General features: G+C 29.4%; 4 protein-coding genes across 4 annotated transcripts; 3 read left to right on the forward strand and 1 right to left on the reverse strand.

Annotated features, from left to right (window-relative positions):
* Positions 1-12,425: 12,425 nt before the first annotated feature.
* LOC135954782 (uncharacterized) lies at positions 12,426-17,229 on the forward strand. Its single transcript, XM_065505014.1, has 5 exons — positions 12,426-12,789; positions 12,856-13,135; positions 13,232-13,378; positions 14,396-14,545; positions 16,645-17,229. The coding sequence occupies exons 1-5, from the start codon at positions 12,426-12,428 to the stop codon at positions 16,829-16,831; spliced, it is 1,128 nt and encodes a 375-aa protein (XP_065361086.1). The 3' UTR covers positions 16,832-17,229.
* Positions 17,230-18,585: 1,356 nt separating this feature from the next.
* cert (ceramide transfer protein) lies at positions 18,586-52,899 on the forward strand. Its single transcript, XM_065503901.1, has 9 exons — positions 18,586-19,346; positions 26,382-26,689; positions 26,772-26,856; positions 26,969-27,178; positions 51,070-51,303; positions 51,407-51,638; positions 51,703-51,905; positions 51,967-52,102; positions 52,163-52,899. Exons 1-9 carry the CDS (start codon positions 19,020-19,022, stop codon positions 52,288-52,290), a joined length of 1,863 nt encoding a protein of 620 aa, XP_065359973.1. The 5' UTR covers positions 18,586-19,019; the 3' UTR covers positions 52,291-52,899.
* LOC135953880 (tigger transposable element-derived protein 1-like) lies at positions 19,960-22,204 on the forward strand. Its single transcript, XM_065503902.1, has one exon. It carries the CDS (start codon positions 20,292-20,294, stop codon positions 22,044-22,046), a length of 1,755 nt encoding a protein of 584 aa, XP_065359974.1. The 5' UTR covers positions 19,960-20,291; the 3' UTR covers positions 22,047-22,204.
* A 12,261-nt stretch (positions 52,900-65,160) lies between the features above and the next one.
* Dscam4 (Down syndrome cell adhesion molecule 4) lies at positions 65,161-230,790 on the reverse strand. Its single transcript, XM_065505556.1, has 32 exons — positions 230,655-230,790; positions 196,800-196,936; positions 195,233-195,354; positions 195,030-195,088; positions 166,435-166,511; positions 164,563-164,752; positions 142,294-142,459; positions 127,230-127,320; positions 121,450-121,537; positions 117,160-117,308; positions 116,725-116,848; positions 107,180-107,307; positions 106,930-107,066; positions 102,607-102,749; positions 99,229-99,390; positions 97,774-97,918; positions 97,273-97,709; positions 96,881-97,034; positions 87,725-87,842; positions 81,207-81,369; positions 76,620-77,117; positions 76,337-76,483; positions 72,105-72,257; positions 71,917-72,011; positions 70,958-71,844; positions 70,726-70,889; positions 66,965-67,108; positions 66,570-66,907; positions 66,435-66,507; positions 65,758-65,907; positions 65,522-65,690; positions 65,161-65,350 (listed from the first exon to the last, which is right to left on the reverse strand). The coding sequence occupies exons 1-32, from the start codon at positions 230,704-230,706 to the stop codon at positions 65,209-65,211; spliced, it is 5,802 nt and encodes a 1,933-aa protein (XP_065361628.1). The 5' UTR covers positions 230,707-230,790; the 3' UTR covers positions 65,161-65,208.
* Between the last annotated feature and the right edge of the window lie 57,568 nt (positions 230,791-288,358).

Below are 288,358 nucleotides of genomic sequence, written 5' to 3' on the forward strand. Positions count from 1 at the left end.
ACCAAAAGTGTGTTCGCGTACTTTCCAGTAAAAATTATCCAGTAACTTTAATTTAGAGCGTAAAAATACATTTACTCTCAATCTAAAAAAATATCCAAAAAAGTACGCGAACAACAATTTGTAAAAATAAGTTGTATTTTATTATAAATCAATTTAAAACGTTTGTTTTGTGTTATTTTACTTATTTTCTTTGTAGGACTTGTAAATTGTGTTAATTTTCAACTTTTTTGTTTTGTTTACATTTGCAACCGTGTGTTTTAAACATATTTTTTATGTTGATATTTTTTACTGGACAAAAAATGTCCAGTAAAAAATATCATGTTCTATATCATTCTACGAACTGTCACTTTTAACACTCTCTTGCTCTCTCGTTACAAGTTTTTAAAAGCAAACGAACGGAATCCCGTAACTTCCAGTGATAATTTGTACAAATTATTACAAATTATCAAGTACGCAAACACAACACAAATGTCAAAAAACAGTAATGAATAATTTTTATCTTATTAATTGAAACTTAAAATATTAGCGGTATTCACTGTTAAGTGCGAATGGTATTGCATCATTGCAAATGCAAAATTGTAAAAGTTTTTGTGTGTATTTTGTTATTGGATTACGGTAAAATTTTGCATTTGCAATGATGCTAGATCATTCGCACTTAACAGTGAATACCGCTATTATGAATAATTGAATAATGATGGTGTAACTTATTTATGTAAGAAGCTAGAATCAAACAAGCGAAAAAAAAGTAATCAGCTGTTTGACTGAATCCACCTTATATGAATTCGACTAAGTTGTAGTTTGCTGAGCGTGAGAAAAAATACAATTTTTAATAGGCAACACATGGGGAATTTATATACCAATTGGTGTCGGTGGCGAATTAAGGTAAATGCGAACGAATTATTTAATTTGTTATGTATGGAGTTTGACATTCGAAACAACACTCTCACCCCCATTTTCTCAATCTCTGGTTATTTTTTATCGTGATTATTATTTTATCTGGTTATTTTTTATAAACTTACAGTTCTCATACAAAAAAAATTTAATTGGAGGTTTATCGTTACGAAAAGCGATAACAAGATATTGAGAAAATGTGGGCCAATGTTTCAAAAGTCAAACTCCGTGTATAAAAAAATAATGAATTCGCTCGCATTTGACTGAATTCGCCAGCGACACCACCTGATATATAAATTCGCCTTGAGACAACGAGTTAAGGCGAATTTATGTAAGATGGAGTCATTTTTATGACCATCTGTGCGAAGTGTTTGCGCTATTTGTATGAAATAGATTTAGCTGTCAAATCTATCCTAAAAGTTAATGGCTCTGTGTTTACACCAAATCAATTATATTTACACAATCTATCATGTTTAACTAAGGTCCCAACAATGTTTATGATTTGACCTACCAAAATAAGGAATGTTAATTGGCCAGATTCTTGGCTTAAGTCATTTGTATTTCACCCACTTATATTTGAATTTGTTACTGTAGTATAAATAAATCTTTTAAATTAACTGTCAGTTTTTTTTAATTCTGCCAGTAGGAAAGAAAAGTGAGTTGGAAATATGTGTAGGGAGGGAGATCTAGCAAAAATATATGTTTTCTTTTTCATAAAACTTTTAGAAGAACTGGCAGTAAATTTAAAATTTTGTTTTTTTTGTTCTAAGTTATGCAATATTTTTAACACCAACATTAAGAAGTTTTTAAAAGCGAAATTATATTTCTGCATCAGTTTCTCTTTCAATTATTAGATTTTCTTAATAATATGACCCATTTAATAATTGTAAATAGTATGTGTTGGAAAATAAATTCTATAATTTTCATGGCCATCATCAACATGATCATCTTCATGATTTTATGTACAATTGTATGTAGATTTGTGTCTTCTGTCAACATCAAAATAACAAGAAACTTTAAACTGATATTTATGTTATAATAAATATAGTAAGTTTTCTTCAATTCTGTTTTATGTCCATAAACATATCATAGATATTAAAGATACTACATAGGTATGAGAGAGTGCGTGTCTATTTGAAGATAGTGAGTGATACTATACTATTGAAATTTATAAATGTACATACATATGTACATTAGGATGTTTCCAACTAAAATTAAAGTTAAATTAATTCTAAGATATCGTTTTTCTAAATTTTTGTACTGGTGTGAGTATTTGGTGAGCTGCATCAAAGGAAACATATGAAATGAAATAGATGGGGTATCTTTTGAACGTGGTTTTTGTTTTTAATAATAAATATGTCATATATATATCTGTCATTTATTCTCACTTAGATATTGAACATTATAGTGTAAACAACAACGTATTATTTTTTTTTGCTTCGAAAAAATCGAATTTTGTACCAACATAGCGTCATATGAGGAAATTTTTCTTTACTTCTTTAATTTGAAAAAAAGTGCCGCTGAATCACACCGACTACGCACCAAAGCTTATGGTGAATGTGTTTCATCGGTTTCAACGTGCGAGATGTTTTGTGCGGTTCAGAAGTGGCGAAGAAGAAGTTTGAAGAACAAGAATTGCAGGTATTACTCCATGAATATTGTTGTAAAACTCAACACGAACTTGCAAAATTATTGGAAGCAACTCAAGCAGTAATTTCATCCCATACGAATTAAAGCCGAGAGACCTTGAAAGACGATTTTGCATTTCCAAAATGATGCTTGAACGCTATAAAAGAAAATCATTACTTGCTATGAAAAATGGATCTATTACGATAACCCGATGCGTAAGAGATCGTATGTGAAGCCAGGCCAAGCAACCGAATCGACACCAAAGTCAAATATCTATGACGCTAAGGTATTGCTTTGTATTTTGTGCGAGCAAAAGGATCCTATATGTTATGAGCTGCTGAAATATAACCAGATATCTTGCAATATCTGTTAAAAAGAATTAAGAATGATGTGGTTGGGAAATTTTTGCTTAACTCGCTTTATAGTCCAGACCGTGCCTCGTCCGACTACTATTTGTTTCGATCGATACAGATTGATCTCTCTGGGATACGCTTCACTTTGGAACAGAGTATTCGGTATTGGTTTCATTCGTTCATGGCCTCAAAAGATGAGCAGTTCTTTTGGCTCGGAATCCATATGTTGCCAGAATTATGGGAAAAGGTCATAGCTAATAGGATATTCAATTAATCGGGTTTCTGATTTAATCGGTTAATCGAGCAAATAATTAACCGGGGTTTAGATTTATTCGGTTAATAATCGGTTAATTTAAAATTATTCGATTAACCGAATAATGTATAGTTTAATTTTAAATTGAAAATACAACCACGAATTTTATTTACAAAAACATAAAAAACAAACAAAACATAACAATTCAAAAAAAATTAAAGCAAATATGGTATTTGAGATACTTTTTGTATACACATTTGAGTTTTTTTTAGGATTTTAGTGAGATCTTCTGAAATAATCTTTAAAAAAAGAAGATAATTAAAATTTTTTCCTTTTAACAATTTTTTTTCTTTAGATTTAATAAAACTTGACTCGGAAAAAACTCTCTCGCTGATTGTATATGTTGGAGAAATCGAAATGCAATATCTCAGTTATTTTTTAGTTTTTCCTAAGCATATCAAATCTTTCGTCATACCATTGTTGTATTTTGTAGATTGTTTTAGATTTTGAATACTTTTAATAGTTTCGTTAAGTTCCGATAAAAGACTCGTTTCAAAAAAGTCTACACATGTAAATGCAAACAAAGTTTCAAATACATGCATGTAAATAAATATGTCAGTTGTTATTCTCACTAAACATTTTTTCTCGGAACAAATATATATGTAATTTTAATTTGAAATTTGTATTTGAATTGAAAAGGAAAAATAAATACAAAGAAATATGTTAAAGTGCAAAAAAAAAAAAAATTCCGGTTAATCGGTTAATCGACACAAATTAATCGGTTTATTTGTTATTTGAAAATCGGCAATTTTAAATTATTCGAACAGTTAACCGCCCAAAATTAATCGGTTAACCGATTAACGGTTAATCGATTGAATACCCTAATAGCTAACAATGGCCAATACTTTGAATAAATTTATATTGTACAAATATTTCAAAATAAAAGCTAAATATTTGAAAAAATACTGCGTTTTTAAATCATACATCCAATAATTATATTAATAGTTCTATTTAAACATTTAAAAAATTTTTGCAAAAAATTTGAATTTACTAAAAAATTTTGTATACTGTTTTGAAAGCTTCTTTCACATGATATCAAAATCAAAAAGAACGTAAAAACATTTAAAAAATATGCTGAGGAATGGTGTCCATAAACAAACTAAACTTTAATTTGAGTTGGATACATCAACACCAAATATTTACACCATACATGCGGGACCTACCTAATGTACATATATATGTTATATACGCTTAAGACATCTGTGATGGTTTCTATTAAACAAAATCCTTGTCATTCTTATAAGTAAAGTGGAGAAAATTCTGTTCAAATGACAGTTAAACATTTTACCATTTGGAAAAAAACGTGTTTGCATGCAGTTTAAGTATTTGTAGTGAAGATGAAATTGAAAACAAAATTCTTGTGTAAATTATACGGCACTCCATGATTCATACAACTAGCTACACACAATTAACAGCAATAAAAAATATGCAAAAAAGAAAAAAAATAAATAAAATTTCATACAATTTGTAAGTGTCTAAAAATTATTAAGTAATTAATTTTAAATAATAAATAAAAAAGGAAATTCTAATGCATCGTTTTAGCAACTACTAAATGAAAAGAAAAATATTGGGTCAGTGGATTGAAAGTACAATTTATTTTGGAATCTGACCTACATTTAAAAATAGTTACACTATCATGGTTTTGCATTGTTTTAAATTTTACGTGATAAAATTTCCAAACTTTGTTTTATCACTCTTGCTATTTTATCAAGCATTGCAATTTGGAAATAGTTTACATTTAACTAATAAAAACATATTAATAACGACGCAAATCAAATCAATGATTGATTTTATTTGTGTATCAAACGTTTCAATTCAATTAGAATGTATTTTGTGTAATTTGCTCCACATGCATATATTTATGGTTTATAAAGCAAAAATGTTGCACGTTCATGTTGAAATTCCTTATCTGTCAGTTGTAATCCAAACTTAATCACACACTAAAACGCTCATCGCCAACTAAACAGTATTAAGTGGAAATGCCTTTCAAAACAGAAATCTATACGCATTTTAATAATACACTTGACAGACAAACAATCAAGTATTGAGTTTGATTTTTTTTTAAATATGTATTATAGATGATGAAGAAGTATTAAAATTGAACTTTGAGGAAATCAACAAATTAGATATTTTCTCTTTTAAATATGTATGAAAAGCAAGAAACATTTTATTTACATAGAAGTATTCACTTTAGAAAATCTTTTAATTCACTATGCAAAATCAAATTTATTCGATCAATTTAAACCAGCTATCGCTTATACTCGTATCTATCAATATTGAAAGATCTTTGACATACGAAGCGAAATTTCGAAATCTCAAAAATACGAATTGGGAAAATAGGATCTTAATATTTGGCAAGACGGAAATCGATTTTTAGGCAAATGAATTAAGTTCGAACATTCGTATTGTCATTGAATCTAATTCTCATTTAAAGTCAAGGAAGCCTAACAGCGATGTACCCTGGTTGCACAATGATCTTGATAAACTAAGGGCAGAGGCAAGAAGAGCCAAATATACAGGTGACTGGATCACCTACAAAATGTCTTTCACTGAATACAATAGGGAAATCAGGAGATCAAAAAGATCAATGTGACGTAGCTACTGAGAGAAAATTTATAATCTCCCGGAAGCTATTCGGCTACAGAAGAATATATATATGTATATTGAAACGTCCAGATGTAACATATACTGAATCACCGGATGATACGTGTAAACTTCTTCTGGATACTCACTTTCTCGACAATGGCCTTGCAGTGCAATTGCGACTTACACATGAGCTCCCTCAATATCCAATAGTAATCACCGGTTGGCAGGCAGGATCTTTATTATAGAGCGGGTAAAGTGGGATATCTAAATTTAGCCCATATAAATCCCCAGGAACAGATGGAATTTGTTCATGCTTTCTACAAGAGAATCTTCGAGAATCTTCAAATCAAGTTTAATGACTTGTTATGTGCCAACGACTTGGCGTGAGGTTAAAGTGGTATTTATACCTAAGGCAAATCTGGACAACTCCCGAAGTCGTACAGACCAATTAGTCTCAGTTCGTTTTTCATGAAAGCGATTACTTACTGGATTATTCACAAGACACTGTGGCTTTATTTATCACCAATTTATTTTAGGTAATGTTGCGAATGAACAGTGTAGGTTTTGTGAACTTCAAGCTGAAACCTCTGAACATACACAGAACAAAATGGCTCGGAAGGGCCTTTATGACCCCAGGGGATGTAATTGATCACTCATCATATGAAATAATTGGCTTCATACGCAGCCTAAATCTGCTTTGATGAAACTTTAAGGCTGCACAAAAGATCCAATGGGTCGTAATAATAATTATTTATAAAAAATTTTGGTGATTATTTTAACACACACAATTCTAAAATTCAGATTTGAGTATTTTTAGTACTTTGGAAAAGCCTTTGATATATGTACCATTCATTTGATATACAATACATATATGTACAATGTATATATATAGATCCTAAAGTAGACCAGAAGTAGACCATTTCTCAACATTTTTTTCCTGACGTCAGTATTAGGTGAACTGGATTAAAGGTTAAAAGGCCTCTTTTTAAAGTTTGGGTGATTTATTTCATATTTTTCGAAAATGAAGTATTTGAAATATTGGTATCATGGTAAAGGTCTTTAAAAGGCTGTGTGTAATTTCAAAATTATCCAAAATTATCATAAAAACCTTAAAAATTTCTTTTTATCCTTTAAACCACTCAATTTTTTTTTTATATAAAATTGTTGTGTTTTGCAAATCTTTGACAAATTAAATATTTTTTACCCTATGTCTATACCTGATAAATTTTTGACATGCTAAACGTCAAAATGGTTGTCAAGATAAAAAATTATCAAGTTACTCCCTGTCTATACTTGACATTTGTTGTCAATACAAAGTTGTCTAATCAAAAGAACTAACAATTTTGTCATAACGGAGCAATAATACTAATAAATGGGGACTATACCTGATAATTTGTTATCTTGACAACCATTTTGACGTTTATCATGATACAAATTTATCTGGTATAGACAGGGGGTTTGTTATGACAAAATTATTAGTGCTTTTGCTCAGAAAACTTTGTCTTGGCATCAAACGTCATTAATTGTTATGATAAATAATTGTCAAGTATGGAGTATTTTATGAAAATAAAATTGTAATTTATGATGAATGTAAAATTCAAAATTTTTCTCTAATTCCTCAAATATTTGTAGTAAAACAATACAAGACCTAAATTTTGAATCAAAATTATTTATTCGTACAAACAAATTAAAATTGCTTACAAAAGTTATTTATAATATGTATAACAAGTTTTGTTTTATAAATTAAGCTTAACAGTAGTTAAAAATTAAAAGGTTTTTTTTGGATTAAAATTTTGTTAAATCAAAAACCTGAGCTGTATTTTAATAACAAGCAAAACAATAATGATAATGCAGGAAATACAAAAAAAGGTAAAAAGGGAAACAGAGTTTAAAAAAAAATTCCAACAAGTATTTCGTATAAACTTTGTTTATTAAAAAAAAAAATGAAAGTGAATATCGAGTAGTTAATTTAGTGTTTTTATTGAAATTATATAAAAACGCGTGACAGAATTTAATAAAATTAATAACAACATATAACAATAGACACTATTTGATATTAAGAGGTTCACTAAAGGTTCAAATAACACACCCACTTAAAACAGCAATAAGTGGCAAAATAATTAAAGAATCTGCTATTAAATAATAAGCTTAATTGATATTTAATATCAAATCAAAACAAAAGTATTTATTTTTTATATGTAATAATGTCATGTTGTCACACCGAGTGTGAGTGTGTCACAATAGAAAGTTTTGTAATGCATTCGTCGTGTTGTACCGAATTTGAATAACAATTAAGTAATGGTTTCGATTATTGGTATCATTCCATTAAATTACCAGACATACAAATATTTTGATTAAATTTGTGATTGTGTCACACACATACACAATGGCAGCCACCTGATTAGGTTATCGCATCGAAAATTATAAGGAAGTGTGCTAAATTCACAAAACAATAAATACAATTATACTGAAAAACATACTTACTAGAGTATCCAAAACAGAAACCAAAACCGGTTAATCGGTTTTTTCTTCATTGTAAACTCGACGGGTTTCGGTTTTCAAAAAAAAAAAAACGGTTGGACAACATTTTTTTATGACGGTTAACCGGTTTTAAGGAAATATTTTTCTGAAGTTGTTTTTTTTGGACATATTTTTGAAAAACGTTGATATTATTCTCAAAAATATTGATTTTTTTTATAGAATATTGTAGCATTTTAAATAGTTTTATATAGTTAAAAAAAATTCGACTTTTCGACTTTTTTTCAATTTTTAAAAAGTCAACTTTTTTCAATTTTCGAATATTCAACTTATGGCAATTTATGAAAAGTCTGATTTTTCGAATATTCGATTTTTGGTAATTTATGAAAAGTCGACTTTTTTTATTTAATCGACTTTTTTATTTAACGAAAGTCGAATAATCGACTTTTTCCACTTTTGGTAATTTTAAATCGTCTTTTTTCCATTTTAGTTTAAACAAGGAAGAGAAAAAAAATTTTAATTTTTAGGAACCAAATTTAAAAAAAAAAGTAAGAGAGCTATATTCAGCTGTCCCGAATCTTATATACCCTTCACCAAATTATACTTTAAAATAAATTTTAAAAACTAAATTTAATTTTTTTCAAAATTGTTTTTTAATTTTTTTTAAAAAAAGTTTTTTTCAAATTTTTTTAAAAAAATTTTTTGTTTTTAGTTTTTAAATTTTTTTTTTTTAAAAAAATGTATGACAAAAAAAATTTTTTGATGAAAAAAAATTCGGGTTAAAAAATATTTTTCCCGATTTTGACCCATTGTAGGTCCAACTTAGTATAGCCTTATATACATCGTTGCAATGGACTTTGAAATATCTATCATTAGATATCCATATTTTCTATATTAATGACTTAGTAATCCAGATATAGATCAAAAAGAGGTCAAAAATCGAGGTTGTCCCGGTTTTTTGCTCATATCTCCGTTATTTATGGACCGATTTTGCTGATTTTAAATAGCAAACTTCTCGAAAGCATGTCTGACAGAATTATTGAAGATTTAGATCCCGAAGATATCTGGGGTCTTCAGAAAATTGATTTCAACAGACAGACGGACGGACATGGCTTAATCGACTCCGCTATCAGAATATATATACTTTATAGGGTCGGAAATGAAAAATGTAGAAATTACAAACGGAATGACAAACTTATATATACCCATCTCACGAAGGTGATGGGTATAAAAATTGGACCAAATTACAAACGGAATGACAAACTTATATGTATGTATATGGGGAAGGGTATAAAAATACATAGTTTATTGATGCGCATTTTTCAATGTTTAGCAAATGTAGAAACTATGTATTTTTTACACTAAGTTATGGTAAAAAGATGAAAAAGTCGAAAAGCCAACTTTTCATAGATTACAAAAAGTCGAATACACCACTAACTTTAAAAAGTATAAAAGCTCGACTTTTTGTTTCACCTATAGAACACTAATGTAATTCGTTTTTTAACAAAAATTTCTATAAAAACATACCTTTTCTATATTGGATAACAATTTAATATAAAACCGTTTAAACCGAAAACCGTTTTTTCTGAAATTGGCGTTTTTTTTTTGTTGGACACTCTAATACTTACTTAAGTATGTATGTCTTGCAACCATATTAATGGATTGTGACGTCAATTACGTTTAAAACCGTTGTTGAATTTGGAAATTCTTGCAAAGCACGTTTTCCGCCATAAAACTTAATATTATGCAATAAATCATTGAATTCAGTTATTTTTGGTTGATTCACTTTCATTACCAACAAACGCCATTATGAGGCGTGAGAATTATAAGGAATTATCTGTGTTATTTTCTTGCACAAACATTAAGAGAATTATCAAAACAAAAGAGTTAAACAACAAACAATATTTCCTGTCATTCTAAATGAAAAAAAAAACAAAAGCAACAACAACAAAAAGTTGTTATCAAAACAAAACAGTTAAACAGCAAATATAATTTTCTTTCATTCTAAATAAAAAACAACAACAACAAAACTAATAATTGGCTTCTGTTAAAAACTTGTTTTTGATTTTTTTTGCACAACTGTTGATTAAATTAACATATGTATTTGACATATATGCTTTTGAAAATCATTTAAAAGTTTTTAACTGACCTACATACATCCTTACTAATACCCTACACAATCATACATACACATTTTAAATGATGTTTGTAACTTCGAATGATAACCCAGCAGTTAAGCAATTATTCAATGTATCCCTTATAGACCGTAATTGCCACTAATGTCTGACCTCTTGGCTGAATCCAATTGATATATTATGGGCCATTTGACACGTTCTTTGTAGTGCAGATAGAAGTCCATTGCTTACTTTATACATCCCATGTAATCTAGCGTGAAGACAATTGTCACTTAAGTGTCTCTTAGTAATCAAGAGTGTATTGACTACACTCTTGATTACTAAGAGACACTTAATGTTAGTTGAATTTTTTTATGAGTAGTTCGTTCAAACTATTTTTTTATAAATTGTGTTGATATAATTCTCAAACTGTTTACATTAAACTGTTGTCACATTAGTGTCTCTAAGTAAACTAGAGAGTAGCCACTTTAAACGTTTATTTTGTACTGCACTTTAGGAAGTAACTATTTTTTATTTGTTTACAAGCAATCGGTTATTGGACTGTCTATGAGACCCGACCAGAACACCCATTCTGATAAAACAATTTTATCATTTGCAGGTGTTCAACGCTATATTCGTCCATGGTGATTCGTCAAAAAAAAAACTAATTAAATATAGCCAATTCGACAGATCTGAACTCCATACTATAAGACCATTTATTTCTAACCTAAACGCCCCTGAAAAGGCAAATTAATTCTCTTTTTCTGGAACTGGGAAAATTATTTAAAAACCGCATAAAACGAGACCTGAGTGTATACAAACCTGTCACCATTTGACATTTGTATCAGAATGGCTTCAATTCGCAAAAAATAAATATTTTTTAATTTAGAATTGGGAATGCTTTGCTTATTAAATCAAAAATTAAGTAAAGATGTTAATTAAAACTTGAAGAAACCCCAATGTGAAAAAGCAAAATACTAAAATAATTCCACTTTCGATCGGACAAGAATTCTGTGACATTCACGAGTTTTTGAAATAATTTGAATAATGAACTTGTTATTTGTCTATTTGGGTTAAATCTGGTTTGTTGTATGAAACATCTTCTTTTGGAGCTTTAAGCATCTATTAGGAAAATAATTCCCGGGAAATTGTGCGAGAATTTCGGCATTGAAAATTTTTCGTGAAAAACTCTATTTATTATGATCTTTATAATATTTGTTTAAATAATGAAGGTTATAGCGGTTATTATAGAACAGTTTGAAAAGAGAAGGAATCAAATAAATGTACTTTATATTAACTGTATTTTAGATCGTTGAATACTTTGGTTTATTTGTTAGTAACAGCAGACAATATTAGCAGGTTAATTTTCGTATTCACAGGTGATGGAAAACATTGTGTGTGGAAACATTAAAAAATGGATAAATCCAGTGCTGATGAAGTTATTATTTGAGTAAATTTTTTATTTTAATTTAAGTTTTTGGAATTTTTCCAATTAATTTTCTTAACACTCACACATGTAACAATAGTTTTCTTTTTTTCTTCATAAATTACTCACTGTTTTGAAAATAAAATGTGACATTTTCTGACATTGTGTTAACGTTAGATTAGATTTATTTTTAGATTAACTAATCTGATTAATTGGCAATTGATCTTCAAATTAAAAACCAGCTCTAATAATAAAATATATTTAATCCCAATTTGTTAGTCAACATATTTCCATGTTTTATTTTCTTTCTCTTATGTATTTAGTGCTGTTTATTTGATCTTTGATTTACTAATAGAAGAAATATTCTTATAAAATTATTCCAATGCATTCTAAAATATTTGCCAACAGTATTAAAGCAAACCAACTAGTTTAGCAATAACCAGGATTTTTGTAAACACAGCAAAAAAAAAAAACTTGAAATTAGATGAAATAAAATTACTTAAATAGAATTTTTAGAACAATTAAACTTCAGTTTGGTTAAAAAAAATCATAATATGTAACAAGTTTCTAGTTTAAATAATTCATGTGATTCATCTCCTCTTATTTTCTATTTCCAGAAACAAATAATATAAAACATGACTTTAACGTGGCTGTGCTTAGAAAACACCTCAAAAATAGTTTTATTTTTAATAGCATTTACGGTGTTGTTAGCACACACAACATGTACCACAAATACAGCTGCCACAGATGCTGCCACAAATTCGGAAACAACACATGTCAACTCACTGGCAGATGAAATAGAACATGAAGAATTCATTGATACAGATTCGCAGCAGCCACATTCACGCAGAAAACGTTTGGTATGGATAACAGACGATGGACGTTTGGCTTTGCCGCCAGGCACCACATTAACATTTACCCCCACCATAGCTTTACCCCTGGTCAGACATCCCCCGGAGGGTTTCTTCTCAAACATGTCCATCAGTTTTCCCGTAACAAGTGAGTGGTAGTAATGTAATTAAAGTTAGTAAAAGTGATAGCTAATTGTATTTAATGCTATTTCAGTTGATTTCGATAAACTGGGTTTGACCGACAATCAAAATCCTTTGGGTGATTTGCCTCCCATCTTTTCACGTTCATTTGGCCATTCGGCTGGTGAAATGTTGGGCAACTACATGACCAAATATTTGCACTTTAAAAGAAAACGTGATCTAAGCGAACAACAAAAGTTGTACAGACAACCCAGAAATTCTAATTTCAATATCAAGGAACATGTGCATGAGGATCAACCGGTATTGCCTCTATTGCCAGAACGTTTTAAGCACATTTTCCATGGCGGTGAAAGGTATGTAACGTTTGGCTTTAAATCATGATGTAAAAAAACTGTAATCGATTATATTGCTACAATTCTTTTTTATTTTATTTTTTTGTTATTTTCTAGAGTAATTTTATATGGTGTTGTTGAAGATTTCCTCTCTACGTTCGGCATGAATGGCAAGGCCTGTCTGTTGCGCACCATTTGTGAGGTGCATTCGAGAAAAATAGATCACTATGGTGTGTTTGGTGAAATGGCTAAATTGTTTTTGACGTAAGTTTGAAATGTGGAAAGTCAAATAGATTAAATCAGGTGTGTGATGATTGATCAATTTAAATGTGATGAATTTCAATCGATTTTAAGAACTAATTTTAAACCAAATCTTTCCTAGCAAAAGAAAGCTTAGCTGACATTTAAAAGAATTTAGGCAAGAAATTGTCTTCAAATTAATTAAAAACAAGTAAGAGGGCTATATTAGGCTGTGCCGAATCTTATATACCCTTCACCAAATTATACTTTAAAAATTTTGTTTTTTTTTTTATTTGTTGGCGAAAAACATTTTATTTAAAAAAATTTGATAACAAAAAAATTTTTTTGTGAAAAAAAAATTCGGTGTAAAAAATATTTTTACCAATTTTGTTCCGAATTACTTTGGCCTTATATAAGCCGTTGAAAGGGTCTTAGAAATATTTATGATTGGATATCCATACTGTCTATATTAATGGCTTAGTAATCCAGATACATATACAGTGAGCCTCAAAAGTGAGTAAACAGCAGCGAATTTTTTGATTTTTTAAGATCATGAAAATCATTATAGTCCGACTTAAATCTATATTTTTCACAACCAAAGATATTATTCAAGCCAATCTCTATCAAACCGAAACTTTAAAATTTTAATCATGGATAAATTTTAGAATTTTCATTATCTTAAAAAATATCCAATAATTTTTGGTGTATACTCACTTTTGCGGCTCACTGTATATAAAAACTAGGTCAAAAATCGAGGTTCTCCTGGTTTTTTCCTTATATCTCAGCCATTTCGATTTTAAATAGCAACCGAGTCAGGAGTATTGCCGATATATTGACGTATGAATCATGTATGTAACGATCCAGAATATATATACTATGTCGGGGTCGCAAATGAAAAATGTAGAAATTACAAACGGAATGACATGTTGAAAACATTTGTCAAAGTCAAATTATGTTTGATTTCTTAACCATTTCACACCTTACTATTTTAATTCTTTCAAGCGTATTGAATTAATTCTTTAACAAATTAATTACTTGCAGTGTAACAAGATCACCATTTTCGGATCTGATACCAGAATATGTGACGGCTCAAGAAATTGGAGAAGGTCGTACGGCACCAGGTGAATGTTTTCCATACCACAAAGAATGTCCCCGAAGTGTATTTAAGGTCTTACAGAATCATAAATACAGGTAATGTAAAACAAAGATTCGAAAGAATTAATTCTCAATTAAATTTTTAAAATCAAATTAAGGAGTGAGATCGAAAAATTCTTAACACACGTTTTTCATTACATTTTTTAACCCAAGTATTATTTGAATTTTTTTTTGATCAAGTTACCTTTGAAAAACATGTCAGTTATTATGTGTAATGTCAATTATATTAATTTTTTTGTTAATCTGATTAAAATGAGTGACCAGAAAAAAGTGCGTACTGAAATTATTAAATATTTTCAACAAAACCCAACTTGGTCTTACAAAAAGTTGGCCAAGCATACAAAGGTCTGCCGTCAAACTGTTTCCAATGTTATTAAACAGTACCGGGAGAACTTGTCAGTTGATAGAAAACCTGGTTCAGGTAGAAGGAATGGTCCACATGATGTTTCTAAAGCCAAAAAAATAGAACGCATTTTCAAAAGAGCTCCCAACACATCCGGTAGGAAAGCAGCCCGGTTAGCTCAGTGCTCGGACTATTTGGTACGAAAAGTTAAAGCTAATGCAGGTTTAAAAACATACAAGGCTCAAAAAGTTCCTGACAGGAACGCTACTAAAAATTTAGAGGCCAAAAACAGAGCACGGAAATTGAAGTCAAGTTTTATAAAAAAATATTCTTGCTGCATAATGGATGACGAAACGTATGTTCTGGCAGATTTTTCGCAACTTCCAGGTCAAAAATTTTATGTTGCTGATGCTCGAGGGAATGTTGAAGAAAAGTTTAGGACCCAAAAGCAGACAAAATTTCCCAGAAAGTTCTTGGTATGGCAAGCAATATGCAGTTGCGGCAAAAGAAGCCACTCATTTGTTACAACGGGCTCTATAAATACCGAAATTTACATCAAGGAATGTTTACAAAAAAGGCTGCTTCCATTCATAAGACTTCATAATGTGTCCACTTATTTTTGGCCTGACTTGGCATCCTGTCACTATGGCAAACAAGCCCTTGAGTGGTACAAGAACAATAATGTGGTATTTGTACCAAGAGAGGCAAATCCTCCAAACTGCCCGGAGCTAAGGCCAGTGGAGAGATATTGGGCTCTTGTTAAAAGAGAATTGAAGAGTACAAAAAAGGTGTCCAAAAGTGTGGTAGATTTTAAACGGAGATGGACTACATGTTCGAGCAAAGTGACAGAAAGCACTATAAAAACGTTAATGGAAGGGTTTCCGAAAAAGGTTCAAAATTTCATCACTAGTGATTAAAACTATAAAAATAATTTTTTTTGTAAATTGTAATAATAATTTCAATCAAATAAAAAAAAAATTAAAGCTGTAAGTTTAGTGGTTTCTTTTTTATAAACATATATGTATGTTAAGAATTTTTCGATCTCACTCCTTAAATATTAAGTGTGTTCGCGTACCTTCCAGTAAAAATTATCCAGTAACTTTAATTTAGAGCGTAAAAATACATTTACTCTCAATCTGAAAAAATATCCAAAAAAAAGTACGCGAACAACAATTTGTAAAAATTATAAATCAATTTAAAACGTTTGTTTTATGTTATTTTACTTCTTTATTTACAAGACTTGTAAATTGTGTTAATTTTCAACTTTTTTTGTTTTGTTTACATTTGCAACAATATGTTTTAAACATATTTATTATGTTGATATTTTTTACTGGACAAAAAATGTCCAGTAAAAAATATCATGTTCCCTATCTACGAACTATCACTTTTAACACTCTCTTGCTCTCTCGTTACAAGTTTTTAAAAGTAAACGAACGGAATCCAGTAACGTCCAGTGATAATTTGTACAAATTATTACAAATTATCAAATACGCGAACACAACTATTATCTATTATCCATTCCATTATAAAAATTAATAATGAATTAGTTCATGGGCTTAACTCCTTCGTACTTCAAACATATTTAATTAATTTTTTTGAGAATTTATTCTTTATAGAATTAATTCGTAATTTAATCATTCTAGTTTTCTTTAATTTAAATCCATTATAAAATAGCTTAACAGAATGTATTGTATTATTAAATATTACTTTAATTAAAATCTATTACAAATATGTTTAAAATTTCTTTTAAATTATTTCAAATTATTTAATAAATCCTTATATTTATTTACAGAGAAACACCTAAAGGCGAATATCACGAACAGGAGGTGGAAGAAATTACCAAACCTACACTACCCGAAAAATTATCAGCTGCTGAAATATTGGATCAACAAATAACCGAAACGGAAAATTCTCTAGATAATGAAGTAGATGGAACACAATTCCAAAATGCCAAAGGAAATAATCTATATTCCATGTAAAATTTTGTAAAATAATGCTTGATATTTTAAAAGATAATACTCGAAGAATGATATTGAAAAAAAAGAATTTATTTTGTTATATTTATGAAAAAACCGTATATGTTTTAGTTAATTAATTATTTATTTAATATATTAAATTATTTATTTTTGTTGTAAATGTTGTAGATTTTATGTAAATGCAATGAGTGTTCTATGAAAGTCATATTTTAGTTCAATAAGACAATAAAAAAATTTGTAATTATGTAATTTTTGGTTAATTTATTTATTTTAATATTTATTTATTGCTATTTATTTTTTTATTGTAAATAATAATATTAAACGAAGAACTTTTTATTTGTTTATTTATTGTATTGTAGTGATTAATAAAATTAAAAACTATTAGTGAATCTAATGAGAAATGTATTTTTTTTAAACTAAAGTTAACGGAAATTATTGTTTAAATATTTAAACCTAATAATGAAATATTTTTAAACGAATTTCAGAATTAAATGATTTAAAATTCATTATGGAATATCTTAGTTTTTTATAATAAATCAACTGAGCTTTCACAAAAATCGAGTTCTAGAAAAATGTAATCAAATTAAGTCGATAACACAAATCTGAGCTTCGAATTAATTAATTCAATTTGAGATAAATTCTCTAAAATCTTAATTAAGATTTAAAAAATATCAGTAATTCATTCCCTAAATTTATTCACAAGACTTATTCTCCACCTTCATTAATAGACGTTTATTTCAGTAGAATTCATTCATTGGTGAATAAATTCATAATTGAATTAATTTATAACAGAATTCATTCAACCTTTAAATGATTAAATTTTTGTGAATACAAGCCTCATCCAAATAGAATTAAAATATTTTCTATTAATTCTATTAAGAAAGAATTAAGACAACGAATTAATTCAAGCTGAATGCTTCAATGGCATTGTCATGAAAATATGTACAATATTTAATTTTGAAAATTGAATTAGTAATTAATTATTTATAACCTTTGGGAAAAACAATTTTTTAACAATTTGATGAATTTTTTTTTTGCAAAATCAAGTAAAAGATGACATGATAATATCTCGTAAACTATTTGTTTAAATTATAAATATGTACAAACATTTGAAAACCCATTCAAATCAACCTAATATTACTGAATTAAATATTCAGTCAATAACTTATTAATTCAAATAAAACGAAAATTTCCCTTTCTTCAGCAAATGCAACTCTGTCCATGTAATTCACCACAAAACGGTACTTTTTTCTTTATTTACACCACAGCAGACGACAGTCAGCTGATTACAGTGTCATGTTAGAATATTTTTTTTCTTCTTTCTTCTATTCGATGTCATTTTGCAGAAGTGGACAAGAAGAAAAAATAACAAAAACAAAAATTATTGCCATAAATAAAGTTGTTGGGAAAATAGTGACAACATTGCGAGACGAAAGAAGTGAAAGAAACAAATAAAATAATAAAAATTAATTATTAAAAATTGTTTTTAATTAAAATAAATTTGCATAATACAATTTAAAAGTGTTTCAAGTGAAGTAGAATAAATAAGAAATCAAAAATAAATACAAGGCCGTCCAACAACTTGAAAATACAGAAAAAAATAAAGAAATTTTTATTTCTTTGTGATTGTGTTTTTTAATTTTCAATTTAATACAATTCTGTCTGTTTTAATCATAAAATTCAGAATGTGTGTATGATTAAGAAAGTGGTCCCAAGTAAACCACCGGTGGATGGATAAGCAGCAAATATCAGAAATATAAATTAAAGATTAGGTTTTTTGTTTTATTTTTGTATTTGTTTTAATTTATATTTAAAACGTTAACAACAACAACAAACAATACACAACAAGTTAAGATAACAAATTTGTAATAATATTTATTATTAATTGTACTATATGGTGGAGTATAATAACTAAAGATACGAAAAAAGCCAGCAAATTACGTGGCCGTGAATGTGTTCTAGCTTGTTTTTTTTTGTTGGTATAAACTTCAGTTTTCCAACTTCTGTGCCAGAGTCATAAAAAGAAGTAGACCATTGCTCAGTCCGTTGTCCGTCATTTATATATTACAATACGCTTATGTGTTAGAGTAGTGTGTATGTGTCTGAGCAAAGAAAACTTAAGTTGTGAAAATTTTTATGGTGTGTTTGCTAAATTCATAAACAAACAAATAAACAATCACAACAAATAATAATGGAATACATTAAACAATTAAATGGTGGCGAAATAGCCCCACCCCAAGTGGCGCCCACAGCAACACCTCAAGTTACCATTGCTGAATCGAACAATACCGTTGTGGTCAATGATTCCGCCTCGCAAAGCGAAGAGTCCGATTTGGAGTTCATTGATAATAGCACCGTGGAGTTACGTGGTTATCTAAGCAAATGGACTAATTATATTTATGGCTGGCAACCGCGCTATATTGTTCTTAAAGATGGCACATTATCCTATTACAAATCGGAATCGGAATCAGACTTTGGTTGTCGCGGTGCTATAAGTCTAAGTAAAGCCACAATTAAGGTAAGTGGAATTGAAGCAGACGAGGTCACATTGTAAAATCAAATTGTATTAAATAACATCCAATAGTGGCTATTATGTAGAACATGAAAACACGCTTCGTTCTATTTTTAAAATTCAATTAAGAGATCCAATCATGTATTGTGACTTTTGACCACAAAAGTTTCATTGATACAATTAGATATTAGTTGTTTTTTTTATTTTATTCTGTGTTTAAATATACGGGTATTCTATCATACATTAGGTAGGTACTTGTTTGTGAAAATAAAATGTTATTTTATACCTTTTAGGGCATTAATTAAATGTAATGAGAAACATTTAAAAAAATGTTATGGATTTAGAATTTCAAAAAATTTACCAGTATTTTTCAATTAAGAAATTACCCTTTTAAAAAAATTAAAACCTTTTTTGCAAACTTATTCTGTTGTTTATATATTTTGAGATTTAAATATTGACGTTTTGAACATACATAGATAAATATACAAAGATCGGAAACTCCCCACTCAAAGACCTGATCAAAGACGGACTTGTTAAAAACCTAAGTGGTGATAATTTAATAGTTGTTTGAGTACACTCAAACCTCGTTTTATGCGATTTTTTTTTATGCGAATTTGAATTTATGCGGTTTTTAAATTCACAATTATTTTTTTTTTATTTTAGTCATTACAATTTCTATGTGAAATGGCAACACTGAAAAAATTACGCGCCGGCGCTAGAAAAACTATTTTGAACTTAGAACTCTGTTTTTTATATATATTTGTGGGGAAATACCGTTTTTAATACGAAAAATATTATACATATATTTAAAGAAGTGATATTTTTATATAACTGAAAATTAATAAAACAAATTGGATTTTATTTATTATTTGAGCAATGTAAGTTTATAAAAAAAATACAAAGAGCGTTTTTATGGTAAAAATTGCAACCTTTTTTTAGATATTTATAGTTATGGAGAAAAATAAAAAGAGGCAAACGATCTCATTAGAGAAAAAAATCGAAATTTTGGATCGTTTATCAAAAGGAGCGAAATGCACTGCGCTGGGGAAGGAATACAAATTGGGGGAGTCAACAATAAGATCGATTAAAAAAAATGAAGAGAGCATCAGAAAGTCGGTCATTTGTGGAACAAAGTTATCATCCAAAAATACATTTTATTCCAGAGATACGACAATTGAAAAAATGGAATCTTGCATCGCCCTTTGGATTGATGATTTAACAAGGAAAAGAGTACCAATCAGTGGGTACATGATAAAAGAAAAGGCTTTAGTATTTTATGAAAAAATAAAACTGACAGAGGCTTCTACTTCCAAATTTGGTGCAAGCAATGGTTGGCTGACACTATTCTTAAAAAGAACAAATCTACACAATGTGCAGATTAGAGGTGAATCAGCATCAGCCGATGAGGAGGCCTGCGCAAATTATCCCGAGCAATTTAAAAACATTATTGAAAGTGGAGGGTACAGTCCAGAGCAAGTTTTCAATGCTGACGAGACAGGCCTTTTTTGGAAAAAAATGCCAAGTAGGACGTATATTGCAAAATTAGAAAAACAAGCAAGAGGTTTTAAAGCAAGTAAAGAAAGATTAACCCTTTTACTATGTAGCAACGCTTCGGGAGACAAAATGTTAAAACCGCTAGCTATAAATAAATTTTTAAAACCACGAGCTCTTATTGGCAAAGATTTAAAATGTTTGCCTGTTCACTGGATGGCAAACCATAAGGCTTGGGTAACATCCGCCATATTTTCTGAATGGTTCTACAAATGTTTTGTACCTGAAGTTGAATCTTATGCAAAAAAAAAGGACATTGAATTCAAAATTTTGCTTCTTGTAGACAACGCACCTGGACATCCTCATTTGGAACATCCGAACATTCGAATTGAATTTTTGCCCCCCAATACTACCAGCATTCTTCAGCCTCAGGACCAGGGAATTATCTCTACATTTAAAAAACATTACATTAAAAACACATACAAAGTCATTTTGAATAAAATTGAAAAGGAAGACTTAACTTTAAACGAAGCTTGGAAGAAATTTTCTATTTTTGATTGTATACTTCAGGTTGCTTCCGCCATATCAGAAATAAAGCCGAAAACACTTAATGCATGCTGGAAAGCAGTATGGCCAAATTGCGTTGGAAACGGTCATGAAAATGAAATATCTGCTTTAACAAATGAAATTTTAAGCCTAGCTCATCAAATTGGAGGTGAAGGATTTGATTCACTTAACAATCAGGACTTAGAAGAACTACTTGTAGAAGAACCATTGTCTGATGAAGACATTATTAATTTAACAACCAATATTGAAGAAAATCCGTGCGAAAATAATGTTGAGGAAACTGTAGAACCTCTTACTTCCCAAAAAATTTTTCAAATTCTTAACAAAGTGGCTATTCTAGAAAACGAAATTCTTAATATTGACCCCGATACGGAGAGAGCAATAAAGCTCCAACGCGGACTTGGCGATCTTTTTTCAGGATACCAAGAGTTGTATAAACAACTATTAAAAAAGAAATCACAAACATTAGTGACAAAATATTTCCAAATTAAAGAAAAAAATACAGCTCCTGAAAATTCTTCGCCTGAACATATTGAACATATTTCTATTGATGGAGATGATGATATTCCAGATGATAATAATATATCATTTACATCTAGTGATGCAAGCGTTTTAGAATTTTTTAGCAATTCTGATTCTGATTTATAAATCCTAGTTCAATTGCTTTGTAATATAATTTTTATTTTTTAGAAATGTATATATTTTAATCATTATTTGAAATTCGTGTTATTTATTCATTGTTTTCTTTCTTTTGCTTTATTTTTTTATTACTTTAGTGAATTAATAAAATTTTTGTTGATTTTTTATATGCGTTTTTGTATGAGTTTTATTTCTTTAATTTGGATTTATGCGATTTTTTTTAAATGAAAAACCAATTAGTGGTTTTTGTATGGAGCTAGTGTTTTTTTTTATGCGAATTTGAATTATGCGACTTTTTGCGAAACGAATTAATCGCATAAAATGAGGTTTGAGTGTAATTATTTTTCTAATTTCCGCTCTATTGAATATATGTATGTATATCTTGTAATATCTCACAAAATGTAACGTCAACTTTATAATTTTTCATATAATTTTCAAAACCTTTAAACTGCACTTTAACTCTCCCCCTAATATTTCTCTGTGCACTGAGTTTTTGCTGTGTTCTGTGGATATTTAATGGAATTGGAATTTTTGTTGTTGTTGTCTTTAATTGACACGACAACGATGACGTCTTCCCCACAAAGTATGCTCTAAATTGTCAAATGTATTTGTTACTTTAATGTTTTCCTTTTTGTTGTTGTTGCTGTTTGTTGCTCATTGTTTCTCATTAAGCACTTAATGGACAACTATGGAAAAAAGAAAACAGCTACAACCACCCAACACCATGGACACCACCCTGCACTTTTAAATGGACACACAGTGTACGTATTATGTATGAATGTGTTAACAAAAGAACAAACAAATACAAATTGGTGAAGAAAAACGTTTTTAAAATTGTATTCTAAAGTGAGCAACAATTTAATGGGAGGTAAACAACAAAATGTTGACTCATAAAATACGCGAATTGTAAGTTGAGGCGAAAATATACTCATACAAGGCTAAAAATTATATAAAAAAAACGAAAATTGGGCGATTTTTGGTGTGGGGTTTAATGGTATTTTGATTTTGTTTGTTTTAATTTAATAGTTTGATTTCCAAAACGGAATTCGATAGTAAATTTGGAAATTTCAAGGGCTATTTGTTATTTATTTTGTATTTCCTTTATACCTACACAGGGAACTTACTTTCTATTTAAACATACGGGTGACACAATAACAAAATATATTTTCTAGGGTGTTTTTTTGTTTTACTTTTTTTTTGAATTCAATGGAGTAGGGTTCGGAATAATGTCACACTTGGTATAAAAGTGAAATGCTGATGAAAATTTTAGCCATAATTAAAAATATTCATAATTTGCTAATATATCGCTCTGGTTCCTCTGAAGAGAGTCAACTCAAAATTTTTCAATTTTCACTTTTTGCAAGAAATCGACCCACTGTAAAAATCTTACATCATTTTCTCTAATCTTTTGCCTCTACTGAAATTTTTTAAATTTTGATTTGACTCTTCAAAGGAACCAGTGCGATATTTAGTTTTTAAATCTAGAACATTTCATCAATATTAAGCGTCAGCTAAATTCGCTGTATTTTTTCGAAAAATGACAACAATTTTTGCTATAATACATACATATGTATTACAGTATTCTAAATTGCTTTATTCAAATTTAGGTATTGACTAATCATCCTAAGTTGAAATTCCTTAATTTATACAATTTGGTTAACAATATTTTGTCAAATTTTAAATTGGAGTTTTGAAAATGTTTTTTAACCTTTTAAATTTCAATACAATTTGAGGATGATTTGAGGAAATAATGTCTAATAAATGATGTATTTTCATGTTTGATATAAAATGTTCTTTTCAAATCCTTAAAGCTATATATAAGTTTAAATGCATGCGAAAATATTTCATTTTTAATATTAACTATTATTCTCAAAGCTGAACACATCTTCCAACCAATTTTAATTTGTTATTAAACACTCGTGTTGCCCGGAAAAAAGGGTATCACACATTTTTTAAAATAATTTCTTTCAAAGCTTTTTCAAAGTTTAATAAGCACATAACAACGATTGAGAGGAAACCTCGAAAGGTCGAAACAAAATTCGATGAACTCAAAGACAAAGATGTTAAGAAGATTTTAAATAAGCAACCAAACATTTCTAAACACAAAGTGAGACTGCGTATAAAATGCCCTACAACTTTAATATGACTTCTTAAAGTTAATATTGGGATTATAATATCCAAAGCTTAACTCTTTGCGGTTTAGTTGTCACTTTTCTAACCACCTTTTCTAAAGTCTTTAGAACATTTTTTAGAGGTATCTATTGGCATTTTGCTAAACAATTACAAATCATTTACAGAATTATGAAGAGGAAACCGATCTGATGGTGCCCGGTGACATACTTTTGGCTCCTGTCTAAAATGATATAATCTAATTGGTGAATGTCTCTAATGGAAGAAAATAACTCTAGCAACATGTTGATAGGAAATAATTATTGTTTTATTAAAAATGTTGATTTATAATAATTTTATTGTCTGCTAACAAAATGTTACTAAAGGAATAAATAAAAAAATTTTAATGCATTCTTTAATAAGTTTGGAAAATATTAAACTCCTTTTAGGAAAATATTTCTAGCAACATGTTTCCAATAAACTAAACTTTATGTTTTTATTTATAACAACATTTAGAGGTACTTTGTTAGTATAAATTGTTGAAAAAATTGTTGCAACCCTAATACAACTCAAATGCTAACAACTCTGTACAAGCAATGTTCTAAATCTATGTTTTGTATTTTGACATTAGATGATTAGTTTCGTTAAAATATTGCAGATGTTGCTAATTCCTTTTTATGCTTTCGTTAAATTGAACCTTCAGTTCCTTTGAAACCATTTTTATCTTTGAATTTATACTTATCAGATTATTGTTAATAAAATACTTGAATTGAACGACACGGTGTTTCACTTGATCGGAAGTAATAATTGATTTTGGAGTCCAAGCTAATTCTATTGCTCAAAAGTTTGCTAACATAAATGAAAATGTATTCACATATTAGAAAGAAAATATCTAGCAACATGTTGCTAAGAAAAAATAATGTTTTTTATTTAAAGTGTTGATCTATAATAATAATATTTTATTAATATAGAAATTTTCAAAACAGATTTAAGAAAAATAAATATTTTAAGAAAATATTTCTAAAATTTATTAATTTTTTTTTTGTAGAAAAATAGTTCTGGCAACATGTTGTTAAGAATTATACCATCACATTGTTTTCAATAACAATATTTGTATGTACATATTTTATTTGGTTGTATAAATTTGGAAGAAAATACAAGGGCCAATGTGAATTTGTAGTGATTTACTAGTGTAAACCATGTCAATAGAAGATTACATATCTTCTATTGACATTTAACATTAGCTTGTCATTGGAAATACACCAGTACACTGTAGCACTACTGACTAGGAAGTTATTTTCTATATCTATCTATTGACTGCACAGCATAATGAAAAAAAAACTTTGAATAGTTAGTTGACGATGTCAAACGAAATACAATGACGCTGAAGTTGTCGACATTTTAACTGGTGCTATTGTCGATAGAGAAAGAGTGTTGACATAGAGATATTTGGTTCTAGGCTGACTACAGGGTATTTCCAGGAACTAAAACCAACTTAAGATATTGGGCAATATACATAAGCAGGGTAAAGGAGTGGCCAACCACAATTTAAAATAGGAACTTAAATCTGGTACTAGAATATAATAAAATATAAAAAGTGAAAGTTAGGACTATTAACCGAACACCTAATTCGCCTCCAAATAAATTACGAAATGTCAGTACAAAGTTTTCCATAAAATATTGCATTATTTATACACAATAAACAAAAAAGTACTCCAAACTTTTGTATATTTTCTATAAAGTATAATTAATTTTTTTTAATAATTCTCCTACTTTAAATGTTCAAATAAAATATATTACGAATTAGTAATCGAAGTTAAACATATTGATAACATTGAAAACACTTGTATAGATTATTTACATTATTAATCATTCTTGGCCCATTATGTTCATTGATTGGGATTTTCTTTTCTATCACAACCCATATACTTTATCAACAAAAAAGTATTTTAAATAAAAAAAAAAATACACACAAATGATTGGTAATGTAAATTACCCTAGAAAAATTAAATGATAAAACTCAGTCACATTGAATTTAATGGTTGCTACAAATGCAGTTTACGGGCATATGTACTTTTGGTTTGGAAAATTTAGATAATTATTATGAAATAACAAAAATAATAACAGTTTATTTTACTATTATAAAGAAGTTAAATTATAAAACCTTTTTAGTATTTTATAATTTTTGCAAATGCCTAAAAATATGCTTTACTTTTTGTTTTTTCATTAAAACAGCCTCATGAATCCGATGAACTGCGCTTTGATGTTGTGGTCAATAATTACAATAATTGGTGTTTACGAGCTGAAACACCCGAGGATCGTATGCACTGGGTGGAAGTATTACGTATGTACAAAGAGGACAGCACTAGTACGGATACAACATCATTGCGACGTCATGGTAGTACAATGTCATTGCAATCAAATACTGTCTCGGTGGCCAGTGGTAGCAGTTTGAAAAAAACCCAACGTAATCTCAAGGAGAAAGTTGGCGAAATTGAAACATTCAAGGATATTTTATTTGGACAAATAGAAACCTTGCAAAGGTAATTAAATATTGAAACATTGTCGTTGTTAATATTTAAATTATTACTGATGATTGTTGTGGACTGTGTTCGTTCATTGCAGATACTTTGATGCATGTGCGGAGGCAAATAAAGGCACAGATATACCATTAGATTTGGGTGATGGCTTGAAACCAATTGATTTTAAGGTAAATATAATATTTACATCAATTATTTATTATGTACTTTTATGCATATTGTAAAAAAATTTGTATTTCTTACATATTATTTATTCTTGTTTTGTGTTTTTTGTATTTGCAGGGTGAATCTATTACATTTCGCGCTACTACATCTGGTGTTTTAAGTACTTTGCAGCATTGTTTGGAAATTATAGCGGAAAATGATGAGATTTGGAAAAAGAAATTGGATAGAGAAATTGAAAAGCGTAAAAAGATTGAAGATCAAAGTCGTAAATATAAAGAAGAAATGGAAAAGTTGAAACGTATTTCATATCCGGGACCTGATTTGGAGGTGAGTGTTTATTTTTTTTTTTATTTTTTTTTATTTTATATTTCAAAAATGCCGCAAGCCCTTAGGGCCAAAATTAGCAGGACTACATTTTTACTACTACTACTATTTTAACTTTAACTCACAAAAAGGAATTATCTTTATCATAAAAATACTTTGCATCAAATTCAGAAACAATTTTCAATACAAAACATTGTCAGATAAGCAGCTGAAAGAATTTTGTTTATAGAAAATCTGTTGAAAAAATAGGAAACCTAGTCAAAATTTGTCTATAGAAAAGTGATCGCACACAATTTGTCTATAGAAAAGTGATCGCACACAATTTGTCTATAGAAAAGTGATCGCACACAATTTGTCTATAGAAAAGTGATCGCACACAATTTGTCTATAGAAAAGTGATCGCACACAATTTGTCTATAGAAAAGTGATCGCACACAATTTGTCTATAGAAAAGTGATCGCACACAATTTGTCTATAGAAAAGTGATCGCACACAATTTGTCTATAGAAAAGTGATCGCACACAATTTTGTATAGAAAAGTGATCGCACACAATTTTGTATAGAAAAGTGATCGCACACAATTTTGTATAGAAAAGTGATCGCACACAATTTTGTATAGAAAAGTGATCGCACACAATTTTGTATAGAAAAGTGATCGCACACAATTTTCTATAGAAAAGTGATCGCACACAATTTTCTATAGAAAAGTGATCGCACACAATTTTCTATAGAAAAGTGATCGCACACAATTTCCTATAGAAAAGTGATCGCACACAATTTTCTATAGAAAGGTGATCGCACACAATTTTCTATAGAAAAGTGATCGCACACAATTTTCTATAGAAAAGTGATCGCACACAATTTTCTATAGAAAAGTGATCGCACACAATTTTCTATAGAAAAGTGATCGCACACAATTTCCTATAGAAAAGTGATCGCACACAATTTTCTATAGAAAAGTGATCGCACACAATTTCCTATAGAAAAGTGATCGCACACAATTTCCTATAGAAAAGTGATCGCACACAATTTTCTATAGAAAAGTGATCGCACACAATTTTCTATAGAAAAGTGATCGCACACAATTTTCTATAGAAAAGTGATCGCACACAATTTTCTATAGAAAAGTGATCGCACACAATTTTCTATAGAAAAGTGATCGCACACAATTTTCTATAGAAAAGTGATCGCACACAATTTTCTATAGAAAAGTGATCGCACACAATTTTCTATAGAAAAGTGATCGCACACAATTTTCTATAGAAAAGTGATCGCACACAATTTTCTATAGAAAAGTGATCGCACACAATTTTCTATAGAAAAGTGATCGCACACAATTTTCTATAGAAAAGTGATCGCACACAATTTTCTATAGAAAAGTGATCGCACACAATTTTCTATAGAAAAGTGATCGCACACAATTTTCTATAGAAAAGTGATCGCACACAATTTTCTATAGAAAAGTGATCGCACACAATTTTCTATAGAAAAATGATCGCACACAATTTTCTATAGAAAAGTGATCGCACACAATTTTCTATAGAAAAGTGATCGCACACAATTTTCTATAGAAAAGTGATCGCACACAATTTTCTATAGAAAAGTGATCGCACACAATTTTCTATAGAAAAGTGATCGCACACAATTTCCTATAGAAAAGTGATCGCACACAATTTCCTATAGAAAAGTGATCGCACACAATTTCCTATAGACAACTGATCGCTACAAGTTTCTATGGAAAACTGATCGCTACAAGTTTCTATGGAAAACTGATCGCTACAAGTTTCTATGGAAAGCTTATCGCATAATATTACATGAAGTTGCTTTAGAAACTCCTGAAGGTCAGGATATTCCATAAATAATGGTTTAAATTTGAAATGAACTAAGTGGTTTTATAATTCCATATTAATTATTAAAGGATTTTTTACTTATTCGTAGAAACAAACTAATTGGTTGGTGCTTTTTCTTTAATGAAAAAATATGACTCACAAATATTCCAAATACTCAATACAATTCATATGATTAATGCCCTTAAGACTTTTAAATTATACGTTAGCTAAAAGGGTTTAAATATATTGGCCAACACAACTCATTCATAAAAAGTTAAAAAAAATAAAGTTTATTTTAAAATATATAAAGCAATTAAATACAAGTGTCTGGCTTTAGAATTCTAGATGTATGTTGTTGTACCTACTATTATAATTAAATTATATACTAGCGTTAAAATGCTTTGAAAATATATGACTTTCTAACATTAAATATTTATCTATTTTGTCTATCTTGAATTTGTCAAACATGCAAAGTTGTTTTGCAGTTTTTTTTTTCATAAACTAGTAATCATTATATTTCAAAAAAATATTTATTATTTAATATTTAAATGTTTGCTAAAAAAATACAATGTTATCTCCTTAATTTTATGAGTAAATTCCCAATTTAATATTAAGTTTTATAAATAGATTAAAACAATTCACTTTTCTTATAACAAGCGTTATAGTACAGTGACCTGTCAACAAGTGCATTGTCCACAATAATAATTATTTCCTCATTTGGTTCATTGACATGTTCTATGACCAATAGACAGAAACAAAAGCTTAACTCTTGTAAAGAGGGGTTGTTTTCATAAAAATTATATATACATATACCTATATACTATATATATATATAATTATGCTTGCACACGTTTATGAAGGTGTTGTGTGCAATGAATTGAATGTATTTTAAGTTGTAGACAGTGTAACTGTAATTTTTGGTGTCACAACAACTAGGAATCTTTAAAAATAGTTTTCGATTCATTCCTACTATATAAGGCCGAAATCGATTTCTAACATCTATTAATCGAAATCTACAAAAGTAGGTTATACGTTTGAAATACGTCTTCTAATGCTCCCAGATATCCTACGTAAAAATTGCTTTTTTGGATATAAAATCTAGGTTAAAAGGTAGCCGCCCAAAGATTTCCGTCTTATGTACAGCTCATGTGGGTCCATTTGATTGAAGAGAGCGAGAAGTAAACGAAGAGAGAGGGCGCTAAGTTAAATATGAATAGAATTTTAAAAAGAAATTATAGGTAGAAATTAAGGTTTCAGAGATACTAGAGGAGAGAAAGAATTTTAAGAGCGAAAACCATCTTGCGACGGATTCGGTGCCAGTCTTACTAACCATCCGATTTTCCTAAAAACCTGGCACGCAGATCATTAGGTGACAATTACCGGAGAATTACAAAAGACGGACTATTATAAAAGAAGTATGAAATGGTCTCTTCCTCCTCCTCATTTTGACAACTGCTACAGAACTTATAGTGAGGCAGCCCAATTATTGCAGCCAAAAGTGATCTTATTGTCTATATAGTAATTGTGTTACTTTCTTTGGAAAGGGGATAGATATATTGTAGAAGGAAATGTGGTGAAAGAATGAGAAAAGATTTTATTTGACAAATATGTAATTGCCCGTTATGTTTGTTATTAGTACGGGTTGTAGCGCCTCTGTAGGTGAGTAGGCGCATTAATCATAAACCAGTGACTTCACGTGGTCTCTCAGGAAATAATCAAGAGGTGTCGAATCGCAAGACCGTATACGCCAATTGACTTTTTCATTTCTCGAAAACAAGCCATCGTCAAATTATTAGTTCAATAAATCAAAGAAATAAGGTTCGATGATGCCACCATGGATGTATAGGGTATGTTGTTGCTTGGTCTCAATTATGCGAAAAACCAATCATAAGTTGCATGAATAGATGCCTGATTTTTAAAGTAAATTTGCACAGAGAAAACAGATTCGTGATAGCAACCGAATTTGTTGTCAATCGAATGATTCTACTGAAGTGACAGAATTTTACAGTTCTGGCTACGAAATTTTGGAAGGGGTAACAAAAGTTTGGTTGCTTCAACCGAAATTCTTCTTTATCAAATGACTTTCTGTTGATAGAACCGAAAAATTCTATGTTTGCACCGAATCATTCGATTGGCAACAAATTCGGTTGCTATCACGAATCTGTTTTCTCTGTGTGGAGAATTTGGTAGCGTTGTTCAATCCTCAATCTATTCATAATGATGTATACTGATCATAAATGTCAAAAAGTGAGGACAGTATGACAGTTCGTTTGTCAGTTAAGCCTTTCGTAAGTTTTATCGAGCTTATAAAACCCCCTTTATAATTTGTATATAACATTTTTTTCTATTGGGTGTATGAATTAAAAATGGGGGTTTATTTCAAATTTTTATTTCAAATTTGTACAATAAAAAATTATTAAAATTATTGGCCACTGTTAGCTATGACCTTTTCCCATCTTTCTGGCAACATATGGATTCCGGGCCAAAATAACTTCTCATCTTTGAAGCCAAGAACAAATCAAACCGATATCAGATACTCTGTTCCAATGTGAATCGTATTGCAGAAAGAGCGTTCTGCATCAATCGAAACAAATAGTAGTCGGCCGGAGCAGGGTCTGGATTATAACGCGGGTGAGGCAAAACTTCCCAATCGCTTCATTTTAAATACTTTTTAACATGTGGCCGAGCGTTGTCATGATGGAATATTACGAATTCATGTCTGGCCACATATTTGGGCGTTTTTCGACCATGCCAAATCGTCTTTCAAGGTCTATCAGCTTCAATTCGTATGTTACCCAATTTCCTTGCTTTTGGATGAATCCAGCAGCTTGCAAATGTTTCGAACTTGCTGATTGAGTAGCTACCAGTGGTTTTGCAAGCTCTTGTTGAGTTTTGCAATAATATTCATGAAGTAATGCCTCAAATTCTTTGTCGTCAAACTTCTTTGTCTTCCATGTCAAAATCAATACTTCTGAACCGCACAAACCATTCACGCACGTTGAAATCGATAGAAAACATTCACCATAAGCTTCGGTGAGCAATCAGTGTGCTTCAGCAATCAAATTAAAGAAATAAAGCAAAACTTCCCGCATATGAGGCTTTGTTTGAACAAAATTCAATAGATAAGCCATCTATTGTGAATCTCGCATTTTTAATTTATTAACCTAATATTTTATTTATAAACCAATCTCTCCTTCTGGGATGTCACCGGGGGAGTCATCGAAACTTCGACATCATACAGTTGGAGTCTCCCCCGAGGCATGTAAGACAGAACCTTAGAAAATACGAGGAGAGCATACAGAGGTATGTCCAGCATCCATTTGATCGCAGCTCGTATTTTACAGCTTTGTACGACATGCATAGAGACGCCCTCAATTCCGCGGTAGCAGGATACCGTATAAATGTCGTACTTGGAGGTAGGCCACCACTGATAGCAGGCGCCCAAAAAATTCTACCGCGTAAAACAAGAGTCGTTCTGTCACAACTAAGATCAGGATGGAGCAACAGGCTTAATGCCTTCTGGTCCCGCATAGAACGTGCCGTCCTCAACTTATGCCCCGCTCATGTGGTCAGGGTCCCCATGATACCCTCCACATTTTCAACTGTCCAGCCAGACCTACTTCACTACGTCCAGTAGATTTATGGACCCACCCAGCAGAAGTAGCACAATTCCTTGGACTTGATCTTGCAGAATCCCCAGATTAAATATTGTAAAATTGTTGAAGCTGCTACAACAACAACAAAATATCTCTCAAGATCCACAATATTAAATAATTTTTATACCCTACACCACCATAGGGCTGGCTGGCTGGCTGGCTGTCCATGTAAACCTTGTGCGCAGAGTACAGGTCGCAATTTTGAAGATATTTCGATCAAATTTGGTACATATTATTTTTTCGGCTCAAGGACCAAGCCTATTGAAACTGGCTGAAATCGGTCCACTATTTCACCTAGCCCCCATACGAATGTCCTCCCGAAATTGGACTTTATCGGTCATAAATGTTTACTTTATATATGTATCTCCACAAATTCCGCTCCAAATAAGTTTTATATACACAAAATGCATGTCACCAAATTTTGTTACGATCGGTCCATAATTAGTCATAGCTCCCATATAGACCCGCTTCCGAAAATCACTTTAACGTGCATAAATCGCTTAAAAATGTTGGTAAACAAACAAAATTCAACATAGTTAACTTTAATATAGACATAAATCACATGACCTAATTTCATGGTGATCGGTCCATAATTGATCATAGCCCCCATATAACCCCACTTCCGAAAATCACTCAAAAATATAAATTATTGAAATTTTAAAAGAAACATTTTTTTTGCTCTTTTACTTAGTGTAGGGTATTATATGGTCGGGCTTGACCGACCATACTTTCTTACTTGTTTTTCTATAGATTTGTTAATTTCTTTTTATTTTAATACACTAGTAATTAATATAAAACATTTCACTTATTAATTTCAACTTTATTGCAATAAACGTATGTGAATAATTTTTTTATGCGCACTCCTTAGTTAACAAACTTTAAGCATTTGAATGATCCTCTTAAAAAGTGTTAGTTCGTTCTTCTCCACATTATTTTTGTGTACCTAAACAGAAATCTTTTTGTGTTAACTTATTTTGTTGTGTCTTTTTAATTTTTATTTTATTAGCGTATGCTATAAAATATTTTAAATTTTCTAGGCAAAGTTGGCTTAAACAGAAATAAAATTGGTTGGGTAATAATTCAGTTTGTTGTCATCATTTAAAGCGTCAACAACGCTTACGCCCCAAAATAACAAATCGAGCCGAATTCGTTTAAACAAAACGTGATTAATTTAATAAAAAATTCTTTTAATAAATGTGTATAAAATAAAATTATTATAACACGCGATTAAAGCTTTAAGCAAATTTTAAAAGGAATATTTTTTATTAAATATTTTGAACAAAGATCATTTAAAAAAAAGCTAAACAGAAACAGTGTATTCAACATGCCGTCTATACGTTATATGATTAAAGGATTACAAATTAGAAGTAAAAATGGTTTAGTAAGTTTTATTTCCTGTATTGTATTTGATAGCAAAACATTTATTTACATATTATTTAAATTGTTTGTAATAAAACGTCTTTTATTCATGCACCAAGTATATATTATCCTTTTTAAACTTTTTTATGGGGAGATTTATGAAAAACGTGCTGCTCTTACATACTATGTATTTCTTTATTGTACAGTGAGTGACAATATAATGTAAACTTTTTGAAAACAATATTCTGTAATTTCAGTTTTTAAAAACATGACCTTTTACCAAATATTAATATATATTTCTAAGATAAATTCAAATTTACTAATATAACAAAAATACATTTACATATATTGGGTGTATGACTCAAAAATGCGGAATTTTTTCATATTTTTAGCTTTTATTTTGAAACATTTGCATTGTTCATCTTTTGAGTCAAAGAACGAATCAAGCCAATATGGCATACTCTGTTCCAAAGTGAAGCGTATCCCAGAGAGAGATTTCTGCATCGATCGAAATACTAAATAATAGTCGGACGTGGCAAGGTCTGGACTATAAGGCGGGTGAAGTAATACTTCCCAACCACTTCATTCTAAATACTTTTTAATAGGTATTGCAAAATGTGGCCGAGCGTTCACATGATGGAATGAATATTACATTTTCATGTCTGGCCGCATATTCTGGGCGTTGTTTGGCCAATGCTGGCTTCAAACGAATCAGTTGCATTCGGTACAGGTTCCCTGTGATGGTCTGGTCAGATTGCAACAGCTCATAATAGATAGGACACTTTTGCTCTCACCAAATAGAGAGCATTACCTTTACGCCATGGATATTTGGCATTGGTGTCGATTCGGCTGTTTGGCCGGGCTTCATATACGATCTCTTACTCTTCCGGTAATCGTAATAGATCCATATTTCATTGCAAGTAATGATTTGGCGCAAAAGTGATTATCAGTGATAGCTTCATTTCGGACAAGGTCTCTCGGCTTCAATTCGTATGGGTGAATCCTGCTGCTTGCAAACGATTTGAAATTTGCTGATTGAGTTTGTCTCAATGATTTTGCAAACTCTTGTTGACTTTTACAACAATCTTCATGGAGTAATGACTCCAATTCTTGATCTCCAACCTTTTTTGGCTGGCCTGGGCGATCTTTGAACCGCACATACCATCTATCGCACGTTGAAACCGATGGAACACATTCACCATAAGCTTTGGTGAACAATCGGTGGGCTTAAGCGGCACTTTTTTCAAATTAAAAGCATTGTTTGTATGAAGCCAAAAAAAGTTTTTTTTTTACACTATAATGTTGAATAAGTGAGAATAAATGACAGATATGTACCCTTCAAAATGACACATAAGTTATTGAAAACAAAAACCGCGTTCAAAAGATACTCCATCAATTAATTAAGTAAATCCCGCATTTTTAAGTCACACACCCAATAGTTGGTAAAAATGGCCAACGACTTTGATGCGATTTTAATATTATATGTAATTAATATTTAATAAATAAATCAGCAGTTTTAAAAATTGTAAAAAAATCTAAAATCGGAATTTAGTTCTCGAACTCTTAGCTGCAGGGCAAATGAGGCGGGTCTTGGTTGTAGTCGCCCTGTGAGAAAACCTGTTTTAAAAATCCCTACAGCTAAACTAGTCGAGACAGAAATTTAATATTGTTCTCTTTGCGGATGAATCCAAAGACAATTTAAGAGGCAGTGATAGGAGAACATATTAAGACGGCCGGAGGGAAAGAATCTGGTCCCCAAGTAAACAAATAAGACATCTAGTTTGATGGTGGCAATATTTTCTGGATAGGGTATAGGTTCAATTCAATTCATATCATAAAATATACTATGGCCGAAATCGGATACAGATGTAGTTTAAACTAGGAGGGAAATATACCCTTATAGAGTTGTAACCGAGAGGTTACATGCTTTGAAGTGGCCTGTTCAATTGCCAGATCTCAAACATATGGGAAACTATAGATCGAATAATACGGACGCAAAATTGTACCGCGAAGCATTATCAGATGTTGGAAAGGGATTGGAAAAGTATTTCAAAGTAGACGATTGACTCTTAAATTGATGAACAGCTGTGGAGCAATAATATTAAAAACAAGGGATATCCAACAAAATACATTTTTTGTAAAAATTATACCTAAGTTTTCATTGTTTTGTTAATAGCATAATAATGAATACAAGTTTTTATACACTTCACCATGAGTGGCAAGGGTATATATAAGTTTGTCATTCCGTTTGTAATTTCTACATTTTTCATTTGCGACCCAACCAAAATAAATATATTCTGGATCGTTATAGCCATGTCCGTCTGTATGTTGAAATCAACTTTCCGTAGCTCCCAAATAACTTACATACATGATTCATATATCAATACAGTGGTTGACAAAACAATGGAAACTTTTCCAAATATTCCATATGTAGCCCAAAATTTAAAACATTTTTTTAAAATAAAAATTTTTTTTTTAGTATTTTACTTGTATAGTTTTATTTATATAAATTAACTGAAAAACAAACAACATAATTAATTATATTCTGAAAAAAGGGAACATAATTAAAATATTCACTATTTTGCTACTGACAAAACAATGGAAACTTTTAAACTTCTGCAAGAAAGAAGTGTAAAACGAAATAATATTTAAAAGAACGATGTAAAAAGCATCCTAGTTACAGTTATTTTATTTTTAAATTCTGGTAATTTTTCACCATTTTTTTCTTTTTCGCATAATTGCTTTTTTTTCAAAGTTAACGAAAATGGCTGAAGTTAAGATTTGTGAAGACTTAAAAAATAAAATAATTAACGATTTTAAAGCTGGTTTAAAACAAAAAAGTATCTGTGACAAATATTCAATAAATAAATCAGCAGTTTCAAAAATTATAAAGAAATTTCGTGAGACCGGTTCTGTAAAAACTCAACATTTAGGTGGAAGACATCGTAAGACTACTCCTAGACAAGATAATTTAATAGCGAGAAACTTCAAGAAATTCCCAAAAATAACTCCTCGAGAGGTTGTTAATAGCCTAAAATTAGAAATAAGTACCCGAACAGTTAGTCGCAGGTCAAATGAGGCTGGTCTTGGTTGCTATCGTCCTGTGAAAAAACCACTCATTTCTAAAAAGAACCATTCTGCTCGTCTACAATTTGCCAGGGATCATTTAAACTGGTCGATACAGAAATGGAATACTGTCCTTTTTTCCGACGAATCCAAATACAATTTAAGATTCAGTGATGGGAGAACATTTTTAAGACGACCAAAGGGAAAAAGATTAGATCCAAAGTACACAAATAATACTGTAAAGTTTGGCGGTGGCAATATTATGGTATGGGGATGTTTTTCAGGGCAAGGTATATGCCCAATTCATATTATAAAAGATACCATGACAGGTATAGGATACAGAACCATATTAAACGATGTTATGTATCCATACGCTGAGGAAAATATGCCCCTAGTTTGGAGATTCCAACACGACAACGACCCGAAACACACCTCTAGGGTTGTAACCGAGTGCTTACAATCCAACGAGGTACGTGTTTTGAAGTGTCCTGCCCAATCGCCAGATCTCAATCCCATAGAAAATCTATGGGAAATTGTAGATCGTAAAATAAGGACCCAAAATTACACCAGGAAGGAATATTTATCGGAGGCGGTTAAAATTGAATGGCAAAATATTTCAAAGGAGACCATTGACTCTTTAATTGGTTCAATGCATCGTCGATGTGTAGCAGTTATAAAAAATAAGGGATACCCAACAAAATATTGAGTTATTGCAAAGTTTAGACCGCAATAAAGAAATCTTTTAATTTTGTTTTCTCATTTTTAGAATTTAATTAATTATGTCCTTTGTTTTTTGTTAAATTAAGTTAATAAAAGTATACAAATAAAATACTACAAAAATGTTAAAATTTTTTAAAAAATTATTTCAGATTTTAGGCCGCTAATGAAATATTTGGAAAAGTTTCCATTGTTTTGTCAACCACTGTATATCGGGAATTCTTCCGACTCGGTTGCTATTTAAAATCGACAAAATCGGCCCACAAATGGCTGAGATATAAGGAAAAAACCGGGACAACCTCGATTTTTGCCCTATTTTTTATCTTTATCTGGATTACTAATTCATTAATAAAGACAATATTGCAACGATGTATATAAGGCTATAGTAAGTTGGACCTACAATGGGTCAAAATCGGGAAAAATATTTTTTTTGTCATAATTCTTTTTCCAAAAAAATTTTTTATTAAAAATTAAAAAAAAAATGGGAAAAACATTTTTTTTAAAAAATTAATAAACAATTTGGAAAAAAAATTTTTTTTTAAAAAATTTTAAAAACAATTTAAAAAAATTTATTTTGTTTAAATAATAATATTTAAAAAAAAAAAAAAATTTATGTATAATTTGGTGAAGGATTCGGCACAGGCGAATATAGCTCTCTTACTTGTTTAACAGTCAGTGACCATTATTCACTGTAATTATTTATATGATTGCGACATCTATACAATGTTAAAGTAATGATTCTCATGATTACAGCAACGTCATACTATGTTTATCTAGTATGTTGGTCCTTTACAACATAAAATGGTAAGGGATCTTTCATTAAGTGCTTCCTTTCTTTAAATTTAGATAGAACAAAGTACATATGTGTGAGATATCATTTTACATTAACATTTTTTATTCGTTTGAAAGGACTATCGATGCCATTGCATTGAATATTACATCGTGCTAATGTCCTTTGAGGCTTCGCTGGATGGCGCGCATCCGAAATGTCCAATTTTCAACGACTCAGGCTGAATTTAACATATGGCATGGGTTATGATGGCTTTGAGGGCCACTGTGGCTTGTGGCTTATTCTCATAGACCTGCTACTTAAGGAAACCCCACAAGAGAAAAAGTCTAACGGGGTCAAATCTCACGATCCATTAGACCATGCCATCAAATCGCAGAATGTCCAATGTGGCTTGAGCTGTGTGGTACGTAGATCCGTTCTATTAAAACCAGATGTCGTTGGTATCCATATCATCCAATTCATGCCAAAAGAAGTTGGTAATCATCGACATATAGTGCCACAATTATGAACCAATGACAATTTTTTAACCGATTTTTTTTCATTATTTTTTTTAATATTTACTTTAAAGTAACTTTGGTGGAGACTATATAAGATTTGGTAAAGCCGAATAAAACACTTTTAGATATTCGGTTTTACAATCGATTTCCAGCATTCATCTGTAAGTTTCTAATCCATTTATCAAAACGTCAGTGAATGTATAAAGTTAAATTGTTGAATGCCGAAATACTATATAAAATAGTGTGAGGATATGAAAAGGCTTACCTACCGCCCAATATATTCTACGAAATGTTTTTCACACATCTCCCTATTTCATGCATTCATTTAGCTTTTACACTTCTTCGTAAATCTCTATTTCCGTTTAATTTGGCACTGTATTTTGGTGTTAATATATATTTTGTTGCTGTTTTTAAGCACAGCAACAGTTTGCTGTCAGACCTCTTTAGTAACAGACAGAAGGATACATTTTATTTTCTTGTTGATATTTGCGTGTTTGCTTTTTAAAATCCTTCATTTATTTAACTTGAGTGCTTTATTAAAGTGTGGGTTTATTTCTGGCAGCTAAGAGTTTCTCTACAATATTTGGTAACTTTTAGATTTGGTTAATCTGTGTAAGTGGTATTGCACAAAGTTAAGTAAGTATGTAATTAAAAACGGCAGTAGTTTAGTATTCATTTATTATAATTTAAAACCAGAAGGTTGTGGGATTATTAAACGAGGCTATTTCAAGTTTGTGGTTCATTTTACTTGCAAAGATTTGTTGAAATTTTGAAATTTTATGCTTAAAATTCAAGGATATACAATTTGTGATGGAAGTGTTTGGTGCATAAATTTGAATAAAAAGTATTCATTTGCTGTGTGGTATTGTAAAGCATGCAAAATTAGTTTAGCAGAAATGATTTCCAAATTGACTTTTTAGATGTGCCGGGATCAAAGGCATTTGCAATTTGTGGAATGATGGGATGAACAATTAGCTGTTTTGTTTTAGACTTTCGAGATTTCCTTGCCATCCTTGCGAGCCAAAAGAATTGCTTATCTTTTGAGGCCAAGAACGAATCAAGCCAATATCGGATACTCTGTTACAAAGTGAAGCGTATTTCAGAGAGAGCGTTCGTTCTGCATCGATCGAAACAAATAGTATTCGGAAGGGGCAATGTCTGGACTATAAGGCGGGTGGGGCAAAACATCCCTACCTCTTAATTCTAAATAGTTTTCAACAGGTATTTCAACATGTGTCCGAGCGTTGTCATGATGGAATATTACGGTTTCATGTATAGCCGCATATTCTGGACGGTTTTCGGCCTATGTTAGCTTTAAACGAATCAGTTGTGAAATCTGGCCAGATTTCAGCACCTCAATCGTGCTTCAGATACAATCTCTTACGCTTCGAGTTATTGTAATGGATCCCTTTTTCATTGCATGTAATGATTCGGAGCAAAAATTATTTTCTTTTACAGCGTTCTAGAAACATTTCGGACAGACAAAAATCGTCTTTCAAGGTCTCTCAGCTTCAATTCGCTCTCTCAGCATTTTCCCTGCTTTTGGATGAATTCTGCTGCTCGCAAACGTTTTGCAATTGCTGCTTGAGTAGCTCCCAATGATTTTGCAAGCTCTTGTTGAGTTTTACCACAATCTTCATGGAGTAATGCCTCAAAATCTTGATCTCCAACCTTTTTTGGCTGGTCTGGGCGATCTTTTTTCTTCCATGTCAAAATCACCACTTCTGAACCGAACAAACCATCTCTTGCGCGTTGAAACCGATGGCACTTTTTTTCAAATTAAAGAAGTAAAGCAAAACTTCCCGTATATGACGCTTTGTTGGCACAAAATTCGAAATTTTCGAAGCAAAAAAAACTTTGATGTTTAAACTAAATGTTCAATAACTAAGTGAGAATAAGTGACAGATAAAAACAAAAAATCGCGTTCAAAAGATTTTGTAAATCCGCATTATCAAGTCATACACCCAACAGTTAAACTATGGAAGCACATTTTCTTTGAAAAGTTAAATTTGCATAATTTTGAACAGTTAATTTTTTTGCACTTGTCTTTTATAAAATAGAATAAATAACTGAAGTCATCTCACAACTCCTTTATTAAATAATCAATTTATATAAAAAAATTACAAATTCTATAAGTTTTTATAAATATTTTGATACTTGTAGTTTTAAAACGTTAAGACGAAATAACTAACGTCACATCTGTTTGATCACACATTAAACGTGACCAAAATATTGCTTTAATTAATGACAACAAATCTACCACATATTAATGAATAAAATACGCAAATATTTTCTTATAAAACCAAAAAAAAAAAAAAATAGTAGATACCTACAACTTCTAAAGTGAGACAGATAAACAGACACAAAAGAATTTATAAATGAAAATGAAAGCTTGCGTATGATTATTGAGTATGATAATTATTTCTATTTGTTATTCATACATTCCTAATTCAGCAGGATTAAATGTAAAGGAAAACCCCAAATATGTTTAGTATTCAAATTGTTTTGTAATTCCAAATAAAAAACAAGAAATATTTTTATATAAGTACGTCGTACATATAAAAAAAATACTCCTCTCTATTTAATATTCTTTTGAGTTGCGCATTTTAATTATAAGTAGCTAGAAAATATTAATCAATAAAAAAATCACCAAAAAAAAAAAAAACAGAATTAATTTAATACCGTAAGCATTTAAATTTGCTAAATTTCTAGAATTTGTTAACCAATTGTGGCTACATATATGATATTGTAAAGAAATATAATTGAATTAGACAGTTGTGTTTAGTTAAAAGTAAAAAAAGTACAGTACTCTTAGGTTAACCAAAATTTCGAATTAAACTTATAAACAATTTCCTGTGATCAGGAATTATGTTTCCACGAAGTGAACATTTCAAAGTTTTATACAAACCAGCACATATGATTTCTAAGCGTCCACAAAGTTGAACAAGAAAGTAATGATTGAAAGGAAATCTCGTACGTGTAAAACCAAAAAACTAGGTGATGAACTCAAATCCTAAGAAGTGCAGAAACAACCAAATATTTCTAAGCGAAAAATGGGATTGCGTAGAAAAGTATTGAAACGATCATGCAATTTTCTAAAAGTTCCAGATATAAATCATAATGAAAAACTACATACATAGAGTAACTTCGGGTAATGTGGACTACCGTTTTGTTTCTTCTAAATTTTGGCCACAATATATATGGATATTAAAAAAGTTGTGAAGCAATATATTAGCTAATATATTCCCTAATTGTTTTTGCAGTTGACAATTTTTTCCGTCAAAGGATAAAAAAATTATGTGAAAATATTGTAAGGAACCCAAAAACCAGCATTAAAAAAATTGGAGGGTAATATGGACCACTATATGAGGGTAATGTGGACTAATATTTAATACATAAAATTCATGAACCAGCTAATCATGAATGATTAAAAAATTTAATTTCAATATATTTTTATTAATACAAACTAAAAAGTCGCGTTCTTGGCTTAGATAGATTGCTTACAAAGTACATAGTTATTGTCGGGTAATATGGACCAGTAGTACATAATCAAGTAATTTAAGTGGTCCACATTACACGAACTTGGGTTACAGTGGTAAAAAAATATTTTTACCTAATAATCTAAATGTGCTTAAATTCTTATCAAATATATGCAAAACTACGTGTCCACTTTAACTATATAAAACAACCAAACATTAAATTCTACCAAGTAACTGTACCAAATTTTGTTTCTTACTTGAGCAGAAAAAAATGTTGAGCACGCGCATTAATTTCAATACAAGAATAAATAGCCAACATATCAATTACTCATGAAAGCAAATGTGCAATTGTGGTTTCAAACAAATTGTAAAATGTACGACAAATCAGTTTTATCATACCTTCAATAGTTTCTGAAAAAAGACACTGGTCCACATTAGACGCATAGTCCACAATACCCGAAGTTACTCTATATATCAAACAGGTACAAACTCTTTATTATATTTGTATATCCTTCACCATGAACAACAAGGGTATAAGGAGTGAGATCGAAAAAATCTTAACATACATAAATGTAAGTAAGAGAGCTATATACGGCTGTGCCGAATCTTATATACCCTTCACCAAATTATACTTCAAAATAAAAATTTTAAATATTTTTAGGTAAACAAAATTTATTTTTTTTAATTTTTTGGAAAAAAAATTTTCGAATTGTTTTTTTTTTAAATTTTATTTTTGTTTTTTAATTTTTTTTTTAATATTTAGCGAAAAAAAATCTTTTGGTGAAAAAATAATTCGTGTTAAAAAATATTTTTTCAGATTTTGACCCATTTTAGGTCGAACTTACTATGGTCTTATATACGTCATTGCAAAGCTCCTTGAAATATCTATCATTAGATATCCATATTGTCTATATTAATGACTTAGTAATCCAGATATAGGTAAAAAATCGAGGTTGTCCTGGTCCTTATATCTCAGCCAATTGTGGACCGACTTTTTCGATTTTAAATAGCAACCGAGCCGGAAGAATTCCGGAGATATTGTGTATGTATGTATGAATCGTGTATGTAGGTTATTTGGGGGCATCGGAAAGTTGATTTCAACAGACATACAGACGGACATGGCTTAATCGACACCGCTATCTATAAGGATCCAGAATATATATATACTTTATAGGATCAGAAAATTATATTGTAATTTACAAACGGAATGACAAACTTACTTATATATACCCTTCTCACGAAGGTGAAGGGTATAAAAAGAAACCACTAAACATACAGTTTTGATTTTTTTTATTTGATTGAAATTATTATTACAACTTACAAAAAATATTATTTTTAAAGATCTAATCACTAGTGATGAATTTATGAACATTTTCCGGAAACCCCTCTTCAATTCTCTTTTAACAAGAGCCCAATATCTCTCCACTGTCCTTAGGTCTATGCAGTTTGGAGGATTTGTCTCTCTTGGTACAAATTCCACAATATTGTTCTTGTACCTCTCAAGACTTTGCTTACCATAGTGACAGGCTGCCAAATCAGGCCAAAAATAAGTGGACATATTAAGAATCTTATGAATGGAATAGAGTATCCAAAACCGAAAACCGGTCAACCGGTTTTTTCATCTTTGTAAACTCGACCGGTTTCGGTTTTCTTTAACATTCCGGTTTTTTGAAAAACCGGTTTTTGTAAGACGGTTAACCGGTTTTAATGAAATATATTTTCAAAAGCTCATTTCAACATATTTTTGAAAAACTTTGATACCATTTTTAAAAATATTGATTCATTTTATGGAAAATTGTAGCATTTAGCATTATTTCGAAAAATATATAAGACAATTGCATTAAGAATTCCAAAATTTTGAATTAGCGTATTTTTCATATTGAATAAAAATTTAATATAAACCTGTTAACCGGTTTTTTTGAAGACAAAAACCGAAACCGGATAATCGGTTTTTTTAAAAGATAAAAATCAAAACCGGTTTTTTCAAAAACACACTTTTTCGGTTAAACCGGAAACCGGTTTTTTAAATTTGCCGGTTTTTTGGACACTCTAGAATGGAAGCATGCTCTTTTATAAACATTCCTTGATGTAAATTTTGGTATTTATAGAGCCCTTTGTAACAAATGTTTGGCTTCTTTTTGGCGCAACTGCATATTGCTTGCCATAGCAAGAACTTTTTGGAAAAATTGTATGCTTTTGGGTCCTAAATTTTTCTACAACATTCCCTCGAGCATCAGCAACATACAAATATTGACCCGGAAGCTGCGAAAAATTATCCAGATCATGCGTTTGTCTTAACAACATTATGAACATTATTAAACATAATAACTGACATGCTTTACAAAGGTAACATGATAAAAAAATCAAAAAATACTTTGGTTAAAAGTTTTAATGAAAAACTTGTGTTAAGAAATTTTCGATCTCAGTCATTAGGTAATAAAGGGTTATCCATTTAGTGGTTTCAAAACCGCCGGCCTGGCAAGGTAGTCAGCTGTTAAATATCTGTCATTTATTTAGTGAAATTTTGCAATTTACGAACATGGATCGTTTAAAAACCGAAGGCTGATAGATATACTGATTGGGTGCTAGAGAAACAGGCTTTAAATGATGATTTTTCGAACAAAATTTTCTTAAGCTCACCAAAGCTAATGTTGAATCTGGTCCATCGGTTTCAACGTGCGAAAGATGGTTTCTGCGGTACAGAAGTGGTGATTTTGACACAGAAGACAAAGATGACTCAGGCCAGCCAAAAAAAGTTTGGAGGCATTACTCAGGATGATTGTTACTTAAGCAGCTGGATTTATCCAAAATCAGGAAAATTGGGTACCATACGAATTGAAGCCGATAGACTTTGAAAGATGATTTTGCATGTCTTGCAATGAAAAATTTATCCATTATAATAACCCGAAGCATAATAGACACACAAGCCAAATATCCATGGCGCTAAGGTAGTTCTCTGTATTTGGTGCGACCAAAAGTGTCCTATCTATTATGAGCTGTTGAAATCTGGCCAGACCGAACGCAACTGATTCGTTTGAAGCGAGCATTGGCCGATTAACGCCCAGAATATTCGGCCAGACATGAAACCGTAATATTCCATCATGGCAATGGTCGGCCTCACCCGATTTATACTCCAGACCATGCCCCGTTCGACTACTATTTGTTTCGATCGATGCAGTACACTCTCTCTGGGATACGCTTTACTTTGGAACAGAGTATCCGAAATTGTCTTGATTCGTTGTTGGTCTCAAAAGATGAGCTCGGAATTGTTGTTAGAAAGATGGGAAAATATCATATTTAACAATGACCAATACTTTGAATAAATTTATATTGTACAAATGTTTCAAAATAAAAGCTAAAAATTGGAAAAAATCCTGCATTTTTAAGTCATACACCCAATATAATTCATATTATCAAGAAAGAATTTATCCCTATTTGATAATCCCATCTTGTTCATGTGGTTATCAATGATTGTTGTCAATTTTTATCTAGCTATCTCCTCGTTAGGGTATGTCTTCCCTTCTGATATTATCTAAGTATATTGTTACGTTTTCATCTTTTCAAAACACTGGTTTATTTCCTTTAAATAAACCGGATACTTTTCATTGCAAATAAAAGCCGTTTAGTAGTTTGAAAATTGTAACAACTCTTTATTTATTTAAAATGTACAACAACAGAATTAAATAGTCACTCAGTGTTTTTTATGCATGTTTATAAATTCGCAGAAATAAAGACACACTTTATAATGTACACGAATTCACTTGAAATACAGCACACTTTAAGGCACTCAGTTTATGTTTATTCAAATAGCGTCTCTGATAAACTCACTCACGACTGCAACCTCTGCCACTATTTATAACACTGCATAACCATCTAGAAAGCTCTATTTCTACAATGTTCTTTAACTGAATATTCGAGTTCGAATATACGGTCGCAGCGTTGCCAACTTACGATCAATGGTCAACTGAAAGCTTTTATTTATGTTACAGTTTGCTATTACAGCACTGTTATTTGAAAGCATTAGGCTACTTTTAAATCCGACCTTAAAATCGTTATATTTGAATTCAAGTACAATTTTCGTAACAATATAATGGGAAACTGTTCTTTTGAGAAAGTATCCATTGTACGTCTGTCGGAATATCTACATCCGATTTGTTAACGAACCATTTTTCATTAAATTTGATTCCTAACTGCTTATTTTGAAAATTATATAAATTTTATAAAACTGACCTCAAGATCAATCAAGTAACTATAACTATAAGTAACGTTGTATTGTCACTCATTTTATATAATGAAGCTCTTATTTCTAATTTAATATAAAACTAACAGTTACGTATTAAAATTAAACTACATACATACATATAGTTTTTATTCGATCTCAAGGTCATAACAAATTTTAATCCATACATTCAGTGTAATAATTAAAGTTGTAATTAAAATATAGTTTTTAAAATTAATATTAACATTACATATTTGTTAAATCTAAATTAATCAAGTAGTTAAAACATTGAAAAATAAAACGCACTGATTTGTTTATAAACATTTTATTTTATTTTATTTCTTTATTTAATTTCTTTAATACTGCCTATTCTGTTATTTTTGTGTGTTGTGTTTATTCATTAAATTATTTAACATTTTATTATGTCCCAAGTGGAAATACCAATTATATCGGCCTGGCTGTCATAAAAAATAACATAAAACAACGGTTTGTTTCTATTTTGGGCCAAAGTTAAGGTCATTTGTTAAAATAAATATAAATAAAGTACGAGTAAAGGTACCACAAATTTAGCCTAATTGTTAATGCAAGTCAACGACATTATTGTTTATTTATACACACAACTGTACATGAGTACTAACCCAGCAGTTTGAAAAGTGTCAATTGAAAACATTTCACTATATTACTGCTTGTACAGCAAACTAGTTCGCTGTGGCTGCTAAATTGATAGTTACATATATAGTTATATTAGCACTACATTTCACATTTCAATAGTCAGATATTCGACTTAAGTTTTTGAAAATAAATTCAAGTGAAATAAAATCTTTTAAAATATAGCACTTCGATGACCACATGTAATGCAGAAAATGGCCGTAGTTATTTTCGTTCTCTCTGAAGATGCAATAAATTTATAAATTGAGAGTAGACTCACATGTAATTCATAATACTCGTAACAAATATAGATTAGTACAAATAAGAGTTCTGTGGCTTAGTTATTAGCACATTGGTCTATAAAACGAGAGGTTATGAGTTCAATCCCGCTCTTTGAAAAATTAATTTTTTCTTTTTTTTTCGCAAATGCTGGAGTATTAGTACTATTGAATTACATTGTGAAATTTTATGCAGAGTGTGCAATTGGTCACCTGCAATGCTACCCCCGTGTTAATAACATTGCGAGTGGGTTCAACATTTTTCAGTAGTAATTCTCAGTGGCTAAATAATTCGACGTGGCGGAAGTAGTTCAATGAACTGCAGGGAACATACAATTGTATATATTTTGTTGTATGCTCAACCACTAATACTTAATTCACTACATTAAAGTAAATTTAATTAATTACTTGTCAGTTTTATGAGCGTAAAAGCACGTTTAAATGACATTTGTAGATGAAGGTAAAATAAATAATAAATGTGTCAACCTGTTAACGCAGCATTTTGGCAAATTGTTGCATTCAGCATGAACATTACTTCTGTTTCTCTATACAATAATTCAGTTTTTATGCAATATCTTCTAAAAGTTTTTGGAAGCAGCAATTTCAAAACTTTTTCGAGCAGCAGGATTCATTCAAAAGCAGAGAAATTGGATACCATATGAATTGAAGCTGAGAGACCTTGAAATACGATTTTGCATGTCTTGAGATGAAAAATGGTTCCATTATAGTAACTCGAATCGTAAGAGATAGCATGTGAAGCCCGACCAACTAGCCGAATCGATACCAAAGCCAAAATTGGTGGGATCAAAAGGGTCATATATATTCACCCCTATCGCGAATCAATATTTCACATGAAATATATTCCCTTTTCCTTTTTTCGTTCATCAACTTTGTTCAAGTGAAAAAATTCCCCTTGCTGTGAAATTTTTAGATGGAATTTTGTAAACAATAAACAGCTGTTACGAACAAAATTAACTGTGAGCCGCAAAATCACAGGCAGCTAGTACCGAACTCAACTGATTCGTTTGAAGAGAGCATTGGCCGAAAAACGCCGTAATATTCCATCATGACAACGCTAGGTCACTTGTTGCAATACCTGTTAAAAACTATTTAGAAAGAAAAAAGTGGTTGAGAAGTTATGCTTTGCAGACTTATATATTTCGATCAATTCAATGTCTTGATTCGTTATTGGCCTCAAAAGATGAGCATATGTTTCCAGAAAGAGGGGAATAGCTAACAATATTGTACAAATGTTGCAAAATAAAAGCTACAAATTTGAAAAAATTGCGCATTTTTAATTCATAAACCCAATATGAACCTAAATCTTTTTGCCAACTTTTGTGGTGATCAGTTCATAATTGACCCTAATCCCCATATAACCCCTATATCAGAAACATATTTTATTGTCTCATATTGTTACACTCTTACATGTTGTAATTGTAAATAATTTTTGTAATAGTAAAACAAATCTAGATTAATCTTGCTAATGATTTCTTTTTTATACCCTTCACCTTCGTGAGTATATATATTCTGGATCCTTATAGATAGCGGAGTCGATTAAGCCATGTCCGTTTGTCTGTCTGTTGAAATCAACTTTCCGAAGCCCCCAAATAACATACATACACGATTCATACATCAATATCTCCGGAATTCTTCCGGCTCGGTTGCTATTTAAAATCACCAGGACAAACTTGATGTTGTTTACCTATTTTTGAGCTATATCTGGATTACTAAGTCATTAATATAGACAATATGAATATGTAATGATATATATGAAAGACCTTTGCAATGACGTATGTAATACCATAATAAATTGGACCTACAATGGGCCAAAATCGGAAAAAATATTTTTAAACCGAATTTTTTTTTCACCAAAATTTTTTTTTTCACCAAAATTTTTTTTCGCTAAATATTAAAAAAAAATATTGAAAAAACAAAAAAAAAAAAATTAAAATTTAAAAAAGAACAATTTGAAAAAATTAAAAAAACAACTGGAAAAAAAGAAATTTTTTACCTAAAAATATTTAAAATTTTTATTTTGAATATTACCAAACTATAGGAAGAGTATATAATCACCCCTATCGCAAATTAATATTTCACATGAAATGTGTTCCCTTTTCCCATTTTTCGTTCATGAACTTTGTTCACGTGAAAAAATTCCCCAACATGGGAAATTTTCAGATGGAATTTTGTAAAGAATAAGCAGCTGTTACGAACAAAATCAACTATTGTGAATGAAATTTGCCCTTCGAGGGAAATGGATATTTCATGGGAACATACATTTCACATGTTTTTCACGATAGGGGTGAATATTCGGCACATCCGAATATAGCTCTCTTACTTGTTTATCTACGCTTAGGAACGACCCGATCATACTTGGCCACAGATTGTCAACTCAGTACCAGCTGTATCAACCGAACGTTTTTCCACAATTAAAGAACTCTCGGGAACAGTGGAACTGTTACAACAACAACTGAATATATTAAGTCAAAGGAATATATTAAGTCAATGCAGAATTGCTGGATTCTAAGTTCTAAGATTTGGTTGGGCCATTATGGGCCGATTTGGCTTATGTATTTTAGAAAGTATTGTTACGAAATTGCATTTACACGTATTTATTAACATTGTTTAACTGTTAAAGCTGCTAAAAGCTCTAGAAATAGAAAATTATAGTTTTGTCCGTTAGATAATTCATGAAACTACTAGAAGATGACACTGTCTAGATAAATAGTAACATCGAGTTGCAGATAGTCAGTTTATCATAGGCGCTGTTAGAATTAACATCAACTGCATTAGCAATGTATTATTGTACATTATAAAGTATGTGTATAAAAAGAGATTACAATTTTTAAACTATTGATCGCTTTTATTTGCAATTAAAAACATACATTTTATTTAAATTAAATAAACCACCGTTTTAAAAGGTAGAAACGTAATAGAACTCTTCATATTTTGATGGCTGAAAAATTGATTGATTTAGAGAAACATTTTAGAGTTATCTCGAAAATCTTAAGAAATTTAAATCATATTCCATGATAAATTTTGTATGTTCTCGTATTTCTTCTAGCTTCTTCCAACCAATACATTTGTTGAAATCCACGTGGGAAATAGCAATTAAAAATCCTTTTTTCATTTATAATTAATTAAACTAACTACATACATTGTTTAAGCATGTTCTATTTGAAGTATGCAACAAAGTGTAAAATAATATATAGAATGAAAACATGTAACTACTGATTTGTATCAGAGTTAATTAAAAATGTTTAAAACTCATCCCAAGATAAAATTGTAACCATTTACACGCAAATGTCTAAAAAAAATAATAATTATTTCTGCTTTTTTTAAACCTTTTTTAGGAAGGACCACATTCCACCCTACCAGAAGATGAATTTTTCGATGCCGTCGAAACTGGTTTGGACAAAATTGAAGAGGACATGCAATTACGAGCCAAATTAAAACTTCAATCCCAGCAATCACAAAATTCCACACACAATTCAATACATTTTGCACAGACCGATGATGAAGAGTGCAGTGCCGCAGAGGAGTTTGGTACCGGTGCCTTAGCAAAAACACACAATTTATGGCCAGAGGTTAGTAAACACTTGACTTGAATCTATAAAAATCAAACGGAAATTATTAATTATTTCATTTATATCCAATATATTTTTTTACAATTACAACAACTCTTGACAGATTGATAGAGTTTGTTTAGAACAGCTACATCATGCCCGCCAGGGTGTTGGCCAGGACGGCAATGGTTGGCAAATATTTGCCGATGAGGGTGAAATCAAAATGTATAAACGCGAGGAGGAGGTAAATGGCATGGTGATGGATCCCTTGAAGGCTTATCATACGGTTAAAGGTGTAACGGCTAGAGAAATGTGTCATTATTTCTTTATGCCAGAATTTCGCAATGAATGGGAAAGTGAGTATTAATGCAATCAAAGACTTGATTTAAATTGTAAACTTCATTTATTTTCAACCAACAGCTACCTTGGAAGATTGTATAATTTTGGAAAAGATCTCACCCGATACATTTTTGTTTTTACAAACTCACAAACGTATTTGGCCAGCTAGTCAAAGAGATGCACTATTTTGGTCTCATATGCGCAAAATTTCAGATGGTCTAGAGGAGGGTTCCTACGACAACTGGATGGTTTGTAATAATTCAACAGAATATTCAAAACAGGAGGTAAGCTACTTTATAAATACACACAAATACATATTGTTTAATTTAATTTTAAATATTTCAGTCCAAGAATGGCAAATGTGTGCGAATATTTTTAACTGTTATACTTGCCTGTCAAACCATTTTGCCACCGGGTAAAACTAAAAATGATAAACTAAATAGAAACGATTTAACCTGTAAAGTTACCTATTGTTCAGTGGGTAAGTATTTAATTTTTCTATTTATAAAAATCATTGTTCATAAATTTCTTTAAATTTTAGTTAATCCTGGTGGTTGGGCTCCTGCTTCAGCTTTACGCGCTGTTTACAAGCGTGAATATCCAAAGTTCCTTAAACGTTTTACCGGTTACGTGATAGACCAGTGCAAAGAGAAACCCATTATGTTCTGATATTTGCCATTTTCATTATTATTATTATGATTGTTATAGTAAAGTAATTTTATATAATTATTTAAACAAAAAAGAAAAAGAAAGAAACAAAATTTAAATGTATGTATATTTTTTCTGTTTGTTTTAAATTCAAATTAAAAATGTAAAAAAAAAAATGTAATTGTTGTGAATAAGTTGGTAAATTCTAAATGTAATTTAGAGGCATGAAAATTTAATTTTCATACCACATAATATATGTATTTCTTATTTACTTCAAATAATGCAATTAATTGTTTTAGTAAAATTTGAACAAAAATAAAAAAATAACCAAAAGTTTTTGTTTTATGTAGAGAAATATTAAAAAGAACTGTTGAAATTATAAAAAAACAAAAAATAAAAATAAATGATCAAAATGTAATGATTTGTACTAATGGAAAAATATTGCAAATATTGTTTCGCTATTTTGAAACTAATTAAGTTTTTAACTAAATATTTTGTAACGTATACGTTTTTTGTATAGTTTATTTTTATAATTATTATTTAGTGTAAGTTTTTTTTTCACTTTATGGAAGTTTTTAAAAGCACATGAAAAAATATATCAAAATAAAGGCTTCAAATATTGTTTATATATACATATACTTTTTTATCTTTGCGTATTAGTAGAATAGAAAATTTATTTTGTATTGTTTTGTTATTTAATCAAATTTAAAATATTCTTAATAAAAACTATTAAAATTTTAGAAAAGAAAGGAGTTTAAAGCAATTTTAGATACTAACTACTTTTTATACCCTTCACCTTCGTGAGAAGGGTACATATGAGTTTGTCATTCCGTTTGTAATTTCCACAATATAAGTTTCCGACCCTATAAAGTATATATATTCTGGATCCTTATCTGGATCCGTCTTTCTGTCTGTTGAAATCAATTTTCTGAAGACCCCAGACATCTTCGGGATCCAAATCTTCAATAATTCTGTCAGACATGCTTTCGAGAAGTTTCCTATTTAAAATCAGCAAAATAGGTCCACAAATAGCTGAGATATGAGGAAAAAACCAGGACAACCTCGATTTTTTACCTATATCTGGATTACTAAGTCATTAATATAGACAATATGGATATCTAATGATAGATATTTCAAAGACCTTTGCAACCACGTATATAGGGTCAAAATCGGAAAACAAATTTTTTAAACCGAATTTTTTTTCACAAAAAAAAAAAAATTTTAAATTAAATTTTAAAATAACAATTCAAAAAAAAAATGTCCAAAAAAATAAAAAAAAAACTGTAAAACAAAAAATAAATTTTGTTTACCTAAAAATATTTAAAATTTCTATTTTGAAGTATAATTTGGTGAAGCGTATATAAGATTCGGCACAGCCGAATATAGCTCTCTTACTTGTTTTATTTAAAATAGTTCAAAGTTGCCTAGATTTTGATATTAGATGACTTTTATAAGGGCATTATATTTTCCAACATAAAGCTTCTTTATTTAAATTACCATTTGTTCAATGGAAAGAGAAATATGCAAACTTTTTTATGCTTGGGACTAAATTCTGTTAAATTATCTACTATCTGTTATCTGGACTTCATTTTGCTAGAAAATAATAAAACTTAGTGGACACGCTTTAGGGGTTTTATTTCAGTGTACTTTTAAGTAATATACACTAATACCCCGGTTTGCGTCGCTTCGTTCTGCGTCGGTTTCTGTGATTTCGAAGTTGCGTCGATTTTGTTCCAGTTTGCGTTGCATGGATTCGAAGTTGCGTCGTTAGTGCTTCAGTTTTCGTGGCATGGCTTCGAAGTTGCGTCGTTAGTACTTCGATTTGCGTCGTTAATATGAAAATGTTTGTATTGAAAAATCTATTTTAAAAAAATAAAAATGATGAATGTATGGAAAATCGTGCTTCGTTTTGCATCGTTTTAGTTTGCATCGCGTTTCTCCAGGCCCTATTAGCGACGCAAACCGGGGTATTAGTGTATTTCATTTCGAAATTAATCATAATCGAATTTGATTATGTAGAAATTAAAAACATAATTGGGGGATTATATCGTCCCCTTAATAAAACAATAGTGTATAATTTTTTTGCCATTTCTAAATAATTGAGTTTAAAATTTTTGTGTTAGTAGACATCTAGAACAAAAGTAATATTTCAATTGATCTTTTGACCCACTTTGTGGAAGTAGAATTTCACCAAATTATGACCACATATAGAATCATTTATGTAGATATAGATGGTGTTCGATGTTGCATTCCGTTCGAAAAGTGGTAATAAATTTTAATTTTGTGATTTTAGAAAAAGTTTTTTCACAAGTATTTCAAATCATATATCTAATAACTATAATTTAGTCCAGCCAACGCCGGACGAAAAATTGTTTATGGGAGGATCCATGTGAAAGCGGACAGCAGTCTGATTTACCATCTCCGATTTGAATGAAAAATTTTTTTTTTTAAAATGGAGTCAAATGTGATGTTGGCACAATTTTAACAAATTTTTAAATTTTCAAATCGCGATATTTCTACATCGGAATGAGTATCCATTGAACAAGTCACTGATATGAAGAACATATTGGATATATTACAATATGTTCTTCATATCAGTTCATATAAAAATTAAAGCCCATTACATTTTGAACAAAATGTATCACAGACCAAATTTTTGAGAATTAATAAAATCCAGCGAAATCTAAAGGAGTTAAAACAAATCAATTGGATTAGTAACTACGGAATCGACAACATTTCGAAAAAATCTGAATTAGTATAAATCAATATAAGTTTCGAATCTGTTCACTAAACATATTAAAGGTATTCATTTACAAACATTCGAGAACGACTGTCACAAACGATTCGAAAAATGTTCACCTGCCACTCAGTTTGTATCAGCAAAACATTAATTTTAGATGGTTCGTAAAAAAACAAATCGTTGTAATAGTAAACAAACGATATTGAGTTTGTTTACTATTACAACGATTTGTTTTTTTGAAAATTATAAAAAATGTCTCGGACTTTGAACAATTATTGAGAAGTATTTGGTATTTAAACATTTACATACATAGATAAATACACATAGATCGGAAACTATCCTGTCAAAGATCTAACTCAATTGTCAAAAACCTTAGTGGTGAGAATTATAGGGAATTATTCGGTGTAGTAAACTTTTATAATTTTTAAAATGCTCGATAATTTTACGAAAACTTTTGTTTGAAAATTATAATTAATCGTTTTTTCGAAGTTTCGTAAATTTTCGATTTTTTGGTTGTGTTAATTTCAATTATTCATGTTAATTTCAATACTTGTTAGCCATATTTAAATGTGTACTCGTTTTCAAATAATAAGCATTTGATTTTAACAATTAAATTGTTTGTTTTATATTATTGCAGTAAATAATTATATATATTTTACTTTTTAAAAACAAATTTAATACATAAATTTTAAGCATCAATTTTAAATTCCCATCAAAAATTGTACATACAAAATTCTAAACAATTACTACTATTTAAAAATCTCAATGTAAATATTCTAAACCGTTTAAATTAGGCTAAAGTTTTTTCAATTTATTACTATTAAAATAAAGAAAATTTTAAAATATTTTCTTAAAAATTAAATAAAAAGTGCTATAGATGTTTTAAATGTAGTATTTTCAACAAAGTTGTTATGCTTAAAACAAAATTTACAATATATTGTTAAAAACAAATTATATTTAATAATTTTTCTTTAAAACCAAAAAAAAATTTAACTTTTCTTTAAAAAGCATTTATTTTAAAGTAGATAAAAAACACACGGACACACTTAAAATTGTATTTTATTTTATAAAGACAATCAGCTGCAATTTCATACACAATTAATTAATATTAATTATAAAACACACACAAAATATATATCTTTAAATGTTAAATATTAAAAATGATGTATTATGTACAAAAGAAAACAAAAATTAATATAAATAAATATTGGCTTTAAAAGTGTATTATTAAACGAGTTCTTATTAAATGAATGACTAAAATCTATTAACTGTGGGATTTTATGGAAATCAGTGGTCGGCATCTGTTACTACGTATATACACGCAGAGAAAAAATATAGTTGGGCATGGTTACTGTAACCATTTCAATATAGTTACAAGTTTTTTAACAATATTCTAGTCACAGTAACCATTTACATGATTGTGGTAACCATAATATGGTTAATTTACGATTCACATATATATGGTTACAGTAAACAAATATATGTTTGTGACAACCATTCATATGATGAAGGACTTATCATATTATGTTGCTCTCGGCTTAAGGCTTATCATAATCTGAGAACAACATATTATGATAAAATTATTTATCATAAATATGGTTGCCACAAACATATATTTGTTTACTGTAACCATAAATATGGTTGATAGAATCATGTGAATTGTAAATAAACCATATTATGGTTACCACAATCATGTAAATGGTTACTGTGACTATAATATTGTTAAAAATCTTGTAACACTATTTAAATGGTTACAGTAACCATGCCCAATTATATTTTTTCTCTGCAAATAAAAATTATTTGCAATTAACTAACTCACTGTTTATAAGTCACTTTGGTTACGGAAATTATTGTTTTTATGAGATGCTGAATGGTAAACTTTAATAATTTGGTAGTAATGTTTTTTAAAAAAATATGATAAATTATAAATTTTTTTAAATGCAAAAATGAAGGAATCTAAAATTCATATTTGTCTTGCAATCCAATTAATGCAAAAATACAATGAAATATTTTAAAAACGTCGTAATAAATTAATAAAAACGTTAAAATCTTATTTGCAAATAGTGTCGTTAATCAGGAATTGTTTTCGTGAGTTAGCTATTCGCAAATAAAAAATTCATTCACTGTTTATGTGGCAAATTTGTCTAATTGGAATATTTATACCCTACACCACCATAGTGGGGAGGGTATTATGCGTTTGTGCAGATGTTTGTAACGCCCAAAAATATTAGTCTAACACCCACATTAAAGTATACCGATCGACTTAGAATCACTTTCTGAGTCGATTAAACGATGTCCGTCCGTCTGGTTGGCTGGCTGGCTGTCCATGTAAACCTTGTGCGCAGAGTACAGGTCGCAATTTTGAAGATATTTCGATCAAATTTGGTACATATTATTTTTTCGGCCCAAGGACCAAGCCTATTGAAACTGGCTGAAATCGGTCCATTATTTCACCAAGCCCCCATACATATGTCCTCCCGAAATTGGACTTCAACGGTCATAAATGTTTAATTTATATATGTATCTCCACAAATTCCGCTCCAAATAAGTTTTATATACACAAAATTCATGTCACCAAATTTTGTTACGATCGGTCCATAATTAGTCATAGCTCCCATATAGACCAGCTTCCGAAAATCACTTTAACGTGCATAAATCGCTTAAAAATGTTGGTATACGCACAAAATTCAACATAGTTAAATTTAATATAGACATAAATCACACGACCTAATTTCAAGGTGATCGGTCCATAATTGGTCATAGCTCCCATATAAGGCCCACTTCCGAAAATCACTCATGAATATAAATTATTGAAATTTTAAAAGAAAAATATTTTTACTCATTTACTTGGTGTAGGGTATCATACTTTCTTAATTGTTTTATTTACGAATAAGCCGTGCGTATAAACGTAGTATGTAGCTATCAGGCGCTAAATTAATATAAATTATCTAACGAGAAATGAAGTTTTAAATAGTTTTATATTTCATGTGTTTTAATTCCGAGTTTTTTTTTTAAGTTCAGCTATGAGGCTAATGTTTGGAGTTTAGAACTGACCTACCTCTTCATCGAAGAAAATATCTAAATTACAAAAGAAGTGATTAGTTGGACCAAATATCATAGCCTAGGTCTTAGAAGTGTCAAACCTTAACGAACTGTTTTAGAATAGATCGAAAACTCTCCTGTGAAAGACCTAACTCAGTTGTCAAGAACCTAAGTGGTGAGAATGTATTAGTAAACACTCTATATGAAAAGATGTGATTTTTGAGCAAAGTTTTTGGTTGAGTTTTTTATCTAGTTTCCGCTCTATGTGTATTTTTCTATGACAATTTAACTGCACAATCTGCTCCCATATTTTGGAATCGACAATTGAGATTTTGAGAATTCTTCTTAAATAAAAGTCTTTAAATGTTCTTTTGTTTATTATTTTTTGTGTTGATTATCAACATTTATTGTAATATTTGTTTTATACATACATAATTTTTGTTTGTTCTTAATTCTCTTTTATTATTATTTTTTATTTTAATTTTATTTTTTAATAATTTGTTTACTGTTTTAACTAAGTATTTTCCTTTAGTTTTCGTTTGGTTTTTCTTTAGGGGGAATGCAATTTTAGCTGAGTCATACAATTAGTTTTGTGTCTAGAGGTTTTGTTTGAGTTTCTACAATTTTTATTATTTTCTGTTTTTGTTTATACAAATTTGTATTAATTTTGAAAAAACAAAATTAAAAGGTTCTCATTATCATACCGTGTCTCTAATTTCTGTTTGTATTTCGTTTGTATTTTTTGTTTTGTTGCTTAAGGACTTACAAAACTGTTAAAAGTGTTAAGATCCTTGTGTCCTTTTTGTAACATTTACACATAATTTTTATTTTGTTTAGTTTATGGTGTTTGCTTTTGCTTTACTATTTTAATTTAAACTGCAAAACATTTCTTTTATTTTTGTTCAATTTTTCTTTAATTATATTTTGTATCTATTGGATTTATAATAAGTCATTCATTCATTCATGTTATTCGTTAGATTTGTTTATATTTGTTCAATAATTATTTTTTATTTTTTGTATCTGGTTTTTTATACATATTTACAGTTGTATTAATTATTGTTATACGGTTTTAATTCTGAAGGATATTGTCTAGGTTTTTTCGGTTTCATATTTGGGTTGTTTTGTATTTAATATTGGATCGAGTTATCCAGCCCAATTATGAAAAAATATTCCCAGGGAGTTTTTTCCCTTTTCTCATTTTTCCTATTCAAATTCTATGTTAAAAAAAACGAAAAGGGAAAAAATTCCCGGGAGTTTTTTTTTCTTAATTGGGCTGATTGAGTTTTCTTTACTACTGCTAATATTGTGGAATTTATAGAAAATGTTTAAAGTATTTAGCATATTTTGAACATAATAGTTAAGTTTTACTGTAAGCCAGAATGAAAAAATCCTGTTTGTCATAAAATAAAACAGTTAAAGACAATTTACGATTTCAGTATAAAAAAACAATTTTTTTTTCAAAATTGATTTTCAAATTTATTTTTTTATTTTTTAAATTTTTTTTTATAAATTTATTAGTGAAAAAGAATTTACGACAAAAAAAATTTTTTGTTAAGAAAAAAATTCGAGTTAAAAAATATTTTTCCCGATTTTTTCTCATTGTAGGTCCAAATTACTATAGACTTACATACATCGTTGCAATGGACTTTGAAATATCTATCATTAGATATCCAAATTGTATATATTCTTGACTTTGTAATCCAGATAAAAAATAGGCCATAAATCGAGGTTGTCCCTGTTTTTTCCTTATATCTCAGCCATTTCTGGGCCGATTTTCTCAATTTTAAATAGCAATCGAGCCGGGAGAATTCCCGATATAGCTGTATCAATCATGTTCTTAAGTTATTTTGGGGCTACTGACATATCGACTTCGCTATCTATAACGATCCAAAAATTTCCGTGTTTTGAGATGAATTCGATACTTAGATTGTGAGAATTATTCCCTCTAGTTTTTTTTCTAATAATTTTTGTGACGACAGTCATCAAGGCCATTAAACCAGGATTAATTGAGGCTTTGAAAACGAAATTATAAATCGGTAAGTTCAATTAGTGGTTCAAAAGTAGTTTATTTAAATTTCTCTTAATATTTTCATGAACTAATCCGGTGCAAATTAAATTGTAAAACAGAACGTATTGAAGATTCTGAGAAAAACTCTAAAACTAACTTTAAAACTTTAAGTAAAAAAATACTCTTTAAATATGTTTCAGTTAGAGAGAACATAAGAAAGTTTAAGAAAACCCAACGTTATATATGTTAACAGAGAAATAGCAGACGTTAAGTTCTATATGTGGTTCAAAATCGGACTTCTCAGATGAATCAGTTAAAACATAACCAGGGTCAACCTTTTCAAAAAATAATCTTTTAAAAATTAAAATCTAAACAGCTAAAAAGTCAGCTTTTAAATTCGAAATTAATTATAAAACTAAACGTTTGTTGAGAATCTTAAAAAAACTCTAAAGCTACCTTTTCACAATTGGGGTATTCACACGGTCTTATGATAGTTTAATCAAATTTTTGTTGTAAAAAAGTTCTAAAATAATAAGACAATTTGAACTATGTTTATTGTTTTGTCATAAAATATTAATTTTTTTGTTTAAAACACAACAACAACTATTATAATATGTTAGGACATTATGACTAATAGCAGACCGTGTGAATACCCCATACGTATCTGAATTTAATGTTAAAACAGGGTAAGTCATATGAGTAGAGAAACTGAATTAACTGAGTTACTCTTGCTAAAAACGTTACTGTTATAGACACTTTAAGGAAGTTTTAGAAAGTTGGTTAACTGTTTTATGTATTTAATTTTAACAATTTAACAATAATTTTTAATTTCTGTAAATATTATAAGTACTATTGGTTGTTTAATATTTTGAGGGTTTTTATTTATTACATTCTATATATGGCACATTTAGAAGTACGTAGAGTGGTTTTAGATTTGTTAATTTTTATTTAGTGAGAATTTTACATATTTGACACAAAACTTTAGTTAGATTTTTTTCTTTTTATATTGTAATGGGTTTTTGTTTAATACTCTTAATAGTTTTATATTTAAACTTAGTAACTATTAAATGCTTAAATTTGCACATGTTTTTTTTTTTGTTAATATCATACAATAATTATTACTAAATTATTTCAGATTTTATTTTGTTATATAAAACTAACTAACAAAAAAGTAAATTCATAAACAAAAAGACAAATTTATACAAATAAATAAGGTAATTGTTATTAAATTACGTTATTTTGTTAAATGACTACGTTACGTAGCTATTTTAAGTGGTTTCTTTTGGCAAATTTCTATTAATATTTACTAAATGTGTTTTGTCTTATTTAATACATTAATTTATAAATAAATATTAACTAAATGAGTTATATATATGGTTTTTTATTTAATTAATATAAAATATTATTTTTTTACTTAAATTAATTTATATATTTATATATAATTTTTGTTTTTTTTTATATTTTTTGTTATAATAACATATTCATTGTATAACATTACATATTTCTTTGTAGTATTTGTATTTGTTTAAATATTATTTATTTTTTTATTTTTGTTTGTTAATAAGTCTTTTTGAAAGTCAGTGTTTCGGTTTATAAAATATACAATAAATGCAACAAATTTGAAATCAGTCATTTCTTTTTTAAATTTTAAATGTTAATAATTTTTAAAATTTTTTTAAATTTATACATATTAAGCAAAATTTTATTAAACTTTATAAAGTTTCATAAGCAAATTTTGAATTTTAAGATTGGTTTTTTAAAAACTTTATTAAATTTAATAAACATTTTGTAGTATTAAAAGAAAACTTTAATTTAATAATTAGTAAAAATTTTGTTAGTAAAATTTCAACTAAATAGCAACAAGTAAATTATTTTTTTAAATAAACACAACATTAGCATTTTTGTTTAAGGCCCAAGGTTCAAAATTGTTCAAAATCATCTGAAAATCAAATGCTTATAATTTTTTTTAACATCGGCTAACGTTTAGAGGTTGCAAATTTTATTTGAAGTTTCAAGTTTTGGGACAAAGAAGCAATATTTTGAAAAAAGTTAAAAAATACAAGTAAAAGTGTTATATTCGGATGTGCTGAATCTTGTATAGCCACTATCAATATGTAGTTTTGGTTTGAATCAGTTATGGTTCGAACTGTAAATAAAATGTTTTTCTGACTTTAAATTGAATCGTTTATTTAAAAAACCAGCCAAACAACAAAAAATCCACAATGGAGTTATTGGGCGATTACTGTTTCGTAAAGGTAAATGCATCGTTTAATGCAAAAAAAAAATAAATGCTGCCCCCTATTATGGGGAAGCAAAGCCGAGAAATCCGCGTTTAGTGCAGTCAAGTGACAGCGCTTGAATGGTTTTATACTATGTAATACTAGGAAATAATCAAATTCATAATTGTTGTAGATATCAATAAATGTGAACAATAAAAAAGATTTACAAGCTCTACTTGGTTGGATATGAAGAGTTTTATGGGAATATTTTTCAATGGCCTATAACGGAAGTTATTCAGAACAAATGTGTATATATGATTATGATGTTTAACTCTTTAAAAAGTTCATTTGTCATTTTACTTTTGAAGTTCCTAATATAATTAGAATATTTCGTATGAAATTTACAATAGTGATGGTTGTTTGTTTCAGAAACCAGTCAAGTGTAAACTTTATATTATTTATTAAATATATGTTAATATAGATAAAAAAGTTTTATGTATATCAAATAGGAATTTTGATATTTTGTAAAAGTAATTTTTAGGTAATTATCAATAATTTGTTACTTGACTGGTTTTTGAAATAAACGATTCAATTATGGACAGATTCTCACAAAAGTTGGTAGAATGAGTTAGGTTCATATAGAACGTGTTTATGTCCAATTTCATCATGATATTAATTATTATACAATAATTTAAAATGTTCAAGTCATTTTCTGAGGGGTATCTTGTATGGGGACTAGAGACAAATGTTGCTCGATTTTCGCCATACTTTACAGAAATCTCAGAGTACTTACAACTAATTTGTGCAAAATTTTATCAAGATTTCCGCATAATCAACATATGTATGACTGTTCAAACAGTATTTCGAGGGGACATTTAATTTGTTGCTTGACTGGTTTTTGAAATAAACGATTCAATTATGGACAGATTCTCACAAAAGTTGGTAGAACGATTTAGGTTCATATAAAACTAGTTTATGTCCAATTTCATTGCGATATTAATTATTGTAAAATAATTTAAAATGTTATTTTAAGTAATTTTCTTACTTAGAACTAATTTGTGCAAAATTTTATCAATACTTCCGCATAATCAACAGTCATAAATACTGTTGAAACAGTATTTCGAGGGGACATTTGTATGGGGGCTAGGTGAAATCATGCAAACAACGTTATCTACTCAAAACGTTCAGAGTTGAATCTTTTATGAAAGGGCAACACTCTTGCCAACAGGCATCTGTTAGTTGACTGCTGTCAAAATTTTAACAAGCTGAGTCATTTAGTTTTTGTTTGACAGCCATTGATAGCAGACTACCTCGTGACTTGAGGAAAAATTGGAAAAAAATGAATTTGGTGTGATCATTAGGCATTATTTTTTGCGAAAATAAATCCATCACTCAAATAAAGGCTAAGCTTGATAAATACTATGAGAACTGGGCACCATCAATTTCAATGGTAAAAAAGTGGTTTACTGAAATTCGTTGTGGTCGTACAAGCACGGAAGATGCCGAACGTTGTGGACACCCGAAAGAATTGAAAAAAATCAAGATATGGTGTTGGCCAATTGGAGATTGAAAGTACGAGAGATTGTGGAAGTCATAGGCAGTGGTTTCAAGATAGCTGTCGCTTTTGCTCACAATAGGGTGTGCAGTTTCCATGGCAAAAATCCATGAATTACGCTACGAAATGCTCCCTCTAACACCCTATTATCGAGTAGCTATTTCTTGTTTCCAAACCTGACGAAATATCTAGGCAGAAAGAGATTTAACTCCAACGATGAAATCAACTCACAAAAAATATATATTTTGATGTCCTCGATAAATCTTATTTTATCGAAGGGATACAAAAATTGGAGAAACGTTGGACAAAGTTCATAAAGCTCAATGTTAAAATATTTTTTATCCAAAAACCTGTGTAATTTTTGATCCAAAAAGGCACGTAAAAAAACATTACAGTATTGAGTCAATACCTGAAAAGTATCAGGTATTGAGTTTTTAGGTTCGTTTTTAATTTTTCGGATTTCGGGAAAACAAATTTTAGAATAATACGAGTGTATCTTAAAGTCCTAAATTTACAATAATCAATATTTCACATGAATTATTTTCCTTTTTTCGTTCATCAACTTTGTTCACGTGAAAAAATTCCCCTTGTTGTGAAATTTTTAGTTGGTATTTTGTAAACAATAAACAGCTGTTACGAACAAAATTAACTATTGTGAATGAAAAGTTCATGGGAATATCACGATAGTAATTTTCCCTTCGAGGGAAATGGATATTTCATGGGAACAAAATTTCACATGTTATTGCCGATAGGGGTGAATAATTAATATACATAAATTAACACTTAAACGCACTTGGTGCCAAAAAGACCCCAAACTATGAAAATTATTTTCAGCATTTGATTTCCGAACAAAGTACAAAACAATGGTCACTCACTTTTTACACTAAGAGCTGGTTTTTGACTTGAGGTTTAAATAATATTAATCTTTAAATGCTGTTTCTGATTATTTTGTTTTTTTTTTAAGCCGCCTTGATCTTGTGCATATATTCTTTGTCAAGTCAAAAACCTAATATAAATATTGTTTTTACTTTGATCCGCTCTTGTTGTGTTTATATGAACTCAAATTATTTTGAAATGATTTTAAAAACTCATATTTTTAAAAACATAAATCAATTATTATTTTTAAATTTATTTAGTATTTTTAGTTGTTGTTGTTGTTATTATAAATGCTTTCGATTTCTTATAGAACCTTTACATCAGCATTTGTTCTTAAATTTTTGGAAATTTTTTATATACAAAACATTTTTAAATCTATATGGTTTAACACATTTTTCGTTAATTTTTCGGTTGGTTTGCATTTACAAAATAAATGTTGGCTTACAATTTTTATTTATTCAGTTATTTTTTCAAGTATTTTGTAGAAATTGTTTATGGTCTAAACATTTATTTGAAATGTTTCACGTTGTAGTTTGGAATTGGCACGTATGCGTGGTGATGTCTGGGCTTTTGATTTTTCATCGGAAAAACGAGCAGGTGGATTTATGTGATCTTGATAGTTGGGTGGAAAGTTAGCAATGCTGAAATTTGTAGTAGAGAAAATTGAAAATAAGCTGCATTCATTTCATTTACATATGTATTGTATTGTATTGTATTTTTTTAAATTGAAAATCAAACTAATCTGAAACTAAAGATTTGTTGCTCTCAAGAATTGATACAAAAAATGGGAATTTTTTCTTAGCAATTCCTACCTAAACGTGGTTTCATCATGATTACTCGAGTAACCACTCGATGAGCGTATGTGTCTTTTGCTGGTGGTGCCGGTTTTGGCCGTTTTACGGGTGCTAAAAGGTGGTTTGGATTTGCGTGACATGCTGGTAGGTGTGGCATCCGAAGAAGAAGAGGATTCATCTTGGGTTTCTAAAGAATTCCAAACAAAAATAATTAATTTATCTATATCATTTGTTTTTAAACAAATTATACCTACCTCGTTGTGGTCTATATTTAGCCGAGTTCATAGCTCGTGCTGATACATCATTATCCGATTCGGAGCCGAGTGTGTCATATTCTGTAATTGGTATGTGAAGTGTTAGGATTTTCCTAACTTCAGAATCTGTTGAGCCTGGATTATCCGATTCTAAAACAGTTTATAGTACGATTTGATGATGGATTTTGATTTGATTGATTTTGATACGGTGTTGTGGTGGTGGTGGTGGTTGTGGTCGTGATGATTTCATGATTATGATGAATGTTGGATGAATTTGGTGCATATGAAAACACAAATGAAAATGTTTTAATAAAAATCTTAATTTTCAAAATTAAATTATAAATTATATATGTACTCGTATGTATGTAAATAAGTAGAAGGATTTAAAAGGTTAGGTTTATATTGAATAAAAAACACAAAGTATTATCATGTGTGTTTAAATTATAGTTATGACTCTGATGAATTAATGTCATAAGCCAATTTTCAGTTTTGGTGGTTGGTCATTCATAAAAGGAATGTGTCATGCTGAGGTAAACACAAACATGATTGAAAATTTTTTTATTTTTTTATTGTAATTGAATTTTAAATTACTGGCCTCAAACGCTAACTACTTAGACTAAAGGAATATTTGCTTTGGATAAAATTTACAATAATATGTATGACGTTCATAGACCTACCTTGGCTTTCCGAATGGGGATCCCTTAATCTGCCCACCTTTCGCCGTACTTTAGTATATTCCGGTTCTTTGGACTAGAAATTAAAATTAAATTAATTTGATTTGAGATACAATTGAATTATTTTGCCAAACTTACATGATAACTTTCAGGTTTAACATCATGATATACAAAAGATCCCCTCACCGAATGATAGGGCCCACTGTACACATTACCACTGTAAGAACTTTCACTGTAGGGCTGTTTATTCAATTGAAATGTGGCATATGGACAAATATCCTCAATATATTCATTACTTTCCGCTTTACCAAAACTACCCGAATCATTGGAGTTGGATCCTCGCGGTGGCCCCACATTTGGATTACATCTCACGGCCAGATATTGTTGATCACGATTTTGTTTATTCTGCAGTTGGGTTAACGAGGGTGTTTCCGACATTGATGAGGATGCCAAGCGAGATTGATTGTTACTCATTTCTGAAAAATTAAATCTATTATTGAGAATCTTCTTGTCAGGTAGTTTTTTGAACTTACTTTTTCTTCTTATAACAAATACAGCCCCTAGTAGGCCTAGTAACATGATTAGTGACAAACACACCGGTAGTAATACTTTAATATTGGCATAAAAAGGACTGTCAGTCATAGGAGACATGGCATTCAAATCGGTATTGTAGATGACTGCAAAGAGATTTAGAAAAAATTAAAATTCAAGCACAATTGGAATTTGCCACCATTTGAGTAGTAAAGTGTAGCTAAAAAAAGGTACACAGCTGACACTTTAGGGTTATTAAAATTACTATTCAGTCACTTTCTCAATAAATACTAGCAACGAGAGAGTAAAATAAAATGTAAAAAATGTGTCTCTCAAATACTCAATATTGCAAAAAGTAGTTGAATACTTTACCAGTAAAAACTTGTAAGAAAATAAATGCGTAATTTTTGTATCGATCATAAAGTTTCCAAAATAGTTAAAGTTAATGTTATATTACATTTGAAATATTAACTTTCGACAAACACAAAAGAGCTGATACATTTCTTACTGGTAGAAAAAAAATATATTACTATTCCTTGAATATACGAGGATGGGTCAATAAGTCCGTGTCTTATCAACATAGTCTCCTTTGAGCTCTATGCACTTTGTCTAACGTTTCCCCAATTTTGTGATCCCTTCCAAAACATAAGATTTGTCGAGGTCATCAAACTAGGTATTTTTCTGTGAGATGATTTCATCGTTGGAGTAAAATCTATTTCTGGCGAGACATTTCTTCAGGTTTGGAAACGAGAAACAATCGCTTGGGGCTAAATCCGGAGAATGTGCGGAAGAGGGAGCCTAATTCATGGAGTTTTGCCATGGAAACTGCACATGTGTGTACCAGAGTACGGAAACAAACAAAATGAAACGTTTGCTATCGTTTTGTTTTGTTCTTTGCAGTGAGTAAAACAAAAACCAAACATAAATAATGAAAATGATTGTCCCATTTTGTTTTGTATTGTTTTTGCTCGTGAGCGCAAACTGTTCATTAATATAAACGTACGCAGCTAGAAAAGAAAAGAGTAAGAACAATATTGAAACATTCTGTGAAAAAACGTTTAACAAACGTTTGGTAATTGATTTACTCATTATAATACAGAACAGAGTGCAAAAACAAACAAAACGAATAAAAAATACGTTTCTCTATCTGTTTTGTACTCAAATGTACGACTGTAACGGTAAATTAAATAATGCAGATGAGTGAAAAGCGAACTGTTTCGTTTTCTCTCTTTGTCACTTGAAAAGTTTATGTTTTGTTTTTGCTCATGTACAATACAATTTAAAAATTTTGATTTGTTTTGTACATTTTGCAAACGTTTGCGAAATGTTTTGTTTGTTTTCATACTCTGGAGTGTACCCTTTTGTGCACCCGATTTTGAACAAACGCAGCAGCCATCATGCGGAAAGCTTTCTCATACCCAAGTGAGCATACAAAATTGAAACCACTGAACCATGCCTATGGCTTCCATAATCTCTCGTACTCTCAATCTCCGATCGAACAACACCATATCGTAATTGTTTCGGTGTGGAGACCTCACTGAGCGTCCAGAATGCAATCTTCCAAGCCACAACGAAATTCACTTTTGTACCATTGAAATTGATGGTGCAGAGTTCCCATAGTATTTAGCTTGACCTTTATTTGAGTGATGGTTCTTTCCCGCAAAAAATAATGCTTAATGATCACATGAAATTCACTTTTTTCCAATTTCTCCTCAAGTCACTAGGTAATCTCCTATCAATGGCTGTCAAATGGCTGTTGAAATTTAGACAAGAGTCAACTGACAGATGCCTGTTGACAGGAGCAATGATATCCTTTCAGTTAAGAGCCGTGAAATTGAGAAAGTCGCGGACTTATTGGCCCAACCTCGTATATACTTTATTATTGAAAAATGTAGAAATTACAAACGGAATGACAAACTTATATGTACCTTTACCACTCATCGTGAAGGGTATAAAAATAATGAAATATGGTCAGAATATTAATTTAACTTCTTTTAGTCCTAAACCAAGACGTAAATTGGCTAAGATAACTTGACATTAATTTCAAATCAATATCTACGAGTAAAAAGTACCAAATATTTTTAAACCATAAGTAACTAAACACTGATAGATATCTATTTGTTGAAATTACGGGCATAAATCGTGTAACTTAAAACCATTAGATTTCATTTTATGGTGTTATATTTGAAGTCGAAAGTCGAAGCCAACAGCTCAGAACCACCTGTGCCATGAAAAATTTCAACCAAAGAGAGTTTATGTAGCTGGAAACCCGTGGATGACCTATTCTGTGCTTTTTATGATTCAATACAAAAATAAAATTCTGAAGATAATAGCTTTATTTCCTATTTAATTTAAAACCAGCTTAGATATTAGAAAGCTTAGGTATTTTCCTTGAAGACCTTTTTGTAGCTTAGTGGTATGCGAGTTTGATATCTATCAAAATAAATATTTTTTAACTCAACTCATTGAAAAAAGGGCCAATTTAAAAAAAAAAAAAATCAAAAAAGTTTTTGATTTTGGAAAAAAAATTCAAAATTTTTTATTTTTTTTTAATAATTTTTTTTTTCGAAAGATTGAAGAAATAGCTATCTAAACCATTGGTATGCGTTCATATTGTTGAGATTACGAACATTTTCGTGAATTTACACGTACACAACCCGAAAGTAAACAAAACACACAGCAAGAGCGTAAAAAATACAAATAACTCATTTAGTTGCAAACAATAGAGCGTAAAAATACAAATATTTCATTCTGTTGCTTGATGTTGTTGCGAATTTTTTTATTTTTAACCCATACATGCACACAAACTACAATTTCTCTTTTTGCGCTTCCCTGATCTAAACTATTTGGGACACATTTTGCTAAGAACAATAGGTAATAAATTACATGAATGAGAAAAACACCTGCTTGGCCAAAATGTTAAATTAGATCAGAGAGTTCTCCACCGATCTTGTTGAATAATTGTGTCTGAATTACTATCCAATAGAAGGTGCAAAATTTAATTCCGATCGGAAGACATCGATTTCAAAAGTTTGTTCACTTGACATGAAATCCCCCATATAGTAATATAAAAGATAGTACTAAAAGAACTTCTCCCTCCTTCTAGTCCCCTGTTTTCTAAACTAAGATTAATATAGCATTCCGAAAAGATATCACGAGAATGGTGAGAGCGAACGAGAAAGAGAGCTCTGCAAGAGATGAATGGAATGAGAATAAACTTTAAGCTGCGGCTAATAATCATGGTAGAGGACGAAATAATTGTGGAGAGTGGATGCGACAACTACAAAACCAAGCAAGAGTATACAAATGGGTGTGACATCGAGATGTTAAGAGAAGCAAAGAGTTCATCTAAGAAATTTAGGGATTTGGATTAACATTCACACAGAAGTTTACCTTAATTTTAATTATATTTCGGATAACATCAAGGAAATTTAGGAATTTCGATTAACATCCAAACACAATTTTACCACTGTTTTCTTCAAGATTATTACTATCAAAATAGTCTTATGGCGTTTTCTTTTCTGGCATAAATGATGCCTTCTTTTCAAATAATGTTGCCCTAAAAAACCGAATAAATTATAATTTTATCAAAGGTCTAGAAAGGCAGCATGGTCTGTTCTGGAATATAGTCGGAGATAGTCACAAAAACAAATTATATTCTAATTTTGTATACGCAAAAGTTTCCAGGTAAAATCTGTAAATCTTACTTGTTCCATAACAAATTTAAAATAATTTTTTATAGCAAAATGTTATTTCTACTCACCTCCTTGTGGATTTAGCGTAGTAAAATTGTAAACCGCTGTCGTAGAACCAGCATTATTGTGCGCTGTTACTCTAAGTTGATACTTAGTACCAGGTACCAAATCACTAACCGTGTATATACGTTCCGTCGGTGGTATATGGCTCGAGACAACCGTCCAAGTCGATCTAAATTTAAAAAATACATATGATTTTTAATAAATAAATTTAGCTATACATAGAAAACATCCACTCACCTGCCATAAATTCTTGACTCAATCATAAAATACAAAATACCACAACCACCATCACCCCATGAATCCAACCAACAGGTAACACTAGTAGAATTATTCGTAATCATTTGTGAATGTTTCGGCTGCACCGGCGGATTACCCTTGGTATGGGTATTCACAATGTCACAAGGCAAACCAGTGCCTATTTTATTATAGGCTGTTATATACAATTGATAGCGAGTGCCACACCAAAGATTACTCAACAAATGGGAATAGGATTTAGCATCCACTTGCAGTTCTTCCCAATCGCCATTGTCGCGTTTGTAGTTGATAACATAGCCCAATATGGGGCTGCCGCCATTATTATTGTCGGACCATTCCAAAAGCAAACTATCCGAATAGGCGGTGACTACGGTGAGATTGGGAGCCTCGGGCGGCACTTTAACCACAACACTGTAGATAATCTCATCTTTACCCCAGGTGTTCTCTACACTGCAAGTGTAGTTGCCCGCATCGGTGGCTTGAGTTTCACGTATGTAGAGGGTGCCATTTTTGGCTATAGTTTTGCGGGCATTTGTTTCCAGGTTATGGCCATCTAAACGCCATATTGTCACTGGAGCTGGAGAGCCCACTTTACGGCACGTTAACTCTAAGTTTTCTTTCCAAGGCGTTATAACACGCTGGCTAAATGACACTATGCGAGCAGGTACTTTATTATTTGGTGGCACTGTAACGACTTCCGTTTTCTCCCCCTCACCCACTTTGGTAGAGGCGGTCAGCCAGAACTGATAAGTGGCCGACTCTTGGGTGCGTTGCGTTTCATGCATTTCCACGTAAGGTCCCAAAATACGTTTATGAGTACCTTCCTCACGTCCTCCCTCCAGCATGGACATGTAAAATGTGTAACCGGTCTTTTAGGGAAAAAACAAAAATATATTTTTTTAAATGTTTTTCTATGAATTTAATTTCAAATTTCTACTTACTATATCACCATTTGGAAACTCTGGCGGTAACCAGGATATGATAATTTTTGTACTTGAAGCTGGTATCGCTTTAATGGCATGTGGTGCAGATGGTACTACAAAGATTAGACAACATGCAACATTAATTGTTAATTATCTAAATATTTGCAAAGTTTGTATGTTTAAGTGCTTATATGCGGTTGACTTACCATCCTCATTTGTTCGACAATAGAATGGTTTGGTTTTAACACCATCACCCACTTTAGTGTAGGCCACCACCCATACGGTATAGTTGGTATATTTATGTAGGTTTTCTATGGTGGCATATTGATTATTGGATTTCACAACCTCGGGATCTTTTTCTGCAATTGTGGAAATACAATTTATTAGAAATTTAATTGAAATTGAAACATCAAAAAGTTTAAGATTTAAAGGGGACACAAGTAATTTAAATTGGGGAATTACTGAATTATTTGCCACTAATGTACTGCAATCATAAGACAGGATTCAGTCAATGACTTTTATGCAGTCCTATTAAAGCTTTCTAGGACAACATTCTATGTTGTTCTCGGCTTATGGATATCATAATCTGATTCATCATAAAAATAGTTGTCACAAACATATAATTATTTACTGCAACCGTATATATAATTGATACAATCATGTGAATCGTAACTTAATCATATTATGGTTACCACAATCATATAAATAGTTACAGTGACTATAATATTGTCAAAAAACTGTTGAAATGTTGAAATGGTTACGGTAAACAGGCACATCTATATTTTTTTCTGCGTGTGTAATTATAACATCTTCCAATAGGGTGATACAGTTTGGGCCACCTGTTATACATAAATATTTGTTGAACACTCGTACACACACACTCAACCTTACACAGGGTCAATAAATATTGAGGCGTTAAAAATTTAATGACTTGAATAATTGCCTCTTGGTAAAAGATAAATGAAAACAGCCTCACTTATATGTGTGTATAGAGTATGAAAAGCACATGAACATACGACTCGCTACATTCAATTTGATGTATGTAGCCATTAAATGGAGAAAACTTATCCTAACCAATGCAATGTGCCAATTGTAATTTAAAATATAAACATTGATTCATGAGCAAATACAGGAGCAACACTTTGTAAATGAGTTTGATCATTTGGTGTATAGATTTATAAGTTAACAAAAATTTCTATAGATTTGTTAATTTTGCTCAATACTTAAGTCCTGCTCTAAAATTTCCATGTGCTTTGTCTTTCAATTTGAGCACTTTAAGCCGACAATTACCATAAAAATTATTGGATTGTACTATGGAGCGTATGATTAATTTTTATTATGTTTGCTTTAATAACAAACCTAATAACTCTTAAACTACACAGTATATTTTTTTAATTTAAAATGTTTTTAAAAGACAACTAAATATGTCTCACAAAATTAAAGAAATCTTAAAAGCCAGCAGTAGAAAAATTTCTAGAATTTGTGTTATCAAACATTTTTTTTTTAAATTTAAAAGCAAACAATTTTTGTATGCCTTTCACATTCATACCCTGCCTTTCACATTCATACCCTGTAGCTAAAAATATATTCCAACGGTATTGATGCAACGTCCCGCTCTAACATATTCATATGCTTTGTTTTTCAATTGGTGCAATGGAAGCTGCAAAATGCCATAAAATTTCAAAATTGTACTATGTAGCGTATGATTAATATTAATTGTATGTTTTTAAAAAAACGACTAATAACTCTTAAACTGCCAGATATAGTGTTTAAATTTAAATTGTTTCTGAAAGCCAACAAATCTAAACATTAAAAGGCTGTAGTACAAAAATTCCAAAAATTTTGGTTTGCAAAAAAAAAACTTTTTCAAAATCGGTTGGAAAATGGCTGAGTTAAAATTTTAATTTTCTTCACGCTCTAACTTGATTTTTTCCTCATTTTATTGAAATAGCTTTCTAAAACATGCAACAAAATAAGAATCAATTGAACAGTTAATGAGTTATGCTTATATTTGTAATAACATGGTTTTCGGTTTTTTCATACAAATGCAAAACATTAGTTTTCCAACCAATTTTTACAAATCGTTTTCTGTTTAAAAAATAAAACTCACATCTGTCATACAGAGGAAATAATTTTAAAGTTATTTTCTTAAGAATCAAAAAGTCCGTGAAACACAGGTTTTTGGATACAAAATTATTTTGTTTTTCAACAAAGTCTCCTTTGAGCTCTATGCACTTTGTCCAACTTTCTCCAATTTTATTATCCCTTCCAAAAAAAAAAATAATTTATCGAAGTCATCAAAATAGTTATTTTTTGTGAGATGATTGCATAGTTGGAGTCAAATCTCATTCCACCAAGACATTTCTTCAGGTTTGGAAGAAAGAAACAGTCACTCGGGGCTACATCCGATGAATAGGGCAGATTTCGTAGCCTAATTCAGCGATTTTTCTAACTCAAGTGATCACTTCAAATTTAAACCACTTAGCCATGTGAAATGCCTGTGGCTTCCACAATCTCTCGCACTTTCAATCTCATATCGGTCAGCACCATATCGTGATTTTTTTTCAATTGTTTCAGGTGTAGATACCTTAACTGGGCGTCTATAATGTTTGGCATCTTCCGTGCTTGTACGGCCATAGCGAAATTCAGTAAACCATTGACATTGATGGTGCAGAGTTCCCATATCATCATAATATTAATAGGCAAGTCGATTTCTTTAGACCCCTTTTACACTCACATTATACATTTAATTTGGGCAAGAAATATGCCATTATAAAGGGATTTATTAACAGAAGTGCAGAATATATATTTTATTGAAATCGCTTCAGTTTTTTAGGAGTTATAAGCGTTTAAAGATATTACTAACACATATGCAAACATGTATACATGTGAACATTAAGCTAAAAAGTAAACAAAGCATTACGTGTTTGTTCAATTTGTTGTTGTAAATAAATAAGAGTAACAATTAAACCGTATTGATTTCGCTCTGTTTTAAGTGAGAGTTGTTATAGAAAACAAAGAAGAAGACTTTAGTAATTTAAATTCGCTTTAATAAATATATTTTGAAGGTGTTATTTCTAACTCCCATATGCATAAACAATTTTTAAATTTATTTGTTTTATAAACCTTTGACAAATTTAAAAAACTGTTTATGCATATGGGGGTAAATATGTAATTGTAGATAAGTAAATAGTTATTTTATAATTGTGACGATTTTCAACGGTTTATCACTGCATGAAGTTTAATGAAAAATGGGACGGGTCAAAAAAAATGGTGAGACGCCTCCCATACAAAGTAAATAGTTATTTCTAAATATTTTGTGAAATATAATTGCAAGATTCTTCAAACTTAGTCTAAATGGCTCTTTTATAAATTTTCATAGTTTCGCTGAAATTGTTCGGTATTGGAATAGTGGGCGTTGCACACCCTATACAAAGTATATAATTAATTTCGAATATCTGTAGAACTATAATTGTAAAAGTGTTTAAAATTTTACCGAATTAATTCCTGATCCCTGTACGAAGTTTAGCTAAGCATGATCGTTTTGCACTATCAATTTGAACTTAACGGTCTGTAACGACTGCTTGCAAAATTCTTCATGTTTATAAACATTACCATCAGTAGAAACTTCTACTTATCAATAATGTAGTAATTAACATTGTTTATAAGTCTGACAACATTAATTGTTGAATCTGCTAACATTAACATTAAAGCTGCTAAAAGTTCTAGAAATAGAACATTCTAGTTTTGTCCGTTAAGATAATTCATGAAACTACTAGCACTGTGTATATAAATATTAACAGCAAGTTGCAGAAAGTAACAGGCGCTGCTAGAGTTAACATCAATTGTATTACCAGTGCATTCTTGTAAATCATAAAGTTTGTTTTTAAAGTGTGTGTATTAAAAACGTGTGACTATTTAAATTATTGTGTTAATTTATATATATAAAGAGTTGTTACAATTTGTAAACTATTGATCGCTTTTATTTCAATTGAAATAATGCGGTTTATTTAAAGGAAATAAACCACCATTTTTAAAAGGTTAAAAAAGTAACGAATTAAATTTGAATATATTTCTCATTATCTGCTTGCTTTTCTTAAATTTTAGAAAACTAGAATTTCAATAATTATTTTTTTTCATAAAACATTTAAGATAAATTGAGTAACTTAACAATTGACCCAACAATTTACATGAATATTCAAAGTAAGTATGAGAATGAGTAAATTTGTTGTCATTAAACAAGTATGTAAATGTGAGAATGTGAAGTATTTACTAGTTGCTGGGGTGAAATTTGACTGCAAATGATTTTATGTAAATTTTGTTAGAACTCTAGAATACAGAAACGGAAAAGGGTCAAGAAAGTACCATTTGATTGGTATTTGTATGCATGTAACAACATATTTGTATAAACGTATGAGTATAAATGTGTTTAACTTACCATACAAGTCTTCTGTTGATATGTAGAATATTTTATAGCCTTTAATTTTGCCATTTTGTCCATCAATATCGGGTGGCGACCATGTTATATAAATGGATGTTGAACCCAAAACATCACACTGTGGACTTTCAGGTGGTGAAGATGGCACTTAAACAAAAAACACCAAACACAGTTATTTTGCAGACAGGTGTGAGAATGCATTTTATCGCCCATATGTATGTAGATACATACAGCAAATAAAATGTTTGAATTGATTTATGTGTGAGGCATTTTGTCCACTTACCATCTTCCATTGTTTGTACAGCAATTTCCTTGGTGGGTGGCCCACTACCCTGACTGGTGTAGGCCTGCACAATCACATGGTATTCGGTGTATTTGTTGAGATTATTTAAAACAGTCTCACCGCCATAGTGTGAACGTACCTCAACGGTTTTGAAACTAAAACCCAATGTGGGATTGATTTCCATATCCTCGGGCGTTAAAGACATTTGATAGCCCACGTAGTAGCCCAACAGAATGCCATTCCAGTGGTCACGGTCTGGCGCATCCCAGGAAACAGCAATCTCCGTTGAACTTTTTGCTTCCGCCCGTACATTGAGCGGTGGGGCGGAGGGCACTTCCTCCAGTGTTGTAACCTGTACAACTTCAGAGAATTCCGATGAACCCAATTTATTTTCGGCTGACATACGTATATGATATGCTTTGGCTGGCTTCAAGTTGGCTATGTTGACAACCGTCTGTGAACCAGTGATGGTTATGTGTTCGGCATTTTGCCAAATATCTAAAGAAAATGAAAAAAATAAAGATACAAAAACAAACATATGAATTAGTACTCGTACATTTATTCATACATACTACATACATTTGTATATAAGTAAAAAACCCTGTTTGCTGAATATTAATTAAAAGTGCAATAGTAATTTATTAAGATTATTCTTCAACAACAGTTCATAGATTGTTGAAATGCAGACACAATTTAGGGTTTATTTCGATAATTGTGTTTAGTACGTAATTGATATGATTTTTCTTTTATATTTGGCCTTAATCCATAAAGATTTATTTCTTATTTGCCCATAATTACTTACTATTGATAAATATTGTATTACAAAACAAATTGTCGTCTATGCAATTTAGATTCTACAACATTTTGTATATTCAGTCATATGACTAAGATAAACAAAGTTTTGTTAAGTTTAATTTATCTTAAGGATTATTTACAAAATGTTTACATACATATTTATGTGGATTTTTATTCTGAGAAATGTTAGAAAATATTAACTTTAAGTTGAAATTTAAAATCGTTGTGGTGTAAACAAATTTGAGATAAAAAAATCTTTTTACTTAGCTCAATTTGCATTTGAAGAAAGTAATTGCAAGTTTAATTTTCTTAATGCTTTAGTCCTCGTTTAAAACTATCATATACATTGATTTTCAGTTGGAACACTGTAAACCGCTAATTACCATGATATATTCAAAACTGTACTATGTAGCGTATGATTAATATTAATTATGTATTCTTTAATAAAAACCGTAATAACTTCTAAACTAAAAGATATGTATTTTTAATGTGAAATAATTCTGAAAGTCAATAAAATAGACTTGCAAAATTAAAAAACTATTTAAAAGGCAGTGAAAAAGTTTTAAAAATTTTTGGTTAACAAAAAAATTTTTTTTTTAGTCTTCAAATTTTTATAAAAAACTATAATCAAATTAAAATTTTAATAGATTTTATAACTAATCTCGTAATTATCTTCGCAAAAAGTTCATAATCATCAAAACAGATTTATATTTGTAAAATCTATGAACTCTAAAAGCTTTTCACATTCGAGGTATTAACTCTTGACACTCTGTAGCTTAAATTGCATTATAATAGAGTGAGTGCAAGTTAAATTTTCTAAATGCTTTAGTCCTTCTCTAAAATATTCGTATGCATTGTTTTTTAATTGGGGCACCGTAAGCAGCCAATTACCATAAAAACTTCAAAGCTGTACTATGGAGCGTATGATTAATATTAATTCTGTCTTTTATAACTAAAAAGCTAATAAGTAACAAACTATGCGATATATTTTTTTAATTGAAAGTGCTGTTGAAAGCCAACAAAATATGTCTTAGAAAATAAAAAAAAAATTAAAAGGCAATATAAAAGTTACGAACATTTTGGTTAACAAAAAAATAATATTGAAATTTTAATTTATGTATGCAGTTATATGAAATTATTTGTAAAAATACTATATTCAAAATTTAAATTTTTAATAGATTTCATAACTAATCTCATAAAATTGAAAAAATTTCAATTACAAAAATAGTTTTTGTATTTATATACTTAAAAAATATTAACATTTTCTGACATCGATAACCATCTATTTTACCAAAAAAATCATAAAATGTCATGCATATCTCAAATCACATATTTAAACAATTCAAAAAAAATTTTGAAATTTTTTTACAGAAAATTTCAAAAAAAATTCTAAATTAGGATTCAAAATGTAAACTGTGAAACGATTTGAAATTGGTAGATTTCGAGGAAAATTTGTTTTTGGTCACAAATTTGTTAAAATTATTTCTTAAAAAAACTTTTCTTAGCTTATATTCAATTATTTATTGGATGTATAACTTAAAAATGCGGGATAATTTAAAATTTTTAGCTTTTCTGCCTGTTTCTCTAAATGCGAATGAACGTTTTCTTTCGTATTTTAAATTGAAAACAACAAATTTGTTGTTTTCAATATAAAATACGAAAGAAAATGTTTGTTTCTGCATCGATTGAAACAAATAGTAGTCGGACGGGGCAAGGTCTGGACTATAAGGTGGGTAGGCAAAATTTCCCTTCTTTCTAAATAGTTTTTAACAGGCATTGCAATATGTGAACGATTGTTGTCACGATGGAGTATTGCGGTTTCATATCTGGCCTCATATTCTGGGCTTCTGAAATATGGCCAGAAGATCACAAGGAACGTATATCGAACGCTATTGTTTTCGGCTAATGCTTGCTTCAGACGAATCAGTTACATTCAGTAAAGGTTGCCAGTGATGGTCAGACCAGATTTCAGTAGCCCATAATAGATATGATCCTTTAGATAACACCGAATACAGAGCAATTCCTTAGCGTCATGGATATTTGGCTTTGGTGTCAATTCGACTGGTTGACCGGGCATCACATACGATCTCTAACGTTTTGAGTTATCGTAATGGATCCATTTTTCATCGCATGTAATAATTTTAGAGCGTTCAAGGTTCATTTCGGACAATTCTTATGGCACCCATTTTCATTTTTGAATGAATCCTCCTGCTAGCAAACGTTTTGGAATAGCTACATGAGTAGCTGCCAATGATTTTGCAAGCTCTTGTTGAATTTGACAACAATATTCATGGAGTAGTGACTCCAATTCTGTCCTCTGTGTTAAAGTTGAAACCGATGTAACACAGTCACCATAAGCTTCGGTGAGCAATCGGTGTGCTTCAGCGGCACTTTTTTCAAATTAAAGAAGTAAAGCAAAACTTCCTGCATACGACGCTTTGTTGGCACAATATTCGACATTTTCGAAGCAAAAAAACATTATTGTTTACACTATAATATTCAATAACTAAGTGAGAATAAATGACAGATATGTACCCTTCAAAATGTCATATAAGTTATTAAAAAAAGCGCGTTCAAAAGATACGCCATATATAGTAAATCCCGTATTTTTAAGTCATACAAGCAATAAGGACCCAGAATATATATACTATTGTGGTCTGCGATAAATATTTCGACATGTTACAAACGGAAGGACAGAATAAATATACCCCCCATCTTTTTTTAAGGTGAGTATAAAAATTTACTTGTTTTTCCTTTGTATAACACTCAGTTTGAAGTTTAATTATAAATTCAGTACGTATGATTGATCTCGTTCTTGTTCAAAACCATGAATCGAAACTCAGGTATCAACATATTCCCATGTAAACAGAAACAGTTCCTTTTTCCTAGCTGTAATATCCGCGTTCCCCTTCCATGTGAGATGTCCCTTATAATGCAAGTAAATACGGTGTTGACTGTGGAGGACTCTATTGACTGTAGTCTCATTAAAGACAATGTGGGTAATTCTAGAAGCTGAGATCAAGCAGATTCCAGTGATGGAAGTGATATTGTTGAACGATGTGTTGTATAAGTCAACTATTCCCCAACTAAATTGAACAGTGTTTTTGACTTCTGGTTATCAGGGATTATCATCCTAACCACAAAAGGCTTAAAGTAGATTTTAAGTTCATAAAGTTGACTATTGTTTTATATTTCGTAGCATAAAAAGAATTTCAAATATAATTTAAAATGTTGTTTTATTATTTTACATTCATTGAAAATCATTTTCATTTATTTGAATGTATAAGTTGGAATAAGTTTTGGATGCTTTTTTAAAATGTTTCTTATGGTACGAAAAAACAAAATTTATATTTTAAAATAAAGTGGACTTTAACAAAAATTAACTTTAAAATTTCTTTTTTAGTTAGGTTGATTATTTTTAATATATGTTGTTAGGGTCTAATAGAGTGCAAAAATTCGAATTTTAAATTGTTAGTTAATTATATTGTGAAAACAGGTGGACACCTTATTCGCAGTCTATTTTATAAAAATATGATCTCTTCTCTTCTACTCACTTTCTCTTTCATTGTAGTTATTTTCTCTATGGCTCAAAATAGAAGCAGAAATACTGTTACGTTATATTACAAAGCAGCTGATATATTTTCTGATGTATTTATAAAATTAATTAATTTAAAACTACAAAATACTTTTATATAGCTAAGTTTTTTTTTATCATATAGTAGTGTTAAGTCCGACTACTTACTGTGTGAACTTTTTATCTGATATTTTTAAAATAATTTCCGATTTACTTACCAGTTATCTGCTTATAAAATATATGATACTCTTCGATTGGACTATTGCCAGCAAACGGTTGACTCCAAGTCAATTGTAAACTACGTGATTGTTGCGAATTGATGCGCAAATTCTTCGGCTGTTCTGGTACTTCCTGTACAATTAATTGTATCGTCATTTCATCCTGCAACAATAATAAAAGAAAAAACAATCTCCAATAAGAATAACACACAAAAAATAAACTATTTACAAGATGAAAAATTAAAGAAACATGAAATTGAATGTGAATGGTGATGAGAATGACGAAGAAGGGAGAATAAGTAAAAAAAAAACAAAAAAATATTGAAAAAAAAACAAATTAATGAAATGAAATCAAACTGACAGCAGATGAAAACGATGAAGAAGATGAAGTATTAAGTAAATATTGCATGAGAAATATACTACTTGTACTCAATCGAATAAGTATTCGTTCGCAACAAGATAAATGTTAAAATAATGATAAATTGCGAAAGATTTCTTTAGTTATTTTTGGTATTTCTTTTTATAAGTAATTTACAAAGTAGTTTCGCCTTCAACGTCTTGAAATCAAAATAAATATTAACTATTTGGCGAAAGTAGTTGTATTTATTGAAGGATGAAGTATGGAGGTACTTGTATTTGCAACATCTGTTGTATTTATTTATACATTTGAGAGTGTTAAATGAGTTACAGTGATATATAATTTACAAATAATTGTAGATGCCCAGTGGGAAATGTAAGGTTACCTTTAACACATAGACTACAGCAGGCTACCGACCACAATATGTCAAAATTAAAATATGAAGAGGATTATTTTGAAGCCATCACAGCTATACGACTACACGACCATCGTTGCCGCTGCAGTCAACTTAAGCTAATGATGTATCAAATCGTCAAACTTAAACGTCAGATAGTTACGATGCTGCTGTCATTTTCATTAGAATTAAGTAGCTGACTACAGGGCGACCACTGCAGCCAATGACATTTGTAGTCATGTAGCCCGCCAAAGGATATTTTAAACAAATGTTTAAAAAAATTTTAGCAAAAATTTTGTTTTGTTAAACAAATTATTTGAACAATTAGAAAGCTATATTCGGCTGTGCCGAATCTTATATACCTTTCACCAAATTATACTTCAAAATAAAAATTTTAAATATTTTTAGGTAAATAAAATTTATTTTTCTTTTGCAGTTTCTTCATTTTTTGGAAAAACAAATTTTACGAATTGTTTTTATAATTTTTTTTTTAAATTTAAAATTTTTTTTTTGTTTTTTCAATTTTTTTTAATATTTAGCGAAAAAAACTTTTGATGAAAAAAAAATCGGATTAAAAAATATTTTTCCGATTTTGACCCATTGTAGGTCCAAATTACTATGGTTTTATATACGTCATTGCCTATATTAATGACTTAGTAATCCAGATATAGCTCAAAAATAGGTCAAAAATCGAGGTTGTCCTGGTTTTTTCCTCATATCTCAGACATTTGTGGACCTATTTTGCTGTTTTTAAATAGAAAACTTCTCGAAAGCATGTATCTGGGGTCTTCAGAAAATTGATTTCAACAGACAGACGGTAAAGTCTAAAGATAAAAGGGAATCTCGAAATTCCTATAAATTGAAGCGAAAATCCCAAAAATTTTAGTTTTTACAATTTTGCCTATAGGGTCCATAAATAGGGAACACATCAAGGTTTCCAAATCTGCTTTTTGTTTTCTGATCCCGGCTTTGGGTTTTTAGAATATGTGGCCCAAATTTGAAATTTTGATAAAAAGTAGGTCAAATTCCGAAGGGCGTAGGGGTGACATATTCAAAAAATAGGACATGTTTTTATACCAAAATATTATCAGTAAAGATACCTTACAGAGAAATATAAAATTGTTATATGTTCTTAAAGAAAGTTTTTTTTAATAAAAAAAGAGTTAAGTCTCCATTTCGCCCAAAAAACAGCAAACATCTACTATTTTTTAATTTCTAAATTGAAACTCGTTTATTTTTGGATCTTTAATTGATATTGCTCTGAAATCTTTTGTATATTATTGATAATTTAGTTGTCTAACTAAGAAAAAGAATCGAATCCATTTGGTCCAAAAGTACGACCTATATTTTTAAAAAAGCTGACCAAGGAATGGCAAAATTTTAAAATTAAATTTTTAAAATACATATAACTCGGAAATTGTAATAGATAAATATTACATGCAAACATGTTTTATCAAGAGCTGGCCAAGCGCTTTTCAAAAATATATATCTTTGAAATCAGATGAAAAACAAAAAAATGGCACGTGTTTAAAAATGCTACATGTCGAAAGTACCCTACTTTGAGCCCCCATACCGCCGTACCTGGAGCATTTGTGGGGTCCATTTTAATAACTTAAACTCGAATACTCCTTGTCTACGCCCACATCAAATTTTATCCCAAGCGGAACAGCCGGTTAGATTTATTTCCAATTTATTTCCAAAAAAAATTTGATTCTGTGCCACTGTGCGCCGTCCTAATGAAACCACATGTCGTTGGTGTCCATATCATCCAATTTAGGCCAAAAGAAGTTGATAATCATCGGCCGCCAGCACAAAGTCCACACAAAACAGTGACTTTTTCTGATTTTTGATCCCCTCTAACTAACATCCCCGCGTGTTCATGACCGATCTTTTTGAAAAATTGTGTCTACATTACTATCTAATAGAATCGCAAGACATCAATTTCAAATGTTGGTTCATTTGACATGAAATGCCCCATATATATTCTGGAGTCCTGATAAGATTCTAAGACGATCTAGTTGTGTCTCTCCGTCTGTCTGTCTGTTGAAAACCAAAGCTTGCTGGCTGAAATTTGTTACAAATACTGTCTGTTGATAAGGTTGGCATTGAAAGTGGGCAATATCGATGCATGATTTCTTCTAGCCCTCATACAAATATCCCCGCTATCAACTATCAATGTTCGGAAATCCATATTGAAAGACTAACTTCCGTTTAGTGCTACTTCAAAACTTTATCCGAGTTTGCTCAAACCCTAAGTTTTGGTGCCAACAAATATTGAAAAAGTCCAAAATATGTAAGTGCCAACCTAATATGTAAGTATCTGATACTAAAATTTATGCAAGATAAACACCAGCATATTTATTCAGTTCTACATATCCCAATCTATGCATATATTTATATGACTCTATGAATATTCAAACACAAAACAAATAAAAAAAAACTGTATGACATAAATATGTAATTTTATAAATGTTCAATATTAATGTCATAGAGAACAGCTAGATGGTAAGGATTTAAAGAAAAACTTAAGCTGTAGAGGAACATACATATGTATATTCTCTTAACCCATATGTCTTTAAATATTTAAAATTTTATTAAATTTTATCCCATCTTTCTCTTTTCAGTCTATGACTTATAAATTTTAACAATCTACAATCTTTACAGTAAATTGAGCTGAATGAATGTAAATACTTCTAAAACAATTGTTTCTCTCACACACATTTGCACTTAAATACATATTTACAAGGACAAAACTTAATGACTTGAAATAAGTTGAAAAAAAAATCATTTAAATAAAATATCTCACAAAAAAATCACTGTCCTATACAGATTGGAAAATAATTGTGAATTGTGAATTGTTGAAATATCTGCAGAATAATGAAAAATTTAAGAATGTAGAGTATACCACTTTTGATTGGCATTTTTTTGAATAATTGTTGTAAGTTAATAAATTTTTTTACACAAAAATTATCATTGAGCAATTCTATAACTAAATACAAAATTTGAAATCATTTCGATTATTACTAAAGTGCATAAAATATGCACTTAAAACCGAAAGATATGCTTATGAAAATATAAAAAATATGCTCTTTGATTTTAATGTTTTATTAAACAAATAAATAAAATATTGAGCTCATAAATTAAAATTTGGTTATTATAGGATTAAATTTGGATTTTAGTAAATTTATCACTTTACAAATGTTTCAAAATTTCACTTTCTCAATCCACGTGCCCCAATAATTATAGGATCAGTAGGGAGAGGATATTCTATTCTTCTTACATGAAGCTTTAAAAACACTTTTTTTATCATTTGAATTACATTTCTAAAACTCGATGATGGTAAAAAATGGCAATAACTTTTGGAGCATTCAGCATGATTAACATTTAAATAAATTCGTTTTCCAAAATTTAAAAAGAATTATCAAAATGCCTGACAATAGTTGAATAATTTGTTCTATTTAAGAATTCATTTTGTAGCTTTTTCAAATTTGTAGCTTTTATTTTGAAACATTTGTACAATATAAATTTACTCAAAGTATTGGCTATTAACTATCTTTCTGGCATCATATGGATTAAGTACCAAAAGATCTGCCCATCTTTTGAGGCCAAGAACGAACCAAGCCAATTTCGGATACTCTGTTCCATAGTGAAGCGTATCCCATAGAGAGCGTTCTGCATCGATCAAAACAAATAGTATTAGGACGGATCAAGGTCTGAACTATAAAGCATGTGAAACGAAACTTTCCAACCACTTCATTCCAGGCGCGGATCCAGGAGGGTGAAAAAAGGAAATCCACTACAAAAAAACCCGAAAAGTTTTTATACACAAAAAGAAAAAAAAATGGAAAATATATTTTATTTTATTACCCAAATGTTTGACCAGGATCCGTACCTGCTTGATTGTAAATATTAACGGGTATGGAATATTACCGTTTTATGCCTGACTGCATATTCTAGGCATTTTTTTTGTTACCACCATATACAGAGAATTATCTTAGCATCATGGATATTTGGCTTTGGGGTCTTGTTACTTGTTAATGGGGCTGTGCGCGAACAAAATCACAAGTAATTTTTAAATTTTTTTTTATCACAATCAGGCGAACAAATCATTCCGTGTGTGGCTAGCTTTATGCTTTGGTTTATCGTAATGGGTCCATTTTTCATCGTAAGTAAATTCGGTGCAAAAATTATTTTCTTTTATGGCGTTCAAGCAGCATTTCAGACATACAAACTCGTCTTTCAAGGTCTATCGGCTTCAATTCGTAGTGTACCCAATTTCCCTGCTTTTAAAATTGCTGTATGAGTAGCTCCCAATGATTTTGCAAGGTCTTGTTGAGTTTGACAACATTCTTGGTCTTCAAACTTTTTTGGCTGCCCTGTGCGATCATTGTCTTCTTCAAATGGATAAATAACTAACTCGCATCCCACTAAGCGACCTAAAATGTCTTCAAGGAAAAGACCTAAGCTTTCTATTGAGAGAAACGGCCCATTTAAAAAAAAAGTCAAAAAAGTTTTTGATTTAAAAAAAATAAATGTCAAAAATGTTTCCCTTTTTTCGAAATATTTAAAAATAGCTATCTAAACTATTTGGGACACATTTTGCTAAGAACATAAGGTAATAAGTTACATGGATGAGAAAAAGCACTTGTTTGACCAAAATGTCAAATTTTGACCCCCTCATGAATGGATCTTGTTGAAATATTGTGTCACATTACTATCTTATAGAATCGCAAGACATCAATTTCAAATGTTGGTTCACTTGACATGAAATCCCCCATATATATTCTGGAGTCCTGATAAGATTCTAAGACGATTTAGTTTTATCTCTCCTTCTGTCTGTCTGTTGAAAACACAAAAGGGTTCAAACAAAAGGAGCTAGCTGACTGAAATTTATTCCAAATACTCCCTTTTGATAAGGTTTGTTTGGCATTGAAAATGGGCAATATCGGGCCATGATTTCACCTAGCCCCCATACAAATGTCACCTCCGGAATACTGTTTGAGCACTCATAAATATGTTGATTATGCGGCAATCTTGATATAATTTTGCAGAAATTAATACAAAGTACTTTGAAATTATAATGTAGAGTATGGCGAAAATCGGAAAACATTTGTCCCTAGTCCCCATACAAGGTCCCCCTCAGAAAATTACTTCAAAATTCATAATTGTCTTATAATAAATAATATCGAGATGAAATGGGACATAAACAAGTTTTATATGAATCTAAATCTTTCTACCAACTTTTGTGATGATCAATCCATAATTGATTCTACCCCCCATATAACCCCTATATCAGACAAATATTTTATTGTCACATATTGGGCATAAAGATTCGGCACAGCCGAATATAATGTTCTTACTTGTTAAATAAATTATTATGAATCTCATACAATACGTATGAGTGATATGTAATTATATAAGAAATCAAAAATAATCATACGTCTTGATGATTTTTCATTTACTACACAATTACATATCACTCATACGTAATGTTTACTGCAATTCAAAAACATTTATGCATTGAAAAAATAAGAATATTTTGTTATTTAAATTTCAATCACAGCTCGATTAACCAAAAATTAAGCCACAATAAATTACAGGTATCATAAATTTTAGCATTAGAATAAATTTCAAAGTTTTAGAAAAACCAAAAAATAAAATTTATAAACATATTTCACATATTTCAGCTGCATGTCCTTTTTAACTGTTTTGTGTTATATCTATGATCACAAACAAAACGAGAAAAAGAGAAAAAATAAAACTCACCTCTCCAAATGTATTTGTAGCATGGCAAATATAAATGCCAGTATCCTGACGATATGTATGTGTAATGCCTAATTCAGATACCATGCCATCATCAAGTATCTGATCACGTATTGTGTATCTGTAAAGGAAACAAAACAAAAAATGGGAAACAAGAATAAAGTATTTTTTTTAGTATTACCAGTATTTTTATTTTAGTTTTTTTTTTTCTAAAAGAATTACACATGCTTTTGTTATTAATGTTTACATGTGTATTTGTAATACCTTTTTGTATTCGTGTACACGTCTGAATGTACTGTACATACATACGTTTATGTACGTGGACATGTACACAAAAAAAATGCAAAAAGGTACTTGTACCAAAGCATAAGAATATGCATACAAAAATAGCAAAGTTCTTATGCATTTTGCAAATACTCGTACTTACAACATAATACAGGCACATTTGTACACGTATCTGTCGAGTGGAATAAGAACATGAATTTCATAAATACTTTCTACCTACAAACAAACATAGATGTTCGTAGTAACTCTGGAAATACATATGTACATGCGAACATGTGTGTAAAATGTAAAGAAATTAAATATTTGTATTGTCATTTTTGTCTCTGCAACACTCAGGAAAAATTTATCAAATGTCCACAAAAAAAGAAGAAGAAATCTTGACATTGCAATCAATGCATTGATTAAATTAAAATGAAATTGAATTATAAAAGTACATATACATACATACATATATTAGAGTTAGTGTATGTACTTTTTTATCATTGTGAAAAGAGTTCTCGAACTCTATTAAAATCATGTAAAACATGCAGTTTGCTTTAAAAAGGTACATGATTGCTTTACGTCGATAAATAATAATGTGATGCAATAAAATCTTAATTTCTCTGTACCTGCACTTTGCTATTTTATAACTATTTTAAGGGAATTTTAGTTGATTTTATTCAAAATAAATCAGAATTTCGGAAAGTTTATAAAAAGAAAAATAAAAAAAAAATTTTATCTTCGAAAATATCGAATTTTGATTGAATGTTTTCCATAAGTTTCAACGAGAGATGGTTTGTTGGGTTCAGATGTAGTGATTTTGACACGGAAGACAACGATTTTGCATGTCCGAATCATTACTTGCGATGAAAAATGGATCCATTACGATAATCTGAAGCGTAAGAGATCATATGTAAAGTCCGGTCAACCAGCAGAATCGACACCAAAGCCAAATATCCATGACGCTAAGAAAATGCTCTGTATTTGGTGGGAGCAAAAGGGTCCTATCTATTATGAGCTGCTGAAATCTGACCAGACCATCATAAGGAACCCGTACCGAATGCAACTGATTCGTTTGAAGCGAGCATTTGCGAAAAACGCCCCGAATATACGGCCAGACATGAAACCGTAATATTCAATCATGACCATTGTGCAATATCTGTTAAAAACTATTTAGAATGAAGTGCTTGGGAAGTTTTGCCTCACCCGCCTTATAGTCCAGACCTTGCCCCGACCGAAAACTATTTGTTTCAATCGATGCAGAATTATCTTTCTGGGATACGCTTCACTTTGGAAGAAAGTATCCGATATTAGCTTGATTCGTTCTTGGCCTTAAAATATGAGCAGTTCTTTTGGGTCGGAGTCCATATGTAGCCAGAATGATGAAAAAAGGTCATAACTAACAATGGGCAATACTTTGAATAAATTTATATTGTACAAATGTTTCAAAATAAAAGATAAAAAATTTAAAAAAATTACACAATTTTAAGTGATACACGCAAACATTTCACCAAAGTTTAGTAAAAAAAAAATTTTTCGAAAAAAATATTGAAAGTGCGAAAGATTGTGGAAGTTATAGGCATTCTACATGGCTCAGTGGTTTCAACTTTGAATGCTCACTTTTGATATGAGAAAGCTTTCCGCAAGATAGCTGGCGCGTTTGCTCACATTCGGGTACCCAAAGGGTACACACATGTGCTGTTTTCATGGTAAAAATCAATGCATTAGTCGAAATGCTCTCTCTTCCGCCCTATTCTCCAGATTTAGCATGGAGTGACTATTTCTTGTTTCCAACCTTGAAGAAAGAGATTTGACTTCAACAATGAAAAATACATATTTTGATGACTACGACAAATCTTATTTTTGGGAAGGGATAAAAAAAATTGGAGAATCGTTGAACAAAGATCTATGCTCAACGGAGACTATGTTGAACAATTAAACAATTTTTTATGCAAAAAACTGTGTATCATTCAAAAAGGCACGGGGTTTTTGTCCAACCCTTTTATTTTATATTCTAAAGTATGACGGTACTTCCCCGAATCATTTTACACTATTAAACAATTTTCAGTATTTTATTTAATAAAAACAATTTACATACTCCCATAGACACACAATGATTCCATACGAATGATCACATTAAAAAGAAGTGCAAATCTAACACTAATGACAAGGAAGTTGCACCCATTTGAGTGATGCAAAGGCGCAATTGCGTGATAATCCTGTTTATTCTTTGGTTGAATTTCATGAAAAGCTAAAGTATTTTCTGTATAACAGTCTTGTTACTATAGAAAATTGTCTGTATAACAGTTTTTTCTTTAGAAAAGATTGCGTATCAGATAGAATATAAAAAATTTTGCCTATAACAGTTTTTTCAATGAAAAATATTACGTATACGTATCAGTTTTTATGTTTAAGTTTTGGAATTGACAATACCAATTTTCTGTTTTGGATCCGATCGCAAATATTGTTTAGGTCAATAAAAAAGAAAGTAATCTTTAATATTCATAAAATACTGACGATTGTCTGGTAACTAATTGGCTGAGTTGAGACATCCCAGCAAAAATTTTGTGAATTTTTGTAATGACAACTAGTTATTTCATGCATTCTTTTGTAAGGAGTGGTGGTTACCCAGCACATTATTTTATTTACTAGAATAAGTACTTATTTTTATACAGGCTGGTAATGAACTTTTGCATTTAGCACAGCTATCTAGTGTGTTTGACTGGAAAACGGGAGGTTAGTGGTTCGCCACCTGTCAAAGCCATTATTTTTTTTTGTTCATATCATATTCATTTATATGTTGATGTTAAAACTATTGTTAACTTCCAATAAAAAAACTCGTACATGGAGCAGTGAGTTAGCAGCTTGACTATCAAACACAAGCAAATAATGTGACTGTTCGATTCCCACACAAGGCAATATGTTTTGTGTTTTTTTTTTAGCTACATATTCTTGTTGTGAATTTACTACTTATTTCTCAACTGATTGTAAGTACATTTGTAAGCTTGACCCCTGAATTTTTTAAAAATCTCGAACAACGGTAAGTAGTGTTTCAGTCAAATAATAAGTAGTTATCGCTTTGCTCCAATTATACTTGCTGGCTTACTAGGTAAGTAAAGTTTTTGCTGGGATCTTCAACGTTTGAAAACTTTAAACATTTGTTCATCATTTCTTTTGTATTCCCGTATAACTTTTTGATAAATTCTTTTTAATACTGATACTGCATTTCATAATTTTACGCACATTTGCTTTTTTTATTATATTAAAGAAAGAATTTTTATATATTGCCTAAAAATTGCGCATTCATCTTTTTACAATATGTATGTATGTACGAGTATGTAAATTTATATAAATATTTTCATATTTTTCGTCCGTCCCTCCGTCTGTCTGTTTTAATTTCTGACATTGTTTACATAACAAAAGGAGCAACATGAAATCTCGTGTCAAGGTTTTATTTTTGTTCTTTGCTTTTTTTCACTTTTCTGTAATATTTCCCCTACACACTTAAGCACACAATCAAATTGGCAAACATGCACACGCATGCACTCACGTACTTACATCCATATGTACGTTAATATTCATGTGTAAGACGACTCAATTATAAGAATGTTCTTATGAGCCTTAGGTAGGTCCCTAATAAACAGGAAAACAAAAAAAGAGTGGTCCCATCTATTCCCCAAAGTGGCGTACCTCCGGTATATAAAATATTAATACCCAGTTTGTGGCCTTGAGATTCCGGTCTTCTTTGCAGTTTAAAATCGAAATTCAAAATAAAAACTTGTGCAATTTTATTATCGGAGTGCCCGTTTCAAAGTTGAAGATTTATTTCCATTTTTTTTTTAAATTTCCCACTGTGTGACTTTTTGTACCATCCTATTATATGAACAGACATACATAGATACATCCATACATATGAAATGATTATTTTTTGTTTTGTTTGATTGTCTTTTTTGTTTTTATCTCTCTTTCTCTTTGTTTTTCTCAAGCAGAACAATAACAATTGTATTGACTAGGTAAGGGAGATAAGACACAAAACTAAAAAACAAGGACAATTTGATTACTTGTGTCATCTGCATGGAAACAATTTTTAATTGATTGCAAAAAAAAGAGCAAATGAATAAAAAGAATCTATTGAAAATAGCAAAACAATGGACACACAAATGGAACTCAATTAAGTAGATTTGACACAAAAAAAAGAATGACAAGAATTTCATGTACGAATTTTGTGTTTGATATGAAATTTTAACAACTAAAGTTGAAGTATTGAATTGAGTTTAGTTTATGAGCATTTAGTGTAGTAATGCATGTATTTGCTAAAGAAATTTAGAATGTAGATGTTACGAAAAGTACCTCAATTTAGGATTAGTAAAATTACAATATTTCAAAATATTGTTCAATAATAAAATTTCGAAAATTTCGCACAAAAAATGTTTGAATTTTTGAGTTAACATCGTCAACTGTGAAGACAGTAATTGAAAAAGTGAGCGAAATCGCTCAAAAACAAGCTGTTAAAATGTCTGTATCGAAGAAGTGAGTGATAGTGTTTGTGAAAGTCCAGGAAAATCATTTCGGCGTCATGTACAATAATTGATAACTTCATGATGATATTGAATGCATGATTTTCATGTGGACCATATGTGGTTTCATCAAGATGGTGCAATATGATAAATCATATACTTCATGAAAATTTATTGTTTTTAAAAAACAAGGTAACTTCATAGATTCTTAAAAAAGAAAAACGGGTAAATTAACGTTATATAATAGTTAATGTTAAAAATAACCTGAAAAAAAGTTTTTTTACTCCATTTTTCGAAAAAGCAAGGTAACTGGCATCGATTTTCGGTTTTAATGTCCAAAAATTAATTCAATGGAATAAGAAATCTTAAAAATTTATTTAAAATTATGTTTTGTTTAATGCTCATACATAATAACTTAAATTCATATTAAATAATTAGTCAAATATGTTTAAAACTTTACGTGTGTTTTTCTCGTGTTTTTTAACTAGTTTTTTAAACGAGCACATATTTGTTATTCTGTTTGCAATTTCCCCATTTTTCATAACGTATTTGTATATATTCTGCATAGTTATAGATAGCGTAGTCGAATAGCCACGTCCAATTTTTTGTTGAAAATCGGCCCACAAATGGTTGAGATATATGGAAAAAACCGGGACAACCTCGATTTTTGGCATATTTTTGATCTACTTATATCTGGATTATTAAGTCATTAATATAGACAATATGGATATCTAATGACAGATATTTCAAAGTAAATTGCAACGATGTGTATAAGGCTATAGAAATTTGGACCTACAATGGGTCAAAATCGGTAAATTTTTCACTAATTAATTAAAAAAAAATATTTAATTTGGAGAAAAAATAAAAGAAAAAAATTTCAAATTTTTTTTTTTTAAATTTTGTTTACCTAAAAATATTCCTTGAGCAGCTCCCAATGATTTTACAAGCTATTGTTGAGTTTTACAACAGTCGTCATTGTGCAATGCCTCAAATTCTTGGTCTTCAGACTTTTTTGGCTGGCCTGAGCGATCTTTGTCTTGCGTGTCAAAATCACCACTTCTGAACCGAACAAACCATCTCTCACACGTTAATATCGATGTAGCACATTCACCATAAGCTTTGCTGAGCAATAAGTGTGCTTCAGCGGCACGTTTTTCAAATTGTTGGCACAAAATTCGAAATTTTCGAAGCGAAAAAAGTTTGTTGCTTTTACTATAATGTTCAATAACTAATAGGGCCCATACACAACACCATCATTATTGATCACACATTGCTCCAGCATGCTGGTACAAAATTAATTTTTTACCAAAAATTGTGTGGAAAAGTTTGTAATGAATAATGATAAACAAAAACGAAAAATTATCAAAAAAAGAAATGGTTAGAAAACAAAGGAGAACTAGGACACACTAAACTTCTAAAAGAAGATGGTACATTTTTCTTCTCTGGAACATTCCTGATCTTCCAAAAATTAAGTTTATCGTAATACCACAACGAAGACTCCAAAACATCATCTGTTCCTGCAGTATTCGAAAAACGTTGATTTTTTTTACCATTCTTGCTCTTGGCCCACCTCTTTCAATTGTTCTACCATTTTATTGTAGCATTGGTTTTTTAATTCATAGGCAAGGCATTGTTTTATAAACTTCGAAAAATTCTCCCCAAAATATTTTTTCATATTTATTTTATTTTATTTTTTGATGTTTATGACTTGACGATTTAAATTTTATGATCTAATTTTACAACACACGATTCAATCATAATGGTTCAATCAAAAAAATATGAAACTATTTTTGATAAAGCACCAACAGCTGGTACAATCACACCACAAGCTCATACACGATCAATAAGCTGGCACAATCTTGATTGCACAATCATGATGGTGTTGTGTATGGGCCCTATAAGTGAGAACAAATTACAGATATGTACTAGGGTATTCGATTTATTCGATTCTTCTCTTGTTCGAATAAAACGAATAATTCGAATAAGAGATTTTAACTTGTTCGAAATTAATCGAATTATTCGAATAATTAAATTTTTTTTTAAAAAAGTAAAGAATGAAGTTTTGATGTCGGTTTTTTAATATTTTATTGTTAAAGAAAAACTAAAAATAACGTTAAAGTTAGCAATACAAGTATTGATAATGTTAAAAAACATTCGAAAACAAATTCCATCATTAAATTTTCAACAGAAATATTCTGATCAGATTAACTAACGAACAATCTACTAAACAATTGACTAGCAAACCCTTTAGTTACCGTTTTAGCTAGTTGGACATGATCCTGAATTCAAATACAATATATTTGATCTTTTTTATGTCGTTCATTAATTCGGGTTTTAAATTGAGTAACTAATTCTTTAGTAAATTAATTATTCACTATTTCTAAATTATTTATAACAAATTGTATTATACATCAAGCTCTATCAACGTTGCCGAATCTTTCCTTAATAAAGTGGTCTTGGGGAATTACACAATAAAGGGAATCTGTCCAAAGTTTGATATCAGTGTCAGTGAACGTGGCTAATTTGAAGTCAGGCAGTGCATGATTGACGCATTTACAAATACGCAAAAAGTTTATTACCATGTTAGACAGAGATGTTCAAGATGTTCAAAATCATCTATAAGACGACCTCCATGCTTTCTTGCAACAAAACGTTAGTTTGCAATATTTGTGTTTATCATTCGGTTAATAACATCACTTATATACATATATTTTAAGATCATGGCCTTCATCTATTTCAATGTAATCATTATAAATGTCATCCTCAATATGTCATTTCAAAGGGTACCCTAATACGTACCCTTTGACATATAAGTTATTTAAAACCAAGAACGCGATTAAAAGGTACAGTAGCTATTGTAAATCCCACATTTTTAGAGTCAAACACTTACCCCCATTTTGTCAATCTCTCGTTATTTTTTATCGTGACTATAAACTGACAGTTCTCATACAAAAAAAATGTTAATTGGAATTATATCGTTACGAAAAACAATAACCAGACATTGAGAAAATGGGGCTAGAAGTGTAAGAAGAATAACAGAGTATTTTTAGTTGTTCTATGTTTTTGTTTAAATTCAAATTTTCATAAAAAGTTGACTTAGCTTGTTTGCATTCTAAGCTATTGACATTACTGTCATTTACACATAAAACAAGTACACCCAGAGAATAAATATAGTTGTACATGTTTCCTTTACCATTTCAAAATTTCTACAAGTTTTTAATAATATTATAGTCACAGTAGTTATTTATATGATTGCGTTAAAAATAATATGGTAAAATTAAGGATCACATTATTGTCGCAATCATATATATGATTGTGGTAAATAAATATATGTATAGGGTAATCGTGTTCATGATGAATCATTATATCAAAATATTTTGTTCTTAGATTATATCCATAAGCCGAGAACAATATAATATGGTGAATCCTTCATCATAAAAATGGTTATCGCAAACAAATAATTATTTACTGCAATCATATACATATATGATTTCTACAATCATGTAAATAGCAACATTACCATAATGTTCCCTTAGTCATATAAATAATTACAGTGACCATAATATGCAGTGGGGAGCTCAAATGAGTACATGTTTCTATTTTGTGCACTTCTTATGGAATAAAAATAAAACTAGTAAAGCAAATTCAAAAATTTTTTCTGTCATTTATTTTATGTTTAATATGTAACAAAATGAATTACAATTCAAAACAAAAAACATCCAGTTCTAAATAAAAAATCAGACAAACCTAAAATAACTCGCATGTACTCAATTTTGCACCCCACAATAACTTTAGGGAAAAATTGCATTTTTTAAAAAAATTTCAAAATCCTTTATTACGTAAATAAAATTTTACACGCATTAGCATATTTTCTATAAACTTTTCATTAACTTTTTTTGGAATACTCTCTCTCTCGTGCTCAATCCGCTGTTAAAGCTCGTACAAATTGGTAGGAGTTAATCGGTATTGTTTCAACCGCCAATTCACGATTCACTAAAAATTCTCAATAGGATTGAACTCAAGACATTGAGCTGATAACTGCATTAATAAGAAATGTTTCTAGGAACACCATTCTTTACGATTTTTGACCCATTTTTGACGATTTTTGACGTCCTATTGAAAAATTACTTCTTCTCGGTAAATGACAGAAAAATTTTGGATTTGCTTTATTAGTTTTATTTTTATTCCATAAGAAGTGCACAAAATAGAAACATGTACTCATTTGAGCTCCCCACTGTAGTTCAAAAACTTGTACAAATTTTGAAATAGTTACAATAAAATATTTACATGTATAAAACTATATTTTTTCTTTGTGTGTATGTACATATGAACACTTGAATCTATGCTAAATAAAAATATAACCAAAAAATAAACTCACCTTGTATCCATAGATTCATCTATAGTCTGCTGTGTTGCTTGCAGTTTCCATTGAATATCAATTGGATTGTCACCTTGAACGTTGCACTGTATGTGAACTTGTTTGCCCTTAGCAACAGAGATTTGTTTCGATTTCGTTTGAAAGTGAGCGGGAACTTTAAATGGAAAAACAAGAATTAATGTTTAATTAAATAAAATTATTAATATGAATGTATTGTATTCACAATTCTAGCAAGGTTTTTATTTCTCTATTAAAAGTGGAAGGACAAAATATAATGTGATTAAAGTGATAAAGAGAGAGGGAAGGAAGTTTCAAAAATTACTGCTAGTATTGTGAATATGGGTTTTATGTTAAAATTCTTAACTTTACTTTAATTGCAAATAAATACTCACCATTAACTTTTAAAAATATGACCTTACTCACACCCGATCCAATATTATTCTTGGCTTCGCACAGAAAATGACCCTGAGACTCTTTGCTGATTTTCTTAAAGTGTATGGTGCCATTGGCAAACAATTGTACGGTGGGTTCGTAGATAAAATCTTTGTATTCGCCGGGCGTAGGGCCTATGGCTTTTTTCCAGGTTATTGTGGGCTTCGGGTAACCCGACGATTGGCAGTGGAGGAAAACATCATCGCTAGCCTGAGCGCTGGCATCTTTGGGCTCCAATATCCATTTGGGTGGCACATTAACTGACAAAGGCACCATGAAACGTTCGGTGCCGGCTACATTCTGGGCAATGCAAGTGTAATTGCCCGAGTGCTCCGAAGTGATATGTTCGATAACTAAACTGGCAGAGTATTCATCCAAGCGTCGTATGACCTCATTGCTTAAAAGGACATTTGTTAAAAGATTTTATTTAGTTTTGTAATTCTTTATTTTTTAATACTTACCCTGTACCAATTAATGGTTTACCATTACGTTCCCACCTAAAACTGACCGGTAAATCTCCTTCTAATATCTGACATGATATGGCTGCTCGCATGCCCTCTCTCAGCATATTAGTCATGGCTTGTATGGGCATGATTTTTGGTGGCACTGCAAGGAATTGTAATTGAAAATGAATGAAGAAAAAAACAAACCATACAAAACGTGAGTCATTAGTGTTTTGTGGGGCAAACGGTTGAATGGAAAAGTATCATTGTACAAATAAGTGGTAGTTTAGTGGAAACCACTGAAAACTCATTATAATCATGGTATGCTACTTGCAGCAGCCAATGTTGCAAGTAGGGTGTGCCCTAAGATATAAAATATTAAGGGGAAATTTAAATTTCTGTTAATAATTTAAAAATTGTCTAAAACGATTAAAAAATGTTTGTTTTCTAATGAATTAATTGCTAATAGTTCCATAAAGTGTATAACTATTTGAATGTCTTTGAGATGAGATCCTTGGATTTTGGTCATTACTAGAGTTGAGGTTTTTCTTATCAAATTTCCCAAAATTCAAGATTTGAATTGAAATGAGTATGTCCTCCAGAGCTTTGCTGGGACATAATTTTGATGAAATTTTTCTTAATCATTTTGTAAAAATGTGTCATAAAACAGTGATCTTATCATCTTAAGCTACTAAGAGGTATTTCATTTTACAACCATTGAAATTAATTTCGAAATTTTCTTTAAATGATTTTATTAGTCCTTGATATTTTCACATTCCCAAATCGCTCAAGAATTGCCCACCCTATTTTCAAAACAGTTCAAATAACCAACAATACGAAGAAGATGAATATTTGCTTTAGTTTGGTATCAGATTGCAATTGTTGTAACAATAAAAATTGCAAACAGCATTCAACAATAATGCTCATGGTGAAGATAATGACTTTAATCATGATGATAATGATGATGATTGTGTGATTCTGAATGATGAAGGAAACGATGCCAATAGTAATGATGATGATGATTACTATGGTGGTGTTTATACTCATTAGTTGGAGAAATTACTTTTGTTCTGGCTGCTGATGAGGTTTTGATTGTGTAGATGCAAACTATTTACACAAGTTGTTTTTTTTTTTTTTTGTTCCCAACAAGTCATTGACCATTAAAGAGGGAGTTGTGATAAAAGTGGTAGCATATTGCAGCTAAGTTAAGTTATTAGTAAGCAATCAATTTAAAGTTGTATAAATTCGTAGAAAAAACTTATCTCAAAACCAAATTAATTGGCAATTTGTAAGCATAAATAATTTCTTTATCATAATTCATTACAAACTTTACTGCCTAACACAAAATATTTCTTTTTAACATATTTATTTATTTTTAAAGCTTAAAATAATAAAAACACTTAAAACGGCAGCAGCATCGATTGTAACAAATAATGAAAAAATTGAAAAGAACAATAGCTTAACAACACTTACCCAGTACTTGTATTTCCACATTGCGTCTTGAAGTCTGTTTTTGTTTATTCTGTGCCATACACGTATAAGTGCCGGCATCCTCTAATCTCTGCAATTGTTCTATGATTAAAGTGCCATTGTTGTAAGCTCGTTGTCGACGATTTATGGGCAAAGTTTGGCCATCTAAATTAAACAATAAAATGAAGAAAAAAGATGTTTTTTTTTGTGTTACTTGTTTTAATTTTAAAACAAAAGTATGTAGAGTATATTGTTTTTAGAAAATATTTTGATTGGAATTTATGAGAAATAAGAACGCGAGTTATGGCTAGCAGACATATTTTATAGTTAAAAGGTTTATTTTTAATAGTTAAAAGAGATTTGAATAATTTTGAGAAAATTCCAAAATGTCCCATAATTTTAGTAAACATTAGGGTATTCAATCGATTAAGCGTTAATCGGTTAACCGATTAAATTAACTGTTCGAATAATTTAAAATTGCCGATTTTCAAATATCAAATAAACCGATTAATTTGTGTCGATTAACCGAAATTCCTTTTTTTTGCACTTTAACATATTTTTTTGTATTTATTTTTTCCTTTCAATTCAAATACAAATTTCTAATTAAAATTAGATATTTTTTGAACATCCCATAGAGATGATTAGTGAGTATGTAGAATAACTGACATATTTAATTAACATGTATTTGAAACTTTGTTTGCATTTACATGGACGAAACTTTTTTTTAAATGAGTGTTTTATCAGAACTAAACGAAACTATTAAAAATATTCAAAATCTAAAACAATGCAAAAAGGGACTCTAATGGTATAATTAAGGATTTTATATGCTTAGAAAAAAACTAAAAAAAGAACTGAGATATTGAATATTCTTTATCATGCTTTTGATTTCTCCAACATATACAATCAGCGAGAGTTTTTTTCTCCAAGAAAATTTTATTAAATCTAAAGAAAAAAATCGTTTAAATGGAAAACATTTAAATTATATTCTTTTTTTAAAAAGATTATTTCAGAAGATCTCACTAAAACCCTAAAAAATACACATATCAGTCATTTGCAACAATGTCATAATTCAAAGAAAGTCGTTTTGAGAAAAACGTCTTTGAATGTTTTATGACATTTTACTATTTCTTAAATAAATTTTCAACAAATCATGCGATTTCAGAAATATAAATAGTAGATGTTAATATCTTTCTAACACAGAAAGAATTATTGCTAAAATATTTTCAAACAATCACTTGTCTGAAACTTATTTTATTTTCTATAAATATTTTTATAGATTCTATTAATGTTTTTGTTTGAATTTTATTTTAATACAACATTTGGGATAAAACAACAACACAAGCAAGTAAATAAGGTTGTTTGTTGTTATCATGTGCAAATTAGTCACATTGGGTAATTTCGTTTGCATGTGTGTTTTAATCATGTGTGGATATAATTCTCATTTGGTTAAAAATATTTTATATATAAGTAGTTTTGGTTTTATCAAAGGCATACAAAAATATATGAATTGTCTGATAAACAGATAATAGCATTGTTAAATGTTTTTCTTTTCCTTTCTATTTTCTTTTTTTATTTGTAATTTTTTCTTATTTTTCTTTTTAACAAATTTTTTTATTGGTACTATACCAATTTTGTTTAAAAATATTATTTAAAACAGACAAACTTTTTACTGAATCAGTAAAACTAAGAAATTCCAGAAAACCTGAATCAGTGAAATTTTTGTCTGTTTTAAACAAATATTTGTTTCAAATTGTGTGTAATTTCGAGAAAACATAAATTTTAATTTTGATGTTTACGAAAAAAAAACACTCTCACAAAAAAATAATTTAGCGATATGTATACAAAAATTATCTCAAATATCTTATTTGCCGTTTTTTATGTTTTTGTACACAAAATTCAATTTAAAATTAAAATAGAAATTATTCGGTTAATCGAATAACTTTAAATTAACCGATTATTAACATAAATCTAATAAATCTAAACCTCGATTAATTATTTGCTCGTCTAACCGATTAAACCAGAAACCCGATTAATTGAATACCCTAGTAAACACACACTTTATTTTTAGTCGTATGAGTGATATTTAATTCAATGAATAACAAGCATACGCTCTGTGGTCTAAATTATTAATACTCTGCTACAAAATAAGACTTTTTATCAAGACTTGAAATTTTGCAGTTTGCACTAATTCTTAGTGATAGTGCAAAATTAGTGCAATCATTTTGTTCATATTTAGTACATTAGTGATAATGAGTTAAACAATTTTGCACTCAAAATTAATTTAGTTGATTTTTAAAAAAATGCAATCATCAGTATATTGCAACTTTTTTGTATGCACTAATTTGAGTGCAACTTCAAATTGTGCACTAAATTTTTAAGTTCAAAATGATTTATGTTTATTTCTGTACACTAATTTAAAACTTAAGACTAATATTTCATTAAAAATAACAAAAAATATTTAAAATTTTTATTTTTCGAATTTGGATTCAACAGTTTCGTGACTACTCATTTTTGAAAATTTAGTGATAGTATGTTTAACGCAGCTTTTTTTTGATTGCAGGTTAAAATTTTGCACTAATTATTTGTAGTGCAGATTTTTGCACTAAATCTTCGTTTAGTGATAGTTAAAAAATTATCACTATCACTATTTTTTTTAGCGCTAGTTAAGAAATAAGCATGATAAAAAATTGTGCAAACTAAATTTTTGGCAATTTTAGTGAGTGATAGTGCTGACTTCAATCAACATTTAGTGCACTACCCCCAAATAGGGTTGAAATCAACTTTCCGTAGCCCCCAAATAAATTACATACATGATTCATACATCAATATATCGGTTGATATTTAAAATCGAGACAATCGACCCACAAATAGCTGAGATATTAGGAAAAATCAGGACAACCTCGATTTTTGACCTTTATTTTATCTATATCTGAATGTGTTAGTACATTAATATAAACAATTTGAATATCTAATGATAGATATTTCAAAGTCCTTTGCAATGGCGTATATAAGGTCAAAGTAAGTCGGACCTACAATGTATCAAAATCAGAAACAAATATTTTTTCCCCGAATTTATATTTATAAAAAAAAAAAAATGTTTGTGACATAAAATTTTTTTCAATAATAAATTTTAAACAAGTTTTTTTTAATTAAAAAAAAAAATTTTTCTATAAAATATATTAAAAATTATTTTTTAGAATAATTATTATTATATTTATTTTTAAAAAATTTTGAAAAAAAAAAATTTTAATTTTATTTACCTAAAAATATTTAAGATTTTTATTTTAAAATATAATTTGCTGGAGGGTATATAAGATTTGATACTGCCGAATATAGGTTTCTTACTTGTTTTTAAGCAATTTGATTTATTTATGTTCTTACCTCTTTCCCAGTGTATTTTATCAATTGGATAGCCGGCTACTGGACACTTGACAATTAAATCATGACCCGATATACCAGTTATTTTAGGCATTTCACGTATATGTGGTAAACCATAAATGTTAACCTTGGCACTATGTGATACTCTACAAAGAAAAAGAAAAGAAACAAGAAATATATATTAAAATTCAATTATTATATTCTAAAAATAGCTTTAATATAATAAGAAATATTAGATTTTTAATATTTAATATAAAAGGTATTTCTTTAAGCGATTCCTATCATTAAATTTAAATAAAAAAAGGTGTGTGTAAGATATTATCGAATTTATTAGTTTGAAATATGAAATACAACATCGTGCAAAAGTCCGCTGAGGCTTTGCAGTGTGGCGCGCATCCGAAATGTCCAATTTCTCATGATTCTGCTCATAAATCAGGTAGAATTTGACCGATGGCATGGGTTATGTTGGCCTTGAAGGCCGCTGATCCATGACCATGCTCTCAAATCGCTCGTATAGTATTTTCTGTTGAAACTACTTAACGTTGGTGTCCATATCATCCAATTCAGGCCAAAAGAAGAAGGTAATCATCGTCCTCTAGCGGTCGGCGTTGACGGTCTTTCTCAAAATCCACACCAACCATTGATTGCTCCTGGATGTCATGTGTATTGGTATGGTCCCAAATGCGACAATTTTGTTTGTTGACGTCCTCATTGATCCAGAAATGGGCCTCATTGCTGAAGATGATTTTTGATAAAAATTAGGGGAACTTTGCCCCAGCATAACACCCGTTTAGATGAAAAAATGTTATCATTTGCATGTGTTGTTGAACGCTATATCCGTCCACGAAGATTTGGCAACACAAACTGAATAATTGGAAGCCAATTCGACAGATACTAATTCAACAATATGGCCGCTATCAACTGCCAAAGCTAGGAAGTTGTTATTGGAAGATCCTTTATATTCTACGATTTTGATAAAATTTCGAAAACCGTTTAGTATGCAATCTAAAAATCCACAAGAGCAATACAGAGTTGCTACAGAGTAATCATATTGATAGGTGTCTTTAATATAGAACATTTTTAACATATATTTTGAAATAATTCAAAGTGTTTGATTATCATTAATTCTCCTTTGCATAATCGACTTTTTAAATCATTTATTAAACAAATTAAATTATTATTCCTTTAATTAGTTTGCTCTAATTTCAATATGTAGCAATAAATCAGATAGTTTTTTTGTCATAAATTTAATAAAAAAAACAAGTAAAATTAATATATTCGGCTGTACCGAATCTTGCATACCCACTATCAATACGTAGTGTTTACCTTCGATGGGGCCTTGAATCAGTTATGGTCCAAACTGTAAAGAATTTGAAAGATGGATTAATTTCTTAAAACTTTAAATGAAACGAAACTATATTGTTACGAAATTCAAATATAACGATTTTAACGGCTGATTTAAAAGTAGCCTAATGCTTTCAAATAACAGTGCTGTAATAGCAAACTGTAACATATCTGTGGGCATTATTAACATTGAATAAAAGCTTTCAGTTGACCATTGATCGTAAGTTGGCAACGCTGTTTGCTGCGACCGTAAATTCGAATTCGAATATTCAGTTGAAGAACATTGTAGAAAGTACACCACAGATGGCGTATGTATTAGAAAGCTCTAGACCAGGGAAGCTCAAAAAGAGAAATGGTATTTGTGTGCATGTATGGGTTAAAAATAAAAAATCCGCAACAACATCAAGCAACAGAATGAAATATTTGTATTTTTACGCTCTATTGTTTGCAACTAAATGATTTATTTGTATTTTTTACGCTCTTGCTGTGTGTTTTATTTACTTTCGGGTTGTTTACGTGTAAATTCACGAAAATGTTCGTAATCTCAACAATATGAACGCCTACCAATGCTCTAGACAGTTAAAGAGCAATCTAGAATGCAGATGACAGTGTTATAAATAGTAGCATAGGTTGCAGTCGTTAGTGAGTTTATCAGAGACGCTTTTCGAACAAACATCCACTGAGTGCTGTGTTTTTCAAGTGAATTCGTGTACATTATAAAGTGTTCCTGTATTTCTGCGAATTTTAAACGTGTATAAAAAAACATTGAGTGAAAATGCGTGATTTTTTTAAACTTTTTAGCTTTAATTTTGAAACATTTGTACAATATACATAAATTTATTCAAAGTGTTGGCCATTGATAGCTATAAACTAGTACCATCTTGCTGGCAACATATAGATTCCGCTACAAAAGAACTGTCATCTTTTGAGGCTAAGACCAAATCAAGTCTATTTCGGATACTCTGTTCTAAAGTGAAGCGTTTCCCAGAGTGAGCGTTCTGCATCGATTGAAACAAATAGTAGTCGGACGGAGCAAGGTCTGGACTATAAGGCGGGTGAGGCAAAACTTCCCAACCACTTCATTCTAAATACGTTTTAAAAGGTATTGCAACATGTGGCCGACCGCTGTTACGATGGAATATTACGTTTTTATGTCTGGCTTCATATTCTGGGCGTTTGTTAGAAAATGCTCGATTCAAACGAACCTGTTGCATTCGGTACAGGTTCCCTGTGATGGTCTGGCCAGATTTCAGCAGTTGATAATAGATGGGACCCTTTAGCACGATGTAGCTAATTATTACGAGTTATGTATTTTGATAAAGTATTACGGAATATTTGTTTTATCTTTTGCGAATAAAATTAAAAGTTGTGGACAGATTTTAATCATTTAGGGCTTGTTTTATTTGTAGCGTCGTTTTCTATATGTGTAAATAAAATTAAGAGCGTATATTTTTAGCTAATTTTTACTGCCATTTTAAAAACCAAACATTTCGAAATTTTTCTAAAAAAAGTTTTTTTTTTTTGCAAAAATTTTTATTTCTAAAACGACAGCGAAAATTAAAAAATGTTAAGCCTTTCTTTTTATTGCTGAATTTCGGGTTTTGAGTTACGCGAATATATTCGCGTAATTTTCGAAATAACGGTATATCTCGAAAATACTAGCTAACCTAAAAAACGGTTAACACCACTGAATTCCGCGTACCCGAATTAGTTTAAGCCGATGGGTGCCACTTTTGACTGGAAAAAAGTTTCAATTTCGTGCACAGTGTTATTATAAGACAATTATTTATGTTCAAGTCATTTTCTGAGGGGACCTTGTTGGAACTGGGGTAAAATGTTGCTTGATTTTCTCCATACTTTACAGTATAATTTCAGAGTATTTAGAACTAATTTATGTAAAATTGTATCACATAATCAATATATCAATATATTTATGAATTCTTAAATAGTATTCCGTGGGACATTTGTATGGGGGCTAGGTGAAATCATGGAATGATATTCCCCAATTTCAATACCAAATAAACCTTACCAACAGAGAGTATTTGTGGAAAATTTCAGCCAGCGAGCTCCTGTCTTTTGAGCGTGTTTTCAACAGACAGACAAACGGACGGACACAGCTATATCATGTTAGAATCCTATGAGGAATATATACTTTTTGGTTCAACAACCGAGATTTAGATATGTTACAAACAGAGCGACAAAATCAATATACCCTTTACTATTTTGATGGTAGATATACATATAAATTATTTAGTTTAATCAATGTGTTTATGTTACATAAAAAAATTTATATTAATCAGCCAATCAATTTAATTTAAAATAAATTATTTTGTCCAAATAATAAATTCATGAAATATTCCAAATACTTAAATGAAAATTTATAAAATAAATTGTTGCTTTGTATAAAAACAAATTGTGACATTTACCTTAAAATTGACACAATTCAATGCTTTACTATGAATGTAAAAACATAAAAGTATGAAATGAAAAAACACTTTACAAACTGATTTCTATAAATGATTGCAAATATTTTTGTAAAGCTAAACAAAACTTATAAATATGCAATTGAATGCATGTTTTATTAAATAACAAAGCATTTTAAATTTATTGCTGTTTTTTTTATTTCTATTTGCTACTGACGATTAAATATTCATAAAATCTTTTAAATCTTTAAAATATGAATTTCTATACTCATAAATAAATATGAAATTTTACAGTTTAATACCTTTCTATTTACGTGTGTGTGATGGTCAATATATTTAAAATTGATTTTATTTATTGTAAATAAATTAGGTGTATTGTGCTATGTAATTTATTAAATTATTCTTTTAAGCAGGAATTTTAAGTTTAATTAAATTATATTTTTCTATCTAAATGAGCTTAGCTTAGATGCGAAAAATGCTAACTCCATTTAAAATTCTACTGAGAAAAAGGGTGTTAAGATTTAGTTTTTCTTGTTATTTATTCCGCTCAACTACTTACTTGCCAATAGCATTCTGGGCTGTACAGGTGTATTCTCCACCGTCTTCTTCCTTGACATTTGTAACATTGACATGACTAATGACATCGTCATGTATCGTTACATATTGGCCAACTAAAAAACGTGAATTATCTGGTATCTAAAAGAAACAAAGAACAAAACGAAACGCAATAAAATAATGAAATATTCTTATTAATTAGTTAAGGCAGGTTTATGAATTCTAGTTATATTTTATCATTCAATTTCATTTACCGGAAATCCGTCCAAAGTCCAGGTAAATTGCGGCAGTGGATTGCCAGTGGCCACACATTTCAGCGAAACTGTTGGCCCAGGCTGCAGTGTTTGTTCAGAAAACCAATAAAGTAGTTCCGGTGAAGCATCTGTAATAAAGGGAAACATAAACTAAAATTTAACAACAAAATTACATGGAAAATAAGGGTAAATATTAAAACAATTTAAATTTTCCTTTGAGCAAGGAAGAAATTACATAGTTTTCTACCTAAATAAGCTGAAAAACTTGTTTTTATTTGTAATTTGTTTACGATATTTAAGATTTAATTTTGACATAAATGCCAATATTTCCATTCACAAAAACAAATTAATGTTATAAATTATCAGAATACAAAAAATACTACATAAAAAAATGTGAATATTTATAAGCCTCCTCCTCCCGTTTTCAATATCTAAATCAACAAATCCCTCAAGGATGCTGTTGTTTTCTAAATATTTTATTATTGCTACAGAATTCATACATAAACCAAGCTAAACCATTGTATTTTTTTCCTTTGGCTTTTTATTGATGCAATAAAGAAGCAAAAAAAATCAAACATAAAATCAATTTCCGCTTGTAAATTATTTCATCTCCTTTCAAAAAAAATCAAATAAGTAAGAAGGGAGCTGAACAGAAAATAGCGTATGTGGCTTAACCTCAAACTGTGGATGTTTGACAATTGAATTACATACATATGTATGTACATAAACATAATTTTTAAGAAGAAATTATTATAAATTTATAGAAATTGTTATATGGGAGGAAACACAAATTTTTCGAAAAAGCATAGGACCTTACCCGTTCCGAATTTGGTTCTTTATGGTCGTACACTTTAACCGCTTATCCAATTTTAAGTTTTTATAAACTTAGTCGATTAGCGGCCATTAGAGTGCTCCAATATTGTATGGATGAGAAAAAATGTCAAAGTACAGGCCTAAAATATTGTTACGTTTTAACCATTTCAAAACGTTGGTTTATTTCCTTTAAATAAACCGGATACTTTTGATTGCAAATAAAAGCCGTTTAGTAGTTTAAAAATGGTAACAACTCTTTATCTATTCAAATGTACAACAACAGAATTCAATAGTCACTCAATGTTTTTATACACGTTTATAAATTCTCAGACACTTTATAATGTATACGAATTTACTTGAAAAACACAACACACTTTAAGGCACTCAGTTGATGTTTATTCGAAAAGCGTCTCTGATAAACTGACTAACGACTGCAACCTCTGCCACTATTTATAACACTGCCATCTAAACTCTAGATTGCTCTTTAACTGTCAAAGTGTCGAATATTCTAGATCTTACTAATACATACGCCATCTGTGGTGTACTTTCTACAATGTTCTTTAACTGAATATTCCAATTCGAATATACGGTCGCAGCAAACAGCGTTGCCAACTTACGATCAATGGTCAACTGAAAGCTTTTATTCAATGTTAATAATGCCCACAGATATGTTAAAGTTTGGGCACTGCTATTTGAAAGCATAATGTAACTTTAAATCAGACGTTAAAATCGTTATATTTTAATTCAAGTACAATTTCGTAACAATATTATTCCAAATATTGAAAAATTTTACCTTTGGCCTTCACGATTTAAGGGTTAACATTTTCCGATTTTACTTTCAGACTGTATTAAAAATTATCTGGACTATAATATTCTGTATAGGTTTTACTTAAAATTCATAACAGTACGAAAATTGGGCCAAAATATGGCCAAAAAACTAGTTTTTCTAGAAAATCGCAAAAATTTAAATCGCGGGCTCGGAAAAACTATAGGCGGTATTGTCATATATTTTGCATACTTTTATTCCCTATTATATTCTCAATAAATCCCATGTGATGATCAAAAAATTCTGAAATTTGTTTAACAAAATTTTTATAAACTTGAAAATGGAGTTTTGCATTAAAAAAATTAAATTTGTTTGGTCATACCTGCGAATAGGTAAACGGTATCCTACGAAGACAAAAACTCATATACAAGTAAATATGGATATATTTTAAGTACAAATTAGCTTTTATTTTAATATTTCTCAAAATATGTTAATTTTGTTTCAACATTTCTTGTTCTACTTAGTGGCCTGAGACACGGTAATGACCTACGAAATTTATCAAACAGTTTTTAACCAATTTATGTCATTTATATCTCACTAGTTGATCGCCCCGGCTTCGCCCGGTAGCATTTACTACTGTTAGTTCTTCAAGTTTCTCCAACCCACTCACACCAGCCTGTTCTTATTTACTTGCAAATAAAATATCTAAATTTGTATTGCATACTTTAGGGAGCTTTTTTATTACAGTTGACTGGACTCAGAAAAAGAAGAATTTCCGAGTTTTACCCGGAATTTTTGAATTTTTTTCTTTACAAACCATCTCCTGAAAATTTCGAATCGAATAAAGAAAAAATCAGCCAAATCGCTCCAGCCGTTCTCATGATATGACATTACATACATGCAGTGTTGCCAATTCATGGTGAACAAAAAGGGCTAAATACTTAGAAAAAAAAGGCTAAAAAGGGGCTAAAAAAGGGCTAACATTTTTAATTAAAAAAATACATACATTTGAGACAAAAAACAACTTAGAATGTTACATTTGGCTATGCCGAATAGACAAAAAAAATTTATGAAAATAACACACGTTCAAATGCCAGATAATAAGAATGTATGTTAATCCTTAACTTTAATATAACATAATATGTGGCTACACGTATATCATATGCCGATGTTTTTAAAACCTCTTATTTATCACCTGGTCTGCAAAATGCTCCTATGCAAATTGTTTATATGAAGACAAATTATGTATAAAGAATCATTTGTGATAACTTTGAAATCGATGGAGAATATTTTGATAAGTGAATATATGTCAAATATGCCTCTCATGTAATGCAGAAGAAAAATATTCTTAAATTATACACGTCGCCGGACAGAATTGATTTTCATTGGCAAAAACATAAATTTTGCCACATAAAAAATAAACGAAACATAACAATTCAACCAAAAAGTAAATAATTTTCTTTAGTTTTAATAAAACTCGGCTTGGAAAAAAACTCTCTCGAAAAAACTAAAGTAAGGCATGACAAAGAATATCCAATATCTGAGTTATTTTTTTAGTTTTTTTCGAAGCATATAAAATCTTCCATTATAGCATTGAGGTCCTTTTTGCATATTTTTAGATTTTAAATACTTTTAATAATTTCGATAAGTTCTGATAGAAACTCATTTCAGTAGTGCTTCCAGTTTCGTTTATTATCATGTTCTCATTCGACAAATACATGTCGATGTCTTAATATAGAAAGGTTGGGTCTCGTTTTTTTCTAAATCGGGTTTTTTACATATTCTGGTAGACAAGTATACCTCCCTTAAAAAATTCAGTTTTCTATGTTGCAGAATAACAGATTTAGATTTAATTTAAAAAAACCCTAACTCATTTCAAAAATTGTTTAAAAAAAAACCCCTAACTCATTTAATGTTGAATGCATATTTTTTGGTTTATATTAAAACAAACAACTTTTCTAAAAGTATTTTTTGATATATTACAATTTTTTAGTTGTTAGTTTTTGGCTTTAACTTTCAGATTTTATTGAGTTTTTTCCTTCTCCTATAAAGTAACTAAAAGTTGAGATACGACCTTTCTATATTAAGCCATCGAAGTAAATTAAATATGTCAGTTGTTATACTCACTGTTTCTTGGATGTTCGAAAAAATATGTAATGTTGTATTTGAATTAAAATGGAAAAATAAATACAAAAAAAATATGTTAAGGTGCAAAAAAACAGAAATTTCGGTTAATCGGTTAATCGACACAAATTAATCGGTTTATTTGTTATTCGAAAATCGGTAATTTTGAATTATTCGAACAGTTAACCGACCAAATTTAATCGGTTAACCGATTAACGGTTAACCGATTGAATACCCTAATATATATAGATTAGAACGACAATTACATACACATTTCTAGTCCTTTAAATTAAATTGAAAATGTAATTATTTAAGGGCAACATTTTTACAAAATCTGAAAAAATTAAATTTTTTCCCCTTGTAAATGCATCTCAAAACTTCAGAGGTCTTGCGGCATGTCTTAACCCCAACCGATTTACCAAAATTTGTTTCAGTATGATTCTTTTACCAATGTTCACCAAAATGGGGGGAAGATTGGCAAAAATCCAAATTGCGTTTTATTGCCACCCTAATTATGACCGATAAAGTCCAATTTCGGTATGAAATTTGTATTGCTGCTAGGTGAAATAATGTATGCACCATATTTGATTGAAATAACTACAAAATTGCGACCCGCACTTTGCGCACAAGGTTTACATGGACAGAAAGCCAGCCACCCAGACGGACGGACATCGTTTAATCACCTCAGAAAGTGATTCTGCGTCAGCCTTTATACTTTAAAGTGGGCGTTAGACTAATATTTTTGGGCGTTTCAAACATCTGCATAAACGAATTTTACCCTCTCCACTATGGTGGTGTAGGGTATTAATATGAGTTTTTTCTAGGAGCCCTTTTTGCCTATCGAGTAGAGTAATTTAAAAATGTTAAGGTATATTCAAAATTTAATAAATTATGTTATAAAAAAGAGGGCCTGGCCTAAAGCATATGTATGTTTTACTGTATTTGTTTATGCTTAAATGCACATACAAATGTACATATGTATGTATGTATGTGTCTGCAATTAATTACCATTTATTTTGGTAGCAAAAAGCCTATGTTTGTCTCCATGTATATTATGATTAGTAAATGTTATTTTGTCTCTTAAAAGTCAATTTAGTAAATTGAAAAATAATCAAATTAAATATTGGTTTTCACACCTACAGATACAGACAAAACGTATAGTAATAGCCCAGCAGTTCTGGGTGATCTGTCCCGAACAAGTGATTTTACCCCTCATTTAGAGTCAGCACATATGGGCAATTCTACGAGAATCGTTACCACGACTGGAAACACAAAAACCCTTGAAACTTTTATTCAAGATGATTTGAATAGAAGAAAATAATAAAATGTTACTATGTGAAAGTATTTAGATGATATTACAACATTTTAAAGACAAAAATAATAGTGTAAACTGATTATATTTAATTTTTTAATATTTAAGGTATGTTTTAGGCTAAAATTGCAGTGAAAACTAGGCTCCCAATTAGCTTGTAGTATGAAATGAATTTGACTCTGATTGTTTTTTTGCTATTGTCAAATTGTTTATTGAAACCGAATGTATATTTTCTATTCACTTTTTTAGTTTTTGTATACATATATTTACAGAATATATATTGTTTTATTATGTCACGTACGATATTAAATTTTATTTATTACAAAATCATCCAAAGATTGTTTTTATTTAAATATGACGGATTATAAGGGAAAAATATTTCGTTTAGTGAAAGAAATTAAAAGAAAACATAACGAATCTCACAATTCGAATATTTTCGCATATTTCTACTTGTACCTCAAAATGAGTTCCGTTTTATGTCACGTACGATATACCCTTATTTCGCTCAAAGAACTTTTTATTATTTTAAAATATAGTACCCTCTGTATAGAACGTAAAGACCAAATTATTTTTCAGAAACTCTGATTTTTGCAAAATCTATTCCACTCTATAGGCGTACAAATGTCACGTACGATGATATGGAATTGCCCATATGTAAATAGATACGTGGCCGAAGTAGTCAACGCATAGCATTCACATACTGGTTTCATTAACTTACTATGTTCCAACGGATTCAAGAAGAGATTGTGCTGCTCAGAATTGGTAATTTTGACATGGAAGACAAAGATCGACCATGCTAGCCAAATAAGTTTGAATGTCAAGAATTGGAGGCATTACTTCATGAATATTCTTGTAAAACTCAACCAGAGCTTGCAAAATGATTGGGAGCGACTTAAATAGCAATGTCAAAACGTTTGTGAGCAACAGGATTCATCCAAAAGCAGGAAATTGGGAAAGATAATTTTTGCACCGAATCATTACTTGCGATGAAAAATATATCCATTACAATAACCCGAAGCGTAGGAGATCGTATGTGAAGCCCGACCAACCATTGATACCAAACCCAAATATCCATGGAGCTAAGGTAATTCTCTGTATTTGGTGGGAACAAAAGGATCCTATCTATTATGAGCTGCTGAAATCTGATCCGACCAATACAGACAACCTATACCTGTATTCACATTCCAGCAGTTCAGCATTAACTACAAAAGTCAAGGCATCCCTTTTAGACTGTAATTTAGCCCAAAGTTTGACTCCAATTTATATATTTATAGGTAATTTGATAATTTCTACATCCCAGGTAATCTAGCTTTCAGTTTATTTTCACTTTAGTGTCTCTAAGTAATTTAGAGTGTAGTCACTTTAAACTTTTTTCTACTGGGCTTTAGAAAGAAGTTTTTCTTTACTATTTTTCAGTCTATTGGAGAGTCAATTAAGACTAATTGTCCTTTTCTAAAACAGAGTTTACTCTTCGTAATTTATACTGGGTCAATTGACTTTCGACTTGGACACATGTTGAAAAAACTAGTCACATAGCTAATTCTATAACTAATGTGACAGCTATGTTGGATTAAAAAGACTATTAAGGTTTCCAGGCAGCCGCGAAGTGCAAAAAAGAAGAGCAGTTCACATGGGTCCAAGCAATAGGTCCCTAGTTAGGGACAGTCACTTAGAACTGCTATGATGTGTATGTACCAGTGTGTAACTGTGCGTGGCTGTGGTAGCGGTTAAATGCTAAAAGTGGGTGAAGTGGCGTGTGTGCATTTTATTATGTGTATTTTCCAATGGGTGACATCAAATTTAAACATAAATTTTATGTGTATCCTGTGCGTGTGGTTTCATATAAAGTATAAACCATAAAATCAACAATTTGCAAATGTACTATATAATCAAAATATTCGTATTTGTATTCGTTTGTGTATGTATTCAAATGTGTAAATGAAATGCACATAAATATTTATTTGAATTGTGTATTTAATGATGGTTTTTAATAGTCTCTGAAAATAAACTATATTTATAAATGTTATTTTTTTGTTTGTTATAAAAATAAGATATTACTGGCATATATGGGTGAAATCAAAAAATCTTGCACAATCATGTAAACCGGTAATATCTAGTTGATGGACCATATGTTTCAAACATTTTTCCGTTTTAGACTCATCATATCAGAAGTATAGGTTGCGATATATTTTTGTAATCGTGAATTTGAGGACAAAGAATTGGAGGCATACTCCATGAAGATTGCTGTAAAACTCAAAAAGCGTTTGTAAAATCATTGGGAGGTACTCAAGCAGCAATTTCAAAAAGTTTGCAAAGCAGCAGGACTCATTCAAAAGCAAGGAAATTGGGTACCATACAAATTGAAGCCGAGTGACCTTGAGAGACGATTTTGTATGTCTGAAATGCAGCTTCAATGCTATAAATATAAATCATTTTTCACTGGAACATTACTTGCGATGAAAAATAGATCCATTACGACAACTCGAAGAGTAAGAGATCGTATATGAAGCTCGGCCAACCAGCCGAATCTACACCAAATCTAAATATCCATGGCGCTAAGGTAATGCTCTGTATTTGGTGGGAGCAAAAGGGTTTTATCTATTATGAGCTGTTAAAATCTGACCAGACCATCACAGGAAACCTGTACCGGCTTCATTTGAAGCCAGCATTGGCCCAAAAACGCCCAAAATAGTCACATGTTGCAATATCTGGTAAAAAGTATTTAGAATGAAGTGGTTGGGATGTTTTGCCTCATCTGGTTTATAGTCCAGACCTTGCGTCCAAACACTATTTGTTTCGATCAATGCAGAACTCTCTCTCTGGGATACGTTTCACTTTGGAACAGAGTATCCGGAATTGGCTTGATTCTTTCATCGCCTTAAAAGATGAGCAGTTCTTTTGGCGCGTAATCCATATGTTGCCAGAATGATTGCAAATAATTTGAATAAATTTATATTATACAAGTGTTTCCAAATAAAAGCTAACAATTTGAAAAAATTGTTTTTAAGTCATACACCCAATATTTTTATTCAAATTCTCAAAATTTCATGATTTTCCTCATATATGGGAAAAAGTAGATAAATCCCATGTTTTTTAAAAACTTTTAGATTCGTCACGTTTATTAAAAGAATTTTACAACGAAATTTTTTAAACATTTGAAATTTTTACATAAAAAATTTATAAAAAAAAAAAATTGAATTTTAAAACCTAATTTGTTTAGAAATTCCTTGTGTGGGGACTAGAGACAAATGTTTCCCGATTTTCGGCATACTTTACAGTATAATTTCAGAGTACTTAGAACTAATTTTTTAAATTTTTATCAGGATTGTCGCATAATCTTCTTATGCCTGCTCAAATAGTATTCCGGGGGGACATTTGTTTTTATGCTAGGTGAAATCATGGATCGATAGTGCGCAATTTCATTGGACTCTCTCGTTGGACGGATGGACGGACATAGCTATATTGTCTAAGAATCTTATGAGGACCCAGAATACTAATGCGAGTCTGCGACAAATATTTGGATGTGTTACAGTCGGAATGACAAAATCAAAAAGTTTTAATTAGCTACTACTTTTCTACAAAAGGTAGTAATTTTTGTAAAAATTTTAATAAAATGAATTAATTATGCATGCCTAAGTGAAAAAACATATTTATTTTTTAATTTTAAAATAGTAGTAGAAATACTACATTTTTAGAAAAGTATTGAATTCATTAAATTTTTATTTGGAAAACGATTCCTCAAAATTTTGTATTTAAGGAAACTATGTTTTTTATAAACAATTTTTTAAAAAGATACTAAATAGTTACTACTTTTTTTACAGAAGGTAGTAATTTTTGCAAATTGTTTAATGATATGAATTCATTATGCAAGACTAAGTGAAAAAACATATATATTTTTTAATTTTAAAATAGTAGTAGAAATACTACATTTTTGGAAAAGTATTGAATTCATTAAATTTTTATTTGGAAAACGATTCCACAAATTTTTATATTAAAGGAAACTATGTTTTTTGTAAACAATTTTTAAAAAATGATACTAAATAGCTACTACTTTTTTTTACAAAAGGTAGTAATGTTTGAAAATTGTTTAATGAAATGAATTCATTATGCAAGACTAAGTTAAAAAACATATTTATTTTTAAATTTTAAAATAGTAGTAGAAATACTACATTTTTAAAAAAGTATTGAATTCATTAAATTTTTATTTGGAAAACGATTCCTCAAAATTTTGTATTTAAGGAAACTATGTTTTTTATAAACAATTTTTAAAAAAAGTACTAAATAGCTACTACTTTTTTACAAAAGGTAGTAATGTTTGCAAATTGTTTAATAAAATGAATTCATTATGCATGCCTAAGTGAAAAAACATATATATTTTTTAATTTTAAAATAGTAGTAGAAATACTACATTTTTAGAAAAGTATTGTATTCATTAAATTTTTATTTGGAAAACGATTCCACAAAATTTTATATTAAAGGAAACTATGTTTTTTGTAAACAATATTCTTGGTTAAATTTTTAGCAACTTACCACCCAATTGTAGTTCAGCTGTTGACTGTATTTGTTCCCATTCATTGGTTACAAAACACTGATACATGCCGGGATCATCTTTTTGTACCTTTTTAATGATAAGGCGAGGTGGATCAGAAAGGATCTAAAGAAAATTATGAAAAAAACAACGAAATTATTAAGTAAAATATCTAATACACTTACTAAAATTATACCAAATAATTATATTTAAACTAAATTTTCTAAATAAATTTGCCTTTTAAGCATTTAATAATATTAATTTAGAATTTCACATAATAATATTTGTAAATAAATAGCAAATTTTTCTACTACCACCCTAATATTTTCATTTAAACACATTTCAATTTCAAATACATACAAATGTTGCATTGAATTTGTAATCAAAATAAATGCATATATTGTATTGTATTTTAGTTGGTAGATGTTAATATTTACCTCAACACGATTGTCTCTTAGTATGGGTTTACCATCATGTAACCAATTTACATCATGCACCGGATGTCCGGTTACAATACATTGAAATTGTGCATCTTTATCAACATCTACTGTTTGTACTTGTGGCTGAAGATGGGCTGTTAAAGGCGCTGCAAAATTGTTTAAAAGATAAAAAATATATTAAAACACATTTAATTGCATGAACATAAGTGTTGTATGAATGATGCCAAAAGAAGGAAAAAAAAAAGAAAACTTTTGGCCAGATGACAATGATAAATTATTTAAAATGAAAAGAACATTGCAAAGCTGTCATTAAATATGTACATGTTTTGGTTAACGAGTGTAAAATATTTAGTTTAAGTTGCTGATTTTTGTTTGTGGTAACTACAAAGATAAAATTCTGAAATTTAGAAAAAAATAGAAAAATTTAGTTTTTAATAAAAAAATCACAAAAAAATGTTGGTTCCTAGATAAAATTTAATTTGGAGCATATTATTATTATAGATGAGGATCTAGATGCGCAACTGAGTGTAAGCTGAGAGTAAAATTAATTACTCTCTCCCAAATTTTATGGTTTTACAACAAAATACATTTGGTAAATTCACAAGTTCTCCTATCATGTCATATTGTCATAATGTCCCAATATTTCACAATGGTTTAAAAGTTTTTTTATTGTCGTTCAAGCTATGTTTATTGTGTTATCGTAACCAACCAGCAGAGACCTGCACTGAACGCCTAACAGTCAGTTAAGTCGAGCCAATGAGTCGCGAAATATTAGGACATTATAACAATATGACATGATAGACCTTGTGAATTGACCAATTGATTTATTTGCATTTTGCTGTTGCAAGTCTTAGGTTTTTGAAAACAGACTTAGGTTTTTGTCTCTCTGTAACGATTCCATTTGGAATCTATTATTTTTATTATAGCAAGTTTTTTAATATGTTGCCTTAAGTAGCCTGTTATGCGAAAACCTAATTTTTGAATATTAAAACGGGCCAGCTTACAAACATATTTAACGCTCAGTCGAAATATTTTTGGAATCAAATGAAAACATTGTAGTGAAATGACATCTTTAGTTGCCGGGCAAAAACACCCACGTTTTTGCTTGCAAAATTGCTGAACAAAGTATATTTCTTAGCCAACAAGGACCATGTATCCCAAATTTTGTTTCAAAATACCAAAGAAAAATTCGTGGGTTAACAAACAAATGTTTTCTATATAAAATAAGCAACTCAAAGAAACAATCAGAAATTAAATATTAGAAAATAGGCTACAAAATGTATTTTGAAGAAATAATTTTAACAAATTAGTTATTAAATTGTAAATTTCCTCGAAATTCCCAAATTTAAAAACGGTTTTAAAATATATGAGTATAAAGCATTGGTAGGCAAAAAGAGGCATTTAATTTGTGTTCTTTTTATGATAAAAAATAAAATATCCACAACAACATCAAGCAACTTAATGAAATGTGTGTATTTTTACGCTCTTTTGTTCACATTCGTGTTGTTTAACGAAAATCATCGTAACCTGAACAATATGAACTTTATACCCATGGTAGGCGTTCATATTGTTCAGGTTACGATGATTTTCGTTAACGATGTGAGCATAGAGAAAACTCTTCTATCAAAGACCTAACTCAGTTTTAAAGAACCTAAGTGGTGAGAATGTATTTGTAAACAAAACTATGTGAAATCGAAAACCATACAGAATAGACATAGAGCGGAAACTCCCCTGTCAAAGACCTAACTCAGTTGTCAGAAACCTAAGTGGTGAGAATGTATTAGCAGAAAAAACTATGTGAAAACAAAAACAACACTCGTATGTGTGATTATTTTGAGTAATTTTTTTGTTTGAGTTTTTTTCTAGTTTTCGCTCTATGTCTATTTCTCTATGGACGTGAGCATAGAGAAATACACATAGAGCGGCAATTAGACAAGAACTCAAACAAAAAAATTACTCAAAATAATCACACATACGAGTTTTGTTTTTGTTTTACTAATACATTCTCACCGCTTAGATTTTCGACAACTGAGTTAGGTCTTTGATAGGAGAGTTTCCGATCTATATGTATTTATCTATGGTTGTGAGAAACCGTTTATAATTAAACATGTATAGGTAAATGAAATATACAAACTATTTTTAATTAGACTTTTTTATAAATTTTAATGAAAATTTTACTGTTTTTACTGAACCATAACCAGAAACATCATATAAAGTGTGCAGCCTCTAAAAGTCTTGCAATTTTGCTAAAATTTTCAGCATTTGGTTTTCAGACAAAGACCTTGGAAACTTTGAAAATCCAAAAAGTTTAAAATAACGGACACCTTAATGATTCTTTTGTTTGACAAACGTTTATTAAAGTTTTCAATTGCTTCATACGAATGAACTAAAATTAATTTTAAAGTCTCGATAATGATGATAAAGTGTTATTTAAACAAAGGAAGCAAACAATTTTGAAATTATGCTAGACTTAAATGTCTAATTATCGATGGCTTATTTTATATTTTTTAATTTGACATTAATCTCTATTGCTCTATAATTTCCCGGAAAGTTACTTCTAAAATTTGTGTTGTTCCTGTGGGTTGTTTGCTATAAAAACCAAAGCGAAGCATTTTATCTCGTCTTTTGGTTTTTATTTTGATGAAAATTTAATTAAAATATGCAAATAACAATCTCAGTGTTAATGTAATGATTGCCCAGTAGTTCTTAATGAATGTCTCCAACTAGTGGTTTTACCTATCAGTTAGAGTGGCAACTACTTACATAAGTAGTTACTAGACTAGTTATTTTAATACGTAGGGGGTTCCTTTCGGATTACCATTCAAATGAATTAGAAAAAAGAATTAGCTAATTCAAATGAATGAAATTAAAAATGAGTTGCAATCAATCAAATTCAAGAACAAATCTCTAGGGGGAATGAAAAATTTCTCCTACCAAAATGAAAATATTCAGTACAGAAATTGAAAAGCCTTGTCCTGGATCCGCGCCTGATCAAAGAAAAGTTTGGAGTTTGTTTCTTTAAGAAGAACTGATTTTTATTTTGAAATACGCTGAACGATAATAATATTAAAATTTCAAATTTTCATCAGTTCAAATGAGTTGGAAATGAATTGCTAATTTTTTTTTCAAATTCATTTGAATTAATACAAAATCAATTCAATTCAATTCAAATGAATTGCAATTCAGTTTGAAAAATTCATTTGAATTAGAAACGAATTTTAAAAATTCATTTGAACTGGAAACGAATTGCAATTCATTTTTACCAAATTCATTTGAATTGACTCAAATTTCATTCAATTAATTTTTTTTATGTGAATGATTCGCGAATTAATTTAAAAATTAATGATTCATTTACAGATCTGGTAGTAAGGAAATTGGAAATCAATTAGTAACGAATTGCTAATTGTTTTTTCTCATTCATTTGAATTAATTCAAAATCAATTTAATTCAAATGAATTCAAATGAATTGCAATTCAGTTTGAAAAATTCATTTCAATTAGAAACGAATTCTAAAAATTCATTTGAACTGGAAACGAATTGCAATTCATTTTTACCAAATTCATTTGAATTGACTCAAATTTCATTCAATTATTTTTTTTTTATGTGAATGATTCGCGAATTAATTAAAAAATGAATAATTCATTTACAGATCTGCTAGTAAGGAAACTGACTCTATGTAACCGGTATGTGAATCCAATGCGTTGTTTACTTTGGACCAGCTATCAGACAGTCTCAGGGTAAAATTACCCCCTGCGCACGATATGCCCCTGTTAAAATAACTAGTCTCACGTAGGTAGTTATGTAACTAGTTATTACCCTAGATGATAGGTAAAATCACTAGTTCGGGACTGCCTTTTACAACTGCTGGGATTTAGGAAAACGTGTGACTGTGAATGTAAGTATGTATGCATGTATTTAACTATGTGTGTGTAGGCTGGTAGCTGACGATAAAGTTATTTTTTGTTACAACTAAATATGATACGTACTTATTTAAAGTGTATGTCTGTATTACAAAATACATGAAGGATAAAATGTTTAAGGTTGTGTTCCTATAAGTCTCTAAATTTGTGCCTAATAGAACTTTTGAAATAATTTCACAGAAATGTCCTTATTTTCATTATCCTTACTGTTTTATTGCGACTACGTATAAGTACATATTAAAGCAAAAACTTTTACTTTTAAGAGGACATTTTATTTTGTAGCAGCTAGCACTTGAAATTATGTGTAGTTGTAAGAGTTTGTGTGTTGAAAGTAATTTTAGTTTAATTCAAAAGCGAACTCACTCACCTGTAACAGTTAATGAGACTTGTATTGTCTCCTCACCAGCCGTGTTATTAACCCAACACAGATATTTACCCGTGTCATCGAGACGTGCCTGTAAAAAGAAAATTATTTATTTTTGTTTGTTTTAGTTCAAACATTAAAAACAACCTAAAAAGGAAATATAAACAAATTATATACTTTTGGGAGACATTCTGTAAAGTAAGAGAGATTTTTGTAAAATAAAGTAACTTAAATTTCTTGTTTAAAATTTGCAGGAAAATAAGTATAAAAGTATGTGGCATGAACTGAGTAGTTTGGAAGTAGAATTTTTTAACTTTAATTCAAAATTAATTACTAGAATGTAAAGAGGTAATCTGGGCAACAATTTCCATAACCAAGTAATGAGTTAGTAAAAATTAAACAAAATAACAACGTGTTTTTATTACACTCCCAGAGAAAAAATAAAGTTAGGTAATCATTTTAACATTTTGACAAGCTTTTTTTCACTGTAATATGTAATCGTCCTTCTTCATAAATTTGAGGTGAACGACTTGCGGTTTCAACAATGCAATACTGCCCATGAATGAATTCAATTACTGCATGAGACATTTCCTGGTTGTCATCAGAAAATACCAGAATTAACCGCCTAGATTGCGTGATTTAACACTATTCCTCAAGTTTCATTAAAATCGGCCCAAAAATATATAACATTTCGCTATCTTTTCATTAGAAATTCCAAATATTGAAAAATTTGACCTTTGACCTTCACCATTTAAAGGTTATCGTTTTCCGATTTTAGTAAAAGTTTCAGACCATATTTAAACTTACCAGGACTATAATACTGTAAATAGGATTTACTCAAAATTTGTAACAGTAAGGAAATTGGGTTCATACACCAAAATATTTACAACAAATTAGTTTTTCTTGAAAATAGCAAAATTTAAATCGCAGGTACGGAAAAACTGTAAGAGGTATTGACATAATTTTTCATATTTTTATTCCCTATTATGTTGTCAATAAATCCCAATGTGATGATCAAAAAATTCTGAAATTAGTTTAACAACATTTTTAAAAATTTGAAAATGGAGATTCGAAACGGTCGATAAAAAAATATTTTTTTTGGCCATACCTGCGAATAGGTTAACGATATCTTACGAAGACAAAAATTCATACACAAGTAAATACGGATATATTTTAAATAAAAATTAGCATTTATTTTAATTTTTCTCGAAATATATTAATTTTTTTCCCTAAATTTTTTCATTGGACTGAAACACGTTAATGGTCTGGAGAATTTCTAATAACTTTAACAGTTTTTAACCAAATTTTGTCATTTATATCTCATTACAGCGATAATTACGTACACATTTCGATTATTCTTCATTCAATTGCAAAAGTATTTATTTAGTAACAAAATTTTTACAAAAACTGAAAAATTTTTTTCCGAATTTTGGCCATAATACAGTTAGTTTTTGGGTCATTTTGACCCAAAGGAAAATTTCAAAGGCTTAATTTAAAAAAAAAATACACATTTCTAGAAAACAATGCAGAAAGTTAACGAGTTTCACCTATTTATTCCATATAAATAGTAAAATTTTGCATATATAGAAATCGTTGTCCAACATATGTAAAAATGCTGCGTATGATTGATATCAAATGCTATTATTATCACTCATACGTCTTGGTAATTGAAAATTTCATTATTTTATTTATCTACATTTCAATAATCATCGAATAAATTGTATTTATTTAATAAATTGCTTAAATATATAAAAATAAATTCAATGACATCAACATTTTTTAAGACCTCAATAACGTTGATGAGTTGCATTTATATTCATTTCAACACACAATGGGCCCGAAAACTAAATCTATATAAAGTTGGTAATAACAAATATAAAATAGCAAACTGAAAACTAAAGATTTTTGACTGTAGCTCAGTGTTATTAATTATATAACATTAAGAGCAAAAGTTTTTAATGACAACACAGTCATCTCAGCACTTCACTTCATCAATAGTGATGAGAGTTGCAATTGCAAATAGCGCAAGTTTAAAATGTCATGAATTTATTTGTTGTTTTTATTTTCATTATTGCTGTTCTTTTATACATACAGTGGTTGACAAAACAATGGAAAGTTTTCCAAATATTCCATATGTAGCACAAAATTTAAAATATTTTTTTAAAATAATTTTTTTTTTTTTTAGTATTTTAATTGTATAGTTTTATTTATATAAATTAACTGAAAAACAAACAACATAATTAATTATATTCTGAAAAAGGGAACAAAATTAAAAATATTCACTATTTCGCTACTGTCAAAACAATGGAAACTTTTAAATTTCTGCAAGAAAGAAGTGTAAAACGAAAATAATATTTAAAAGAACGATGTAAAAAGCATCCTGTTTACAGTTATTTTATTTTTAAATTCTGGTAATTTTTCACAAAACCATAATTGCTTTTTTTCAAAGTTAATGAAAATGGCTAAAGTTAAGATTTGTGAAGACTTAAAAAATAAAATAATTAACGATTTTAAAGCTGGTTTAAAACAAAAAAGTATCTGTGACAAATATTCAATAAATAAATCAGCAGTTTCAAAAATTATAAAGAAATTTCGTGAGACCGGTTCTGTAAAAACTCAACATTTAGGTGGAAGACCTCGTAAGACTACTCCTAGACAAGTTTCCAAAAAATAACTCCTCGAGAGGTTGTTAATAGCCTAAAATTAGAAATAAGTACCCGAACAGTTAGTCGCTGGGCAAATGAGGCTGGTCTTGGTTGCTATCGTCCTGCGAAAAAACCACTCATTTCTAAAAAGAACCGTTCTGCTCGTCTACAATTTGCCAGGGATCATTTAAACTGGTCGATACAGAAATGGAATACTGTCCTCTTTTCCGACGAATCCAAATACAATTTAAGAGGCAGTGATGGGAAAACATTTGTAAGACGACCAAAGGGAAAAAGATTAGATCCAAAGTACACAAATGAGACTGTAAAGTTTGGCGGTGGCATAGCTGTAACTTGTGAATAAAATACAAAATATAAATATTTTTTATATTATTTTAGTTTTTGTTTCCAATTATAAATATTTATTTTCCAAATTATTTATTAGTTAAATAAAGTATTTGTCTAATTTATTAATAATATTTACAGTTAAATTTATGCATATTTATATATTTTTAAAACCAAATAAATTATAAATAAAATCATTTTATATTAGTTTAATTAAATTATATTGATATTTTTTTTAGAAAATAGTAAAATTTTATATATTCAAATAAAACAAAGTTGAATAAAATTTAAATTTATTTCATTTAGATACAAATAAAATCAACTAATTTCTTTGGAATATTTATTCAAACAAAACACAAAAAACTAAAATTATTCAAACAAAAAATGATTGAATAGAAATAATTCTAATAAAACTTTAGAAATATTTTTATTTTTCACAAATTTGAAACAAATAAATTTATTTTTCCAAAAATTACTGAATAGAAATAATTCTAATAAATGTTAAAGAATATATTTATTTCACAATAATACTGCTGTAAAATATCTTCTGATTGCATTCTGAGTTGAAAAAGTTATTTTCGAAACGAATTACAAATTTTTTTCAGATTTAACTTGTTTTTTCTTAGTTTAGGAATGGAAAAATTCCGGGTAATTGGAACCCTAGTTCTCTGATATCTAATATTTTATTTTTAAAAACTACTACTTAATCATTGATTATCACTAGAATATGGACACAGATTAATGGTTTCAATTGGAGGTTTATTATTAATTTAAATTGTGAAGAACAAAATTCATGAATTATTTTTAAAAACTTTAAAGTAGCTAGTTGTTCAAAATGATCGTCTTACATGGCATTCCTCGTAGGACTATTTAATAACCCTGCAAGTGAAATTAGACGTTCAGAATATCATTGAATTATTTTTGAGCATTGTTTTTGTTTATTTATAGCAAACGAAGGATTTTTTTCATAATCCTCGGAAGAAAAATCTTTATCGTCCGAGCTCATTTTCACAAACAAAAATATTTTTTTATAAAATTGTTCAAAAATTTGTTGTTAAAATATTTGACTTTATTTTCACAAATAAAATTATTCAAAGAAAATTTCTATGAATAAAAAAGTATTCTAAAATTTTTTGTTGAATATTTAAATATTTTGCTTTTTTTTGGAGAAATAAAATTATTCAAAGAAAATAGCTTTGAATAAAATCTATCAACATATTTTCGAATAAGTAAAATAATATTTTATTCATAACTAGTTGAATAAACTAAATTAATATTTCATTTTTACTATAAAAATATAATTTGAAAATAATTACATGTTTTCATATTGATTAGAATATTTTAAAATCTATTCATTATATAATAAATAAAATACAACTTATTGTTACTAAAATACAAATACTATTAGTATAATTTTATAAATCTTTATTAAAAACTTTTAATCAAATAATATTTAATGCTTTATATTCTAAATAGATATATACTAATTAGTATCCTATTTTGAATTATATAGAATGATTTCAATATAAATTTATTTTTTTAAATATAACTAAAATTCAAAAATAATTAAGTTTTTTTAAATATTTTGAATAAAAATATTCACAATTTACAGCTATGGGCGGTGGCAATAATATGGTATGGGGATGTTTTTCAGGGCAAGGTATGGGCCCAATTCATATTATAAAATACACCATGACAGGTATAGGATACAGAACCATATTAAACGATGTTATGTATCCATACGCTGAGGAAAATATGCCCCTAGTTTGGAGATTTCAACACGACAACGACCCGAAACATGCAACGAGTTACGTGTTTTGAAGTGGCCTGCCCAATCGCCAGATCTCAATCCCATAGAAAATCTATGGGAAATTGTAGATCGTAAAATAAGGACCCAAAATTACACCAGGAAAATATTTCAAAGGAGACCATTGACTCTTTAATGGGTTCAATGCATCGTCGATGTGTAGCAGTTATAAAAAATAAGGGATACCCAACAAAATATTGAGTTATTGCTAAGTTTATACCATATTTGTTAAAATACCTAAGTTTCCATTGTTTTCTCAATGCCGTAATAAAGAAATCTTTTAATTTTGTTTTCTCATTTTCAGAATTTAATTAATTATGTCCTTTGTTTTTTGTTAAATTAAGTTAATAAAAGTGTACAAATAAAATACTAAAAAAAGGTTAAAATTTTTTAAAAAAATTATTTCAGATTTTAGGCCACTAAAGTTTCCATTGTTTTGTCAACCACTGTATATATATATAATTTTCCATTTAACCACATCAATTTAATAAAATCGATAATTTTGTAGTGTAATTATCATTAAAGCTTATAGTAGGATGCAAACTTTAAATGTCATCAAATGAAATGTATGGAAATAGTTATTTTCATAATGTGGTCAAAATTTAATACACTTTTCCTATTATCTTATTAAATACTATGTTTGAGTTAAAATGTAACTATTTATATAATGAATTTTAAACAAGTACTTGACACTAAATTAGTAATTACATTGATATTACGGAAAATGGTTACAAGTAACGACTATAATAAATCATTGAGTGGAAAGATATGTTATTATTTATTCAATATACTACATAATTAAAAAGTTATTATTAGGCTATTTCAAAAGTAATGCAAAGGGTATGTTGTATTGATTGAAAAATAAGTTAATTAGTTATTGCAAGTCATTACAAAGTATTTTCGGGATTGTCTTTAATTTAACAATTTTCGAAGAATTTTTGATTTGTTACCTCCCTAATATTTGTTCACATTTGTCATATACATACCTTACTGATTTTTAGCAATCCTGCTGATACAATCGTAATGCGGTCACTTAATTGTAGTGGCAATAATTGTTCATTTTCTTCCTTAAACCATCTGAAAATATAAAAAAATTAAATTAAATTAAACCAAAATTCAAATGTTATAAATTAAGACTTATTTTTTGTTCTACAAAACAAATCACTAAAAATAACTGATATGATGTGATCTTGTTATATTATTTACAGGTCTTTTTGAAATCTTTGATATAAATAGTCTTACATTAAGCACTTTCCATCTTTAAATTTATATAAAGAAAAGTGTGTGTGAGATGTCATTGAAATTTTTTATTCATTTGAAAGGCATCGATGCCATTATATATAGAAAATATAACATCGTACAAATGTCAACCGTGGCTTCGTTGGGTGGCGCGCATGCGAAATGTCTAATTTTCCATGACGCTGGTGCATAAATTGTCATGTCATGTCTTATGTTGGTTTTTTTTTCTTGGACCAGCACTCAGGGGATGACCCCTACTCATGCAAAGCATTGTGTTGAAACTAGGAAAATAAGTTATGGGAAATAGGTTATTTCCCTGTAATGTGTTGTGCGATCCACTGTCCAGTCGACAACGAATTGATGATCCCTTGCCGAAGAGCGTAGGTATCGGTAGAACAGTGAAACACAACCCACATTTTACAATGTTCCAAACGGGGGCTTTTTTGATCGTATAAAATGGAGTATTTGGTATTCAGAAATCAATGATTGTCGAAAAACAAATGCAAAAACAATGACTCACAATTTGGTGTGGATTTTGGTATGTAAGCATCATCGGGCTTGACCGACTATACTTTCATACTTGTGGTTTTGTTGTAAAGTGTAATCAAACATTTTGATTATTCAATTAATCGATTAATTAACATTTCTGATTAACCAAACTTATGATTGTTCAATTAATTTGAATTTAGATTTTTCAAATTTTAACATTTTTGTACAGAAAAATTAAGGAAAAAAACCATCAAATAAAAAACTAATGTTACACAAAATTAAAATAATTTATTTGAAATTATTCAAATTTCTAACTAACCAATTCTACTCTGCTACAAAACTTTTTGTCAGAACTTGAAAAGCGACCTAATGAATGTTGCTTGCCTAGCTGAGGACATACTAACATACTACTAACCGTTTGTTTAGATTTTGAAACACACCCAAAAAAAATATTTTAGGGTAAGTCGTAGTACTTTAGTACCTTGTAAATTAAAAACGCGATGGTGAAAAAATGCTAAAAAAGGCGTTAATGAAAAGTTGAATAACTTTTACAATTTTCATCCGATTTGAATAATTAAAACCATATTTTGTTAAGAACTAAATTTCCTTTATACATTTTTATAAGCTTTCATATTATTTTAAAGCGTAAACCACGCTGGGTCGATTTCAAAGTTTTTTTTTCCATCGCAGCACCTTCTTATTATTTGCGTTGAACAATCAAAAGCTAAATTATTCAATTAAGGAGTGAGATCGAAAAATTCTTAACACACGTTTTTCATTACATTTTTTAACCCAAGTATTATTTGAATTTTTTTTTGATCAAGTTACCTTTGAAAAACATGTCAGTTATTATGTGTAATGTCAATTATATTAATTTTTTTGTTAATCTGATTAAAATGAGTGACCAGAAAAAAGTGCGTACTGAAATTATTAAATATTTTCAACAAAACCCAACTTGGTCTTACAAAAAGTTGGCCAAGCATACAAAGGTCTGCCGTCAAACTGTTTCCAATGTTATTAAACAGTACCGGGAGAACTTGTCAGTTGATAGAAAACCTGGTTCAGGTAGAAGGAATGGTCCACATGATGTTTCTAAAGCCAAAAAAATAGAACGCATTTTCAAAAGAGCTCCCAACACATCCGGTAGGAAAGCAGCCCGGTTAGCTCAGTGCTCGGACTATTTGGTACGAAAAGTTAAAGCTAATGCAGGTTTAAAAACATACAAGGCTCAAAAAGTTCCTGACAGGAACGCTACTAAAAATTTAGAGGCCAAAAACAGAGCACGGAAATTGAAGTCAAGTTTTATAAAAAAATATTCTTGCTGCATAATGGATGACGAAACGTATGCTCTGGCAGATTTTTCGCAACTTCCAGGTCAAAAATTTTATGTTGCTGATGCTCGAGGGAATGTTGAAGAAAAGTTTAGGACCCAAAAGCAGACAAAATTTCCAAGAAAGTTCTTGGTATGGCAAGCAATATGCAGTTGCGGCAAAAGAAGCCACTCATTTGTTGCAACGGGCTCTATAAATACCGAAATTTACATCAAGGAATGTTTACAAAAAAGGCTGCTTCCATTCATAAGACTTCATAATGTGTCCACTTATTTTTGGCCTGACTTGGCATCCTGTCACTATGGCAAACAAGCCCTTGAGTGGTACAAGAACAATAATGTGGTATTTGTACCAAGAGAGGCAAATCCTCCAAACTGCCCGGAGCTAAGGCCAGTGGAGAGATATTGGGCTCTTGTTAAAAGAGAATTGAAGAGTACAAAAAAGGTGTCCAAAAGTGTGGTAGATTTTAAACGGAGATGGACTACATGTTCGAGCAAAGTGACAGAAAGCACTATAAAAACGTTAATGGAAGGGTTTCCGAAAAAGGTTCAAAATTTCATCACTAGTGATTAAAACTATAAAAATAATTTTTTTTGTAAATTGTAATAATAATTTCAATCAAACAAAAAAAAAATTAAAGCTGTAAGTTTAGTGGTTTCTTTTTTATAAACATATATGTATGTTAAGAATTTTTCGATCTCACTCCTTATTTATCGAAGTATATATGTAAATAAATAATCAAAATGTTTCAGATTAATCGAACTTCCCTAATCATTAATATTAAAATAACGACAGAATATTTTATAGAACATGTACATAATTGGGCAATTTTAATAGATAACTTCTTAAAATGAAATTGAATGAAATTTTGTTAAATAAACATTAGATAAAATAAATATCTAATGATGAAAAAGAGCTTAAAAATCTATTTCCTCCTTTATTAACACAAAATATCTCAAATTTCCTTTTCATCTGTTTTAAAACTGTTACACAGAAATTGCAACATCCTATGCGCTCTAAAATTATTATAACAAATATTATTAAAGTATAATAAAATGATGAAAAACTAAATTATGTATTGAATGAAAAATCGCGCTTTTAAAAATAAATATGAAATGAACTGGAGCAGATACGCTCACACATACACACACACACCCACTGACATACATATTTATACACATACAGTTATAAATTCGTTCGCATGAAAACAGCTTGAAGAAATCACGTTCAACAGCAAGTAGTTGAAGAAGTCATGTGGAACATTAGAAAAGCAAATGCATAGAATAAATTTTTGCATAGTGATAAGCAAGAAACTGAAATAAAAAGGCATAGAGACAAAAATATTGCAGATAGAAGAATGTATAAACCGGATACTAGATAAACGGAGTGATAAGGCATAGTGGGACCTTGAGAATTTCGGATAGCAGAAATGCGAAATTCGGTTTTATGGTAATCAAAAATTAAGAGAAATCGATAAGAGAATTTTTATCATATTTTTAATTTGCTTTAAAAAATTGCAATATGTTTTTAAATGTTTACTGCCGCAGGTACTTTTCTTTTTATTTTCATACAAATTACGTGACTTTCAGTTCCATGACCATGAACAATTGATTTTGTCGTTAAAGATGCTTTAGTGCTCGTTAAGTATAGAATTAGGTGTACTGAAATTATAAATGCATTTTTAATATCTGTATATCTATCTATTTCTATATATAAAAGAGTAACGTTACTGAGTAACTAACTGAGCCCAGCCCAAACGCCAAAAGTTAGAGATATGAAATTTGAATTCTACGTTCTCTTTTCCACTAAGGAGGGATTCACTAAGAAAGGATTTCTGGAAATTAGAATGTTAAGAGGGTAAAAACGGGTCATTTTGATATCTTTATGTCTTATAAACTATGAGGGTGGTCAATAATTCCTTGATTTTTTGAATGAGACACTTGTATTTGGATAAAAAATAAAATTATTTTTCAACATATTCCTTTCAATCACAATTTCAATCATATCGTGAATTCTTTGAATTGTTGAGGGAGTAGTTATCTCGGCTCTTCCGTGCTTGCATAGCCACAAGGAAATTCAGTAAACCACTTTTACCATTGAAATTGATGGTGCCGAGTTTCCACATTATTTATCAAACTAAGCCTTGAAATTTAATTTTTTCCATTTTCTCTTCAAGAGAGAAAATGTTGACATACACAACCTATTTACATGACACAGCTTGTTCAAATTTTTAGTCAACTGACAGATGACTATTGACAGGAGCAGTGTTGTCTTTTCAGGTTAGAGGCGGGAAATTCAAAAAGTCATAGACGCATTGAATATTTTATATGCATCTTATCTTAAATAAACACAGAAATAAATTTTAAATATCAAATATAAATTGGGTACTTTTTTGAAAAGGGGTAAAATTTGTATTAATTTTTGGTACTTTTTGTTCATTAAATAAGTTTTTCTATAAACTTATATAGAAATATGAATATTTTATTATGAGCTATAGTGTTTATAATAAACCGACTTTTTAAAAAACCGGTTTGTCGGTTAACCGAAAATTGGCCTTTTTTAGAAAACCGGGTTTTCGGTTAACCGACATCGAAAAAACCGGTTGAACCGGTTAACCGTCATATATATGTAGAAAACATAAAATGTCCAATAAAGTATACACAACTTTGAAGTTTTTAGTAGTCGGGAATAGTTAATATTATATAACTCTAAATATGCAAAAGTGCTAAGTCCATTTTATTTTGTAAAAATTTCAAAATTATTATCTCAGTCAAATGGAATTGAGTATAAATATGTTACTAAATATATAACACTTGTTTTTTCATTAAAATTCAACCAAAAAATGTAAAATAATTAAATATTTGATAATTTTGAAATTTATTATCACCTCGAATTTTTGATATGAAACAGAAAATGTTACAAGTCCCAAAAAAGGACCTATAAGATGCAAACGCGCTTCTTCTTAGCTGTGATTATTTGTTATTATAAATCATACCAAATAACTAATAAAACTCCATTATCAGATTTCAAATCATGGATTTCAATATTTCTGAAAAGGACTTTGTACACTAAGCTAACGAAATGATTAATAAATTAAAATTTTAAGAACAAAACACACGCCTGAAGTCAAATTTATTGAAAGAAGGTATGTACATCAAAATCAATTTAACGTTTCGTAAAATCATCACAAAATTTATAATGAATCATTATTAAAATTTAGTTTAACTTCTAGAATTATGCGGAATTTAATTTTTAATAGTTCCAATATGTGCAATTTATTCTGAAAAAGTTTTTCAGTAAACTCATCATCCTCTACTATTTAGAATAATTGTAATTCTTAAAAATATAAATCGAAAGAGGTTTGTATTGTAAATCAGCAGTATTGATTTCAAATCAGACCGAATGTTTGATATAATGTGTACACAATGAATATAAAAAATGTACAAAAACATTAGATTTATTAATTTAAGTCCCAAATTTTAAAAACCGGTTAACCGAGTGATAAAAACCGGATAAACCAGTTAACCGAAAATCAACATTTTAAATTAACCGGTTCGCAAAAAACCGAGATTTCAAAATTACGACATCAAAATTTATTTCAATAAAATTCATATCATCAAATAGGGGAATAAAAAGTACCAAAAAGTGATAAAAACGAGAAGTACATTTTATTTCTATTAATCAAATTTCCTAATATAAAAACTAATTTGAAACTCGAGTGCGAAGTTATAAATCTTAGCTTCGGTGAAGCGCACCGGGTTTGGCCAAGCTAGTTTGAATATATTGAATTTCTGTTTCATTTGAATGTGCTGAAAATCATTGCATGTTATTTGATATTATTAAACAGTGATTTAAAATATAATGCTGGCATGGTGAGCAATCGTGCTTAGTTCACTTTTTATAAAAATACCACTAGCATAGAATTATTTTACAGGTATTTGGTTTGTTTCTTGTTGTTACGCTGTAGCATGCAAAATCATGATAATTTTGGATGTTCTGAAAGTGGCCATTCATGAAAAAAATATTATACAACGGAACCAAAGAGTTGAGACTGAGAGCATTAAGACTTTTCACGTATCTTACTTATATCAATGGTTGATGTCTCGAGATCTAACCCTCCGTCATGCACATGTTCCGATAGTCACGTACGTAGCGCATGTATCTGGCCAGATACACTATGTATTTCAGTACATTTATATGAAAAGTATGCTTTTTTTGTGATAATATTACATTGTTATATTGTTATCACGCCAGGCAGGTATATATTTTTTATTTTATTTTTGTTCTTAGTGCATGCGAAACCACCTATCCATTCCAAAAAAATTTTAATGAGAAATAAAACAAGAAAAATTTTATTTTTGTGTTCAATTTCAAAAAAAAGTTGTTCATTTCAATTAAATTTAGTAGTTATAAAGTAAGTTTTAATTAATTCTAAATTAAAAAAGTCTTACACAGCTTTAGGTAAGCAACTAAAAAAAAATAAAAAATACCAATAAAGTACAGTACTCTTCTTACGAAATGTGTGTGTATCTGGCCAGATACATGCGCTACGTATACGATGTATAGATGAAAAAATCCACATAAATTTTGTTTGTTGTTTTTTTTTAATGTGTTTTTTCATAAAACGATACCTAACAATATTTGTAGAGGGTACCTGGAGATTCAAACCCCTAGTTAAATTACAAATATATTTAAATCACAGTTAAATTCGTAAAATATCTGGCCAGATACATGTGCATGACGGAGGGTTAATCCTGTATCAATGGCATATATTTGCATCTGGAAAACGGTGCTGGTATCGGACAGTCTGAGAGAAACCAATAGAGCAACTTGAACAGAGACAATTTCCGAGCCAGTGCACTGGCACTGCAGGGCCTATTAATGGTCCTATCAAAGTTCGTTGTAGGAACTACTTAATACGTCCAAGAAATGCCTGTATGCAGTTTAAGCACAAAACTAAACTCCTGTTTCTCGAAACCTAACATATGCTTTCGTTAGTTTTTTAAGCGAAGGAAATCAGATTTAGGTTTCATTAACTCCACTTATATTAGAATAATGACATGAACTACAAGTCAAACGAAATGTAAATGTTTACAAAAGCAAATGGTTTCCTATTTTTAACTCAGCAATCTCAGACGATTTTACGCGATTCACATTTAAGAAAAAAAAAAACAATTTTGTGTTCATCATATAAATCGAGCATGATTCTAGTCAGATTTAGGCAATACTGCCGTATGTCTGTGAAATTCTTTGATTTGCTGTTGCAAAAACTTAAAACCAGCATAGAACAAGTTTAGTATATCATATGGTTCATTTCAAATATTTCAATAAGAGTATCAACAGAAAGCAACATAATTATATTTTAGTTAGAAAAATATCGAAAAACAAAATACGAAAGTAAAAAACGAATTTCGTTTTTTGTAGCGTTCTGGATCAAATGCTTATAGCTAATATATTGAAAACAAAAAATTTTACTTTTTGTACTACTAAAATGCTATTCTAAAATCACTCATAGGTCGTTTATAAGAGGTCCTAGAGGAAAAAGGACAAAAAACTGTGATCACTCATATTTCCAACCAAATATCGATTTTTATATGAAAAATCTAAAATCACTAATATATCGTTTATAAGAGGTCCTAGAGGAAAAAGGACAAAAATCTGTGATCACTCTTATTTCCTACTAAAATGCTATTCCAAACAAAAATAAAAAAAATATTTTTCTAAGATTTTCTTATTTTATGTCGCCCATCCCAAATAAATAAATGCAATTACTTATTTATTGTACTTTTTCTTTATAATCCAAATAACTGAAATTTGCCTCAGAAACATACATACATCATACATCTTTCTATGCATGAATTTAATAAATAATATGTATTAGTTTTATGTTTTTCAATTATCTTTAGTGCTCTTACTTTATGAAATAACTAAGAAAAATAAGATTTCAATTTTAATATTTCTCATTTATTTTATAAATTTATATAATTTTCTACTTATTTTGATTTTAAGTAGCTGCTACATATATAAATGTATGACTACAAAACTTATAATGGCAATTTATGTATTTTAGCATTTTCAAGAGGAAAAAAAAACTGAAATTCACTTGATGTGTTCCTTGTTTTATGGAAAATGAAAAAGTCATGTCATACGAAAACTAAATAAAATTTTAAATATTAGAGCAAACTTTGTCAAACATCTATGTATGTACGTACATACGTACGTACGTATGATATACAAATATAAATTTATGCATTCATAAGTAAGTAATATAAATACAAACTGACATTGGAATACACATGCATATATGTAAGCATAACTACTCAGCAAATGTGTGTTTAAGTAACATTTAAGGTGGGTCAATTGAAAAGTATATTTACTCTTTTGGAAAATATTTCTGAAACTGCCTTAACATATCTGGTATGTAATCTAAGTTGAATATTTAAAACTTCTTCAATCTTCATCTGAGATATGGCTATTTCCATGGTCGCGAATGCGACATTCGTGCGCCTTTCAAACGAAAAAATTAACAACATCTTGAAATATTTTTTTGTTTCCCTTTTCCGTTAGCAAGATGCATAATGTTTATTGGAAAATATAGCTGTTATCAAGATATGGATATTTTGACGGTCCCGAACGCGACATTTATACGCCTTTGAAGCGAAAAAATTAAAAAAATTTAAAAAAAATTTTGTTGTTTCCCTTTTTCGTTACCAAGTTGCTCTATGTTTATTGGAAAAGATAGCTGTTATCAATTAGTTGTTTCCGATATATTAGCAATAAAAGTGGGATCCAAAACGGTACAAAAAATATAACTAGTTTTCAACTGAATCGACAAAAATGCAAAAATTTTTGAAAGCCATTTTTTCCATTGAAGTATAATAATGGGATTTTCTGTTGATAGTTGTTTTGTATTCGTTTTTACAACATTTCAATATGATTTAGCACGCGACATTTCTAGAGCGTCAACGTCCACAATTCCAAGTGTTAGAAATTGACACTTATTTTTAATGAATAAAAAAATAACCATACGATTTAAGAAATCTCTTTAATACAACTTTTCACTTAACCCACGCAATATTTTTATATTTGTGCATTTAGCATACATGTACTCTCATGACCATAAGAGAATAAAAAGCGGAAAAAATATAACAAAAGCGTATCCTGAAAATTGTACTAGCACAAACTTTTTGTTGCTGCTGTTTTTTATTATTTTTGTTATTTTTTTTTTTTGCATAACGCCAGTGAAGGACGATGAATTGAGCTGAGATGAGATGAGTTGAGTAGAACAAAACTCAAGAGACAACAATGGCAAATTACATCCGTCTATCTTGTATGAAAATATTCTATTCTATGTATTTTTTATACCCTGAGCACGAGCAGCAGATGAGCAAAAAAAATAAAAGTGTAACATTTTACAAGCATACAATTTAGTTTAAGTTGAAAAAAATAAAAACTGAAAAGATCCTCATGTTGCAATTGTTTTTCTAACGTCATGAGAAAACAAGAGAGAAAGAAGAAACAAAAAAAAATAATAGAAAAATAATTTATAATAGGTTGTTTGAAAACAAAAATGTTTAGTGACCATAACTTTAGTTATCTTTTCTGGGTGAGAGTTGAGTGTGTGTTTTCTTTAGTTTAATTATTTTCTTTAGGAAGTGGTAACACACTACATGGTTTGATATATTATAGGTTACAACTTGTCTAAGAAAAAGTAATTTAACGAGGAGTTACAATTAAGAAAGAAACTATGACTATATAATGACCGATGATTGAAGCTAAACTATGACCATATAAACCCCTCAAATTGAAGTTAAACTATGACTATATAAAGACCTATGATTGAAGCTAATATATGACTGTATAAAGACAAATGACTGAGGCTAATCTACGACTATATAAAGACCTAAGACTGAAGCTAAACTATGACTACAGAAAGACTTAAGAATGAAGCTAATCCGCGACTATATAAAAACCCATGATTGAAACTAACTTATGACTATATAAAGACTCATGATTGAATGAAAGACTTAAGATTGAAGCTAATCCGTGACTATATAAAATCCTATGATTGAAGCTAACTTATGACTATGATTGAATCTAATCGAGGACTGTAGAAAGACCTATGATTGAAGCTAACCTATGACTATATGAAGACCTAAGATTGAAACTAAACTACGACTATATAAAAACCTACAATTGAAGCCAATCCATGACTATATAGAGACCTACAATTGAAGCTATGTAAAGTAAATGTCAGAGATTGTTCTTTCCGACATCCTATTAAAAATTAAGTGATTTATTTAAAATTAAAACCTGTAAATGAATCACCACCCTTTACTATCTAACATTTGCGCTATAACTCATCAACATGAGTTTGTTTTTTATTTTTGGTCGCTTTCCCTTGTTTACCCTTCACAATGCTCCGTTAGTTTGAACTCCATTTTGTTAAATTTTCTGTTTCACCATTTTTATTATGTTCTGTGCTTTGTCTCTGGCTAATTGTAACGTTAATTTCATTTTAGACACTCGTTAATTGTTTACACAAACACAAACTCAAACATTTATGTTGGGTTTCACTTAAAAAGATGAAAAAGAGAAGAGAAAAACAAAAACACATAGTAAACACATACAACATGGAACATACACAGTACATATAAAATTGGAGAAAACCAGAAAACCCCCAGCGAAACCAAACCAAACTGAACTGAACTAAAAACCAACTGGCCTTGCCTGTCATTTACTGATAAATTAGGTCGTTCTATTAAAAATTGTTAACTTTTTCAACACTGATACAAATTAGAATAACTCTTCCCAGTTCCCTAACCCCCTACTCCTTACTATATAATGCAACAGCAAATAAGAGGGGCAGAGGGGTAAATATGTACATATGTTGCATGTAACACATATTAATGTTAAGTACTATACTTCTCATTGAGAGCAAAATTAAAAAAAAACAAAAATGTAGAAAGCAAAACAATCAAATAGTGATGGTAATGGAGAAATTTTAACTAGATTTTGTTAAAAGTTCAATTGCTATGGGATTGAGGGCTATAGAATTTGAAAGAGTTAGTAAATAATTATGTGGTTAAATAGATCTGCAAAAAAAAGTAATCAGTTTTTTTAAATTTGAATACGGAACATTCCCACAGAAAATCGATTTTTATATGAAAAATCTAAAATCACTCATAAATCTTTAATAAGAGGTCCTAGAAGAAAAAGCAAAATAATCTGTGATCAATCTTATTTCCCACCAAATATAGATTTTTATATGAAAACTCTAAAATAAATCATAGGTCGTTTATAAGAGGTCCTAGATGAAAAAGGACAAAAATCTGTGATCACTCATATTTCCCACCAAATATCGATTTTCTAGAAGATAAAGTACAATAATCTGTGATCTAAAATCACTAATATATCGTTAATAAAAGATCCTAGAGGAAAAATTACACTAATCTGTGATCACTCATATTTCAAACCAAATATCGATTTTTATATGAAAAATCTAAAATCCCTCATATATCGTTAATAAGAGGTCCTAGAGGAAAAAGGACAATAATCTGTGATCACTCATATTTCCCACCAAATATCGATTTTTATATGAAAAATCTAAAATCACTCATATATCATTAATAAGAGGTCCTAGATGATAGAGGACAATAATCTGTGATCACTCTATTTCCCACCAAATATCGATTATTATATCAAAAATCTAAAATCACTCATATTTCGTTAATAAGAGGCCCTAGACGAAAAAGCACAATAATCTGTGATCACTCATATTTCCCACCAAATATCGATTTTTATATGAAAAATCTAAAATCACTCATAGGTCGTTTATACGAGGTCCTAGAGGAAAAAGGACAAAAATCTGTGATCACTCTTATTTCCCACCAAATATCAATATTTATGTCAAAAATCTAAAATCACTCATATTTCGTTAATAAGAGGTCCTAGAGGAAAAAGGACAAAAATCTGTGATCACTCTTATTTCCCACCAAATATCGATTTTTATATCAAAAATCTAATATAAATCATAGGTCGTTAATAAGAGGCCCTAGAGGAAAAAGGACAATAATCTGTGATCAATCATATTTCCCACCAAATATCGATTTTTATATGAAAAATCTAAAATAAATCATAGGTCGTTAATAAGAGGTCCTAGAGGAAAAAGGACAAAAATCTGTGATCACTCTTATTTCCCACCAAATATCGATATTTATATGAAAAATCAAAAATCACTCATATTTCGTTAAAATGAGGTCCTAGTAGAAAAAGGACAAAAATCTGTGATCACTCTTATTTCCCACCAAATATCGATTTTTATATCAAAAATCTAAAATAACTCATATTTCGTTAATAAGAGGTCCTAGAGGAAAAAGGACAAAAATCTGTGATCACTCTTATTTATCACCAAATATCGATATTTATATGAAAAATCTAAAATAACTCATAGGTCGTTTATAAGAGGTCCTAGAAGAAAAAGGACAAAAATCTGTGATCACTCTTATTTCCCACCAAATATCGATTTTGATGAAAAAGGACAATATTCTGTGATAACTCTTATTTCCCACCAAATATCGATTTTTATATCAAAAATCTAAAATCACTCATATTTCGTTAATAAGAGGTCCTAGATGAAAAAGGACAATATTCTGTGATCACTCTTATTTCCCACCAAATATCGATTTTTATATGAGAAATCTAAAATCACTCATAGATAATTAATAAGAGGACCTAGAGGAAAAAGGACAAAAATCTGTGATCACTCTTATTTCTCACCAAATATCGATTTTTATATCAAAAATCTAAAATCACTCATATTTCGTTAATAAGAGGTCCTAGAGGAAAAAGGACAAAAATCTGTGATCACTCTTATTTCCCACCAAATATCGATTTATATATGAAAAATCTAAAATCACTCATTTTCGTTAATATGAGGTCCTAGAAGTAAAAGGACAATAATCTGTGATCACTCTTATTTCCCACCAAATATCGATTTATATATGAAAAATCTAAAATCACTCATATTTCGTTAATAAGAGGTCCTAGAGGAAAAAGGACATAAATCTGTGATCACTCTTATTTCCCACCAAATAATGATATTTATATGAAAAATCTAAAATAACTCATAGGTCGTTTATAAGAGGTCCTAGAGGAAAAAGGACAAAAATCTGTGATCACTCTTATTTCCCACCAAATATCGATTTTTATATCAAAAATCTAAAATCACTCATATTTCGTTAATAAGAGGTCCTAGAAGAAAAAGGACAAAAATCTGTGATCACTCTTATTTCCCACCAAATATCGATATTTATATGAAAAATCTAAAATCACTCATATTTCGCTAATAAGAGGTCCTAGAGGAAAAAGGACAAAAATCTGTGATCACTCTTATTTCCCACCAAATATCGATTTTTATATCAAAAATATAAAATCACTCATATTTCGTTAATAAGAGGTCCTCGAGGAAAAAGGACAAAAATCTGTGATCACTCTTATTTCCCACCAAATATCGATTTTTATATCAAAAATCTAAAATAAATCATAGGTCGTTTATAAGAGGTCCTAGAAGAAAAAGGACAATAATCTGTGATCACTCATATTTCCCACCAAATATCGATATTTATGTGAAAAATCTAAAATAACTCATAGGTCGTTCATAAGAGGTATTAGAAGAAAAAGGACAATAATCTGTGATCACTCTTATTTCCCACCAAATATCGATTTTTATATCAAAAATCTAAAATCACTCATATTTCGTTAATAAGAGGTCCTAGAAGAAAAAGGACAAAAATCTGTGATCACTCTTATTTCCCACCAAATATCGATATTTATATGAAAAATCTAAAATCACTCATATTTCGCTAATAAGAGGTCCTAGAGGAAAAAGGACAAAAATCTGTGATCACTCTTATTTCCCACCAAATATCGATTTTTATATCAAAAATCTAAAATAAATCATAGGTCGTTTATAAGAGGTCCTAGAGGAAAAAGGACAAAAATCTGTGATCACTCATAATTTCCACCAAATAACGATTTTTATATCAAAAATCTAAAATCACTCATAGGTCGTTCATAAGAGGTCCTAGAAGAAAAAGGACAAAAATCTGTGATCACTCTTATTTCCCACCAAATATCGATTTTTATATCAAAAATCTAAAATAACTCATAGGTCGTTTATAAGAGGTCCTAGAGGAAAAAGGACAAAAATCTGTGATCACTCATAATTTCCACCAAATAACGATTTTTATATCAAAAATCTAAAATAACTCATAGGTCGTTTATAAGAGGTCCTAGAAGAAAAAGGACAAAAATCTGTGATCACTCTTATTTCCCACCAAATATCGATTTTTATATAAAAAAATTAAAATCACTCATATATCGGTAATAAGAGGAAAAAGAACAAAAATCTGTGATATTTCCCATCACATATCGATTTTTAAATGAGAAATCTAAAATCACTCATATATCATTAATAAGAGGATCTCTTATATTTCCCACCAAATACCGATTTTTATATGAAAAATGCTAGGGAGACATTATAATTTTACTAAGAGATTTAAATTTTTATTTTTATCCCCCCTTTTCAAAACGCATTAGTAAAATAAGTAGCAAAAAACAGCATTAAATTAATATTTAATGTGCTACTACCAACCAACTCATACTTAATTTATAAAAATCTATTAAATATTCCGGCCACACGTAAAAGCCTGCAAAATATTGTCATCTGTTCAGGGTTAAATACATAAAGACAAACGAAAAAAAAAACAAACAGCCAGTACAAGAATCAACATTTTCCAAAAAGAATAAAAAAACATTAAAAAAAAACACGATAAATTTAAATGTGAGTGTCACAAAACAAGAGTAAAATGTTTGTAAGAATCAGAGAAAAAAACAAAAAATTTATGAAAATGAAAAAGAAAATGTTAAATGGCAAATGGAAGTGAAAATGAAAATGTGTTACCTTCGTGTATTTTAGTGTTTTACCCACCTGTATGTTGGCACTGGATGACCTTGAGCGATACATGGCAACGTTGTCTGACCATTAAGCACAACATGACGCATTGAATGCTTTTCCACATTTATACGCGGCTGTACCATACCCTTCGGTTCGGTGACAATAATACGGCCAGGATATGTGGACGCCTGCACCTCACCTGCAAACAGAAACAGAAAAAAGAAAGCAAAATCAAAAAAATGTTTTTGAACAAAAATACCATAAATACGGGTATTTTAAGGGTTTTATGCAAAAATTGTTGAAGTTTATCAACTCTGTCAAGCCAGAATCTTATGCTTTTAATGGTTTCGGTGGTTACTTTTTTGTTGGTTTTCAATGTTTGACATTTTAAATTGTTTATGTGTTTTTAAAGCCATTTGAAAATATTAGCTAAATAAATAATAGATTATTTTAAAAGTCACTTAAATTTAGTGTGTAAAACATTTAAGTTTTAGAATGTGAGTAGCACTCTAAAATTTGTTACAATTTCCCAACTTTTGTCATTAGATTGTTTATAAATATTTAAAGTTGTTTGATTTGAGTTTAAATTTGTTTAAGCAGATTCTGAGAGGGATAACTTTTGTTTTGTGAAACAAATTCTTAGACAAAAACTTGTTCTAAACCTAAAATTCAAATATTCCTTTATGCAATAACTTAAATAAACTATTTAAATTTGAGTTGTGAAAAAAAACCGGGCAAAAATAAAAATAAAACAAACAGGAATAAATATTAAGTTAAGAACCCTTAAAATTCCCTGCAGCTATTGATTGATGATGTGAAAGTTTTTCACACTGAACTGACTGATAGATGGTTTAACAGACAGACAGACAGACAACATACAAGAGAGCTGGTAAAAACTACTTCAAAACAAAAAGGATAGAAAAAACTACCAGATATTCACAAATGTTTGCACAAATTGAAAACTTTCTGTTCTTTTTAGTTGCCTTTTTTTTGAAGAAAATAAAAAATGAATTTATTTTCTTTTAAACATTTTACCCCTGAATTCACTGCATACTCTTGTTCACAAACACAGAAATAAACAAATATTCAAACATTTCTAGAAAGTGTCCTGCAGTTTGAAAGGTAGCAATTATTACTTCTAAGATAGGTCTTTGAAATTTGTAGAGCGTGTCCGAAAATTCAAGTAGATTTCAATTTGCTGCCATTTGTGCAGTATAACTTAGTGATGCTGGTTGTCTGGTCAAGTCTAAACAAGCCATTTAAATGTCAATATCGAATCAATGCGTGAGAGTGTTAGAGAAAGTCAGAATTGCAAATATCAAGTAGCTCTGTCCTTGCAGTAGATCTATGTTTCCATGCTTACAAAGTTCAAGTGATACAAAAAATGAAGCATAATGGGAGAGAATTAATTGAATTGATTACACAATGCAACAAAATCGAAAAAAATTTAAAGACTTTTTAAACCACTACACAATTTTGATGTATTGTGGTTCCAGTAGTACAAATATGGTCCAAATTTTAAATTCTATGGAGAGGTTTTTTTTTGTTTAAAATTACAAATTTAATTTAAATTTTATTTTATGCATATTACACAAAAAACTAAAATTTTTTGAAAATGAGCGAATTCACTTTATCGTGAATTAATTCGAAAAGAATCCATTAATTTTTATGAAAAATTTTTCATTTTGTTCCTAATACATTTGTCTTTGCGATAAAGCAAAAAATCTGAACTATTTCTTCCGTTTTCGATTTTTCATGATTTTTTTAAAACAAAAAAATTTTCTATTTTCATGTAAAAAAAAATATTTTTTTCAATAATTTGTTGTTATAACTCCGAAACTACTGAGCCGATTGAAACGCAATGTCTGCGTGAAAATTTGTACATAACATGGGAAAAATGTTTTCAAAATTCAATTAATGGAAAGAAGAACATCATCTACTCAATTTTGTGTATGTCAAACAAAAAACAAAAATTTTGTGAAAATGAGCGAATTCACTTAATTGTCAATAAATTCGAAAAGAATCAATCGATATTCATAATCGATATCTTATTTTGTTCCTATCACACGTGACTTTGCGATAGAGTAATAAATCTGAAATTTCTGGCGTTTTCGATTTTTCATGATTTTTTTAAAACAAAAAAATTTTCTATTTTCATGTAAAAAATATATTTTTTCCTTAAATTTTTTATTATAACTTCGAAACAACGAGTCGATTGACACGCATTACATATGTGAAAATTTGTACATGGCATGGGGAAAATATTTTCAAAATTCAATTAATCGAAAGGAGAACATTAACTACTCAATTTTATGTATATCAAACAAAAAACAAAAATTTTGTGAAAATGAGCGAATTCACTTAATTGTGAATAAATTCGAAAAGAATCCATGGATTTTTATGATCAATATCTCATTTTGTTTATATTACATATGGATTTGCAATAAAGCAATAAATTTGAACAATTTCTGCCATTTTCGATTTTTCATGATTTTTTAAAACGAAAAAATTAGCTAGTTTCACTTAAAAAACATATTTTTTGCTTCAATTTGTTGTTATAACTCCGAAACTACTGAACCGATTGAAACGCAATATATGTGTGAAAATTTCTACATAGCATGAGGAAAATGCTTTCAAAATTCAATCGATCGAGCGAAGAACTTTAACTACTCATTTTTATGTATATCAAACAAAAAAATAAAATTTTGTGAAAATGAGCGAATTCACTTAATTGTGAATAAATTCGAAAAGAATCCCTGGATTTTTATGATCAATATCTCATTTTCTTCCTATTACATGTGGATTTACAATGAAGTAATAAATCTGTAAAATTTCTGCCGTTTTCGATTTTTCATGATTTTTTTAAAACAAAAAAATTAGCTATTTTCATATAAAAAAAATATTTTTTGCTTCAATTTGTTATTATAACTTCAAAACTACTGAGCCGATTGAAAATTTGTAAATAGTATGGGGAAACTAATTTCAAAATTCAATCAATCAAAAGAAGAACATTAACTACTCAATTTTATGTATATCAAACGAAGAATTCAAATTTTGTGAAAATGAGCGAATTCTCTTAATTGTGAGTAAATTCGAAAAAGATAAATCCATATATATGAACGATATCTTGTTTTGTTCCTATTACATCTGGCTTTGTGATAAAGCAATAAATCTGAAAACTTTTTGCCGTTTTAAATTTTTCATGAGTTTTTTAAAAGAAAAAAATTTAGTATTTTCATGTAAAAAATATATTTTTTGCTTCAATTTGTTATTATAACTTGGTAACTATAGAGCCGATTAAATCACATTATATAAACGGATTAAAGATAAAAAAATTTAAATTTTTCTAAGTGTATTTTAATAATATCGGACCAAGAGTTTTGAGTTATCATTCATTATGTGGAGGAACGGCTAAAAAAATCATAATTTTACTTAAAATTTACTGTGGTTCCAAATCAAAATCTTCAGAATTACGAAAAACGCAGTTTTTTCGGAAGCTGACAATCTGCTCTCCTCCAATACAAATGGATTTTTCAATTGGACATTTCGTTTTCTCTACAGAAGCGCCAGAAGTTCAAACAATTTTGAATCATATTTTCGTTATTTTTTTCAATATTTTACTGCTTTACTAAATTACGTATATATCAATTGTATTACCATATAGAAATTCGTACTTCAAAACAGATAAAAATTGATATAGGCTTTTATTAAATATATATCCTATATTTATGGGCCTCTCCATTTTCCAGTTATAGTCCTTTAAACTTTGGTCTCAAATATACTGATATATTTTTATACCCTACACCACCATAGTGGGGAGGGTATTATGCGTTTGTGCAGATGTTTGTAACGCCCAAAAATATTAGTCTAACACCCACCTTAAAGTATACCGATCGACTTAGAATCACTTTCTGAGTCGATTAAACGATGTCCGTCCGTCTGGTCGGCTGGCTGGCTGTCCATGTAAACCTTGTGCGCAGAGTACAGGTCGCAATTTTGAAGATATTTCGATAAAATCTGGTACATAGTATTTTTTCGGCCCAAGGACCAAGCCTATTGAAACTGGCTGAAATCGGTCCATTATTTCACCTAGCCCCCATACAAATGTCCTTCCGAAATTGGACTTTATCGGTCATAAATGTTTAATTTATAAATATATATCCACAAATTCCGCTCCAAATAAGTTTTATATATACAAAATTCATGTCACCATATTATATATTGATTTATATATATCTAGACCGTACTGTCTTGATATTAAATACAGACCTTTTTTAGATCTTAGTTTCAGAAACACATGAAAACGTGTTTTTTTAATTTTTTTTTATTAAAGATTTTTATATATCTAGACCCTACTGTAACTTAAAAAAAGTATGTTGATCTTTTAAACATTTTTTTTTGGAATCGGAGACACCAATTCTATATAAAAATAACGCCAAATAATTTTGTCCACCTAGATTTTGTTTTGGAACCACAGTGACATAGAATTAAAAAATTTTAAAATTTTTGTACTTAGATAGCCATGGTGCATCAAATCTATATGGCGTTATTCAAGCCTTTTTTGCTGTTGACCTGTGTTATTAAACATCAAATGGATGCTGATTTTTCGAACAAAATTATCATACACGTTAAAGCATTCTTTAACTTAGATAGTAGTGTATTCGAATTATTCGATTATTCTCTTGTTCGAATAAAACGAATAATTCGAATAAGAGATTTTACCTTGTTCGAATAATTCGATCACACATTTAAAATTAATCGAATTATTCGAATAATTTAATTTTTTTTTAAAAAGTAAAGAATGAAGTTTTGATGTCGGGTTTTTAATACTTTTAAAGTTAAAGTTAACAATTCAAGTACTGATAATATTAAAAAACATTCGAAAACAAAGTCCATCATTAAATTTTTAACGGAAATATTCTGGTCAGATTAACTCCCGAACAATCTACAAAACAATTGACTAGCAAACCTATTAGTTTCCGTTTTGGAGCTATGCTTTAAAAAATTTGAGCTAGTTGGACATGATCCTGAATTCAAATACAATATTCTTTAATTTGGGTTTCAAATTGAGTAACTAATTCTTTAGTAAATTAATTATTCACTATTTCTAAATTATTTATAACAAATTGTATTATACATCAAGCTCTATCAACGTTGCCGAATCTTTGCTTAATAAAGTGGTCTTGGGGAATTACACAATAAAGGGAATCTGTCCAAAGTTTGATATCATTGTCAGTGAACGTGGCTAATTTGAAGTCAGGCAGTGCATGATTGACGCATTTACAAATACGTAAAAAGTTTATTACCATCTTAGACAAAGATGTTCAACGATGTTCAAAATCATGTATAAGACTGGAGTTCGTCTTATACATGCTTTTCTTACTTTTCTCTTGTTTATCGTTCGATTTATTAAATATTTTGCAACACTTACGTACGCGGTTAATAACATCACTTATATACATATATTTTAAGATCATGTCCTTCATCTATTCCAATGTAATCATTATAAATGTCATCCTCAATATCACTTTCGATGACCGTTTCAAAATCACATTCTCCATCACATTCAACTCTACTTTAATCTAAGTTAATATTTTGATTATTAATTACGATTCTTCTAATATTTCGCCAGCAAAATAACAAATATTTTATTCCCTACCTTTTATTTTCATTGGTTCAAGTCCTATGTTAAAATTGTTGAAAGATTTGTTTTTAGAATTGTAACTTCTTGCAGTAATATTTATATATTTATAGAAGGAGCTATCGGAACACTCATCTACAGTGATCGACGTCCCTTTGTCTTTAGTTATTTGTCGAATTTCAGAAACAATACAATTTTTGTATTAAATTTTAAGCAATTTAATAAATTTAAATATATATGAACATTTATTCGTTTTATTCGATTATTCTACATAAAATTGTTCGAATTATTTGTTATTCGAAAATGACCATTTTTAAATTGTCCGAATAATTATCCGTACGAAATTATTCGATTAATCGCGCGATCATTAGTCGAATGAATACCCTATTAGATAGCATTGCCGCATTTAGGGTTCAGAGAAAATTTTTAAAATAGCCCTGTGTGTGGAGGTCATTTGCTCTATTTTGTATTCCGAACATAACCTTATCCTCTGCACTTTTTGTTATAGGGAGCCAGTATAGCCCCTAGTAGGTGGTTGGGTAACCAGTTGTATATAGTTCCAAGAGATGCTGGGTTTATACTAGTTTATGTTTGTATCTAAGTGTGTGTATGTATTGAAAGCATCCTTTCTTCGTTTTAAATAGAAAAACTTGACTTTTTTCTGCGAACTAAAAATCCACATGTTTACATGGCTTGTTGCCTTTTTCTACAACGAGGACAACCTTAAAGGTTTGCTCGTATACTAAGTAAACAGCTGTAAAACTCCAGCTGGCTATTGAGGGGTATAGAAGCAAACGCTACAATCTTCACTTTTTTAGATATGGAGCAAGTTTGATCAAGTTTCATATAGAGATTTAAATTTTTCAAAATTAATAAATTAAACTAAATTGTATTACTATAACTTCCCCTAGTTCCACACTATAATTAAAAGATGTATGTCTTGTTGTATGGAAATACAGATAAATAAAAAATAAATAAATAAATTTTCGGGCAAATACTATAAGAAATTGGGATTGGATTACTATGTCAGCTGTAACCAAGAAAACATTGCTTATTTTGCATTTTTGAAAAAAAGTCGACTTGGTCAGTTACAAAATAACGAAGTCAGTTTTTTAGTTTTGCAAATAAACTTTTCAGTCTACCTTCCTATCATTCCATGATAAGAAACAGAGATACAAGCAGAAAGTTAGGGGCAAATTGAACAGATATAAATTTGTTTAAGGAAAAACGTTGTCGAATAAACTTAATTTATCCATTTATCTAGTTTTTCTGTTCATTTTAAATGTTTTTCGTTGTTGTTGTTGTTGCTGTTGAAGCGTCGTAGAAACTTCATTTTTGTTAAATTACCAGTGCGTCAATTGCATGTCAAGCTACATCAATTATGCATTTTTATTCAATAAAACTCATACGCTCTGTCAGAGAGAGAGTCAAGTTAGTAAGTAAGAAAGTTTAATAAGATGGCATCGCTTGTAAGGAGGCAAAAAGGAAGTTATCGATGTTTTAAACTAAAATTAAATACATAGTTTTTTTTTATCTTTTTAGCATACCACAGCTAAAAAAACAACGAAGTAATTGTTAATGTTTTTAAAGCAAACAGTTTATTTTTACTTATTCTAAAGTTTTATATTCAAATCTGAATTATCTTCAAAATCGACTTAGCATATTTGCAAACTAAGCCAACGATATGAGACCTCATTTTATTTGACTTTTGAAATTTGTACACTTCAAAAAATCATTAATATTTTTTTTGACTTAAATTGAAAAAAATCAATTCAACAATATTGTATATAAAGTTTTAATGACATTCTGCATATTTGCACTTTGTATTTTAGATGGAAATTTATAAATAGGAAATAGAAATTGAAAATCAGGTTAACAAGAATTTTATTATATTTCAATGATACCTTTTACTACATGACAAAATTCATGTTACGATTTATTTCTATGGAAATATGAATTTATAGTATTTTAAAACTATGAATATTAGCTATTAAATAAAACAATTTTATAAACTAGAAATTAAATTTATATTTTGATTGTATGACTTAAAATTTGTAGAATATAAATTTATTCAAAGTATTGACCATTGTTAGCCATAACCTGTTCCCATCTTTCTGGCAACATATGGATTCTGAGCCAAAAGAACTGCTCATCTTTTGAGGTCAAGAACGAATAAAGCCAAAATCCCATACTCTGTTCTAAAGTGAAGCGTATCCCAGAGAGAGCGTTCTGAATCGATCGAAATAAATAGTAGTAGGACGGGACACGTTCTGGTCTATAAAGCGATTGAGGAAAAACTTCCCAACCACTTCTTTCTATAACCTTTTTAACAATGAATTGCAACATGTTCCGAGCGTTGTCATTATGGAATGTTACGGTTTCATTTCTGATTCTGATTTTTGCACCTCATAATAGATATGAACCTTTTGCTCCCAACAAATACAGAGAATTACGTTATCGCTATGGATATTTGGCTTCTATATCGATTCGGATGATTGGCTGGGCTTCTCATAGGATCTCCTTCGCTTCGGATTATCGTAAAGAATTAAATTTTTATTGCAAAAATGTTTTTCAGTGCAAAAATTATTTACTTTTATAGCGTTGAAATATTATTTCGGACATGGAAGAAATATTATTTCTTCCAAGGTATCTCGGCTTCAATTCATATGATACCCAATTTCCCAGCTTTTGGATGAATCCTGCTCCTCGTAAACGTTTTGAAATTGCTGCTTGAGTAGCTCTCAATGATTTTGCAAGATCTTGTTGAGTTTGACATCAATCTTCATGAAGTAATGCCTTTAATTCTTGGTCTTCAAACTTTTTTGGCTGGCCAGGGCGATCTTTCTCTTCCCTGTCAAAATCACCACTTCAGAAACGCACAAAGAATCTCCCACAAGTTGAAACTGATAGAAAACATTGACAATAAGCTTTGGTGAGCACTTTTTTCAAATTTAAGAAGTAAAGCACAACTTCCCGCATATGACGCTTTTTTGGTATAAAATTCGACATTTTCGAAGCAAAGAAAAACTTTGATGTTTATACTACAATGTTCAATAACTAAGTGAGAATAAATGACAAATATGTACCCTTCAAAATGACAGTTACTAAAAACAAAAACCGAAAGATACGCCATTTATTGTAATTACCGCATTTTAAGTCACATACCCAATATATAAAGAATACTCGTTTGTCTCCCACAATTCTCAGTGAGAATTGGTTTATAAATAAAAATTACTCATACCACCCGTTGCCCATATTATTTAAAAATGTTCAGATCTATTCCAGAAAACGCACAACGGGCGGTTAAAGAAACAATAATTTTAATTAAATGGAAAATCGCTCAATTTCAATTGTGTGTAACTTTTTAACTTCTTATCCAACTTTTACAATATTGGGGACATTGTAATATTTTCCTAAAAATCATTTTCTTTTGAGATATAATATTTGAACCAAAATATTGTCCTTGAACAGATGATAAGTCAAAACTAGTAGCATTCATTTTCCTCAATTAGCATATTTTGTTACGGATATACAAAGTAGAATAAACATACTTTATGTTAATGTATACAAATTTTCATATTTCGACATCTATACATGATCTTTAAATGTATTAAAGAACTGTTGTGTTAAAATTTTTGGCTCTTGATACAAATTTTCGTTGTATTTTGAAAATTTAAATAGCAGAGTCCCTTATGCATACTTGTGATGCTGTAAACTGTGAAATTTTAATATTAATTACCACCTAGTAACAGCCAATAATTTACTTATCACATCATATGGATACAAATAACCAAATCCGACAGTGTTAACTACATACTACAAGCTATAATACAAACCCATTGTTAAATTCATACTCAAGTTTACATAAATACGAGTACAACTACACAATATCACTCATAGAAATAAATAATTTGCTTGTCATTTTCGATGGTCGCTCAAGTACCAAGCAGTTCGTAGAGATGTGTTGGCATCATGTGGTGTTAAATGAAATAAATGTTCAAAAGATGATTTACGAGTGAACGAGTATTTCTTAATTACCAGCACACACTCACTCACACACACACATAATGACATTAACACTTACACACACTCACTTACATACGCATACTTGCACAGCAATGACAACAATTGCTGATGTTGGTGATAATGCTGATGCTGCCGCTGCAGCATACACCTGCCACTTTATGGCCATTTAAATCATTATTACTGTGATTATTATTACCACCACTGCTACTACTATTGTTGTATTTGTTGCTGTATCTGTTGTATTTGTATGTATTTATTTTTAGTTTATACTCTTGTCATGTGTTGCGTCAATGTTCTTACTATTATTATTATTATTGTTATTGTAATGACCATACACACTCGTTTACACCTAGAAATACCCAGCAGTTAAGCAGTAGTCAATGTATCCGTTTTAGACAGTAATTGTCACTAATGTCTGATTACTTAACTGACTCCAACGTGCTCTTTGTAGTACAGAGATCAGTCAATTGGTTACTTTATACACCCCTTTTAACCTAGAGTGAAGCCAATCGTGCCTTTAGTGTCTTTATGTAACCTAGAGTGTAGTCACTTTAAACGTTTATTTTGTACTGCATTTTAGAGAGATGACGTAGGAAGGTTTGTTTACTAGCTATAGGATATTGGACTATCTATGAAATTTATTTTTAACTGCCTATTTGACGTCAATTAGTACCAGTACATGTTAAAATAACTAGTTATATAGCTGATCATGTAACCAGTTAAGTAGCTAGTAAGGTATCTGACTCTATGTAACCGGTATGTGAAGCCAATGCATTGACTACTTTAGACCAGTTATTAGACAGTCTCATTGTAATCAAAAAAGGTCAATTGACTTCCTGCTTTGGATATAGAAGTATTTAAATAAGTGACTAGTTATTTATATGTAGCTAGTTTTGTAACTAATTATCTCCCTAAGTGATAGTTATAATCACTAGTTCGGGAACAGTCTCCTAGCACTGCTGGGACATTAATACTTATTTTGTACGTAATTAAGCCCATCCGCCCAACCATAGTATGTAGTGTTGTGTTGTGTGAGCAAGCATTGTTGTTAATGTCCTTTAATTTTCCAATTTCTATCATAAAATCTGTTATAACTATTAATTTTATATGTTTATGTGAAATCAATTTTACTTATACATTAGGGTGGTTCTTATTATGCTGTCATTGCTCTCCGTCATCTAAAAACCAAATGCTGAAAATTTCATTTGATGTTTCAGGGCAAGTAGCATTTGAAGGGTACAAATCTCTCATTTATTCTCACTTAAATAGCTAAGTTCAACAAATTAAAATTTTTTGATTGGAACAGCATAGCGACCCTATAATCTTGAAAGGACAATTTGAGTAGATAATTTTTGCGGAATAAACTTTTGGTTCAGCTGGTCTGAGTTTTTTTTTTTACAGTGGGTAACTAATGTGGCATGTAATTTTGCTTCGAAAATTTCGAACATTTTGCCAAGAATGCGCCATGAGCTGGAAGTTTTGTTTAACTTCAATAATTTGAAAAAAAAATTGCTGTTGAAGCACACCGATTGCATACCGAAGTTTATGGTGAATTTGTTCCATTGGTTTCATAGCGTGAGAGGTAGTTTGTTCGCATCAGAAGTGGTTATTTCTACTTTGTATATCCGGAACAAAATATGCTAATTGAGGAAAATGAATGCTACTTGTTTTGACTTATCATCTGTTCAAGGACAATATTTTGGTTCAAATATTCTATCTCAAAAGAAAATGATTTTTAGGAAAATATTACAATGTCCCCAATATTGTAAAAGTTGGATAAGAAGTTAAAAAGTTACACACAATTGAAATTGAGCGATTTTCCATTTAAATAAAATTATTGTTTCTTTAATTTCTTCGTTAATTTTTGATAAATACGGCCTGTTTTATAATAACTTCAAGATTGTTCCTAGAAAACGCCCGTGGTGCGTTTTCTGGTATAGATCTGAACATTTTTAAATAATATGTCCAACGGGTGGTATGAGTAATTTTTATTTATAAACCAATTCTCACTGAAAATTGTGAGAGACATATATTGGGTATGTGACTTAAAATGCGGTAATTACAATAAATGGCGTATCTTTTGAACGCGGTTTTTGTTTTTAATAACTGTCATTTTGTACCCTTCATTTGTCATTTATTCTCACTTAGGTATTGAACATTATAGTGTAAACATCAAAGTTTTTCTTTGTTTCGAAAATGTAGAATTTTATACCAAAAAAGCGTCATATGCGGGAAGTTGTGCTTTACTTCCTAAATTTGAAAAAAGTGCTCACCAAAGCTTATTGTGAATGTTTTCTATCAGTTTCAATTTGAGAGAGATTCTTTGTGCGGTCCTGAAGTGGTGATTTTGACAGGGAAGTCAAAGATCGCCCAGGACAGCTGAAGAAGTTTGAAGACCAAGAACTGGAGGCACTACTTCATGAAGATTGTTAAACTGAACAAGAGCTTGCAAAATCATTGGGGCCAACTCAAACAGCAATTTCAAAACCTTTGCGAGCAGCAGGCTTCATCCAAAAGCAGGGAATTGGAACCATACGAATTGAAGCCGAGAGACCTTGAAAGACGATTTTGTATATCCGAAATTATGCTTGAACGCTATAAAATAAAATCATTTTTGCACCAAGTCATTACTTGCGATAAAAAATGTATGTATTACGATAAGAGATCGTATGTGAAGCCCGGTCAAACAGGCGAATCGTTAGCAAAGCCAAATATCCATGGCTCTAAGGTAATTCTCTGTATTTGGTGGTAGCAAAAGGGTCCTATATTGTATGAGCTGCTGAAATCTGACCAGACCATCACAGGACACATATACCGAATGTCAGAAAAACAACCAGAATATGCGGTAATATAAGATGATAATAATAATAAGACAGAAAACGGTAATAATCCATCATGACAACGCTCGGCCACATGTTGCAATACCAGTTAAAAAGTATTTAGAATGAAGTGGTTGTGAAGTTTTGCCTCACCCGCTTTATAGTCCAGACCTTGCCCCGTCCGATTACTATTTGTTTCATTCGATGGAGAATGCTCTCTCTGGGATATGCTTCACTTTGGAACAGAGAAATTGGCTTGATTCGTTCTTGGCCTCTAAAGATGAGCAGTTATTTTGGCTTGGAATGCATATGTTACCAGAAAGATGGGAAGACGCATAGCTAAGAAAGGTCAAGACCTTGAATAAATTTATATTATACAATTGTTACAAAATAAATGCTAAAGATTTAAAAAAATAACGAATTTTTTGATGAAAATTAGCGGATGGTTGCCCGAACAAAACTCCCATATTGATAAAACAATTTTATCATTTGCACGTCTTGTTGAACGCTATATCCGTCTGTGGTGATTTGACAAAACAAACTGAATAAATGACAGCCAATTTGATAGATGCAGCTTCAACCGCTATCAACTGTCACAGTTCGGAAGCCGATATTGGAAGAGTGCAGATTTTGTGAATCAACGTCATATTAAGGATGGGGAGTTTTGAAAGGTGTCCGAAAATTTACTAAAGATTTCAATTAAATAGAAAATACATACTATATTTTCTTTAGATTGTTTTATTGTTATTGAATCATAAAGTACACAAGATAAGGTTATAAATGGAATATCAAATCGGTCAAATGATCTCCAGGGCTTTACAGGTACATACGCACTCTTTTGTCGAATTTTTCCACAACCATTTTTCCATAAATATGACTGAATTTTATAGTAAGAATTGTGCTAAATTTCCCAATTATTGATAAATTCACTGACATTTATTGTTGGGGGATAAGCTAGTTAATATGAGCATTTCACTGGTTGCTTAGGCCAGATCATCAGGAAACCTTTTCCCAAAAAGGCTTTAGAAAAACTAAAGATATTATACATATCAAGCTATAGAGTGAATGAGAATTACAGACACTCAAGCTTTATTTGTAAAAATATCAAAGCTTAAACAAAACTCCAACAATAAATAGTGAGTTTATCTTTTGAGTTTTATTTTATTGATACGGATTTCCTCCTTCAATACACGATCGGTTGTGGACTTATTGGCAAAGATATTTGACTTCAAAGAACTCCTATTGGAAAATCCTTTATTTTCTATATATACGAGCCTGATTATTGACGCAATCATATTTCTCTTTCGTGTTTGCTGGGTCATGTATGGTTAAGGATGGTCCTTTAAATAATTTAATTAGAAATAATTGATATCAGCACAATTAATTAAATTTCAGTTTTTTTATACCATGAATTCATTTGAGAGAAGAGAGGTATTAGATCGCGATACATTCGTAAGTCAATACTGTTGCAGATAAATGACTTTTCGTCCATTATTTGGCACATGTATGAAATTTCTTTGTAAAATCGTAAGTAAAGTCATATTATCTAAACCCAACTTAAGGTTCTCCCTAAACTCCCTGTAAATTAATGTATTCAAATAATTCTTCTATGGATATGTGTATTTAGCTGTGTTCATATATGCTGCATACAGCAGCAAAAATATTTAAGTATAATTTTAATAAATTCATTCATCACACATTATAACAACCTCAAACAGCTGACGTTTTAATATGAATTTTGTTGGTCAAAATATTATTAATATTATTGCTTTAATTGTTACTAGCTGCTGCTACTTACTATTGTTGTTCGTGTTATTATTATTATTATTATAATTGTTATTATTGTTATATGCCTACAATGCTTATATGCCAGTACATAATGTTCATAGGCATAAATCCACATGTTAACCCAGTTTACTGTGGTTGCTATTGTCAGCAGTTTTGAAAAATATGAAAATCAAATACATACATAGTTAAATTTATAATTGTTAACATTTTAAAGCTGTTAATGTATTGTAAGTAATTACTTTTTTAGATCTTTTAAAGTATAGGATTTCATTTGTAAATTTACTTGGAAATGTTAAATTATTTGAAAGCAAATATATGTATATTATTAACATGTTATTAAGTGTATTCTAATATTAAACAAAAATTATTTATGATATTTTTGTGATTTCATATAAATGCAACATGTTGGGATATATTGGTAGTCCGAATGATAATAACAAAAGAACAGAAAACATTTAAATTTTAATTAAATTTTATATTTGAATTAAATTTGTGATACAATTTTTGGAAATTTTTTTTTATTTTAAATCTTTCTTTTGAAATTTCAAATAATTTGAAATATGTATATATGAAATTAAGATAGGTTTAAGAATTATATCTGAGAACTTTTGACAAAACAACTTAAAATTTTTCAGGAGAGCGCAAAAACTGTTGAATTTATCGATCAATATTTTATTATTTGTCCTTGAAGAACTTTATTATTTGTCTCAAAGAATTATACAAAGGATAAATAATAAAATTATTATTATTATTATTGATTGATTTGTTTTTTATGATATCTCAGAAACTAATATTCGTAAGAAGAAGCAGCGTTTTGAAAAGTTAGTTTTATTATAGAAAAACTTAGATATTTTCTTATCTAGACTTAAGATGTTTTATCCAAACTCCACAGATATAACAAGTAAGAGAGCTATATTCGGCTGTGCCGAATCTTATATACCCTTCACCAAATTATACTTTAAAATAAATTTTTTTTTGTTTTTTTTTTTTTTGTTTTTCAAAAAAAATTTTTTTTTAAATTGTTTTTTAATTTTTTTTAAAAAAAGGTTTTTTCCAAATTTTTTTAAAAAAAAAATTTTTAAATTTTTTTTTTAGTTATTAATTTTTTTTTTTGGAAAAAAAATGTATGACAAAAAAAATTTTTTGATGAAAAAAAAATTCGGGTTTTTTTTTGACCCATTGTATACTTACTATATATAGCCTTATCTACATCGTTGCAATGGACTTTGAAATATCTATCATTAGATATCCATATTGTCTATATTAATGACTTAGTAATCCAGATATAGATAAAAAATAGATCAAAAATCGAAGTTATCCCGCTTTTTTGCTCATATCTCCGTTATGGACCGATTTTGCTGATTTTAAATAGCAAACTGCTCGAAAGCATGTCTGACAGAATTATTGAAGATTTGTATCCCGAAGATATCTGGGGTCTTCAGAAAATTGATTTCAACAGACAGACGGACATGGCTTAATCGACTCCGCTATCTCTAAGGATCCAGAATATATATACTTTATAGGGTCGGAAATGAAAAATGTAGAAATTACAAACGGAATGACAAACTTATATATACCCTTCTCACGAAGGTGAAGGGTATAAAAAAGGTATTTATTAAATTAAAAGTGTAATACGGTGATTTGCATTATAAAGAACGCGACATTCGGTTGCCTTCAAAGTGAAAATATAAAGAAATTTACCTTTTTCACTGTGGTTTGTGCAAAATGTAGGTTTCCAATATATTAACAATAAACGTGAGATCAAGAACGCGACATAAAGTAGAACTCGTTTTTGACAGCATCTAGAAAAATGCAAAAATCTTACAACATAATTTGTTAAAGCAAATTTATTAAACTAACATTGAATAATATAAAATTCTGTTTGCATTGATTTTTTAACACCTTTAATTATAGCAAGCCTAAATAATACATTTTTTACAAATTTAATAAATAGAAAAATTTAATTTTGAGAATATAAATTTTAGCATATTTTTAAGCCATTGAATGAAATTTCAAACAAGCTGAACAATGTTCTCCTAACCAGAAACGGTCGAATTTGACACCATGTATCTCTCCTTGTGTTCTAATTTAATTTTCTTAATGGCCATATCCTCCTCTACGATTCGTTCATACATCATTTTGCAATTGGACTAGTTTAGAAGATTCAAATGTTTAATGGAAATATTTCTTATATTTATTTATGTCACAATTTTTTGATGATCCAAATCTGCTTGTTAAAAAACATTTGTTTTTTTTCGTTAAATGATACACTTACGATAGAGAACGCGACACGCGAACGCGAAAATCAAAATAAAATGTTTAGTGTGATTATTATATGCAGCATAGCTGTAACTTGTGAATAAAATACAAAATATAAATATTTTTTATATTATTATAGTTTTTGTTTGCAATTATAAATATTTATTTTCCAAATTATTTATTAGTTAAATAAAGTATTTGTCTAATTTATTAATAATATTTACAGTTAAATTTATGCATATTTATATCTTTTAAAACCAAATAAATTATAAATAAAATCATTTTATATTAGTTTAACTGAATTATATTGATATTTTTTAGAAAATAGTAAAATTTTGTATATTCAAATAAATCAAAGTTGAATAAAATTTAAATTTATTTCATTTATATACAAATAAAATCAACTAATTTCTTTGGAATATTTATTCAAACAAAACACAAAAAACTAAAATTATTCAAACAAAAAATTATTGAATAGAAATAATTCTAATAAAATATTTTTATTTATCACAAATTTGAAACAAATAAATTTATTTTTCCAAAAATTACTGAATAGAAATAATTCTAATAAATGTTTTTATTTCACAATAATACTGATGTAAAATATCTTCTGATTGCATTCTGAGTTGAAAAAGTTAGTTCTCTGATATCTAATATTCTATTTTTAAAAACTACTACTTAATCATTGATTATCACTAGAATATGGACACAGATTAATGGTTTCAATTGGAGGTTTAATAATAAAATTTAAATTGTGAAGAACAAAATTCATGAATTATTTTTAAAAACTGTTTTTAACTGTAACTAGTTGTTCAAAATGATCGTCTTACATGTCATTCCTCCTAGGTCTAAGTGAAATTAGACGTTCAAAATATCGTTGAATTATTTTTGAGCATTGTTTTTGTTTGAAGGACCGAAGGATCTTTTTCATAATCCTCGGAAGAAAAATCTTTATCGTCCGAGCTCATTTTCACAAACAAAAATATTTTTTTATAAAATTTTTGAAAAATTTGTTGTTAAAATATTTGACTTTATTTTCACAAATAAAATTATTCAAAGAAAATTTCTATGAATAAAAGAGTATTCTAAATTTTTTAGTTGAATATTTAAATATTTTTCTTTTTTTTGGAGAAATAAAATTATTCAAAGAAAATTGCTTTGAATAAAATCTATCAACAAATTTTGGAATAAGTAAAATAATATTTTATTCATAACTAGTTGAATAAACTAATTTAATATTTAATTTTTACTATAAAAATATAATTTGAAAATAATTACATGTTTTCATATTGATTAGAATATTTTAAAATCTATTCATTATATAATAAATAAAATACAACTTATTGTTACTAAAATACAAATACTATTAGTATAATTTTATAAAAGTTTATTAAAAACTTTTAAGTATAATTTATTTAATATCGTATTCTATTGAAATCAAATAATATTTATTGCTTTATATTCTAAATAGATATATATTAATTAGTATCCTATTTTCAATAATATAGAATGATTTCAATATAAATTTATTTTTTCAAATATAACTAAAATTCAAAAATAATTAAGTTTTTGGAAATATTTTGAATAAAAATATTCACAATTTACAGCTATGATATGCAGTAACTTGTTTCTAAAACTACTTAATTTTGATTTAATTTAAAGACGTCGCACAGTTGAGTATTTTCGTTGCAACAATCATAACTTTTGAACCAAATAAGATAATCAAAAAATTTAAAAGGACTACGATAGATAATTGATTAGCCTATGAAATGAGTGTTTGAAAATGGTTCTACGCATTTCAGGTGTCCACTTATGGGTTAGCAAAATAGAAATTTGTGGAAAAATAAATTTTATTGGAAGAAATTTTTAAAATTTTTATGTTTTTTAATGACTTTTATGATTTAAAATTATTCCAGAAAAGATTAAAAAAAACTTTTTTTCGGAAAAAATTTTTTTTGGTTGGTTTATCACGGTTAATGTCATTTTTGGAAACATGTCTTTTTTCAAAATTTAACCTTTAGCAAAAATGAGGCTCATGCCACATTGGACATTCTAAACGAGCGATTTGAGGGCATGGTCATTCCACGTAGAGATGAAGTGAACTGGCCACCGAGATTCTGCGATTTGACCACTTTAGATTTTTCTCTTGTGGAATTTTCGCAGGTTTATGCGAATAAGCCAGAAACCACAGCGTGCCTCAAAGCCAACATAACCCATTCCATCGGGTAAATTCATGCAGATTTATTTGCACGATGTTATCTATATTCCATACATAAAGGCATCGATAGGCCTTTCAAACGAATAAAAACTTCTATGATATATCACAAACACCTTGTGTTATTAAAATTTAAAGATGTGAAGCGCTTAACCAAAAATATAATTTTGTAAGCAAGGGGCAAAAAAATGAAACATTTTTTTTCTGATAACAAAACAACTTATAATATAACGTTTCAAAATGTTAACTTTTATCAATAATACTGCTGCCTGGGTTATAATGTTTTGTCATAATTTGTATAAATATTTAATATTTATTTATGTAAATGTGTGTATGTATGTGTTTTTGGCATAAAGTTAAAATTATCATGAATGCGTCAATATCGGTTTACTGAATGTGTGATTAAATTTACACTAATTTTCCAATAATGAGCTCTGCTGTGTGTGTTTTGTATCTCAAATGTAAAACAAACTAATAAAGTACAATACAAAATGCATACAAACACGTATGTAGGTATAACTGTATGTGATATCATGCAAATACGAATAATTCGCATACAAAGCCAGTATCATAATAATTATTTTAGCTTTGAAATTGTTTTCTTTCCGTTGAAATCAATATTAACATATTGAAAGCAAAAAAGAAAAAAAAAAAAATAATCACAAAACGTACAGGTCAGTTAGATTTCTGATACATAATTACATATACAATTGGGTAATGATATTGAAACAAAGCAAATACTCATTTGGCTTTTATAACCCAGCAAAAAACTTGGAAAAATACATACTTGGTAATGAGTACTGTTTACCACTTATATCAAAATGTTTCTTATTGATTTTGAAGACCTTATTTGATTAAACAAAATATAAAGATACTTATATAATTAGTAATAACATTAGTAATAAACGATTTAGCTGGGTGGCTTTTATTTGAGCTCTTTTAAAATTATTTCTTTGTTCCATAAAAGCGATTACATTTGCTATTCGCACAAATAAAAAATTATTAATTTGTTAATTGAAACTGTTTAAATTTATTAATTGTAAATTTGTAATCTTTATTTTACATTTTCACTTCATTATGTTGAGTGTTTTTCGTTAATAATAACAGAAATCATTGCCACAGAATAAAGCATACCATTTGCTGGCAATTTGTAATATTGGTTTTGTTTTCTATTTTTTTTTTATCCATCATCTACAGCATCTGATGAGCTGATTTAAAATATTGAGTCATTATTAATACTGTGTTCACATCTGGTTTTACAGCATAAAATTATAAACATTAAAAAATATTAAAAGAAAACAGTACCTACAAAGAGATACATTTAATTCGATTAGTTTGAAAAACAAACGGCCCAAACACAATTGCCTTAATATATTTAAAGAAAGAAAATTATATAAAAGTAAGCAGAACGAACAAATAATAAATACGAAGCTATCGTTGAAATTACTTCAACAGATCCTTATTACAAGCGTTATAAATGTCGCGTGCTAAATCACTCCTAAAATATAAAACAGTTAAAAATAATTGCTTTAAAAAATTGTGTTCCAATTCACAGATTTTTTCATTTTTCTAGAATCAGTCGTAAACTAGTAATATTTTTTGTAGCGTTCTTGATCACATATTTGCCTTAAGCTATTTAAAGAAAGAAAATTATATAAAAGTAAACAGAACGAACAAATAATAAATACGAAGCTTTCGTTGAAATTACTTGAACTAATCCTTAGTGCAAGCGTTATATATAAATGTCGCGTGCTAAATCACTCCAAAGGTTTTAAAAAAAATAAAGCAAATATTTCAATATTAAAATGCCAAATGGCAATTCCCAGTGTCACCTACAGGTGACAGGAGGATAAATATTGGTATTATTTATATACAGACAAGATCCTGTTTTATATCTGATTTATTTTGGCAACGCTAGAATTTTATTAACTAGTTGATTTTTCAAAATCTTTAAGCAGTGTTTTTGATTTTAGCATACTGGTGTGTGTCTTATGATAAATAAGTTGTTATAAAATTTCCAAACGGGTAAGTATCACAATAATTTTTTAATAAATACTGCTAGATATTCAGGCTAACAATGGAGCAAGTATTTTTAGAAAATTATTTTCTGCCCAGTGTCACCTATAGGTGACCCCGCAATAAAATCGAAACTAGCTATATTTTTTTTTTATTTTAAACTTATTTATAGTGTAAACTAGACGTATTTTTAATAAAAACAAATTATTTCTCTTTTTGGTGAGGGTATGGGAATTGCCGGGTTAAAACTATAAACAAAAATTTATTTTAGTTTAAAATAATTGCTTAATAAATTGTCTTCCAATTCACAGATTTTTACATTTTTCTAGATGCAGTCGTAAACGAGTAATATTTTTTTGTAGCGTTCTTGATCGCATATTTCCCTTAAGCTATTTCAAGAAAGAAAATTATATAAAAGTAAGCAGAACGAACAAATAATAAATATGAAGCTTTCGTTAACAATAATAGAACAAGTCCTTATTACAAATGTTATAAATGTCACGTGCTTAATCACACTAAAGGTTGTAAAAAATAAAGCAAATATTTCAATATTAAAACTATAAAAAGAAAATTATTTTAGTTTAAAATAATTGCTGTAAAAATTGTGTTCCAATTCACAATATTTTTTGTAGCGGTCTTGATCACGTATTTATTGCTAATATATTGGAACTAATGACAGAACCTACATTTAGCAGTAAACATAGTGCCACTATAATATTATAGAAATATGGAAACTTCAAAGGCATACGAATGTCGCGTTCTTGACAGTCTAAATGCCTGTATTATGGATGAAAATAAGAGGAAATCAAATAAACTTTTAGTGATTACAAAATATTATATAAAAAGTTAATTACGACTTCAAGAATTTTTAAAGTACGAAATTACTATTTACATTTTAAATTGCAGCACATTCGGATCATAAATGGATTTTTTTGCGATTTTTTTTAAATGTGAGACCCAAGGCGGCATGTAATTTTGCTAATTAAGCGTAACGATCATTTGGTGACCCCCACTGAAATTTTCCGGCAAAAATTTACGTGTAATATTTTAATCCTTAAATGTACTTTTTTTAAAGGACTTTTTTTTATTTTATCGAAAAAGGGGTCAAATTAACCTCTAAACAAAGGATCTAGAGGGTTATGATCTTCCACAGAAATGATCCCCATACAATTCTACAATATGACTCTGACAATAAGAATTCTCTCAGACATTAACTTACAACATTTTTTCATTTAGTATAATGTTCCCTTCGATCAAAAAAATTAAAACATTGACCCACTGTAAAAAAAATTCAGACCAGCTGGACTATAAGTTTATTCTACAATAAATAATCTACTCAACATGCCCTTTTAAAATTATAGGGTCGCTATTCTGTTCCAATCAAAAAGTCTTAATTTGTTGGACAGTGTCATTAATGCCTGAAGAAACTTAAAAAGTGCTTGGGAAATTTATTGAATGCAGTCAAAATCTATAGATTTACACTGATTTTTTTTTATAAATGTTTGTTGTTTATTTTAATTGATCATAGCATTGCTTACCTGTTAAACGATTGACCGTGCGACATGTATAACTTTTGTATGCATCATTTGGTCCAGCATTATTTATGTACAATTCACCATTCGACAGTATTGTATATTTGCCACCAATGTCCGTATTGGGATACAAATGCATGCCCGTATCCTGTACCCATGCAGTGACCATAACAAATTCTGACATATAACTGGGTACCTGTAAAGAAAATAATAAAAAGAGAACAGTACAAAAGGATTAATGATAAAGGAAAAACAGGAAAAAAACAAAACAATTAATAAAGTAGGGGAGAGTGGTGTAATGTATAAATTCTTTAATTTTGGGCAGGTTTATACGTTTTTTATATCCTACTTTTGTCAAAAATTTTAAGAAGCTGCCTCATTTGGTTTTTGTTTGACAGCCATTTATGGCAGACTACCTCGTATCTTGAGGAGAAATTGGAAAAAAGTGAATTTTATCTGCTCTTTTTTGGAAAAAAACCATCAAACCAAGGCTAAGCTTGATAAATACTATGGGAACTCTCCGCCATCAATTTCAATGGTAAAAAAATGTGGAACATTCTGGACGCACAGTTGAGGTCTTTACACCCAAAACAATTGAAAAAGTCATGATATGGTGTTGGAGGATCGGATATAAAAATTGCGTTAGATTGTGGAAGCCATCGGCAGCTCATATGACTCAGTGCTTTAAGTTTTGAATGATCACTTGGGTTTGAAAAAGCTTTCCGCAGATGGGCGCCGTGTTTTCTCACAATCGGATACACATATATGCAGTTTCCATGGCAAAAATCCAAGAAATAGGTTACGAAATGCTCCCTTTTCAGCCGTATTCTCCGGATTTAGGTCCGAGTGGCTATTTCTTGTTTCCAAACTTGAGGAAATGTCTCGGCTATATGAGATTTGACTCCAACGATGAGATCATCTTACAAAAACTACCTAATTTCATGACCTCAAAAATCTTATTTTTTGGAAGGGATATAAAAATTGAATGAAAAATAAAATAATTTTTTATCCAAAAATCTGTGTTTCATTCCAAAAAGGCTCGGACTTAGTAAAAATAATTCGGATTAAAAATTTGTTTTCCCGAAATTGACCCATTATCGGTTTTATAAATGTTATTTTAAGTTTAATAACTGAAAATAAGTTGTAATTTCTATTGTAATAATTTAATTTTTGGACTAGTTAATTTTTATCTCTGCTCTATTGTGCATGTATTTCAATAAAAATAACATGCTGCTACTACAATAATAAATTTCGTTTGTTGTTTCTAACAAAAAACTATTTCTATTATTATTTTTCATCATTTTAAAGTGAAACACACCTGGAAAAGATGTGAACATGTTTTGTATGCTGAATTAAGTGGAATTGCAAATATAATTAAAAACGAAAACAGCACAAAGGAAAATAACTAATAAAATGCAATAAAAGGATCTGGATTGTGGAAAAAAATGTAAGGTCATGTCGTCAGCACACGATAAAGAGCTGAAATGGACAGTCAGATAGTAAGTTTCCGGCTCAGTAAATACCCTACGTGAGCGGTAATTTTGAGCTGCAATGACCATTGAAAATGGAAAATCCATATTAATTCCAGGAAGTTATTACATATTAGAATCTCCATGTATAAAGCATAAATCGAATGATTTTCTTTCAAATCGAATTACTCAATAATAACCTCCAAGATTTCTGGACTAAAATGTAATCTTGTTAGTTGGGATTACCTATTGATGTTTGTGAATTATTTATTTGAGAACTAATGAGAAGTTGTATTAAGAATTTAAAATTTCAGTTTTTGATAAGTTGCTGCTGTTTCGAATAAATTACTTTTTGATGAAGTACCTGGTAAGAAATTTGTAATAATTATGTTTAACTTAAGAAACTTACTTGACATTTCAGAACTGCCGTATTGCCAGCCATCACATACTCATCGTGCACTTGTACTGTATACTTTTGGTTAACAACTGCAAATAAAAGAGAGAGAAAAGTTAATTAAAGGAATAATAGTAATTATTGCTCAAGTAATAAATTTATTATGCTAAAAAGAGCTGATTAACCTACAAAAGTTTAATTTATTTTTCCCATTATTAAGAAATATTAATACTAATAAACATAACTAAATATAAGCACTTCTTAGCGAGTCATATTTCCAGGAATTCCAAATTATTAGCAGCTAGTGCTTAATTGATGGTCCATTGAAAGTTATATTAAACAACTGCCAAACTAAGCCATATAAATAATTGAAGGGCTGGGTGCAGTAACCGGATAAGACACAAAATTAAAATAATAAAAAAACCAACAAAGTTTTACAAAATTATATAAATGTATGAATTTTATTATAGTTCGTTTTACATTTTCAAGTCTATAAAATAAAAATATTAGAAATGAATGAAAATATTAATACGAATGAAAATTGTATTAATATTAATACATAAAATTAGCTATTTTGAAAGGTATATATTAACATTATAGTGTAAACAACAAGGTTTTTTCTTGCTTCGAAAATGTTTGCTATTCAGAAGTGATGATTTTGTCACAGAAGACATGATCGCCCAGACCAGCCAAAAAAGTTTCAACAAGACGGTGCCACATATCACATAGAGCTTTTGAAACAAATTAATCTACAGCATGAGACATTTCGTGGTCGTGTTTGTAGTTTTTGAAGTCAGAGGTCTATGACAACAAGCCCACCACAATCACTAGTGATTTAAACAAAAATTTGTGTAAAAGTCATTTGACCTTTATGTAACTCCATCCATAACTCTATCTTATGTTCTTTATGATTCAATAAAAATAATAAAAATCTAAAGGAAAAAATCGGTCTTCTATTTAATTAAAATCTTTCGTTAATTGTGGACCACCCTTTATATTCACCCCTATCGTGAAAAACATGTGAAATTTATGTTCCCATGAAATATCCATTTCCCTCGAAGGGAAAATTGCTATCGTGATTGTTGATTTTGTTCGGAACAGCTGTTTATTGTTTACAAAATTCCATCTAAAAATTAATTTTTTCACGTTAACAAAGTTCATGAACGAAAAATGGGAAAAAGGAACACATTTCATGTGAAATATTAATTTGCAATAGGGGTGATTGTCTATATAGAGAGAAATTGTTCATTTGCGAAAATTAATTAATTTTCCTTTTTGTACTCACAACTAAAGCCCATATTAGAGGTATTCCGATATTCAAAATTTCACAAGAACCGAAAAACCGGTTTTCGCAACCAAATCCGACTCAGATATCGATAGGAATTCAGAATAAGTACTCATACCCCCATGTGACAGAATTCCATTCCGATCGAAAGCCACCACTTTAATTTTTCAAAGTGGAACTGATATTTGATTGTAATTCATATTTTCAAATAATTTCTTTACCAAAAACTTGACTTTTGTTTTAATATACAAAACAGGGCACACTTAGAAAGGTGACTGCGATGAAACAGCTGACTATTTTTTTTATTCAGTTTGAATTGTCAATTCACTTGTGGTTGTTGTGGCGAAAAATACAACAAACTCAAAAGCAAAAACAACAACACGCAACTTTGACAGTTCACCTACTTTTTAACAAAAACAAAGTACCTGTTGTTTTTGTATTGTTGTAGTGATGCAGTCACCTTTCTAAGTGTGCCCTGATACAAAACATTGCCAAATTAAATTTGGAAGTTCAGAATTATAAACTATTTTGGGAATTGAAAAAATCAAACGACATCTGAAGAAGCTAAAACAAAATAGATCGGAATAATAGCTACGGAATTGAAACCATTCCGAACGAAATGTTTGAAAGGCCTGATAGTGGCACAAAATAATTCTGTATATTCATATTGTGAAGAGTATAAAAAGGGGACCACTTATTTTCACTAGGTTATTAATTTTAATTTATGAGTTAAAATTTAAATTTGCAATAAATCACTGAAGGCACTGTTTACATAGAACATAATTATTTCCATTAAATATTTCATAAGTTCAAATTTAAATTTTAAATAATTTGAACTTATTAAAAATGAGCATTATTTCTATTTGATAATATTTAGAGTTTTATTAATATCAAACTTTTTTTATATATATTAGAAATATTAAATATGAATGTCATTATCCAACATGCTCTTTGTTATTTAGTTTTAACACATCATTAGCTGCTGTAATTGAAATTGAATTTTTTTCAGCATAATCGAAGCCATTAAAATTCATTTGATATTCAAATACTATAATCAACACAAATAAATCCAAAACACTAATGAAATTTTTTAATGAAACCTTAATGTGAAGCAGACCCAAATAAAATTCATAAAATCTAGTTCAAAATATTAAATTGTCAGCTTAGATTTTGGTCATTTATTTAAAATATGTGTATGTTAAATGAAAAACTAAATATAGTTTCGAAACAATTGAATACAGTGGCCATTGTTAGCAAAATAAAACAAAAAAATGTACACAAATGTGTATATTAAGTACCAAGTATTTAAGTTTCTTTTTTTATTGTATTTTATTTTAGTCTCTATTGTATTCTATTGTGTAGATATTTTAAGCTAAAATTATTAGCCCAGGTGCTGCTGGTGGCCATTGTGTTACTTGGAAAACAAACTGATGCTATTGTGGAAAACACCACCCAGGTGGCTTTTAAAGTATGTAGAGAATTATTATTATGAAAAAGTAATAAAAGCTAATAAATTTGTCAAATTTTTAGTTACTAAAATCCTTTAGAACAAGAGTGTGGGTATAAAAGCAAGGTTGGTGCGAATATGTTACAGTGAGGCTAAATAGAAGGAAGAATAAAGGTTATTTATAATAAAAGTAACCAGTTTACTGTTCTAAAGCTTAACATTTGTTTAAACAAAAACAGTACATTTTAACTAATTTTGTAGGGCAGAAAAGCGAAAACTTTAGCCTTTATTATAGTGAGCAAATCAGTGTATCAACCAGGAATCGAACCTATAACCTTCATACAAATAGACTTGATCAAAGTCAACAAAATCTGCAAGTTTATCAACCGATTTGAATCTGCATTCATATTTTAAACCCTAAACATTTGAGAAATCTCTTCTTAGTGGATCTACATGGGGGGAGAAGGAAACTTAGAGTACAAATTGCATGTCTCTACATTTTGACGTTTGGTCTGGGCCATGTTGAATCAGTCAGTCGTTATTCTTTCATATGTATATATAAATTTATTTTTAAATATTTTATTATTATTTCCATTTAATTTATTTTAATTTTTTGTTAATTTTTTTTAAGCACTTTAAAATCCTTCTCTTTAATTAATTGCCTTTCTTATAAAGTACGTCGTGGCAACTTTAAAATCCCGCTTGAAAAATCTGCTTAATTTTCCTAAAGTTATTTAGTCATTCTGGCAATTGACTATCAAAGTTTCTCTAACAATGTCATGTCAATTTCTCAATCAAGTTTTTTTTTCTTCTTATTTTCACACAATTTCGTAAGATTTTTTGTAGTTTTTTTTTTTGCTTCTTTTGTTAAAGAAAATAGAATTAGAAGAGAAAAAAAATTTTAAATGACAAAACAATTTTTTTTTAGTAGATTTTGTAAATACATGTCAATTTTGTTGAAAGGTTTTAATTTAGTTGAAGATGAAGAAGGAGTAACTACAAAAAAACTGTTAACTGATTTTTTTCAATGGAAAATCCATGGATTGTTATGATTAATATCTCATTTTGTTTCCATTACATTTAACTTTGCGATAAAGCAATAAATCTGAACAATTTCTGCCGTTTTCGAATTTTCATGATTTTTTTAAAACAAAAAAATTAGATATTTTCACGTAAAAGATATATATTTTGCTTTAATTTGTTATTATAACTCCGAAACTACTGAGCCGATTGAAATGCAATATATACGTGAAAATTTCTACATAACATGGGGATAATGTTTTCAAAATTAAATCAATCGGCTAAAGCACATTAACTACTCAATTTTATGTATATCAAACAAAAAACTAAAATTTTGTGAAAATGAGCGAATTCACTGAATTGTGAATAAATTCTAAAAGAATCTATCGATTTTTGTCATCAATATCTTATTTTATTTCTATTACATGTGTCTTTACGATAAAGTAATAAATCTGAACAATTTCTACCGTTTTCGAATTTTCATGATTTTTTTAAACTAAAATTTAGCTATTTTCACGTAAAAAAATATAATTTTTGCTTCAATTTGTTATTATAACTCCGAAACTACTGAGCCAATTAAAAAGCAATATGTATGTGAAGATTTGTACATAGCATGGGAAAATGTTTTTAAAATTCCATCAATCGAACGAAGAACATAAACTACTCAATTTTATGTATATCAAACAAAAAACTAAGATTTTGTGAAAATGAGCGAATTCACTTAATTGTGAATAAGTTCGAAAAAACTCCATGGATGTTTATGGACGATATCTCATTTTGTTACTATTACATATGGCTTTACAATAAAGAAATAAATCTGAACAACTTCTGCCGTTTTCGATTTTTCATGATTTTTTTAAAACAAAAAAAAATAGCTATTTTCACGTAAAAAAAATATTTTGTGCTTCAATTTGTTATTATAACTCCGAAACTACTTAGCCGATTGAAACCCTATACATATATGAAAATTTGTACATAACATGGTGAAAATGTTTTCAAAATTCAATTAATCGAAAGGAGAATATTAACTACTCATTTTTATATATATCAAACAAAAAACTAATATTTTGTGAAAATGAGCGAATTCACTTAATTGTTAATAAATTCGAAAATAATCAATCGCTATTTATGATCTATATTTCATTTTGTTGCTGTTATATGTGGCTTTGCAATAAAGCAATAAATCTGAACAATTTTTGCCTTTTCAAATTTTTCATGATTTTTTAAAAACAAAAAAATTTGATATTTTCATGTAAAAATTATATTTTTTGCTTGAATTTGTTATTATAACTCCGAAACTTCTGAGCCGATTAAAACGCAATGTATATGTGAAAATATCTACATAGCATGGGGATAATGTTTTCAAAATTCAATCAATCGAAAGAAGAATATTAACTACTCAATTTTATGTATATCTAACAAAAAACTAAAATTTTGTAAAAATGTGCGAATTCACTTAATTGTAAATAAATTCGAAAAGAAATCAATGGATTTTCATGATCAATATCTCATTTTGTTCCTATTACATTTGGCTTTGCGACAAAGCAATAAATCTCAACAATTTCTGCCGTTTTTGATTTTTCATGATTTTTTTAAAACAAAAAAATTTGCTATTTTCACTTAAAAAATATATTTTTTTGCTTCACTTTGTTATTATAACTCCGAAACTACTGAGCCGATTGAAACATAATATATACATGAAAATTTCTATATAGTATGGGGAAAATGTTTTCGAAATTAAATCAATCGAAAGAAGCACACTAACTACTCAATTTTATGTATTTCAAACAAAAAACTAAAATTTTGTGAAAATGAGCGAATTCATTTAATTGTGAATAAATTCTAAAAGAATAAATCGATTTTTATGTTCGATATCTAATTTTGTTGCTATTATATGCGGCTTTGCGACAAAGTAATAAATCTCAACAATTTCTGCCGTTTTTGATTTTTCATGATTTTTTTAAAACAAAAAAATTTATATTTTTATGTAAAAAATATATATTTTGCTTCAATTTTGATTATAATTCCGAAACTGCTAGGCTGATTGAAACACAATATACAAACAGATTAAAGGCTATTTAAATTATAAATTTACTAAGTTTATTTTAATATTATCGGACCCTCCGTTTTTGAGTTATCATTAATTATGTGGAGAAACGTAAAAAAAAAAAATTCACAATTTTACTTAAACATTTTTTTTTTTAAAATCTCTCTATAGTATTGAAAACATTTACCATTTTGTACTTAGGTAGCCATGATGCATCAATCTATATAGTTGTTAGTCAAGGCTTTTTTTGCTGTTGACCTGTGTAATTAAGGTACTTTTAATAATTTTTGTATGTATAATTTTAAGCAAAATAAATTGTATTTCTCTAATAAATATCATGTTTAATTAAAACACAACGAAGAAAAACTATTCCAAAATCATCTCTGTTATTAAAAAAATTCTTTAACATTTATTTAGCGTTTCTCATTTATTTCCCCTCTCCCTTATAATTAATTAAGAAGGACAAAAAGTAATTTAAGTTAAAACTTTTCTCCTTGTTTTCCATTCTATTTCTTAGCCTCTTCATTTTGTATGCCCTGTTAACAGTTGTTGTCTTATTTTAGCCAAAAAAATTGAAAGATAACAGTCTAAAAATTGTTAAAGCCAAAAACTGTTTATAAAAATGAAGACAACAGAGTGTATTAAAAACGAAAGAAAACTGTGTAAAGCCAAGATACATTCAAACAAAATATAACCAGGGCAAAAATAAACCAGGGCAAGAAAATAAATGATGGAAAAAAAGAAATAAATGAAAATGTATTGTGAAAGTTTTTAATTGAGAAAAAGTATAAATAACTAGTAGAGAGGAGCATTTCTTTAAATTACAAAAAAGGTTGCTTTTTCTAGAGTCTTCTGTATGGAAAATAGCAGCTGTAACAGGCAAATGGTTGATGACAAAATGTTGTTTCGAACACAAGAAAGAAATTAAACAAATTTAAATATAAAGTAAATATAAGTAACATTTTGTTTAAATCTAATGTTCCCTAAAGGATTAGAAACCAATAAAAGTTTTAATGGGAATTTAAAAAAATGAAATTGAGCAGAAAGTTTTTTGTTTAAATCATGTAAATAAATTGTTTTGTTTTGTTTTGTTAGCTGTTTACTGTTTTTCTGGTGTCACTGTTTATGCTTAGTAAAACTAAAGTTTTAAGCAGGGACCTAAAATAACTTGTCCACAAATCCAAATGAAGGAAACTACCACTTATTTTTAGCTACAAAAACAAATCGTGACATTATAATAAATAAAATACAACTTACTAAAACAAATTTTACATTCGCATACATTATTAGAAAAACTCACAGAGAAATACCGGAAATAGACCGGAAACTATTGTAGAAAAAAACTGAAACAAAAATATGACTCGAAAAATCACACATACTAGTGTAGTTTTTATTTTCACATAGTTTTTATTTCTCATACATTCTCATCACTTAGATTTTTGACAACTGAGTTAGGTATTTGACAGGAGAGTTTCCGATCTATGTGTGTTTATCTATGAAAAAAACTTTTGTTTGTATATTTTCAGTTTTTTCTCTCAAAGTTCTCTATTTCTGATTTACTTGTGATAAATGCTGGCTAATAATCTTGTGAAACTAAATGGACCCCTTATCATTGGGTCTCTGCTTTCAACACAAACTACTTAAATAAATTGTTAGCAACTAGCATAAATTTATTGTATTATTGTAATAATCAAAAGTTATGTTAAAGTAGTGATTGTTTTTTATTCTCAGTTGTTCATGTTTTCTATTTAATTTTGTTTTGCTTTTTGTTTTGTTACTTTTTCCTTAAGTTTTCAAAAACAAAACATTTTATAGTTTTAGTCATTTTACATTTTCGTTATAAAACTTTACAACATTAATCAAAATGTAATAAAAATGACAAAGAAATTGTTAGTATTTTTTTGGAATTTTATGGACTAGAGAAAATTCTATGATTATTTAGAAGAGTTTTATATCTTAAGAAGATAATAGTGTACTTATGCTCTACCATTAAATTTGTGTGAAAATTCTTCAAGTGTTGCCCAAAAGTTAGCGCAAGATTTAAATTAAATTTTATATAAATTTGGATGAATTTTGTGGATACAGCGTTGAATTACTACTTCAAAGCATGGCTGTTTGTGGGCCTTTGACTTCAAATAACCCCATAAAAAGAAATCTAAATCACATGATCTAGGCAACATCTGATAAGTACTCGAACATAAAACCACATGTCATCCACGTCAACACTATCAAATTTCGATAGAAATAAATCTATTATTATGTAGCGATATCGAGTAAATGTCACTTCTTTACCTGACTCATTTCGAAGATATTTTAATACAAAATTTAGCAACATTAATTAAAAATATAATGATGAGCATATAATTATTACATTAAACATATTATTTTGATATTCAAAATGTGTAGCGTTCGCTGCAGATTGTTAAGATTTCTTTATTTTTCACTTTTAAGGCTTACAAATGTCGCCTTCTTAACACTGGAAATGACGAATTGTTTTGCAAACCTTTAATAAAAAAATTCATCTATATAAATAAAAATCAATTGTCGTTCGTTGGTAATTGTATCAGCTGAGAACGGCCGGACCGATTTAGACAATTTTTTTTTTCAAAATGTTGGTCATAGTCCAACTTACGGAATGAAAAATTTGCCACGCCACTTTTTTCGATTTATCTAAAATAGGAAAACGGCTATACCGATTTGCTTAATTTTTTTAAATGTTCGTAGTTATCCAATTTAAGTTTTTACTGAAGGAAAAATTGACCACGCCCACTTTTTTCGTTTTATCTAAAATCGGAAAACGTCTACTTGGCTAATTTATTTTTAAATGTTCGTAGTAAAATTCGTAAGAAAAATTTACCACGCCCACTTTTTTTCGATATATCTAAAATCGCAGAACGCCTGGACCGATTTGGCTATTTATTTTTAAATTTTCGCAATAGTCCACAAACGTTTTTTACGCCCTATAATACGCTCACTAATACACCCACTTATCAAATGCTGTAAATATGTGACCAAAGGTAGTGACATGGCATCTGGAAAATGGTTGATCGACCGCCATCTACAACATTGACCAGATTTTTTGATATGTGCCGGAATGATAAATTTGCCCGAACGCTGCTATATTCCGAAATATTTGGAATCAATCGTCAAAGAAATTTCAACGGCGGAAACAAAGAATACCAGTTTTAGGTTTCCCCTATTTATTTTCCAACGACACATTATGTCCATCCGAGAAACGATGCGTTGGGCAAAAATCGATTTTTTATATAAAAAGTCACAATAACTAAAATCGCTAATAACTTGGCCAATAAACGTTTAATCAAGAAAAGAAGCTCGATCTGTGATTACTCATATTTCTGGCAAAAAATTTATTTTTTATATAAAAACACACAATATCTGAAATAGCTAATAACTTCGCCAATAAACGTTTAATCAAGTAAAGCAGTTCGATCAGTGATCACCAGGGAAACCAAAATATGCAAATGCATGTTTTTTCTGGTGAGTCTAATGAGCACATGGATAAGATATTTACACGTTTCAGAACTATTTAAGAATTTTGGCATCGATTTGTTAGTGCATATTTTTGCATGTATTTGTTTTAAGAGCATATTTATGTCATATTTTGCGTTTTTAGAGCATATTTTACTGTTTAATAGCATATTTTGACCTTATCAAAAACAAATTTTGTCTTACTTATTTTTCGCTGTTGTGTACAGGTTTTTACTTCCTTTGTTTAAAATTCAAAATTGAAAAATAGATGGCTTTTCATCAAAAAAAAAAATTTAAAAACAAAAATTTTTTTTTTTTTAAATTTAAAATAACAATTCGAAAAATTTTTTATCCAAAAAATGAAAAAACTAAAAAAAAAATTTTGTTCACCTAAAAATATTAAAATTTTTTATTTTGAAGTAAATTAGGTGAAGGGTATATAAGATTCGGCACAGCCGAATATAGCGCTCTTACTTGTTTTAATATAAAATAAGCACTATTTTAATAATAGCTCCATCTAAATATCAAATTTTAGGCTAATTTCAAACTTAACCGTTCTAAGTGTTAAAGAACATTGTCTTTTAAATTTGCTCCTGTAACATCAGTTGATGTCGAAAGAACATTTTCTATGTTTAAAAATGTTTTCAGATCCAATAGACAACGATTTTTATTTGAAAATTTAAGTAAATTTTTTTTGGTTAAAAATTATGTAAAAGTTTGTTTTTTAAGAGCATATTTTTTAAATTTTAAGAGCATATTTTAAAGTTTTTACTGCATATTTAAAGCGCCTAAAACGCTTTTTTTAGAGCATATTTCCGGTTTCCCTGGTGATCACTCATATTTCTGAACAAAAATTGATTTTTTATATAAAAACTCAAAATATCTAAATTCGCTAATAACTTGGCCAATAAGCGTTTAATCAAGAAAAAGGGCTAGATCTGTGATCACTCATATTTCAGACCAAAATTCGATTACTTATATAAAAACTCAAAATATGTACATTGATTTACATGTATGCTGTTGTTGCTTGGACACGACAACGTCTGTCGGGTCAGCTAGTTATGAATAAAGGTATTTACAGATGATAATACCGTGTATTTACGGTCGGTATTCATAAATGTTTCAAAACTATTCAAAAACATTTTGTTTTCTTTTTTCTTTGTGTGCGTTTTGGGATAGATTCTCCCTTTAGTTTTATTTGCTGCCACCCTATTCTACGAGTAGTCAAATTTATTTATTATTATATAATTTTTTAAATTATCTGTACGTGTTTTGTTACACAGTTTTTCATTTTGCAAACCATATTTTTTTCCAACGAATTTGTAATAATTTCAGTTATTAAAAATTTTCCTATTAAATTTATCTCTAGTTGTTATAAAAAAATTGTTAAAACTTTCAAAAACATTAAAAATAAATAAAAAACCATACAAAAACTTTTTATTTTTTATGCATTTTTTTTTTTTTTTTTGATAAAAATTTTGTCAGTTTGTTGGAAAATTTTTGTTAAATGTAAAACTACACAGATAAATAGAATTAAATATCAAGATTATTAAACAACAAAACAGCTGTACGGTAAAAGTTATTGTCAAAGGATTTGTGGTAACTTTTTGTTTTAGCACTCGTACCAGGTAAATGGGTTAAAAGCAGCTACATGTTCTCCAACTAGCATACTAAGGGGGGAGAGAGACAGGTAAATACGAAAAAGGTAAATTAAATGAGGACGAAACAAAGATACATAGAAACACGCTGGTTAATAAAGCTGATGGTCGTGGTGGCACAAAGTTAAAAATACAACTAGTTACCCCATAAAAAATACAATCGGTTGTTGTAAGCAAGTTATTCAAAAGAAATATTTAAATTAGGAAGAATAGTGGCATACAGCCGAATCTTATATACCCTACATCTTGGTACACCCAGAGATAAAATACACTTTTACATAATCAATTCATTAATTTCAAAGTTTTTAACAATAATATGGTCAGTAACCATTGTTCACTGTAATTATTTATATGACTGCGGCAACTATAATATGTTAAAGTTACGATTCACATGATTACAACAACCATTATATCATAACATGTGGCTCTCAGATTATGATAAGCATAATCTGAAAACATCATAATATGGAAAATGAAAAACCACTAAGAGAGTTGTATCTTTAAATATAAATAAAACAAAGTATGTGTGAGACATCGCCGACATTGTTTATTCATTTTAAATATCGTGCAAATATTCGATGGGTGAAGTGTCTAATTTTCCAAAACTCTGGCATAAATCGCAGTGGTTTCACTGTGGTTCCAAATCAAAATCTAGGTGGACCAAATTATTTGGCGCTCTTTTTATATAGAATTGGTGTCTCCGATTCCAAAAAAATGTTTAAAATATCAATATAAACTGTTTTTCAAGTTACAGTAGGGTCTAGACATATAAAAATCAATAATAAATAAAGAAATATTTCTAAGAATTCCATTCCGTAAAAATTAAAAAAAACGTATTTTGGCGGGTGCTGGCGGCTACAATTATTTTACAAAGACATTCCCCAGAAGTTTCTTTAAATGATGTATATAGTCATTGGACGGGCTTCGACGGTCTTTTTTTTTTGCAAGCTATATAACATTCTATGAAAAAAAAATATCAGTATATTTGAGACCAAACTTTAAAGGACTATAACAAGAAAATGGAGAGGCGCATAAATATAAGATATACACTTAATAAAAGCCTATATCAATGTTTATCTATGTTTTGAAGTATGAATTTCTATATGGTAAAACAATTGAGATACATGTAATTTAGTAAAGCAGTAAAATATTAAAAAAAATTAACGAAAATATGATTCAAAATTGTTTGAACTTCTGGCGCTTCTGTCGAGAAAACGAAATTTCCAATTGAAAAACCCATTTGTATTGGAGGAGAGCAGATTGTCAGCTTCCGAAAAAACTTCGTTTTTCCTAATTCTGAAGATACCGATTTTCATAATTTTGTCCACCTAGATTTTGATTTGGAACCACAGTGGGTTTGTGGCTTATTCGCATAGACCTGCGACTTAAAACATTTCCCTACAAGAAAGGTCTAACGTTGTCAAATCGCATGATCTTATCATCTCACGTGAGATGACGATTCCCTCAAATAGATCGTGGAAAATGTCCAATGTGGCATGAGCTGTATGGCACGTAACGCCGTCCTGTTGAAACCACATGTCGTTGATATCGATATCATCCAATTCAGGCCAAAATAAGTTGATCACACAGGTCAACAGCAAAAAAAGGCTTCACTAACCACTATATAGTTTTGATGCATCATGGTTACTTAAATACAAAAATGGTAAAATTTTGTTAGATGTTTCTCCACATAATTTGTAATAAAAAAAGGCTTGGTCCAATATTATTAAAGTAAAGTCAGAAAAGTTCAAATTTATATAGCCTTCAATCTGTTTATATATTGCGTTTTAAACCGTTCAGTAGTTTCGGAGTTATAATGACAAATTGAAGCAAAAAATTTATTTTTTATGTGAAGATAAGAAATTTTTGTGTTTTCAAAAACTCATGAAAAATCGAAAACGGCAGAAATTGTTCCGGTTTATTACTTTGTCGCAAAGCTGCATATAATAGCAACAAAATTAGATATCGAACATAAAAATCAATTGATTATTTTCGAATTTATTAAAAATTAAGTGAATTCGCTCATTTTCACAAAATTTTAGTTTTTTGTTTGATATACATAAAATTGAGTAGTTAATGTTCTTTTTTCGACTGATTGAATTTTGAAAACATTTTCCCATGCTATATACAAATTTTCATATATGTATAGCGTTTCAATCGGCTCAGTAGTTTGGGAGTTATAATAACAAATTTAAGCAAAAAATATATTTTTTTACGCGAAAATAATTTTTTTTTTGTTTTAAAAAAATCTTGAAAAATCGAAAACGGCAAAAGTTGTTCAGATTTGTTACTTTATTGCAAAGCCGCATATAATAGCAACAAAATGAGATATCGATCATAAATATCGATGAATTCCTTTCGAATTTATTCACAATTAAGTGAATTCGCTCATTTTCACAAAATTTTAGTTTTTTGTTTTATATACATAAAATTGAGTAGTTAATGTGCTTCTTTCGCTTGATTAAATTTTAAAAACATTTTCGCCATGCTATGTACAAATTTTCATATATATGTTTTGTTTCAATCGGCTCAGTAGTTTCGGAGTTATAATAACAAATTGAAGCAAAAAATATATTTTGTACGTGAAAATAGCAAATTTTTTTGTTTTAAAAAAATCAGGAAAAATCGAAAACAACAGAAATTGTTTAGATTTATTGCTTTATGAAAATCCACATGTAATATAAACAAAATGAGATATTGATCATAAAAATCCATGGATTCTTTTCGAATTTATTAACAATTAAGTGAATTCGCTCATTTTCACAAAATTTTAGTTTTTTGTTTGATATACATAACATTGAGTAGTTAATGTTCTTCTTTCGATTGATTGAGTTTTGAAAACAATTTCCCCATGCTATGTACAAATTTTCACATTTATATTGCTTTTTAATCGGCTCAGTAGTTTTGGAGTTATAATAACAAATTGAAACAAAAAAAAAATATGTTTTTCATGTGAAAATATCAAATTTTCTTGTTTTAAAAAAATCATGAAAAATCGAAAATGGCAGAAATTCTTTAGATTTGTTACTTTATCGCAAAGCCACTTGTAATAGGTACAAAATAAGATATCGATCATATAAATGGATACATTACATATGAAGCCCGACCAACCTGCCGAATTGACACCAAAGCCAAACATCCATGGCACACTGGTAATGCTCTGTACTTGGTGGGAGCAAGCTGAAATCTGACTGATTCGAATATTGACCGAAAAACGCAATACCAATTACAAGGTATTTAGAATCAAGTGTTGGGACATTTTGTCTCACCCGCTTTATAGTCCTGACAGTACCAGCCTGACTACTATTTGTTTTGATAGATGCATAACGCTCTCTCTCGGATTCGCTTCACTATGGAACAGAGTATCCGATATTGGCTTGATTCGTTCTTGGTCTCAAAAGATGACCAGTTTTTTTTTGGCTAGGAAAGATGGGCAAAGGTCATAGCTAACAGTGGCCAATACTTTTAATAAATATATATTGTAAAAATGTTTCAAAAGCTAAAAATATATAGCTAATAACACTCTGCTACAAAATGACAATTTTTGTCAGAACTTGAAAAGCGACCTAATGGGGGTTGTAGGCCTAGGTGAGGACACCCTCAAAATTTTGAGATATTTTGAAAAAACAGTTTTAGGGTAGGTCGTAGTACTTTAGTACCTCTAACTAACACATTTTAAGACCGATTTCAAAATGTTAAACAATTATGGATAGAAAAAGAATTAAGCTTTCATAAAATGTATGCATAAAATAAAAAGTTTCGCTTTATTTTTTATTTTTTTAATAATTTTTCAAATTCAACAATAGTTATTTTAATTTTTTTCTATAAAAATCTATTCTTTTTTGTTGTAAAGACAACATTATATGGGAAAAAATGAGATATTAGTTGTTAAAATCGGTTTATATTTGCAAAAGTTGTTAAACTTTTTTGAAAAAAGTTCGAAAAAATTTACCTTGTGAATTCAAAATTTTACAAATATTTTTTTTTCTACAGTTTTTTGTTTATTTTTATTATTTATATGCGCTGGGGGAGAAAATACTAAAAATGGTGTTAATTAAAAGTTGAATAACTTTTACAATTTTAATCTGATTTGAATAATTAAAACCATGTTTTATTAAGAACTATTAGAACTATTTTATAAACTTTCATATCAAAATAAGCAATGAAAAGCGACTAAAATCAAAAAAGTTGATAAATTTTGTTTTTCTTTTAGATATTCTTAAGAAAAACAATACTTATAACTTACAAATGTATAAAAAAAACTGCACGTAATTTTAAAGCGTAATTAGTTTTCTTTCCAAACCCGTTAACTAATTTAAAGTCGGACAAAAACTGACTGAGTTACAGATCGATAAGTTGACGAACATCACTGAAAACGGTTTTTTCAGAATAACTTCTGAATTTGAGGGTGTTTTTGAAATTTTTTCTGTACTCAGCAAGCCATATAACCCAAGCTAGGTCGTTTTCCAAGTTTTTTTCAATCGTAGCACCGTGTAATTATTACAATTATGTATATATAATTGCTGCAGTCATATTAATCGTAACATTAACATATTATGTTTGCCACAATCATATAAATAGTTACAGTGTCGAAATTATTGTTAAAAAAAGTTGTAAAAATGTTATAATGATTGCGCTGATCATATTTTCTTTGCGTGTATGAGAGAAAAATCGTTTAGTGCGGTTTTTATGTGAATAGTTTTTTTCTAGAAAAATTAAAAATTTCATTTGATAGTGGCATATTGTTGCAAAGACTATGTTAAATTCTACATTCAATTGTTTTGTTGTAGGGCATCAATAAAAAAGTTTTAAAAAACACAAAATGAAAAAAGTAAAAAACTTTAATTTGAAAAGTTGTTTTTTTTTATACGAGATGAGCGACTAGTAAATGCAAATTTTATATAGTTGATATTTTTTCACTTTTTTTTTTTTTTCGTTAGAGAGTTTTAGTATTTTATTGTGGCCAGGTAACTAAATAATATGAAATAATGGTTAAGAGTTGCCAGCTTTTAAATTTAAATTATCTACTTTAACTTGATGTGAACAAAATGAAACATTAAAATACAATTACCATAATACAATACAATATAATTAAAGTTAATTTCTTTAATTAAGTAAAACAAATTTAGCTTTTTACCCGGGAATTTAAAAAAAAAACTTTTTAACTTTGTTAATTCTGTAGTCCCCTTTTATAGTCCCTTTTTTAACTTTATTTTGTTTTTAGTCCAAGTTTAGTTGCTAGTCTAGTTACCATATCAACCTGGTTACTTGTTTGTTTCTATGGTTTATTTTTTTTGTATTACATTTATCTGTTTTTAAACCTTATAATGCACTTTACGGGTGGTGCCACATGATGATGATCGGGCACAACAAAACTTTTGTGACAACTTTTAATGTCCTGCGACGTGTAATAAAGTTGTGCATTTTTGTATTTTTTTTGTTAGTAGGTTTTTAGAAATTGTATGGACAAAATTCTAATGATATAAATACAAAGTTATAAATTTTTTAAAAGTTAAATACAAGTTGGACATTAAAAATATTATACTAGAGAGGTTTTTTTGTAATTTGAAATACACATTAGGGGTGTAACCAAAATTCGGTAATATTAGGAAGTTATAGCCACTGATGAATTTTTTAAACCATTCAATTAGAAATATTTTTTAATAAACTGCCAGACAGTTCATAGCGGATTTGTTGTTGAAATCACATCTGTCAAATTGGCACTCCTCTAATCAATTTGTTTTGTCAAATCTCCATGGACGGATATAGCGTTGAAATGATAAAATAGTTTTATCAAAATGGGTATTCGGTTCTGACACTAATTTTCTTTAAAAAATTATTTTCAGAGATGATGTCCATTTCAGGATGAATGGAATGGCCAACATACAAGATTGTCGAATTTGTAACGATAACAATTCACAAGAGATCCATAAGTGCCCAATGCATACCACATAAGTCACTGTTTGGCATGGATTTTCGGTCCATATTTCTTTGAGAACGACCTTGTCCAGGCTTTGTCATCATCAACAGTGAGCGCTATAGGTCGGTTACAAAAGGATGGCGCTACGTGTCTCACAGCTTATGGTCATCTCACGTGGAGGAGTTTCTTAAGTCGCAGGTCTATGCGAATAACCTACAAACTAAAGCGGCCATAAAAGCCAACATAACCCATGTCAATGTAAAAATTCAGTCAGATTTATGTTTCCGAGTCATGGAAAAATATGCGCCACGTAGCGAAGCCGCAGTGGTCTTTACACACCTTTTTTTAAAAATTTATAGGAAAAGCTGAATGAAATACCCTTTGCATTTAATTAGTAATGTAAGTTACGGTAGTAAATTTAAAAATGTTCTTTGTGAAAATGAAACGCCTATGTGTGAATTTAATTAAAAGTAATACTGAAACTCAATTTCCAACCATACATTTGTGAAATTCCAATTATTTTTCAAACAATTCTCGCAATTGGGTTCATTAAATATTATATTTACCACTGGAATCCCTCATTTCATCCTTCATATTATTAATTTTTATGTAAACCGTACTACGTTACGTATACTATATATTTTACTTGATTATCATAAAATATTAAGTATACGCAACTAATTTTAATATAAACCGTACTACGTTACGTATGAAAAATATTATACTTGATGCTAAGAATACATATATTAAGTATACGCCTACTTATATATTTTCTTTCGACCTTACATGTTCCAAATTAGTTAAAACTTGATACACATGATCTTTATCCCCACACAAATATACCACCGGAATATTGTTTGAGCAGTCATAATTATGTTGATTATGAGGGCAATTCGGATAGAATTTTGCACAAATTAGTAAGTACTCTGAAATTATTCCGCAATGTATGGCGAAAATTGGGCAGCATTTATCCCAAGTCTTCATACAAGGTCCCCCTTAAAAAAATGATTTGAACATTCTTAATTATCTTATAATAATTAATATCGTGATGATATTGGACATAAACATGTTTTATATGAAGCTAAATCTTTCTACCAACTTAGAAAAATATTTTATTGCCGAATATAAAATTCTCACTTGTACCCTTCACCATGAGTGGCAAGGGTATATATATGTTTGTCATTCCGATTGTAATTTCTATATTTTTAATTTGCTACCACACAAAGTATATATATTCTGGATCGTTATAGACAGCGATGTCGATATAGCCATGTCCGTCTGTATGTTGAAGGCAACTTTCCGTAGCCCCCAAATAACGTACAAACATGGTTGATACATTAATGTATCGGAAATTCTTCCGTCTCGTTTGCTATTTATAATCGAGAAAATCGGCCCAATAATAGCTGATATACCAGGATCTATATCTGTATTATTAAGTCATTTATATAGACAATATGGATATGTAATGATAGATGTTTCAAAGTCCATTGCAACGATGTATATAAGGCTATAGTAATTTCGACCTACAATTAGTCAAAATCGGCAAAAAATATTTTTAAACCGAATTTTTTTTTACGAAAAAAATTTTTTGTCATAATTTTTTTTCAATAATAAATTTAAAAAAAAAAAAATTTAAAATTAAAAAAATTTTTAAAAAAAACTAAAATAATACAATTTTTTTTTTAAATTTTGTTTATTTAAAAAATATTTAAAATTTGTATTTTAAAGTATAATTTGGTAAAGGGTATATAAGATTCGGCACAGCCAAATTAGCTCCATTACTTGTTTCTATTTAACTCCCTTACTTGTTTCTATAAATGATAATTTTTTTATAGGAGAAGAACATTAAATTGACAGCAATATTTTCTATGGCAGATGATTTTACAATTCTCAGTTGGTTTGAAGTTAGTTTGGATTGCCAATTCATCGTGAGCAACGCCAGAGCAACGTTTGTATAATACCCAATATCGCAATTTTTGATTTCTTTACGCTTGATTGTTTTTTGAAATAAACGATTCAATTTAACTTGTGTCCATCCACTTTATGGAAATTTTGCATAAGTATCTTGGTTTGAGTGCTTACAGGAATTGAATCCTCACGATCATCGTGAAGGTGCCGAAGCAACCATCGCTATTGACCTACAGTATCGTTTTAAAATTTGGTTCAGTGATGTATCAGTGTAAATATCTTATATCCAGAAAAAGTCACTTTTTGGTGCGTTTTATAGGTCGATGGAATCATTGGTCCATATGTCTTCACAAATAACGATGTTCGGAACGTTACAATCAATGATGAGCGGAATAGAGACAAGCTTACTAACTTTTACGTGCCTCAATTGGAATGTATGTAAGACATTTTGCAGACGTGTGTTTTCAGCAGGATGGTGCCACATGTAACACAACTAAGACAAACATTTGCCAAACGGATAACGGATATGTAAAGTCCCACATCTATACAGATTAACCAAAAACGATAGAGCAATTAGAGGCGATTTAAAAATTACATAGCCGTATCAAATTATCTAATCAATAATAATAAAGCCAATTGGTTAGATATTAAAAACGTTTTTCTCTGCTTTATTTCAATTTAAAGTTCTCCGCCTTTATGAAAAACAACCTTTCAATTAAAATTTGTTAAAAAATTGGTCTTATGATTTTACCAACTCTTTGGTAGTTGATGCCACATAAATGTATCACAATTAGAGATGCTAATCGGGACTGATTTTTAAAAATCCCGGGGTTCGGGATTTGGTAAAGAATGGTAAAGAATTTCCGGGAAATCTAAAATCCCGGAAATTATAAGAAAGAAACGTACATATGTATGTCTTTCGAAAAACGTCTTTCACATTGGCAAACCCGTTTGCAAATACTTATAACAAATCTGCAAGTATTTTCCTCTTGTTCCTTCAGAAATAAAATGATCTATTTCTTTTGCAAGTTGAAAATCTACATTATAATTTGGTTATTGTTATTTGGGGTTTTTACGTTTATTAATAATATCTTTTAGCCTTTTAGCAATCGAAATATTTTCATTTTGTTCGAGCTCCTCATCTGAGATAAAATCAATTTCATTTGAAGAGGATTTAAATTGAGTTTTGTTAGATAACTTACAAAAAAAGTTGAAGAATTGATTTTCTAGAGCCCCACTCAAGGAAAACCAAAAATACCGTTTTCCTTTATTAACTATATTATAGCAGGAGTTGAGCTTAACAACTTTGCTGAACATCACTTTGCGATATTCGAGCATGTAGAATGTCAAAATGAATGAAAAAGTCACACAAAAATGAGAATATCCCCTATTTATTTATGAAAAACGGGATTTGGAAAATCCCGAAAACCCCGGGATTTAAAATTAAAAAATCCTGGGCTTCGGGAATTTCTAAACCCCGGGACTTTCGGTAACGGGATTTCCCGTTTAGCATCTCTAATCACAATTGATATGGTTCTCTTAGGTAAACTAAATAAACTTTTAGAAGACTCTGTATCAAAATATTTATAAAAATAGTCCTATTCTTATTTTTTGGTGAAATTTCAAGTTTAACTGGTCATCCAACGTTTTTTCAATACTTAGTATCAAAGTGTCGCCAAAGTAATAGTGTTAACTTAAGTAAATAAAATGTTTGCTGGAATAAGTCAGTTCCATTGATATGAAAATATTTTGGAATTTAACCATATTCTTTACAATTACGTACTTTAGGAATGTTTGTCGGAGTAATTTCAAAAATATTCACAAAAAAACCTCAAATTTCAGTAAAATATAAATTCTGCCACAAAATTTATTTAAAACAAAGACATTTTTCTAAACAAATGAATTTTTAACAATGATTTTTGAGGTTATTTTTAAGTAAATTAAAGAAATATTTTTGATACAACAACAATTTAATCCTTATTAAATAATTTATAAACTAATCTGGCTGTTACATTTGAAGTAGCAGCAAGTTATTTTGCCAAGAATAATATTTTATTTTTTATTTATGTAGATTTACACACTGACTATAGGTAGGGTCACACATGTTAAATATTTGATGAAAAAGACGTAACCACTAAATAAAATACATTTGAATTCTTTTTTTATTTCAAAAACTTATTTTACTTTGGATGATTCAAAACAAAAAAAAAATTAGTTTTATTTGATGCTGTTTGATCTTACAAAACACCTGTAAGAGTAAACACTTCAAACAAATTTGTGCTTAAAATAAGTGGTTACGCTTTTTTGAACAAATATTTGCCATGTGTGACCCTACCTTAAGATGTTGAAAATTGTTATTTTAATATCTTTTGTTGAAATAATCAAAATTTAATTCACCTGCAGCCACATTTTACTTCAATTTTATTGTCAATGTTTCATTAAATATTTCTATCCTTAGATTTATCTTAATAAAGCATAATTCATCTTGTGGTTTTTACTCACTTAGATTAATTGCAACGATTATTTATCTTATCATTTGCCAGCACCACCCCTACAATTTTATTAAGTGTAAAAATCTAAAAAAATTACAACCATCAACAAAGATTTTCAAATTTATCTCACAAGCTGATGACATCTCTTGACAAAATAGCCAAAATAATAAAATAAAAACTGAATTCATGCATTATTTCAGTTACAATAAAATTCTTAATTGCTGCTAGTTTTTCTTATTTTTTTATTTGGAAGCATGCTTAAAATTTTTCACAAATAATTAACTTCTTTACGAGAAAAGATTTAGACAAAAATGGAAAAAAAATAATAATAAAATACATCTAACATCTTAGTAGTTGTACTTAGTAATTTATTATATGGACAGTGGATTTAATATCAACGTTAAAACATCTTAAATGGCCACAAATGATGGTAGATTAAATATTTTATTGCCCAAAGTACTACAACTACTAACTAATACTATCACTTGCTACTTCTACTATTACTGCTACTACTACATGGTAAGTAATACAACTACATACATCATTACACACCCATAAAAGAGTATTATGTGTGTACGAGTATTTACACATCCTTTTCCTGACATTCTCTGGAATAAAATAAATTGTTATCTGTAAGTTAAATCTAATACCAAGACCACAACTTTGTTGATTGCCAAAAATTAGCTGGACTTTCTATGAAATGTAGAGAATGGGGATTATTCGTTTCTCTATTTTTTTTTCTTTTTGCACATCATATATAAACTTTATTCATTTATACATACAGATCCATAATCATACAAATACACTTGCTTTAACAGGAACATATGTAAAAGTAACCAAAAAAAAAAACAAGAAAAAAGGAAATCAAGAGGAAAAAGTTTACACACATAAACTTTTTATAGCCCACATTTGGGTGTAACAAAATAGCAGTTACAAATACTAAAGGGTAGAATGTATTACCACCCTTGACACAATACTCCATTCAGCTTCATTTGTTAAGGGACTTTTTGTTGTCAAGGATTTATAGATCATAAAAATTTATATTACGGTCATCAGCTAGTATTTTAATCATAAAGCTACTTATTTACTGGGAATTCGCTAAGACTTCGAATTGATTAAAATGGAAATAAAATATGGTGAACATAAGCTCGAAAATTCTTAGGGCTAATGAAAGCTTAACTACTGCCAAAGTAAAACAACTTCACTTTTAGTATCGTTCTACAATTGTAAATGTTAAGAGTATCACACTCAAGGTGGCGATATTTCCATTTCCATTTCCACTTCCTAAAAGCTTAGGTCCTCTTCTCTAACATGTATATTAAGGTGGGTCAAAAAATGTACAAAGGCGCATCTTGATTATTGTTTTATGGATCATTCAAAGAAACTTTGCTGTAAAAACTATAGCTCAAAAATGAATTTCGAGCCCACGGAGTTCATTATGAGAAAGTCAAATATTCGTAAATTTTCACAACAATATTGTAAATTTTACTCAGAAAAATGTACGAGCACTCACTCTGGCTCCCAGCGGCGAAAAGATGTAGTAAGTATTTATCAGACACAAGGACCTATTGCCCCATTCCATACTCATGCATTTTTTACAGACGATGTCCTAGCCAGCCAAGGCCTACTGTCTTCAACAGGCCTGGTAGCAGGCCCTCTTCACAGGCCTTTTATCAGGCCATTTGTAAATACATTTTTTTAAATAAATATTTTTCTTTGATTAAGACTAAACTATGTTTAAACTTTAAATAACCCGGCCTAAGCGATCTTTTATTTATTTTAATTTTTTTATAATAAAAACTTGAATAATGACCACGTAAAAAATTCACACAATCGCTATGTCAAAGAATTAAAGTTTACTGCTTTCTTTCTTTTCTCTTTTTGAATTTTTCTGTATTTATTGTTTTGTCTTTGGAATGTGATTTTTTAACTGTATTTTGTGCTTGTGCTACATGTGTAGCAACAAAAATAAGGAAGCAGGTAAACTGAATCCAAAAAAGTACTGGATCCAAAAAAAAAGGTCTAGGAAGATGTTAGAGAAGGCCTCAAGGTCTGTACTCAAATATAAAACCCCCACGTACACATTTGGCTAGAAAAAATATAACTTTATTTTGCCTCGATTCTTTAATATTTTGAAATTTAAATTAAAAAAAAATTACTTTGAGTAAATAAGTGTTTCTTTCCAAAATTCAATTCTTGGCTTATAAAAATCCCAAAATTTATTTCTAAAACAATGTCATAAGCTACGTTTCCGCATACACCGTAATCGGCATCGAAAACGAAATTCCATACATTTGCACCGAAAAAAGTTCGTTTCAGAAATCGGCAATGAAAATTGGGAACGAAACGGCACCGATCAGTAACGGAAAACCTGTCAATTGGGCCGGAATGAAAACAACTTCAAGTAGGTTGTTTTCGGTGCTGTAGGAACGAAATTATTTTAATTATTTTTTTATTTCAAATTTAAAGAAAATCAAAATGAATAAAAAAAAATATAATTATTGGAAGACAAAAATTATAGATTTTGTCAAAAATAATGAAATTCTATTTAATGTGCGACATCCAAAATTAAAAAACAAGTAAGAAGTAAGGTCAAGCCCGACCATATAGTACCCTACATCAAGTAAATGCGTAAAAATAGTTTTCTTTTAAAATATCAATAATTTATATTCGTGTGTGATTTTCGGAAGTGGGCCTTATATGGGAGCTATGACCAATTATGGATCGATCACCATAAAATTAGGTCGTGTGATTTATGTCTATATTAAAGTTAACTATGTTGAATTTTGTGTATATACCAAAATTTTTAAGTGATTTAAGCACGTTAAAGTGATTTTCGGAAGCGGGTCTATATGGGAGCTATGACTAATTATAGACCGATCGTAACAAAATTTGGTGACATGAATTTGGTATATATAAAACTTATTTTGAGCGAAATTTGAGTAGATACATATATAAATTAAACATTTATGACCGATAAAGTCCAATTTCGAGAGGACATTTGTATGGGGGCTAGGTGAAATAATGGACCGATTTCAGTCAGTTTCAATAGGCTTCGTCCTTGGGCCGAAAAAATTATATGTACTAAATTTTATCGAAATATCTTCAAAATTGTGACCTGTACTCTGCGCACAAGTTTTACATGGAGAGCCAGCCAACCAACCAGACGGACGGACGGACATCGTTTAATCGACTCAGAAAGTGATTCTAAGTCGATCGGTATATTTTAAGGTGGGTGTTAGACCAATATTTTTGGGCGTTACACACATCTGCACAAACGCATAATACCCTCCCCACTATGGTGGTGTAGGGTATAACAATTCAGAAACGAGACGGTGACGAACTGCAACGTTTTTCAGTTTTCGTTATCGCCGCCGATTACGGTGTATGCGGAAACCCAGCTATATTAAAAATAATTTTTTTATTTTAATTTTCATTCATACAATTCTTATTTTCATTGCTGTTTCTAGACACGCAACTGTTGTCATTTATTTCTGACTTTCAAATACTATTTGAGTCCTATTTATGTGAAGTATAAAAGTTATCTTTGTTTGTTTGTCCGTTCAACTGTAAAAGTGCTAAGCGATGTGTTAAAATATTTTAAGTTGTTGAAAATGAATTAATATTTGTGTGTTAATGTGAGTAGATTTTCCTTAAAAAAACTAAACTAATTCAACAAACATAAGATACAAAAATCAATAATAAAAAAATCTTTAAATTTAAATAGAATATTTTTCAGTTTAATAATGGGTTTACTTTACAAAATACAAACAAAATTTTTAAACAAAATAATTAAATATATGGGGCATTTCATGTCAAGTGAACCAACTTTTGAAATCGATGTCTTCCGATCGGGATGAAATTTTCACCAAGGTGTTAGTTCTATTGGATAGTAATTCATACACAATTTTTTAACAAGAACGTCGAGAACTCTTTGAATTAGAGGGGGTCAAAATTTGACATTTTGGCCAAGCAGGTGTTTTTTCTTATCCATGTTACTTATTACCTATTGTTCTTAGCAAAATGAACAAAAAAAAGTCACAAATAGATTGTTTTGAGTTACAAAACATTTATTATGATAGATATCAAACTCATATTCAAATAGGCGACCAAATAGGTCTTCAAGGATAATATCTAAGCTTTATTTTAAGAAAAAAAGGGACCATTTAAAAAAAAAAGTCAAAAAAGTTTTAGATTTTGGAAAAAAAAATTATTTTTTTTTTTTTTTGAAAGATTGAAGAAAGAGCTATATAAACCCAAATAGTTTAGATAGCGAAACCCAAATATTTTGAATAGCTCTTTCTTCAATCTTTCAAAAATAAAAAAAAAAAAATTTTTTTTTCCAAAATCGAAAACTTTTTTGACTTTTTTTTAAAATGGTTTCATTTTTTTCTTAAAATAAAGCTTAGATATTAGCCTTGAAGACCTATTTGGTCGCCTATTTGGATGTGAGTTCGATATCTACTATAATAAATATTTTGTAACTCAAAACAATATATTTGTGACTTTTTTTTGACAAAATCAAAAACTTTGTTGACTTTTTTTTGACAAAATCTGATAAATTGGGCACCATACGAATTGAAGCCGATAGGCGATTTTGCATGTCCGAAATGATGTTTGAACGCTTTATAAGAAAACAATTTTTGCATCGAATCCTTACTTGCGATTAAAAATGGATCCATTACGATAACTCGAAGCGTAAGCGATCTTTCGTGTAGCCAGGCCAACAAGCCGAGTCGAGACCAAACTCAAATAAACGCCCAGAATATGCGTCGAATTCTCAGCGAGTTGTTAGGTTTTCCCTAATTAATTTGTCACATAAAAAACATAATGTAGACATGTTATATATCAATGGATAGAGGATTTTGTCTGCTTTCCAATAATGTATATAACTTCTGACAATTAACAAATTCATGGAATACTTTTTTTTGAAAAATATGACAAAAAGCTAATGAGTTTTGGCATAGAAACAAATTTTTCAACTTGAAATAAAATTTTTATTTATGAATATTTTGTAATGAAATTTTACACTAATATATATAGACTTTTTTATTGCAATGGAAAAATGAAAACAAATTTTGAAATTTGTAATCAGGAATCCCGCAATTCCCAAAAAAGTATTGAAAAATTCCAAAAATTAGATTTTTTCGTTTTTTGGCTATAAAAACCACACTAGGGGCGGGGTTATCGGAACCCTTTACAAAATAATTAAGAACATATTGGGCCATCTAAAATAGATTATTATAATTTGATATCGACTATTTTCGATTTGAGAATTTTTGCTCTATAGTTGAATTTTACATAAAAAATAGGCATTTTTTGAATGGACCTGGTCCCCTCGGTGTCAAGAATTATAATTTTTTTTCATTTAAAATATTTGATGTAAAGTTAGCTTTTCAAAAAGTACAAATTTATTATACATCCTCTTAGAATTTTTTCAGATAACTTAAAAAGAATAAAAGTACTTTTTCGCCTTTTTCTCGCCTTTTTTTATTTTTTTAAATTCAAATGCATGTAACTTTGGACTCAGTAATGATTTTTAACCAATTCTTTCTTTCATTATTTGCTACACACATCTGTTGTTAATCCTATAACAAAAGTGGAGAAAATCGGGAAATATTTGGAACCGCGGTCATCAAAAAACTGGTGTAGGGTGGGTAAAAATGTTGAAAATTAAATTTTCAAATGCGATTATCTCCTAAGCTATAAGAGGTAATTGATAGGTTTTATGTAGTGCTCGACGATGAGATTCTGTATGTGTATTTTTTTTAAAACACAAACGAAGAAATAGGATCATTTTAAAAATTTAACATACCCAAGGTGTCCTTCTTTGGGAACCCCTGGTCCCGCTCCTGGTGGGGTCATGAGGTCCAAATTCAAAACTTAAACTCGACAACACTTCCTCTTTGCGCGTGTGAAATATCATTCAAATTGGGCTAAGGGTTTAGAAGTTACAGATTTATTTCCATCTTTTTTTTCTCATACCACTGTGCGTTGGATCATTTTAAAAATTTAACATACCCGAGGTGCCCTCCTTTGGGAACCCCTGGTCCCGCTCCTGGTGGGGTCATGAGGTCCAAATTCAAAACTTGAACTCGACAACACTTCCTCTTTGCGCATGTGAAATTTCATTCAAATTGGGTTAAGGGTTTAGAAGTTACAGATTTATGTCCATCTTTTTTTTCTCATACCACTGTGCGTTGGTGCCCCGCTTGACAGTTTTTTTCAATTAGTATTGTGTAATTAATATAAACAAGTTTTATATGAACCTAAATCTTTCTACAAACTTTTGTGATCTCCGAAATGTATTTTCTATATGAATGATCCTAGAAACGTGAAACTTGACACGCAATAAGATGATTAAAAAACTATTGAAATATAGAATAGTCAAATGTATCAACTTTTTTCATCAATAGTGAGTGATGTTAGGCTGCAAAAGATTCGACGTAGTCGAATATAGCGCTACCACTTGTTAACAATGAGTTTATGTGTTGATGTGTCTTTATTTGTTGTTTTTCTCTTCTTGATAACCATCATTATTGTCTTGTTTTTCTTCAACCTACAGACACACACATTAAGGTGGTCCTTATTTTGCACTTCTTCGAATTTCAATGCTCCCAAGGTCTTTTAATTTTATTTATATTTTTTGGGAAAATTATGCTACTTTCACACAAACCTCCTTCAAATAGAATAGAATATTAGATTTTGCTCAAATTTTCAAGATTTCGATTTCAGATGGCCAAAAATAATTTTAGATTTGGAACCACCGAAAAAGTGAAAAATAAGGACCATCCTAATACACATCATTTTAATATATATGTGGATGTATGTAAGTATTTTTAAGGCTTCAATGTGTCCTGAATTGTTGTGTTGTTGTCTTGTCATCTTCTACTTCTGGTAATTTATATTTATTTTATGTGTGAGTGAGTGTGTGCGTAAGTATCTGTGTGAGTGTTTATTTTTTCTTTCAACATTAACAAACCAAAAAACAAAACAAAAAAACTCATGACCAACATGATTTAACGTCTCAGTGATTTTTTGTGTTTTTAAGATTTTGTGGTTGAGATTTCTTAAGTTTATTATTTTTTGCTGGTTTTTTTTTGTGTTTTGTGCTTTTTATCACTCGCAATTTGTTTTGCCAGTTACAAAAATGATCAATCAACACACATTTTAAGGCAAATTGTTTAATAGCAGGCGATTTGTGTAAAAAAACTAAAATTTATGAGAAGTTTTACTCACAAATTAAACATAAATTGTTTGTTATTAAAAGTATTAAATGTGTTAAACAGAAGAAAATAAAATATTTTAAAACAATAATTTTAAAAATTGATGTTTCTCACTTACCGCCTTTAACATGAACCTCCCGACTTAATACCGTTCCCACTAAATTTCTCAATTTACATCTGAAATATAAAGAAAATAAGCAAAATAAGGACAAATATTTTAGATTCAAGTTTTTTGTTTCTTTTTTTTTGTTTAACAAAACCAAATAATAAAGAACTAGAAAAATAATCAAAAAAAAAAAAAAAAATTAAAACTCCACTTACCTGTAAACACTGGAATGTACTTCATGACGAAATTTTTCAGCTGTAAACGGATAAAACATTAAGCTGCCATTGGATGTTTGTAGCACCATGTCCTGTTGTGGTGGTATGGGCGTCCATTCGACCTTAAGGGAGCAAAAGGAAACAACAAAATATGATTTGAAAAATGTTTTTTAAATGTAATCGAGTGACTTAAATAAGACCAGAACACTGTAGAAGACTTTATAAAATAGTAAGGAAAAAAGGTTCAGGAAAATAAACTCATTAATTTTATTTAATTAAACGTATTTGAAAATTTTCTAAGAAAACCTTTATGAAATAGTCCTATATAAATTATGTAAATTTTAAATATTATTACAGCGAAAAATTTATTATTAAGTTTCTGTTTTTAATTTCAAATAGCTCATTAATTTTCGTTAGATAATTAAAACTAATATTTCTTATAATAGCATTTTCTGTCTTGGGTTTTCTTAATGAAAGAACATACTCATTTATCATTTGAAATTAATTTTAAGGAAATGTTCTCAAAAATGCTTAATAAAGTATTTAGACGAAATAAAAGTGGATACAAAATGGATGTCTTTCCTACACAATTTTCTAAAGAAAACTTTCTTTTTTATATAGAAAACTTTCTTTTTTATATAGAAAACTGTCTTTTCTATATAGAAAACTGTCTTTTCTATATAGAAAACTGTCTTTTCTATATAGAAAACTGTCTTTTCTATATAGAAAACTGTCTTTTCTATATAGAAAACTGTCTTTTCTATATAGAAAACTGTCTTTTCTATAGACAATTTTCTATATAGAAAACTGTCTTTTCTATAGACAATTTTCTATATAGAAAACTGTCTTTTCTATAGACAATTTTCTATATAGAAAACTGTCTTTTCTATAGACAATTTTCTATATAGAAAACTGTCTTTTCTATAGACAATTTTCTATATAGAAAACTGTCTTTTCTATAGACAATTTTCTATATAGAAAACTGTCTTTTCTATAGACAATTTTCTATATAGAAAACTGTCTTTTCTATAGACAATTTTCTATATAGAAAACTGTCTTTTCTATAGACAATTTTCTATATAGAAAACTGTCTTTTCTATAGACAATTTTCTATATAGAAAACTGTCTTTTCTATAGACAATTTTCTATATAGAAAACTGTCTTTTCTATAGACAATTTTCTATATAGAAAACTGTCTTTTCTATAGACAATTTTCTATATAGAAAACTGTCTTTTCTATAGACAATTTTCTATATAGAAAACTGTCTTTTCTATAGACAATTTTCTATATAGAAAACTGTCTTTTCTATAGACAATTTTCTATATAGAAAACTGTCTTTTCTATAGACAATTTTCTATATAGAAAACTGTCTTTTCTATAGACAATTTTCTATATAGAAAACTGTCTTTTCTATACACAATTTCCTATATAGAAAATTGTCTTTTCTAGACCATTTCCTATCTACATTTCCTAATCTACACAATTTTCTAATGAAAACTGTCTTTTCTAGACAATTTTCTACACACCACTTTCAATCTTTTCTATAAAAGTTTATTTAAAACTCACCTCTGGTGGTGGACTACCGTGTCCCGAACATTCAATAAGTCCTCCAGAGTTATTTGAGAATTCAACACGATGTGCGGGTTCGTGAAGAAACACTGGTCCTTGTAGATCCAAACCAGTAACGCCAATGAGTAAGTGAGCTGCAGAGAAAATTTAAAATTTAATTTGATATTAAAATACACCTTCGTTTTTAACATGAATTAATTAAAATTAAATCATTATAGTTTTCTGCTGAATTTCTTCTGGCATCATTTGTGTGGCTGGCGGTCTTTGCAGACAGACAGCGTTTGTGTGCTTTTGTCATTGTAGGAAATACAAGTATTTTAATAATAAATGTGGTTTTAGGTTTTCACCTTATGCATTTAAATTATTTTATATTATACACAGACACAAATTTAGGCCAAACCAAATTTCCTTAAAAATAAGGGTGTTACCAAATCATATGTTTTTCATAAAAGTTAAATTTCAAGGAAATTTTTATATGAAATAAATTCTTAGAAAAACATTATTAAAATTTTATATAATTAAATTTCCAAAAAATAATTTTTATTTAAAAATTGTATTATTTAACATTCTAAGTAACACCCTATTAAGCAGGGTATATGAGTTTTTTATATTTAAACAGTTCTTCTCTTCGTTTTTTATTTAGCGCCAACCGCAAAATAACAAGTTGGTATAGAAACCAAAAAACGACCAAAGAAAAAAAAACTTAAATAGATACAAACATAAAGGCGGTTTGTTTAATTTCATTGTAGCCTTAATGAAAAAAGTTTATGAAATGGTTGTTCTTGTTTAATGCATTTTCTACTACAACTACTATGTTTTAATGAAGCTGCCTAAACAGGGGTGGGGCTTTGATAAATTGAAATTCTTGTTTATAACCAAGCAATTTAAAATTATGAGAAACCATGTTAGCAATTAAAGGAAATCAAATATTCAATATAAATTATTATCATGGTCTAAATTTAAATTTCTTGTAACCCTGACCAGTGTCTTTAGTATAATGACACCGCATTCTTTAGTATAAAGACACCGCATTCTTTAGCATAAAGACACCACAGCATTTACTATAAAGACACCACAGTTTTCAATATAAATACACTTTGTACTATAGTACAAAGACACCAGTATATTTAGTATAAAGGCACCAGTGTCTTTAATATAAAAGCACCAGTGTCATTTGTATACTTTGCATCTGTATCATCATTAAAGTCCTCTAATACTAATAGTTCAATAATTTTTTCTGGGTTATTACACTTAAACTTAAAATCTATATAAAAAACACACAAACTTTATTTAAACCAACTTATTCTTCTGACCTTTTTCTCTCTTGTGCACAATAAATTGAAAATAAAAACTGCTGCAAATTATAAAAATCTCTACATTAGTCATGGTTACGAATATATATTCGTAAAACCATGAATGGTTAGAAAAACTTTTGTTTTCCATTACTCTTGTTTCGCAATCAATCAAAGTCCATTCATTTCATTGGTTTTTTTAGCTTTGGCAAGTTGTGTTTTTGTTATAAAGTTTTTCTAAATGTTTAAATGAATTACAAATTAAATTAAAACAAAAAAATTAGAACAAATGCTAAATGCTTTTCTGTTCGTTTTACATGTCCAAAGTCCAGGTTAAAAATAAAAACTAAATTTACATAGAAAAGTTTTGTAAATTTTTTTAAAACTTATGTGCCATAACTTGTAGACAGTTTTGACGGATTATAATTTATTAGTTGATTAGAGAGAGTACGTCTGTATGTAAAATGTAAAAATAATTATAAAATGTTGAACAAATTAGATCGAAGTACTCTGAACTGATATAATATTACCTCCATATCAAAAAAATATATTGATGGTGGGTACACAAGATTCGTCTTAGCCGAATTTAACACTCTTACTTGTTTTTAATTAAATTTTAATATGATTTTACTATTATTTTTTTTAATTTGCCTGACAAATTTTTAATTAAAATTCTTTCCATATATATTTTATATTTGAAAACAAACAAGTATTTAGAACAAGAAGGTGCTATATGCATAATCTCTATATTTGCTCTTTCCTTAGTTTTTTTTTTGAAAACAAACTTGTTTCCTTGAAATATAAATGCAAAAAAACCACAAACCACTAAACTCATATTTAAACTAAAAACTGAACAAAAAAAAATAATAAAAATATTGTAACCCTGACCATTAGCTAACAAGCTGAAATGAATAAAATACTGGAAATGCTAGAAATGTAGCAATTAGATATTAAATTTTTAACACAAATACAAATTCATATGTATGTCGAAAAGCCATGTAATATTTGTTAATTAAAATTTCTTTATGAATTAAGATTGTTAATATAGAATTTAGAAAAATTGCTAAAGGACATGTTACAGCAAAACTTGGCAAGTTGTTTTAAATATGAACATTGCAATTATAACTTCCGAGTTTTTATACATGCGTTCAGTATTATTCAGTTATTATTTTAGCATATTTATAAGAAAACTAAATTAATGAGCCTTAGGAAATATACAATGACACTAGAGTCATTATACTAAAGACACTAGAGTCTTCATATTAAATACACAAGACACTTGAGTCTTTATACTAAAGACACTAGACATTAGAGTCATTTAGAGACACTAGAGTATTTATACAAAAGAAACAAGAGTCTTTATACTAAAGACACTATAATCTTTATACTAAAGACACTATAGTCTTTATACTAAAGACACTATAGTCTTTATACTAAAGACACCATAGTCTTTATACTAAAGACACCATAGTCTTTATACTAAAGACACTAGAGTCTTTATACTAAAGACACTAGAGTCTTTATACTAAAGACACTAGAGTCTTTATACTAATTACAAATTTATACTAAAGACACTAGAGTCTTTATACTAAAGACACTAGAGTCTTTATACTAAAGACACTAGAGTCTTTATACTAAAGACACTAGAGTCTTTATACTAAAGACACTAGAGTCTTTATACTAAAGACACTAGAGTCTTTATACTAAAGACACTAGAGTCTTTATACTAAAGACACTAGAGTCTTTATACTAAAGACACTAGAGTCTTTATACTAAAGACACTAGAGTCTTTATACTAAAGACACTAGAGTCTTTATACTAAAGACACTAGAGTCTTTATACTAAAGACACTAGAAGAGTGTCTTTATTATAAAGATAGCGTTAGTATTCTGACACTTTATTAAGCCAAGGTTACATTTCAACAAAAACAATTATTTTCTATTAAAAAAATTACTACGATTTAAGTCTTAATTTAAGTTTGGAAAACAAATACAAAAAAAAAACTATCTGCAATTTCTCATAAACGCTGCAGAGCAGTTAAATTCTCATCAACAAAAAAATATATATATTTTTGAAATGCAGCAAGAAATTAACATCCTGTTTCTTACGTTTCTCTATTTTTTCCATTTGTTTTTAGCTTTTGTTGCATAGTATAGTATTCAGCTCTTCGGTACATTATTTCAAGTAGAAAAAACTATTATTTTGTTAAAATTAAAATACAAAATGAGAGGAAAAAATTTGTATAAATACAAAAAGTTTGTTCCGTTTTATTTCCGTTCTTTGCAACGTTTTGCATTCACTTAATGCAAATAAGTTGCGATGGGGTATTTTTCTTGCTCCCCGTTCATCTGTTAGAAGTATTAAATTCATTCGTATTGCAAAAGTTTGTGTCATGGTCGTAGCCAGAGGCGTCAGTTAAATTTTTTCATAATTATTTTAATGAACTTTTTTTACAGTATATATAATGATTTGATTAATTGGGGAATAAAAGAGAAACGTAAGAGTTGGGGAAAGTTTCGAAAACACAATTATAAAAGTATTGCTGCATGTTAAACAGAATTTAGTAATAAAGAATAGAGGTTTATTAATATTATTTGAACTGGCGAAAAATGATATTCAGACATTAAGTGAACAAAACTATATCCAGCTCATTCCAAAAATGTTTATAATATCTTTCCTGTCAAAAACAAAACATTGTACATTTTTAAACTTTTAATGAAATAGTCGGCCACTAAAAGGAAACAAGAAAAAAAATCGCGAAAAAAAGACACAAACAAAATAGGTTGTGTCTGGTAAAAATAAACAATCACCATCAAAACATCATAGACAAGCATCATCATCACACCACCACTGATCATTAAAAATCTTTCTTTTTTTCTCTAAAGATTTTTGTTTTACAAAAAAGGGTGTGTCTTGTTGAAATATGAATGAACTGAATGTTTTGAATAAGGGAACATGTACTAGAAATGTATAAAGACTAAATAATGAATGTCGCTTATGAAAGTCGCTGGAAACTAAAAATATAAAATAAAAAAACAGAAATGTAGAGTGCGAAAGAAAAACAAATGCCCATTTAAAATGGTGTTGATTTGAGAACAACAAACATCATTTTTCGTCAATGACTGACAGTCTGTCAGTTGCAGCAGCAGCAGCTGAAGAGTGACAGGCAGTCAAGGAATACATTTTAGGTAAATACACAATGTTTTAAATAGTTTTCTGTGAATCCTGATTTTATTCATAAAATATTGCAATTGTAAGGAACTTTAATTGAAAAAACTCCTAAATATTATGACATAATCCATAATTTTCTGAGATAAATATATTTAATATATCGCTCATTTATTACAAATAATTGAATTAAATAATATAAAACAATTCTTTTATCTTAAAATCATTTCCCACAATACATTTTGAAATCTTTATTAGCATTAGCATGTAAAACCAAAATGTGTTCATTCAAATTACTTCATATAATTTATATTGCTCCCCAAGTATTAAAAAAAAATATTCATCACATTCAAATTCATACTATACACAGATAATAAAATTGATATAATTTTAATCTTATTAAAATCGCTTAGATATACAGAATAAACAAAAAAAAAAGATGTGTAATATTTGCCATAAAAATAAATCAAGATAAAGTTTTCTTTCGTTTTTTTTTATTTTCAACATATAAAAACATAATAATTTTCTTTTTATTTAATACGAGTCAACAATAAAAAAAATAAAGAAAAAGATTCCAAAGTGTCAACTCCGTAGGGAAAATATGTTTATCACATTCAATGAAGTCTGTATTCTAGAGTTTATTTGAGAAAAAAAAAGCTTCAGCAGCAAAAACTGAATAAAAAAGAAAATGTGTTGAAATAAGACAAAAATCATTTGGATAAAATGGAAATAAGTATTTGTATGTTGACATTTTCATGTACATAAATATGTATATTAGGATGGTGTCTTTTATATAGAGGAAATATTAAGTGCAGATTTTTGTCTCTAAAATTAGAGGTTATTTTGTTTGAGGAGGATATAACTTTCAGAACTTTAGTATGAAGACAACATAGCATGTTGTCTTTATACTAGAGCCACTGTTGTCTTTATACTAAAGACACTGTTGCCTTTATACTAGATACTCTGTTATCTTTATACTGAAGACACTGTTATCTTTATACTGAAGACACTGTTATCTTTATACTAAAGACACTGTTGTCTTTATACTAAAGACACTGTTGTCTTTATACTAAAGACACTGTTGTCTTTATACTAAAGACACTGTTGTCTTTATACTAAAGACATTGTTGTCTTTATACTAAAGACACTGTTGTCTATATACTAAAGACACTGTTGTCTTTATACTTAATACACTGTTGTCTTTATATTTAATACACTCTTGTCTTTATACTAAGGACACTAGAATCTTTATACTAAGGACACTAGAGTCTTTATACTAAGGACACTAGAGTCTTTATACTAAAGACACTAGAGTCTTTATACTAAAGACGCTAGAGTCTTTATACTAAAGACACTAGAGTATTTATACTAAAGATACTGTTGTCTTTATACTAAAGATACTGTTGTCTTTATACTAAAGACACTGTTGTCTTTATACTAAAGACACTGTTGTCTTTATACTAAAGACACTGTTGTCTTTATACTAAAGACACTGTTGTCTTTATACTAGATACTCTGTTATCTTTATACTGAAGATACTGTTGTCTTTATACTAAAGACACTGTTGTCCTTATACTAAAGACACTGTTGTCTTTATACTAAAGACACTGTTGTCTTTATACTAGATACTCTGTTATCTTTATACTGAAGATACTGTTGTCTTTATACTAAAGACACTGTTGTCCTTATACTAAATACACTGTTGTCTTTATAGTAAAGACACTTTTGTCTTTATACTAAAGACACTGTTGTCTTTATACTAGATACTATGTTATCTTTATACTGAAGATACTGTTGTCTTTATACTAAAGACACTGTTGTCCTTATACTAAAGACACTGTTGTCTTTATACTAAAGACACTGTTGTCTTTATACTAAAGACACTGTTGTCTTTATACTAGATACTCTGTTATCTTTATACTGAAGATACTGTTGTCTTTATACTAAAGACACTGTTGTCCTTATACTAAAGACACTGTTGTCTTTATAGTAAAGACACTTTTGTCTTTATACTTAATACACTGTTGTCTTTATACTTAATACACTGTTGTCATTATACTTAATACACTCTTGTCTTTATACTAAGGACACTAGAGTCTTTATACTAAGGACACTAGAGTCTTTATACTAAAGACACTAGAGTCTTTATACTAAAGACACTACGCTCGGTCACATCATGACAACGCTCGGTCACATGTTGCAATACTTGTTAAAAACTATATAGAATGAAGTGGTTGGAAAGTTTTACCTCACCCGCTATATAGTCCAGACCTTGCTCCGTCTGACTACTATCTGTTTCGAAGCAGATCGTTATCTCTGGGATACCCTTCACTTTATAACTGAGTATCCGATATTGGCTTGATTCGTTCTTGGTCTCAAAAGATGAGCAGTTCTTTTAGCTCGGAATCCATATGTTTGCAGAAAAATGGGAAAGTTCATAGTTAACAATGGCCAATACTTTGAATAAATTTATATTGTACAAATGTTTGAAACAAAAGGGGCTACCCTAATGTATGTACATTTGACTGTATATGGATGTGTTAATAAAACAAGAAATGTTTTGCTGTTTATGCAAATAACACAGAAAATACACAAGAAAAGACAAATAATAAATATAATAAAAAAAAGGAAAGCAACAACACAAAAAAATAGAAATTTCCTCTTTGCATAAATTTAAATGAGATAAAGAAAAATACATACAGTGGCAAGGAAATGTTTAAGGTTTTAAGAAAAATATTAATCTCGGCGTATGAGTAATATAAATTAAGACAAATTAAACAATATCAGGTTTAAAAAGGAAACTATTTAAAATCTACTAAAGTAATTATAAAAAAGAATTAGAAATTGATTGATATGCAACACATCAAACTCTTTTCAAATTAGTTGCACTAGTAAGTTTTAAGACAAGTCTTCATTAAATTTTTGGTTAGTAAATCTCATATTTTGCAATCTACTGTGAGAAATCCACACACTATTTTAATATTAGCTTCTTAAGAAATAATCTGCAACTAAAAATAACTTTTAGAACAAAGAACAAATTCTTAGTATAAACAATTTTCAATGAAGACGTATAAGCAATATTCAAAAAATTCTTTATTAATCATACGCTCTCATCCGTCTTTTATTTGCACAGAAACTTAATCTTTTCATTAATTTTAATAAAAATTCTAAGAAAATCTTTTGTTAAAATAAAAACAAATTACAGCAAAATAAAACATTTCTTTACACTGTATGAAGCCCTAAAAAAACTGAAAACTTGCCTAAAAATAGGCAACAATAAATACAAGTTTAAAACTTACATACACACTCCTAAAACTATACATCTGGGGTTTACAATAATCGTCATAATAATAACGACAACAATAATGACAAAGTGATAAAGAGATGTTACAATAAATGTTACACAAAAAAACCAACAGCAACATAAAGATAAAGTTTTTGTTATTTTTTTTTTAGCTTTAGAGTTCCTAAAGGAAACAAAAACATAAAAAAATCTACTATATTGACCCTGATTGACAATTTTGTCAAATAATAAAATAAAACGATGACAAAAACCTAAATATAATATAATATATTTTTTTCAAAAGATAGTAAATATCACATTGTTACAAATAATGGCTGCTTAAATGTTAGATCATGAAAAAAATATAATAGCAGCGCGGACGGATGACATTTATAAACAGATTTTGTTTGTGTCTTTGTTGTGTGTAAAGCAGTTAGAGAGGCAGCGAGTTGGGGTAAAAATTGTTTATGATACTTTTGGAACAAGATAAGTAATATGTATGTAAAGTTTATGAAAACGATTTTAAAATAGACTTTTAAAAAAGAAAATGTTACCATCGATTTTTTTTTTGGGGTTTGCTGAATAAACTCACTCATTTCATTTCAATTTTTTACATACATATGTATAACTTAAACCAAACAATTAACCAACATGAAAACCCATTGCGAGTAGTTTCTGTAAAAATAATTGGAAATTGTTAGTCACATTTCCGTTTTCTAATACAAAAAAAATGTCCAAACAGTTTTCCAATCATCGGGAAAATTGGACCAGAAATGGCTGAAATATATGCAAAAATCGAGATTTTACAAATTTCTTCGTGATTTTACAAGTTCAAGGTCATTTGGACCCCAAGTGCTCTTAAGGGTTAATTTCCAGTTTTGTACTGTTATTATAAATACTAGACATCATTTTATATTTTTCTTAAGTTTCATCAAAATCGGCATAAAAATATATAATATATCGCTATATTTCCATTACAAATTCCAAATATTGAAAAATTTGACCTTTGACCTTCACGATTTAAGGGTTAACGTTTTCCGATTTTAGGAAAACTTTCAGACTACATTTAAAATTACCTGGATTATAATATTCTGAACAGATTTTACTTAAATTTAATAACAGTAAGGAAATTGGGCTCATTCCCCAAAATATGGCCATAAAATTAGTTTTTCTCGAAAATCGCAAAATTTATATCGCAGGTACGGAAACACTATAGGAGGTATTGACATATACTTTTCACATTTTTATTCCCTATTATGTTGTAAATAAATCCCCATGTGATGATCAAAAAATTCTGAAATTTGTTTAACAAAATTTTAAAAAATTTTAAATTGGAGTTTTGAAACTGCAGTTAAAAAATATATTTTTGTTTGGTTATATGTATCTGCGAATAGGTTAACGGTATCCTAAGAAGACAAAAACTCATATACAAGTAAATATGGATATGTTCTAAGTAAAACTAAGCTTTTAATTTTTTAATTTTTTTAATTGGGGGATTAGTTTATATGAAATAATACCCCAAAAAATCAATATGAAATAAGTCCCCAATATAAATTTTGGGGGATAATTTCATTTTTTAATTTATAAAGAAAACGAAAAATCTGTGAATTATGTCCCGATATACATATTAACAACTTGTATTTACCATTCACAAAAAAAAATTGTGATATCAGTTGAAGTGAAAATTTCGCAGAGTTAAGATCGTGATAATTTCGCAGTGCAAAGAAAGTTGTAAAGAATAAAAATTAATTTTGAAATTGAAACTTGAATGACTTTTTTTAGTTCAGAATGTCAAAAAGTTGGTATTGAATAGTACAAGTAAATACAGGAATAAAACTTGCAAGGCAAGAGTAAGTGTGCTAACAGCTGGTAACTCTTACTTGCCAGGAATTATGTTGAGCACAACCACAATAACGAAGAAGAAATGTATTAGGAGTTAAAGGCTCTTAATATATTTAAGGACGTATGCGAAGATCTTGCAGGAATATTATGAGGCGATACCTCTGCAAAGAGCTTAATAAGATCTTCTTTTCGTAAAATTAAAAAATATTTTTTTCTAAATTTCTAATGGTGTTTTAAAATACATTCCGAGAATGCAATTCAATGTATTTTCTCATATTTAAATAAATAAAAATTAAAAAGATTTTTATTTTAAAAAATGTATACTTTTTCATAGGAAATTTGTATATTTAGTCTGCTCTAAGTTTTTTAATAAGAGCTTAAAGGTTTAACTTAAAACAAGTTTAGTTGAAATATTGTTTTGTAAACTTCTGTAATGTTTTGTAATCAAGCGATTTTTTATTTTTTACACAATTTTTCGCCTGCGACGCAAATTCAAAATATATTTACAAATCAATATTTTAACAAATCTCATTAAAGTCAAATATATTTTGTATTCAAATAGATATAATTTTTATTTCATCCAAAAGTCTTAAAAGAGATTTCAACATAAAATGAGAAAGCTACAAGCACATTTGTTGGATTCAAACAGTCTGCTATTAAGTTTATATTGTCATAATGTCCTAATATATTATGATAGTTTAAACAAATTGTAGTTGTACTTCACACAAAAAGTGTTATTTTATGATAAAACAATAAAAATAGTTCAAAAAGTCTTATTAGTTAAAAAAAATTAAAAATTGGGAATTTAGATAAAACAATTTTACTAAAATACTAATTTTGTATTCCCGAATAACCTTTTAACGATAAAATTTTTTTGTTTGAAAAACAACAAAAATGTGTTTAAACTATCGGACATTAGCGGAGTTCAGTATTAAGTGCGAATGGTATTGCATCATTGCAAATGCAAAATTGTAGATGTTTTTGTGTGTATTTTGTTATTGGATTACGGTAAAATTTTGCATTTGCAATGATGCTAGACCATTCGCACTTAACAGTGAATACCGCTATTATGAAAATATGACCTTATAGCAGACCGTTTGAAACCCCCAATTGTTTTTGATCACCTTCACTGTGTTTGGGGACTTATTTCATTTTAAAAATTGGGATTCTATTTCATATGAAATAAGACCCCAATAATGGGGTGTTATTTCATTTCTGTTTGGGGAATTGTTTAATTTTGTTGGGGTCTTATTTCATTTTCAAAATTGGGGTTTTATTGCATATGAAATAAGGCCCCAAATTTTGGGGGGTTATTTCATTTTATTTTTGGGGTGTTATTTCGTGGGGGGTTATTTCATGCCGCCCCGAAAAATATTTACCAAAAATTGTTTTCAATCTTTGGTGAAGTGTATATCGTCCCCTCAATAAAACAATAATGTATAAGCATATACACCATTATTTTTTTATTACATAATAAGAATCTACATAACTGATTGTATATGTGAAAATTTGGTGAAATTCTATTTCCACAAAGTGGGTCAAAAGATAATAATTTTGTTCTAGATGTCTACTAACACAAACATTTTTAACTCGATTATTTCGAAATGGCAAACAAATTATACACTATTGTTTTATTAAGTCAAAAAATAGTAAAACCCTAAAATTTTTAAGCTACAAAGTGATTTTTGACAGGTATTTAGAATGCCTAGATATGTTCGGATTGCATTGATATGTTCACAAGAGTTATTCAGATTTACCGTAGCTACAACTTTGTAAAATATTGTTATTGAAAAACAAGTAAGAGTGCTATATTCGGCTGTGCCGAATCTTATATACCCTTCACCAAATTATACTTCAAAATTTTAAATATTTTTAGGTAAACAAAATTTAATTTTTTTTCCAGTTGTTTTTTTCATTTTTTGGAAAAAAAAAAATTTCGATTGTTATTTTTTTTTTTTAAAAAAAAAATTTTTTTTTTTAATTTTAAAAAAAAAATTTTTTGTTTTTTAAATTTTTATTTTTGAAAAAAAAAAATATCTATCAATAGATATCCATATTGTATATATTAATGTCTTAGTAATCCAAATATAGGTCAAAAATAGGTCAAAAATCGAGGTTGTCTTGGTTTTTTCCTCATATCTCAGCCATTTGTGGACCGATTTTGCTGATTTTAAATAGCAAAATTCTCGAAAGCATGTCTGATAAAATTATTGAAGATTTGGATCCCGAAGATATCTGGGGTCTTCAGAAAAGTGATTTCAACAGACAGACGGACAGACAGACAGACGGACATGGCTTAATCGACTCCGCTATCTATAAGGATCCAGAATATATATACTTTATAGGGTCGGAAATGAAAAATGTAGAAATTACAAACGGAATGACAAACTTATATATACCCTTCTCACGAAGGTGAAGGGTATAATTAGGAGTTATTCTAAAAAAAGTAAAAAAAAAAATGTTCTTCCTATATTTTTTCAACAAAAGTGCACGAAAAAGCTATTTTTTGGAAACAAATTTTAACAAAATTTATTTGGCGGACTCTTAGCTATATTATTGTAATATAAAGTTAAGCCGTATCGCAAAGTCTGAATTAGCTGTTAACCAAAAACTGATGACACATTTTTTAGAGGCCCCACTGATTTTCAGAAACTTTGGGGGCCCATAAAAAAAAATCGGTCACCAAAATGGACAAACTGAGTATAGGGTTTTACTACCCTTTGGTAGTAGAGGCGAACATATATAGTCATGATCTTGTGTTTTTTTCACTGTTGCACTGTGATATAGCACTCTTACTTGTAAACAATGAAATGTTTATTTATCGAAACCTAATTTTTAAACAAATCGAATCCAAGGAAAAATTAAAAAGGTTTCTTGTAAAAAATTTCTTATACATATAGAATCATCGGGTTTCCAACTTAAAACGGTTTTTTTCATGGAAAGTCATAAATCAAATTTTAAATAGTTGGTCACATTTTCTTTTATTCAACATAAATACATATTCTTCTCGGTTTGTTAATAACATTTTGTGCCTGCGTCTTTTCTTGTTATTTTCGCATTTAGTTTTTTTTTCAATTTCTTTCATGACTTAAGGTTAAAGGGGTTAGATAAATATACATTAGATAGAGTTTTAGTAAACATTTAAATCTCTCTTGTTTTGTATATTTTTTTCAGTTTGTATCACAGTCTTTATAAAGTATATTTTCTATATACAGCTTGCATAAAAAAGCAGCTGGAAAAAGGATACAAAAATATATTTTTATAAACCTAGTATGTACACTAACGCAATATGAAAGGAAATCTAAGGCAGACACAGGATGTTTGCTTGAATAAAACAAATACACACTGAACACACAACAACAGAGAAATACATGATGAACAGAAAAAAACAAGGATTTTCATACAACACAATACAAGCTACTCGAAACAATAATAAAAGCTAATGGTTAAAAGTATTTGTATGGAAATATTACAAACGATGAAGAGAGAACAAAAAAAAATCACATCAAATACCAACTAAATTTTATGCACACACACATTAGCAGTTTTATAAAAATATGGCAACATATTACAGTGAAGGGAAAAATAGGCGTTAGAAAGATTTATATAAAGGGTTTTCCAATATGGACTTCTAAACTTTGACAGCTGTCGAATTGGCAGTCATTTATTGTTTGTTTTGCCGAATCACCGAATCAGAAATAATTGGAAATGATAAAATTGTTTTATCAAATTGGGTGTTCTATTTGGCCGATTTGAGGGCATGTTGTGCGATTTTACCCAATTAGACTTTTTTTGTAGGGTTTTCTTAAGTCACAAACCACAGCGGCCCTCAAAACCAACACAACCCATGCCATCCGCAAAATTCAGTCTGTTTTTTCGCCAGATTCATGGAAAATTAGACATTATGGATGGACGCCACACAGCGAGGCCTCGGCAGACATTTGCAATAATGACATTGATAGGCCTCACACACAGTTTCATTTAAATTTAAAGATAGGAAGCGCTTAATTAAAGACCCGTTATATAATTTCATCTTAAATTTTTGTGTAAAATTTTATGTTTTATTATCCACTGTGTTTTGTTAGCGTGGAGACATAAATACAGCGTTTGCTATTTTTTTTGGTAGAAATTTAAGTGGTAAACACACTCACTCATTCACTCATATAACATAGTTTAACAGAAACCCCTGTTATATTAGGAAGGCCCTGGCAAGAACAAGCATTTTAGTTCCCAACTAACATATTTGTTGTTGCACTCTGGACTAGGGGGTTTATCCCGGGAATTCCCGGTACAAATTTCCCTGGAATTTTGCCAATTTTTCACTACCCGATTCCCGGGATTTTTAGTCGGGAATCCCGGGAATTAAAAACTGACGAAAATACATAGAAAACAAGTTAGAACTCTATTTTTTTCACCAAAAAACAGTGAAAAGTTTTTTACAGTAAATGATTAAATTTTTCTTCAACTAAAATCTAGTACAAAAAAAAGGTTTAAGACAATTTTTCAATTAATTTTGTAAATGAATTGATTTAACAAAAATTTAATCAGTGAAAGTTTGAATAAATTCTGTTATTAAATAACTTTAAAATTAATTCAGTTTAAACAAAGGCTTTGGAATGAATCTAAAAAATTAAATATTACACAGAGAAAACAGATTCGTGATAGCAACCGAATTTGTTGCTAATCGAATGATTCTACCTTAGTGATCGAATTTTACAGTTGTGGCTCCAGAATTTTGGAAAGGGTAACAAAAGTTTGGTTGCTTCAACCGAAATTCTTCTTTATCAACTGACTTTCTGTTAATAGAATTGAGTCGATGTATGCAACCGAATCATTCGATTGGCAACAAATTCGGTTGCTATCACGAATCTGTTTTCTCTGTGTAGGAATGGATTTATGGAATGAAAGGCTGACATTTTTTAATTACGGATTAAGATTTTAGTGAATTAAGCTCAAATTTTATTAATTAATTTGAAGCTCTGATATTTAATAATTATAACACTAAGTTTTTATATGAAATTTGGCTATAATATTCCTAATTTACTGTATCATTATATATTTCGGGAATAGCCGGGTACCCGGGAATGTTGAAAAAAATTTCTCGATTCCCGGGAATCAAAAAACGTCGAGAAATTAAAAACCCTACTCTGGACCTACTTTTGCCCGAAAGTGAAATTCCGATAAAATAAAAACAAAGTGTAAACAATATTTTTTTTTTTTGCTACAAAAATTTGTTACTTCTTTTTTTTGAAAAAAAGTGACGCACACCGATTACTCACCAAAGCTTATGGTGAATGTGTTCCATCACATTCGGAAGAAAAATTTCGTCCAGGCCAGCCAAACAAGTTTGAAGACCAAGAATTGGAGGCATTACTCCATGAAGATTATTATAAAACTCAACAAGAGTTTGAAAAATTATTGGCAGCTACTCAAGCAGGAACTATAAATGGTTTGCGAGTAGCAGAATTCATCCAAAAGCAGGGAAATTTGGTATCATACGAATTCAAGCCGATAGACCTTGAAAGACGATTTTGTATGTGTGATATGCTACTATGTGATATGCTACTTGAACGCTATAAAAGAAAATCATTTTTGCACCGAATCATTATTTGCGATGAAAACTTAATTCATTACGATAACCCGAATCGTAAGAATCGACACCAAAGAAAAATATCCTTGGTACTAAGGTAATTCTCTGTATTTGATGGGAGCAAAAAATAGGTAGGACTATTATGAGTTGCTGAAATCTGGCCAGGCCATCACAAGTAACCTGTACCGAACGCAACTGATTCATTTGAAGCGAACATTATATGCGGCCAGTCATGAAACCGTAATATTCAATCATGACAACGTTCGGCAACATGTTGCAATACCCGGTAAAAAGTATTTAGAATGAAGTGTTTGAGAAGTTATGCCTCACCCGCATTATAGTCCACACCGTGTCCAGTCCGACTACTATTTGTTTCGATCGATGCAGAGCTCTCTCTTGGATACGCTTCACATTGAAACAGAGTATCCGATATAGGCTTAGTTCGTTCGTGGCCTCAAAATATGAGTAGTTCTTTTGGCTCGGAGTCCATTTGTTGCCAGAAAGATACAATTTTTTTCTTCATAATCTAATCGACTAAATTTAGTTTTTTGTTAAAATTATTTCCTAAGAAAACAAGCCATGAATAATGTTCTATTAGTTAATTTTATATTGTTTCCTTGGGTTACTAATTTATGTTTTCGGAATTTTAAATTTCCTTTTTTTGAATTATAGCCTTTTTATGACTGGGATCAAACGTAAACGTTATCCGATTTTGTTAAAATTTTCAGCATTTTATTTTTAAAGGATAAATCTGCAAAATATGGGCCACCCTAATACTAATGAACAGTAAACAAACAAACGAAGAGAGAACTTCATCATGTTGGTTGTTGTTTAAGTATGCGTGTGTTTGACGGCCTTTTAAGCAACATTTAAAATTACGCTTTCTTGCTTAACGACTGTGATTTGCATTTTTTTAGCATCCTTAATATCCCATCCTTCCTATGCTCCTTTTTAGCCATCATACCCAAAACATTTCTGTTGACTTCTTTTCGGTTTTGTGTTGTTGTTGTTCTTGATGGAGTTTTTGCAGTGTTTCGAGCTGTGGCAAGAACATTTAACGACATAAAATTATGCGACGCGTCGTAACCCAATATAATGACTTTGGTCTACATGTGAGAGTAAGTGTGTAAACACTTACACTAACACACATACAAGTACAAACACAAACTTATTACTGGAAATATTTCTGATTTTGTTATAAGTATTACTTGTGAGTCTTTAGAGTAAAATGTTGAGAAATTTTATAATTTAAAAAGATTTTTCCCATGTTTTCCTTACAGTGCCTAGCAAAAAAAAAAGAAAGAGAGCGCGAGAAGTATGTATGTGTCTACTTATGTAAAAGTGTGTGTTTATGTTTTTATTTTCTTGTAATTTAGTGTTGGTTAAAACTAATTGAATTTTTTTCTTATTACTCTTAAGTGTGTTGTTGCCTACAACGTGGCGTTTAATTTAAAAAATTATAATTGCATACTTTTAGGGTCTTTCTTTTAATAAAGAGAAAAAAAGAAATTATAAAATAATAAAATGGAAAATAATATTGTTGTATTTCTTATAGTATATTCATCTGGTTTTAATTAAAAAATTTTAATGTTTTTCTTATACTTAATAAGTTTTGTATGACTTTTTACTCTTTGTTTCTAAAGGAAAATTTGGTAAATTTTATGTAGCCCTATTTTAGTTGACTTAAAATTGATTTTATTATAATTTATGATAAAATAAATGTAAGCATAATATTCGGCTGTGCCGAAGCTTAAATAACCTTCAGCAAAGTATAATTTCAAAAATAATCTAGGGAAAAAAATTTTGGTGGAAAAATCGAAGTAGTTGAGGATCGATTTTCTCGATTTTAAATAGCGACCCAAGTCAATCATGTATGTGAGTTAATTGGTGGCTTCGGAGAATTGATTTCAACATACAGAAGGACATGAATATATCGACTCCGCTATCTAAAACGATCCAATTACAAACGGAATATTAAACTTTTATACTTATACACTTAGCACTCATGGTGAAGGTTATAAAAACGAAACTTATTGGAAGGAGCCTAATTTTTTAAAGCTGCCTTTATCACAAATTTTTTATGCAACTGTCATAAAAAAACTCTCGGGTTTATTTCCATAAACTGTTCTTTGAATTAATGAGCTGTTGTGAGTAATAAAATGTATACTTTTTAATTAAATGTTTTAAGAGTTCTAAGTATATTTTACTTTTACTGACATGACATTTTTCAGTTTTAAATGGTAATGGGTTAAATAATAAAGGTTAAAATAATAAAAAATTATAAAAAACTGTAAATTTTTTTGCTTTGCTGTGTTTCCAACCAGATGGCTTGCATTTATACAGCATTTCGTAATTATACCTACATTAATTTGACAGGTGAGCAGGGAATGTTGGACATATTTTATAATAACCGAAAGGAAATTGTAACTAATTTGTAAAGATTCTCAATTAACTTTAATGTTTGTATAAAATATAAACTAAATATTAAAGAATGTTTTAAATAAAGCAAAAAAATCTTTCCGAATAGTCTTTTCTATTAAACCAATTGTAGAGGTTTTTTATATTTTTATACCCTTCACCTTCGTGAGAAGGGTATATATAACTTTGTCATTCCGTTTGTAATTTCTACATTTTTCATTTCCGACCCTAAAGCCATGTCCGTCTGTCCGTCTGTTGAAATCAATTTTCTGAAGACCCCAGATATCTTTGGGACCCAAATCTTCAATAATTCTGTCAGACATGCTTTCGAGAAGTTTGCTATTTAATATCAGCAAAATCCGTCCATAAATAACGGAGATATGAGCAAAAAACCGGGACAACCTCGATTTTTGACCTATTTTTTATCTATATCTGGATTACTAAGTCATTAATATAGACAATATGGATATCTAATGATAGATATTTCAAAGTCCATTGCAACGATGTAGATAAGGCTATAGTAAGTTGGACCTGGTCAAAATATTTTTTAACCCGAATTTTTTTTTAACCCGAATTTTTTTTTCATCAAAAAATTTTTTTTGTCATAAATTTTTTTTTGCAAAAAAAAATGTTATAAACTAAAAAAAAATTATTTTAAAAATTTGGAAAAAAAATTAAAAAACAACAATTTCAAAAAAAAAAATTAAAAAAAAAAAATTTTTAAAGTATAATTTGGTGAAGGGTTTATAAGATTCGGCACAGCCGAATATAGCTCTCTTACTTGTTTTAAGGTAAAATCGTAATCACGACTAATATCGAGTTTTTATTTATATTCTTTAGCGGTTTGAAAACAGTTTAGTAGCAACATATTCTAAACTTATGATAAAATGTTGCCAAATAAGAATAATTATTTACAAATTTAGTTATTGCAGCTCTATATAAAAAGTATGTCGAACAAATAAATAATAAGTACGAAACTTTTGATAGTTAATGAAATTTTGTGTTGAAATAAGTTGTCGTTAAAATATGTCGCATATTAAATCATACAAAAGGTTATAAATAACTGAAAACAAATACTTCAATATGACAATTATCATTAGAAGTCTAAATTCCATTTTTTTTATTAATAACTGCAGAAAATTTTGTTGCAATTCGCAGATCTTTATTGTCGCGTTCTTGAACTAACATATTGAAAACATCAAAAATGATATTTATATTCAGTTACACATATTGAAACTAGCGAACATATGGGCAATTCCACGATAATCGCTACCACGACTGAAAACACAAAAACCCTTGAAACTTTTTTTCAAGATGATTTGAATAGAAGAAAATAATAAAATGTTACTATATGAAAGTATTTAGATCACATTACAACATTTTAAAGACAAAAACAAGTAAGAGTGCTATATTCGGCTGTGCCGAATCTTATATACCCTTCACCAAATTATACTTAAACATTTTTCAATTTTTTTTTTTAATTTTAAAATTTTTTTTTTTAATTTTAAAATTTTTTTTTTGTTTTTTCAATTTTTTTTGCAGAAAAAAAAAATTCGGGTTAAAATTTTTTTCTTCCCGATTTTGACCCATTTTAGGTCCAACTTACTATGGTCTTATATACGTCGTTGCAAACGTTTTTGAAATATCTATCATTAGATATCCATATTGTCTATATTAATGTCTTAGTAATCCAGATATAGGTCAAAAATAGGTCAAAAATCGAGGTTGTCTTGGTTTTTTCCTCATATCTCAGCCATTTGTGGACCGATTTTAATAGCATTTTAAATAGCAAAATTCTCGAAAGCATGTCTGACAGAATTATTGAAGATTTGGATCCCGAAGATATCTGGGGTCTTCAGAAAATTGATTACAACAGACAGACAGACAGACGGACATGGCTTAATCGACTCCGCTATCTATAAGGATCCAGAATATATATACATTATAGGCTCGGAAATGAAAAATGTAGGAATTACAAACGGAATGACAAACTTATATATACCCTTCTCACGAAAGTGAAGGGTATAATAATAGTTTAAAATGATTATATTTAATTTATTAATGTTTTAGGTATGTTTTATGCTAAACTTGCGGCGAAAATTTGGCTCCAAATTAGCTTGTAGTATGAAATGAATTTGACTCTGATTATTTTTTTCCTATTGTCAAATTAATTATTGAAACCGAATGTATATTTTCTATTCACTTTTTTAGTTTTTTTATACATATATTTACAGAATATATATTTGGTCAATTCACAAGATCTCTTATCATGTCATATTGTCATAATGTCCTAATATTTCACAATGGTTTTTATTGTTTTTCAAGTAAAAAGTGTCCTAAAATAATAGTACTCTGTATGCTATGTTTATTGTGTTATCGTAACCAACCAGTAGAGACCTTAGCCGAATGCCTAAGTGTCGGTTAAGCCGAGCTGCCGAGTCGAGATATATTAAGACATTATGACAATATGACTGATAAGAGACCTTGTGAATTGAGCAATTGTTTTATTAAAAGAGAAAAATCTGTCACGTACGGTATGTCATGTACGATATTAATTTTTATTTATTATAAAATCATCCAAAGATTGTTTGTATTTAAATATGAGGGATTGTAAAGGAAAAATATTTCGTTTAGTGTAAGAAATTAAAAGAAAACATAACGCCTCTCACGATTCGAATATTTTCGCATATTTCTACATGTACCTCAAAATGAGTTCCGTTTTATGTCACGTACGATATACCCTTACTTCGCTCAATATTTTGGACAACAATATTTCGAAAGCACTTTTTATTATTTTAAAATATAGTACCCTCTGAATGGAACATAAAGACCAAATTATTTTTCAGATACTTTTATTTTTGCAAAATCTATTCCACTCTAGAGGCGTACAAATGGCACGTACGATGATATGGAATTGCCCATATGCATTAGTATGAGCTCAGTATTGGATAAGCAGTCAAAGGGTTATTTACAAATGAAATTGAGCTATTTTACACCAAATTTTTAGCTTTTATTTTGATACATTTGTACAATATGAATTTATTCAAAGTATTGACCATTGTTAGCTATGATCCTCTCCAATCTTTCTGGCAACAAATGGATTCCGAGCCGAAATATATTTCGGACACTATGTTGTGAAGTGGGAGTGTTCTGCATCAATCGAAACAAATAGTAGTCGGAAGGTGCAAGATCTGGACTAGAGGCGAAAATTCTCAAACACTTCATTATAAATACTTTTTAACAGGTTTTGCAACATGTGATCGAGCGTTGTCATGATGAAATATTGCGGTTTCGTGTCTGGCCGTATATTCTGGGCGTTTTTCGGTCAATGATCGCTTCAAACAATTTAGTTGCGTTCGGCACAGGTACCCTGTGATGGTCTGGCCAAATTTCAGCAGCTTATAATAGATAGGACACTTTCGGTCCCACCAAATACAGAGCATTACATTATCGCCATGGATATTTGATTTTGGTGTCGATTCGTCTTGTTGGCCGGTCTTCACATAAGATCTCTTACGCTTCGGTTATCGTAATGGATCCATTTTTCATCACAAAAATGATTTTCTTTTATATCGTTCAAGCTTAATTTCTGACATGGAAAATCGTCTTTCAAGGTTTCTCGGCTTCAATTCGTATGGTATCCAATTTCCCTGCTTTTAGATGAATCCGAAAATACTTTGAAATTGCTGCTTGAGTACCTTCCAATGCATTTGTATGCTCCTGACGAGTTTGACAACAATCTTCAGGGAGTAATGCCTACAATTCTTGGTCTTCAAACTTTTTGGCTGGTCTGGATAAATTTTGTCTTTCGTGGTAAAATCACAACTTCTGAAGAGCACAAACCATCTCTCACGCATTTAATCCGATGAAAAACATTCACTATAAGATTTGGTGAGCAATTGGTGTGCTTCAGCGGCACTTTTTTCAAATTTCGAAATTCTCGAGGCAAAAAAACTTTGTTGTTTACATTTTTAAGTCGGGAATAGAAAAAGTCCATGAATTTAGGAATTTTAGTAAATAGATAAAATTACATATTGAGAAACACGAACATCAAGGGGTAAAAATGGGAAAACAGTTTTTTACGTTAAAAATAAATTAACGTAGATTCGTATAATTTATTCAATTGGTTTATCAATTGGTTAATTTATACATTCCATGTAGTCAAGCGTGAAGTCAATTGTCACTTAAGTGGCTCTAAGTAATCTAGAGTATAGTCACTTTAAACGTTTACTTTGTACTTCACTTTAGAAAGGAGTTATTTTAGTAGTAGTAGTAATCTATTGGAGAGTTGTGGGAGGAAGACTTGTTTACTAGCAATCGGTTATTGGCCTGATTATGGGATGTCTTTTAACAGAATATATTTTTTATTAAAATGTAGCTAGATATGTAACTAGTTGTATCCTAGAAGTGCTGTGTAAGGAGAGTCGAGGAATTTTCAATTGTCAGATTTGACGAATGCTCATTTTTTTGCAGCAGCCTAATATACATATGTTTAGTACCCATTGTTGCATACATTCACTGAACTCTACTGTAAAGGTATTTCTGTTGCTGTTGTTGTATTTGTGCTCTTTCTTCTGCTCGTCCTTTTTAACTTGTGTTCATTTGTAACATTTTTCTTTTTAAAATGTTTTGAATGAGTGGATGGATGAGCAGCAAGCAACAACTACTCTGCATCAATATACATGAGTGAATGAATGAAAGAATGCATGTTTTTGGTTGTTATTTTCTTGCTACTATTATTGCTGCTACTATTTTCAGCGCAGCAGCAATTGCTATTTCTGCTGCTAATGATGATGGTGATTATTCATTCACAATGCATTGTATTGTATTGTTGTACTAGTATTGTGTAGTGTAGAAAATTGTACTCGTCCCAGTAGTTTTTCAAGTAGTCAATGTATCCCTTGCAATTTCGACTACATTTGTTTCGATCGCAGCAGAACGCTCTCTCTGGGATATGTTTTACAGAGTATCCACAATAGGCATGATTCGTTCAAAAAGATCAAAAGATCTTTGGCTCTCAATTAGAGATGCTAATCGGGACTGATTTTTGATAATCCCAGGGTTCGGGATTTGGTAAAGAAAGAAAAGAAAAATCTAAAATCCCGAAAATTATAAGAACGAAACGTACATAATTATGTCTTTGCAATTGAAAGTCAATTTTTTCTTTAGCAATAAATTTTTATTAGACGCTAAAAACCGTACTATTGCATCTATGGTTTCATCTGTTATTCTGGAACGAATTTTGTTTCCGACATATACTGCTGTCGAAAAGCATCTTTCACATTAAATCTTTCACATTGGCAAAACCGTTTGCAAATACTTATAACAAATCTGCAAATCTTCTTATTCCTTCAGAGATAAAATGATATATTTCTTTTGCAAGTTGCAAATCTACATTATAACATGGATTCGTTATTGTTATTTTGGGTTTTTTACATTTATTAATAATATCTTGTAGCGTTAGAGCAATCGAAATATTTTCATTTTGTTCGAGCTCCTCATCTGAGATAAAATCATTTTCGTTGGAAGAGGATTTAAATTGAGTTTTGTTAGATAACTTACAAAAAAAAGGTGAAGAATTGATTTTCTAGACCCCCACTCAAGAAAAACCAAAAATACCGCTTTCCTTTATTAACTATGTTGTAGCAGGAGTTGAGCTTAACAACTTTGCTGAACATTACTTGCGATATTCGGGCATATAGAACGTCAAAATTAATGAAAAAGGCACACAAAAATGACAGTTTCCCCTATTTATTTTTGAAAAACGGGATTTCGAAAATCCCGGGATTTAAAATTAAAAAATCCCGGGCTTCGAGATTTAAGAAATCCCGAAAAGCCCGGGGCTTCAACATAAAAGCTTGGTTGACAATATCAGCAATGTATGTTTTTGTTTTTCTTTCTTACTCCTTGTGTTGATCTTCACACATATTAAAATCACTAGTTCGGGATAGTCTGGCAGAACTGCTGGGGTACTAAGTATATAGTAGCTGGTATGACGATGTATTTATTTATCCTTTATTTTATTTTTGTAATGTTTATTTGTTTCTTCTATGTAGCACTTATACATGGTTTTGTATTGTCTTTTTTTTGTTTGTGTGTTTAAAATGTAATACATACTTATATATTGCGGTAAAATGTGGTACTTATGAATTTGTAGTCGTAAAACAAATACATAAACACTTACCTATATTTACACAAAAACACATACAAATATTTATGTAATTTCTATTGAAAAACAGATTTCTATTAGAAAACAAAAAAAAAATCCAACAATGCAGAACACAACAGAATAGACAACATAAAGAAAAGACTGCAGAAATAAAAAGGAACATCAACACATGAAAAAAAAAACATAAACAAAAGTCTGTAATTTTATACATCATTATCATTTATTTTCTAAGAATGTTTATTGCTACGAGGGCCGGAATAATTCTCTTAATATATTATTTCTAAAAATAATTAAAGCAAATTTATTTTAGACACTAAGAAAATTATTTCAGACCCCAAATGAATCTTAATTTAAAAAGAGAAGTTTTAAACATCTAAACGAAAATTAATTAATTTTTGCATTAACCCTCGTATGTGCATGTCAGAGCATGGTTATTTGTGAAGTAGTTTATATGAATTATATTCTTTTACCGGCATACAGTTTGTCTTTAAGCAGCTTATTCTTTCAGTTAACTTTGTTTTGTAAAAGATACTGTGTCTTCTTTAATATCTTCTTTCTCTTCATTGTCTAAATGCTAAAGCTACTGCATGCAACCAAGCATCATCATTGTCGTCGTCCATGTCAACGACTGTAAGTAACTACCCTGATGATGTTGTTGCTGATAAAAGTGATGTTAATAATTTAAGGGAATTTCGTTATTCAACTGGATCTACAAAGGGGCCTTGAATTAAACAAAAATAATAATATATACACAAGATATGAAATATTCTTATTCTAAGAGATGATCAAATCAAATCAAAAATTAAACCAATTCCAAATTGGCTAAATACCGAAGTTTTATTCCAAGTTATATTTTAGTTTCATCCTGTTACACTATGTCAAGTTAGCTAACACAAATTCTATTTTATTTTATATTTTTGATTCACCTGTAAACTTATGAAATATTATGCAACTTTATTTTGCATTTTAGGCGACAATTTAAACATTTTCATGATCAAGAATGCGACATTTTTTGGAAATAAATCTGGCATTTCTAAACGGCTGGTCCGATCATGATAAAATTTGACGTGAGCATATACAAGGAGTGTTCCAGTTTCAGTTATTAAAATGGACCCTACAAATGCTCCACCGGCGATGCAATGGGGGCTCAAATTAGGGTACCTTCTACAAGTAAAATTTTCATTTTTTATTTCCGATTTCAAAGATTTTTTATATTTTTGGAAAGCGCTCGGCTAGATCTTGAAAAAACATAGCTTTAGTGTGATATTTATAATTTCCGAGTTATATGCATGTCCGCTTTTTTAAAAATATAGGGCGCACTTTTGGACCGAATGGACTCGAATTTTTTTTGTTAGTTAGACAACTAAATTACCAATAACATACAAAAGATTTCAGAGCAATATCGATTACGAATCCAAAAATAACCGATTTTCAATTTAAAAATTCAAAAAATAGTATATTTTTGGTATTTTTTTGACAAAAAGGTGGCTTAACTCTTTTTTTATTAAAAAACTACTTTCTTTAAGACCATATAACAGTTTTATGTTTTTCTATAAAGTTTTGGTATAAGAAACATGTCCTATTTTTCGAACATATCGGCCCTACGCCTTTTGGAAATTGACCTATTTTTTTATCAAAATTTCAACTTTGGGCCACATGTTCTAAAATCCCAAAGCTGGGATAAGAAAACGGAATGCAGTTTTGGAAATCCTGATGTGTTCCCTATTTATCCCTAAAGTATTTTCCCAGCCCCGAAGGAAATGTGGACCCTATAGACAAAATTGTAAACAATATTTTTGGGATTTTCGCTCCAATTTTTAGGAATTGTGGGATTCCCTTTGACCTTTTGACAAGTTTTTTTACACCTTATTATTTAGAATGAAAAACTTAAAAAACGCTGAAAATTCCATTGAGTTTCGTTAATAAATAAAGATTTTATTACATATTTCAATTTATTGAGTTTCTAAAACTAAAATTTGTATCAAAATTTTAATAGGATTGAAAATATTAGGAACAATTTGATCCACATTTATTCCAAACTATTCTTTTTTTTAGATACATCAATTCTTCAATATCTCTATTACATTCAAAAAAATGCTACTTTAAAATTCCGCTTTTCAAAAATATTGCATTTTGATTTTGCCCCACTGTGCATTCGTAAATCTACGAAGTGGAAAAAATAGTGAAATCTTAACAGTTTGTTTCCTTTTTTATATTTTCTGTTGGCATTTGAATTCAAACATTAGCAACAACTATGGGATCAAGAACGTGACAAAAATATATAACTCACTTTTAGAAAAATGGTAAAATTTCAGAATTTGTATATAATTAATTAAAGATATTTCTTTTGAAACTAAAATTGAATAATAAATGATTTAGCACGCGACATTTATAACACGAAATACCATTCCGTCACGTTTGTAATAAAAATCAGTTAAAGTAATTTCAACACAATTTTGTAATTGCTTTAGTTATTAACTAGTGACCAAAAACAAAAACTCATCTTGATAAAATTCTCTTTGAAATTTGTTAAAGATAAATATTTAATTTTAACATTTCATCTGATTTCATTATTGATTATGATCAAGAACTCGACATTCATCAGTTTTTGAAGTGGAAAAATATTGAAATCTTAACAGTTTGTTTCCTTTTTATATTTTTCGTTGGCATTTGAATTCAAAGGTTTCTAGTTTGCAAAACAGTAGCAATAAATATGGGTTCAAGAACGTGACAAAAATACATAACTCGGTTTCGACAGCATTTAAAAAAAGGAAAAATTTGAGAATTTGTATACAATTAATTAAAGCTATTTCTGTAGAAACTAAATTAGAATAATAAATGATTTAGCACGCGACATTTATAACTCGAAATACTTTCCCGTCAAGTTTGTTATAAAAATCAGTTAAAGTATTTTCAACACAACTTTTGCGAAGGGTAAATAATAATTTGTTTATATAATCTTAGAAAAACTAATTTGTTTATTAACATTTGCATGGCCTTTCAGTGGAAATTGGAGAATTCTTGTACCAAAACTTAAGCAAAATCAGCTAATGACACCTAGAGGCCCTTTCTAAAAAGCTCCAAATACTTTCCTCTTCAATAATATTTTATTATTTTCATTGCTTTAGTAACTAGTGACCAAAAACTCATCTTGATAAAATTCTCTTTGAAATTTGTTAAAGATAAATATTTAATTATTACATTTTATCTGATTTCATCTTTGATCATGATCAAGAACTCGACATTCATCAGTTTTTGAAATGGAAAAAATATTGAAATTTTAACAGTTTGTTTAATTTGTTATATTTTTCGTTGGCATTTGAATTCAAAGGGTAGATTTTGCAGTTTGCAATTTGATTTTGCCCCACAGTGCATTCGTAAATATTCGAAGTGGAAAAAAATAATGAAATCTTAACAGTTTGTTTGCTTTTTATAATCAAATAGTAGCAATAAATCAAATAGTAGCAATAAATATGGGATCAATAACGTGACAAAAATACATAACTCGGTTTCGACAGCATTTAAAAAAAATGGAAAAATTTGAGAATTTGTATACAATTTATTAAAGTTATTTCATTAGAAACTAAATTAGAATAATATATGATTTAGCACGCGACATTTATAACGTAAATATTTTAAGTCAACTTTTGCGAAAGGTATATTAGATATAGAATATAGCTCTCTTACATTTTTAAATATAATTTTAGAAATAAATCATTTGTTTATTAACATTTGCAAGGTCTTTCAATTAAAAAAGCCCATATACTTTCGAAAATTTTTTTATTAAAATTTAAGCAAAATCGGCGGATGATACCTAAAATCCATTGTTCATTCGCCTTGCAAAAAAAACCTTCAAATACTTTCCTGTACAACAATATTTTATTATTTTCATTGCTTTAGTAACTAGTGACCAAAAACTCATCTTGATAAAATTCTCTTTGAAATTTGTTAAAGATAAATATTTAATTTTTTGCATTTTATCTGATTTCTGTTGTTTTTTTCTTCTTGCTATATTCATTCTATAACAAAGGTATAAAGAAGCAAAAGTATTTGTTTGTGAGAGTTTTGTTTAAGCCCTGGGTTGTGCTACCCAGATAGATTATCATTTTCAAAGTTTCGTTTACCTTTTCTAAAGCATAATTTTTTATAAACAGGTGAGCTACAATCAAACATTGTAGACATTAGTAAAGCTATCGCAGTAAAAACTTGGTAATTATACCCTACACCACCATAGTGGGGAGGGTATTATGCGTTTGTGCAGATGTTTGTAACGCCCAAAAATATTAGCCTAATACCCACCTTAAAGTATACCGATCGACTTAGAATCACTTTCTGAGTCGATTAAACGATGTCCGTCCATCTGGTTGGCTTGCTGGCTGTCCATGTAAACCTTGTGTGCAGTGTACAGGTCGCAATTTTGAAAATATTTCGATCAAATTTAGTACATATTATTTTATTCGGCCCAAGGACCAAACCTATTGAAACTGGCTGAAATCGGTCCATTATTTCACCTAGCCCCCATACAAATGTCCTTCCGAAATTGGACTTTATCGGTCATAAATGTTTAATTTATAAATGTATCTCCACAAATTGCGCTCCAAATAAGTTTTATATATACAGAATTCATGACACCAAATTTTGTTACGATCGGTCCATAATTAGTCATAGCTCCCATATAGACCCGCTTCCGAAAATCACTTTAACGCTTAAAAATGTTGGTATACACACAAAATTCAACATAGTTAACTTTCATATAGACATAAATCACACGACCTAATTTCATGGTGATCGGTCCATAATTGGTCATAGGCCCCATATAAGGCCCACTTCCAAAAATCACTCAAAAATATAAATTATTGAAATTTTAAAAGAAAAATGTTTTTGCTCTATTACTTAGTGTAGGGTATTATATGATCGGTCAAGCCCGACTTTCTTACTTGTTTATTATTACAAAAGGCATCGAAACTTACCCGTTCCAAGTTGTGAAAAATCTTTGGACTTCAATTGTATATAAGTTTGTAACCGCTTATCCAAGAACTGTTTGCAGGAATGATTATGTTAAACCAGTGGTAGCCAAGAAGAGCCGAACATGTTCATTTATTAAACTGTGTGAATAATTTTACTAAAATGATCAGTTTACAACATAGAAATAAAGTACATAATTGGTTATTATAATCCATTATCCACGTTCTCTTTGTGTCTACCACTGGTTTAAGGATTTTGTCATTCTAAAATTATATTAACAAATACGAAGCTAAAACTTTATGCTTCTAATCCTAGGGGAAATGCAGAGTGTTAGAATTTTCGTCTCAGCTCATTAAAATTAAAACAATCATCTGCTTAAGTTTAATTCAGAAATTATTTAAAAGAAATCCTAATAAAACAGAATCCGTGAAAGAAACGAAGAAACATTACTACAACCTCTGAGTAGTGCAGTGGCTGTTGATGATGCTGGGCTGCAGCTGCTGCTGGTGTTGTTTAGTTTTGTTTCTTTAGCTTTCATCATTTATTTTTCTATTTTCCTGCAATTTCAACTAGTTGTTGGTGACATTTTTGAGGTCATTCACATGTCGAGGGCGTGTTGTTGAACTTGATTGTTCCATTACTGACATAAAACTTTACACACACACATAAACAAATATGTTTTTTAAATACAAATATTGTACATACATACACACCTAACTTTTATGAATAAAAAAAAAGTTGAGTTTTTGTATAAGAGTCTGCTTTCTATGCCTTTATTTTCTTTTGAACATAAATTCCTTTTATATTTCCTTTCCTCTTTCTGTTTTTAACGTTTATTTTAGTTTCTTTTTTTGTTTTTTAATAATTTGTTCGTTTAATTTATTCACTTCCTTTAGCTTTAGTTGTCTTTGAATGAAGTTTTATAGGAGTTTTTTTTTACTCCTTTTTGTTCCCGTTAACTTCTCCAAGTCTTTCATTATTTTCTTTAGTTATCTTGACTTATATTTTGTTTGGATCTTAACGTAGGGAGTGGATCACAGTCATTTATATAAAAATAAAATGTGAAATCCCAGTAAATTTTTGTATTAATTAATTTTCTTTTCAAATGAAGACTAAATAAATAACTTCCTCATTTTTTGCAGTTTCTAAAAATTTTGAAATCAAACATTGAATTTACTGAATTAACATAGTTAATACCTAAATATAGGTGGCTCAATATGCATTACTATTTTGAAATTGGCGGCTTTTAAGGAAATTTCATTTTTGTGTCCTCAATTTTCTATTATAGAAACAAATTGTTTTCTTTTTACCGAAATCAAAAACGTTATTTAACCATATTCGACTGTGACGAATCTTATATACCCTTCACAAATTGTACTTTAAACTAAAAATTTTAAATATTTTTAGGTAAACAAAATTAAAAAAAAAAAAAAATTAAAAAATTTTTTTTTTTTTTTAATTTTTATTTAAAATTTTTTTTTATTTTTTTAGTAAATAAAATTTTATGACAAATTATTATTTTTTCCGATTTTGACCCATTACAGGTCCAACTTACTATGGCATTGCAAAGGACTTTGAAATATCTAATATATAGTATTGTTTAGATCAAAAACACAGGGCAGCAAAACCAAAAAAAAATTTAGACGATAGATATTGTGTTTCCAGTAGTACAAATATGGTCAAAATTTTAAATTCTATGGACAGGTTTTTTTTAAAAAAATGTTTAAGTAAAATTGTGAATTTTTTTACACGTTGCTCCACAAAATTAATGATGACTCACAAAGTGTTCGTCCGATATTATTAAAATAAACTTAGAAAAATTTAAATTTACATAGCCTTTAATCCGTTTATATATTGAGTTTTAATCGGCTCAGCAGTTTTAGAGTTATAATAACAAATTGAAACAAAAAATATTTTTTTTCGTGAAAATAGAAAATTTTTTTGTTTTAAAAACGGCAGAAATTGTTCAGTTTTATTAGTTTATCGCAAAGCCACATATAATAGCTATAAAATGAGATATCGGTCATGAAAATCGATTAATTCTTTACGAATTTATTAACAATTAAGTGAATTCGCTCATTTTCACAAAATTTTAGTTTTTGTTTGATATACATTAGGGTGGGTCAATTTGTTCGGGCCCAAAAAACGTGGTAAAGCGTATAGCAAATTCGTAATCTACGGAAAATTCTATGAACTTTTTCAGAAGAAACCATGGTTCTAAAATCAAAATCGAGCTTCCGGTTTTTAACGAGATTTGGAGCTCAAGACCTCTTTTGCTAGGAGACCTCGGGTATGTTCAATTTTAAAAATAATAATATTTCTTCGTTTGTGTTCCGATTTCAAGAAAATTACATATATATAGAATCTTCTCGTCGAGTACTACATATAACATCTCGTAGCTATATATTCTTTATGCATCTTCTTAGAAATTTTTTTTAGATAACTTAAAAAGAATAAAAGCACATTTTTCCCAAAAAAATAACGAAAAATCGCCTTTTTTAATTTTTTGAAATTTAAGCATAACTTTATACTCAGTCATTATTTTTAATCAATTTTTTCTTTATGTTATATATACATTTCTTGTTAGTCCTATAAATTAAAAATAGAGAAAATCGGAAAATATTTGAAACCGCGGTCATCAAAAAACGTGGGTAAAAATGTTACAAATGTATTATTCAAATGCCAATATCTCTTACGCTATAAGAGATAATCGATAGCTACGAGATGTTATATGTAGTACTCGACGAGAAGATTCTATATATATGTAATTTTTTTTAAATCGGAACACAAACGAAGAAATATTATTATTTTTAAAATTGAACATACCCGAGGTCTCCTAGCAAAAGAGGTCTTGAGCTCCAAATCTTCTCGTAAAAAACCGGAAGCTCGATTTTGATTTTAGAACCATGGTTTCTTCTGAGAAAGTTCTTAAAATTTTCCGTAGATTAGGAATTTGCTATACGCTTAGTAGTTGACCCACCCTAATATACATAAAATTTAATAGTTAATGTTCTTACTTCGGCTGATTGAATTTTGAAAACATTTTCCTCATGCTATGTACAAATTTTCACATATACATTGCGTTTTAATCGACTCAGTAGTTTCGGAGTTATAATAACAAATTTTAAGAAAAAAATAAATTTTTTACTTGAAAATAGCAAAATTTGTTGTTTTAAAAAATCATGAAAAATCGAAAACGAAATTGTTCAGATTTATTACTTTATCGTAAAGCCACTGTAATAGGAACAATGACATATGGGCAATTCCATATCACCGTACGTGACATTTGTACGCCTATAGAGTGGAATAGATTTTGCAAAAATAGGAGTATCTGAAAAATAATTTGGTCTTTATGTAACATTCAGAGTACCCTCTATATTTTACAATAATAAAAAGTTCTTTCGAAATATTGTTGTCTAAAATATTGAGCGAAATAAGGGTATATCGCACGTGACATAAAACGGAACTCATTTTGAGGTACATGCAGAAATATGCGAAAATATCCGAATCGTGAGAGGCGTTATGTTTTCTTTTAATTTCTTACACTAAACGAAATATTTTTCCTTTAAAATCCCTCATATTTAAATAAAAAAATCTTTGGATGATTTTATAATAAATAAAATTTAATATCATACGTGACATACCGTACGTGACAGATTTTTTCTCTTATAATAAAACTATGTATATATATTCTGTAAATATATGTATACTAAAAATTAAAAAAAATTAATGGAAAATATACATTCTGCTTTAATAAACAATTTGACAATAGCATGAAAACAATCAGAGTCCAATTCATTTCGTACTACAAGCTAATTGGGAGCCTAGTTTTCGCCGCAATTTTATTCCATGAATTTTAGAATTGTCAAAAGTTATATATATTTTCGAAAAGTAGACAAAATCCTCTATCTATTGATATATAACTTGCGTTTTTTACTTGGCAAATAAATCAGGGAAAACTTAACAACTCACAGAGAATTTACCTAGCACTGTCTTACTTAGGGTCCCCTGGTGGGCCCATGCGGTCAAAATTCAAAACATAAACTCGAAAACACTTCTTCTTTGCGCATGTAAACCGGACAAAGCGTTTAAAAGTTACAGATTTATTACCCTCTTTTTTTTCTTTATCAGCATCATCGCTGATAATGAGATTGTTCAAAAAGTTGATCGTCTGGAAACAAAATAAAATTAAATTTTTTCATGTTCATGCGTTGAGTATGATGACATTTAATTTATTTTAATATAAAAAAGTGATAAGTTATATTTGAAACAGTTTCAAACAAATATCGCACATTTGCTGCAACAATGTCATAACTCAAAATCCGGGTGTTTTGAACTGATTAATACAAAATATGCGCCGTTCTTTAGTCTTTCATATACATAGTTTTATCAGTTTTAAAAACAGTCAATTATTTTTTTGTATGAGAGTGCTTTTTTGTTGTAAACTTCAAAATGAAAATTCATGTTTTCTCGTATATTTGACAAGTAAAAAATTGGGTTAAATACAGATTAGAAAGATATTAGTATCTACTATTTAAATAAGGTTTTATTTCAGAAGTCGCATGATTTGTTGAAAATTTATTTAAGAACTAGTAAAATGTCAAAAAACATTCAAAGTCGTTTTTCTCGAAATTACTTTTTTTGAATTATGACGTTGTTGCAGCAAATGAGCGATATATATTGTGACAATCAATTTGTTTTTGTATCATAGACAATGAAACCCTGAAAATAATGCAAAGTATTGTAGTGTACAACCCCTTTACATGTAAATAGTTTTTAAACAAAAGTCAAAATCAACATTTAAATTTATTTTTTTAAAAAAAATTCTTTTATATAAATTGAACAGATTAATTGCAAAAATGGCTAGACAATCACAACAGCTTAATTTTTTTTTCCATTTAATTGTAAAAATAAGTACACACTAGCAAATTGTTTAAAAGTTCATATGAAATTAAATACATTTTTTAAACCTAAATATTTATTTAACATACAATTATCTAGGCCTTTGTCAATCACTCTTTTTTTAAAAAAATAAAGTAATTAATCACTATTTTAATTTCGCTTTACAAAAGCGTCATATAAAATTTATAAAATAAATAGCTTTTTTCTATTTTTATACACTCACCTTTGACAATATACAGGAACAATACAGCCTTAAAAAGGCTGGTGAAATCCATTTTTTAAAAACGTCACTTTTTTCCATTACATTTTTTTAGTTTTTTTATGAAAAAAACAAATGAAATAATCTATTATTTTGGTTTCAGTTTTTCTTTTTTGTTTCAAAACTTTAGGTTTTTGTTTAAAACACAGTTAAAAAAACACACAGGCGATGACAACAACAAAAAAATGGAGGTTTAAATTGGTCTAGTTTCACTTAAAAACACACTTTTACAAACAAAAATTTATATGGAAAAAAAATGATTAATATTTGTTGTTGTGATTTTCACGCTCTATGACACATGTATGTTTGTTTGTGTGTGAATTTTGATAAGGGTTTCTGTCTCTCTGTTCTCTTGTTAAAACAATTTACACTCAAACCCTTTTTTTTACTGTTGGCTGCCTTCACAAGATTTTGTGAGCAGAAAAAAACGGTATTTTTGTTATAAATTTACAATTTCATTAGGATCAGGTTTTTTTTGTTATTGTTGTTGTTTGCTGTTGATATTTCACACCAACTGTTGTATAAACAATTTATGTTGTTGTTGTTGTTGATTTATAAATTTCTTGTTTTAGTTATTGTTGTTGCTTGTAAATGTTGTTATTTTTATCACTGTTTAAGCATCAGTTGACACCATCATCATCATCAGCATCGTCTTCAACGCCTGGAAAATGGAAAAAGGAGGAAAAAAAAAACAAAATTATGTGAATTAAGTGAATTTACTTGTTGTAATCGTTTGCAGTATGTGACAAGGATTGATAAAAATTATGTTTAAAAATGTAGCACTAAACAAAAAATTTAAAATAGTTAAGTCCAAATCACCAATACATATTGTTACGTTTTAACCTTTTCAAAACATTGGTTTATTTCCTTTAAATAAACCGGATACTTTTGATTGCAAATAAAAGCCGTTTAGTAGTTTAAAAATTGTAGCAACTCTTTATTTATTCAAAATGTACAACAACCACAGAATTAAATAGCCACTCAATGTTTTTTATACACGTTTATAAATTCTCAGAAATACAAACACAATTTATAATGTACACGAATTTACTTGAAAAAAACACAACACACTTTAAGGCACTTAGATGATTTTTATTCGAAAAGCGTCTCTGATAAACTCCCTCACGACTGCTCTATTTGTACAATGTTCTTAAACTGAATATTCGAATTCGACAGCGTTGCCAACTTACGATCAAATCAACTGAAAGCTTTTATTTAATAATGCCCACAGATATGTTATAGTTTGCTATTACAGCACTGTTATTTGAAAGCATTATGCTACTTTTAAATCAGCCCTTAAAATCGTTATATTTGTATTCAAGTACAATTTCGTAACAATATATAGTTCTACTATTTTGCTCATTTCTTCCGGCCTTTCAAAAATCTCTAACAATATTTTATGATAAAATTTGGGTTTAAAAATTCTAATATTGACTCAAAAATCGATTTTTATTAAATATTTTAAAGCTTCTAATCACAATTTTAAAACCAATAGTCAGATGCTGAAATGTTGCTGCCAACTATTTTTAAAATTTGACATACTTAAGTAAATAATTTAAATTGCTTAATTGTGGTAGACTTATGGTTGCTTTGCTTGTTTATCATGTCACAACCAACTAGGTAGAATTATTAGGGGCAGTTGTCAATTAGTTATCTTGTTATGTAAGAAATATTATAATGAAACAAAATAAAATTTTAGATTGTTTCTTCAGCTTTACACCACTCCAATCTTTTATTTTATCTGATGAACATTTTACAAAGTTCAAATATTTTTATTTAAAAGAATATTTCGGCTGTGCCGAATCTTATATACCCTTCACCAAATTATACTTTAAAATACAAATTCTAAATACATATTCTTAGGTTAACAAAATTTAATTTTTTTATTTTTTTTTTTAAATTTTTATTTTGTTTTAATTTTTTTATTTTTTTCAATTTTTTTTTTGTAATTTATTTTATCACAAACCCATTTTTTTTGTTAAAAAAAATTTCGGGCTAAAAAATATTTTTCCCGATTTTGACCCACAGATATAGATAAAAAAGGACAAAAATCTAGGTTATCCCGTTTTTTTCCTTATATATCAGCCATTTGTGGGCTGATTTTCTGGATTTCAAATAGCTTGATTGTAAGTTCTTTGGGGGCTACGGAAAGTTGATTTCAACATGCAGACGGACATGGCTATATCGACTATGCTATCTATAACGATCCAGAATATATATGCAGCATTTCATGTCTAGTGAACTAATTTTTGAATTCGATATCTTCCGATCGGGATGAACCTATTGATAGCTATTTATTCAATATTTCAAAAAAAAAAAAAAATTTTACATTTTTTTCCTCTTAAAGGAATAGACTTAGGTCTTTTTATTTTGAGCAAAAATAAAATTTAAAAAAAGGACCCAATTTGTTTTGATAGATATCCATCGCATCTCACCAAGAGACCAAATAGGTCTTCAAGGAAAAAATCTAAGCGTTCGTTTCAGAAAAAAGTTTTTAAACTATTAGAGACACATTTTGCTAAGAACAATAGGTAAAAAGTTACATGGATGCTAAAAAACACCTGTTTGGCCAAAATGTCAAATGTTGGCCCCCTCTAACTCAGAGAGTTCTCCACCGATCTTGTTTAAAATTTGTGTCTGAATTACTATCTAATAGAACTGCTTGGTGCAAAGACATCGATTTCAAAAGTTGGTTCACTTGACATGGGTTATCGGGTTATCGTAATGGATCCATTTTTCATCTCAAGTAATGTTTCGGTGCGAAAACGATTTTCTGTCTTTAATTCGTATGTTACCCAATTTCCTATCTTTTGGATGAATCCTGCTGCTCGCAAAAGTTTTGAAATTGCTGCTTGTATAGCTCCCAATGATTTGACAACAATCTTCAATTCTTGGTCTACAAACTCTTTGGGCTGGCCTGGGCATTATTTGTCATCCGTGTCAAAATAACCGAACAAACCATATATCACACGTTGAAAGCGATGGACTTTTTTTATACTCTTCACCATGAGTGGCAAGGGTATATATAGGTTTGTCATTCTGTTTGTAATTTCTAAATTTTTCATTTGTGACCCCACAAATTCTGGATCATTGTAGATAGCGGAGTCGATATAGCCATGTCGGGAATTCTCACGGCTCAGTTGTTATTTAAAATCGAGAAAATTGACTCACAAATGGCTGTGATATAAGGAAAAAACCAGGACAACCTCGATTTTTGGCCTACTTTTTATCTATAACTACATTACATTACAATATGGATATTCAATAATAGATATTTCAAAGCCCTTGGCGTATATAAAGCCAAATTAAGTCGGACGTACAATGGGTCAAAATCGGGAAAATTATTTTTTACTTCGAATTTGTTTCACTAATATATTTAAAATTTTTTGTTAAAAAAAAATTCAATAATAAATTTTTTTTTTAAATTTTTATAAATAAATTGTAATATTAAATAAATAAAGAGTAAACATTTTTAAACCACTGATCGCTTTTATTTGCAATTAAAATAATTCGGTTTATTTAAAGGAAATAAACCACCATTTTTAAAAGGTAAAAACGTAACAATATTATACAAATTTTGCAATTTAGTTACTAATGTTAGAGAAATTAATAGTTTATTAATATTACAATTCTCGATTCCAGTAAACCTTTCTGTGGAATAGCCTATATATAAAAAATAATTTAATTTCTGGCATTTTTTTAAGTGTCCCATAAATATTTTTTTTTGAAATGCAAAAAAATTCTGTAACAAAATAATGATTTAATGAGCCTTTTGTTAAATCATTTTTATTTATTTATTTAATTTTGTTGTTGTTGTAAAGTACAGAGATTGAGTTTAATTTATTTATGCCAGTTTGATTTAATTAATGCCATTATTTTAAATAACATTAAGCAGAGTGATTGCATTTAACGGGCATTAATTATAAAAATATGTAATACACTGTGTTATAAAAAAGAAATTAAAAAAGTTGAATACATTTAACAAATTGTGTGTGATTGAGTTGTTGATGTAGCCACCCTGGAAAGAAGGCAAGCGGCATAGACTGGTTCTAGTTTTAAATCCTGATACAAGACAATTTTATAGGAATTTTTTAAAACATTTTTAAGAAAAAAGTTATATTGTTTCAAAGCTCGATAAAGTTTTTACTTTTTTGATATTTTCAAATACAATTTATGCTAAACTCTACCTCTGAAAGCTAATTTTAAATAATAAATGATGTCAAATAATCGCACTTTAGTCAAGGATTCAAACTTTAGTTAAAATTTCCAAATATCTTAACAGTTTTTGGCGACCACCCTAATAAACACACATACATATGTTAGTAAGTAAAAACTAAAATTTTAAAAAAATTCTTTACTTTATCCTTAATATTGTTTTATGAGACAGCAATCCATAATTTGTTGCTTTTTTGCTATGAATGACGTTGCCAACAATATTATTACTATTATTGTTGCAAAATTTCATAAATTTTTATGTTTAAACTTATTTTATTTCAACTTTTTTATTTATTCACAAAAACACATATGCAACACATACACTACCAACAATAATAGCCATCAAATGTTGCAACATGTAGAGAACAGCAACAGAGAACTCAAAATACTTGACGGTTTGACTATTTTGCTGCAGTGCGCTTAAATGCTCTACATTTTTCATATTTATCCCAGAGAGCAACATTAAAATACACAAAAATACTACATGCAACAACAAAAACAACAACAATAACAAGCAGCAGTAAAACAAATGACAGTATAACGGACTGGCAGAAATGTTAAATGCATTGAATGTATGTATTTGTGAATATGTGTTAATGTTGCAACATGTGTACTTGTGTGTGTGCTTGAGTATAAATTTATATGCAACAATATTTTAAGTCAGTTTAGCATCTTTTGCTGAGAACAGGAATGTCTACAAACGAAGTGAAACATAAAATATACAGTGTCTCACATAAGTACATATACGAATTTTGATACGAAATTCTATACATAATCGCATTAACAATTTTTCAAATTCATTTCTAATATTAACTATCCAATATATTACAAAGAGATTAATACATGGTCCAATGCTGGACGTTCTGAATATGTCAGAATAATGTTGGCCTCCATGTCGTCTATTGTTGCTGGTTTATCAGCATAAACTACTAACTTCACGTGGCACACTGTGGTAAATCACAAATCTAGCCTTTTGGTTTTTAGCTCCGATTAGGAAAAACTAAGCTTTAAAGTCGTTGTTGTCACCAGGTACATTAAGATTTCAAAGAGAAGTGTATTTTTTGTGTGACTTTGGTTTATGATTAAAAAGGCTACGGCGATTTTATTGTCATAATTTTTTTATATTATTATTAAGCTCTATTTCAAGGAAATATGCGACAATTTTCATTTAATTATATCCATTGTAACTATTAAAAAAAACTATTTTTGTGAGAAGATCAGAAATTGGAAAAAATAAAATATTTTCTTTTTTCAAGTAGAGTTAAAGCTGTTTATTCCGCATAGTTCCGCTGTAAAACTTTATTTGGGTTAATCTGTCAAGTGTTCACTTTAAGGTAAATCAAAAACATCTTGTGCATTTTTGCGACCGCCATAAATTTTTTTCACTTTTCCAGTATGACCTACACAAAGAAAAAATAAAATATTTTCTTTTTTCAAGAAGAGTTAAAGCTGTTTATTCCGGATAGTTCCGGTGTAAAGCTATATTTGAGTTAATCTTTCAAGTGTTCACTTCAAGGTAAATCAAAAACATGTTGCGCATTCTTGCGACCGCCATAAATTCTTTCACTGGGTAAAAACTCCCAAAATACATTGCGAAAAAAAATTGTTTTTTTATAATCGTTTATATATTTGAACTCATTTTTTATATGATTCATAAGTGAGAAGTGAACACAACGTGATTTATTAATTTTGTCCAGTTAGATTTGCAATCTACCACACTGTGCGTGGCCCCACAGCAAATAATCGAGAAATGTCAAATCGCATGAACTTGGAAGCCAATTGACATGCCCAATTCTCAAAATCAAGTTATCTCCAAATTTTGATTTCAATAAAGCGGTCACCATACGGCCATAGCGCCATTGTGTTTAAACCTCATCTCGCACGGATTAATGTCATCTATATTGTCAAACAAAAAATTATTAATCATGGTGCGATCTTGGTAACGATCTTCATTGCATTTTTCTGGATGTAATGGTGCATGTTATGGATTGGTCTCACTCCATGTGCGGCAGTCGTCTATAAGTAACGATTACTGATTTTCAAAGAAAAATTTTGATAATTTGGCAGCGTTGTTCAAGTGTCAATCTATTCATAATGATTTGCCAGAGTATACTGATCATAAATGTTAAAATGTGAGGGCTGCATGAATGATCGTTTGACAGTTAACCCTTTCGTAAGTTCTATCGGGATTAAAATATGATAAAAATATATTTTTTTTCAAGATTTACTTGGTTTCTGACAGGAAAAAAAACTCCTCAAATGACTTTTATTTTATGACGGAAAAAATATAACTCCACAAATAAGTTTTTTCTATGACGGCGAACGTTACGTTGTAAAATAACTGTTAACTATGGAGTAGAGATAATTTTTTTACGAATCTATTGGTATATAATGACAGTATAGATCTCCGTTGACACTAACACATAGAGTTTTTGATTTCAAATTTCAAAAATATTATCAAAAACAAGTAATAAAGTACGGTCGGTCAAGCCCGACCATATAATACCCTACACTAAGTAAAAGAGCAAAAACATTTTTCTTTTAAAATTTCAATAATTTATATTTTTGAGTGATTGAGGAAGTGGGCCTTATATGGGGGCTATGACCAGTTATGGACTGATCACCATGAAATTAGGTCGTGTGATTTATGTCTATATGAATGTTTACTAATATACCAACATTTTTAAGCGATTTATGCACGTTAAAGTGATTTTCGGAAGCGGGTCTATATGGGAGCTATGACTAATTATGGACCGATCGTAACAAAATTTGGTGACATGAATTTTGTATATATAAAACTTATTTGGAGCGGAATTTGTGGAGATACATTTATAAATTAAACATTTATGACCGATAAAGTCCAATTTCGAAAGGACATTTGTATGGGGGCTAGGTGAAATAATGAACCGATTTCAGCCAGTTGCAATAGGCTTGGTCCTTGGGCTGAAAAAATAATATGTACCAAATTTTATCGAAATATCTTCAAAATTGCGACCTGACTCTGCGCACAAGGTTTACATGGACAGCCAGCCAGCCGACCAGACGGACGGACGGACATCGTTTAATCGACTCAGAAAGTGATTCTAAGTCGATCGGTATACTTTAAGGTGGGTGTTAGACTAATATTTTTGGGCGTTACAAACATCTGCGCAAACGCATAATACCCTCCCCACTATGGTGGTGTAGGATATTATGAATAAAAAATATTTTTCGTTTGTGCAAAATGAAGATGTTTTGGAAATAAAGTATGGTGCAAAGTGTTCCAAAAAAACATAAATTATTGAGTAGAGGTGTAAAAACGTGGTTCGGGCTTTATTTCTGTCGGAAAACCGAAATGAAAATTTAAAATTTATTCTCATAACAGACAGTCATTTTTTTGTATTTTATGTCGCGTTTTTGACCCATGTTTATTGCTAAAAATTGTAAAACCATAATAGCATAAACAGGTACTAAAATGATATCGAAAAATTTAAGCCAGAAAAAAATTGTCGCGTTCTGGGCAGTTGAAAAGCAATTGTGCAAATTAATTTTGTTTGATGCGATTTTTAAAGAACTTTGGCACAAATATGAGTAAATTCAACATTCACATTTGAATGAACCTTACGATAGAACAAATATTTTATGATGTAGACTTTCATTTTAACATTGACCACTTTTTTTTTCGTCCTTGCAAAAAGGGGCCAACCTAAGAAGTAAGTATTTCATATGTGTAAATGTACATATGTATTTAAGTACGTATGAGAGCCATGTACTTGTAGTTTATGTAGTGTGAGAAATATGAAGAATATTTAAGATACAGCTGCAGATACAGATACGCTACTAAAAACTACTAAATAATAATTGTTGTTGTTTTTGCTGTCCTTATTGCTACTGTAAGAGCAACTATGACTACCAGGGGCAAACTGTGGAAACCGCAAACAAGAAATGTTATAAATATATTTTATGTTCATGTGTGTGTATGTAACTTATTCTGTAAATGTAAGTGTGTGTGTTCTTTAAGCTACTAACTTATAGAGCCTGGCATTTGTAAGTGAAAAATACATACATTTGTTTCCATACTTGGGTATATGAAAGCATGTAGTTAGACATGAGTGTATTCTGCTCCTACTTGCATTTTCATTTGTTATGTACAGTTACACTTACAATTGCACGTACACTTACCAAATATGTATGTATGTACAATAAAACACTCATACACATGGACCAAACTTAACAAGATACTCGTTGTATAAAACTACTATAGAATGCACAATGTATTTAACAAAAGACATTTTTATGTGCGTTTTAAATGTATTTACTTGCACCGTGTATATTAGACTGCTGCAAGTTGAATGTAAAAACAAAGCCATACTCTACGGAGAGTTATGGTCAAATTACAGGAAGCTATCTTTAGGGAGGAGTCTAAAGTTTTTATGTTAAAGTAAGTATTTTAACATATATACATTTATAAAATTACAGCAATATATTTAGCACTTGCATTAGCTTTTTCATTTCATACATTTGTTTTATTATTATTTTAAAACTATGCACAAATACAAATTTACAAAGCTGCGTAAACATTTGCAAATAAATAATGTATTGTATTAGTCAGTACTGACTGCATTTGTAAAAATTAGCAATTTAAATTTATATTTTATATAATAAGTTTGCATAACGTTTGCTACACTGATCACATGTGGTGGATCTCAGTTGTGATCTGAAAGTCATGGCGATGCTAAGAGGTACCCAAGGTGGCCATACGAAACTATGTGTTTCCTGTGTCTCTGGAATACGCGATTTAAAGGAAACTAGTATGGGACGTATGATTGGCTTGTTCGAGATCCAACGAAGAAAGGACGAAACTACGTAAATGATCCGATCGTGTCAATGAACAACGTGCTCATGTCCACTCTTCATGTCAAACTGGGAATCGTCAAAAATTTCATCAAGGCCTTTGCGAATCTACCGAAAATTCTCTATTGTTTGAAAAATATTGTTACGAAATTGTACTTGAATTCAAATATGTATAACGGTTTTAACAGATGGTTTGAAGTTGCATAATGCTTCTCAGACTTTATATGATTCTAAAACACAGAGCGATAATTTAAACTGTTGTTGCAATAAAAGTATCCGTTTTATTTAAAGGAAATAAACCACCGTTTTTAAAAGGTAAAAACGCAAATATATTTTCCCAAGAATCAGCGAAGAAAAATTTAAGGAAAGTGTATTGAACGGAAGTCCATGAAAGGAAATTAAAGACGCTTAAGTCTGTTATGATAAACTTGAGTGGAGGACTGTGAATAAAGTCATACGATATTTTTGGGAAGTAAACGAGCACACAATTACACCGCCCTTGTAACCAAGATGTTGCAATACTTCCAGAAAATTGAACATGTCTCTCAAAATTTACTTCTTGTCTCAGAGTCGGACATGCACATGGAAACGCGATATAAAGGGTGGCTGAAATTTGTTGATGGTCGCAAAAAACTTTCCATCCCGGCAATGAAGATGAAGAAGATACAATGGGAGTTTTCTATGTCACAAAACTGAAGTTAACTGACAAATTAAAAACAATTGATTTTTTCCAGATTTTTTCCTCATCCCACACAAACTTCACTTTGATGATGATTTTAATTGAGTTTAGTTAGATAACTTACGAAAATAATTATGAAAAACTGAGTTTCTAGGGTCCCACTCAAGTAAAACCAAAAACACCGCTTCCCTTTATTGTCTATGTTGTAGCTTAACAACATTACTGAACATCACTTTGTGATATTAGATGGTAAAAATTCATGAAAAAGGCACCAAAAAAATATAATTTCCCCTTTACGATACGATTTTTTTTTACCGATATAACTTATAATAATATGTTGTTCTCAGATTATGATAACTATAAGCAGAAAGCAACATAATATGGTAAGTCCTTCATCATAAATATGGTTGTCACAAACATATACTTGTTTACTGTAACCATATACAGAGACTAAAGTTTAAATACACCTCAAAAATATTTAAACTTTTGTCGAGTGAATTTTATCATATTTTTAAGAATTACCATTATGTCTGTAACGTCTATAGTTTTTGTTACTGTATTTTGTTATTTATGAAACTAAATAAAACTGTATACTTTAAGTTTTCCTTAAACGTTTACTTTTCTTTAAACAATCAATATTTGAGATTGTCTCTGCCTGTATATGCCTAATACAATCATGTGAATTGTAAATTAACCATATTATGGTTACCGCAATCATGTAAATAGTTACTGTGACTATAATATTGTTAAAAAACTTGTAACAATGTTGAAATTGTTACAGTAAACATGCACAACTATTTTTTTTCTCTGTGTGCATAGATTTAATGCATCATGGTTACCAAAGTACAAAAATGGTAACATTTTTTTAATTCTATGGATTGATTTTTTAAATAATTTGTTTTTCTAAAATTGTGAATATTTTAGAGGTTGAAAGTAGCCCCAAAAAATAAGAACTTCTGCATCATTAGTTTTGTCAAGTTGGCTGCCGTAATAATTTAATGGCCATACAAATTTTTTTTCCTCAAGGTGGATATTTATCACTTTTTCTATATTTTAGCACGGTTATATCTCGTATACCGTACGGAATATATCTTTTATCACTGAAGCAAAGTTGTAGATATTGAATAGTAGAAAAAAGGTGCCTTAAAAATCGCAAAAATGTCCATTAAATTATTACTCAGCCAACTTAACAAAACTAATGATGCAGAAGTTCTTATTTTTGGGGCTACTTTCACGTGCAATTGTCAGAATTGAGTCCCAAAATCATGGGTTGTACTGTGTAATTTATTAAAAATTAAAAAGGGGTTAGTCCGTAAATTTTACATGTGTTTTGTTTTTGTTGCAATAAAAAATATTACACTCAAAGTAGACGCTAATAAGCACATAAAATTTTGTGAAAATTTGCGAATTCACTTAATTGTGAATAAATTCGAAATTAATCCATCGATTTTTATAACCGATATCCCATTTTATTCCTATTACATGTTGCTTTGTGATAAAGTAATAAATCTAAACAATTTCTGCCGTTTTCGATTTTTCATGATTTTTTTAAAACAAAAAATGTGATATTTTCACATAAAAAATATATTTTTTGCTTCAATTTGTTATTATAACTCCAAAACTACTAAGCCGATTGAAACGCAATATATAAGTGAACATTTCTACATAACATCGGGAAAATATTTTTAAAATTTACTCAATCAAAAGAAGAACATTAACTAGTCAATTTTATATATATTAAACAAAAAAATAAATTTTTGTGAAAATGAGCGAATTCACTTAATTGTGAATAAATTTGAAAAGAATCAATCGATTTTTATGATAGATATCTCATTTTGTTGGTATTATATGTGGCTTTTGGATAAAGCAATAAACCTGAACAATTTCTGTCACTTTCGATTTTTCATGAGTTTTTTAAAACTCATGAAATTTTTTTGCTTCAATTTGATATTATAACTTTGAAACTACTGATCCGATTAAAACGCAATATATTAACGGATTAGAGACTATATAAATCTTAACTTTTCTAAATTTACTTTTATAATATCGGACTAATACTTTTTGAGTTATCACAAATTATGTGCAGAAACGTCTATAAAAATTCACAGTTCTCAAAAAAAAAAATTCTCCATAGAATTTTAAATTTGGACCATATTTGTACTACTGGAACCACAATAAATCCAAATTGTGTAGTGGTTTAAAAAGCCTTTAAATTATTTCGATTTTGTTGCCCTGTGTTATTTGAATAAAAATTTATTGATTTTTGACTTAATTTAGTATTACAAAATCTCGATAATTTCAGGAAATTAAAGGTTTTTATATTATTTCCCGGAATTAGAAACCCTAATTCAATACTCTCTTGCTTTCATATAAATTGTACGATTTCTTATTTATGGTGTTTTCAACTGCTGTTAATACTTGTACAAGTAAAATGGCAACTACAACCACAGTAGTACTATTTGGCTCCCTCCCTACTTTATAGTTTTCTCATGTTTCTTTTTTTATTTTTTTTTGTATTACATTTAACTGCGTTTTTGTTGACATGACATGATTAATACGACTGCTGACATGTTGATCGAATGCTACGATGATGTTAAGTATATAAGCAGCAAAAAAAAATTTATGATTTTTTTTTACTTTTACAGAAAAAAAAATAAGGAAAGCAAACTAAAATGAGGGAGAGTAAAAATTATGTTGATGAAAATTTTAAAGTACCCTACTTTAAATAGTCACTCGGGGATAAATCCGGAGAATTGGGTAGATGAGGGAGCAATTCGTAGTCTAATTCATGGATTTTTACCTTGAAAACGGCCTATGTGTGTACCCTTGCATTATCCTGGGGAAAAATAAATTTTTTCTTGGCCAAATGCGGTCTAATTTTTTCAAATCCTAATTAAATTAGTTGGTATAATATTCGCCATTGTTTGTTATAGTCATTGTTTGTTATAGTCAATATAGTCAAATGTACCCCCAAAAAACGGTCATCATGATTTTCTTGGCCTTCTCTGACGCTGATTCACCCCAAGAAACCCAGTGTTTTGACTCCTATTTGGTGTCTGATGAGTTATTATGGATACACGACTCATCGGCGGTTAGTAAATGGCTCAGAAACTTCAAACACTCCTGCGAAGTTGTCACACGATTGCGTTTGTGTTCGATTGTGAGCAAATGCGGCACCCATTTTGTGGAAACTTTCTCATACCCAAGTAATCATTCAAAACCACTGAGCCAAAATCTCTCGAACTTTCAATCTCATATCAGCCAACACCACATCGTGAATTTTTTCAATTATTTCGGATGTAGACAACGAAATTCTGTAAACCACTTTTTTACCATGGAAATTGATGGTTCAGAGTTCAAACCATTGAGCCACAATCTCTCGCACTTTCAATCTCCGATCAGTCAATAATATATCGGTTGTAAACCCCTCAACTGGGCGTCCAGAACGTTTGGCATCTTACGTGCTTGTTCGGTCACAACGAAATTCAGTAAACCACTTCTTTACCATTGAAATTGATGGTTCAGAGTTCCCCTAGTTATCAAGGTTGAGTGATAAATAATGCTTAATGAGCACACGAAATTCACTTTTTTGTAATTTCTCCTCAAGCCACGAGGTAGTCTGCTATCAATGGCTTTCTAGCACAAACTAAATGAAGCAGCTTGTTCAAATATTGACAGGAGATAACTGAAAGATACCTGTTGACAGGAGTAGGATTGTCTTTTCAGTTAAGAGAAGGAAAATTTAAAAAATCACGGGCTTATTGAACCGCTTTCGTATCCCTGGTTAAGTGTACTGAGAGTTGATACAAACTAATACTGCTTGATCATAATGGAATGCTGTCAAAAATATTAAAATATTAAAATTCCAATTCAGTTTCCTTAATTCTCCCAACATTACTTATAATTAAATTTTTCTACTCGTTACAAACGCCTTCAAAAACTTATATTTTTTGAACACTTTCATCTTCAACGGTTGAGGGTTTTCCAGAACAAAAGCCACCAACACAACAGAATAAAATCAACAAAAGTCACGGAAAATCATGTACAGGAAAAGCTTCTTTTTATTGCACTTACACAGAGTAGCAACTTAAAAAAGGGGTTCAAGTTGCTTTTTAATATCAAAATCAACAAAATGAAATAAGCAAAAATGCCACCACGAAAAAAATAAACTCAAATAATGTAAAATCCCAATCTCGAAATAAAAATAGAAAGAAATATATAAAAAAATTGCAACTACAAGTAAAAGCAAAGGCAAAGCGTGAGCGGGTTGTTTATATTTTAAAAACAATGTATCTTTTGTTATATTGTTTAATGTGGTTTGTTTGTATGTTTTTTTTTTCATACTATATTTATTTTATACTTTTATTTATTTTTATACATTTTTTTTATTTCATCTCCTCTTTCTGTTACTTGGTTTTTTTTTTCTTTATAAAAGTATTCCATAAACCCTTTTTCAATATAATACACAAATGTTTATACGAATATATACATATTTATATGCACGGCTTGTTGTTTAATGCTGGTTGATTAAGATTTGGGTCAAAGTTCAAAGTACCCTTTAGAAATCACTCAAAAGAAAGAATGTTTTCCGCAACTTAATGGTGGGTAATTAAAATAATAAATGCTTTTTTTTGCTCTCTCTCTTTCTCTCTTTTTTTCGAACCTTTTGCAGTTGTTTGGCCAAGTAGAGAATAAATATTTTTCAAAAACTTTGCAAAACAAATGTTTAATATAAAAAAAAAATAGCAAAACAAATAAACAAATAAATTTTTTATTTTTTTATTATTTTAAACTCGTACGTTGTGAACTTGGTTGGAGTTTATTTGCTTTTGGTATTGGTTGAGAGTAAAAAGGTGGTAACTTATGAAAAAACATAAAAACGCAATTTAAAGTTTTAATTGAAAGAGGAAAAAAATAGACTTTAACAAGATGTTGTAGCAATAAAAACTAGGAAGAGTATTATATTCGGCAGTAACGAATCTTGTATACCCACCATCAATATGTGACAATAAAATATTTTTCAAAAATGCTAGTAGCAAGATTTAGGTTCACATAACACTTGTTCAATTTCACCCCAATATTAATTATTATAAATTATGAATGATCAAGACATTTTATAAGGGGGACCTTATATGGGGAAAAGGAGAAATTGTTGAAAATTTCAGCCCACTAGTTCCTTTTGTTTAGGCCATATCGTGTATTCAACAGACGGACGGACGGACCCAGAATGTATCGAACCCTTAAAACCAAGTTATCGTAAGCGACATTTTCTAATTTTTTTTAATTCGGAAATTAAAATTTTATTGATCGACTGATATTTTAGAGATCTCAGAATATTTTCTGAGAGATATTAAGTTTTCCCTAATTAATTTGCCACATAAAAAACATAAGGATGTTAGAATCAATGAATGTAGGATTTTGTCTATTTATCAAAAATATATATAACTTTTGACAACTAAGAAATTCATGGAATACTTTTTTGAAAAATATGACGAAACATGATTTTTATTGAGTTTTTGCAAGGCCAAAAATTTTTCAAATTTATATTTATGAATTATTTATTATGATTATTTGATGAAATTTAATTGAAATTTTTCTATTGAAAATGGAAAAATAATGGAATCCCGCAATTCCCAAAAAAGTTTTGAAAAAACCCAAAATTTTTTTTTTTTTTTTTTTATTTTTTTGACTATATCCATACCTGGGCGGGTTTATCGGAAGGCTTTACAAAATAATTATGAACATAATGGGCCATCCAAAATGTGTTACTATATTTTGATATCGACTATGAGATTTGAGAATTTTTGCACTAAATTTGAATTTTACATAATAGGCGTTTTTTTGGATGGACCTGGCCCCCTCGGTATCAACAATTCCTAACACATCTTCTTAGATAACTTTAGAGCAAAAAAGTACTTTTTTCCCAAAAACTAGCGAAAAATCCATTTTTTAATTTTTATATTCAAATGCATATAACTTTGGAGTCAGTCAAGATTTTTAAACAATTCTTTTTGGTTTGACATATACATTTATTGCTAGTTCAATAATAGAAAAATAGAGAAAATAAGTAAGAGAGCTATATACGGCTGTGCCGAATCTTATATACCCTTCACCAAATTATACTTTAAAATTAATTTTTTTAAATATTTTTACGTAAACAAAATTTAATTTTTTATTTTATTGTTTTTCAAATTTTTTTTGAAATTGTTTTTTAAAAAAGTGTTTTCCTAATTTTTTAAAACTTTTTTTTTTAAGTTTTTAATTTTTTTTTTGGAAAAAAATGTATGACAAAAAAAATTGTTTGATGAAAAAAAAATTCTGATTAAAAAATATTTTTCCCGATTTTGACCCATTGTAGGTCCAACTTACTATAACCTTATCTACATTGTTGCAATGGACTTTGAAATATCTATCATTAGATATCCATATTGTCTATATTAATGACTTAGTAATCCAGATATAGATCAAAAATAGGTCAAAAATCGAGGTTGTCCCGGTTTTTTGCTCATATCTCCGTTATTTATGGACCGATTTTGCTGATTTTAAATAGCAAACTTCTCAAAAGCATGTCTGACAGAATTATTGAAGATTTGGATCCCGATGATATCTGGGGTCTTCAGAAAATTTCAACAGACAGACGGACATGGCTTAATCGACTCCGCTATCTATAAGGATCCAGAATATACAGTGAGCGTCAAAAGTAAGTAAACACCAAAAATTATTTGATTTTTTTTAAGATAATAAAAATCCTAAAATCTATCCATCGATTAAAATTTAAAAGTTTCGATTTGATGGAGATTGAGTTGAATAATAGAATCGGTTCTGAAAAAAGAAGATTTAAGTCGGAATATAATGATTTTTATGATCTTAAAAAAATCAAAGAATTCACTGGTGTTTACTCACTTTTGAGGCTCACTGTATATACTTTATAGGGTCGGAAATGAAAAATGTAGAAATTACAAACGGAATGACAAACTTATATATACCCTTCTCACGAAGGTGAAGGGTATAATTAGGAAATAGTTGGACCTGCTGTTATCAGAAAACTAGAGTAGGATGGGTAAAAATATTGATAATTTAATTTTCAAATGCGAATATCTCCTAACTTATAAGAGATAATGGAAAATCGGAACAAAGGCAAAGAAATAGGATCGTTTTAAAAATTGAACATTCCCGAGGTGTCCTACTTTGGGACAAAGAAATAGGATCGTTTTAAAAATTGAACATTCTCGTGGTGTTCTACTTTGGGGATCCCTGGTTTGCCCATGCGGTAAAAATTCAAAACTTAAACCCGACAACACTTCTTCTTTGCGCATATCAAATTTCATTCAAATCGGGTAAAGAGTTTAGAAGTTACAGATTTATTTCCCTCTTTTCATCTAAAAATCATAAAATCGCTCAGAGAAATACTGCGATCTGGGGAAAAATTTATGGTTAATTAAATTTAATCGGTGAATAGAAGTGAACGAACATTTACATGTAATTTTAAATACTCATGTATCTTTAAAAACTTTGGTATATCTCCTATTTAAACGCTGCCATCATTAAAATAAGTTTAAAATTTTAATAATTTTTACAAAGCGCAGCATTTTTTTAATCATATTTTTTAATATTTATATAAATTCAAAACAATTTCAATTTCTCGTCTTAATTGCGTTTCAGCAGACGAATTTACACAACGAAACTTTACCGACAAATTTGTCCTGAAAAATAATCAAATTCAAAATTTAGAAATGAGTATGAAAAGTGCATACATTTTGACAAAAATTAAACTTAATTTTTTTGGCTGAAAATTTTTAAAAATAAATTGTAGTATTGACACAAAACTTAAATTATAAATTTTTAAATCGATGTAAACGTGAACTCTACATCAGGCAAATATCGAAAATAGAGACTTTTTAACAAACGACAATTTTGTGAAGATGGTTTTAGACACCTAAAACAATTCTGTCCATTTTCGAATTTCACCGAATTTAAAAATTTGTATGCATATTTTGTATGTAGGTACCTCTCCCGATGTGTTCGAATTTTAAGGCGGTAAAAATAGATAAAAACTGATAAAATCGGAACTAAAAATTCAATGTAATCTGATTTTATGCCAAAAATAAGTGGACTTTTTGATCTTTAAGGGGATAAACCGGTTTTGAGTGTTGATACTTTTTTGTATCCCATATCCCAGAAATTAAATTTAAATGGTTGTAGTCTTTCTAAAAAAAATACAAATGGATTTCGGAACTATTTTGAAATTTGAACATAGTTTTCGTTATATATAGGTCAAATATATTCCTATTTTTGGTACTTTTGTTTGCAAATTATGTTTTAAGCTAATAAAAAATTAATAAATAAATATGTTTTTACAGAGGCACAAAAAATATACCAAAACGGGTCATTGTGCAATACTTTTTGAAACATAGTGGTTTTTGAACTAATTTTCCTTGCTAATTCGAAAATGGATTTTTTTTTTAACTGTTGAATTCGAAATCCGATATATTAGTTTATGTTTTCGGCTTCAACTCAGACAAGTATATTTCTACCTTATTAAAAACCGATTTTTTTTAATCTTGTGTTATTTTTCATAATTCTTTTAAAATCTTTTGCTGTTTTTAAATTTACAAAACATTTTATTTTCAAAATTATTACTGGTATTTATGTATTAACGAAAAATAAAGAAAAACAAATATTTTTTTTGTTCATACCTTGTTCATGCATGAAATGATTTCCCCTTTTGGAATACTTGCAATGTCAGCATTATGTGCTTGTCGTTTCAGCTTTTATTTTTTATGTAGTCCAATGGGACATGATACGCTTACAACAATCTGAGGAAAATACATCAAACACACACACACACTCATAAACTTGCACACACTTATACACAAATATACTATGAATTGCTTAAACAAATGTGACAGTCTCCAAGGTGTCAAAAACATAAACGTTCAATGCTGAGATGATGAGGAAAAAAAATACTCGTTTATAAAATGAAGAAATACAAAAAAAAATCTTAAACACCATTATCAAACTTAAGAAAAAATGAAGACACACATACATACATATTTTTTTTGCTCTCACACCATTATAGAAAAGCATTTAAGAAATAATTCTGGGGGTTTTGCAAACAAAAGCAAAAAAAACATAAGTAAAATTGGAAACTTTAAAAGGAAGAAAAATATTATTAGAAAAATAAAACAAAATTAAAGCATAAACAACTTGTATGATACTCTACAAACTCCAACGCATCAATTGTTACTGCTTTATTACCATAAAACAGTGCCTTCACCCAATAGATAACCGATAAGAGTCAAAACTCACGACCTTGGAGGCCAAGTAACAGATCCAATTCTCGAAATTAAGCCAAATTTTGATTTCAATAAATCGATGGCTGCGGTCGCCGTCTGGCACGTAGTGACATCCTGTTGAGACCATATCTCGCCCATATTTTCAAACAAAATCATTGATCGTGGTGCGGTAACGATCTATATTGACAGTAACGCAAGCTCCGGCTACAGTTTTGAAGAAATAAGGTACGATGATGACACCATCGTGTAAACCGCAGTAAATTGTACATTTTTCTATATGTAATGGAGTCTGTAGGGTCTGTTGTGGTCTCACTCCATAAGCGGCAATTTTGTTTACTAATAAACTCGTTAAGCCAAAAGTGAGCCTCATCGCTGAACATGATTTTGCGATAAAGCAGTCGGCTATAAGTTGCACGAATCGATGACTGATTTTCAAAGTAAACTTCGATAAAATTGTAGCGTTGTTGAAGCGTCAATGTATTCTTGATGATTTACCAGAGTATACTGATCATAAATGTCAAAAAGATTTTTATATATATGGAATCTACTAGACGAGATCTACAAAAAACATTGCTTTAGCCATATATATTTTATTATTTAGCCATATATTATTATATATATAAAGCAAGAAAAAACTGTTTAAAAACCTTAACTGAGTCAAAAGTTATGTGTATTCAAACTTAAAAAAATTGTTCGCCATTTTTTTTTTCTCGAAAAAAGTACTTACATTAATTTTAAATTATACAGAAAATAAGAAAAAGATAAATAATGTATTTATATTTTTCTGAAAGACAACATATCGGGAAATATTATAAAAGCAAAATAATATCAAAATTCGAATTAGTGTGTGGTCCAGAGCCTTCCGAATTAGACCTATTTTTTATGTAAATTTAAACTTTAGACAACATGTGCTCTAATCGCATAGCTGCTTTCCAAAACATTAAAACCTGTTTTATATGTCCCAATATATTCTTCAATATTGCGCAACGGCATTTCATAGCCCGGGACTTCGTGCCTTCAATAGATCCATAAATCAAAAAATCACAATATTGGTATTTCTGAAAAGTTTTTTTTTGGGATTGTCATTAACAATTCGCAAATATCTTTTTCACATAAGGATTTGGATCAAAAGAGTCTATGTAAATGTAAAATTTCATTAAAAACGATTCATAAACAAAACTTTTATTACATTTTAAAAATTAAAATTTTCAAAAAAAGTCAGCTACCATTTTTTATTCCCATATTTTTGAAAAAAGTCTTCAATAATTTTTTTAAAATCGCTCTATTCATTTAGAAATTACAGATTTATTTCCACTTTTTTTCTCGGATCCCCCACTGTGTGTCGTGGGCTAGCATTTTAAAGAAGTTGTGTGATGCTTAAATGGAGTTTTCTGGTACCCTTCTCTATATCTGTAATTGTTTCCATTAATCACAATAAACACTAAAATACCTATTTATTACTTAGATGTCATGTCCAAATTGCTGTCTATAGGGTGCCTATTTTTTTGTTGTCAAACCTACTAAAGCTCTTTATAATAAATATAAGATTTAACTAGAGTGTTGACAAAAAAGAGAAAGTATAAAACGAAGAGCAGCAGCAGCAACTACCAAGGCGTATGAGTGACATAAACAATATTATTTACAATACCCAAAAGCAAAGCAAAATGGCATTTCAATTATTTTCTTGTTTCTCTCTCTTTTACTTTCATACTCTTTCTTCTTACCAGTTGCTACTGGCTGGCAACAACAAGGCTGCAGTGTAAAGCTGTAAATGATGAAAATGATGAAAAACAAGTAATTGGAACAATTTTATTTTTTATTTTTTTCAAATTAAATTTTAAAATTTCATAAATTGGAAAATATGAGACTTTTTAACAGCTATGAAAGAAGGTTTGAAGTAATTATACCCTACACCAGCATAATGGGGAGGGTATTATGCGTTTGTGCTGATGTTTGTAATGCCCAAAAGTATTATGCTAATACCTAGCTTAAAGTATACCGATGGACTCAAAATCATTTTCTGAGGCTGCCTGTCTGGCTTTTGAAACTTGTAAAAATCGGTTTATTATTTCATCTGGCCCCCATATAAAGGACCCCCGAAATAGGACTTTATAGGCCATAATTGCTAGATTCTTTGTAAAATAAAAAATATTTTTCTAAAGCCCTCTTTTCAAATTTATAAAGTGTAGTCACTGTGCTCAAATTGGACAATTTGTAATTAAGTATGGAGAGTTCTGAGGGTTATCCTGATTGAAAGATATTGAATCTAGTGATACCACAAATTTCAATAAAAAAATATGGGTTTTTAAAAGAGAAACAAAAGATGACATGACTTTAAATCAATCGCTTATGACTTTTAATTTACAACTGAAGTTCGGTTTGAGCCTGAAGCAAAATAAAATTGAGACACCAAGTGTTTTTAGATCTCGTTGCACCTGGTCATTCCAAAGGAGATTGGGCCGCACTATTCTGTGTTGCCCATCGGTGGGTTCTTCCTTGTATGACTTTAGGGATGGATCATCATTATCCATTTGCCAAACGTGTCCGAGCCATCGCATTCGTAGGACTTTAATGTACTTGACTAGGGGCAGCACTATGGGGGCTCAAAGTAGGGCACCTTCGACATGTAAAATTTTAAAACAAGTGAAATTTTTTGGTTCCCATCCGATTTCAAAGTTTTTTATATTTTTGGAAAGCCAAAATGTTCTTCGTTAAGATACCTTATAATAAAATAAAAATTGTTATATGTTCTTAAAAAAAGTTTATTTTTAATACAAAAAAAAGAGTTCCTTTTTGCCAAAAAAATAGCAAAAATCAATTATTTTTTGAATATTTTAATTGAGAATCGTTTATTTTTGGATCCACAATTGATATTGCTCTGAAATCTTATGTATGTTATTCGTAATTTATTTATCTAACCAACAAAAAAATTCGAGTACATTCGGTCCAAAAGTCCGACCTATATTTTGAAAAAAGGGGAGCAAGGCACAATTTTAAAATTTTAATTTTGAAATGTCTATAACTCGGAAATTATAGGAGATATATAGCACAAGCAAGCAAGACCTAGCCGAGCGCTTTCCAAAAATATAAAAAACTTTGAAATCGGATGGGAAACAAAAAAATTGCACGTGTTTTAAAATTTTACATGTCGAAGGTACCCAACTTTGAGCCCCCATAGTGCTGCCGCTGGATAATTTGTAGGGCACATTTTTAAAACTTAAACTCGAATACTCCTTGGCTACGCCCATTTTATACCAATCGGATGAGCCATTAACAAATGCCAGATTTATTTCCAAAAAATTTTGATTCTGCCCCACTGTGCGTTGGTGTATAGCTCGTACAGCTCTTGTTTCATTGCAATTCGGAATCCATCATCACCGCTTATAGGACCGCAAATCTTATGGAGAATTTTCCTCTCAGCACCATAAAGCAGGATGAGTAGAATGAGCCTCCTTCGAGAGAGGCATTTACTTCTCAATTGCCTACTAAGCCCAAAGTAACATCTATTGGCAAGAGTTATTCTCCGCTTGATATCTAGACTGAGTACGTTGTTGTTAGTAACAATGGCACCTAACTAATGGATGTCTTTAACAACCTCAAAGTTGTAGTCTCCGAAAGTTTTGCGCTGTTCGATACGCTGCGACGGTTTACTACTCGAAAGAAAGTACTACGTTTAAGTTAGTTTGACTGTTTTCCGAGTTCTGCAAAGGATCTGGCTACTGCTCGATTGTTGCGACTAATGATGCATATACAAGCAAAGGGGTTGGGGAGGTTTTCTCCTATTTTGACGGCGCCGGATGATCTCTGTAGGAATACAGAGCTCGGCCATGGCGATATAAAACTTTTCTCTTAACGGGCTATCGAACGCAGCTTTATAATTGACAAATAGATGGTGGGTGTCGATTTATTTTTCTTTGGTCTTTTCCAGGGTTTGACGTAGTGTAAATATCTGGTCTATGCTGGACTTACCAAGTCTAAAATCGAACTGATACTTTCCTATCAGGTTGTTAGTGTATGGCTTTAATCGTTCACATATTATATTAGAATTCTGTATGCAATCTTGAGGAGACTTATACCTCCATTGTTGGTGCAAAGGGTAGGGTCTCCTTTCTTGTGAACAAGGGTAGAATACACTGAGGATCCATTCATCGGGCATGCATTCTTTAGACCATATTTTGCACAAGAGTTGTTGCATGCGCCATACCAACTCTTCGCCACCGGTTTTAAACAGCTCAGCGGACAAGCCATCGCCGCCAACGGCTTTATTATTCTTCAACCGGGCTATAGCTGTTTGTACCTCAATATAGTCTGGCAGCGATATGTCGATGCTGTATCGCACAGTGGCGCCATTTGAGTTTTTTCCTTGCAAAAATCATAACTTTTGAACCAAATGAGGTAATCAAACAATTTAAAAAGCATATGATAGATAATTGATCATGCTATGAAATGAGAGTTTGAAAGTGGTTCTACTCCATTCAGGTGCCTACTTATGAGTTAGCAAGTTTGAAATTTGTGGAAAAATCAATTTTATGGGAAGTAAAATAATTTTTTTTTTTTAAATTTTTGATTTTTTATGTTTATTTTTAAAGACTTTTATGATTTAAAATTATTCCAAAAAAGATTATAAAAAAAATATTTGTTTGAAAAAAAAAAAATTTTGTTGGTTTTTTACCATGTCTTTTTTCAAAATTTTACCTCTAGCTAAAAATGGGGCAAGAACGGGCAACTGGAAATTTTTGCATTAGATAAAGGAATAATCAAAGAACTTATTTTGAAAATATGGCAAATATAGAAATTGATATTTTTTTTATTTTCCATCAAAGTTGATAAATATTGAAAAAATGGATAGTTGGTAAATATAGATTTATCTGGACAAATACAAAGCAAAAATTATATACAATTTTTGTTTATTCTTTTCTTAATAAATAGGTCTATCAATAGAATTAAAAATAATGACGATCCGTTACATAGTTTTCGATATATTGTATCTGAAAACGGACCAAATTACCTAAAACTGGTCTGTTTTTTTGAAAACTGAAAATCAGTAAACTTTCAAGGGCTATATCTTCTGAATCAAAAATCTGATTGTAATAAGAGCAGCATATTTGAAATCGTTGACCAATTTACTAAAAAATAGGTTTATTTAGTATTTTTAGGGGCACGCGCCACTGTGCGTCGTTTATTAGCTTTGCAGTTGTGGAATTTTCATTTGCGGGATTGTTGACTTTATCGCCTGCCAAAGGCTTGTAGAAATGCTTCTTCCACAACCTCAACGACCCGCTTTTAAATCCTTCAGTCTGACGCTCTATTTTTTTAAAGAATTTCCAGGTTTCATTTCTGTCGTAGTGCCTCTCATGTTCTTCTCACGCACGCCTTTCTTGTTCTTGTGTTTTCCATCTGAACAGCATCATTATTCTCTGCAGTGCCATCGCGACGATCCTGGTCATACCACTGGTTCCGTCGAGGCCGATCGTACCCGAGTTTGGCATTAAAGTACGAAAAACTCTCTTTGATGACTCCGATTTCCTAATAATTATACATATCGATGGTGATAGGTTAACACCTCCAAGGTAACAAATTTTTTGCATGCTGAGGTAATCGAGGAATCATTTTGGCATCATTAGCTCACCTTGAAAAAAAGTTATAGTTACCGATAGTTAATTTTGAAAGGAAAGACTTAAAATTTTCTTTTCGCTTATGTTTGTGAAGTTAAAAAACCAAAAACCAAAAAAATTAAATTTAATTTTTTTGCGTGACTCCATAAAATTATACTCCAATACTTGACACCAGTTTCAACTGTCTAAAACTGTGTGAATTTCTGCCATTTTTTGTCTCACCAAAAATATAACCATACTCTGCAATTATTTTTAATAACACTCGCCTTACAAAGCAAACACTTTGCACAGAAATCAATTGTAACTATTTTAAATATTTCAGAACATGCAATTTGTAAATGTAGCTTAAACCCTATTATATTCTAATGCTTGCAAGTTGTTTTTTTGAAGTTTCTAACGCCGCCTCCCACCACTCGACTCGATAACAATAAAAAGCAATTGTTACAAATGTCTTCATCTATTTGGCTTTTACACTTAAACACTTTCATATACAGACAAACACCTAAAAAAGCATGGTAAACATAGATGTACAATATACATACATATATGTAAGTATTTCTAGAAAAGTTGTAGACAAAAATGTAACAGAAAGTGGGAAAGTTAAAGAAGAGGTATTTGAAAACTATAACGATTGTTAGAAATACACTTAAAGTCTTACACCCAGGCACACAACACACAGCACACATGCCATCCATGCATTTATGCGAATTTCAGCTTAACAGTAACAAGTGGATTTTTATATTTCACATACGTTTTCACATACATTTTATTTACTCCTATTTGTTTGAAAGTGTGGTGGTGGCTTAAAGCCAAGAAAATACCAACGAAAATATAAAATAAAAATCTTAAAAGTCACCAAATCTTAAAAGTCACCAATTTATAAAACTAAAAAAACTTTAGTCTTTCTTTCAAAACGCTCTATTGTGGAAGTAAAATCTTAGAAAATGTCAAACACACACAAAGAAAAAAAACTTCAATTTTACCACCATCACAGACATGATGTGGCAAATCACATACATAAGAAGCACATGTTGCACAACCCAAAAGAATGAGCAGAAATAATGGCAAAAAAAATAGAAATAAAATTAACTTCCATAATAAATTTATAGACTAGAATTGAATAAAAACAAAAAAAATAGAACAAGATAGAGAAAACGTTCTACAAACAAACTCACTCACTGGGGCTCACCCTACTTTCAATCAGTATTAAAATAAACATACTCGGGCAAACACATTCGTATGTACATACATATCTACACACATATGTTAAAACACACGTAGTTTGGATAAAATGTTACTGAAGATTCAATAGCTAACCACTGGCAAAAGCATTATGCACTATGGGACAGATAAATAAATTTTAGTTTTAGTTGCTTCTGCTGTTGAGCATGTTTGTACAATTGTTTGTTTATAAAACCAAAGGGAGGTCTGTCACTTTTCTGAGCACATGTCCGCATCTCTATACACATTTACCAATGTGTGCTTTTAAATTGTGTGTGATTACACTGAAGGAAATTAAGGGCAAACATGTTTCTAAATTCATTGCAATTCTTAACATAATAAAGCTATTGAAATTACAGGTATTATTTAAACACATTCTGAAATAGTAACCAGCAAAAACTGAGCCAAATGCCAATAGTGATTAAAACCGTGGCACCGCACAGAGGGATGGCTTTATACATTTTTGTGCAAAAATTATATGAAGTGGTCATAGAGCATTGAAATTTGGCACCGAGAATTATATGGACTAAATTAAGAAAAAAATTCATATAATTCAAATCGATTTTTTCGCATAAAATTGTTGATATCCAAGCAAAAGTCTAGAAATTTGTTATATACATTTTTTGAAACAAAAAAGAAAGCCGTGTTTCAATAAAATCGGTCACGCCCACCGCCCACGAAACCCATACATAATTAATAAGATTTTTTTTTTATATTTCGTTTAGTATTCGACCAAAAATTTTAATTTTTCATCCTGTTCCGAAAACTTCCGAGAACTAATTTTTTCTTTAATCGAAACAAGACACTACCACCTTTCATTTTATTAAAACAACTGCTTGGGGGAAAGTGGAGCTACATTATTTTTTTCCATGGAAAATCAAAAATAAAATAATTTTTAGAGGCTTATAGATATGGCCATATCTTAACGGTTTATGATATCCCCATAATTTATTTTGGTATTTATTAGGGTATTCATTCGACTAATGATCGTTCGATTAATCGCATAATTCCTTATGAATAATTATTCGAACAATTTAAAAATGCCCATTTTCGAATAACGAATAATTCGAACAATTTTATGTAGAATAATCGAATAAAACGAATAAAAGTTCATATATATTTAAATTTATTAAATTGTTTAAAATTTTTTCATAATTTCAAATTTAAATAAGTAATAACGACTCACAAAAATTGTACTGTTTCTGAAATTCGACAAATAACTAAAGACAAAGGGACTTTCGATCACTGTAGATAAGTGTTCCGATAGCTCATTCTATAAATATATAAATATTACTGCAAGAAGTTACAATTCTAAAAACAAATCTTTCAAAATGTTTAACTTAGGACTTGAACCAATGAAAGTAAAATGTATGGAATAAAATATTTGTTATTTAGCGGGCGAAATATTAGAAGAATCGCAATGAATAATCAAAATTTTAAATTAGATTAAAGTGGAGTTGAATGTGATGGAGAATGTAATTTTGAAAAGGTCGTCGAAAGTGATATTGAGGATGACATTTTTAATGATTACATTGAAATAGATGAAGGCCATGATCTTAAAATATATGTACATATATAAGTGATGTTATTAACCGCGTACGTAAGTGTTGCAAAATATTTAATAAATCGAATGATGAACACAAATATTGCAAACTAATGTTTTGTTGCAAGAAAAGCATGGAGTTCGTCTTATACAAGATTTTGAACATCGTTGAACATCTTTGTCTAACATGGAAATAAACTTTTTGAGTATTTGTAAATGCGTCAATCATACACTGCCTGACTTCAAATTAGCCACGTTCACTGACAATGATATCAAACTTTGGACAGATTCCTTTTATTGTGTAATTCCCCAAGACCACTTTATTAAGCAAAGATTCGGCAACGTTGATAGAGCTTGATGCATAATACAATTTGTTCTAAATAATTTAGAAATAGTGAATAATTAATTTACTAAAGAATTAGTTACTCAGTTTAAAACCCGAATAAATGAACGACATAAAAAAGTTCTTAATACGTTTATATTGTGTTTGAATTCAGGATCATGTCCTGTCAATTGTTTTGTAGATTGTTAGGAAGTTAATCTGATCAGAATATTTCCGATAAAAATTTAATGATGAACTTTTTTGTGTTCGAATGTTTTTTTTAACATTATCAATACTTGAATTGTTAACTTTAACGTTATTTTTTGTTTTTCTTTAACAATAAAATATAAAGAAACCGACATCAAAACTTCATTCTTAACTTTTTTTTAAAAAAAATTAATTATTCGAATAATTCGATTAATTTAAAACGTGTGTTCGAATTATTCGAACAAGTTAAAATCTCTTATTCCAATTATTCGTTTTATTCGAACAAGAGAAAAATCGAATAATTCGATTACCCTAGTATTTATGGAGAAATACTATATTTTTCAAAAATGTTGGTAAATTGTGTTATCTGGAAAATTATACATATATAAACCACTGACTTGCGTGAAAATATAAGCAAATTTTTGCTTAACACCCTTGCATGGACTTTACTTAAATTTTTAAAAATAAAATAAATTTTTTCTAAAAACTATAAATGCACATTTCAACTTTAAACATTTCTTTACAAAACTGCATCATTCGATTTTTGAAATTAAGTGGTCAAAAAATAGAGTTTTTGACACCAAAATCCATCTTCCACGTTGTAAAAATCATAACTTTTCAACCAAATGAGATAAGCAAAAAATTTAAAAGGCATATGATAATTGATCAACATATGAAATGAGTGTTTGCCAGTGTTCTACGCCTTTTATGTAATCAATAAATCAATTTTATGGGAAGTAAAATAAAATATTTTTTTTTTAAAAATTTTGATTCATTATGTTTCTTTTTATGATTTAAAATTATTTCAGAAAAGATTTAAATTTTTGTTTTTTAAATCAGAAACCCGATTAATTGAATACCAAAGTAATTACGAAAACTTAATTCTGAAATTTCAATTAAGTGCCACTTTATACACATTTGGACCCTGTTTGTCGTTAATTGAGGGTGTTATTAGTTCTCATTTTTAAATAAATAATTACAATTTACACTTACCTCAACTGTAGTAGAACTGCCATTTTTCTGAAATTGAAAAAAAAATCCATTAAATTAATTTATTTGCTAAGTTTATATGCAGAGAAATGACATGGTTATTATTTATAATTAAAACAAGTAAGAGAGCTGTATACGGCTGTGCCAAATTTTATATATATATATACCCTTCACCAAATTATACTTTAAAATAATTTTTTTTAAATATTTTTAGATAAACAAAATTAAAATTTTTTTTAATTGTTTTGCACAATTTTTTTCGGAATTTTTTGAAAAAGTTTTTCCAAATTTTTAAAAAAAATGTTTGGAAAAAAATAATTTGTTACAAAAATTGAGTTATAGAATATTTATTTTGATAGATATTCCACTCGCATCCCACTAAGCGACCAAATATGTCTTATAGGAATAGATCCAAGCTTTCTTTTGAGCAAAAAAAAATTTTGGAAAAAAAGTTAGATTTTGCAAAAGAAAGTCATAAATTGCATGTTTTGAGTTACAAAACATTTATTTTTATAGATATCGAACTCGGATCCCACTATGAGACCAAATAGATCTTCAAGGAAAATATCTATGCTTTTTTTTGAGCATTTTGAAAAAAAAGTCAACAAAGTTTTGATTTTGCAAAAAAAGTAAAAAATTGCAAAACATATATTTTGATAGATATCGAACTCGCATCCCACTAAGCGACCAAATAGGACTTAAAGGAAAAATCTAAGCCTTATTTAAGAAAAAAAGAGACCATTTTAAAAAAAAGTCAGAAAAGTTTTTGATTTCGGAAAAAAAATATTAAAAATTGTTTATTTTTTTTTAAATTTTTTTTCTAAAGATTGGAGAAATAGCTATCTAAACTAATTGGGACACATTTTGCTAAGAACAATAGTTAATAAGTTACATGGATGAGAAAAATCACATGTTTGGCCAAAAATTTCTATAACTCAGAGAGTTCTTGACCGATCTTCTTGAAAGATTGTGTCTGAATTACTATCCAATAGGTCTAACCTCGGTGCAAATTTCATCCCGATGGGAAGACATCGATTTTAAAAGTTGGTTCACTTGACGGGAAATCCCCCATATATATGTATATTTATTCGTTTTATTCGATTATTCTACATAAAATTGTTCGAATTATTCGTTATTCAAAAATAGTAATTTTTAAGTTCTTCGAATAATTAATCGTAAGAAATTATTCGATTAATAGAACTCGAATGAATACCCTACTATATCGACTTCGCTATCTATAACGATCCGAAATATATATACTTTGTGGGGTCGCAAATGAAAAATGTAAAAATTACAAACGGAATGGCAAACTTATTATTATACCCTTGCCACTCATGGTGAAGGGTATAAAAATGTTTGCTGGAAAAATACACAGCCATACTTTTGAATTTGATCATTTTACTCTTTAGATTACTTGATTCCAGATTATTTCAGGCCATATTTTATATTTCATTCTATCCACATATTTCTCTAAGTGCATTCCCTACACTATCAGTGTATGAATTGGTCACATACATAAATAGCAGTGCCAGCGGTAGTAGTCAATGGCAGTAGTACGAATAATATTGTCAGTTTTAGATGTTTAACATTTAAGGCGTAAACGTGATTTATTTTAATAGATAATGATAATGTTTTATCGATTTTTATCTGCTCGTACTACTTCAGCAATAAACTTAATGGATAGAGGCTGAAAACAGAGACACACACAAACCGACAAAAAAAAATCCCTAATAGAGTAAAAGCCAGAAAAAAACACACAGAAAACCTGAAAAAAGAAATCTGAGCACAGATTTTCATTTAAAGCAACAAGCCAGTAATAGTTTGGGGATTTTTCCATTCTTTCCCTCCATTAAACCCGAAAAAAAGAGAAGCACATAAATCAAGGCTGAACTGTCAGTCTGGCAAAAGACAAATATAATTAATAATGTTCGAAAGCAGAGATGACTTGACTTGCTTAAATGTCTGTCTGTGTGTCTGTCTGCTTGAGTAAGGGTAGAGTAGTTGGTTGGCTTAAAGCTGAGAAAAGTGTAAATTTTAATCATTTAATTGAATTTGATGGATTTTAATAGATTTTGAATGGAGCAAAAGCAGCAGCATTTTCTTTTTGGAGTGACAGACAGCTGTGATGTGGTATTATTAAATTGTCAACAATTGATTACTAAGAGTATCTGAATTTATTTAAATTTGTAAATGGTTGTTTTTGACAATTTTAGGATTTTAGAAAAATATTAAAAAAAAATAAATGTTAAAAATTTGTCTGATTTTTATTAGTTTTTCAAGACTTAATTTATATATATATACAAAAATTGTATGTCTTGACTTACAAAATATTTATTTTGATAGATATTCCACTCGCATCCCACTACGAGACCAAAAAGCTCTTTAAAAGGAATAGACCTAAGCTTCCGTTGGAGCAAAAAAAAAAATTTAAAAAAAAGGCCCATTTTGGAAAAAAAGTTCGATTTTGAAAAAAAAAATAAAAAAGGGTCCATTTTGAAAAAAAAGTCAACAAAGTTTTTGATTTTGCAAAAAAAGTCAAAAATTGCATGTTTTGAGTTACAAAACATTTTTTTTGATAGATATCAAACTCGCATCCCACTAAGCGACCAAATAGGTCTTCAAGGAAAATATCTAAGCTTTATTTTAAGAAAAAAAAAAGAAAAAAAGGGCCCATTTTGAAAAAAAAAGTTAAAAAAGTTTTTGATTTCGGAAAAAAAAAATTAAAAATTTTTTATTTTTTTTTTTAATATTTTTTTCCAAAGATTTAAGAAATAGCTATCTAAACTATTTGGAACACATTTTGCTTAGAAAAATTGTGTCTGAATTGTGTCTATCCAATAGGTCTAACCTTGGTGTAAATTTCATCCCGATCGGAAGACATCGATTTTAAAAGTTGGTTCACTTGACGTAAAATCCCCCATATATAAGTTTCAATAAGGGAATTTAATAGTTTATGATTTTTTTTAGTAAAATTCAGATGTTATCTTTAAAAAAATATTAAATTTAAATAAAAATTTCGATGTTTCAAAAAAGTACTGTTTTAAAAAAAACTACTTTTTTAAAAGAAGTCCTTTAAAAAATTTGATTTATAAAGAGGTACTTCATAAAATTTTGAAAGAAATATTTCTTCAAAGTACTTCTTTAAAAAGTACGATTTTGAAAGAAATTTTTCTTTAAAGTACGTTTTTAAAAAGTGCTTTTTTGCAAGAAGTCACTTAAAAATATTGATTTTGAAAAAAGTACTTCATTAAAAGTACAATTTTGAAAGAAATATTTCTTTTAAATACGTTTTTGAAATTCTTCCCTTAAAAATACCATTTTAAAATATGTACTTTTTTAAATAGTAACGTTTTTGGAAAAAGTACTTTTTAAACAAAAGTACGATTTTGAAAGAATACCTCTTTAAAATAGATTTTTTATAGGGAAATCCATTAATAATACGATTTTAAAAGAAGTACTTTTTTAAAAAGTACGTTTTTAAAAAAGTACTTTTTTTTAAAATAATACGATTTTAAAAATTTTATTATGAAAGAAGTACTTCTTTAAAAAGTATGATTTTGAAAGAACTTTTTCTTAAAAGTGCATTTTTAAAAAGTACAGCTTTAAAAAAGTACGTTTTTGAAAGAAGTCCCTTAAAAGAATTGATTTTGAAAGAAGTACAACAGTACAAATTTTGAAAGAAGTACTTTTTAAATAGTAAAGATTTTGAAAAAAGTACGATTTTGAGAGCATAATTCTTTAAAATAGAGTTTTGAAAGATTTCTCTTAAAAAGTATGTTTTTACAAAAGTACTTTTTGAAAAATAATACGATTTTGAAAAAGTACTTTTTTGAATAAAGTCCATAAAAAAAATTTGATTTTGAAAAAAGTACATCTTTAAAAATTACGATTTTGAAAGAAATACTTCATTAAAGTACATTTTTAAAAAGTGCTTTTTTGCAAGAAGTCCCTTAAAAATTGATTTTGAAAGAAGTACTTCATGAAAAGTACAATTTTGAAAGAAATATTTCTTTTAAATACATTTTTGAAATACTTCCCTTAAAAATACGATTTTGAATGAAATATTTCTTTTAAATACTTTTTTGAAATACTTCCCTTAAAAATACGATTTTGAAAAATGTACTTTTTTAACTAGTAACTATTTTGTAAAAAGTATTTTTTAAAAAAGTACGATTTTGAAAGAATACATCTTGAAAATAGATTTTTGATAGTGAAATCCATTAATAATACGATTTTAAAGAAGTACTTTTTTAAAAAGTACGATTTTGGAAGTACGTTTTTAAAAAAGTACTTTTTTAAAAATAATACGATTTTAAAAATTTCATAATGAAAAATTATGATTTTGAAAGAACTTTTTCTTAAAAGTGCGTTTTTAAAAAATACAGCTTAAAAAAGTACGTTTTTGAAAGAAGTCCCTTAAAATAAATGATTTTGAAAGTACAACAGTACAAGTATACTTCATTAAAATACGTTATTGAAATATTTCCCTTAAAAGTACGATTTTAAAAGAAGTACTTTTTAAATAGTAAAGATTTTGAAAAAAGTACTTTTTAAAAAAAGTACGATTTTGAAAGCATACTTCTTTAAAATAGAGTTTTGAAAGATTTCTCTTAAAAAGTATGTTTTTAAAAAAGTACTTTTTGAAAAATAATACGATTTTGAAAAAGTACTTTTTTGAATAAAGTCCTTAAGAAAATTTGATTTTGAAAAATTTACATCTTTAAAAATTACGATATTGAAAGAAATACTACATTTTCAAAAAAGTACTTTTTTGAAAAAAGAAATACTTCTTTGAAATACAAATACGTTTTTGAAATACTTCCCTTAAAAATATGATTTTGAATTTTAAAGAAATATTTCTTTTAAATACTTTTTTGAAATACTTCCCTTAAAAACACGATTTTGAAATATGTACTTTTTTAACTAATAACGATTTTGGAAAAAGTATTTTTTAAAAAAAGTACGATTTTGAAAGAATACATCTTGAAAAAAGATTTTTGATAGTGAAATCCATTAATAATACGATTTTAAAAGAAGTACTTTTTTAAAAAGTACGATTTTGGAAGTACGTTTTTAAAAATAATACGATTTTAAAAATTTGATAATGAAAAATTATGATTTTGAAAGAACTTTTTCTTAAAAGTGCGTTTTTAAAAAGTACAGCTTTAAAAAAGTACGTTTTTGAAAGAAGTCCCTAAAAAGAATTAATTTTGAAAGAAGTACAACAGTACAAGTATACTTCTTTAAAATATGTTTTTGAAATATTTCCCTTAAAAATACGATTTTGAAAGAAATACTTTTTAAATAGTAAAGATTTTGAAAAAAGTACTTTTTAAAAAAAGTACAATTTTAAAAGCATACTTCTTTAAAATAGAGTTTTGAAAGATTTCTCTTAAAAAGTATGATTTTAAAAAAGTACTTTTTGAAAAATAATACGATTTTGAAAAAGTACTTTTTTGAATAAAGAACTTAAAAAAAAATTGATTTTGAAAAATGTACTTCTTTAAAAATTACGATTTTGAAAGATTAAAGTATATTTTCAAAAAAAGTACTTTTTTGGAAAAAAGAAATACTTCTTTGAAATACGTTTTTGAAAGAAACACTTAAAAAATTTGATTGAAGTACTTTTTTAAAAAGTACATTTTTGAAAGAAGTACTTCCTTAAGATACGTTTTTGGCAGAATTCCCTTAAAATTACGATTTTGTAGTACTTCTTTAAAAAGTACGATTTTAAAAGAAAATTACTCTTCTTTAATAAGTACTTTTATAAAAAAGTAGGTTTTCGAAAAAAGATCTATGGATTTAAAATTGTGTTGCTGAGGAAATTAGTTTTCACAAAACAAGAAGTATTTAGAGAAACGATTTTTAAAGAAGTGTCTCTTTAAAGTAAGTTTTTAAAAAAGTACTTTCTTAAAAGTACATTTTTGATAAAATTTGAATGAAGTACTTTTTTAGAAATTACAATTTTGAAAAAAATGCTTCTAAAAAAAGTACAATTTTGGAAGTAGTACAAACTTCTTTAAGGTACGTTTTTGGTAGAAGTCGCTTAAAATTACTATTTTGAAGTACATCTTTATAAAGTACGATTTTGAAAGAATGGAGTACATTTTTGTTGAAGCCCCTTAAAAAATACGATATTGAAGTACCTACTTCTTTAAAAGTACTTTTATAAAAAAGTAAAAAATACGTTTTCGAAAAAAGATATATTTAAAATTGTATTGCTAAGAAAATTACTTCTCAAATAACTAGAATTGCAAAAATTTAAAATATTAATAAATTTCAATTTCTAAATATGAATTTGAACTAGTATTTAATGATCTACAAAATGATATAAAACATGCAAAAACATGTTTCCCCTAATTAAATTTTGTGTATTGCGATATTATTCTCTCAAATTCATATTAATTTTTTTCAAATATCTCAACACAAATTCATTTAGTTGCTATAACCCTCTGTGGTTTAACAAAAAAAGTAAATCTAAACCATGTCAATTGATAGTATTTCAAATGCATTCTAAAGTAATTCCAGCAATTCGCCAATACTGTTGATTTAATTCTATATCAATTCACTTATTCGTTTATTTTTTTTTTTATATTTTCGCCCTTTTAAATTTCCAATAAAAAGGTGTGATTTATTTTATGCCAAAATGTGAAAAACAAAAACTAAAGTCCTACTTGAATTAAATTCCAAAAGCAGATAGTACTCAACAAAAGTGTGTATTTGTTTAAAAACTACACTGGACAAAAAAAAACTGAACTCAACTCAATGAACTTTTAAAAATAACCGAAAAACCGCAAAAAAAAAATTGAATACATACAATAAGAGTGGCAAGTACTTGAGATGAAATAACAACAACAGCATCCAAAACTAAGGAATGTGATTAGTCAAAATGATAAAATTAATAGCAGCTATTTTAGCATTTATTTAAATGGTCATTATTTAATTAAATTTTAAGTAATAATTTCAACTTCAATAGCTAATTTTATATTTTTTATGTTACTATGCTTAACTGTTTGAAATTCATACTGCAAAAAAAAAAAACATTGATCCAGAACGCGACATTCATAAGCCTTTGAAATTAAAATCCTATCAACATTTTTTAAAGGATTTTAGCATGTTTATTGTAAGAGTTATGTTTAGTCGTTTTGTAGTTTTCAAAAAACTTAAGATTAAGAACGTGACAAAAAATATAACTCATTTTGCAAAACTTTTTTTAAACCCATATTTTTTAGAAACTAAAGTCGAATAATGTGACTTTCTGATGATAGTTTCCATGCCGAAAATTTTATATTTTGGCAACACTTAGTATGATTTAGCATTCGAGAAGCGTCATAAAAGGGAAGTTTTGCTTTAATTCTTTAATTTGAAAAAAAAGTGCGGCTGAAGTACACCGATTGCTAACCAAAGCTTAATGTGAATGTGTTTCATCGGCTTCAACATGCAAGGGCTGATATGTGCGTTTCAGAGGTGGTGATTTTGATACGGAAGACAAAATTCGACCAGGCCATCAAGAATTGGAGGCCTATATCCATGAAGGTTTGTTGTCAAACTCAACAACAGCTTGCAAAATCTTTGTAACTACTCAAGGAGCAATTTCAAATCATTTGCAAGCAGCAGGATTCATTCAAAAACAGTTAAATTGCATACCAAACGAATTGAAACTGAGAGACCTTCATAGATGATATTTTATGTCCAAAATGCTGCTTGAACGCTATAAAAGAAAACCAACGAATCATTACTAGCGATGAGAAATGGATCTATTACGATAAACCGAAGCATAAGAAATCGTATGTCAGACCCGGGCAACAAGCCAAATCGACACCAAAGCTAAATATCCATAGCTCTAAGGTAATGCTCTGTAGTTGGTGGGACTAAACGGATCCTATCTATTATGAACTGCTGAATTCTGGTCAGACCATCGAACCTAACTGATTTGTTTGAAGCGAGCATTTGCCGCTCAGAATATGCCGCTAGATATGAAATCGTAATATTCCATCATGACAACGCTCGGTTACATTATGCAATATCTGTTAAAAAGAATGATGTAGTGGGGAAGTTTTGTCTCACCCGCTTTATAGTTCAAACCCTGGCCCTTCTGAATACTATTAGTTCCAATCGATGCAGAACGATCTCTCTGTGATACGTTTCACTTTAGAACAAAGTATTCTATTGGCTTGATTCGTTCTTGGCGTCAAAAGATGAACAGTTTTTTTGGCTAGGAATCAATTGGTCAATTCACAAGGTCTCTTATCAGTCATATTGTCATAATGTCTTAATATATCTCGACTCGGCAGCTCGGCTTAACCGACACTTAGGCATTCGGCGAAGGTCTCTACTGGTTGGTTACGATAACACAATAAACATAGCATACAGAGTACTATTATTTTAGGACACTTTTTACTTGAAAAACAATAAAAACCATTGTGAAATATTAGGACATTATGAAAATATGACATGATAAGAGACCTTGTGAATTGACCAAATATGTTTTTGTTAAGTCATACACCAGAAAATTTGGTTGACTATAACGCCCTGTTGTCAACTTAAATCTTAAGTTTTTTTTTAAATTTATATTAGCTCTCCAAAAGACTAACATTCAGTAATACCCAAGATACAAACTGTTTAACTTTATTGGATCTCTTTCAGTTTTTCCTAAATACCGCATTATTGCTTGTCTTCGTCTTTCGGCACACAATAAAAGATGCACGATACGATAGCGAACGCGACACATATTACAAACAAATGTTGATTTAGATACAAGAACGCGACATTGGAACATGACCAAAATGAAAAAATAACTGTTAATCCAGCTTTTTTTGGCCCCTTTTAATTGTTTTGGCCTCTTTTAATTTTTTTTGTACTAATACGTTGTGGATGGCAGAAGTTCATACGATGTGCCCATCAATCATGATATAAATATGTGGACAACAATAAATAAATACTAGAAAAATATAACTTCAGTTTTCTGGAAAATTTTCTCACGATAACAACTAAGATTAGCTGAAAATACATTTGCTGAATTCAAAAAACCCCTTGTATCATTGTATCGAGTGTATTATTGAATTCAAATACAATAGTGTAAGCTTGTTGTTGGAAATTTTCATACAAAAATTAAATACACTTATACACTTTTGTTTTGTATGTTTTTAAAAAGTTGTATTGGTTTACAGCTATAAATTTCTCTGAGCACACATATACGGGTAAATGTGAGAGAGTAATTTGAAAAAAATGAGAGTCGGTCTACTTGTTATACATACTACGCTTTCAAAAACATTCATACAATATACAATGGGTGTTCACAAACTAATAAACATAAATTGTATTTAATACAAGATACACGATACAAATTGTTGTGAATTCAGCAATTATATTGTAAAAGTCTGGAAATCTGTTTAATAAAAATATTAGAGAAAATCATTTCTTTATTAACATTTTAATTTTCGGTGCCAGTGTTTCCACTTCAAATAAAGTTTTTTTGTGGAATTTTTCTTTATTTTTTTTGCCACTTTTTCACAAAATCGTATTTTTGGTAATAAAATTTAACTGCTATCAACAAGAGTTGACTAATATAATAATTAGTTTAGCAATATAAACTCTAATTTTACTGATCTCAGCCCTTTTGCCATGAAAAATGCAACATAATAAAATTTAAAAATACTCATTCATACATCCAAAAAAAAAAAATCGAATAAAAGCAACAACACAAACAACAACAACTACCTCATCAAAGTTCTAGTGATGCAAATCAACATGTATGAAAATCCAATAACAATCCCTCTTTTGATGCCCACTTTCACGTTGTTGGCAACAGCGCGCCACTAGTAGCAAGCAGCAAGTTGGGTGGAGGTGAATGGTAGAAATGCAGCGTAAAGCAGCAACAATTGTGTTTTTAAGCCACAAAAAATCAGCCTTCAATGGCTTAAAGTAGATGAAAGGAATCCAGGGAGCCAGGAGCCGGCATAAACAGTCACAGAGTAAAGGAAAGAGGAAAGTAAAGTGTTTTACATACGCAAACGTTCATTCACTTGCATTTCATTAGCAGCTATCAGCAACTAAAAATCACAGACATACAGATGAAAACCAAAAAAATAAAAACACACAGAATACACATCCCTAGCCTATGTGTGTGGGTAAGTGTAAGAGTTTATCTTCGTGTGCAGGTTTATATGAGTATTTGTGTGAAGTTTTTATTATTACTATTTTTTTTTTCATTTTTGATGCAGTTTTTGTTAGTCTTGCAAATGTATGCCACAGTCATGCATGTTTTATACTTTTATACTAACACACCCACACACACACAGATACACTCACTTACACACACGTACTCATGTATAAAGTCATACAATCATACAGTCAGTCATCATACAATATGTATGAAAATGCTGGTATTATGCATTACGCTCTATAGCTGCACTAATGACTTTTTCAACACTAAATCCAGCCAGTATCCATAAGGCAAAATCTTTTCATCTCTTTCAGTATTTGAATCTCTTTACTCCTCTCATCTCCTCTATCTGTGCATTTCTTTCGTGCAGTTTTTTGTTCATTCCCTATATGAACAAACCATGAATATACTGGTATAACTGTATGACTTTTTGGATAGAGACACTGAGAGAAACATTAAAATTTTTGCATCTATAAAATTATTTAAAAATATGTAAGGAAATGGAAGAATTTTACAGAACATTTTAAACAATGCAGGAAACTTTTCATGAGTCCTAAATTAAAATATTTGTAATGTTTTTCAGTGTACTATAACAAATAGTAAATTTTAGTGTGTGTAATAGGTTGGCTCCAAAAATAGTAGCCAATATTCCCAACTAAACTAAAGGTTTAGATCATTTTCAATTAACATTTTGCAAATCTTTAATTTTAAAGTTGAAAGTTATTGTTTCAGGATTTTCTGAGTTTTCTTATAATCATTTCAAAGGCTACTACAGTTTTGGTATTATACGAAATGAAAGCAATGAAAGCTGAACTTGCCAAGACTAACTATAAGCGAATTAATTTAACAAATATTTTGGGTCAGGTTCCGTGGGAAGCCAGTCGTTGTCTCCGAGTTAAACCAACCAGATTCCCTGATGAAGAAGTAGATTCGTCTAAGATTCATCCTAGGTAACTCATCCAAGCATGATAGGAATGGAATTCCGCGGATACGTTCCCTCAGTTTTGTCTTTTCCAGTATCTTCCTCTTCCTAATTATGACAGCTTCTACAATAATCGTTGTACCGTAGGCCCAGTCTTCTAGCATGTGTTCCAATTATACAGTGTCCTGTAATAAATTAGACAATTAGCCTTTTTTGCTTACGACGGAATTCCATAAGTAGATTCGTCCTGTTGTCATCGTATACGGGCCAAGTTGTAGCACAGGAAGGTTCATTGATCAACCTGTTTTGTGCAGTCTCACATAGTTTCTGCTGAACATCCATCATGCACTTAACAAGGGAAATACCATCATCGCACCCTTTTTGGCCAATTCATTTGCTATACAATTACCAAATATTTTAGTTTTTTAACAATTGTATTCAATAACAATTTTACTCAAAATATCTCCCATTTCTACCAAATTGTAATAATGAGCTCATCACAGGCGAAATCAAGATCAAACTGAAATGGCAAAGAAGAACAACCAGGCACACAAGACGATAACGATTCTACCTACAACAACTCCAGAATAACGACACTAAGGACACGTTAGTGGTGGTAATTCGAGAACAGCTACCAATAAACCAACGTCACTCTTGGGAAGATACCACAGCAACATATAACCGAGTCGCAGAAGAAATATTGGATATAGCGAAACCACAGAGAAAAGCTTGGATATCAAACACTAAGAACTTGGTTACTCAATGAAGGGAACTGAAGCTGCAGTTTAAAAATACTTTGAGACAGCAATACCAACTACTGGTAAAACAACTAAAGAGAGCTGCAAGAAAAGGCAAAAGAAAGTTCCTAGAAAGGCTTGCAATTTTGGCAGAAGAAGTGGCTAGCCAGAACAATATGAGAAAACTACACCAGACGATAAACAATCTCAACAAGAGGAAGTGTAACAGGAGCCAAACAATCGCTGATCGCAGTGGTGCACTATCTACAAACAATGATGCCCAGACACATAAAGAGAGACAACATTTTGAAGAAATTAGTAACGTCGCCATAAATGCAACTAACTGAGAACAAGGACATTTAAAACAACAGCCCTGCAGAAAAAATCCTGAGAATATCAAGCAAAGCACCCCCCGTCATTATAAGTGAGATAAGATGGCAGCAGGCAAATATGGAATACCTGCTGAAATTCTTCTAGTTGATATCGAAACCACAGCTGAACTTCTACCGCACATCACATCAGTTTGGAAAGAGGTAGCCTTTTCTCTTTCCAACTTGGAAGAATGGCATCATCTTTAAGTTATCGAAAAGTAGAGAGTTGAAAGATTGCAACAACTGGAGAGGAATTACTCTGCTTAACACCATATACCAAATTCTAGCAGTCATAATACAGGCAACTTCAAAATAAAATAGAGAACAATCTACGAGATGAACAGGCAGGTTTCCAGTCAAACAGGAGCTGCGTAGGTCAGGACAACTCATTATAAAAGAACAATCCCTATAATAGCGTACCTACTGTTCGTAGATTTCAATAAAGCATTCGACACCATCAGACGGACTGCCATATGGAAAGCATTGACAAGAGAAGTAGTTCCTATTTACGAGGATAAAGAACTTTCAGTTCATCACAACGGGAATAAAAGTCAACCATTTCACAGAATCGCTGTAGTACAACAAGGATGCCCTTTATCACCCCTACTATTCACTGTAATGCTGGATGACATCATGAGCGAAGTCTGTTCAGAGAGAAGGGGAATCACATGTAGTCTCTCATGGCAAGTCGAGAATTTGGATTATGGTGATGATATTTGTCTATTCTCGCACAAGATCTCCTACATGCAAGCAAAAGCAGAAGATTTGGAATATTAGCATACAATGTTGGAGCTATATAGGAGCATGCAGAACTCTCAGTTCTTCATATAAGTCAACCATTTCACAGAAACGCTGGAGTAAAACAAGAATGCCCCATATCACCCCTGCTATTCACTATAGTGCTGGATGACACCATGAGCGAAGTCTGTTCAGAGAGAAGAGAAGAGGAATCACATGGAGTCTCTCACGCCAACTCGAGGATTTCGATTATCTCTTGCACAAAATCTCCAACATGCAAGCAAAAGCAGAAGATTTGGAAATATTAGCATGCAGTGTTGAACTTGAGATAAATATCAAGAAAACCAAAGCTATGAGAATTAACAACGTTAGCACCGATAACATCAAGCTACAGAGCCAACCAGTTAAATACGTAGTAAGCTTTTGCTATATATGCAGTACAGTATCAACGAATGGCAGCACTGAAACAGACGTAAAAAACTTACTCAATAATGCGAGTGTAGCATTCGGAAGACTTCAACGAGTATGGAGAAGCTCATAAATATCCAGATGGACCAAGCTTAGAATATTCAAGGCATGTGTAAAGTCAGCTCTATTGTACGGTAGAGAAACCTGGTTAGTTTGGAACACCATCACACAAAAGCTACAGGTATTCATCAACTAGTGTCTCAAAATCATATGCAGAATATTCTGGCCTAACAGCATAAGCAACTCGAATCTCTGGAACCTTACCCATAACAACACAAATAAAATGTAGGAAACGGAGTTGGATCGGCCATATTATCAGAAACAATCCTGACAGTATAACAAGGATGGCATCACAGTGGAATCCTCAAATCTCAAGAAGCCAAGGTCGGCCAACGACAGAAAACGACGGCATGGTTATGACAACTATACTGTGTTCTTTATAATAATACCTTAGGTTTTACAGGTCTACAGGTTAAACAGGTCTATCACAGCATTATGTCTTTCCAACATTCAAATGGGTTGAGCATTTATTTTCAATATGATGAACTTAAACGAAAACTAAAGAAGATAAGATCAACACGATCATGCTAATATCAACAAAAATAAGAATTTCAACTCATTACTTTAATACAAATATGTCATTTGAGGCAAGTACTTACCACAACCGCTTATACGGTCAATGTATAAGCGTTGATATCAATATATCACCTAGTTACAAGTAATCACTTTAATATTTGAAATCATTGATCGTAATGTAACATAACTCCGTCCGACAAATAGAGAAAAAATTCGCTAGACACGAACCAGATGATATACGTCTGAAGCTATAAATTTAATGGCGAAAAACTGTGTTTTCAGATTGTTTCTGAAAATATGGCCGATCCAACTCCGTTTCCTACATTTTATTTGTAGGAAACGGAGAAGTACATTTTTCAAAAAATATTTAAAAATACTCCTGCTATTCCAACAATGACAAATTTTATGTCAAAAGAACAAGAAGAGTTGTAGAATATTTTATATTATCTTTATTTTATCCTGTAAGGATCAAAAGATATCAAAAATGTCCTTTAAAATGTTCATCCTTTAATATCCTTTAAGATTTCCAATAAATTCCTTTAAAAAAATAGTGCGTTAAAGACCCAAATATTCTATAAAGGTCAAATTAAAATATAAACAAAATTTATTAGTATACAAAAAAGTGCATGTTTATAAACTACACCACCATAGTGGGAGAGGTATAATCCGTTACGGCTATTGTTTGCAATATACAAAAATATTGTCCAAATCACTTTCTGAGTCGACTAAGCGATGTCTGTCCGTCCATCCATGTAAACCTTGTTATCAAACTACAGGTCGCAGGTTTAAAGATAATTTGACAAAATTTGGCACAAACCTTTATATTGCCCCAAGGACAAAGGCTATTGAATTTGGTTAGAATCAGCCCATTATTTATCCTAGCCCCCATACAATTGGCCTATTTGAAAATAGTTAAGCTCTCATAAATATCTTAATTATAAACATATTCAAACCAAATTCAGCACAATTAAGTTTTATGTAAGCCGAACTCTCACGACCAAATTTCTCACGACCAAGATCGGTCAACAATATTCCATAGCTCCCATATAAGCAACATTCTCGAAACTGTCATTAATATACATAAATCTCTGAAATATGTCAGTATCCAAACAAAATTCAACACAAATATCTTTCATATAATCTCAATTCAGCCCACCAAATTTTGTGACGATTGGTCCATAATTAGTCATAGCTCCCATATAAGGCCCACTACCGAAAATGTGTGTATTCAAATAAGATTCAACACAAATATGTTTCATATCAAAAGAAAACTCTTTATAATCATATACCCGGTGTAGGGTATCATAAGGTCGGGCTTGTCCGACTATACCATTTTACTTGTTTATTATAAAGTCTTCTTGGTTTCTTTTCACAACGATTTTTGTTATATGTTTTCGAATGAAATAATAAAATATAAAAAATCAAACAATTCAAATTTAAAATACTTTTAACACTTAAGTAGTTAAGATAGAAGGATGAAATTTTGGCATGTGGTAGTCAATATTTGGATCTTTAACTCACTATTTTTTAAAAAAAAAATTATTGGAAATCTAAAAGGATATTCAAGGATAAAAATTTGAAAGGCCGTTTTGTACATATTTTGATCCTTACAGGATAAAATAAAAATAATACGAAACATTCTACAACTCTTCTTGATCATTTGACATCAAATTTGACATAGTAAAATGATCAGAAGTATTTTAAAATATTTTTTTAAAAATGTACTCCTCTGAAAGATTGAAGCCCTTTTAAAGGAAACAGGATCACGAAATGAAAAACTGAAAATGCAGTTTTTCTCCATTTAATTTATTGGTTCGTGTCTAATATTGAGTGTCATAGGGTGTAATAGATAACTCATTATTCGACTTATTGAAAGTAATTCAGGTGGTATGTAGTACTCATTGAAAGGTATGTTATTCAATAATTGCAAACTAAAGTTTCAGTTTTGTTAACATTTCTTGGGTCCATCTTACTATGCATGTGTTGATGTACCTAGAAGTATGTATGTAGGTATATGAGAAGCTTAATAGGTTATATGGCAGGTATTAAAAGCATGAGGTTTTATTTGAAAAATCAATAGCTTTTCGGTGTTATAGAGAGAACAACAACAAGCATAATATGCAACAACAACAAAAATCACACACCCATTTACAGACCAACTAAGAGACAGACAGATGGACGGACGGACGGACGGACGGACGGACAGACAGACATTGTTGATCAGTTATTAAAAATAAACCATCATTTATGTTTGAATGCAGGCTGTTTTTACAGTTCCCAGCAGTTAAGAAAGTAGTCATTGTATCCCTTATACACATTCATTGTCTTGTTACAAATATGTGATCACTGTGATCAAATTTATATATTTAGGGCCATTTGACACATATGTGCTCTTTGTAGTCCACAGAGAAGTCAATTGGTTACTTTATACATCCCATGTAATACCAAGTAACTAATATAGATGTAAACGTTAATTATGTACTGCATTTTTTTATGAGCAATTCCTACAAACTAGTTTTATGTAAATTGTGTTGATATAATTCTCATACAGTTTATTTTCTTTTTGCTTAAGTATATTGACATCCCATGTAAACTAGCGTGAAATGAATTGTCACTGTAGTGTCTCTAAGTAACCTAGAATGTAGTCACTTTAGAAGTAATCTTTGAAGAGTAGTAGGAGGAAGATTTGTTTACAAGCAATCGGTTATTGGAAAGTCTATGAGATGTGTTTTTATCTGACTATTTGAGGTCAGTTAGGTAGTTAGTAAGTTAATTGACTCTATGTAACCGGTATGTGAATGCAATGCGTTGACTAATTTGGACCAGCTATTAGACAGTCTCATTGTAATCCAAGAGGTCAATTTACCCTCTGCTTAGGACATGCACGTGTAACTAGTTGCAATCATAGATAAATCACTAGTTCGGGACAGTCTCCTAAAACTGGTGGATTATGTTTGAAAGCAGGCTTGAGTATGTGTGTGTTTTTACAGTTACTACTGTATAAAATTCTCAACGGTATTGCATGATTAACTGTAGCTGAGTGGGGGTGTATTGGTTTGATTGCATGTGTGTGTGCCGGCTCATTTTAAATGTGTATGCATGTACATACATACATATTTAATGATTATTTTGTAATGAATGCAACAGCCGTTTAATATATTCCCGTTTTTTTTTGGAAATTTTGCAAAATAAACAAATTATTGAAACATTAATAATGGAAAAATGTTGCTTGTTTTTATGTATAAAGTATTAAATAGTAACTTAAGTATTTAATGCTGGTAAATAATAACAGAAATCAGATATTAAATATCAAACGTATTAAAGTCACTATAATTTTGCGAATATAAAATATTGTAATTTTAATATAAATATAAATATTCAATTCATTGATAATATTTGCAATATAAAAATTGATGTCCAAAAACTACTACTAAAGCTGAATTGTGTGTTACTTTTACATGAATGTCTTATTAACAACTAGTGTAACATATTTGTAAAACGGACAAGAACGCGACATTCGTACGCCTGTAAAGCGAAAATATAATGCAAATTAAGCATTTTCATCTTGTATCCATTTTTCGATAGCATTTTAGTTAGTAGCTCTAAATTTAATGTAATATGAAGGTTTTGTCATTTTGTTTTTTCCAATACATTAACATGGGTTCTATAACGCCACAAGGAATATAACTCGTTTTCGACTAAATCTAGAAAAATGCAAAAATATATTTTCCATTCATGTTTACAATACGGATTAGTTCAAGTAATTTCAACACAAACTTTTTTTTTAGTTTTTTACTTAGTTTTATTGAAAACAAGTAAGAAAGTATGGTCGGTCAAGCCCGACCATATAATACCCTACACTAAGTAAAAGAGTAAAAACATTTTTCTTTTAAAATATCAATAATTTATATTCGTGAGTGATTTTCGGAAGTGGGCCTTATATGGGGGCTATGACCAATTATGGACCAATCACCATGAAATTAGGTCGTGTGATTTGTGTCTATATGAAAGTTTGATATGTCGAATTTTGTGAGTATACCAACATTTTTAAGCGATTTATGCACGTTAAAGTGATTTTCGGAAGCGGGTATATATGGGAGCTATGACTAATTATGAACCGATCGTAACAAAATTTGGTGACATGAATTGTGTATATATAAAACTTATTTGGAGCGCAATTTGTGGCGATACATTTATAAATTAAACATTTATGACCGATAAAGTCCAATTTCGAGGGACATTTGTATGGGGGCTAGGTGAAATAATGGACCGATTTCAGCCAGTTTCAATAGGCTTGGTCCTTGGGCCGAAAAAATAATATGTACCAAATTTGAGCGAAATATCTTCAAAATTGCGACCTGTACTCTGCGCACAAGGTTTACATGGACAGCCAGCCAGCCAGCCAACCAGACGGACCTGGTTGGTTGGCTGGTCCGCACCACTATGGTGGTGCAGGGTATAAAAATTCAGAAAGTTATAACTTAATCCACAGGAAGAAGTCTACACTGAAAATTTTACTAAAAACTATAAATGTTAAACCTTTCAAAACCGGGGTCAAAGGTATTTAAATATTTGAGATTTTAAACATCGAAACTGGATATATCTTCAGAAAGGTCTGCCGGGACCGAAAATTAAAGAGTTAATATAAACAAACCTTTTTTTCTAATATTATATTAAGCAAATGTCTAAATGTTTATAATATAATCTATTTGCAGCTAATCTTAGTTGTTATTATAAGTAAATTAGCCTAAAAACATAAAATAATTTGTTCTAGCTCTTAGCTATTCTTATCTTTTCTCCTACACGCAGAGAAAAAATATAATTGGGCATGGTTACTGTAACCATTTATATAGTGTTACAAGTTTTTTAACTATATTATAGTCACAGTAACCATTGACATGATTGTGGTAACCATAATATGGTTAACTTACGATTCACATGATTGTCTCAACCATATATATGGTTACAGTAAACATATATATGTTTGTGGCAACCATATTTGAAAATTAAATTTTCAACATTTTTACCCAACCTACTCCAGTTTTTTGATAACAGCATATCCAAATATTTTCCGATTTTCTCCAGTTTTCCTTCATTGGACTAACATGATAATGACTAAGTCCAAAGTTATATGCATTTGAATTTAAAAAATTTTGAAAAGCCGATTTTTCACTAATATTTTGGGAAAAAATAACTTTTCTTCTTTTTAAGTTATCGCAAAGAATTTCTAATAGGATGTATAAGCAATTTATACTTTCTGAAAGCTAAGTTTTCATAAAATATTTTGAATGAAAAAAAAAAATTAAAAATTTTTGTTACCGAGGGGACCAGGTCCATTCAAAAAACACCGATTTTTTATGTAAAATTAAATTTTAGGCCAAAAATTCTCAAATCGCATATTCGATATCAGAATATAGTAAACGATTTTAGATGGCCCAATATGCTTTTAATTATTTTGTAAAGGATTCCGATAACTCCGACCCTGGTATGGATATTATAGCCAAAAAACTAAAAATTTCCATTTTTGGGATTTTTCAACACTTTTTTGGGAATTGCGGGATTGCTGATAATAAATTTCAAAATTCGTTTTTATTTTTCCATTTTAAATAGAAAATTTTACACAACTGTGAAATTTCATTAAAAACTATTTATAAATAAATATTTTCTTTCAATTCGAAAAATTTGTATCTATGCAAAAATTCAATAAAAAATATGTTTTGTCATATTTTTCAATAAAGTATTCCATGAATTTTTAATTGTCAAAAGTTATAAATTTTTTTGAAAAATAGACAAATATCTTGAACGAAATTATAATATATCGCATCATAAAATTTTTAATTCTATTGGTCAATTCACAAGGTATCTTATCATGTCATATTGTCATAACGTCCTAATATTTCACAATGGTTTTTATTGCTTTTCAAGCAAAAACTGTCCTAAAATAATACTACTCTGTATGCTATGTCTATTGTGTTATCTTAACCAACCAGCAGAGACCTGCGCCGAATGTCTAAGAGTCGGTTAAGCCGAGCTGCCGAGTCGTGATATATTAGGACATTATGACAATATGACTGATAAGAGACCTTGTGAATTGACCATATGTATAAATTTCAAAATAATCGAAAAAACCTTCTCCTGTAAAATTTGTGTTTTGTCGCTTACGATAATTTGGCGCTAAGGGCTCGATATGTTGGCAACATTTTATGTCAGAAAAGAAAACGCTAATAGTCTTATAAGATATTTCTGTCAACAACAAATTAATTCAAAAAGTTGAATAGAGACCGAAAAAAAGCGATTATTGCAAAATGTTTCATTTGATTTTGTTCATATTCGAATGTCGCGTTCGTGTAAGTTTGTTATCAGTATTTTAGTTCAAATCAAAATAATACTACAATCATGTGAATCGTAACTTTAACATAATATGATTACCGCATTAATATAAATAATGACAGTGACCATAATATTATTAAAAACCTGTAAATATATGATGATTAAAAAAATAGTTTATCAGGATCTAAAGGAGTATCTTTCCATAGTAGTGTAACTATATACACATAATTACTACTTTATTTGCAAATTAATAAACTATTTGTTTCTACCATAAATTCTTGTGTTATTTTTAATATTTATTCTTCTTGTAAAATTCCCTTTCTTTTGCAAAACAATTTCCATTTAACATTCTAATAACTTTTGTACTTTCATACTCATGCCAGCATTTCTTTAAGCTTGTTTAGATCTCTCAAGTATTTATGTTTTAAAATCCACCTCCAACATAACCTAAATGATTTGTAAACTTATTTTCATTATAAATTCAACGCAAAAAAATAGTTGTATTTTTTCCTACTGCAGTTTTCTTTACAGCCAACATCCTGAGTTAGCAACAGAAATATTTCTGTTAAGAAAAATAGTTAGAGACCTATTTTTCCTGCCATCCTTATTTACTGTTGTTGTATTTCGCTACAGACTCCCGCAGGATTTTTACTTTTTTTATGCCAAAGTATACAATAGGTATTTAGTAGGGTGGTACAGAATAGACTTTTGAAATGTAATTAATATGTACTCTTGAACATAAATTAAAATAATTCAGTTAAAAGCCTATAGAAAAGGTGGTTAGTAAAGTGACCACTAAACCGCAAAGAGTTAAGTAGCCTGCAGAACGTGTAATTAATATGTATTCTTGAACATAAATTTAAATAATTCAGTATGTCAAAACTGATATTATTTGGAAATCTTTGCAAAACTGTCTTCGAAATAAGCTAACACTTAAAAGGAAAATTTAAACTTCTACATATTCTATAAATTTAAATTAATACAGGACTGGATTTCTGGAAATCGATTGATTTAGAGCAGTTATTTATTTGAAAAGAACACAAATGTTAACGACGTTCATAAAATTTATGACAAAAAATCACAATAAATAAATAGACAGATTACAGCAGAGAAATCCATATTCTCTTTATGCCGATCACTGTTTAACCCTTAACCTTAAACTTTTTTTATTTTATAGTCTTTTGAATTTCATTTGCTAAAACTAGAATCTCTGTTGAAAAGTTACCATCCTAATAAAAGTATATATTCATTTTAATTCTTCATTTTTTTTTTCATTTTTGTTAAACAACATCATCTCATGCAATATTCATAAATATGCAGTGAAAAATAATAATAAAAAAAAGTATGAAAAGAGAAAAAGAAATGTCTCTTAAGTACTGCGTTGCTGCTTAATGCAGCAACAAAACAATAGTAAAAAGGAACGAAGACTGTGACTAATTGTAATCTAGATTAGAGAGGCCAGATTATAAACTTTTTTGTTTATGAACTCTAAGTAATGGAATGTTTTATTACTTAAGAAATATTTTAAACATAGTTGAAGTTTACCATATTGCTTATTTGCTGCAACATATAGTTTTATCAGTTTTAAAAAAAAGTCAATTATTTTTAGTATGAGAGTGTTTTTTCCTTGTAAACGTCAAAATTAAAATTCATGTTTTCTCGTATATTTGACAAGTACAAATTTGGGTTAAATACAGATTAGAAAGATAATAGTATCTACTATTTAAATCAGGTTTTATTTCTGAAATCGCATGATTTGTTGAAAATTTATTTAAGAAATAGTAAAATGTCATAAAACATTCAAAGCCGTTTTTCTCGAACTACTTTTTTTTAATTATATCGTTGTTGCAGCAAATGCGCGATATTTTAACAAGAAAATTATTTAAAAAAATCTTTTTATGCAGTATATAACAATATTCTTTATAGTTAAGTAAATCTCTTTTAAGTTTTCACGTTGCTGCTTTCCTTCTTCTTCTAATTCAGCATGTTAAAATAATTCAAACATTTGTTTTTGAAAAATGATACAATTACGATAGAGAACGCGACACACATATTTTAAATCAAATAAAAAGCGTTATTCACTTAATTTTTATTTGAATTAAAATTGCCAGCCTTTTGATTAGAACAATCGCGGAGTATTGATAATAGTTCAACAACGATTTGGGTACAAGTACGCGACATTCGAACATGAACAAAATCAACTGAAACATTTACAGTTAATCGATGTTGTTTTTTTATTAATTTATTTTTGCTAGAATGATTTCATAAGATAAACAATTACTACTAAAGAGTTAATATCATTGAAAGTAGCTAACAGCAAGTAAAAATATGACAGATTTTGTGATTTCAGTCTAATTTTCTTACGACAACAATTGAAATTAGATTGGTATCTTTTGTTATTCCGTTTATAACACATCAAAATATTTGTCGCTGACCCACATTAGTATATTTATTCAGGGTCCTCATAAGATTCTAAGATGATCTAGCTATGTCCGTCTGTCTGTCTGTCTGTTTCCACAAATACTCTTTGTTGATAAGTTTTGTTTGGTATTGAAAATGTGTAATATTGGTCCATGATTTCAGCTAGCCCCATGGAAATGTCCCCCGGAATACGGTTTGAGCATTCATAAATATTGTTACGAAATTGTACTTGAATTCAAATATAACGATTTTAAGGGTTGATTTAAAAGTAGCATAATGCTTTCAAATAACAGTTCTATAATAGCAAACTGTAACATATCTGTGGGCATTATTAAATAAAAGCTTTCAGTTGATTTGATCGTAAGTTGGCAACGCTGTATTCGAATTCGAACTTTGACAGTTAAAGAGCAATCTAGAATATTCGAGTGCAGATGGCAGTGTTATAAATAGTGGCAGAGGTTGCAGTCGTGTGTGAGTTTATCAGAGACGCTTTTCGAATAAACATCAACTGAGTGCCTTAAAGTGAATTCAATTGAATTCTTGTACATTATAAATTGTGTCTGTATTTCTGAGAATTTCTAAACGTGTATAAAAAACATTGAGTGGCTGGCTATTTAATTATGTTGTTGTACATTTTAAATAAATAAAGAGTTGTTACAATTTTCAAACTACTAAACGGCTTTTATTTGCAATCAAAAGTATCCGGTTTATTTAAAGGAAATAAACCAGCGTTTTGAAAAGGTTAAAACATAACAATATGTTGATTATGCGGTAATCTTTATACAATTTTCCACAAATTTGTAAAGTGCGATCCAAGTCCCCATAGAGGCCAAAACTACATATTGATGATGGGAATATTACACTCTTAATCGATTTCTTTTTGGTTTAAACACCTGCTTTCTATTAAGTATATTTGTTTTCCTAAAAAACCTTTTTCCCAAAATAAATTTGTAATCTGTCAAAACGTTATTAATATTTATAAATAGACTTATTTATACCCTTGATTATTTTTGCAAATATGCAGAGTGTGTTGGCTTCAATTGAATTTAAAGTAATTTGAAACCAATCAAATAAATAATTTTCCCCTTGTCATTAAGGTATGATTAAATATACAAGATTCTCTCTATCTATCGGTTTATAAGTTTTAAAAATTTATTAATTTATCATCAATCATTTACTGTCAAGATGTGCGTATGTATGCAGAGAATTTGTTCTTGTACTTAAGATTTTACATTTTCATGTCAATAACAAGAGCTTACAACACATTAGGGTGGCCCTTCTATTTGACTTAATCGTTTTTCAATACTCCCAAGACCAAAAATTGTTTTCCATCATCTAAATCAATTTCAAAACAACTTACTTATGATTTTTTGAAGTTGTAACTATAAGATTATGATTATTTCACTATATTTGCTAATAAAAACAAGTAAGAGAGCTATATTTGGCTGTGCCGAATCTTATATATCCTTCACAAAATTATACTTCAAAATTTTAAAGTTTTTTAATTTTTCGTAAAAAAAAATTTTCGAATTGTTTTTTTTTAATATTTAGCGAAAAAAAACTTTTAGTTAAAAAAAAAATCGGGTTAAAAAATATTTTTACGATTTTGACCCATTCCAACTTACTATGGTTTTATATACGTCATTGCAAAGGTCTTTGAAATATCTATCATTAGATATCCTTATTATCTATATTAATAACTTAGTAATCCAGATATAGGTCAAAAATCGAGGTTGTCCTGTATTTTTTTCATATCTCAGCCATTTGTGGACCGATTTTGCTGAGTTTAAATAGCAAACTTTTCGAAAGCATGTCTGACAGAATTATTGAAGATTTGGATCCCGAATATATCTGGGGTCTTCAGAAAATTGATTTCAACAGACAGACGGACGTGGCTCAATCGACTCCGATATCTGTAAGGATCCAGAATATATATACTTTATAGGGTCGGAAATGGAAAATGTAGAAATTACAAACTTATATATACATTTCTAACGAAGGTGAAGGGTATAAAGAGTACTTAACGAAGTTATCGAGAAAAAACATTGAGTATTTCCCAACTCTTGGGGCTCCAATAAAATAGAATATTAATACTTTATATGAATTTGCAACTAAAGTTTGATTACAACTAATAACATACAATATTCCTGCAACTTCTTTATTCTAAAGTCTTAAGGAATTTTCATTTCTTTCCTTTCCCCTACCCCCATTTCTTCATAACCCCTTGAAAAACGGAAACTTTTAAAGTATTTCGATTATTAACTTTTTTTTTCTTATTTTTGTTTGTTTGCCAAATTTATTATATAATTTTTGGCTTTTATAATCCATTAACAAATCAATTGCTTAGAAAATATTTGGAAAACTTTTTTTTTTTTGTTTATATTAAATATTGTATATAAATATATTCTTTTATTTGCCGAAAAATATTTACTCATTTAAATGTGGCTACAGAATTTATTGTATTCTGGTGTGGTAATAATGGTAAATGGGCAACAACAAATACTTACTGGAGTGGAAAAAATTGTGTAAATGTAAGAATATATAAATCTATATGTGCGTAAACTTTGAAGTTTTATCAAATTTCCATAAATATTGAATAACAGTTATACACACACATTCATATCAAACTCGAGCGGCATCAATATAAATATATTGTGGTTACAAAAAAATATATATTTCTGATAAAAGTTATGAACAAATCGTAATCTATTCAGTACACCGCAAAAAATAGGAGTTTTATTAAATAGTGGCAATGGCCAAAAACCTAAAATACCCAGAAACACAGTTGGAAATTCATAAAAACTTATTTAATAAATATTAAGGTATTCAATTTACTCGCCTGATATGATTATTTGATAACACAGTGCATCACGAAAAAAAAACCATATATGGACACCACTACTTGATTAAATACCAAAAAAAATAGACCCGTGTCTCCACAGTTTTGCCCAAAGTCACGCTCTTTTTTATGGGCTCCCAAAGATTTGGGTCCTCGGTATCATTTTAGCAAAAAAGTGATAATTTTTTCAGGCTCATATCTTGAAAACAGTTCGGAATTTTGATTTACTCTCTGAGGCAAAGTTGTAGCCCTTGTCATAAAGAACAAAAATTGTGAACACATAAAATCAAAAAACTTCATCTTCAAGATCAAAATCGTAAAAAAAAACTTTAAAAAATTCGATTTTTACCTTGTTTCCCCTGTTTAGATCAATAGGTAGCAAACCGTTCAAAATTCAAGGAAACAGTCAACTACAAAAATGTATCTAAGATCACAATAAACAACTTTCTAGAACATAGGAACTTCGTAGGAATGATTCTTAATACCGTTTCGGTAGGTCAATATAAGTTAGTAAGAAAAAAACTAAAGAAATTAAGGCCCTAAATATGGAAAGCAAAAACAAAATTTTAAAAATTTGTTTTTGTTTTATATACTAATTCTTAACAGAACAACCCAGAAAAAATTTTGTGAATTTTTATAATGACAACTAGTTATTTCATGCATTCTTTTGTAAGGAGTGGTGGTTACCCAGCACATTATTTTATTTACTAGAATAAGTACTTATTTTTGTGCAGGCTGGAAATGAACTTTTGCATTTAGCACAGCTATCTAGTGTGTTTGACTGGAAAACGGGAGGTTAGTGGTTCGCCACCTGTCAATGCCATTAATTTTTTTGTTCATATCATATTCATTTATATGTTGATGTTAAAACTATTGTTAACTTCCAATAAAATAACTCGTACATGGAGCAGTGAGTTAGCAGCTTGACTATCAAACACAAGCAAATAATGTGACTGTTCGATTCCCACACAAGGCAATATTTTTTGTGTTTTTTTTTAGCTACATATTCTTGTTGTGAATTTACTACTTATTTCTCAACTGATTGTAAGTACATTTGTAAGCTTGACCCCTGAATCTTTTAAAAATCTCGAACAACGGTAAGTAGTGTTTCAGTCAAATAATAAGTAGTTATCGCTTTGCTCCAATTATACTTGCTGGCTTACTAGGTAAGTAAAGTTTTTGCTGGGAAACGCTCTAAAATTCAAACGTTGATTTGCCTTTCATAATTTGAAAATTTTGCAAATGAAACCAAATTTTTAAAATATTTGAAATTTTGTTATTATAAATATCACTTTGGTGACCTGATTTACAAAATTAGGGCCTAAGTGTTTTGGGCCATAAACTATTAAATTAAATTATTATAAACAAGGCATACTTTTAGGCAGCTTTAAAAAATTTATTTCGAATTTTTTAAAGTTTTTTGTAATTTTGATCTTGAAGATGAAGTTTTTTTGATTTTATATGTTCACAATTTTTGTTATTTATAACAAGGGCTACAACTTTTCCTCAGAGAGTAAATCAAAATTCGGCACTGTTGGCAAGATATGAACCTGAGAAAATTATCACTTTTTTGCAAAAATGACACCGATACATGAAAAGTGCATGACTTAGGGAAAAACTTTGATAATTTCCTGATATTTGCTATTTATTAAGTATTTCTTGCCATGTATTTATTTCAATAAATATTCACCAAAGCATAAAAACTACAAGAATGTTTGTTAAAAATAAAATAATTTCAAGCAAATTTCATGTTTATTTTTGAAAAGCAGTTAGAAACAAACAAATATCAAAAAGTAATATGTAAGTGTTTTTAACTTGGAAAAAAAAACAATAAAAAATATTTCAATATAGAAATTAAATAGCCAAACAAATACAAATGAAACAGTAATTGTGTTTAGTATTTATACATATTTCTAATAAAATGTTAATGTGTAAGTGTGTGTATTTCTTTGAATTTATTAGACAAATATTTGAAACGTTTACAGTGTTTAAAAACACAAATAGTTCTATTTACCACATTATTTGAAATAGTTTCTTAAAAATTTATTTTAAAGATTTTCAAGTACTAAGTACTTTTGAAGAAATAAATATTTAAGGTTTCAATATGAACTTTACAAGAAAATAAATAATTGTCAAAATTTAAATTTAAACAACTTTTTAAAATCAAATTTTGTATGGAAAGTACGGGGGTAAATACATACATTGTGTTTAAATAGGTTTTCCACGATAGCGATACTCCCTTGTGATACTTCAACAGTAATCTGCCATCTTGTGTTCATCCCAGCGACCTTGGTATCTATGTTCCATCACTTTTAAATCGTAATGGATACGTTTTCCTTGTTGGTCGCTATATAGTTAAATAAATCTCTTTCATGTTTTCATATTTTTGTTTTCCTTCTTCTTTCAGCATACGTTGTACCCATCTAAATATTCATGTTAAAATAATTCAAACAATTGTTTTTGTAAAAAGATAAACTTACGATAAAGAACGCGACACACATTGAAAATCATATAAAAAACGTTAGTCACATAATTTTGATTTAAATTAAAATTGTCAACCTTTTGATTGGAACATTCGAGGAGTACTGATAACAAACAATGATTTAGGTACATGTACGCGACATTCGAACATGAACAAAATCAAATGAAAAATTGACTGCTAATCGAACTTGGAAAGCATTCATTAAATATATGAAATCCTTATCTTTCGTTAAAAGTCTTATTTGTGGACCATCAACAATTCCAGCTTTTAGTTTTTCTGTACACAAACTTGGAAACTTTCTTGAAAAATAGCAAAACATGGACCTGTTTTATCTAATGCCTACGCATACTCATTCAGGGCCTTAATCTACATCTTAAAGTAATTGAAATACAATTTATCACTAAATCTGCTATAGATTTTCTAAGCTTTTTTACTGTATATTCACCATACTGCATATTCACAAATGTAAAAAAACTGATTTCAGTCATTGCGACATTTTCTTGTTGACCTGTGTGTAATAATTGCGTTCGTTCATCAGGGCGTATGATTTATAATATTTTTTTTTCAATTTCATATTACTTATACGTAGGTTGGGTCCTTATATTTTATCAGTTTTGCTATTTTCGATGATCCCAAGTTCTAAAATTATGCTCCGTCATGTAAAACCCAAAATACTGGAAATTTTAACACAATCGCAT

Source organism: Calliphora vicina, chromosome 3 (assembly GCF_958450345.1).
Source record: "Calliphora vicina chromosome 3, idCalVici1.1, whole genome shotgun sequence".
NCBI lineage: Eukaryota > Metazoa > Arthropoda > Insecta > Diptera > Calliphoridae > Calliphora > Calliphora vicina.

What these genes read in the sequence shown, in the direction of transcription:
- LOC135954782 (XM_065505014.1), top strand. Translation starts at nt 12,426, where the DNA reads ATGACTTTAACGTGGCTGTGCTTAGAAAACACCTCAAAAATAGTTTTA. An exon ending in CATCAGTTTTCCCGTAACAA is followed by an intron (nt 12,790 to 12,855) that starts GTGAGTGGTAGT and finishes ATGCTATTTCAG; the next exon opens with TTGATTTCGATAAACTGGGT. An exon ending in ATTTTCCATGGCGGTGAAAG is followed by an intron (nt 13,136 to 13,231) that starts GTATGTAACGTT and finishes GTTATTTTCTAG; the next exon opens with AGTAATTTTATATGGTGTTG.
- cert (XM_065503901.1), top strand. Translation starts at nt 19,020, where the DNA reads ATGGAATACATTAAACAATTAAATGGTGGCGAAATAGCCCCACCCCAA. An exon ending in TAAGTAAAGCCACAATTAAG is followed by an intron (nt 19,347 to 26,381) that starts GTAAGTGGAATT and finishes TCATTAAAACAG; the next exon opens with CCTCATGAATCCGATGAACT. An exon ending in TGAAACCAATTGATTTTAAG is followed by an intron (nt 26,857 to 26,968) that starts GTAAATATAATA and finishes TTGTATTTGCAG; the next exon opens with GGTGAATCTATTACATTTCG.
- LOC135953880 (XM_065503902.1), top strand. Translation starts at nt 20,292, where the DNA reads ATGGAGAAAAATAAAAAGAGGCAAACGATCTCATTAGAGAAAAAAATC.
- Dscam4 (XM_065505556.1), bottom strand. Translation starts at nt 230,706, where the DNA reads ATGGATTTCACCAGCCTTTTTAAGGCTGTATTGTTCCTGTATATTGTC. An exon ending in CACGGTCAATCGTTTAACAG is followed by an intron (nt 142,460 to 164,562) that starts GTAAGCAATGCT and finishes TTCTGTTTGCAG; the next exon opens with GTGAGGTGCAGGCGTCCACA. An exon ending in AGCTGAACTACAATTGGGTG is followed by an intron (nt 107,308 to 116,724) that starts GTAAGTTGCTAA and finishes CCTTTATTACAG; the next exon opens with ATGCTTCACCGGAACTACTT.